The sequence below is a fragment of the Rhyacophila brunnea genome, unplaced genomic scaffold (assembly GCF_057557595.1).
Source record: "Rhyacophila brunnea isolate RB1 unplaced genomic scaffold, BYU_Rbru_1.0 scaffold_3, whole genome shotgun sequence".
NCBI lineage: Eukaryota > Metazoa > Arthropoda > Insecta > Trichoptera > Rhyacophilidae > Rhyacophila > Rhyacophila brunnea.
In genome coordinates this window covers 40,335,382-40,623,739 of record NW_028232965.1, presented here as the reverse complement: position 1 = coordinate 40,623,739, position 288,358 = coordinate 40,335,382, and the positions used below count along the sequence as shown (strand labels likewise).

Below are 288,358 nucleotides of genomic sequence, written 5' to 3'. Positions count from 1 at the left end.
CAACAAGAGAATCATGTCTGCGAATAAATGCTACTTTGGTCTGTGAAGACATTTTAAGTCCCGCTTACTATCTCGTCGAACTAAAAGCACTCTTTACAAAACACTTGTAAAGCCAGTGCTCACCTACGCATCGGAAACCTGGACATTAACTCTGCGAAATGAACGAGCCCTGGACATCTTTGAAAGAAAAATTCTCCGCCGTATATATAGACCGATCAGGGATGGCACCAATTGGAGGAGAAGATATAATGCTGAGCTCTACGGACTGTACGAAGATTGCAGCGCAGTTCAATCAATTAAGATTGGGAGACTGCGATGGCTAGGTCATGTGCACCGTATGAATGACAATGAACCGGCAAAGAGAGTGATGTCCAGCAATCCAATAGGACGTAGAAGAAGAGGGAGGCCAAAGATTCGCTAGTTAGATGGAGCTGCCAGTGACTGCCGTATTCTGGGGGTACCAAATTGGAAAGCGGCCACACTGGATAGGGATAGGTGGAGGGAGCTGTTGGAGGAGGCCAGGACCCACGCCGGGTTGTCGCGCCCCTGATGATGATGATGATGATCCACTGTTGGATAAAGGTCTCAGATCTCATAGCTTCTTATTTCTTACACTTTTCTCGGGCCCTAGTTCTTAGCTGCCACGTACATACACCGAATTTTATGAGTTCATCATTATAATATAATATGAAATTATTTCAAATCTTAATTAATTAAGATATATACATTTTATAAAATAACTGAGTTAGAAAATCTCGTAGCAAAACATCTGTGTTTAAAGTTCTAAACGACAAGTGAGGTAGGTACTAACCCTTTAAATTTATGCATCCGCCAAAACGTAACAGTGCCTACGAAATGGCTTACCGACTTTATCAACAAACAGTAAAAACACAATAAAGTTTATTGAGGTATAATCTAAATCGCTCCATAAAATACCAACCACCGAAATCTTACCACTACCACTGGATCTTGCTGACTTTGCATCATCAAATTTAAATTGGCGACCCTGCTACGGTAGTCCCAACCCAACTAGGCTTTTACTGTGTTTATCGTTAAGCTTTACAAACCATTGATTGAACGAATGGAATTTCCAGAAGTATACAAACGTATAAAATGGTAATTGCTTAATTTTTAACAGCTTTAACATAATGTCTCATATTATACTCGTAGCATAGCACACTAGTATTATAATATTAATAATATTGCTTATTTATTTGCAATAACAATAACCTGTATATTAACTATTCATTATCTTGTGACTTGTTTTAATCTAATAACCATTGGAGAGGTTACGTGTGAAAAAAAACCGTAACGCAGTGGTGTCACGATTTTTGTGAACAACAACATGGAAACACGAGGCGTGACGACTAGGAGGTTGATCAGACGTGTTCATCCACAGAATAGATTAATAAGATACAAATGCAAAATCCATTCGCCATGCGCACAATTATTTGAAGCCAGCACCGCGATTTCCTGACTATCGACTCGTGTGGCACCAGACGACATGACGTAATTGTGACGTCAGCCAATACACGCTCGAGGCATGCCGCCCAGCGCACAGTGCTCACCATAGATATTAATATGATGAAACACCTATATGTGTATGGTGACAATGAATAGCGCCACTGTCTGAGTAGCGTTATTTTCTCGAATGCTATTATCACTCCGGTAGTAGGTCACAATGATGTCATATGACGTCATGTCGACCGGGCAGCTGGCACTCGCATGTTTTAACATAGGGGGCCAGTAAGGTAATACGGTTTAATGACAGTTATATCATAAAACGCGAGAAATACAAAGTCCGCATGAATGTCCTTAAATATTACCAATACTGAATGCGCGTTTCGTTGACGTGACAAACTTTATTATCTCACCCAGAAGACAACCAACTTTTTATTATGTTTGTGTTTCTAATTGCTATGGGTCCGTCATTAGGTCTTGTAACGTGAATCATGGCTTTGGAGGTAGGCGCCTTTTCCACTACCTGATTGTGATTATATATACATTAGGTATTTACGTTATAAAAAGTACCATATTATCTATGTATGCATGCGATTATGATGTAACGCTCATGATAGCCGAGCGGATAACGTGTCGGTCTATAATTTCGTGGGTTTAAAGTTCGAATCCAGGGTCTGGCAAGAAAAATATCACATGTGTGTTTGGATCCAGAGTACCTATAAGGGTGGGAAAGTAGCAACATCCATTTCTCGTAAAAACAAAATTTGTTAATAGAACCTCCACTCTGTGGATACCAATATGATCTACTTAGGATCGACATGGTTAATTGCATGCGAAGTATTTCTAGATATATATTATATATACGAAAAATGTAGGTGGCACCGTGTTCTGTGCTATTTTTGTGTGATATTATAATAATATGAAATAATTTTGTGCACCTTGAGTGCAATTTGAGTCTTTATAATAATAATATTATATTAATTGAATTATATTCACGAACGTTATCAGACATGTCTCAGAGATACTGATTTATTCTTTTGTAAACATACTCTGATTTTTAGATATCCTTAGTATATCCCCCATAAATTACATTTTTATATTCCGGGACACAACAAACCGGCGCTTATGGGAAGCATGGGACATAATCGCATAGATTTTGTCTACTTTTTGTATCAGAGAGGGCAAGCTTTAAAGAAAATGACTGGATTATGGGACGTTAAAAATGAGCTTAACCTTCTGATATCCCGATAGATCTTCGTTTGTTTTTCTTTTGACAAATATTATGGCATTTTTTTAGAATGTTTACGTAAAAACACAAACGAAGCAACTACAAAAGCAGGAAAATAACAACCGATATATTTTATGCGAGAAGCTTACCTATGTAAGTATGTAAAATTGATCCGTCTATAAACGCAAATAAATAGGTAGCTTAATACTTTTGTTAAACTATTTATATCTTACTATATGAATATTAAAATATAGTTTGTTTATAAAATGAGTTATTGCTAATCCACCACATATATTTTTTCATCGGCAGGTACTCCGTTCACTTGGCAAACTTGGAAATATATTTAGTGAATAACAAAGTGATAAGTGATAACCCATTTTTTAAATGATCATGGATTACGACCGAGTAATGAAGTCTCTTGAAAATAAAATATAAACTAAAAACTATTTAGCGTTTTGCGTCAGGATTTCCTGTTTCGCTCAAAAACTCTTTTCGCCTATTTCTTGAACACCGAGAGATTTAAAATTTGGTATACTGGTGCTAATGCGGTGACACTTATTCTATTACAATCTGAGTGCGATCCCGTAATCCATAGGCGTGGTCTCCGTGACATTGTTTATGATCCTATATATCTGAAACAAATAGATTCATTTTGGTCGGTTTCCGATATAAAAAAAGTCGTCTATTTATTTTTCGAGATAATGAAATTAAAAGATTGCGTAACGCGTTATCGTTTCGCCGTATCTAGCAAAGGGGCGGATAGAGGATCTGGCTCGGAGGGTAATGGGGCCGAAGATAGCAAGGAGCAGAGTTCCACTGGAGCTGTAATATTATTCTAATAAATATAATTGAAGTATCTGTCTGTGATTCGAATTCGTTGACCTTCTATCAGCGCTTTGAGTAGCTATGATACCTACATAAAACCAAAGTGTGATTTTTAAAACTGTTCTGTCTAAGAGTTGTAAACTGTTACAACTCAAAAGTTACTGCACCAGCATAATGGAGTTTTACTACGTAAACGTCGTAAACGCCAGTTCAATTAATAATCAATATATATGACTCTCACCACATAGTATGTATTAACAATAACTATATTATTATAATTATATCGGTTCAAATGTAAATTTCGGTACTAATTGACAAAGCTCACCATGTATGGTGAATACCAAGTGACAATTAGTAATGTATGTTATAATTTTATCATGAATTTACTACTAAGAAAAGGGTCTAGGACGATTTGGCACCGGGACAACTGGGCCCAATGCAATCGAATGAAATTCAAAAACAACTAGACGTTTGTGAATTACAGGTCCTTTTAAAATATATATTTAATATTATTATTTATATTTCATTTATTATATTATTATTTAATACTTGGTGAGAATTTAAATATGCACACGTAAATAATGATTTAATAATTCCAACGAGAAGAGAGTTCTTTTATCTTTATATGAAGCCCCAGTAAAAAAATATCCTGTTTAGAGCAAAATGAATTAAAACCACTAAGTAGTAGATAGAAACTGATTAAAATTCCTCGTCTACTCTCTGTATAAAATCGTAACGAACGTCTATTCATTTCGTTCGAGAGTGTGGCGCCTAATTATCCTGGCGCCCAGTTGTCCCATTACCCAAGAAAACGCCGAATCTCTTAAAACGATCAAAAATGTGTTTACGGTATTATACTTTCTTTGTGTCCTGACATAAATTTTTCTTTTATATTAATATTGATAAATCCGGAAACTTTATCTAGACAGATAATATTGGAATAATAAAACTGCACAGTGAAGCGTATTGGTTCAATGCAAATGTTCCAAGTTGCAATGTGGGGCGTCGATTACCCGGTGTTTGATTAAATGAAATATTCACATCGACTGATCGATTTTCCGCTCAACTTCTGTCTACCAGCAGGATCCAGTGGAAAAGTTTTCCCTCGCATTTTCTTTTTTTTTCATTTTATTCAGGGCCTCTCAAAACTTTTCGCATTCATTGTCAGTGTCCTGTGATTGCAGGGCGTGGGCAATTTGATGAATACGTGATGACGGCCGATTGAAAGTCTCCCGTCGAACATTGCCCGGCCGGGAATTTCCAATTAAACATTTCTTTTATCCACTTATACTGTAATGTTACCATTGGCCCGGGTGCTGTGTTCTGAAGTGTCTTTATTCTTAAGTATATCAGAAAACCAAGCGTCCGTCCGGCGCCCACGATGGAGTAGTGGAAGATGTTTAGTTATCAATATCATCAGTTTGGATACACAATATCCACTGCTGCTCATGTGCTTATGCAGTAGTTATTTAACTATTTCATCAATTCAGTAGCCTATAAATTTACCGTATGGACGTCTTCTACCTCTATTTTATCGTGTCCGCAAACTTGCACGTACGCAGATCGTCGTATTACACTTCACGGTGAAATGTTGTATCGGAAATTTATTAAAGACCGTCCAACTTCTTTGAGTCGCATAGTACTGACATTAAATTCATGTGTAAATAAAACACGGTTCTTGTCGGTTTACATTTTACAGGAAGCCAGCAGCAAACACATTTTGAAAGTAGCTGATATACTGGATTATTTGTTAGGCTAGGTTCGGTTAGGTTAGGTTAGGTTTTCATTCTTGAATTCGTGAATTTTGCCAAATCAGCTATGAAAATTTATTGATATTATTGAATCTAATGAAATTGGAGACTGTATAGTATACGGTCATCTCTCTCCGATAGAAAGCACACGGCGAACTGTGCCACGGTGAAATGTTTTACGTACAATTTACATGTAAGCATATTTTATGAGTAAATTTTTCTAGCGATTGTTGCTTCATCAAGAAAATGTCGCACACCCCCGCAACTAAACCGCCACTAGTCCAAAATTACGTGCTTTGAGTTAATTACTACGTTTCACTGTCTATCGTTCATAGTATATGTACCGAAAATTTCATATCTCAAGTCATCAAATTCAAGTCGAAAATTCAGCAATATCTAAATATATTTCAAAAACACAGTACAAAAATGTGAAAGGTAAACACTTTAAAACTGATTTTCTCTGTTTGACGTTTTTTGGATTGTGGCAGTTTAGTTGCGAGGGTGCGATATGTCCTGGACGTTCAGAGGATTGAGATACAAAATTACATGTTTTTCGTGGAGCATTACATATTAATGGACACTGATGTTTCAGTTTTATTAGTTTCAATATGAGCATTGGTTTGATAGGTAGGCTTGATACTTGCTAGCCTACTTTTGATTTATTCATATGATATGGTTATATTCCTAATTTTCTTACTTTCCTAATTTCCTGTCTTTTTCTTGAATTTTTAAGTGTTTTATTTAGAAATCGATTTGATCTCAATAATATAAGGTCATCGGATTCTGATATGATAGTTCACGGTGATCTGTGATCCGGCTAATTTCCTACGTAAAATTTTCCGGACATGCTTCGATACAGGGTGGCGAACTACAACGACATGAAACATTTCTCGCGACCCCTTGTTAGACTAGACTGATATTGATCTCTGCACTTAGGTACCGCGCTTGGCCATAGAATAACTTAGTGAACGCTGCTTAGCATAGATCTTTAAGAAAAGAAGAGTATGTACTATATAACTAACAATATATTGATGTTATAAGGTGACATTTTTTCTATATGTAGGTACATTGTATATAAATCACCAGGGAACTCAGAAATAATGGGAACTGAAATACATAACGGGTAAGGCGATAGCAGGTAACCGACTCGAGTAAGGAAGAATCCGGGTTAAACTTACACACATGTCAATAATACGTTTTACTTCGAATACTGAAAACTGCTCTCGGTTTATGCATTTACGCTCATTTAATGTTGGTGTATTACACACACCATTGCACGTGCATAATGCGTGCTTCATTTTCGTAGGACACTCACACATTCAAAATCCTGCTTCACCATGCGGTGTATTGAATATGGCCTATCGGTATTCTATTTATTATCTGTTCTGTGTAAATCACACTTATTTAAAGGCACCCGAGTATCTAGCAAAAAGATCAATCTAGGTACAGTAAAAACAAAACAATAATGCGGTCGGTCGATAGTGTGCGTGCGAATGGGGAGCCGTAATAAATGCCTGGCAGCCGATGACCGCGAATTCGTACGTATACGTACATATATGATCGACGAACCGCATCATTGTTTCGTTTTTACTGTACGTCTTTCTTTTAATCACATATTGTAGCTAAAAATAATTACTATTGAAAATTACAGGGGTGACTAATATTTATGTTATGGGCCTCTTTGGCCTTGTCCAGATGGCGCTTTTTAACTCGCGCATATTCCAGGTACATGTGAACTCATTGAACCGTCCACATATTCTTGCGGCGTGTAATCTTTCGCGTGACATGCGCAAGCACTCGCTAGATTCTCGACTACGCGATGTTTTTATCGCCATTCCGAAATGAATTACGACCGCCTCGCGCCCGAGGCGACAGTTTATATTGCTATTCCAAAATAAATTAAGTCAACTAGCTCGTACACTACCAAGAATACACCTTGCCTGTTATCGCGATATATATAATTTCAAAGAAACCGTGTATCATGATTAATTTGTTAGTTTTTATTCTTGCACTTGCTTTTTTATGCCTATTCAAAAATGAATTACGTCACCTAGCTTGTTCACTGCCAAATAAAACGCGTTATATGGGCGCAGCACATTTTTGGTATTCGCGCGTAAAGATTGGTGAGACACCTGGACAAGGAAGGGATTTGGTGTTAGTTTCAGGAATTTGGTTATGTTTTGGGTAATATTTTATACTCAGTGACTTAAGATTTTCATATAATTTAAGACTGATTTGAATTATTGTTTAGAGATCCCATTTTAAATCTTCTGACGAATCGATTGCGTCAGCGGTGTCAAAAAAAAAATCGTCTCTGTGTATAATTTTTATAAAATGTAACAAGATTTGGAAAACATGGGTTTTTATGTGGTTCGATTATTTTAAATATCATTTCCAACACCATAAAAGTGTACTAGTAAGAGTTTTTTCATGACACAACTATTTTTTCTTGGTAGGGTAGGTAGTTAGTGACAAAGACTTATAAAATCATACGCCTTTTTGGCTTAGCATTATCGATATCATATTATACAAAACGATGTAAAACATAAATGTCATTATTCTCACACTATTAAATGTTTTAGAATATCTGAGACAAGCTTTCGAATCTAAAGATTTTAAAATTTATCTCGACAATACGCCATGCCTACCGTGAAATATCCGTTTTCTGGTTAAAATGGTAAACGTACCAACCTACCTGTTGCTAACTTATTCAATGTCTTGTCACTTGGCAGTCTTGAATTTTGTGATTGATTATTTTTTTTTGTAGACGCATAATTTAATTTTTTTCTTCTTTGGAAGGGTAGTGAATCTGTCAGGATGAGAAAAGGATTTAAAAAGAACGAAATCCCAAAGCATTGTGTGACGTTTTACATTTACATGGATTTAGAATAAAATTACAAAGGAATGTATTTAACGTACCAGTATGTATTTTTTAAGTGTTTTCCATTTCTTAGTCAACACTACAATTAATTACGTATTTGGAGTATCAGTGTTTATAATATATACATAACAATATATATATATATATTATATAGAAATACCTAATCATACGATAATCGAACAATTCGACAAAACAATTATCGAAAAAGAAGAAAAAAATACATTAGAAAACAAAACCACAGAGCTACATATACATCATCATGTTCCATCTTAAGAGGATCATATGGGTTTCCACATAGTGGAGATTGATTTAACAGATTTTTGTTTTTACGAGAAATGAATGTTATCATGAGCTAGTCACATAATTCGCATTAAAATTGGAAAGTCATTAAACCACACAATAGCTTCTGGTTTGGTTTGGTGTATGGCTGAAACTCCTCTGGATACCTGGAAATGTCCAAGTCCTCAGTCTGAAGCAGTTCCTATCCTGCAATCAAGAGAGTAAAGAAGAGTGTTAGTAGAAATCTCATATCTCGAATTATTCTTACTGACTCCTAGTGGAAATCATATAAATTTTCTTTTTTGTACTTTCTACAAAGCCTTCTGCTTCATGGAAACTCACTTCGGGGCCGCCCATTGGTCGCTGTATTGGTATTAAATGATATGAAGCTAATGGGGTTGTTAAGTGATTAGTATAGAGCGGTTTTCAGCCAATGAGGTGTTAATAGCGCTCGTTATGATGCAGGTTTGCCCAAACTGGCGGTACTGAATGTACGATTTTCGCCTATCGTCCCCATGCGTGACCAAATTGAACCTCATTGTACAGGACTATAATTTATTATAATTCCGTGAAAAATGTTAAATAGTCGGTAATACCAAAAATTATATAATTTCAGATTATTTTTTTTTAACATCGTGGTATAATAAAATTAGTATAGAAAAAAAGATGGCAGCACTGAACACTTATTTTGAGCGAATGTGGTAAATAAAGATCCATTAGTTGTATCTCTCACAATTTTCAACATCATATTTTTTAAATTATTTTTATACGGGCGAAGAACACGAGTATAATCATAAATCGTTATCATTAGCAGTATATTGTCTTTCGCTGTCTGGATCTTTTCGGAATTGCTTTTTCGTTATCTGCATTAAAAAGATCTATTATCTGCATGCTGTATAGTGACAGCTATTTAAACTTCACTCCGTGTTAATCGCAGGTATTTCAGCGCAGGCCAATTGAATGAATGCCTGCGGTGCGAAGTTACAATGAAGTGACAAATTGCAGGGCAGCCATGTTTAGAACCAGTCCAGTAATTAAATGTTTGTTGTGTGTTTGCCATCTCAGTTGGACAACTTGGTGTTGTGCGCACCGCCATGTTTGCTTACGAGCTGTCGTCCACTAACAAACTTCATGACAACACACTGCTGGATTTATAACCGAACTTGAGAATTCTAAACAATTCTACTAATTCCCTGACATAATGGAAGAATAAGTCCAGCATACATCGAATGTATTATCGAGCTGTGCCATCTGTTGCGGAAACTGATAAACTATTAAACGTCATTTTCCACGTCTTGTATTTTTTGTTATCTTGACTTTTATTAGGAGCTGGAGATTGAATAATAATAAATTTGGGTTATAGTAAAGCTGAACATGTCCGCCGAAGTCAGATATTATGTACCTTCGTTATTTTTAAAGAGAGTTTTCATCATAACGATACGTGACACGTCACTCCGAAACCTTTTTTAACCGATAACTACATAGACTAGACCAGGGTTAGCGAACCTTTTTACGAACGCGTGCCAAAATTACCCAAATATTATTTTTCGACTGTCTGACGTGCCGAGCAGTGTTTCATGGGGAAAAAAGAAAAAATAGTTTTTAAGAATTCTATAAAAGAGTTTAAAAATTAAAATAATCAAGCTCTTGAGATTCTATCTTTCACAGTGATTCTAGACGAAGGCATATCTTTTATCCTTTGAATAATTTTTCCTTGTTTTCAAAATTTTCGATCGAAATTAGAGACCGTGGGATCATTTTAACCAAGCTATCATATTATATCACTGGACGGTTTTCTATTTTTAGCGATTATATTTGAGGCAAAATAACAAGCAGCAAGCACTGCTGATAAATTTCATTAGGTTTGTTGAATATTTTTATTTTTAATTTCCCGACCAATAAATTATTAAACCACAATGACCGACAAATGCAATTACATATTTACATTAAACGCAATGCTTTTTCTTGAAGAGTATGTGATCTGTCATTTATGCATGAATTTCGTCGTTTCCGTTTGCGCATCATCGATTGGTAAATATTATTGTTGACAAAAAAACCAAAGAGAATACGCATGGCTATGTCGTCATTATTTTTTGATATTATAGTATACCTATATATTTATTTGTAAAACTTTTTTTGAAAAGGTATTTTTTTCTCTTCAAAATAAAAGATTGGAATGCCATAGGTTCGCCATCACTGGACTAGACGATAAATATTTCGATTATCACGCCATTAAAACACTAGATGGTCTTGACTCTTATAAAAGCGTATTAGAAGAAATAGCTATGGAAGAACAATTTTGTAGAATTAAATATTGTTTAGTTTTAGTTGTTATTATTAATTGGTTGCACTATCGAGTTGCTGACCTCCCACTTTCACGTTGACTCTCGATGTTTTCGTTGATAACGAGTGTTTTTAAATTATCGTTATAATACAATATGACTGTGTAACCATATAACTGCAAAATTTATAATATATATATATATAGGTAAGTATATATATTGGAAAGGCGATCTTTCAGTTTTATTACAAAATCGGAGTTGAGAGACCTCAAATAATTTTCCGGTTTATGTATGCAAAGTATACCAACATAACAGCACTTCCGCTTTGTATGTATTTGTCCAGCCAATTTGTCCTTCCAATAAGATTCCACTCCAGGCTGCAATGTCGTTGCTCTGTGCTTATACTTCTTCCTGCAATATCTGAACGATATTTTTGTCTATTCAATTCTAAACCATCCTAAACGCCAATTTTTCGAAATACGTTTTTTTACATCAATCGATTCTCTATGAAATTTCCAACATTTCTGTGTAAACCTAAATGCATAGGATTATATTGAATTTAAGAAACAATTATTAAAAGTGACATTATTTGCCAATGTATTGAATTTTTATAAATTTGAAATTGGAAAAAATTCTCAAAATTAATTATAATTTGAAACACAAAAAATATTTTTTTAATATTTAGATATTGCAGAACTAAAATCGAATTAAGTATAGGTTCGTAATTTCTAAATTTCGCTTTCCTGCACATTTTATGATTTGGAGTTAAGGATAATTTAGAATTGAATAGACGTTTTGTCGTGTAGTATTTATGTAATTTAATTAGTTACCTATACATAACAATTAAAATTCATTACAAGAATCATGTAAGAAGTTACCAACCAAATATGGAAGAAGATTATTATAATCGATAATCAGTTATACAAAATGATTCTGACATATTACTATTGTACGCTTTGAACTACGCCACTACATAAAGTAGATTGCACCATTTGCATAATTACCTGATTATCTCACTTTCTTTCACTTGAACTAACGATGGATCCTGTTTTTGCGAACTTTACTCGATGTTAAATTTATCAACTTTTTTATTACTGGTAACAAATTCTGGTAATACATTTTGTTATTGGTATTTTTCAATAACAGGGATATTTTACAAGAACGATACTGATATGTTTGTTAAAAAATTATTTCGCTGATATTATGATTATTGTTTCGGTATTTAACTTTTATTAGCAGTAGATCATCATGAAGAAGAATTTAAATTCTGACACGCCTGTTCACATCAATAACTACGAAATTGTAAAATAAACAAACTTTCACAAATAAATTGTTTAAATGTTTTTATTGAAGCTAGAAAGTTACGTAATTTGGCCATATCATGCGGCACAACGAGATAGTCCCGGTAAACGAGGGTCAGCTAGGTATACGAATAATTTCCTGGCTCAAGAATCAGACGGTACAAGATAGTCAAATTCAGCGCCGACAACCGATGATGGAAAAAGCGTCTAGGAACCTGGCTAGTCATGGAAGGAATTTTATAGCTTCTTGAGGTTGTATGTGATATGTATAGTATTATTAGTGGCTTTATCTGACTTTTGAGCATGCTTACATAATATTGTAATTAAGAAAATAAAATTATATTTTCGCTTCGTGTTTTTTCCGTATTAAATATACGTGATGAAAATGTGAACTTTACTTTTGGTACTTGCATTAATATTAAGGATCGCTGATAATTAACAGTCTTAAGAAATTGGGAGTTAGCAATTGTTTATTCCCCCAAGATGCAGAACTCACCTACCATTGGTGATGCCAATTGGTAGATCAATAACTATGGTTAACCAAATGGATTTGGATATCGAAATGTTCTACTTTCGTGAAGGAAAAATAATTGAGACACGCAAGTGACAACTTTTAGTATAATTTAATCAAGTGTTTTGTGCACATAATTTATGCAATTATAGTATTAAACTTCCCTTGAGTTTTAATCGATATTTAGGTTCATATAATTTTTTGTAGCTACGAATAAACGAAATATAATACTATGTTTGCTTAAATATACGCTTATCAGAAGCTTGTCAATATTTAATGCGGCGACACTTAGTTTAATTTAATGCTAATTGTTCAATATTATTAAGTAAATCAGTATTAATTAAAACATAGTATAATTAAAAAATAAATACAATAATAATAAGTATTTCCTGGCCAGCTCATCTTTCGCGAAAAGAATCAAACCACATGTGTTGCTGCATTCATGGGGAAAAGTTTGCATGGCGTGCAACGGAAAAATGCACGATGATTATGGAAATTTTCCTGCAGGATGTTAGCTAAATGTATGCCATTTTTTCTACATGCCTCCGCATAGCGCGCTGTAGAATGTATACAATGTGTGTACAACATTGTACCTACGTCGTTAGGTTGAATGCTTGCACTTGCTTCGAGTACCTACCTACGTTGAGTTTCCTCACATTAAGCATGGTCACGAAATGTTTGTTCAGCAACTAAAACGAAACATTATGTACCTAACTACCGTATTATAAGAATGGAGATGTTTTGACTTAAATGTTTATTAAATAAATTGTTTTTTTTATCCAATATAAGATTTGGTATTAAATAAAGATACATAGATAAATAAGATAAATATATTTTATTCAGTACTGCATATTATGTACAAGACTTAAGAACGTTGGATTCTTTATTATAAAAAAAACGATAAACATCACAAACATACAGATAGGAAAATCCTTGAAAATAATTAGATCGAATGGGACTCGAATTCACATTATTCACTTTCCGAGTAAGTACTCTCACCTAATGGTGGGTCTTTAAAATATGTATTTTTTTAATAAGTAATTATTAGCATGCGTAAGGAGATCATAACAAAACATTACTTTTATAGAATAAAAAAACAGAATAACTCTTGACGCTAGCAATATAAATCATAACTGTATGATTTATTTCAGCATTGATGATTATTTAAAACTGGTCTAGGACGATTTTGCGCCGGGACAACTGGACGCTACGCAATTCGAAAATAAATACTAGTAGGTACTTTTAAAAAAAATATTTAATATTATTATTTATGTTTAAATTATTATATTTTGATTTAACAGTTGGTGAGAATTTAAATATGCACACGTGAATAATGATTTAATCGTACGTATGTTTAAGTTCCAACAGAAAAAGAGTTTTTTTATTTTTAAATAAAGCCTTAGGCATGGTAATTCTCAAACCGCAATAAAAAAAAACATTAAGTAGTAGATAGAAACTGGTTAAAATTCCTCGTCTACGTTCTGTCCAATTGTCCTGGCGTCCAGTTGTCCCATTCCCTTTAAAACTATACCAATTACCGGATACTTTATGTTAAAAAACTAATTAATAAAAATTATAGTTGTTTAATTTTTGAATACATTTTAGGAATTTAATGGTCTATTACATTTTATATTAATCAAAGAGTAAACAAAAGCTTAGTATTTTGTATTTTAAAAAAATGTGGAAAAAGATGAACAAAACAATGTGTCTAATGCCCAGTATTAGGCAACAGTCACGAAAATACGAAAATAAAAATTTATCATTCATTATTTACAATAATTATTTATTTATTGAAGGAAAGGTTTCGTGATTTAAACAATGTATTTTCTAATAGAAGTCTATTTGCGTAAAAGGCCACTATTTCAAAAACTTTGCTGACGAAAAACTGCTTTAAACCAACCACCTTCTGTCACCATTTCTAAGAACAGTACAAATATATATTCGCCAGGCGTGCTGGTTGTCTATAGTAAGTAGCAAGTGTTTTTATAAATTCTTCTGGATGTCACTGCCGACTTCTCCAGAAAGTCGTACAAAATAGCAGACTATTTTACAGAATAAGTACTTAGTATTATAATGGGGTAGGTGCCTATTTAGTTTACTCTAGTTTGATTTGAATAATGGTCTGGTTGGTATTTTGCTTCTGTGTTTATATGCACAGAGATTTTAGGCTTATCCACAGTGTTTGTTTTTGTAGGGCCTACTGTTACTTCAGTTTTCCACTCTCGTCAATCCGTGCCTTTTAGTAATGTAAATTTACATGTGGCACTTTCAGATTAAAGCGATGTAAGTCAAAATCATACGATGTTTATTTACACTATACTTTATTTGTTTTATAGTTATTTGCGTAAGTACACTACATTTTAATACGTTCCACGATATATATTTTACTGTCAATTAAATGGAATAATAATAAACGTACATAATCGACACAGTAAAAAAGGCGATATCATTAAATTAAGTTTTTTTATGTGGACAAAGAACTAGTTATGTGAATTTATATAGTTTTATTTAATTAAAATATGACCTTTCCCATCAAGAGTTGAGAGTGAACCCCAATAAAGCGAAACTCATGATCATCATTATCGACCCACTGCTGGATGAGAACCTCCCCTATCGCCTTCCATTTTTCTCGGTTCCTTGAGTGTATTCAAATTCTGTCGGGCTTCGCATTCATTTTTCAAAATGATTTTTTCTAGTAGGTATATATCTGAGGTATTTTAAAATTAGGTATATTATTGGACCATTAATTTCTTTAGCGATTGTCCACTCAGTAAGCGACTTGTCCGATATTATTTGTTGTAAATATACCTATGTGTATTTTAGATTAGTGTAATAACGATCCATGGTGGACAATGGAATAATATCCGCTTCTGAAGGGGTCTTTGAAATCTGCGTTAGGAAAATACACATGTTGATTGGATCCAAAGTATGTATCTATTTGGTTGAGCGAATGGATGCCGAATATTTTTCGTAAAGGTCTAATAAAAAAAACTTTTCTGGAGGTGTCATAAACAACATTATTAAAATATTGGAAAAACACATATAAAGCTGCTGAAAGCTTTATTGTCGTATTTAAGGAATGGCGTTAGAATTGTTGTACCTTTTGGTAAGTAATAATATATTTTTAAAGCTCAACACTATAAACATAACCGTGAAGTTCGATTGTTTTGTCAGAAAATATGACGTAGTCAGAGCGACGGCGGGCGAGAGAAATTTATGCAAAAGGCTTCATGTAAGAGCAGTCGGGAATAATAATGATAACAATAATTAAATTTACCCTATGTAATTCGTGCGCAGTAGAAGAAATCGCAATCTGTACAATTTCAAGGTTAAGTTGTTCCACTATAACTGTGTATTTAAATGTGTTAAAGAATATTGATATATGCATTAGGTATGTCATGACCCCACATCTTGAAGTCGCCCCCTACCTATCGCCTAGGTTCAAGGCAGTGCAACGCTCAACTGTAGCAATGGTGTTCAAGGTAAAATGAAGGGTATTCAGTTTATTTTTAGTTTTTTTTTGTATTATATAATACATCCACCACTTGAATTATGAAATTGCCGAGTATCGCCACACAACAATAAAGTATTGCATCGCACAACCTTCTTTGGCCATATCCGCCCCTTAATTGGAACATATGGACACCACGCGGCGCCTCCAAGAATCCCTGTCGCTCGCCAGTCTTCTTGCTTTGTCCGGATCAAACAAGCATCCCGTAGCTCCGCCGTATACACTTTATCGATAGTATTTAGCGGCCTTCCAGGACGCCGGAATCCGGTCGGCTTGAAGAACAAGCAAGCCAGGTTGAGATTCCCTTCTGGCATCCACAGTACGTGGCCGAGCCAGGTCCAACGTCGCCTCTTCACTCTCAGCGTGATAAAAGGCTGCTTGATGCGTTCTCTTATCTCCTCAAGTCATACCAACGCACACCCAGTATCCGTCGCAAACATATGTTTTCGAAGCTCAGTATACGGTTGCTTTGAGCCTTCGTAAGGTGCCATGATTCGCATCGCACAACCACACATTTAAAATTTTTAACACACTTGAAGTAAAATAGCACCACGGGCGACTTTTTTTAAAAAACTATCAAAGCACATTTGTCATGTGTATTCGCCACGCTGGGCACCCTCTGAGCCACTTCACTCAATCAAAAATATACTGCTATCATAATATAATGAAAGTTGATTAGGCCATTTACCTTTTTATATTAAATATTTTCAAATGAAGTTCGATATCACTGTTTTTGTCTTCATATATTATGGTAACATATTATATTATTCGTTTTAATCGAGTACCACTAAGAATTAATGTTTGTATTAATGTGATGTTTATAAATAGTGTTTTTCGCAATATTGTTTTTTTTTTGTGACTTGCAAATCTGTTGAAAGAGAGACATAAAAAAAACCCAGAAACAATAAGAGTACTACTTACCCACAGAAACAGATGACATAAAACTGTGAAAGTCTGAAAGCATTTCGAAACAAATAAGTAGGCAGTTTTCGGATGTCGCTTGTTCGACGAAATAACGAATAAATCCTATTGTGAACTATTTTCTCTGTGTAGGGACTAAACCAAAAGCAAGATTTTCTCTAATGTGATGGTATTATTGGCGCGGTGGTGCGTAGAGGTTAAGCCAGTAATTCGGAAAATGGAGCGGCTCTGATGAAAATCTATATATGTTCATGAAATAAACCATTTTCTGATTACGAACATCTGTTGTGCTGTGTGTTTGCCAGTTCACATTAACAAGTCACGACTTGCGGAGATATTGAATCCGCCATTTATATAGTTAGATATTATTTTTAAGGCACGAAATAATATCGTATCGTCCCAATTACACAACAGGAGCGTGCTCAGCATTCTTAAACAATACTACCTACTTCTGATTGCCAACAACTGTTATGTTTTATCATATACATATAGGTATATGACAACACTGGAAATAAGTGTAGAGTTATCATTTATACCACGCATAAGTCGAATACGTAAATAAACTTATCCGCTGCTGGATCAACCCCTCTTCTAGCTCCTTTCTCTCAACTTATCTACTTAAAACAATGACATATTAAATGGACAACTCACTTCATATCGGCGCGCACGAGAAATTGTACATGAAAGTCATTCACACATGTATAGTTAGACGTCACGTGACCATAGACGTATCCATTTCCATTATGCGATACAAGCTTCGAGAATTTATAGTAATACAACCTTTATTGTAATGGCGTATAGTGTCATTGCGTTAGAAACAGATTATCGGTTACTTACGACTTGACGGGGATTAGACGCAAGTGAGTCCAGCGCATCACAGGCGTCTGTCCAATGGTTTCTGTCATTCAATTGCATTGAATAAACATTCATCAATATCTTAAAATGGCATTTTATCAATAATAAATAATACTAACACATTACAAGTGATATCCCATCTTTCTTGGAGTGTTGGCATTTTGTAACACAATAATAACGGCGGAGTCGAAACCTGACAGTCAGAAATTTTGTATGGGCAGACCCAGCGATGTAGCCAGACCGCTTGCAAGCAGAATGTTTATTTGAGCGTAGGATGCCGATATTAAAAAATGAATTTCGCCATCCGGCAGACCCGACACAAAGTGAGTGTCATTTTATTTTCCAGATGCTTCGTCCATATTAATGTCATTTGACTTAAAATAACAATGTATCTCAATGGGCGCTATAAGTTCAGGTCCAGATACATATTATTTAAGATTACACATACTAATATTATTGGTTTATATTTTTGTGTAATAGTGCGTATTTGTAATATAGGCATCTCTGATGATAGTTGCAGGATTTTTTTTATGGTTATGGCCACTGGCGGCTCCCTCTTTAGGTCATTCAGTCATTGACCTGCCAAAATAAATACCTTACAATCGACATAATAATATGTGCAATGTCATATATAATAATATTAATAATAATCGGTGGATTTGAAATTATAGGGCGCGCGATATTGTGTCAACCCAGTCTATTGGGCTTTTTTTGTTTGGGCGATAATTCCCCGAACAAAAATATTGTGTTCGCCGGCAGTCTGAAAATTGACCCAAATTGAATATTTTTATAAAATTTTCTCTCTCGTTTCTCATACATAAGACAGAGATCGATATAACACAAAATACGAGATCGAAGCTTGTAACGGTGCGTGAATTACTGTAATATCGGCAATGCCCGGGTGTGAGACAAAAGATTTTTTCACCTAATTAAATGAAACAGAATGATAACACTGACTAGATAATTGGTCTCAAGACGCAACTGTGTATGCGGTTCGGATTCGTTGACAGGTTTTGACGAATGCCTTTGGTTATTTTAATAATATATAAGGAGTTTTTGGTGATTTATAACATTTTTGTGAAGCAGTTAGTACGCACGCAGTAGCAATTGAAGTCTGTGATACAATTATAATGGAAATGGAAGCACGATTTGCATCCAACGATCATCTCATTATATCCGATTTGTTCAATAAAGAAAATTACACTGATTTTAAAAATAATTTTCCCACACGTCAAGTAAATTTGGTAAAACTGTTAGAAGAAATAAACATAATCAAGTTAAAAAATGAATTATTGGTGTTTTATCAACGATATGATTTGCATGGCGCTATTAGTGCAGTTTCTCTTCTACATTTTTTACTCAGCAATAATTTCAACGAAACATTTTCCGAGTCGATCAAAGTTCTCCAATTTATTTGCGTCATACCAATGACAACAGTTGAAAGTGAAAGATGTTTTTCCACTCTCAAAAGAATAAAAACCTTTCTACGCAATAGGGCCAGGATAGACTGACCGCTCTTGCAATGCTCAGTATTGAAAAAAAATATGTGGGAAAAATAGACAATTTTTATAATCGTGTGATTGATGATTTTTCAAAAAGCAAAGAAAGAAAAGTGGACCTGATTTACAAAAAATTATAACGCGTTGTGTGCAATTTCGGTTAACGATGGGTTGGCGTTATGAAAAACGGACATTTTTTGAAGGGTTAGTAGGTACCGACCTATAACAATTTCTAGCACTTATTCTATAATGTATAAAAAGTCAATTTGCAATACGTCTTTTCAGTATACAACGAAAAGGCAAATTAAAATAATATATTCAAAATTGACCTGCTAGGTTTTTCCGGATTAAGCCGCCAATGGTTATGGCAATATATTATTATACTCAATTTGTGACAATTGCGCATCTTTTTAAGATTTAATAATAATTGTATGACTGGTTTAGACTGTCTAGCTAGAGTGACATCCTTTCAATTTTTCTTAATTTTTCGTAATTGTATTTAAATGTTTTTTTACTTTATTATATACGATATAGGTACGTATGAATTGACATGAGTCAAGGTAACGCAAGTCGGGGTATTTCTGTTTTGGAAATGTAGGAGAGAAAAGCTAAAATGACGTAATGAGGGTTTCGATTTATTATAAATTACCATCGTAACAATTGAGTTACCTATGTAAATAAAATATAATTATTTGATCCTTTACGGCATGTTGGTTTCTCTGATCGCTATTTTAAAATCCTTCATTTGAGTTTTGAGCGAGCGTGTTTCTTTTGTTACTTTTTAATGAGTACGTAGGTAAAATGCTTGAATATGCGCTCGCAGGGGAAATTATTATCATGGCTCTTTTACATTGTAAAAAATATATTCAAAATTTTGTATTTTATATATTATATTATAATTATTAAGTCCACTAATCTATCCCCATGAACAATATAGCTTTCAATTAGTATATTTGTAGTGTTCTTTGAAGGATTCTCTGAACTTTTCTAGGCCGAACTAACTGTCAAAAGCACTATTAAGAAAACTGTTCAATTAAAAAAAACTTTCTCACAAAACCTTGACAATTAGTATTCATAATGCGTCAGATCCACAGCGAGCGAATATTGCGGTATAACGTTTGTGAAAGATGCATATCGGAACATATTCAACCTTTTTGATATCTACCGAAGTTATTTCAATATTCCACGAACCACATAACAGATTAATTAGATATAAGTGTAATAGCCAGTCGCCATGGACGAAGGTTTTTAAACCGGACGCCGAGTGTCCTAAATTATTACCAATATTGAATCCACGTTTCTTTTACGTGCCAACCTTTAATTTTTATTATGATAGGTACCCACTGATGTAACTATCGAAAGAAACATATTCTTTAACACGTGTTTAAGTTTATCCCACATTTTTCCAAACTGGAGATTTAAAACTTGTTACTACCACACACAGAAAGTAACGCACTTTATTACTATTATTTCTGTGTTCCCTTGGTAGAACGCATGTAAAAAGCCTGTTAATATTAATCTCTACTCTGTGGATACTCATATGCTTAGCTCGGTAACAAACATGGCGCTATAACCCTTTTTATTCGACCATGAACTGTCGATATAATATGCTACCTTGTATTTTTACGTTACAGTATTTTGTTTTAAAATAAATGTCATCTTGTAGCTATTGTTGAGAGAATTTAAATCTATCAGTGTCCTGACTATAAAACAATTCCAGTGGGAATATCTCCTCAACAGCAAGTATGAGAGAAACCGAGAAGGTTTTTTTTCGTAAGTACTGTAAAATTTTCTTTTATAAAGTTAGTAAATAGTGGCAGTTCACGGTCGATTTTCCGTAACGTTTCGGATGGCAGTTTATTAATAAATGGAAGTTCGTGGGGTGTGAGTGTTTTTGGTTATGTAGATTCTTTGTGGACGTATGTACATACTTCGGCATGTTTGAAACCGACGAGCCGGTATTGTATTCTGCGGTTCTAGAAATTGCCTAGCCTAAAATTGTAGGTATTGATCGCACATCGGTCATGCCCATATATTTTATTTTTATCATTTTATTGACGAAACAATGAAAAAAAAACCCAAATTAAACTGGCACAAATAATGTCGGTAAAGGAAGCACAAAAATCAAAATCAATTGTTTGAAACAATACAATCAGGGTCGAGCCAATTGGTGCCCTTCCCATAATATATAAAATAAATCTAAAAAAAAGTTGAAACAATTATTTTATTTTAATCTAAATATTTGTAGTATAACAAAATGTATGACATATTTTAATTATTAAATACTTACTTATATAAAATTCTGTATTATAACGTGAATCAGTTTAAAATGATGTATCGATGGGGAGAGGGTTAGTTAAATGGAGTAAGAAATCAAAATTTATATAAAAAAAAATTAACGGCATGAAAGATAAACTTTTAAGTCCACGAAACAAGCTCATGCGACCTCTACGAAGCTATTTAATGCCGCTCTTTATCATACACATGCTATTTATTATGCTATGATACTATTTGACTAATTGACACCCACGGTGGCCGCGCGGTTTAAGCGTTGGATTATCACGCCGTGGGTCCCAGGTTCGAATGCTGGGTTTGGCAAGTACACATATTGTTTTTCAATTTGGGTGTGAGTCAGGGTATGGACCTAATAGATTGTGCAAGTGGCTGACATTAATTTCTCGTAAAAAAACAAAATCTGTTAATACAAACCTCTACTCTGTGGAGGCCCATATGATCCTATTAGGATCGGACATGGTCGAAATGATACTAAACCACCCTATACCACCTTGAAGCAATGATTTTTAATAGTTTATTTATACACCTGTGAGTTACTATGGAGAATAAGTAAGTAGGAGTCTAACATCTTAGATAAGAATATTATAAATCATTTGCTGTAACTATTCGATTTGTCGTCCACACCCGTTCGCACCCACAACATCCTCGCTTTGGAGCACCCCTGAATTCAATTAGAAGTTATTATTAACAGTAAAAATAAAACAATCTTAGGTTGGATTTGGTTTTTTAATGCCTTTCCTGATCTGATACTTTATTTGTATGACGTCACATACAAAAACGATAATTTATAACTAATCACTGACGTTTAATGAATCAGTGACATAGTTAATGGTGGTTTTTTGTTCACAAACATTAATTGAGTCGTTTAGTATCAAAAGTAGATCAGCTGTGCGTTATTCATCATTTCGAGAAAATGACGAAAAACGTTTTGTTGGGATTTTTAGTGTTATAATAGCATGGAATATGTTTCTACATTTAGAATTCAATTCAAATTCAACAGTTCTACTTTTGTTTCCAAAATATTGAACAGTTCTAATTCTGATACCAAGCCCTATTTTCCATCACAATTTTATACCCCACAGATATGATTTTGATTCGAATATTATATTGCTAGTCGTACACTATGGTCAGAAGAATAATTTGGCATACTTAGTTAAATTTCGATATATTTGCGTCAGTTCTACTTTTGATACTATACGACTCAATTGAACGTTTATTTAATAACCAGATACCTACTTACCAAAATAACATACCAGACAGAAAAAGGTATTTCTCATAATACGAAGTTTAGTCAAACTGTTCTGGCAATGATAAATGTGTATTTACGGTGCAAACCTATACGGCAATTTTACCGAAAATGTTTCGAATTAATTTTTTCTGCAATGTTTCAGTATTATTTCGTTTGTAAATAAGTATAATATGTATTTTTATGTAATTCATTTGTAAACGGTTACACATCCCGGTCATAAATATTTTTTCACGCCATTTAACGCCAAAGCTGGGATGGGCGGCAAATTTGATATTACAAATTTACCTCGTAAATTATTTTGAGTTTAAATTAAACCTTGCTTCTATAATAAACATTACAAATGGCAATGACTTTATATGCGATGGTAAATTTTCTTGCCATAATAATGTTATCTACAGGTATAGTAAATAAGTAATTATACATTATGCAAATATAAAACGGATTTAATATAAATCTGTCTGTTGCATTTTTAATAAATGTTTTACTCGTACGTAATCCACATAAAAAGGAGGCTTTCCATTTGCATAGTACTAGTTTCCAGTAAGTGTTACAGCCGCCATCTTGGAAAACAACAGCCAATTTAAAATATTCAGACATTGTGCATGACTAAATTAATTAAATAAAGTATCTATGCACAATCACCACTTCAATAAATTCAAAGTTCGAATACAAAATTTGACATTATTATTCCGTAACCGCTGTACCTAGATACGATACAAAATATATTAATATTAAATAAATATATTGTGTATTTTTTAATTAAATTAATTTTTTATTTGAAACATTTTTTATATATTTTCATCCGTCAATGAGATATGGTTAAAAATTAAAAATGTCCAAGATGGCGGCCGTAGTGTATCATATATAAGTGTTTACTTTTAGTATGTTATTCAATACTGGGTACCTACTAGCATTATGCATAATATTATGTAATGCAAAGTTTCCCTTTTAGTTAATGACTGGACTAATATCATTTAGACTGAATAATAGGTTTAGTCTTGAAATTTATAATTAAAATAACAGATGTTTTATTTACCGAAATAAAACGTTCGAATTCTAAATTTTTGTTTTTATTCGAAAACTTGTACAAAATAAAAAGCAGTCGATGATAATGTGCTTTCGCGTTTTTATGGTTTTCTTGGATACTTAAAGATGTTCCCAGTCATCGCTTTAGACATGAAAGCGTAATACAAAAGTCTAGTTTTCCTCACGTAGCAAAAGAGATAGGGACAAATAGACAATACGTGACTTACCGCATCGCCGAACAAAGAGAATAGATGCACTGGCAATGTGGAAATCTTGCACCGGGTTCAAACCGCCCCCAAACCGAATCGCCGAAACCAAAAAGGAAAATAATATATGAAACCGGAGCGCGCCTTCCGATGGAAGTGCTGAATACACTGCCAGCGGATGCAGGAAGAAATTGAAAACGGTTCTTGCCGTAATACAAAAGATGATTTCACTTTTGTCGGCGAAAGACTTTCCGAGCCAAAATGATTTTTGATAACATTTTTAGTATCGGAATACAAATGGAAATATTCATATCATAGCGACTTGTTCACTTTGAAGTAATATACGAAGATTGCAAGAATTTTGTATTGCTACCAACCTACTTATACTATAAAATGCATGAAAGCGAATAATTCTACGAACATATAATGCAGCTTTAGATCAAATGACGCATTGGCTAAATTGAGATATCTAATTGAAATTCAAATGTCGTCTGATCTTAATTAAGGTGAAGCATTACAGTTTTTAATACTAGTGATATCTAGTGACGAATTTGCCAAACATAGATTCAATTCAATTTAATTAATTGAAAAAAATACATAATAAATAAAAACCGTAAGAAATATATATAATTTATCAGTGGCGTATGGTCCATAGATTCTGTAGATGCAGAGAATCCCCAGAGATAATCTATGTAGAAATATTATTTATATATTTATTATGAAATTGTATGGTATTTATTTCTTTTCAAGTTTATATACCTACTATTAATGTTACTTACATAAGAATTAAATTAGAATATATGATCAGAGCTACCATACTGCGACACAACACCCCGTCTTACTACATCAGCCTTCTGCTAAGATTCGGTGAGGTAGTAAAGAAACTCCCGAGTGACCTAAGTAGATAATATTTGACAAATAGTAGTTAGTCAGATGTATATTTTTTTCAACAGCATCCCTATAAGCAAAATTCACACATAAATTATCAATTAAAAAAAAAAACTGTATAAAATGAGCTGTGGTTCAGGTTTTGATATTACTATCTATTTAGGTACATTTTATTTACGATTATTGATAAGCTGCTGGTTGAGAAGTATTTTTGATGATATGATTTTGTATTTGTTGTTGCCTGTCATTTTGTTCCTGTTTGAATTCCAAGGCTAAGGCATACTGCGTTGCAATTTGGAGTGATGCCGCGGATATTAGATCTCGGCATAGCCAATGCATATTATATGCAGACTCGGGACAACCAAACCGACGAAGTACCCGCGCGGCAACTTACAGCGCTGTGTGACTTCAAATTGCTCCAACTTTCAGGATCGTGTTTATTAGCCCTTATACACTATAAGTTTCCGGATGGATGGATGCCTTTACTAATAGTCGTTCGTGCGAGCAACATTTTTAGCGGAATACTGCACTTAGAGCCGAGCCACACCGGGCGACTCTGGTCTCTTCGGGCGATTTACTTGGGCGACTTGCCGGCGACCAGAGAGGCAGCCAATAATAATAATAATAATGAATGTATACGCAATTATGCAAAAAATGCGGCGTGGCTGCCGGCGACTGGTCGCCTAGTGTGGCAGTGCTCAATACATAGCTATATGTTTTCATACATCGCTACTGATCGCCCGACCAGAGAGACCAGAGAGACCGGGAGACCAGACCGAGCGCACGAACGAGATTTTACTGATCGCGCGACTTTATTGCTTACGCGATTACTGGGCGACCAGGTGTGGCATGTTCCATATAACTGCATGCATCGGTCTGGTCTCGGCGACTGGTCTGCCGACCAGAGTCGCCCGGTGTGGCTCGGCACTTATTCAACAGAACACCAAACTTGGTTTTCTTCTTCATATTTAAATCTATCGTCAACGTTTAAGAAGAGATGCCACTTCCCCAATTGAATGGCGGTCATGTTTCCCAAATTACTCCATAAAATTAGATACCTATCTTGCAAATATTATTTTAATGTTATGGCTCTAAAATATTGTTAAATATCCATATGACGAGATATCCAAGATGGCGATAAAAATGGCCGCCGTGTAAAAATTATAATGAGATGGATTTTTTAAAGATAATTTTCAATTATAAACTGTGTGTCTAGTGTTTTAAAAATTTCAGACATTTTTTGTAGTTTTCCTTACCAATTTTTAGGATACATTATAGTGAATTTTGGCAATTACTAAGTCTTTATTGGCTGTTCAGTTTTTGGCTAACTTCATTACTCCGAGTACATTACAAAATATTACTAATGACTTCATCGGTAAATGCTATTGATAATAATTGTCATTACTTTTAACGACTTGATTGTTCGTGATGTAATTTTGATTGGCTCAAAACTGCCGCCAATTTTTTCAAATTGTTATGGCTATTATAGGTCATGAGTTGGTCAAATGATTTTATAAATAAATAGTGCTCGTTTATGATTAAAATGAATGTCGGTAGCTTCATATTTATTGGAATATTATTGTAAAAATAAGATTTCCAAATAGTATACCTATCGTAGATTGTATTAATAATGTAGTTAACAATAATTTCCTGAATACAGAATAATATATAATGTTCATCTAGGGCCACTTACTTTGAAATATCGTTACTTAATAACCGATATTTGAATACTTTGGTGTCGATATTCTTCTTCCGAAATCGATACTGATCTTAGACTATAGATACATCTAGACGCCACCCGTTGCATTGCTAAATGAAGCCGTGTGCCTTGCGTTTAGTTTGTGGGCGAGTGAACGCATTCGTCTACAAATGTTCGAGACCATAGACCATTTCGCTAGTGCTCGCCCAAAGTACTCGCACTAGACGCTCAGAATTAAAATATAATTTTCTATTTTTTTACGTTATATAGTATTTTTAAGCGGTCAAAATGCAGCCATTAGATAAAGATATCCTTAATTTAAGTTATTTTAAAGAAACACTAGGTCACTGATATTAAAATATATAATAAAATACAAATAAATTATCACGAACATGTATCAACTTACCTATGAAACGTAATACCATCTTCTTGCTTATCAGTACGGCTACCACACAGAACCATCTTTTCTACTTAATTAACTAAAAATATTTACCACTGACTTTATGTTTAACACAAAAAATATCAATTTTAGCAAAACGAGCTCGCAAGTTATCGACGCTATGTGAAGCGTTTCGCCCCGATTTGATGGCGATAGTTTTGGAAACTAGCTCACACATATGTAGACCTTTTATCTTACTAGCGCGTGTCGCAGAGATCGTAAGGGTGCCGAATACTTTCTCACTCGCACTCATGCATCGTTTTTGTTCAGGCCTTGATACTTATATTTTGCCTTTTTTCAGAAATAAATTCCTCTATATATGTACCAGGTACTGGTTTCGAGGGGTGGAGGTAGGCTGTTAAGATCCGACATAAATAGTGCACACTAAACTTTGTCAGTCGTACTTATGTATTTTCATTGAACTAAGAATAAAATTTGCAGATGAAGCTGGCAAGGTTTTAAAGTTCAAATAAACCCTGCCTAAACCAAACTATAATAGTTTAGGAATGCTATGAGCGATCCGACATAAATAGTGCAGTCATACTTATTTGTTTTCATTAAATTAAGAAAACATATCACATACGATGTTGGTTAGTTTTTTTTAAATTCATTAAGCCCTTCCTAAGCCAAGCCATAATCGATAAAAAATATTTTTTTATTTATAAAATATCTAAAATTATAAATGATTTAATGGCGTAATTTTAGATAATTTTTTATCTATTATATAATATGATTGGTTTACGCAGGGTTAAATTGAATTTTAAAAACTAATTATTAACACTGAATACAATTTGTAGTATTAGTTCAATGAAAACAAATACGTACCTATGACTGCCAAAGTTTAGTGTGCACTATTTATATCGAATCTTAACACCCTACCTCCACCCTTCGCAATTGCCAGGTATCCATACTTTTTCTTTCGATATGACGGCCCTATGTGTATCCATACCTATTATATTTCATATTAATTAAATACAATGAAACTACTAATTTTTGCCAATCTATTTAAAGAAAGCAGCATTTGGTTCTGGCAGAAAATCATTAGGAGTCTCAGACATGTCACATTGAGTTGATGCTGATCTACCCACTACCATTAGACTAGCGAGCTCTCTTTGTGGAGTGCCATCGTTTGTGATGTGGACCACCAGGTACTAACTACGAATAGGCAAACTGCCGACACTCACATGTTCTGCATATCGCAAAACTATGACATGTTCACATTGAATTTGACTACGTTCCACCGTTCAATTCTGACCAGGTCACTAATGAATTGCAAGTTCTCTTTGTATTTGACAACGCACAATTTTATTATTATAAATAATTACTTGCTTATTTCACTATCTTCGATCCTAATAAGATCATACCAACTGATTAATCTGGGCTGCTATTATATATATATATATATATAACATGGGCTGGATTAATCTGCTATAGACGAAATGAGATTGTTGGTGACGCTTGTAATTTCGGTGATTACCATCCTCAGTTATGAGGCAAAGGAGGTGAAGGGAGATTTTTGTAAACGATATAATACTTTAAAATAGAAAAATCATTAAACATTTTATTATAGAACTGAGATATAGTGCCCCTTGTTCGGCTGGGGCCATCCATAGGTAGATACTCTTGCGACGAGGTAGAATGTAGATAAATCACTGTATCCATGTAGTATTATAAAACATAATTATATATTATATTTAAATGTTTTTTGTAATAGTGTACATGAGTTTAATATTCACGTATCTATTTGTGGAACAATGAATGACGTGTTACTTCTGGTGGCGAAGGTAGCAATTATTCATTAGTAGACAAGGGAGTGTATACTTGCGTTTGTCAAACTTAGGTTGACATTTTTAGGGTTGTCCCAGGAGTTGCACATTAGGAGAGACAGAAAATGGACGGTGAAAAATGTCAAGCGACAGAAAAATACATTTAGTTCACCGTTCCTTTACACGGCATGCGAATATTATGCTCTGTGAAATATCGTTCTCTATCTGTCTAGAGTATTTGTCTAAAGAATAACAAAAGTTTTACCTTGCCGGGGATTTTGTTGTTAAGCATGACGCTTACATAACTATAATGTCATAACAAATCGTCTACCACACTTATATACATACCTACGTTCTATTGAGCTCGGATAATTGCATGCGCGAACTGATTCACAATCTTCTCCATTTTCAAATAACCTAATTGAAGAATAATTACAAGGTAAAAAGATTTTTTTAGATTCCACGTTTTTAAATTTTCTGTTGAATCATATAAACTTGACAATTCTATGTATTAATAAATACTTTTTTTGTACTTGATAGAAATACTGAATAAATATAGAATACTGAAATGTCATTTTGACATTTCATATTGATTTCCATAGTAACGCACGTATGTATTAATAATTTAGTTGCTGGGACCCTCTTAGCAACCAATAATAGTGAGTAGTAAATATTACTTTTAACGAATTTTTTCCGAAACATACAAAACAGAATTAACTGAAAATGAATTCAATTCTGCTTAAAGATGGCTAAAAGTATTAAAAGAATGCATTGTCGCCGTGTTCTCATATATTCTAAAGGTTTCAAATGTCTAGCTAGTCGGGAAGTTAGTTAAAAATCTTCAATCGTCCAATACAAATCTTGGACAAACAAGAAAAAAATTGTACTGGACAAACAAGAATACGAGCTAATAAAAACGTGGTAAAATTATAAATAACTCGTGTACAATTAGGGCAATAAAAAGCTTTTGATACTTTTCTTTCGATATCGATATTTTCGTACGATAGTAGGTACAATTTGTTTCGTCTGTCGTCACTTTACGGATTGGGGTACCTATATCATTTATGATTGCCACACTTTCGCTGAGACCTCACGAGGGGGCGCGGAAGTACGAGACTGTAGTAGATGCTCTTGCCTCAGATCGTTGTTCCTCGCGACGCCTCGTCAGCACTCGCTCCTGTGCCTGACATACCATATACATTTTTACAATATACACATGCAATTATTATTATAACTATTATAATCATAATTACGGAAATCGGAATTCTATTTATTAATCTGTTCTGTGGTTTATACCAACAAATACACTACATGTATATTGCGAGTTATTAGTTCTCTAAAGTTCACATCTCAAGTTTTAATTGTAGGTTTTACATACATGACAACTGGTCTTTTTAGTGTTTTGTACAATATGTATTTAAAGTATCGGTTCAATGTCAATTAACCTTCATTAAACCGAATCGACATTTGAAGCGCTTAGTTTCAAATCCCCAAAACGGTTTTTGAAAATTTGAGTTGGATATGTATTTAGAAGGACATTTTGGTTACCTATATGATGGCCAAAGATTGAACTTAACGGTTTACATGCTCAGCGTAGGTCAACATGGAGCTTTTATGGTATTTTCAGAGCATAACCCTGGACATTCCTTAAACGTTGTAGATAATCTATATATGTAATTTTGAAGCCTTATTATCTTTTATATTTATTTTAAACATTTGATGACTGCATAAAGTATTTTTATTGTATAAATAGTATTCTTTTAAACCTCTTGCTCGAATGTTTTAGAATATTGTCATATTTCAGTACATCCACGTGCAGTGGTGTTAAGATTTATTAATTTTTAAACGCATTTACAAAACCATTAGTAAAATTAATGTTATATAGTGACATATTTACGATAAAAAATTATATTTTATAATCTTTGTGATCACAAATTTGACAAGAATTAGGCATTTTATTATTCAAAAAATGGGCACGATTAACACACTTGAAGATAATTGTAAAGATACTGATTATAAGCTATGTCTTTGACCATTGACCTTTGATCATGGTTAAATGGGGTAAATTTCAATAAAAATTTCAATAAAATATTAGGGTAGATTTCAAAACCCGCTAAAATGGTTGGGTGTGCCTTCAAATACTCGTAAAATGGATAAGCCAAAATACTCTTTAGAATGTACGAATTAAATAATAAATACATATAAAGTTCACAGATTTAATAGATATGAGTAGATTTCTCATTTTTATCAAAACTATCTAAAATCGTTTTTTCTCAGAACTACCTAAAACAGTTTTAGAGGGTTTTGAAACTTGGCGCTTCTTATTTGTTGCTTAATGCAATTATCGATTTCTAGGCTAATCTCACAGTTTTAGACGGAAATGAAATTGTTTATATAACAAACGCGTATAAATAAATTTATTAAAGAAAATATATTTATAGTATTTTTATTGTAATTATACATTACTAATTTAAAAAAAATGTGTTTTTTTTACAAAATAAACTATGTTTTAGTTCCACGTATCAAGTTTATATTGGTCCGTGGACTTTCCCTGAGCTAGTAAAAGTGTAATAGAAATTCTGAGCGCAGAGAAATAGAATCATATTAGAATTGTTATCTAAATCATAAATCTGGGAAAATATAAATAAATAACAAAATGCGGTATAATAAAAATAAATATCCCTTGCAAGGTAAACATACATCTTTCTGGACAGTGTGCGGCTGTCAGTGAAATGCGGTGTTCTACACGAGGCAAACTATCCTTTAATCATACTATGTAGTGTTTTATTTTGTACAATATTTTGTATAAGACGTGAGATAGTTTACTATTTTTTTTTATTGAAAGATAGTCTTTTCTATCTACAATAGTCTCCTTTGAAAAGGGTATAAATATTATCAATTTATCAAAATGCGATCAGAAATATTTTTATTATTAAAAATGGGAGTGTACAAGGATATTGTGGCGTATTTGATAAATCCGGAATTTAATAAAAAATGTCAAAAATTTCAAATAATTTTAATCCTCATTTATGATCATAATCCATCATAATCCATTTAAAATACCAAAGTTTGTCATATGGTTAACATCTAAGGCCCGTTTCAGACGGGACACCGGTGTCGCGCTCGTATATAATAAAGAGGCCTCTGTATTCGAATAAAAGGGCCTTTGTTTTATGTTTATGAACGCCCCGAGCTGAAGGCTATGAAAGCCTGTCCGGTACACTTTTCCGCTACATTATCAAGCCACCGATACACATGTTATTATCGCAGCCAATTTTATGTTCTAATTTATATCGCGAAATTATGCGTTGACTCATTAGCTCTGGCGTACATAAACATAATACAAAGGCCCCTTTATTCAAATACAAAGGCCTCCTTATTATATACGAGCGCGACACCGGTGTCTCGTCTGAAACGTGGGTAAGAAACAATACGTTCAGAAACATAAATGAATTTTCACAAACCTAATATAAAATTATATATTACTCTAAAACTCGCTAAAACATACAAAATAAATGTTTAAAAACGCAATAACTTACAGAAATCGATTAACTTATTATAATGATTCAAATAAATGCCGAAATGTCCGGTTTTTTGCTTATATTTATTTATTGCATCAAAGAGTTTATTGATTAATAAACATGGAGTAATGTTTCTTATTTGAATTACATTACAATGGATGTATACCTAATATTAAACTAACCGTTAATACTTGAAACAAATAACATCATTTACTACAGATAATATTGAATTATGGACTCTACGGTTTTTGAAAATACAATATGTCTCAATACTGAGATTATATAGTTCTAGAGATTGGATTCAGTAACCAACATTTTCTATTAGCTTAGTAACTTTTTATTTTATATATCCATAGTTATTACGTTTTATATAAAAAAAATAATTGATTTTATTATTATTACCTATTTACACATGCAATGGTTGAACCTAAAGCTTTCGATGCAATCTGTCACCCGAATCGTTCATAATACTAAAGCTCGAAAATATAAATTATTATTCTATTCTGACCACGACTCAAAGATTCAAAATGACATTTTACAATCGAGGCAGGCGGTCGGTGCGAGTCTGCTTGAGTAATTTGTACTTGACTGTTGAACAAAGGAATATACTGTTATTAATATTATTGTGATGTAGATTGTATGTACCTACCTAGTTAAATTATTATTATTTTTCATAAATAAAAGAGAATATCTCTACAAACACCCTTTTTTGTTTTTATATACATAGCAAAAAAATCCCCTCCCATGAATCGTAGTTCAGTGGCGTGCGATCAAAGTCATAAATTACCTGCAAGAAGATGTTCCAAGGAAACTGAAACAATGTAAGGGCACGCATGAAGTTTCCTCAACGCACGCAATAAAACAGAGCATGCTAACAACGGTTGAGTGATAATGTATTTTATTATCAAACGTACGCAATTATATATTTATATATCACTTAATCAATAACACGAGGATGTTTTCCCTTTCTTTATAATTTAAGTTACTTTCATTGAGCATGTTAGTAATTAATAATTTATATTTAATAATAGATACACTTTTAATTCGGCGTTATATTCTAATCGCAAAACCTGATGTCGGTTACACAAATTAAAAAAAAAAATCAACGAAATATCCAAACTTTTTTTACGTTTACAACACTTCGATTTCAGAAAGTTTAATCCGGTTGAATTGGTAATCGAAGAAAAAAAAAATTTGTGCTTTGGTAGCATTGAATGTTGTTGTACTTGCTTACGGGGTTAGGACGATTCGGCGCCGGACAACTGGACGCAATTCGTAATTAAATAAACGTTAGGTACTTAAAGGTACTTTAAAAAAAATATGTAATATTATTTATATTTAAATTATTATATTATGATTAAATAGTTGGTGAGAATTTAAATATGCACACGTAAATAATGATTTAATCGTGCATACGTTTAAGTTCCAACGAAAAAGGAGTTTTTTATTTTATATAAAGCCTTAGGTATGGTAATTTTTAATCCGCAATAAAAAAAAAATTATGTTAAGAGTAAAATGAATTAAAACTACTAAGTAGTAGATAGACTCTGATTAAAATGCATCGTCTACGTTCTGTATACGTGTCTACGACAGTGCGGCGTCCAATTGTCCTGGCGTCCAGTTGTCCCATTCCCTGCTTACGTGCTATCCACTTAATTGTTCAGCTAGAATTAAATAATGATGGTATTTGTTTATGGTTGTAACACATATAATTTTATCTTAGTCTCTGGTAAATTATGTTTCTAAGTGGAAATCTTGCTATGCAATGCTGGATGATATTCAGCAAAGTTAATCATTAACCTCAGTAACGCTTTTTTAGTTTCACTGTGAAGTGAAGCTTGAAGTCCACCTCTCTAGTGTGGACTATAATTATATATCTGACAATGTGATTATGTTTGTATTTTTATATTATGTTCTACAGTCTACACCAGGGGTTCCCAACCCCGTGCCCGCGGGCACCATGGCGCCCGCGGAACGATTCGTATGTGCCCGCCACTATTCGACAATAATTAAACGGGTCATTCTTTATTAAGCATCTTCAAGTGTTAAAAAAACAATTTGAAGAGAGATTTTTGCAGTTTACAGATATCGAGCCAATTGTTTCCTTCTGTATCAATCCTTATACTTGCCAAATAAATGTAATGGAAATGGCCGCATGTATTGCAGATTTTGTTCGAGGTAAGACAGAAGAACTAGAGTTAGAAATTTTGGAGCTTAAGAATGATATTTTGCTTAAATCATGGGAAATAAATTATGGGAAAATGAGAAGTTATGGAAGGAGTTTATCGATTAAAAATAGGTGGTGCCCGCCAACCTACCGATATTTTAGAATGTGCTCTAGAGTACAAAAAGGTTGGGAGCCCCTGGTCTACACCATGCCGCCATACGAGTGAACCTAACCTAACAATACGTGCTGATTTCCGTGACCGAAGAAATAAATAATATTATATTATAAAAAATAAAAATGGCACTACAATGAATGATATAACACTATTATCATTAAATAAATAATATAATATATAGTGATTATATTTTCTAGCGCCATGATCCGTGTTACAATGGAAAAAGAAGGTCATCCGAAAAGCTTCGAAACCCGCGAGATTTCGAACAAACGAAAGTTGAGCGTTCATTGTTCACTCCTCGCAAATCGTTCTATTTAAGGAAAATGTATTGAAGCAATTAATGTACAAAGTGCCTGAAATATATTTTAACTTAGCGATGGCAATATAATTAAAATCCCCACGCGTAAAGTATAAAACTGCCAATAAAAGTAACCACTCTAAATTATTGTTGATGGAGCTCTCGAGAAAAGTCGACATTTTATGTGTTATTACCGGCGGATGTTGAATTTTGTTTTTATTTTTTAAATATTTTAGCGGAAAAATAGAACACTATTTTTTAAATAAAAATCCATCAGAAATTGTACTAGTAGCATGCCAGCCAGCCAGCAAGAAAAACAGTCTTTGACTCATTTGGAATTAATATTCCTATTTTAATTACATCCTTTGGAAGTGTTCATATTATTATGTCATTATGTCAAGTAATTTTTGGCGTTTTTGAATAATTCGAAATTGGTTAATCATTATCATACCAAAATTGATTAGGTTACGCCGTTACGGCAATATGAAATTAGCAAATAAAATACTCTCATAAATAGTCTACAATGTATTTACATTAAACTTTTATCTACATAATAAATTTAAAATGGTTGCAAATTAAGTGCACATAAAATTTGACCAAAATGTATGTAAAAAATAGGTAACATATTATTTAGTACCGACTAAAAAAAATATATATATTGCACATCTAATATACAAAAATCAATATTTGTTTGTTTGTTCGTATTTATGCGCTGCCATACCGTTCATCCGATTGCAATAAAACTTTGTAAACTTATTGCTTGCACTTGCGCTAAGCGTATAGGCTATATCTTATATATAAAAATGAATGTCTGTCTGTCTGTCTGTCTGTCTGTCTGTCTGTATGTCTGTCTGTCTGTCTGTATGTCTGTCTGTCTGTCTGTCTGTCTGTCTGCCTGTCTGTCTGTCTGTCTGTCTGTCTGTCTGTCTGTCTGTCCCGTATGCGTTCCTATACCATTCATCGGATTGTGATGAAATTTTGGTTAGTGGTTGTATGCACACCCGTGAAGGTTTCTGAATTAGAAAAATCATAATCTTCTCCTTCTACTACATTATATTTTCTTTAATTCGTATGGTTCCTATACCATTCATCCGATTGCGACGAAACTTTCGTCAGTTATTGTACGCACACCCGCAAAGGTTTTTAAATTAGGACAACCATCCTCTTCTTCTTCTTCATTCTATCTTCTTTTATTCGTATGGTCCCTATACCATTCATACGATTGCGATGAAACTTTCGTCAGTGGTTATGCCAACACCCGCGAAGGTTTTTGAATTTTTACAACCATCTTCTTCTTCTTCTTCATTATATCTTCTTTTATCCGTGTTCCTATACCATTCATCCGATTGCGATGAAATCTTCGTCAGTTGTTGTGATAACACCCGCAAAGGTTTCTGAATTAGTACAACCATCTTCTTCTTCTATTATATCTTCTTCTATTCGTATGCGTTCCTATACCATTCATCCGATTGTAATGAAATTTTGATCACGTGTTGTGCTCACGCCCGCAAAGGTTTCTGAATTGATACAACTATTTTCTTCTTCTTTTTGTTCTATTTTATCTTCTGCTATTCGTATTCGTTCTTATACCATTCATCCGATTGCGATGACATTTTGACCAGTTGTTGTGCGCACTCCCGCAAAGGTTTCTGTATTAGTACAACCATCTTCTTCTTCTTCTATTCGTATGCGTTCCTATACCATTCATCCGATTGCAATGAAATTTTGATCAAGTGTTATGCTCACGCCCGCAAAGATTTCTGAATTGATACAACCATTTTCTTCTTCTTCTTCTTTTTCTTCTATTCTATCTTCTTCTATTTGTATGCGTTCTTATACCATTCATCCGATTGCGATGAAATTTTGACCAGTTGTTGTGTGCACGCCCGCGAAGGTTTCTGAATTAGTACAACCATCTTCTTCTTCTTCTAGTCGTATGGATTCCTATACCGTTCATCCGATTGCAATGAAACTTTGGTGAGTTGTTGTGCGCATGCCCATGAAGATTTATGAATTAGATAATCATCTTCTTCTTCTATTCGTATGCGTTCCTATACCATTCATCCGATTGCGATGAAACTTCTGTCAGTTGTTGTGCGCACACCTGCAAAGGTTTCTAAATTAGTTATCTAATATATAAAAAATAATATTTGTTTGTGGGTTTGTTTGTTTGTTTGTTCGTTTTGAATGCACTGCCATACCGTTCATCCGATTGCGATAAAACTTTGTCAACTTATTGCTTGCACTTTCGCGAAGAGTATAGGCTATATTAATATATAAAAATGAATGTCTGTCTGTCTGTATGTATGTCTGTCTGTCTGTCTGTGTGTCTGTCCCGTATGCGTTCCTATACCATTCATCCGATTGCGATGAAATTTTGGTTAGTGGTTGTATGCATACCCATGAAGGTTTCTGAATTAGAAAAATCATCATCTTCTTCTTCTTCTTCATTCTATTTTCTTTTATTCGTATGGTTCCTATACCATTCATCCGATTGCGATGAAATTTTGGTAAGTGGTTGTATGCACACCCATAAAGGTTTCTAAATTAGAAAAATCATTATTTTCTTCTTCTTCTTCATTCTATCTTCTTTTATTCGTATTGTTCCTATACCATTCATTCAATTGCGATGAAACTTTCATCGGTTGTTGTGGTAACACCCGTAAAGGTTTCTGAATTAGTACAACCATCTTCTTCTTTTTCTTCATTCTATCTTCTTTTATTCGTATGGTTCCTATATCATTCATCCGATTGCTATGAAACCTTCATAAGTTGTTGTGGTAACACCCGTAAAGGTTTCTGAATTAGTACAACCATCTTCTTCTTCTTCTTCTTCTTCATTATATCTTCTTTTATTCGTATGGTCCCTATATCATTCATCCGATTCCGATCGTCAGTGGTTGTGCCAACACCCGCGAAGGTTTCTGAATTTGTACAACCATCTTCTTCTTCTTCTTTATTATATATGTATTCTTTTATTCGTATGGTTCCTATATCATTCATCCGATTGCGATGAAACCTTCATCAGTTTTTGTGGTAACACCCGTAAAGGTTTCTGAATTAGTACAACCATCTTCTTCTTCTTCTTCTTCTTCTTCATTATTTCTTCTTTTATTCGTATGGTCCCTATATCATTCATCCGATTGCGATGAAACTTTCGTCAGTGGTTGTGCCAACACCCGCAAAGGTTTATGAATTTGTACAAACATTTTCTTCGTCTTCTTCATTATATCTTCTTTTATTCGTATGGTTCCTATACCATTCATCCGATTGCGATGAAACCTTCGTCAGTTGTTGTGATAACACCCGCAAAGGTTTCTGAATTAGTACGACCATCTTCTTCTTCTATTTTATATTCTTCTATTTGTATGAGTTCCTATTCCATTCATCCGATTGCGATGAAACCTTTATCAGTTTTTGTGGTAACACCTGTAAAGGTTTCTGAATTAGTACAACCATCTTCTTCTTCTTCTTCTTCTTCATTATTTATTCTTTTATTCGTATGGTCCCTATATCATTCATCCGATTGCGATGAAACTTTCGTCAGTAATTGTGCCAACACCCGCGAAGGTTTCTGAATTAGTACAACCATCTTCTTCTTATATTCTATCTTCTTCTATTCGTATGCGTTCCTATACCATTCATCTGATTGCAATGAAATTTTGATCAAGTGTTGTGCTCACGCCCGCAAAGGTTAATGAATTGATAAAACTATTTTCTTTATCTTTTTCTTCAATTCTATCTTCTTCTATTCGTGTGCGTTCTTATACTATTCATCCGATTGCGATGACATTTTGACCAGTTGTGCGCACGCCCGCAAAGGTTTTTGAATTAGTACAACCATCTTCTTCTTCTTCTATTCGTATGCGTTCCTATACCATTCATCCGATTGCAATGAAATTTTGATCAAGTATTGTGTTCACGCCCGCCAAGGTTTCTGAATTGAGGCAACCATTTCTTCTTCTTTTTCATCTATTCTATCTTCTTCTATTCGTATGCGTTCTTATACCATTCATCTGATTGCGATGAAATTTTTGTAAGTTGTTGTGCGCACACCTGCAAAGGTTTCTAAATTAGTATTATATAAAATACAAAGTTCGTTTAATCCAATTTTGGTTTGTTAGTGCATATTAATAACATTAATAACGTTTGCGTATTTTGGATTCGATTTTAATTTAGTGTTCTTTTGTTTGACCTTTACTCCTATTAGAATTATTTTCATATTGATATATATTATTACACAGATATTTTAATATTAAAAAAATAATTACCTCTTATTATTTTTTAAATATCTAAGATAAATATAACCACGAAGCGACCCTGTGCGAAGCCGGGTACTTCAGCTAGTATTATATAAAATACAAAGTTTGTTGTTTGTTTGTTCCATCCAATTCTGGTTTTTTTTTTACTACATATTAATAACATTAATAACGTTTGTATATTTTGGATTTGATTTTAATTTAGTGTTCTTTTGTTTGACCTTTATTCTTATTAGAATTGTTTTCATATTGCCATATTGTATTACACAGATATTTTAATATTAAAAAAATAATTACCTCTTATTATTTTTTAAATATCTAAGATAAATATAACCACAAAGCAACCCTGTGCAAAGCCGGGTACTTCAGCTAGTAATTTAATAAAATTATCTTGCAATTAAGTGGTCAGTTATGTAAGAAAACAATAATTGACGGCTGAACAACACAAACATAGACCTCTCCAAATACTTTAATTTTGGGTGTGAAGCATCAGCAATTTTTACGCCTGGGAATGTATCAGGAGCAAATACCTAAGACTAAGATCACCACACACATAAGTGTGCTTTGACTGAGTTTATAAAATCTTTCTAATGGAAGTCCCCACGCGAGAGACGAGCACTGTGAACTAAGAACTGGAACGACGGTTGAACAATTAAAATTATAATATTCTATTTGCAAATTAAAATGGATATAATGCGCATGTTGTGTTAAGTATAAACACGTATTGGTGCTGTCACTCGATCGTAGTATCTACAACATGTAACTACATTGAGTAGCCTAACGGAAATTGATTTTGTTAACAATAATTGCATGCCAGAGAGTGAATGTGACGGTTCAAGTGAATGTTTGTATAAAAAGCGAAAGCATCACTTATACCGGGTCGTTTTATGAAGATGGATTACTTAAATATATGTCAAGTGTTGGAGCGATCAATTAGAAGTTTCAAAATAGCATTTATAATATCGGACGTGCAAAATAACATTACATTACATCACCATGTTCGATCCTAAGACCTCCATGAGGTGGATTTAACAGATTTTGGTTTTTACGTGAAATGTATGTTGCCACTTTCTCAGGGTAGTAGGTTTAATTTCTGGATCCAAATATACACTAAAAAAACCACAATTTGTGAATTTGCTAGACCCGGGATCCACGACATTATAAGTTACCGTTCGGCCATTGTGGGCATGCAAATATGTATACGTAATATAATATATTATAACATCATTATCGTCATCATCATCTTATGACACTAAAACCATTGGTGAGTCATGGATTCCTTCAAAAACTTATTCCTTCAAAAACTTCCTCCGTCTTGGCCGATCCAGCACCGACACTCTACAGTTACTTTGATCGAGCATTCTTAAACCTCTTGTGGTGCAGTCCAGCTATCTCAATGTCGGTCGTCCAGGTCTTTTCTTGCTCTCGGAGGTTTCGTAGATAGCCCGCTTTGGTAGTATCTCCTTCGGCATTATGTACACGAGGCCGATCCAGCAGTCTCTGAATTTTCATATACCACGTGATTTTTTCGCCCCCATAAAATGTATACAGCTCCTCATTATACCTTGACTTCCAAATGTCATCTTCTTGAACAGTCCCAAAGATTCTTCTCAAAAGTCTCCTTTCAAATATATCCATATTTCTCTCATCCTGTTTGCTGAGTGCCCAGCATTCTGATCCATATATAATATAAAGCTCCGCTACAATGTATTTAAATCTTGATAATATAATTGTTCGGTTTGTTTTTTTTTGCAATACTTTTTAATATTAAATGATTTTTGAAATGAACAATCAAATTCAGAAAAACAGCTAAATTTACCCGAGGCTAGTGATATTTTCAGTTTTTTTTGTTGATACTTGAATAAGCAGTTAGTCAGGAAGTCTGTTATTGCTTTCATTTATTTGAATAAGAGGATAACTGAATATTACAAAAAATATTCACAAAATAATAATTATCGCAAAAACAAAAAGTCAAAGCTTAAAACTAGGAAATAATTTTGATCAAACGAAAACATATAAATCGGAAGAACGCTGATTTTTGACAACGGATATCAGTCAATTTAAAAATAACTGTGTACATTTTCACAGATTTCTAAAAATGATACTGTTTTTGATTCGAGCTGATTTTCAAATATTTGACAAAAGCTCCATTTGATTGTTCAAAGCTTTTCAGCGTAGCAACGAATAACGAAACAGCTGTATTATTGATTACAAGCACTATGTTTGTTTGCGTCTAATTTTCAATAGAGAAATCGTGTTATGTAGATCTGAGCTATAATTTGTTTGTAATCAGAGGGCTTGAATTTTATTAGCGCTATGGATATACGATGGAAAATTAACTCGTTTAGACATTTTTTACATTATTCAGAAAAAAAGTATGCTCGGTAATTACTATCGTTCTTAGCGTGGTTATTTTGATATGAAATTTCTACTTTATTCTTGTTATTGGTGTATGAAAGTATGATTGTATTTTAATAATATATTAGATTTATTACGTATCTAAGTATTTTTTTTTGTACTTTTATAAAACAAAATTGATATCGCGTTTGTAGGTTAAGATTTTGTCATTAGAATTGTTTAAAAATGATGATCAGTTTAAGGTGGAAAATGCTATAAACCCATCAGTAATTGATAAACAAATAATGATTTTGCTAGGTTTCAAAGTATGTATGATAATATGTAGGAGAGATATTTATGCTTCCGTGTTGAAGAAAGAAAATTAATGAAATTTATAAAGAAACTCCCAAATCAATTTAAATAACTAATAGATTAACTACCAGACGTTAAGACAAGAGAAAGACAGAGGCTAGACGCATTTGCAATATGGAGCTGTAGGCGAATGCTGAGAGTCTCGTGGACGGCTAAACGGACGAATGAGTCCAATAGTCGTAGAAATGATAACAATCTGGAAAAACTCATGGTATTTAATTGGTCATTGAATTGACAACGCCCCGCGTATCATGGGGCACAACGTTTTGATGTGCAGTATCAGTATCTGTTATGATATAGAATAGAATCTCTTCTCCAACGAGCACGAAACTTCGAGGAAAGAAGGAGGAAGAACACGAGGTGAAAACTGAAAAATGTATTACGATAACAAATAACCTTGAATATCTCAAACATTATATGACTGGGAATGTTTCAGAAATAGTTACGCAAGACTGATGTCGCCATGCACTAAGACTAAAGTGTGCTTTCACTGAATTTACATGACTTTGAGAGTGACTATAGGAGAGGGAAGTACATCGAAGTACCTAAACTAAAAACATATTAAATGTCGAGAGTAAGAAAGGACGAGAAAGAGATCCTTGTAGACAGACGGACCAAATCCAAGAATGGCACCGGCTTTCCACTATCATCATTTCATCCATTCCATCGTCATCACCATATAAACGTCATTTTTCATAAAAAAAACTCTATTGAGAAACTTTGTCATGAGGCAGGCAAGATACGAGGCGAAGAATAAAAATAAACAGTGAAAATAGTGTTTCTCGGATAAAAACGAAACAAATATTAAACGATTCCACTTGTAGTATGAGAGGAATAACGTCTTCCAAGTATAGGTACTTATCGTGGATGAATGTCCAGGACAAGTTTGACCTTTATTTTCCGCTGTAATGGCTAATTGTTATATGAGTCTTGGAGTATAATAAACGTATGTAATAGAACCGTAAGTGCAAAAACCTCACGTCGCGATTGTTGATAACGAGTCCCACTCGGCCGTGATTCCGGAAGTCCTCGTCTGCGGAAGGCAATGTGCGGCCCGCGGGCCATATGAGATTTGTCACGAATCTATGACGACGTGTGACTAATACTATCTCACGATTGGGGATTGTCGATATTGGTTTGTATTAAGTACTTAGCCATCATCCTCATCATTATCAGTCTTAATCAATTCTTTGCTGGACTAGGGCTTTTCCAAATGCTTGATTTACGTGATGTGATTGTGATTTGTATTGTCGGATACTCTTCTAAGTGTTTCGGATGTTTTATACCACTTGGGTATCACTAGATCTGTACTTCCTAACTTTTTTAGTGTCAAACTTAAGAACACTTACGTAGGTACCTACCTGTCACCTTTTATGAACCCTTAAATTAACATATTTTGCATATTATACTTTAAACAACAACAAAAAAACTCATATATATTACGAGTATTATGACATATTTGTCAATTCGAGTCCATAACAGTTTTAGGGTAGGTGAATTGATAGCCATAAAAATACTCTATTTTGTTCTTTTGCACATTGAAAGGTGGCGAATATAAATTTATGTTTATATTATGTATCATCGTTGTCGGTCTGTTTAGATGTTTTGTTAGACTGTATGTATGACATACTAGTGTTTGAGATTATTCATATTAGTCTTCTTCTTCTTCTTCCACCCTGTCACGTCCCAACATTGGGGCATAGAGCAAGCACAAGTTCGCGCCATTTCCCTCTTGCGCCTCCCGCCATGTCAGACCTGCAGCACGTAGGTCGCTCCTGTAGCACCGCTGCAGGGTGAGGGAGGGCCGGCCACGGAGACGGAACCCTTGATGCTGTGCCACAAGGGTACGAAGCGTCGCACTCTTTAGCGGTATCCGGAAAATTCATATTATTAGACATACGAATTATAAATCGACTTCTTAATCTGAAAACAGGTTAACTCCATTTAGGTAAATTGTTCAAGAAGGAGAAAAAACTAAAAAAACATAATTATTTTAACAATCGAGCGGAATTTAACAATTCCAAAAATACACTTGCACTATGAATAATTAATACACTTGCACTATGAATAATTAATACACTATATTATTAGCTTCCCTTTTATATATAAAGAAAATTTATATAAAGAGCAGGGTTCCATTTACGATAGGTATAGGTAAATCGTTTTACAGTGGCACCATGGGTACGGCAAATGCGGCTTGCAGTTGTAGTGGTATTGTTTGCTAGCATTGAAACAGGCTCTGTCACAAGCAATTCAATACACGCGCGAATCGCCTATGGTGCCACTGTAGAATGATTTACCTATACCTATTGGAAATTTAGCACCTGTAGTTGGCTCTTTTGTTTGAATAACGATAATCCATTTATTTATAGGTTTATGAGTTTTATAACAAATTTTAGTCAAAAGTGTATTTGCAGATTATGATATATAGAAATGGAAATATTCAATCAACACATACGCAGTACCCATCCTGTCAATAGTCACAGAACAAGCAATTTGCCAAAGAATGTTTATAGAATTTCGCATACACCCCTGAAGTTCCGTTTTGGAGGTCTAAAATTTTCATACTTTATTAAAACAGTGAATTTTCAAGATAAAACATAAAAAACATCGAAAAATAATTAATAACCAATTTAACATTTTTGGTATAGCGTAAGCACAATTTTTTTTAATGTTATTAAACGCTTCAAGAAATTGCGCCGCAGGCGACTTTTCTACTTAAAAATAAATGTTTCTATATTAAACACCACAACAGACCGTGAAGCCCAATTACAGCGAGAATACTTCCAGGCTTGAGGAATTCACATTTTAGATTATGTAAATAAATATATTGTGATATCACCAGAAATGGTATCCGGAGCGCCTGGGTAAAATGACGGCGCTTTACTCACTGGACTAACAAAATTATGATAAAAGAGCTGTAGGTACGTTCGTCCAGTTAGTTCCAGTTCAGTAAATATGTGTGAAAGCAGAATAAGCACCCATTTTTTTCAATATTATCAGCAGGAAACACAAAAATTCGGGAAGTGGGTTGCTTTCTGGGCTAGGCTGTAAGAAGGTAGAGGTAAGGAGATAAACTTAAATATTATATTCTAAAGAATATGCACTAAAGTTTGTCATGTAAACAAAGCGCGCATTTAATATTGATACTATTATTTATTTTAAGAACCCTTTTCGGGTTTGTATTTCTTGCGTTTTATACCCTGACCTGGTCATTAAGTAATAATATATTGAAACTCTTACGGCCCTAACGAATGGGTTAGGAAGCAGACAAGAGTACGCGATGTAATAGACGTTGCCAAACAGCTGAAATGGAGATGGGCGGGGCACATTGCTCGCCGAAAGGACGGCCGCTGGACAAATGCCGTCATCCAATGGTATCCAAGGGGTACGAAACGGCAACAGGGTCGCCCTAAAAGCCGCTGGATTGACGAACTGGTAAAGTTCGGCGGAAATACGTGGCAGCGAACGACATAAGACCGAGACAGTTGGAGAAAGTTTGGAGAGGCCTTCATCCAGCAGTGGATCGACCCCGGCTGATGATGATATTGAAACTGGTTTTGAAGCCTTGATCCATGGTTACTGGCTTTCGCATTTCTATTTTATTTAAACCTGTTCTGTGATTATTAGACATACTAATATCTTGATTCTAGATTATGCGTATTCTATTTTAAATTCACTTAAAAACGAATGAAAGCTTTGATTAAATTGATTATTTATATTTATTATTATGAACATACAGATATTAAATGTAAGTAGTTAATATACGTTGTTACAATAACTGGAAAATACAGTTATTGTATGTTGTTCAGTAACTAAAGTAATAATTTTCCAACCCTGGCCATTGGGGTGGGATTTCCGTGATTTAACGTGCGGCCACTTTACGACCCTTCCCCACTCCTTACTTTTCTTTTAAGCTTGTTATATTTTTATATAACTGTCGCCTCTTAGCGACGGAGCCTACTAGATATCAGCATTAGGGATACTGGCAGAGTCGTAAAATTTAACATTTCATCTCGTGGCCAAGTTTCCTTTTATACCTAGCATAAGAAAGCATCTTTTTTGCATTCGTTGGACCTTTTCTCATCTTTGAATCTGTGAAAAAAACACGTGAATACGGTGAGTAGTTTACCGTGAGGTAGGTCTTTTGATACAGATTTGGCATTTAAAGTATATAAGCAAATTACCATGTTCGCTCCAGGGCCTCCACAGATTGGAGTGTATAAGAAATTGTGAATATTAACCGATTGATTACTTGCAATGGATCAAATAGACATTTAAAAAATATCCTGCATTTATTTGGTGACCAGCCGCGGGATCAACCCAGTAACCCACAGTTTCAGAGACGGCCGTTCAACTGACCAGGCTACTGTGAGTCCGTTGGTGGCGTTTATTTTAGTCATAATTTGAGCATTCATATAGTAGGCTCTCTTCTACAATTTCAATCTGTAGAGGCCCATATATTCCGATTAGGAGTGAAATTGGAATTGAATTCTAGACGGTATGCGTTAATTACATTGAGCTACTTTACGAGCTGTTTGTTGGCGAATTTACAATCTGCCTGTAAAGTCGCCCAGTGTTATCATTGAATAAGTTAACAAGCAGATTGTAAACAATATACAGAGAAAAGTTGAAAGCCGGTCAACTATACACGCTACTCGCCGGCGTGTGGGCCTACTGCGTCTGCGCAGTAGAGTGTAGTAGCAACCTCCCGGTAAAAAAACGAACTACGTTCTGTCAAAATAGTCGCTGGCTTGTGGCTTCTCAGCGAATGGAAAGTTTTGTGTGTCATCATGACAACCGCAGTAGCTGAATCGCCCGCTTTTAAATTCGCCAACAAACAGCTCGTAAAGTAGCTCAATGTAATTGACGCTTTAGGCATAATTTAATTAATAATGATATATTCACAAATCTTGTAAATAAAATTAAAATAAAATAATTTTAATTAAATAAATATTAGCAGAGTGATCCCGATGCCGTCTAGGAATCAAAGGTGGTCCTATTTATTTTTTAATACTTAATACCCCTTTCAATTGAAAGTTACAAATTTTGGTCGTCAATTTTAATACATTATAAATAACGTAATCGGTAAAGCTCGCCCTCTGAATTGCGATGGATGTGCGTTCAAGTTTATAATATGTATATTTCTAAGGTTGTGCTAAATAATAGAGTAGTACCTATGTACTTTTAAGTATATATTTATTTATTTGAATTCTTATAGATACAACGATACGAGTGGTTTTAAACGTTTAACCTACCTACCTATGTTGTATGAAATTAATTTTAGCAAACAACAGTTTTTATTTTATTTATAATCATTTAAAAAAGCGTATATAAGTTCGTATATAGTATTATAGTATAGGCACGATTCGACTTACATAATGGCGTATCGCACATATATAATGCTTCGTGAAATACGGCCTCTCGCCGAAGAAAACACAAATCATATTTTGAACTAAAACCAATCAAGCATGATAATGGTTATCCACTTTCGTGTAATGGAAAAAATGGCGAAAAAATAACAAAATTGTCACAAATACGTGACTGAAGTTTGAAAACAGCATGTTGCTGTTTTTGATTCGCTGTAGTTAAGCAATTTCGGTCAACCAGAAATTTCTTAATGCTGAATGTAGAGCAATCGTGAGGAAGATGCCGACATCGGTCCACCGATTTTCGGCAAACCGCAGAATAGTTATCGTCATCGGCTTCGGCTCACTGCAATCCAATTCTAATGGATGGATGCGTCAGCAAGTTCGATTACTGTGTACTAATAAAAGTAGCATTCACGTGGTAGATTTAAAAAATAAAATTATTGAAATAACACAAACAAAAACCCCTTCAAACCAGCACACCCCGCACCGCCCTACGTTTGGTGTGAAAAATCAACAGTTTTTTTTATGTCTGGTAATGTCTCAGGAGCAGATACCCAAGACTGAGGTCGGCACGTTCTCGAGTAAGCTTTGAATGAGTTTACTGATTGACGTAATTGATGAAAAGAACGGAAATTAACACAAATACATGGCATAAAAAAACAATACGTACATATAAACACCATGTGAAGAGATCGTCACGTCCGCAATAAGAGGCTGCAATTTTTTAAATGCTATAAAGTTGGTCTTTGTGGCATTATTGAAACAGAAAAAACTAAGTATTTTTTTAAAATTTACTAAATAGTCATATAATATCCTTTATGTTTATATTATATATATTGTGAAACTGTGCTGATATTAGTTTATGGGGAGTTGCAGGAAGCTTGATATGATTTCAATTCGTGCGATAGGTAATTGATAATAGGTTCTACTTCTTTTACAGTCGGGTCCAACCAGACTCATTTATTTTGGTACTAATTTAAATCAAAACACATTTATATGGCAATGATTCACGTTTCTGGAATTGATTTTTAACTTATGAGCTCGAGATTGCAACACGCTCTCTCAGCGCGAAAAAACTTTATTGATATGTTTCATGTAGGTACCTACCTATAAAAATGCGGAATTGCAATGTTAATGCTTTACCGTGTCACTGAAAGATGTATCTTGCTAAAACGCCAACAATTTAAATCAAAAATCAAACTGGTATGTTTTGGTCAATAAATCACGATAATAATAATACATCGGTTTACACGTGTTGTCGCTATATTATTACCGTGGTAGCAATATGTAATTATGTAAGTATACATAAAGCATTATAGGTACATGTATATTATTATCATAGTAATGCTTTTCTCTAACCGAATATAATGATGTACACAAATTAACACAATATGGGTTATAGTTAGACTGGCTGGTTAAAGTTGCACTAATTAACTGTGAGTACTAGTGGCGAGTACAACTGCTTACTAAGCTTTTAACGTTTACCTTGACTTCTAAAGAAATGTTTTTAGTGATTCCGTTACATTTAAATTACGCAGTGGCATATAATATCTAATCTCAATGAAATTTTATTTATTTATGAAAATAACAGTCTGCCTTCTGCTGTAAATATTTGGTTTGAAATTCGACTGTAATTATTTTAATTATTTCAATATTTTCTTTGAATTAATATGATTTAAAATATACTAATTACATACATATATATATATATTATTATTTGTAAAAAATACTACATTAGGTGATGTAAACGTACGTAATCAGTAAACTAGGTAAGTATTGAAAATTAAACAAACTTCAAGTTCAAGTTATGTTAGTACGACTTTCCAGGTGTGTACTTTTTTCGGTTGCCCATTGCTTACCTATATATAATATTTAAAAAAAAAAACTATAATATCTCCTGTCTACCCACCTTTACCTGCTCATTATGCAAGCATAATAATTAATAACAATCATATTACTATAATTATATTTTTGTAATATGTTTACACACCACACTAACAAAGGTGCAGCATGCATATTCTCATTAATTAGTCGTTATAATAAAATATAGTCTTACGTCGCTCGTAGTGATCCATTACACGAAGTGTACATTACGATACAAGATACACTAATGAGCACTTGTTACCTCGATTCCAAGTAGCTCTTTCTCTGTTCATACAATATAGAATTAGGGACATCATTATTCCTAAACATTATTAGCTACAAAATACTGACAATCGCATTTCTAAAACAGTAGCAAGTTTGATATATTTACTTCTTCTTTTTTGGCGATACAACTCATGTGGGTCTTCACGTTCTTCAGTGTCATCCATCATTCAGGTCTTTCCATTGGTGATTTCCGTTCCGATTCCAATTTACAAGATGTTCAAATATTACTAAGTATCCATATTACGATATTATCCCTCCATCTTGTACGTGTTCGACCAACTCTTTATTTGCCTCCGAATATTCCCAATGTCAGCTTTATTGTCACACGTGGTTCGTATATCCTCTGATAGCAATCTAAGGGGAGAAAAATTGATGGACTGTACATCTTGCTGTTGTATTCTTTATTCATCCTCATTGTGTATCATTGATGGGTCTGAAGATACAGTACGATAAGTTATTATGTATAGCTAGAAAATAAGGTGCGTGGCCAAGCATATTATGGAAAGAAGTTAGGTTTATTTGTGCAGAAAGTACTACGACGTGGTGATTTTGGACGAATCAAAGATACCTTTAAGATAAGGACAGAGAGATAATTTGGTCAGGAATGGAAAACCTCTTTATGATTAGGTGTTTAAAATCTAACAAATAATTTGTAATGGTATTTTTAGCTCACCCTTCCAACCATATCGCCTTTTCCTCTGACAATGAAAAGAAGTCGAGTGATTTTTTTCTTCTTCTTCAAATTATTTAAATTATCCGTCAAAGCTGATACTTTCACCAGGTGCTACGTCAACCGAAACATTCTACGTGCCTGATTTTACATTATTTTTGCGTGTCAAAAGATTTTTCTCGCGTGCCATAGGTTTGCCATCGCTTATTAAGAATTGCCATCCCGCTTTTTGGGCTTATTATTTTTCGACCCCGAGATCCCAGTATTGGTGGAAACATATTTTTCGAACATAATTTTTACAATATTTATTTAAGTACTTATTTTTCGGTTAATAAAATTTCATATGGAAATTTCACATCTGTGTACATTTTTTATTACGATTTAGAAGTAGGGCGTTTAGAGGAAAATCAACGTTCTCAGATTATCATGAAATAGATCAAATATATGATAAAATTCTTATTGGTTTAAGTTTTGTAATGTTCAATTGTTGTCAGTGTGCATTTACAATAGAAGAATGCGTATAATCATTATACGCATTCTTCGATAGTCATCTCAAGGTATTATATTATAGATATACTACCATAAATCGTCCGGTGCTCGATTTTAGAACTAAGCACATCACAGTATAAAAAGAATTGAATGATATGTCAATTGTAGCAATTGACATTATTATAGTGACGTACATATTTCACTATAATAATGTCGATATAAATTATACTGATGGTTTTATAAACGCGTTTAAAAATTAATAAATGTAAAAAATCTTTACACCACTGCACATTTATGTACTGAAATATGACTATATTCTAAAACATTAGAGCGAGAGGTTTAAAAGAATACTATTTTATGTAATAAAATACTTTATGCAGTCATGAAATGTTTAAAATAAATATAAAGGATAATAAGGCTTCAAAATTATATAAATAGATTATCTACAACGTTTTAGGTATGTCCAGGATCATGCTTTGAAAATAGAACAAAAGCTCCACTTTGACCAACGCTGAGCATGTCCCCCTTAAGTTGACAAAATATGTTTTATGCTATTTTAATAACACCAATCCTAGAATTAATCACCGGAATTTGGGATAAATAAATCGAACGGAATTCCGAAATTACCAAATAATAAACCAACACAACAATGTGCCAATTGGTAACACTGTTGTGGAAAGTGAAGCTATATTTTAGACAGGTAAAAATTCATTATTAATAATAATAATTGTCGTCTTATAATCAAACCGTGCGAATTAGGTATGAAACAAATTTATATAGGTACATTCAGCAAAAATTGTACAGAACTTTCATGTTTTATTTCCAGTAGATATCTTACAAGTTCCTCGTAAATTCGCGAATAATTTCCATATCATAATTTCCTTTCATATTTCGTCAATGTCAAGTTTTGATTCACGCCGTCGATTTGTAAGCATTTCTGCTTCTTCAGATAAAAAAAATATATATTTTCAAAACGGTTTTCATTCAAAATGTTATAAATTCTTATTTGCATGTAAATACGAAGTGTCTTTAACGTTTTAAGGGGGTGGCGGATGGCAGGAATCATTTTAACAATATTTCTTCTCTTCTATATTTTTTTTCAAAACAGTACGCCTGTTACTAAAGGTTTTTTCTTTGATAACATTGTGTGTACAGCACAAAGAATTATGTTTCTTTTATTTAATAGGTAAACATTTTCATTTGATTTACCGTATTTGTACATTAATATATTTTTGACATTAATAAAATCTATGCCAAAAATACCATTAAAATAGGCACTGGCACTGGGATAACAAGATTGGGTTGTCAGTATTAGATTGAAAGATCTAATAATAAGATTACAGTCTGAAATATCAGTCAATTTTGTAACGACGTTGTACTTTATATTTTTTTTAATATTTGGCAATATAATGAGGTGAAGGAGAGAAGAAGTCGTTGTGGCTTGGGGGTTTCGTGGAGGGAGAGTTTATTAATCGTTACAAAAATAAATAAACACAATAATAAAGATGACAGCGTGAGGTTATATTCGCGGGTACGGATGTACTGGTGAGATAAATTTGAGACAATTATTATGTTAATGGACTGAGAGACTGGAGTCAAGTGGAATGATAGTTGACTATGTCAAGTGACCGGACTCAATGTGAGAGTGGTGCGTCGTGTGAAGGACTCGATGAGTGAGTGAGGATTTGTGGATTGACCTTCTTATTACAAGAGATATTGTCGCAATTAACAAACCATAACAGATCCTACTGATCTAGTTATGATTGAGGAAATGCTGACATCATTTTCGCTCTATTGTTTTGTTTTAACAACAAAACATACATATTTAAGTGTGTCACCCATGTAATGCTGAGTGGTACGATTGCTACAAAGATAATGTGATAACAAAATATATCGTATGATACATCCGCCATCGGTATAAATTATAATATATAACTATCATCTTCTTCTTTTTTGGTGCAGTATGCCTTCCTATCATTAGCTAGTCGTATCAGCCTTAAACATTTAACCAATTTCGGAGGTTGCGTGGCCAACTGCGTGTCACCACCCCAAAACGCATATAACTCATTTTTTTTTAAATATTTAAAAACTTATTTTATTTATTTTGTTTTCATTAAATGGTTTTCCAAGTCTGGAAGACGATAACATTGGAGCTGGAGTTACATACATAACTTTGGCCGCAGTCATATTTGAATGTCTCAACGTACATCATATTACATAAAGCGATACATGTTTCTCTATAAAATAAAATTAATTTCAAGTAGGTACAAGTCTTTCACGTACTAACAGAATTTTCTTGGGAGCAAAATATGATACGTGTGTAATAAATTTACCACCGCTGCCTTAGATGGTACGTTGCTTATGATTATTAGATTAAAAAAGAAAATATGCATTTTGGAAATATTCCAATGCAACTGAATAAATGAGTAAAACATACTGAGTTGGCGAGGACGAACTGTTTGTTGAAATTTATTTTAAACCCCACCACTGACTACTGCCCCATCTTCAGAACAATCTCTCAAGAAAAAATTGTAGAATTAACAACAACAAAAACGGTTTAAAGCCTGTTTGTTTATAGGCAATTGCTAAGTTATATAACAAGTACTTATATAGATGTGATTTAGCTTGTTTTATAATAGGAAGGCAGCTTTCTAATTAATCAAAAGGCTTTGGATCAATTATTACAAGGGCGTTTAAACTTTGTGAGATTAATCGTTTTGCCTACGACACTTAATTTCTGCTTTCTGTGTCGAATAGTCAAAGAACTTCTGTCAGAATTAGGCCCACCACAAAGTCGATTAATCGGGTATGACTAAACGCTCGATAGAGGGTAGATTTATTGCAAAGAAATTTATTTATAGAGCGACCGAAATAAAGTTCCTCTTTCGATGGTTGTTTGCAGCACGTACTAGGAAATGTACTTAAAGCCATCAATAAATAATTAAGTCCTCAGCGTGAGTGATAAATTGGATCTTGAAAATGTCACGCTATTTTCAACATGCTACGTTTTATTACGCCGTCATAGAATATGCAATTTACTATTATATACAATCAAAAGAGTATTAATAATTAACATTTTATTTACGTGCTGCCCTGGTAAATAAATCACAAAGCGTTTGAATTTTTCTAAAAATGACTGAAATGCAAAATGACTTTGCAGATAATTTAATCAGTGGTGTCAAGTTTTTTCAGCTGCTGTTTAATATATTTAATCTCCAGTGTCATTCAAAATTAAGGCGTTTTCATCTCAGTGCTGGACTAGTAAATAAATTATAAAGGCTGTATATTTTTCAATAAATGAATTTGCGGTGCGGAACGACTACCATCTAAATTAGTCATTGTCGTTAGGTTTTCTTCCACGTATTTGATACAGACTTCGCTTGAATATACTTGAGTAAACTTGAATATAACAATTGTTCTTATGATACGATAAGAAGCTGGATTCCTTTTATTTTCGGCAGCCATTTTGGAAATATGAGGTCTGATGAGTTTTTGAGTGGATTGTTGTAATTATTTTTGTCAATAGTTATATGTTTTTAAAACTTCACAAATGTCACTATCTTTCTGCTCGATACTGTCTACTGTGCGATTGATTTATTCAATGACAATATTATTATCATTTATCATGAATATTTTTTGTCGTTTTGATATATTATCCACAACTTTATATATTAATGAACATGCAATTAGTGTGATCGTATGTACACTGGAAAAACCTCACGCAGTTGCAATATGTTAAATTTTTGTTATTTATCTTATAATCTTATCCATAAGGCTTCTCTTGTATAAACATTATTACACTGTTTTATTTGTATTACCTATTTATTTTAAAAGTAGGTAGATTATTGGCATATATGTGGTGTTGGCTATAACAACTGTGATATCATAAATAATTATGTAGTTAATAAATTAATATGGCGACAGTGTCTAGGTGCAATCTGTTAACAATAGTTTAACCCTTATTTTGGTCACGTAGTTTTTGTGCGTAACTTGAAGCATTTTAATTATATTAAAACGGAATATTTTTTTAGACTCTCTTTATAGTTTTATTATGGATAGATAACTTAAGCTTGCAAAAATTTAATTAATAATAACATATTCTCGTGTGCTTTCATTTTTGGAAATAATTTAAAACATATTTTATTAAAAAAAAAAAATATGATTTATAAGAATACTGTATGCGTGAGTTAAACTATGGTAAGTTGATATTGCCAACATTACAAGAGAGACAACTTCTCGCTTTAAACATATGGTAATTTTTACTTCTGAAGATATTTTAATTTTATTTTTTATTTAATTCTTTTTCATTAAAAATATGTGTTACTAATATCTAAATTCAATGCTTACGGGCCCTTTTAATTAATTTTGTAATTAACGTGTAATTTGCATTTGAAAATCAAGTAGCAAAAACTCAATTTTGTGCGCCCCGTAGGAAAAAAAGAAATTTCAACATTTTATTAGTGCTGAATTGTTGTTTTTTGAATGCTAATCCCCCCCCTCTCTTTCCTAAAGCACATTTTTTAATATGTAAATAATGAAGAATAATACATCAACGAATATGGTCAGTTAATCGATCGTGGGATGCAAAAAGGGAGTAAATTTTTCTAAATTTGGCATTGGACTGACTAATCGATTCTCTTGCATTTTTATTGTTTACTTGTATAGTCTTATGGATATTAATATATATACATATATATTGACGTTCTCGGTTTTTATCTGGTTAAAATAACTAAGTATATATTTTATATATTTACAAGGAGTGCCGATGCGCACCCCGGCATGAAAAAAATGTCCCCAACCTCACTACACCACTGATTATAACTCAATTTTGGCAAAATTTGACTCACCGTAGTTTACTTCTCGCATGCAGACATAACTTAAGGACTTAAAAATGTTTAAATCGGATGTGATAGGCTAAAGATGATTTACTCTTGATTACCACGGGAGCGCCGTAAACTATCTACTCTTTTCGATTTTTTTGTTATAGCTTGGGTAATTTCGATTTAATATAGGGTAGTAAATCAATTTGATTCACCTTTCTTCAATATGGTCATACTAGACGGAATTATTTGGTAAATTGTGCTGTATTTCTCAAAAAAGCAACATCATTTCTCAATGACTTTGTAGGTAGGTACGTAATATTTAAGAATTTAGTATATTATAATATAATATGGATAAGCTATGAATATGGTTCCAGATAGCTCGATCATAATTATACGCAACGGCTAAACTTTGGTTTATAACTATTTATTGAATATGTTTTTGAATCAAGGCCATACACCAAGCAGGTTGAGAGAATAGCTTAAAACCATTCCTCGTAATAACTATGATAAGATAACAAATATTCTATTCCTTCACGACCGGCAGCTATTTTGGATTTACATTTCAATTTGACAGCCTTGATAATGAATGGTGTAAACACCTAAATCTAATTAACGTAAACTGGTTTGTATAATTAGAGTTTTGAATAGGTTCTTATTTAATTAGTGTCAATTGTTTGGATGTTTTGTTTAACTAATTATTAGTTTCTTCTACCTCTAGCTTGGTTAATGTTTTATAATTTAAATCCATTATTAGATTAGTTTTCTGTATTAGAAAATATTTATGATAATAAAAAATATCTATCTGACTTTGTAGGGCGGCCACCTTAGAAAATTTTAACATATTCCACCTTCCAATTAAAAGTATTCCCTATCCTCGAAAACGTATTAGTCTGATTATAGAGAGCCTTAAAACGTTAATTACGAACAGCCTTGTCTTACAATCAGATGAATAGCTCATTATAATATTATTATGACGTTAAAGTACTCAAATCTACGTTTACGATATTCGCTATGAATGAAAACATCACCTTTTCATTACCTATCAATTGCTATCATTTTACCTAATTAGGTATAAATCATCGTGTTTCAAAATCAAGGAGGTACTTAACATTATGGAGTACTACCTACCTACATTATAATTAGGGTAAATTTCACGGTGTGCTCATTCTCAAAATGGGTAATAATTATTTTAATGAATTCAGGCAACAGCTAAGCAAGTAGTCAATCAAGCTCTAATTAATATTTCATCGTATTTCTCTGCATAATGTAATGAATAAATGCAACACTCTCATAAGTATGTATCAATATTAATCAGTCTGCCTTTCAACAGTGAATTATCCCATTGGCATACGTTATAATCATCAAATCTCTCATAAAGCGTCAATTACATTGAGCTTTTTTATGAGCTGATTATTGGCAAATTTATAATCTGCCTGTAAATTCGCCCAGTGTAATCATCGAATAAGCTAATAAGCAGGTTGTAAACACTCCACCTAGAAAAGTTGAAAGCCGGTCAACTTTTCACACTACACGCCGGCGTGTGGGCTTACTGCGTCTGCGCAGTAGAGCGATGGTGGTGGAAAAACGAACTACTCATTTTGAAATTTACATTTTTGACGTTTAATGGAAACATTGTTATGGAGCGTAGCGACCTCCCGGTAAAAAAACGAACTACGTTCCGTCAAAATCGCTCGCTGGCTTGTGGCTTATCAGCGAATGGAAAGTTTTGTGTGTAATCATGAAGTCGCAGTAGCTGAACCACCCGCTTTTAAATTTGCCAATAAGCAGCTCGTAAAAAAGCTCAATGTAATTGACGCTTAAGACTCTTACAATTTAACCTTATCTGTTCTATGATGTGAAGTTATGTTACAAATATTTTTATATACTTTATAATTCATATTTTGAATATTGATAGTAGACAAATAGAAAACAATGACAACAAAATATTTATAACAATATTGACAATACCGTCATTATCATTAAAAATACTAAAGTATCGTGAAACTAGTAGGGTAACTTAATGCGACCTCACAAGACAGAGCGTAATTCGAGTGCAGTAAGAGAGTGGTTATTAATTAGTAGATATATATAATATGTAATAAATAATAGGTATATATTGTGAGTTTGTAGATTCTTGTATTAATGAATTGGATCGCGTTATGTATTCATAGATTTTTTTTTTATTATGAACTCACTTTTTAATATTTGTAATTTGTCTACAAAATGCTTCTCTTGCTTTCTCATTTTATGAAAATTTTCATTTAATACATTTTTGAGCGGTAAATATGCAAAGTGGTGTAATCCTGTTATTGCACTGTTGATACAATAGTTAACTAATATGTTAGGTTAAATGGAAAATACTGGAATTTTAACTAATATTTTGCACATTTTTTAGTTGAATGTACATTTTTCATGCAATTTTATGGTGAACTAAATCTGTATTTTAAAGTTATAATATCAGTTCAAGTTGATATCATAAATGCAAATTATGCAGTTCAATTATTTAATATTCCATTGATAATATGATAACATCCAAAGCAAAGATATCATTATATATCCTCCCACCGGTTTCCATTTGTTGTAAGTGTCATTTACAAATATATTGAAAAATTGTAGTAAAAAAAAACGACCTCTGGTTCACTGATTAAGTTAGCTACAAATGGCTCTTTGCACGGAATGTTTATTTGAATCTTCACAGTTACGCTATGAAATCCCACTATTATTTCAGATTCACTCAATTAACATTTAACGCATTTTACACATTGCCGTATTAAATCTATATGGAAAGAAAAAAAATTGTAGTAGACAGACATACATTGATCATTATTTAAAAAAAAAAATACTCAAATAAAACACCGATAAATGCGTACGTATGTTATGTAAACAAAGTAACAAAGCTTAAACCAGAACTCGAGCCGCCATTTTGTTTTCGGGGCTGCCAATAGAAGAAAAAATATTAATGAACTTCATACCAATACAACCACACCTACAATCGTCGAATTCAAAAATCGAACTGCCGTCAGAATCTAATACAAAATTCGTATACGACTCCTTCCACTAGAATCCAAAGTATTTGGTCAGCTATTAGTTTTTAATTTATTGAGATTGAAAATTTAATCTAAATTAATGCAATGTTGGTACGGCAGAGTAGAATTCAGGGTAGCAAAGTCGATTGTTAAATATGCCAATTCCACATTTGTGATAACTGATGGCAATTCAAAAAGGTCATATCCCTTTTACAACAAGTCATAAATGAGGTTACGTCATTTTGAACCCGTGTTTGTCATGTCAAATATATTTTCAAATGTGTTAATCTGAGTGATATCTTACCCAAAGAGGAGATAACTAGGGGAAAATCATATTAAGGCAACATTGATATTATATATACAGAATACACCATGCTATTCAATATCTAACAGAAAAAATGGTACATTTTACACTTTGCAAAAGATATATATTATGACAAAAAACTGTACAAATCATACTGCAACGTAGGGAGATTATCAGTTTTAACCAATGACATTATGTCATTGGTTTTAACTACATACGTGTTGTATAACAATTGCATTTCAAATATCCCATAAAAGTTACGTAAACAAATTAATGCATGTTGTACATTGTCCCTTATTATAATGTAGGTAGAGTTAATTTTTCCGTCATTCACATCTAGAGATATTTTTCTATTTATAACAAATTTTATTATTATATTTTTCATGAAATGATTATGACAGACTAAAAACTTCGGGCCAGACTAAAATTTTGTAATCATTTATTTTACACACTTTATCCATAATATCACATCAATGGAACGAAATGTATCCATATGAACTCTCAGTATCGTTTACATCACAAGGCATGAATTTAAAGTTTTAAAGTAATAACGCCTGTACACATGCATGGAATTACTGTCAGCAATTGTGCTTATTTTAATCTGTCATGACAATAACTGTTTACACGTAAAAGTGCTGACTGTCTCTCCAATCTCATTTTTCAAGAGTAAGCGAGACGCGAGGTTGTCATTTTATACTACTATCTGACAGGTCGTATTGAAAATCGGAACTCAAAATGAGTAGTTCGCTTTTCTACCGACATATTGCTGTCTATCGCTCTACTGCGCAGGCGCAGATCGAAAATAATCTTACTTGCGCGCAATAAATCATCACAATTTGGAATCTTCCAATCTTGTTTGATTTATGCACGCAATCTTGCCAACTGCAGGCTAATACATATTTTCCTATACATTTTCTTACTATGCACAGTACATCCATGCACGTGTAAACGGGGTATAATACTATATGCTTCTATAATAGTGAAAACACATTGAACAACTGCCTTCAACTCTGTGAATTATGAATACCTACTCTATAATTATATTCTTCTGTACGATTGTACGCGACTACTATTTAAATAACTTGTTATTAAAAAATAAAATGTTCTTTATTAAATAAAAATCTGTGTTTATTTTTCTGTAGACTATAGAATATTTAATTATAAAAAAGATTAAAATATTACTGTATCCTCAGAGGCTTATTAAAACACTTCGCAAACCTGGGATAGCATTAAATTTTCACAATACACGCATAGTCTAAGATTTAAAATATTAAAAGCGGGAAATTATCTTTTTAAAAAGGCCAGCTTTTGGCTTATCTCGCAGGGAAATGAAGGAAAAAAACCAGCTCGGGCTTAGCGTATAATTATTACAACAGTTTGCTGAAACAGCGAATTACGACTGCATGCAGTCAAGACTCGGCTATTATAACATTTGACATTACTGTACCTTTGTGCCACTCTCTTAGTTTCGGGACAATCTGTACCGTACTGTGCCAACGGGTGAAATGAAATAAATTATACTTACCTCTATAATATTATGCTAACGATTAAAATACGTATACCTAACAGTATATATTGGTACATATCTTTGATGTTACCTACCACAAGAGCCGGATTTTCGCTTGTAAGGATACATTTTATAAAAAACATATTTTTAAAAAGTACTTTTTTGTTTGCGATCACTTACTATTTCATCAAACTCTATTGTTTTTTTTTACATTTCAGCGTATCTATTCTATATACAATACTGCTATCCGCAGCTATCAGCAGTTATCGAGGGTAGTTTTTCATATTTTTGTATCGAAGTATTGGCACTTATTGTAACAATTACTATAAGTTAGTTGTAACTGTTGTAAATGATACAATCTTATTCTAATAGAGCTTACTCACTTCGATGAGGATTCGTCATGTACCTACACATATTCTATTTTTCAATGATTACCTGCGGGTCTATTCTATACACAAGGCTGCTTTCGGTCCTCTACAGCATCTAAATAGGGTAGGAAAGTATCGAATTATTAACACTTATTGTAACAATTACAATAATTTAGTTATAATTGTTACAATAAGTGCTATGTTTTAACAGCACCTCTCTTGGCTGTGCTTAATTTTAGAGCGAGATAGACAGTTTTGACTATTAGACGGCTAACTTATTGTAACAATATTATAATACTGTACATTTTAATTTCTGTATTGATGTAATGAAACGAATCAAAATAAAAAATGGTGACATGTACCTAATGATAATTCATGCCTTTCAGATCCAGTGATTGCAGTCATATTAGATAGGATAAGCATATGCTCAGAAATCAGTCCAATGCGACATTTCTTTTACCACGGGAAAAACTCGGCTATAAATTGCAGTTTTCAGTTCCCAATGAATACGACAAAATATTCATCACAATCACTCACATTGCGCTACAAAGAATTTTCCACGGTATTTGCAAGGCGGTTTCATAGGCCCTGGCCGAGTTCAAATTAGTTATACCCGATGCGGGTAGAAAAATAGTTTTCAATAAGGCATATTTCTCAGCCGGCACAATTTTCATTTGACTAGCATCAAGTAGAATAGTTTGAGTGCCAAAGTTCTTAAAGAAACCTCGATAGTAAATGCGAGGTATCCGTAAAGGCATCTACAAAAAAAATACTTCGATACAAATATATGAAAAACTATCCTCGATAGCTGCCGATAGCAGTCTTGTGTATAGAATAGATGCACTCGTTTTACTTTCATTAGGGCAGGTGTCAAATGTTATTATGTGACAATAATACCAATAAAATCACATCCACATATTCGACGTGTTGCAGTCGAGATGAGTATAGATCCGCTTAGAACTCAAAAGTTGAGACCCTCCAGTCTTGATCAGGTGCCATATCTCACGGCGTAGGGCACATGTGCTCCTGTACATTCACGACCGTAGACTTATGTTTTTGCAGAGTAATCGATATTTAAAAGTTACACAAAGCACTTGGGTGACAACGCTAAAAAAATAGAAGTACGTAGGTATGCCTTTATTTGTTTTACAAGAATACCAAGTTTAACATTACGAAAATATTTGCGCGACTCTCCTTTGTTTTATGTGATAAATTGTCGTCTTTCTTCTCCGCGGAATATTCGCAGTTTCAAGAAGTGTGAAAAATAACTACGATAATTAAAACAAATACTCGGAATTGCGAATTGTATCTACGAAGCTTTTTAATTTGTATTCGATAATGGAAACTGATACCATCTGTCTTTCTTACAATAAACGAATTCTAAATTAAGTGGCTGTTATCCAGTAAACAACAGCGATGTTTTAATTAATTTTACTTTAGACAATAATATAAACATACCCAGTTAGCTAGTCGTTCAGTTTTATTACAAGTAATGAATATAAAAATGTCTTATTAGGCGAATGTATAACTTTATCATGTTGAGTTATTTTATTTTACCCATTGTCGCCAAAGTTATGATTGAGAAATTTTAAATTATATACTTACCCCCACAAGGGTTGGTGGGGCTGACAGGGCTCTATTTAGGAGAGTCAGGCATACATAGGGCCCAGTGAGGCATGTCCACCAGTTAAGTGAGATAAACACACATTGAAAACCTGCTCTAATAATAAAAATTAATTGAGATAATAAATCTGGTTGTCCAATGTAATTTAATGTGATACGATGATTGATATACTTCAATGATAATTCATGTGTAGAATTTGGACAACGCTACTGTAGAGCGTCATATTGCTCTTAACCTTGGCGATAGGTAGAGGGGCGCCAAAGATCCAGGCCTGAGGGCCCGCTTCAGGATGTGAGGGCCATGGTTTGAGTGATGACAATCCATTTAAAGCTCATTTATTTGTTAATAGTAAGTCTTCAGTATCAATTCAAGATTTTGTGATTCAACAGTTTATTTAAAAGGTGGCCTCGAAACAGTTCAAACATGCTATATTTAATGATTTAAAATATAAGTATTTATCACAAATGGGCTATACAATATTACCAAAAGCATAAGAAAATCTCTGTAACTAACATCATAGGGGCTTGTAATATAAATACTGAAACACGCATTGATATGTAATAAAAAAATCGGGATATTGATATAAAATTATATATCACGAGTTGTAGAACTAGCCTGTCATTCATGATGCCAATTGGGTGGAAAATAGCTGTCGACTATATTGCTTCGAATATTGATATTTTCCACTTGCATGGGTGAGTTTACGTGGTTGTTGTTTAGTACATTTTTAAGATCTAAGATCTAAGAAATATTCATGTGGCCCACTTGGACTCCTTGTGTTGTGGCATCTATGTAGTTTTTATATTTATATTATTATATATAAACATAAAAAATCCAAACCCGGACAAAATAAAATAAAAAAATATATTACATTGAATAAAAAAACACTTGACTAAATTGGAATAATAAACAATAATTGTTTCTATAATTATTATGAATGGTCTAAATCAGACATTAAACATTTAATTTTTGACCTTTCAGAAAATAGAAAAACTTAGTTATTATTTTAGATGTGCAAGTTAAGATATATCTTGAATAATATATAAAGAATATTCTTGGCTAAGTATATATTTATATTATACTTGGTATAAAAATACAATACATGGACATAGCGTTTTAGGGCTCAACGTATCGACATCTTGCGTGTAGATTAGAAAATAGAGATTAAAACATTATAAACCGGGACAAAATGGCAAACTGGCCGAGACTTTGGAACCCATCGTCAAAAGGGGACAATCCCGATCAAATCGGGATTTATGATTAGCCTATGTATATAATAATATATATTTTCTCACTGTTTTCATTGTGTTACTTATTTTTAATGTCATATTGTGAGCATCTGGATCTTGTGATTTGCATATTATTAACTAAATAAATTTATAACTTGAATGAAAGTATCTACGAGTACAATGCATTAGAGTTGTCTAGGGAGGTTTTTATAAATACAAACGAGGTTATCTCAGTGCAACAAGAAACTTTCAGAGATATCAACTACTGTAATCCCATTAAAAAATGTATTACTTAACCCAAAGTATCCATTCAGAGTCTTTCGTTTTAATACAATAAGAAAGAGGAGAACGGTTTGGTGAGTCGGTTTTTGCAGGACTTTTCCTGAACGAACACTGCAAGCAGGTCGGTATTCTTTTTTTATAAAAAGAATAAATTTAATGCAAGACAGTTTAACGGTTGACCCAGCGTAACAAGATAATGTATGCTTTTCATGAAAATTTAGCTTCTGGTACATAATATTACCATCTCTTGCCAGTAAAGAATATATACGACAAATTTTGCGCACGATATCTTCATATAATTTAATTATAAACATAGTGAAAACGTTACATCAACATTTTTATGACATTTAACCGTATATAAAAAACATAATGGGTGAAAGTCACTAACTTTATTTTAAGTCATGTGCTGAAATAAGTTATTTTTATTTTATAGTTTCTATTGATTTGTGCATTAATTATGTACTACATTTAAACGTATTGACAACCAAAAATAAAGGCCACGGTTGACTCAAGAATTAAGGCTATACCTCAGTTGAGGCACGGTCTAAAAAAATCGTGGCTAAGCGATGCGCGGATTGCGGTTCGCGGGTGTAAATGACGCATGCCAAACGAAATATAATTTGTCATATAAATCCAACATGCATTCATTTAATGTTCTGTTTATTGTTCTATTAGTCTTTCAGGCACGTTTAAAGCGTCATAGAAAGCGGCCGTGCATTTCCACGGCTGTGCATATATGACGGATGGTGGTGGGCACTTTAACGTATGTTCTATTATTAACAATAATAATATATTCATTGACATGTTTTCTTTTTAAAGTAAATGGTATAACGTTTTTAGTCATCTTGACACGATTAAAGAATTAATACGCCCGTTGCCATCACGAAACAAATTGACGTGTGTCCAGCTTGACGTTCTCTCTCAGAATGCCAGCGAGTAGTGAGCGAGTCCAAAATTTCGTCGCGCCTATAGTTGAAAATTATTTTCCGTTTCACTGATGTATCGCCTTAAGCTTTGCGGGCCGAGTCAAAATCAAATCAAACTGACTTATATACTTCTTGCGCGTAGGACTAGTGTCCGATCATTGGGTGAAGCATTTAGAAACAACGCGTCGCATTAAAGAATTTTCTTTGTTCGCCAGCTTTCTTTCGTCACGTCAGAATCTCAGCCCCACCGCATATAGCCTGTGAATAGTATTGGAATTGGTTTGAAGAAAAATCAGGACAGATTGACTCTCCTGAGGCATTTGTAACATGTCATATATTTATTAATTTACTGTTAATTGTATCTTAGTTTGTGTTGTTGAACTCCATTATCATCTTAAGAACGATCCCAAGATAACTAATTTTCAAAAACGTTTGTGACTCTGGTAGCTGGTATTGTATTAAACCTATCTTATTTCCTTCACTTAATAGTAGCGTAGTTTAAAATAATTTATTTCCTGATACTATTTTTATTATTTGTTTAATTATAAAGATTTAACCATAAATATGATGAGAAACAGCATGATCTATTCACTTATCTCTTAGTTTCTGATTCGTTCGAATTCGTTGTTTCATGACATAATATAAATATTCGTAGAAAGTATTTTGTTCTCGAAACTCGAAATACAGTATCGTTAAGTACATAACTCGCTACAGTAAAGTAGCGGTGGGAAAATTGGTCGATTTTGAAGACTAAGTATACTTACTACCAATATAAAAAAAATACTTAGTATCGAAACTTGTTCCAAAATACTTACTAGTATTTGAAATGTCGGCTTTAATAGAATCGCTAAAAATACACTGAGCAGATTCCATCGCTTTTGGAAATGTCTCATTTATTACAAAATTTTAAGCACATATTATATTTATGAGTTGTTTTTATATTAGGTTATAATATTCTTGTTAACATAAAATGAATATACAATGATTTTTTTAAAATTTAAACATGTTTTGAGCTGTAATAACAAGCCTGTGGCGTCACCCGAGGGAATGTGCTGCCAATTACACATAATTTATGACCTATTGTTCATACGTAAGATTATGTCATTCAAGTGCATAATAAATTAAAATATACTTTAAAGTCTACCAACAAGTCTCTCATCGCATGCGTTCGAACAAGTTTTTTGGAACAAGTTTATTTGGCCACAAGTACTGAGTAGGAGTAGTTTTCATCCGAGACTTGAGCACACAAACTGGTGACAGTATTTTCAACTCACCTCTACAGTAAAGCAGCATGGTCAGAATGGCAATTTTGAACGAGTGAATTTTGTTTCTGTTTGAGTACAATGATAGAAATTTTCCATTGAATTGAACGTTTCTCTAGTCATTTTCAAACGGAAAATATTACCATGCTAACGATTGATTGGTCATATAATGGAATGCGTTCATTTGTCGAGAGATAAAAATATGCCAATTTAATAGGTGAGTCGCTAACTTTACGCGACCGATTTTTTAAATGAATATAATTTTAACGTTTATATTTTGGTATAATGTGAGTACTTAGTGCTTTTGATTTTATTAGTTCATGAGCTGATTGGGTAATATATATGATATTATCCTAAAATATTAGTGCGCTTGATAATAATGTCTCAATTTCAAATTGAATTGTTCTAGAACCTGGAATCTAAGTTCTAGGAAATATAATAACTCTGATCTACCTAACAGACACCGAGAAGTTAGTCGAAGCTCGAGTTGCAAATTCCAAGTTCTGCTGCATCACCTCAAGGCAAGGCAACTTTTCAAAGTGATATAGTGTGAAGCGTCGAGACAAAGATATATGTAATTATCCGTACAAACCGAGTTGACTACAAACGGAAACATATAATTATATTAGCAAGGAAATGCTGTATTATTTATATCTCATTAAAATAATTATCCTTTGGGATAAACGATGATTAACAATTCAGATTTCTATAAATACACTATTGAACATGTTCATGATTATTCATACAAAGAAGAAACATTATCTAATTCTAATACATAATTATCATGATTAGCTGGAGTCGAGAGTGTCGTGAATCTTTCCTATAGCTTTTTGCAGTAGTTTCCAATACGTTCTATTTCCGTCAAATCTATTGAGTTTCGTTGGGCGTCTTTGTAACCGTTTTATGCCATTTGGGTAATACTGTATGACGGTATTTTTTGTCTTCTCACCAAGCGATATGTCCAGCCCATTTCTGCAGGTTTGCGAAATATTTGACTAATATTAACATACTTTCTTAATAGTAAGTATGTTTTGTAGGATAGTTTTTATTGATAAATTATTTATTAAATTATATAGGATGCTAGAAAATATCTTATAAATCAGGGCTGGGAAAACTTTTTGGATGAAGGGCCACATTAGGATATAAAATGAACGGCGGACCGCTAGTAAAATACTACTTTTAGATATACTATCATTAAAAAGGAATTTAAATATAAAAATAAATGATTCTCTAATAGCCAACAATTTAATAAGAATGAAACTGTTTTAAATTTTTTAACAATTATTTTTAAATTTCTGGTAATATTTTTGTAGTTGAGATCTATAAAACTATTGTTCATCGGTGATACTTGATCGTAAAGAGTTTTATTGATATTCGTAATATAAAAAATGTTTGTTCACATATTGTGTAGGCCAGGGTTGGCGAACCTTTTTACATACGCGTGCCAAAATTTCCCAAAAAATATTTTTCGACTGTCTGCCAAACAGTAGGCTCGTTTTTTTAAGTGAAAAATTTCACCGCGGGCCGCAGGTTGCACAATTGTTCTCAGTCGGCTCGTATTTTTTAGGAAAATATTTTCGCCGCGGGTCGCAGGTTGCACAATTTTCGCAGTCGGCTCGTTTTTTTGCCTGCTATTTTTTGTACAATGCGATCTGCGCGTCGATTGGTAAAAATAAGATTAAAACCCGAAGGAAAAGCGCATGGCTATGTCGTCATTATTTTTTTTATATGTAGGTAAGTACAGTATTTATTTTTAAAACTATTTTGAAAATTTTTATTGGTTTTCATTCGCGTGCCGTGCAAATTCATCTCATGTGCCATAGGTTCGTCACCCCTGATGTAGGTTGATCCAAAAATCTTTAGGTTGTTCGAATTGGTCCGATTTAAGAGTGTTTTAAAATTTGCAGATTTCTTTTAGACGGTGCAATTCATGTTTATTCAAATTTTATTTAAAAAAGGGAGATAAAATGTAGAAAAAAGTAAACTTTTTTCAATAATACGATTAAAGCTAGCGGGCTGTAGTTTGCCAGGCCTGTCGTAAATTATTATGTAAGTAGTACCTAGTTAATTTAAAATTTGTTTACGATAAATGAATATTTACGATTATGTCAATTTATAGATAGTACCTACCTAATATTTGATTTTTTTTATTAAAACCAAAATTTATCGAAGGAAACCTTTCTTTTTCCCTACATAACAGTAAGGTCAAACAAAAGATTATTGAGTATGATGATTATAATATTAGCTGCACGTCATTTCGTGTTAAATATTAAACATCACAATTTCGTGCTCAGAAATTTATTTTCCGCAATGCACTGATGTGCACAAGTGTTATTAAAATTTTACAATATTTAGATAAACATTCACGAAACATCGCAAACAACAGTAGGTACATTATTATACTAAAACCAAATGTTGAAACAGGCTACGAGTATTTAATGCGCCAACGTACATAATACAATATATAATATACTAAAAACTTATGAAATCTACTGCTATAATATAGTACAACATATAAATCCCTCTTGGACCAAGATATTCTTCAAAATCTTTGGTTAAAGCTGTTCAATTTACCTTTTAGATACATCTGAGAATTTCCGCTTTCAGATTTTTATAAAATCATTTCTAGTGAGCATATCAAAAACTTACTTACTTAGAAATTTTATCCATCGATCATTTTGTATCAAAGGGGAAGTACATAATATTACGGAAGTGTTCATATCAAAAATATTTTTAAAAGTTTTACAAAGATGCGCTGATACACCAGGGAAAAGATTTCCTCGCTGGTTTCAGCATCAGGTGATATTTAAGATTCTTAAAAGAAATTCTATATACGTACATAGAATGAACATAATAAAATCTTATACCTACCATAGTAATGTCACATTATATATTGAACTCTAATATTGTGGTACAATAAATTTTCTTCTCCAAAATTCCATTGTATAGGATAAATGTTTATTTTCCTTATTTTTCATATACATATACATTGGTTTTTACGTTTTGTCATTCTACATTACTTTGTAACAAGTATCTACTACTGTTCTATACTAAGCGGCGTTAATCTTCGTGTAATTTAGTTCCCTCTAATAGCAGACCACGCCAATCCAAACATCTAGTAAATAATTGTAGACAAACACCATTTTGCCAATTCACATTTTAAGTTCCTCTATTCATTACAGAAATCTGATATTCCTAAAACTAAAAAGTCAAAAATCTATAGATATCAAGCGGTCGAATAATTTTAAATTGCGCGCTTTTCCTAAAGTGTCTTTTTTGACATACGATATACTGGATCTGAGGTACAATAAGTATAGATATATATATATATGACTCAGCAGAGTACGGGGAGACATAGGTACAGGTAGACCGACGAACAATGCATATTATATAGGTATTTTATAAATATCATATGATTAATATTGTAATTTTGAAACTGTTAAAAAATAAGACTTGGCATGTTGTGTTTATCTATTTTTTAACGCTCTTCGAGTCATTCAATATTCGGCAATAGATTTAATTCACGTTTATGACAATACTTTATTTTTAGTTGTCAACCATTTATAACATGGATAAGTAAATTGGGAGGAAATACGTGGCACCGAATTTCAAGGAACAGATAGAAGTGGAGAGAGTTTGAAGAAGTCTTTATTTAGCAGTAGATTGCAACGTGATGATGATGATGATAAATAAATGTGAAAATTATTTTGGTGTAAATGATACGAACATTTTCCATACATGTCTTATCAATCTGGCCCTGGTGTATAGTAGGTATAGTTTATTATACCCATTGAATAAAGTAACTTAAATGTTTTTCTATAAACGATAAGTATTTAAATTATGTATGTCACATCGTAATAAGTTGTAAGGATATAATATTTCTTATACGTTTAGAAGGCTCCTGAACTTGATAATATGGTACCCATGGAAAATAAGACATAATTTAATGAAATTTAATATGCATGCTAAAAAGCGTAAAAATCTCCCAAGCACGCCATTTAGGATCCATTTATTTCTATGGTGATATAAAATTTTCACGATGTCATGCAATAACCAATTTTTATACTCCCATATCGCCGTTTTACGATTTGAATAACCACATCGCATTTGAGTTTGTGTATTGAAAAGAGATTCTTTTTTATTTACAGATGGACTATATTGCCGGAAAAGGGAAACATTTTACGACCTTCGGAAGAAACAAAATATTCCACCCATTCGATTATTATGAATCAGAGACCATTTAAGTGAGAGTTCAGATCATTCTGAGTGAGTTAGTTTGGTGATTGTGATTGTGTTATGATTGTGGAGTAATTTAATCCAGTTCGATATGTGGTCACAGAAGAATAAAATGGCGGAGAGTCCGACCGGGAGGGACATGGAGGAGATGGAAGTGAAGGTGGTGCTGGTCGGAGACACGCAATGTGGGAAGACGTCACTGGTGCAGAGGTTCATCTCCGACAAATTCAGCGAAGTGAGTTTCATTATTTTATGTCGTTCGTTTTACAACCCAATTATGCCGCAGGATTTTTTTTCTTTAGCTGAAAAAAACGCGCGAGCATTTGTTTACGTCCTTACAGACTGTAATAAATGCCATAAAGTGCAGAATTTGAAAGCGTCTTAAAAAGAATCTAAAATCAGGTTGATGTATTTCGTACTTGGGAGTTTTTATTATTTTTCAGAATTTTTATAATAAATCTGAGAAGTAAGTATACGCGTAGTAAGCTTACCGCAGAAATTACCATACTGACTGTCAAATATTTCAGATAGATACGCAAATTTAATTTTACTTTTGGGAAAAAAGTTTATCATTTTTTGATTGGGTTATTATGAATATTACGACAATATAAAAATACGTAATAATTACATCTGTGACGAGTTTATTTATTTTTTAAACAACAGAAAGAATTTAAACATAAATATATTTATATATACATAAATTATGACTGAATCGGTACACGCGATTTAAAAATTATGGTATTTTTATTTTAACTACATAATTTTGAAAAACATCAGAAATATACTTATGAGGAACATTTGAGTGGTAACTACCGATCAAATTGTTTTTTTGAAAGTAGGTACTCGTAATTCCAATAATTACGCTAACTGAGATATTTCATATTCCGTCATAAAATCACGACCATGTTAACATTGAATCAATGGCATTGATAACATGATTAATTATGTTGCACATGCTAATTATTTATTATTACAGCAGACCAATAATTTATATTAATATTATGGTAATTGCAGTAAAATGAAAATATAACCTTTACTGACATTTTTGTTTATGAGGAATGGTTGTTACCTATTTGCCTAAACCATTTGGTCCTTACACTGGATAAAACATGCATTGATAAAACGATATGCATTTTGTCTTCAGCCCAGCGCTCGAAATTGAAAACTTTACAAACCGAAACGCTCGATAATTGTCCTAAAATATGTCAGTTTATTTTATATAAATAAGTATGCTAGATTTTCTGTTATATGTTTCACCTAGCGCAAAACGTTAAATTATTTTTTTCCACGTGACGGAGCGATAATCTCGAGGATTCCATGTACCAGAAGCTGCGCTGCAGCCGCGGGTTCGTTCCTGTGACCCACAGCAAAGACGATCGCTCTACTAACTAGGCAACCGATCGCTTAATTTATTTAAATTCAATCAAAGTGTGTATTTAAATTATTATTGTTGACCTTCTTCTTCATCGTGTCAGGTAGCAATAGTAATACCATTTTCGTAATTTGTAGGATCTTTTCGAAATTTCATTTTATTTGACGTGGCTTGCATGTCACCAAGTGTTCCATGGTTTGTATTTATTCTAATAGGCAGGTATAGTCGTTATTTTGTTAACGATATTGTTTCAAGTGCACCCTACCATGGTTCCAATGCTAAAGGTATTTCCATATTCGGTACTCGAAACCGGGTCCGAGCAAGTGATGATCTGCTGTCTTTACTTAGGGATTGCAATACCGGTATTCCGAAAACCGGGATCCATATTCATCGATACTTAAATACCGGTATTTTCGGTATTAACATTGAACAAACAAACTGTAGTTACTTGTATAAAACGACTGAATGACATGAAACGGAGACATAATAACAAAAAATCCACCACAAAATATTTTTTGAACGGAGAAGCTTACGAATTTGGCTTTATAACATTTCCACGCCACCGAGAAAAAAATAGGGTGTCATGAAAGCATTTAATTGATGTTTTTAACGAATACCGGTATTCAATATAATATACCGAAATACCGGTATAGATGTTTTTATTCGATTTTGATACCCCTCCTAGCTTTATCCGTTCTTTGTGGACTGACTGTTGTGTTTATTGTAATTAGTGTTACATAAATATTAAAAAATCAATTATTAATTAACTGCCTAATTGATAAGTAGCAGTCGAAAATGTTATCCTGCTGTAAATATTATTCTTAATTCTAACCCGCCTATTCACTGAAAAATATTTTCGCCAAAGTAGTTTTAATGCTTATCAATTCATTTTTAAATTTTAAATCCTACAGAAAGTACAGTATTATACTTATAAAACGAGATTAAAAATTAGAATATGTATGAGGAGGTCTTGTCTTGACATCAGCTTTATTAAGCGAAGTAGTAATATTATTTGCATTCCAACAAGAAAAGATGGTATAAATTTGCATTTATTCAAATTAAAAAATAAACTTTTTTGTAAAATGAGAATTTCTCGTCGACTTGATTGTTTGGATTACGTAAGTGAGTACCAACCGAGATGTAACGACAGTTGGTACTCTGCGCAGATTTGTTTATCAACTAAATCAATGGCCTAACAATGTTGTTGTTTTTTTGAGGTGGAAGCCTGCAAAGGACACAATAAACCAAATTTAGTGGTATTTTTCATTTCAAACTGGTCTCACTGTATACTCGTATTATTGTTCTACTGTATAATTCAGTGTTTACCAACCTTTTGATACCTGCGGACCAGATAATTATTTCGCGGACCGCAATGTCAAAATACAAACTATTTTTTTTTAATTAATCAATAATCTGATTATGAATACAGAATTGTATACTTATACCATTGTTAATAGAAATAATCTTTAGTAATAAAGTTTATTAATAAAACTTCTGGATTTTGAGAAAGCAATATTAAATTTAGTTTTTTAAAAAATAGTGCGAAACCTGTTGCTGTGATCTTTGTTAGATTAGTTGATTACCGTAGCTTCAGTGTTTTTCTTTTTAAATAATTTAATGGCTTAGTATTTTTATCACAGAAAACCAAATGCATTATTATTCTTTTTCCAGTGATATCCAAAACTAAGGCCGTATTTGTTTTTATGTGTGGACATCAGTGACATCAGATGATAACTCGATTAGGTTCCTTTTTTCTGTGATTGAAATTTTGAACTTATGCCCTTAAATTTTAAATTATTGTATTTAAAACGACTTTTCGGTTGACGTGAAAAAATTGGAACCAACTTCTTCTTGTACGCGACTATCCAAAGCATTAAAATTGGTACTTATTTATTTTTTTGAATGAATTGGAATCTTAAAAATGGGCGACAACATTATTTGCTGACCGGCGGTTGGGAAACACTACTATTATTATAGATGACGTACATTTATCGAATTGATAGGTATTTATGTAACGATAGAGAAAATATATTATCGTTTCTACCAGTGGCGTGCTCGTAGAGATGCTGTTATATATACTATTTGTTACACATTATCTACTTAGATTTTGAATCTTTAGGTGGGTGGCCGACGAAGTAATTATTATGAGCGGTACGTATTGCAGAGTGATAGCTTTGCGGTGTTCAAACATTTTTACATTACTGCTAGTAATACTTATATTGTAGTATGCATCGAATTATAAAAAGAAATGTTTGAAAACCATAATACTTTATTATATTACCTTTAAAAGAATTGACCGTAGAATTGCGTAATAAGTACATAAATTTATTACATATTAGAACCTGGGTACTTAGACGATTAATACTGGGAATGCTCAATATCTAAAGCAGCGATTTCCAAACTGGGAGACGCGGAATGTTGCAAAGGGAGGCGTGAAAAGATTAACACAATTAATGTAGCCACAGGTTTGTAGTTTGCAAATGCATAGTTCATAAAACGGACGCTATTTATAAACTACATAAAAACAATCCTATAAATGGTTGTTTGCAAAACTGTCTGAAAATATGGAGACTAATTTTTTAATTCCTCACTTACTTCTACACTATTGTGAAGCGCGATGAAATAAAAGGGTCAAATCATAATGTTGAAATTTGAGGCAAATTTGTTTAGGAACGATAATTTTGTTGTTAAACTTGTCTATTTGGTTGAAATTTGAAAAAAATTGAGTGAATAAATCAATGCAAGAACCACTAATGCATTCACTGATTTAAAAAGATAAAGTGAAGGCATCCATAAAAAATTGGAGCTTTGGAAATCAAAATTACAAAGAAAATAAGTTCGTCATGTTTCCACTTTTAAATGATTTCTGCGCCAGATAAATTGAAGCAAACAAAAATCTATTTACTGAGTTATTGGTTAGTTTGCTAATGCACTTTTCACATTATTTTATTAATAGTAAAAAAAATCTCCCGCGGCGCTGCTTTGTTTCAGGACTATTCAATATTTTAAATATGCGGTTGTGCGTTGCAATTTGATATGAGACCTATAATATGATGATTGATCATATACTTACTTAAATGATAACTCCCGTGTATAATTTAGGATACACTACATTAAAGCACCACACTGCCCTTAACCTCAGCGATATGTAGGTGGGCCGTGGGTGGGTGGACTGATCTAAAGTATTCTAAAGCATCTAAACTAAAGGGTACACGCCACTGGTCAAGCAGTGAGTGAAATATAGATAGAATCTCGCAGCTGGATTAGTTTTATTTGATTATACAGGTACAAATAATATTTATATCATGACATGTTTATGTAGACCAATATACGAAAGATATCATAGTACAATTGCAATTTTATTATGGAGCACGGTGTCGTCTTTAGTTGTATGAAAAATCTATGCAGGGTATGGGATATTATTGTAGTTTTTCGTTAACCCTATGGTGGAGTAGATGGTACAGCGCTCGCCTCTGTGGGTGTAGTTTTGTGTTCAACACCTTAATAATATAAATATTAGAAATACGTCACTACATTACGTCATATTATTTCATGCATGCAGCGTGCTCGGTTCGCGAAACAAAATGCTTATTTCGTCCACACTGTAATGGCGAAATCTTTTATGTTATTCAAAAATACAGATCAAGCGTGGGACTGCTCTAAACTCATTCATCATGCTGCAACTTAGGCTCGGCTCGTCTAATGATCGCATGCGTGTACCGGTGTAAATAATGTAACAATAAATCGTGTGTGCATCAGAATTCTAGTACGTCCATGTGAATTGATATTATGGTGTGATATTGATGTTGCTATAACAGTAGTTTTCGATCATATATGACTTATTTTTATGGTTCTACATTGTGGGTCTTGGCTCTCTCCAAAACCCATTATTGTGTCTAGTTTAATGCTCATCTGGGAGTATCGTAAAACTTGTAACAGCTTTTACAATGATGTTAATACCGTCACTATATCTTAGCAATTGTAACATCTGTTAAGTAAGTACCTAAATTATATTACAAATTTATATTTTAAAATGTAGTTAATCTACCTACAGTCCTACATGGCTGTCTGCGACGGAGTACAAAAGAAAAGCATGGATATTAAGGTACCTACACCAAAACATTTTAAATGTTCATTTGTTCATGGAGGTATTGTGTATATAGGACTAGAATAGTCTTTAGAATCAGATGACCTAAGACAGGGTTGGCGAACGTTTTTACGTACGCGTGTCAAAATTTTTACAACATTATTTTTCGGCTGTCTGACGTGCCGAGTAGTTTTTCATGGGGGAAATAGTTAAGAATTCTATTAAAAAAATGGTCATGTTCTAGATACCACTCACATAATATAGCTTTATCACTTTTTTCAATTACGGCACCTATTATGAAACTGTCATTAATACTACTGTTTGTTTCTTATTTGGTACAGTCATTTTTGCGGGTAGAAATGAAATTGTTTGTTCCTGTACCTATTACTTATGTTGGTTCTTAACGCACCAATCGATACCAGAATTGGTCTGATCAGATGAGGCATTCTCTCGCTACAGTTGTCTTAAGCATTGTAAATCGATCGATCCGGGTGCGGCTTCCACCCCACCTGTTGTGGTTACGGGGCGTTTTACGTGAGCGAAGTCGCGCGAAGCGTTGAGCGGCACGCGCAACTCAAACGTATAATCGTGTGTGAAAATGTTTGTAAACAGTTTTTTTTTGTTGTACGTTTATACGGTAATACGTTTGAGTTGCGCGCGCCGCTCATCGCTTCGCCGACGTCGCTCACGTAAGACGAGCCGTTAGTGCGATAATATTATATATGACGCATAAAGCCAAATGATCGCCCTGTGTAAATATATATTTACATTAAACGTTATGTTTATTTTTGAAGAGTATTTGCCTGCTTTTTTTTATACAATCCGATGTTATTTTTTATACAATCCCATTTATTATTATTAGAGGTATTTTTCTCTCTCTTCAAGATAAAACATTCGCGTGCCACTAATGCGTGCCAAAGGTTCGCCACCGCTGACCTAAGATGTTTAAAAAAGTAAATCAATTACCATTGGAGTGGGGTTAACGTATATTTTATATTTATTTATATACGGTGGACGCACATATTAAAAAAAAACAGTTAAACATAGCACACAGAATAAAAATAATAAAATATTACAGGCAGGTAAAATATTATAATATATAAAAAATAGCAAGTATTTATAAAATTGGAAATAAGTAAAATAATGTAAAATAAAATCAGCATATTATAATATTATGAGGAACAAGTTTAGTAGGTACACATAAAAACTGTAGTAACGGAGGTTTTGAACATCTCAATATAAGAGAATTAATCGTTGGTATTGAAGAATGAACAGAAGTTGGCTTTAAAGAGATCAACGTGACAAAGGTCACAATATTATCATATTTTTTACGAGGAATGGTCGCTTGCCATTCGATAAAACCATTAGTTCTTGCTTTGGGTGAAACGTAAATTGAAGAAATAAACAATATGTATTTTTTTCCAGAAGCGATATCCGAACTCTCATAGAAACTGTTTACAATCCATTTTAATACAAACATCATTCTACTTATTCTCATGCCATTCAAAATCGGAGATCGGTCACAATCAGATCTATTTTTTAGAAGAATTCGGTGTAGCAGCACTCTTACCAATCATTAAGGTTCAATAAGGCGTTATCGTCTGCTATGTTTACCGTTGATTCTTTCATTGTAATTATAACCACTTGGGGAATGCTGTACTTTTGTCCTATAGGTCCAAGGTACTGTAGTTTTTTGGTTTTAATACTACGTAGAATTTCTTAGTCCTTTCCAATTCGTCTGAGAATATCAAAATTTACACAGATACATCTAAAAGCTTCAACTATGCAGCTTGAGAGTGGCTCTATTGTTTGGGCACCGCATCAGTTGAAGTATGGCCTTATGGTCGAGAGGGTTCAGAAGAAATTTTTGAGACTCCTTTACTTGAGGTTGTATGGATACTATCCGTGGCTTTATCCAACTGACTTTCTCTTAGCTGTGCTTACATATCGACTGCTCCATGTAAGACGGAAGTAACTCCCTTTTTTGGGTTTTTGAGTTAGGTCCACTTTCGTATGCAGAAAATTTTTCTCTATTTTTCTGTGAGACAGTGGTTACTCTAACGTAAATAGATTGTCTTTAAATTCAATTTAAAATTAGTCGTATGTCAAATACTAATATTTTTTCCATGTATTACAGAAGTAAGTTGAATTACTGCCGTTTTCGTGGGATATTATTTTGATGTACCGGCCACAAGTCAGACATACGTCTGTCTTCACCGGAAGTATTATGTCTATGGCGCAAAACTTGTTGATTGACATTTCTTGAAGTGCGTACGTATCACTGCGATAATCAAGTGAATATAATATTATACTATACGATGTAACATCAAAATGATTTCTAACAGAACAAAAATAATAATGGAAATGGTAAGCGGAGGATCTTTGCCCATAATGGATACTAGTAAGTAGATTAGTAAATCGAACAATCACATTACAAAAAAATATAAGACGTTTTAATTTTGAAAGGCAAGATACACCGACGCCTATGATGCACCTTGATGAGATGACAGGAATATTCTATGATACTTCGGATGCTACTAATTTGGAAGAATTAGTACCAAACTCTGTATGAAAATACATACTTTTATAATTTGAAATATCCGATGATCTTGATGTACAAATACCTGATAGGTAATATAATAACTATATATTACATTTACAGAGACCGGAAAATTCGCTTGATATCAAAAATGAAATGCATCCAGTAAAACAATCATCTGGTATTCACAAAAGACAGGTGACACCTTGGGGAAAGATTGTTCGAAAACGCATGAGAAATCCTGACAGTGGGCTGTCAATAAATCTAAAAAGAATCATAAACGAGGTTTAGAATATAAAACTAGAAAAGATGAAGTTATGGTTGCCAAGTACATGGGAGCAGGTTTTAGGTTGAACTGTCATAAAATTAAATGCATGACAAATATATGCGATGAAGCACGAAAAAAAATATTTGAAACTTTGTGGAAATTACCAGATTGTGAAAAACAGTGGAATTTTATCACCTGGTACGTCAAATTTGTTCCGAAGAAGCAAATAAGAGCTTCCGATGCCTATAATTCTAGGCGAAACGTCTCACGACAATATTTCATAAAAATTGTGAATGATGATTGTAATATTTCTGACATGCGTGTTTTTCAAAAGATGTTTATAGAGACATTGGGAATCTCTGATAAAATGGTATCTACTGCGTGTAAAAAACTTGATGAAGGAGGTGCAATAGTGGCAGATATGCGAGTAAAACATGTAAAAAGGGTAAATAAAATTTCTTTAGAGATTATTGAAACGGTTCAAGACCACATAGGTACTAAGTTTTCCAGTAGTCGAGTCTCATTATACCCAAAAATCGTCTAGAAAACTATACTTGGATAGCGACCTTTCCATTGCTAAAATGCATAGGCTCTATATAGAATAGCTGAAAGAAGACAACACCAAAACATCTGCCACTTTGCGTCAGTACTCAGATGTTTTTAATAGTGAGTTCAATAATGCGTTCCAGCAACCGAAGAAGGACCAGTGTGAGATATGCGAGAAATAGGTATAAAGTCGCAGCAGAAAATGAAAAAGAAATTTAAAAAAAATGATTATGAAACCCATTTAACTAATACAATTTAAGTAACAGCATTAAAAGATGGTGACAAAGAGAAATGCGTAACCGACCAACATCTTTGTGTGGCTGTCTTCGACCTGCAGAAAGTTTTGCAGACCCTGCAGTCCGATGTTAATAGTTTTTACTATAAGAGAAAATATACAACTTTACTGTGTAAGATATTGGTAAGAAGCAGGGCCATTGTTTTATTTGGCATCAGTCAGAGGCAAAAAGGGAAGCAAATGAAATACCCATAGCTTTTTAGAGAAAAGACATACATAAAATGAGGGGGACTCAATGCATGCAACAATAGAAAATGCAAGAAAACACAAAATTATCTATGTCCCTGAACAATGGGTCATGTTAATTCGCTGTGTGAAAGTGAATGGTCACCCATACTAAATAAATGAAATGTCTTATGAAGACTGGATTTTAAGCCATTAGTTACAGCAAAAAATTGGAAAACGGCTAATGATAATTCCACAGTGAAATGGAATAAAGTCCGCGAGGTGTCGTGCAATATAAAAAACCTTCCGAAGTGTGTATTAAATTTATTTATTTATTTATTTATTTATAAAAAAGAGTATTACGGCATTACAGCTTTTGGCCAATGCGCCATAATACATAATACATACAAATATATAAAAATATCTTAATTACAAATAACAACTAATATGACAAGAAAGTGGAAAAGACAGCATGTGTAAATATTAAAGAAATATGATAATATATACAATTATAAATTTATCCTATTTAAAACGTCTACAAACATTATATAATTAATAAAAAACAAATCAACCTTTATGGTGCCATCAAATAAGCTAATTGCACGATACACAGCATCATGAAACATAACATCTGTCCTGCGACGAGGTATCTTGAAGACCGTGGAGCTGCGAGTGATATTGGTGGGAACATGAAAATTAATATTTGCCAGTATATGCGGATTGTAAATGAACCCACGAAGAAGTAAAAAGAAATGCTTTAAAAGAACAATCACTCTTCGGGTAGACAGGGATTGCATTGATAGCATACCCAGAAGAAAACGAGTCGGGAAATTCATTTTATTGTCATTATCATAAGGAAAGAACCCGTATGTTCTTAAGTAGAGAAATCTAAGAAATCTATTGTGGACTCGATCCAGCTTAATTGTGTGCATGAACCTATTAGGACTCCAAATAATGCTGGCATATTCAAGAATACTCAACACAAATGATACGTATAATGTACGTAGCACTCGGACGTTTTCGAATGATTTTGAAACCCTCATAACAAAACCAAGCATTTTGCTAGATCTAGTACTGATGTTAAGAATATGCTGATTGAAAGTGAACTTTGTATCATACAATACTCCCAAATCTTTTATCTCCGTTACCCTACTCAATATTATACCAGACAATGTGTATGGGAACAATAAGGTGTGCCTTGAACGAGTGAATGAAATAATATTACATTTGGAGGTAGCGAATTCAAGTTTATTTAAGATAGACCATTGCGAGATAGCATCTAGGTCAGACTGCAACATCGCACAGCATAATGGGGTTTCAATAGTTCGAAAAAGTTTAAGATCATCTGCGAATAGCAAACAAGAAGAATTGGTTATAACTTTGACAATATCATCAAAAAATATTAAAAACAAAATTGGGCCAAGATTTGAACCTTGAGGAACACCAGAGTTTGTTCTAAAAATCCGCGATTCATTCCCATGGTAATCAACAAATTGACGGCGATTTTTCAAATAAGAAGCAAAAAAACATATTATACTATATGACGTGCCAAATGTACAAAGCTTTTGTAATAAAATATCGTGATCAACACGATCAAATGCCTTGGAAATATCTGTGTACACAGAATCAACTTGAATTGACTTATCCATAGAATTTGAAATAAAATTATTATACACTATAAGATTTGTTACTGTGGACCGCCTAAGTCGAAAACCATGCTGCGAATCGGAGAGGCGAGAGTCTATTTGACGGTTGATGTTTATATGTAATATCGATTCAAATAATTTACATGGAGCCGAAAGAACTGCTATTGGCCTATAGTTAGTGATCTCTGATCTAGATCTCTTTTTATGAAGCGGCCTTAGGCGGGTTATTTTCCATGCATCTGGAAAAGTGCTGGATGCTATGATTAAATTAAATATATGTTTAAGCGGAAAGGATATATGTTCGTAACAGCCCTTAACCACATAAGGTGGCAAGCCATCTGGACCAAATGAACTTTTGGGAGACAAATTTGAAAACCCATATTCCATATCTTTCTCGTCAAAAGCTGAGATTTGAATATCTTGCGTTGCAGACGAAGGACCAGCAGAATCGGGGTCAAGTAGCGGTTCTATTGAGCTATAAAGTGATTCAAAATGCTTAGCAAATGCATCAGATATAACATGGCTCTCTATAGGATCATTATTCAACGTCATCATGGCATTGTCTTTTGTAGTACTACTGGAACTAAGCGAATGAATATATTTCCAAAAACAATTAGGATCTGAGACAATATTTCGACCAATCGACGTTAGATATGATTTGTGAGCCGAAGAGATGTCACACTTCAATGAGTTTCTAAGACAGGAAAATTTACTATAATCTGCAGTCCGTCTATGTTTTTTCCACAGTGCATGATAATATGCCTTTGACCTTAGATTATAAATAATTTCTGGCGTAAACCACTTAGGATATGAGTACTTCGGTAGATGAACGAGCCGGCGAGGGAAACAGGAGTCCAGACTATTATAAAATTTATTATAAAAAATAGCTAATGCCGTGTTTACATCAATTTGTTCATATAAAGAGGTCCAATCTGTAGTACTCAAAGAATTATACAGCGCTAAAAAATTTCCATTTGAAAAATTCCATTGCGGATTATGCCTATTCAGTGGAGGAATCGACGAATCATTTCTGTGCGATACATGCTTAAAAGATAAAATTGTGCAAGTAGAGGGATGATAGACATCTTCAGGAACGAGAGGCTCATCACACGCGCTGACCACCGTGCAACCAACGTTAGATAGCACCAAATCAAGCGTCCGACCGAGACTATTTTTCACAGAAGAAAATTGTTTTAAATTAAATAAATTATTAAAGCTGGTATAATCAGATTCAATTATACCAGCGGAATACAAATTAAAATCTCCCAAAATAATTAGTTTTTTGTTGGGTAGTACCAAATTTTCTATTATGTGAAAAAAGTCACTGTATGTAGTCGCTGAGCTGCCGGGAGGGAAGTATACAGCGGCCAAGTACAGTGAACAAAAGTTAAAATTAACTTTACACAAATTAAAATCAAAATCATATTCAGTTAAATTTGATCTGGTTGGATATAAAGTTTGTGTGGATAATGCTACCCCATTTCTAATTGCCAGCAAAACGCCCCCACCTCGTCTACCATTTCGACGGTCTGTTCTATGCACAGAATATTCACTTCCGAACAGCTCATTGGCCGATATGGTGTCGTCGAGCCATGTTTCGCTTAGAGCAATTATCGATGGTTGGGCACACAATATACCCTCTTTAAATGTATTTACTTTAGTTTTTAGGCCTCTTACATTTTGATAATAAATCTCGCATGACCGAGGTGCGGAAGTATTTGAATGATGCTTATTATAAGCGAGTCATGCTGAGGATGGGTGAGGGATTTCAATTGAGTAGTCCGTCATTGATCGCTCCCTCTGCTCCGCATACAGGCGAGCCGGACATGTTGCACTATGGGTCGGGTGGTCATATGGCCGCTTGTGACGGCGGCAGGCAACGCATTTTGGTGAAGCTTCCTTCACGGGGCAGTCCGCACGGTCGTGGCCTGGTTCGGCACAGTAAGAACAGGTGACGTCTTTTGCCGAGCATGATTTGGCCATGTGCCCATATAAGTGGCATTTATTGCACTTGGATACCCCTAGATAGTTCTGGAGTGGGAAAGAGTCTCACCCCATGTACAGTCTGTCATCTGCAATGAGAGCAGACCACACCGCGGCAGGTACATACGTGATATAATGGCATCTGCCAGTCCTGGGACCCGCCTTGTGGCTGAGGCGTACGGCCTGGTAGGCCTCCTCAGATAGACCCGTTTGCTCTCTTGTAGAGTTGTAAATTGCCTCCCGAAGCTGGGGTTCTGTAGTGGAAGCCGGCATATTAAAAATAATAATGCGAGGCTGCTTTTTTCCTGCAAGTTTAACACTCAGAGCAGTCTCTGAGGTCTCCAGAGCGCTGACGAGACGCTTGGCCTCGTCCTCAGAGCGGGGGTGTACGATAACACCTCCGTTTCTGACGTTTCTAATTTCCGTTATTTGTACCCCAATATCCCTGGGGTTAAGGGACTTCTTGATGAGCTCTCTTGTCGTTTCCGATCGTTTTTCTCCTTCTCCCGTAGGGAAAAAGAGGACTCCAGGCCTTGGTGCTAGCGGCAACAGCGAAGGAAATGCTGACCCGGTGACAGCAGGTGCCGTGAATGGCGCCGCTGCCGGACGCTGCCGCCTTCCTAACGCAGTAGCCCAGGTGGTATCAATAGGGGGGGCAGTGATGGTAGGCTCCTTGTTGATTTGTAATGTGGCAGTTTTGAGAGTTTTCGTCTGCTCTCTTAAATCAGCAATGGCCAGGTTTTGATTTTCAATGCTTAATTGCCTATCACGAAGTTGAATCTGCAGGCCCTTAATCTCGCATTCCTGCGCTACGACTTTTATCTCCAGCTTGGCCATGCACAAATTCTGCCTTCCAACAGCCTCGGAAAGGCTTAGTAGGGCATTATGTAGCTTATCTTTAGAGTCAGCCCTAAGGGAGGAGTGCACTTCATGTAAGCACGTTTGTATGTCATCATAGATGACATTATTTTCAGGCTCGGTTGTGGTGTCCGATACTGCTGAATCTATAACGACGTTGCTGTCGCTTTCGACATCCGACGTACTCGGGGGTGCAGGCTGGTGGCTTCTTTGTTTGGTTTTCTTTTGCTTTGGCTCTCTTTCTCCATCTTCAGCAGTAGAGGCCTTATCTTGTTGTGATTTGGGGCTCTTCGGCGAGCGTTCCTTTTTTGACCGCTCGCGTACGCGTGTTCCAATTCCTGAAGCAGTTTTTGCAGGGCCTGGAATGTCCGGTAGCGATTCCCCACGAGGAGGGGTCCGTTTGAGCGGCATATTACTATGCCTTTGCTGCCAATATGATTTAAATGTCTGAACGGTTGCTACCTTAGGATTTTGCAAGATCACTTAGTTTTACCGGAGTGTAGGTCATTATAACTAAACACAAAGTACGATATTAAATTGTTGCCTTAATCCATAATAATAATAAGAAATTACAAAATTACAATATTAAACTATCCCGTTTATTTATTAACTACAAAATCGTTATTATTAATAATTATTATAAATATAAGATGAACTAAATCGAAACAATTTGTACAACGTTAACAAATTTTTATGAAACACCAAATTTAATTACTAGCTTAACACTAATTTAACGATTTATAATGATGAGCGAAATAACTAATTAAGCAAAGCAATTATTTGTAATTAGACGGCGACATAAATTTATTGAAAACACGTCTGTTCACGCCGAAGACTCAACACTACTACATAAATACACATACATGCAGGATCTATTGACCATTTTACTTCAAAGACGAACAAGACTGAAAGATTTGTCATCGTTATGCGAAAACACTCTCATTCCGAAAGCTTATCATAATTGTTATCGGTCACTTACTTCAAACGATAATTTTCTTGAACATTCTCATAACGAAAGAGTTGACGCATCGGATGAGTTAGAAAGTGATTAAACGATATTTTTTATTAATTTCACTATCATTTCTATGGTATCCTTTGAAGATAGTGACCGTATATTAATTCAACTACTTGGTATTGATATTGTTTTTCTATTTTGTATTGATATCCAGTTCTCCGGCGGCTTGTTCTGAGGATGGGATAGCTACACGAAACAGCTGTCACCAACATTGTTCTTTACCATTATTTGGTTTTGTCCTTTTTATTGATATGTTTGCATTAACTGTGTATTGTGTTAATTAATGTGGAAAAAATACCCTATTGTTTATGTTATTCTGTACTTTTTGCATGTATACATTAGGTATATTAATTGCCTTAATGTTTTCTTCTCATATATTTTTGATAATTGTGTCAATTTATTGATATTTTCTTTAATAAATATTTTTTTTTCAATTAGTTGTTTACATTTATTTAAAAATTATCAGGGAATAAGGAAGTAACTCAACATACTGCCTTGATATATTTTTATTATATCCGAGGAAAATGGCAGTAAGTCATAGTGTACCCCGAAAGAATGTCGATGGAAACAAAACAGTACAATAATAAATTTAACCATTAAAAAATATGCTAGAATCAATAAAAAAAATTGAAATTTCCGTACAGGAGAATAAGAATATTTTTTCAAAACTTAAATTAATTCTCCTGCAAAATGCCAAATTTTGACTTACTTCCGTCTTACTTGGAGCAGTCGATATTATGGCAGTCTGCAATTTAGAAGAAATCTTTATTTAGCTACGTATTTTTTTCGACTTCCACGAGGTATAAATGAGAACTCTGCCATTCTGGGCAGTGTTGACCTGTGTGTCCCTGATAACTATCTTATAAATAGAGAGCATCAGTTGTTTATTCTCCCAAGGTGCAGAACCAACCTGCCACTGGTAATGCCAATTGGGAGGGCGATAACTATTGTTCAATCAAATTGCTTCGGGTGTTGATATATTCCACCTACGTGAGGATGAGTATAATAATTATGTGAACGTTGTTTTATAAATTATAAAAATATGGTCTGCTTAACTCATCCGGTGTACTTCCTTGTATCTAATTTATATTTTTTGTATTTACGCTTTTCTATTCTTTAATAACTTAATGCCGATCTATCTCTTTTTCTATGTAATACTGTTTTAATAATAATTCTTTGTTTCTAAATGTCATGTTGTGAACGTCTTAAATTAATAATTTGTAATGTTCACTATATAAAAAAAAAAAAATTGAGTTTGTATATAGCTGTCTTTTTTGAATACTAAATAACGAATAAATAAAATTCTATTCTGAATTAACCCAGTCATTAATTATCCAGTTAATTATATTTCGTTATATTCTGTTAATTCAAGTTAAAATTTCATGGGTCCATGAGTATATGAATTTAGAGATATAATAATATTATATATTGTATTAGAGAGAGTCCTTCCGCATAAACATTTGTATAGGTACATTTATATACTGTGGTCGAACGGATACCCCACAATGAATTCAATGAAATCTGGTATAAGGAGCTGAATGTTTACTCACCTTTAGCAAATCACATTTTGCGAACGCGAATTCAATTTCACAGTAGGTACCGCCACATGTTGGGTAATGCCTTCTCTCAAAATAATAAAAAAAAAACCTCTCTCTTTTCGCGGCATTTTGCTTTTATTTACCACAATTTGCAAAACCCTCCATCGGGCTGTGCCTAAACTTTACGATGCCTGAAAAAACTTTCCCTTCGGATACCACGAGGCAGTAAGCGATAATGCTCCAGTTTACGTCCCATATAATGTGGTGCCATATTGTTCGAGTATTAATACACTTATTAAATTTGTTTTTATCGATTCGCCCGCACCGCTCCCTCTCACCCCATCGGCGTTGAAATTAAAATTCTGTTTTAGTATGCGGGGTATGCCGAACCGAGGCGGATTTGGGATCATTTTTCGGCAGTAACGGCTAAGTGAAATAAACAAAGTAGACAATATTTGCCCTTTCATGAAAATGTTACGTTATTGTTAGAATTTATACAATAAAAGCCTAAAGAGAGATTTTATAAACATAGGTATTTCAGTCTTTATTAAAAAAATCTTTATCTGCTTTACGTACTTTAATAACTCACCATTGTGAATCAAATTTCCGCATTATTTGTCAAAAAAATATTTAAGTAACTTATTTTTTTAGATGTTTGTTTTATTAATATTTTTGCATTTTTGAGACATATTTTATTACGAGGTCTGATGGGAGAACGATAGCCAGTGGATCATCCGTGCATCATATTGTTTTGTCATAGAACAGATTAAAAAGGTAGAAATGTGAATTTATGACTTAATTAGGGGCAAGCCATGAAACGTAAGAAAACAAAAATGTTCTCAAGTATTCCCAATATTGAATGTGTGTTTCATTTCACTTACCGAGCGACATGTCTAACTTCATCTTTCATCAGCTTAGTGACCTCTATCACATCGTGTACTCTTGTCTGGTTTATTTTGTGATATTTACGCGTTTTGCTCAACATGCACCTTCATATGCCACGATGCGCTACTAAATTTTGAATTTCTCTTACATAAGAGTCCATGTTTCACATGCATACGCGAGCGTAGGTACGAGGGTGGGTCAATAAGTCATTAGAAAAGCCGACAAGTGGCGCGACTAGTACTGTAAGCGGTTTGTTTTCATGCAGCGGCACTACCGATTCAGTATGCTGCGAAGTTTCAATCAGATTGGTCGGGTTGTTGTGTGTTTTTCGTACATTTAAAAAAAAATTTGCTTGTGGAAAATGGAAAAATGGAAAATGGAGAAAATTGAGTTTAGAGCTGTTATTAAACATTTTAATATAAAAGGGTTAACAGCAAAGGAAATAAAAAATGAGTTGGATTTAGTTCACGGCATATCTGCTCCTTCACTCGCAACTATTTATAACTGGTTAAATGAATTTAAACGTGGTCGTACATCAACAAAGGATGAACCACGCTCAGGACGTCCTGTAGAGGTGACTACACCAGAAATTATCAATAAAATCCACGATATGGTGTTAAGTGACCGAAGATTAAAGTTGAGTGAGATAATTGAGGTTACAGGGATCTCAAAAGGTAGCGTCATTTCTATTTTACATGACAAATTGGGCATGAAAAATATTTCTGCTAGATGGGTGCCGCGTTTGCTCACAGTCGACAATAAACGCAATAGGGTGGTGGCCTCTAAAGCCCTGTTGTCGCTCATGCAACGCAATCCGGATGAATTTTTTCGTCGCTTTGTGACTGTAGATGAAACATGGATACACCACTATACTCCCGAGACGAAAGAACAGTCAAAGCAGTGGATTGCGAAGACAAACCATGTCCAAAGAAGGCGAAAACCGTAAAATCAGCTGGTAAGGTTATGGCTACTGTATTTTGGGATGCACGTGAAATTATTTTCGTTGACTATTTGGAAAAAGGAAAAACAATAACAGGGGATTATTATGCATCTTTATTGGACCAGCTAAAAAACGAAATTGAAGAAAAATGGCCTCATTTAAACAGGAAAAAAATCCTCTTTCATCAGGACAATGCCCGTGTTCACACATGTTTACGATCAATGGCTAAAATTGAAGAATTGAAGTTCGAATTGGTCGACCACCCACCGTATTCGCCAGATTTAGCCCCCAGTGACTTTTTCCCAAACTTAAAAAAATGGCTAAGTGGACAAGGTTTTTTTGCAAATGAAGAAGTCATCCATCGGACAAATGCTTATTTTGAGGACCTTCCGAAAACTTATTTTTCTGACGGTTTAAAAAAAATTGAGAAACGTCTAACCAAGTGTATTGAGCTCCAAGGAGATTATGTTGAGAAATAAAAAAAAATACAAAAATAAAAACTGTTTTAATGCTTTTTTCTAAGGAATTATTGACGCACCCTCGTAGCACCCACTGGTTGAATATTTTACGCTTAAGACATAGTGGGAGCCGGGAGGTCACTTTTCAAATGTCCATATGCACTCCATGCCAGTTTGGTTCTGCGAGCAATCTCGTCATACATACCACCGTCAAATATTACCTATATTGTAACCATGGCCCTCACAAAGGGCGGGGCTGACAGGGCTCTAGCCTGGGGGCCCGGGCTCAGGAAGGGCCCGGCGTGGCGAATCGACCAAATAAGTGATTTAAACACACAGCACAAATTCTCTCGAATAGTAAAAACAAGTCGCCTGCGGCGCTATTTATCTTCAGTATTATTATTATTTAAAATTATGTGGTTGTACGATACAATTTTTAATTGTGTTTCGATACTCGACAACTCTATAATTTATTCAAATAGATGAGTTCAAATATACAAAAAACACTAAATACAGGTACACATTAATTTTACCGCGTACACCATTTGGAAAACGCTACTGTAGAGCGTCACACTGCCTTTATATTTAGCGATAGGTAGGGGGCCCGTCAAAGATCCTAGCCTGGGAGCCCGCTTCAGGATGTGGGGGCCATGATTATAACCATACACCTACTAGTACTGACATTTTTAGTGATATTTTTTTGGTGCGACTCTGGCTGTCTCAATCAGACTCCTTCCACAATTGATGAGTTCCAGAGCTCGCATTTTTTAAATATACACTATTTAGCCACCGAAGCCTAATACCCTCCATTTTATTTTTATTCCACATACGTGAAGTACTTCTTTCGGTGCATGATTATTCATACGCCATGTCTCTAGGCCAGTCCATTGTAGATGGTGGGTTTTGATAAATCTGACGATGTCACGGATTTCGAAATGGTCCCGAAGATGCCTAGCGCATTTTTTTTATTTCCCATTCACAAACACTATCAAACTGCTATATAGGTACATAATTATATATATATAAGCACTTCTACCAGAGTTTATTTATCTTAATGACAACTATATCTATCTGCGCGATTACTTCATTAATCCACAAAAAACAACGTTTACACCATATTATATTACAAATACTATGACAAAGCGAAAAAGTTTAACATGAGAAAAGCCGAGGTATTATAATGCCGTGTACATTTCCCCTACAAAATCTTTAGATTATTCAGACTTACCTCCCAAAAGTATCTCAAATTCTTAATTTTCGATTTTTATACGGCACGTGGGCCCTTAATGATTTAACAGTATAATAAGGTGTATAATTAAAATAATATATATTTTTAACAAGCTACATAAATTTCAATTTATAAAATGCATTTAATCGGACGACATATGCAATTGAATTTGAAATTAATTAACATGTCAAATTATTAGTAAGTAATTAATGTTATTGTATGCAACCAAATGGCATTTATTGTTAAATAAATACAACATAACATTGGATTGTTTATTCATGTATTTACAGTGAAAAGTACAGAATGGCAGTAATGAATGTGTAATTAAATTTGTTGTTACATTAGGTAACTACCACACAGCAGCTTACTACTGGTAGAATCAGGTGTACGTTTCCATACAAAAGCATACATTTGTGCATACTTGTAATAAGGAACATCGAACTCTATTTTACAACGTTTTTCTTAGCTCGTATTCTTATTTGTCCGGTAAAAATCTTGCAATCGATTTTAACTAACTTCCCGACTAGCTAGATATTTGAAACTTTTAGAATATATCAGAACACGATGCCAATGCATTTTTCAGTAGAATTGAATTAATTTTCAGTTAATTCTGTTTTGCATGAAAAGTTATTTCGACACCATTATTGATTGCTAGGGTATGGGGTCCTAGCAACTAAATTATTAATATATACGTGCGTTACTATGGAAATCAATATGACATGTCAAAATGACATTTCAGTATTATTTCTATCAAGTACAATTTTTTTTGATCGTTAAAACCTAGTCAAGTCAAGTTTATATGACTCGACAGAAATTTAAAAACGTTGTATAATATAATAAGTTCTTTTTATCTTGTAATTATTATAACCAATTTCATATTTATGCTACTTGTATTCAGCAGTGTTTTCTTATTTTGTCTAGCTCTATTTTAAGAGTACCTATTCAACTTAACGATAAATAGACCTATGTAGAAGATAGTCGTAGTACGAGGGTTATCCGCAACGTACTTTCACAATCATACCGTTGCAACATCCACTGCGTATGAATATTTTGTTTTTATCCTGTTCGTATAGCATACCTATTTAGAAATTTACGTATATTATGTGTGAATCTTGTGGGTATTTTGTTCAATGAAACCTATCAGATCATGACAGGGTCCCTGATGCCAACGATTGTAATTATTAAACTTAAGGCCAGAAATCAATACACACGGTGATTTAATACATATTATGGATTCAAGTAAAATCTACGTCTTGGCCTGGTCCTTAGTATGTTTTCAGGAATTACCAAACTGCAGCCCATACGAGAAGAGTGCCCAATAAAACGTCATGTCATGACACGTCATGTATGAATGGGTTTTAAATGGACGGTATTATGCAACAAAGAACCGATCCACAAAAATCTACTTCTGAGACAAATGCTTTTGAGTTTTATATGTTGGTAAACAATGTGGTATTCATGAACAAATATTTTATGAGTTCAAAAATATTGAAAGTAATTATTTATTTATATTGACTACATATTTCACTTTTGCTTTATCTGAGGAAATTAAGAAAAATCCTCTACCTACCAGAGACGCCTAGCAGAAAAATACGATGCTTGCAATTTGAGTAATTTTTTTGATAATTTACAATTTAAACTGTATTAATTAATAAACATGTACTTATCTGAAAACATTAAAAAGAAAAATATATTTTATTTTTTAAGTCAAAGATATTTTTTTTTATAAAATTAGAATTGGTTAAACGATCCCATCTTATTATTACATATTATTTTATGATCATATGTATTATTTAAATTTAGATTATTAAGTTTTATATATTGTAATGAGGAGATTTTTGACTAATTCATAGTTTTAATATTTTTTTTATATTAATTTAAAAAATCTATTTTTATAAAAATATAAATGAGTATAACTTAAAATCCTTTTTATTTATGTAGTTACGACTTGATATTTACAAGCACCTACTTTTAACCTTATTTTCTATCATTCAGAATTTTAAAAAATATATACAAAATGCTTGTATTTTCAATTTACTTGTCTACCTTTTTGTTCTGTCTTTCCTTTGTATTCTGATGATTTTTATTATGTATTTTTTAAGTGTTTTATTCAGTCACGAATTTGATCTAAATGCTATACGGCTATCGGTTTTCGATACAATATCTCACGATTAAATGTAATACGGCCAACTGCATACATATAATTTACCGATGTTCGTCACTTGTATTTATATCATGAATATAATTATTATAGTACCTATACAAATAAATAACAAGCATGTAATATTATATAACTTCTTCCATCTATTGTTATTTGATATGGCATTCAAATAATATTGTTCTGATAGCGTCTTCTTGATACTGTATTTTGTTACATGTTGAAGTAACGCATCGGTAACTAAAAATACGACTATCTATTTTCTTTGTAAAAAAGTAAAGTGAAAGAGAGCTCCTACGCTGTCTTTGTAAGTACGTATACAATAAGTAAGAGGTCATTTCCGCTCGGGAAATCTCATTTGAATATAGATTGAAGGTGAGTTTCCACTAAAAACGTCCCGGAAAAATAAGCAAAGAAATTTTTCAAATATATCTAACTATATGCAAACAGGGTGTACCCATGTGTTCTCGCCGGTTAAGCTTGGGGAACAATTTACGACGACACATTTCGTAATAGTTTTTCTTTTGTTATTATAAACTTGCTTTACGGTTATGCGTTTCGCTTAGGTACGAATCCGATAGGAAGATGGGATAAAACCCTCCCCATCATTTTAATTTCTTATACTTACATATTATACAGATCGAGTGATTTTTCCGCCGTTTTCCAAAAACGCGTAGAGCATCAAAATTCAGTACATCTCTCCATCCTGGGTCTGTCGTATAAAAACAAAAGTTCTTACACATTTAGATATTTACGAAGATTGAGTGATGAAGAGTATCTAGTTCTGCTTACGTTATCTGTTTCTGCAATATTTATCCACATCCACTATTGTGTATGTATTAAGGCTATACCTCAGTTGAGGCACGGTCGAAAAAGATCGTGGTTAGGCGATGCGCGGATTGCGGGTGCAAATGACGCATGCCGAATATAAATATAATTTGTCATATAAATTCAACATGCGTCCATTTAATGTTCTATTAGTAACAATAATAATATATTCATTGACATGTTTTTTTTTTCAAGTAAATGGGTAACGTTTTTAGTCATCTTTACACGATTTAAGAATTAATACCCCCATCGCCATCACGAAACAAATTGACGTGTTCATCCACATCCACATCCACATCCACATCCACATCCACATCCACATCCACATCCACATCCACATCCACATCCACATCCACATCCACATCCACATCCACATCCACATCCACATCCACATCCACATCCACATCCACATCCACATCCACATCCACATCCACATCCACATCCACATCCACCCACATCGACATCGACATCCACATCCACCCATATCAACTCTGACATCGACACCGACACCGACATCGACACCGACATAGACATCGACACCGACATATAGACACCGACATAGACATAAACACCGACATCGACATTGACATAGACTCAGACATTGACACCGACATCGACATCGATACCGACAAGACATCGACACCGACATCGACATAGACACCTACATTGACACCAAAATTGACATCGACATTGACAGACATCGACACGGACATCGACATAGACACCGACATCGACATAGACACTGACATCGACACCGACACCGACGACATAGACACCGATATCGACACAGACACCGACATTGACATCGAAATAGACACTGACATACACCGACGTCGACATCGACACCGACATCGACCCCGACATCAACATTGACATAGACACCGACACTGACATCGACATTGACATCGAAATCGACATCGACACTGACATCGACACCGACATTGACATAGACACAGACATCGACATAAACATCGACATCGACACCGACAAGACATCGACACCGACATCAACATAGACATCGACATTGACATCGACATTGACATCGACATTGACAGACATCGACACTGACATCGACATATACATCGACATAGACACTGACATCGACACCGACACCGACGACATAGACACCGACATCGACACTCACATACACCGACACCGACATCGACACCGACATCGACACCGACATTGACACCGACATCGACCGCGACACCAACATTGACATAGATACCGACACTGACATCGACACCGACATCAACATTGCCATCGACATCGACATAGACACTGACAACGACACCGACATTAACATAGATACCGACACCGACATTGACATCGACACTGACATAGACACCGATATCGACACCGACATTGACATAGACACCGACATATACACCGACATCGACATTTTTCTTTCTAGAGAAAAAATACTATAAGTAAGTATTTAAAAAGATGTATTTAAAAATTTTACGATAATAAATTAATAATGAATAAACCAACAAAATATTCTGAGCATTCAAGTTATAATACAAAACTTTAAAGAGTGTAAGTATGTAATTTAGCCCTTGTACAATTAAAAAAATGTTTGTTAACATCAAAGGAATTTGCGCGCAGGCGTCACCTTTTTTTTTACTGTGCATATATTTATAAGAAAACTTCCCCTTTAGAATTTTATAACTTTATCAGTACCTTTTCTGGCGTTCTTTATCGTACAAAGAAATTTTAAGAAATGTTATATGCATTTATTACTATTAATTGGTATTTCAAGATTATGCTTTAATTTTTTTTACATATAACTGTTAACTACGCAGATCTATGATTGTAGACTCGAAAATAGGAATATATTACTTAAGCATTTTTGTAATATAAATTTTGCTTTGAATTGTCGACTTTTCACTCTTAGGTATGTAATTACTATCCTTCAGCAGTATCCAATAAACGTACATACGTCATAATATTAAAAAAAAATAGTTTATGTAAGTGAATTTGATAGATATGCTAGATATATACTCGAATCTTGTGAATAATCCGCAGAACAAAAGAAATGGTTTAATGAATTTGATATATTATTTTAAAACAATATTTACTAAATAATGTTTTATCGGATATTCTGCCGCCCTCTGCATCCCACCGCCCAGACTCAGTGCTCCTGCTTAGAGGGGGCTTGAATGAGAATTTTGCACGGAATCATAATAATTATAATCATTGCACTCAATCCGAAAAAAGGGCTATTCATATCATGTTATATGTAATTAAGTGAAAATGCGATACAGTCGCTCATAAAAAATAACTTTGAAGTGCAGGCCTGATTATACGATTATACAGATAAAAAGTTTAATTAAAAATTTGTAACATGACTCTAGAGTCTAGAGCTGCATAAATTTTATCAGAATAATATAAAATAAAAAATGGCATCGGCCTAGTCCATAAATATTACTGAGTATGGTACGAGATGGTCCTTATGTTTCTTTAAAAATCCTAAACTGCCTCTATTAATTTTAGAGACATTATTTTAAAAAAATATTATGTATTTTTTATCATTTTGCATGATGATGCATTTATCAGCAAACAATTTTTTTATCAACAGTTTTAAAATTTGGTTAAAAGAACATTATATGTACTATTTGTAATTGTTATAATTATAAAGTTTTTGAACTTGTATTTCCGTACCTACCTATTTGAAATGCAGAAAATTAACGAATTCATTGTTCAAACGGAAAAGCAATTTAATTTATCTGCATGTTATTTGGCTGTCGACCAATTAATAAACTTCTGAATACATACGCTATGCCATTCATTTCTGCATGATAATTCTAATACAGGGATCACAAACTGTTCATATATTCAAAGTTTTACAAAATATTCGTAAAATTTCATTCATGGTTCAAAAAAGGACAAAGAGAAATAAATATTTGCAACCATAGAAATGTGTTAAATTATTGTTGAACAGTAGATACCTAGTATCTATATTTGCGACTAGGAATAACTTACGTGATGAATGCTTCTACCATGGTCGATTTTATGACCCAATGTTATGAGTGTCTATAATCCAACAACCTATTGGCAGATCAGAATACAGTAGATTACAGCGCCCGGCAACCTATGCCACGCGTGCCACTAGGTGTCACGCAAAAGGATCTTTGATGGCACGCCTCGCAAATGACGATTTATTAAAATTTTCGGTACCTACTTTAAAAACTGTACTGCAATATTATGTGATGATACACTTTTGAACATTGAGTAAGTTGATTTAGAGTTAATCGAATTAAATAATTCTGAAATTTGGAAATTAAACTTCAAAACTGCCAGAGATGAAATTATGAAACACGAAGACAATTATTGTCTTGACATGATAACTAAACCGTGGAATGAACTCCCAGACAGATTTCATTGTATGAAAAAAGTCACATTCGCTCTTTTAAGTGTTTTCGGTACAACGTACTACTGTGAGCAAATATACTCATTTACGAAATATATTATAAACCCGTATCGAAATCATTTAACTGAAGAAAATCCGGAAATGTGAATAAAATTAAAAACTTCAAACTATGAATAAATATTGAGGTGTTAGTTTCCAAAACTGAATCTCAAGGAAGTCACTAATGTTTTAATATTGTAGTCTTTATGATGTTTTTATGTAGCGTGTATCAAATAAAATTGTCTTACAATAGATTTACTAGTTTTATTTCAGTGGCACGCTTGTAACGAATAGAGTAACCCCAACTAAAGTGTGTGTACCTATATTGTTAAAACATCCGACTAGCTCAAAAATAAAACAAACAGCGGTAAAGCGTACGAACCCCAATCCCTGTAAGAAATAATATCTACTTATTTGAGGGTCGAGGAGACCATGATGTATGCTCAAAATAGGTCCTCAAGCTTCCAGTACTTCATTTAAGCATGTTAATTAATTATAGTGTAAATTAAAAAGGGGCGCCACCTTGCCCAGATTCCTCCAACTGCGTGTACCATACACGGGGGACATATCAGGGCAAAGAATTAAATAATAAAATTGTTTAGATACATTCCGAGACCGGACACTTGAAATTTATTAAAACAAGAAGTAAAAGCAACAAGAAATACGAATTGAAATCGAACAAATGCCTTGCCTAACACAACAAGAACTAGAGTTCCTGTGGGGAGTTATTAAAGGTCAAAAACAGGAATATAATCCTCTAAACAAGTGATACAATAAATACCGGTAGAGCGACGGCGTCCATTTTGGTCGGCCAGCCGGCCGGACCGGGCCTGCATGTTCAAACTCGACTCCACTTGTTCGCATCCAGATCAAGACTGACGTTCGATTTCCGCGCACGTAGCTGGCGTGCCACGCGCAGGAAATATCAACTTAAAGAATTATTCCGCTGCAGTCTGCCACGTCAACGATGTTAAAATATCTCAGGCAAAAGATTGCCAGTGTGTTCATAACGTGTTTATTCCAATGTTAGGGAATAAATTACGTTACACGCTGAATGTCCAGTATTTTGAATTACCTGTTTTGTGGCACGCCAATGCATTTGGGTTGCCGACCGCTCCAGTAGAGCATCGATATAACGGACTAATGCGGGTGAGAGGGTGTCTGTTAAAGCCGAAAGTCCGTTATATAAATATAAAAACAAAATCCTGTTTATTCGTCTTCGGATGATATATCCAGACACACTCATTGTGGAGTGACGTTAATGCTCAATGTCGATATGCTTGCTTTTTTTTATAATCAACTCTCTAAAATTACGAAAATGCGTGTAATATAGTTGATTTTCGTTATATAACGATAAGTCAATAAATGTTATTAGACTATCATGCGTAGAACATTGTTTATAAACGGTGATACTTGAATTTAAAAATGTATAACATTAACAGAATGTTTTTAAAAATTTTCACATTTGATCGGATATTTTGTCCGTTATATCTGATGTCCGTTATATCAAGGTTTTACAGTAATTAAAAAAAAGATTGTCTTTATCAAATAGTATAATATTATTTTTAAGAAGATGAATGTGAAAATAATAATGCAAATACGCAAATACTTGACGCTCTAGATGAGAAAACTAAGAAAATACTTAATATTTTGTTTTTTGTAAAATAATATGGAACTGTAAAAATGCACAAACAGCAAGGAAAAAAACGCAAAGTGAAGCTGTATACAAACGCTAATATAATATTAAGATAACGTGAAACCAACACAACGATTATTTATTATTTATAAAAAAATACTGGTAGTAAAATTGCTAACTCGATAAAAAAATAATAAAGGTAGGAGATTACTTATTTTATTTTTTTCAGAAGGATGTGTCAGAAGTAGTGTAAGCAATAAACAAGCAATTCAAAGAAAGAGAAAAATAAAACTGAAACGATAATATTCTTATTACGCAAATACAGTACCCAATAAAAATTGTTCTGTCAATTCAAAATAAATATTGCTGTCTTCGAGGATTCCAACGGAGAAAATGAAAGATTAGGTGAAGCTTTAGTAATAAAAATTCTTGGAATTAAAATACATTCAGCACAATTGTAAGCTCACAAAAAATAATGATTGTAGGCTAGGTAACTTAAAATAATTATTTTCAATTTAGTATACTTGTACAGACTTATTAAAATTTATTATATATTTTTTAATTAAAGTACTTACTTATTAAAGATTAGTGTAACTTAGCTCTAAATGTCTAAATTGTATACACCTGCGTATCTATTCTATACACAAGACTGCTTTCGGTCGTTAGGGCAGCTTATCTAGGGTAGGTTTGTATCGAAGTATTAACACTTATTGTAACAATTACAATAAGTTAGCCGTATAAACAGTCAAAACTGTCTGTTGATGCTGTTAAAACATATAACTTATTGTAACAATTACAACTAACTTATTGTAATTGTTACAATAAGTGCTAATACTTCCATACAAACTTACCCTAGATAGCTGCCGTATTGGCCGAAAGTAGTCTTGTGTATAGAATAGATGCACTGATATAAATAGCATATTATTTTGTTCTAAAATGGGTACCTATATCTTTATTTATCTCTAAGATGTGTCATTGAAAATTATTGTTATACAAAATTATATAAATATATTATAATAAATTATATTTAATAAAAGCTTTATAAACAGGTTTTTTTTGTTTTACGCGGTCGATGTAAAACATATGAAAATGCACTGATATTCAAACAAGTATGGTAATATTTGCAGGATTTTTTTACGGTTTCATCGGAAGTAGCCACGGACGGTCTCATGGAATGTTGTTTTGATTAAAGCGCGCAAATGTGTTCGATCTCGGGACTGGCAAATTTCAATGATTTTTTTTTCTTTCTAAATGTGTGTTTTGACCAAGATCTTGGACCTAATATAATTGGTTGAACAAGTGATATACTACGAAACTTACTTGGGAGGTGGGCAAGATCCACACCCCATTGTAGAGTCAATGCAAACTACCTACACTTAATTCAATAACAATGTTTGCAGATTTCGGCATGCATTGAGTTTCAAACAAATGTTTGTGGATGTGCATTTGTGTGGTAGCGAATGTATAATTTGTTTACTGCCAGATGTGTATTATAACCCACTCCATTGCGGGTGCTACATTAAGACGTAACAACATATTTATTTAGCCAGTCTTATAATTCGTCACAAACGAGGGAAAACATGAAAAAATGTACGCTCCTGTCATGTACCGGAGTAATATTTTCTTGGAAGCTATCAATTGTTAAAAACTCACATTCATAAAAAAATGTTGTAGGTACTAGCTTTTCACTTTCATGAATATTATAAAACACCTCCCTCTAAGGCTTTCGCGTTCATCAGAAAACGTCTGTTTATTACTCAAAATATATTTGGCACATGTCTGCTGTCATGTCGTAGAACAACGTTGGTACAACTGTTGTCTGGGAAACATAGAAAAAAATAGTTTTTATTCTGAAAAAATGTAGGGGAGAGCAGGTAGGATTCGTACACTTTTTACTCTAAGCCGTATAAAAACAAAACTGTAAGGTATTTTAAAATAACTTCAATGCTGTTATATATCCAATATATTTGGCTTTAATAATAGTGAAGTATAGTTTAGATACAAATCAGCATGGCGAAGCTACGGTAACTTTTCTGAAAAATGGAAAACGTACGAAACTACCCCACACGTGGGGCACATTCGTACATAATGGGGAACCTTCGTACAGTCAAATAAAATGCTATTTATTCAATCTAATATAATCATGTATTTTTTATTTTTTTTTTAGAATTTTTAATAACCATGTCCTTGCTTTTTCGTACAAGGTGGTTGTTAGTAATTTTGAACAATCACAAACACCCAGGCTTTGAGAAAAACACATAAACGTTTTTCTCATGACCGGGAATCGAACCCAGAACTCTCGGGTGGAAGGCCAGCGCTTTACCCACTGCACCACGAGAGCCGCCTTATAATCATGTATTGAGATCAAAGCTAACACAGAATCAGCCTTCATGTAATAATAATTAACAGTTATTGTTTTTAAAGTGCTTATAACTACTTAGTCATAAAAACATAACACTTTTATTTATTTTTTTGTTAATAAAGGAACGAATAAACCAACATTATAAAATTAACCATTAGAGTAATAGGTCTTAATCGTATTTAATAGTTGTACTATCCAACATTATATATAGATAAGTCTTTTTCGAAGCTAAATATTATCCGGGCTGTTCTTGCTGTAAAAGCAGATTTTGATAACGGGAAAACACATACCACATCTGATATGTAAACTGTTCCTTCATCTTTGGTAGTGGGAAAGACAAATTTCCAGGTATGAGGCTTCTTCCTCAAAAATGAAACTTTGTATTCAACGGGACTATATTTTTTAAGCACCTGCCCAAGATAATTTAAACGGTCTTTGTTTTCTTGAACTCTACTATCACAAAGCGTTCTTCTTTGATGTTCTCTGACGTAACTGGAGTTTCATTGTCAGTATCCAATCCTTCAGACGTCTCTTCGATGAGAGAACAAGAATTTTCTCTTAAACTCATATTAGCCTCATCCTCACAATCAGTTTCATCCTGACTATCAGTCTTTACAGTTTTATTTTGCCTCTTTGGTTTAGTTGTCCCTGAAGTTTTCTTCTGTCTCTTTGTTTTGGTTCTTGTATCTGACAGTAAATGTAATGCTCGCTACATCTCCTTAGCCCTTTGTTTCCTCTCTTGCTCTTGCTTCTTCAACTGTTTTGCTTTTTCTATTTCTTCTAGTCTATTTTTTTCAGGGGTATCTGTATATATTCTCGATTTTCCTGGTAGTTTTCCTTTCTTCGACTTTTTTAACGCATTTCTGTCCACTCTGGGATAGGGCCGGATAATTTCTGGAGTTATTAATCCTACAGTTGATGAAGATGCAGGTGCAGTTGTAGGTGATAGCAAGGAGGGTGATACCGGAGCTGAGCTCCATGGAAGATCTTGTTGAGTAATCTCTGTTTCTGCAAGTAGAGTTTCTGGCACATTGGCATCTTGGCCCGCTGTAGAAGTTGATTGTCAACCTTACGTGGATTCTAACGGCTGCATCTTGCATCATTGCATCTTCATCAACGTCTCCTGTTCCTGTCCTCTTTTTCACATATATTCGCGGCATGGTTCTGTAACAATAATATTTTTGGTGAACAATCTTTCTACTGCCACGCAGTTAGGAATGGGGAACATTCGTACAGTACGAATCTACCCCACTCATAACTGCACGAAGGTACCCCAAACCGAGAAATCAACAAATTAATTGAAAATAAAAATAACCGCTATAGTTAGCCTAAAATGACTATTTACATATTAAACAAAGTTATCACTTCATAAACTATACTAAGTCACTTATAACATTCGTGCAAAACTTATAACAGTTAAGCGTGTTCAAAAGTGAATACAAAAAATACTTACGTAGAGCGAAAACACGTATCGGCGTGCTCCGTCGAAGCTGTTGGCCGCACTGATGCCCTGCCCCGCGGTTATACTATGCGTATGAGCGGGAGTCTTACACACAAACGTGAGCACGCCAATAAATTGGATAGTGAAGATATCGCCACTGTACGAATGCTCCCTGTGTACGAATCCTACCTGCTCTCCCCTACCTACATATTTTAACTTTGTTTTTCTCTGGAAGCCTCCAGCCTACGCAAACACGAAAAGGGCTGTAAATTTTCAGCCAGAACCATTTAATACAAATTATTACGTGATTATTAAATGTTTGTTACCTGGTGCTAAGCGTTGTTTAGCTAAGGCAACTGAATTATTATTATAAACTTATTTTAATCTATAACTTCATGACGATATAATTATCACAGACAAGAGGTTTTTAAAACCCAGCGAATTAATAGTAATCAACGATAATAATTGGTACCTACCCATGAAAGCTATACCAATCAGTATAGCTTTCATGGGCCGAAAAATCGTCACCAAGGGCTGAACGAAAACGAACCATAAGTGCGAGTGAGAAAACATTCGGCACGCTTATATCTCAGCAATATGCGTTAGAGAAAGATAGAATTTCTACGGTTTAATTAAATATTTTTTTCACGTCGCCGGTAAATATCGATTTAGATGACTACGGTTATTTAAAAACTGCCAGCACGTGTTGTTGAAATTTATTATTTTTGTGTTAAATATAAAGTTAGTGATAATTATTTTTAGTTAATTGAGTAGAAAATGTGGTTATCTATGTGGTGTGTTTAAATTTGGTAGCCATACTGAGAAGTAACATGATCGTATAACGTTTCATAGTTAAGTTAATAATAATAAAATTAATGTACATTATACGCAATAAATACGGCATCATTTTGCCTAACAATACCCACTCTCTTTATATTATTAGTCTGAGATCGTCACCGAATATCGCATAAAGTATCAGGCGGTATGCTTGCTATGCGAGTAGTTGTATGAGTTTGATGTAAACGTAGAACAAAAAACAATTAAAACATTTAAAACAAATTTTAACATACTATAATACTGAAATGAATTTGAATCAGACCAGTGAATTGAATATAACACAAAAATGCTTGTATGTATTGACATAATATTATATAAATATTTTTTTACAGTAAGAAATCGATTTCCCAAATACAAATAAATTATTCTGTAATTTTCTTAAAATGAATAAATTTTATTGGTATAACTTTTTTCATATTTGTTCATCACGTTTCATTTGATTAGTTTACACTTCAGTGATCATCATTAAATTTACTTAATTTTTATAATAAAGTTTGGATAGTTGAAAATCTGAATAAGTTGTATACGATAATACAATATTATGTAGGTAAGTATATGTTATTACTGCCTTTGGCAACGAATTAAATTCTGTACACAGGTGTTATTGTGATGATAATATACTCCAAACTTGGAGTTCCCATAAAACGTTCTAAAAAAACCATGTTCTTACGGTCACCAAATTCAATTGCAGTAGTGTGGTAGTGATAAAATAGCTCTGTAGGGTGGATACCCTATATTATTATTTAGTCATAATGTAAAATCTAATTACGAAACAAAACATATTTTCAAATACTTATGTAAACACACCTGCGAAGCAATAAGTTCACACATGCATTTCATTGTCATTGAAAAATAATAACAAGCAAATACATACGCAGGAAATTTTCAGTCAATATATTATAATGCTCTCGACACTCAAAATACACTCTCTGAGTATTATTTCATATAAGCACATCTGACGTCACTTTCTAACGTAGTATTTGTAAATTCGCATCCTCATAATAATTAATTGTTCTTACCAGAGCGTTGGAGCAGACTTTTTTTTTTGAATTGCTCCGCTCCGGGAACTAATACTTGCTCCGGCTCCGCTCCAGGTAAAAAGTTTCAATACATAGGTATTATATGTAAGTAAGTATATAAATGTTAAAAAAATAACTTGTTTAAAAATAATCGTCATTTTCATTAGGTACCTATTAATTATATTAAACAAAATACCCAACAGCAAATCGCCTATCATTATTTGCCTCTTCTGTCAAAAAAGTGAGGTTATTTATCACTCGGCAGTGTTGCCATATTTCAAATAATTTCAGTGTTGCTAAGTGTCAAAATATACTATTTGCATTGGATTTTAGGACGAAAATTTAATAATAAAGAAAACATCCGGAGCAGTGGAGCACCACAAATTTTTGGCGCTCCGGCTCCGCTCCTGCTCCAGGTAAAATCCCATTGCTCCAGTGCTCCGTGCTCCTGCTCCGAGATCCGCTCCAACGCTCTGGTTCTTGCTACTTGCCATAGCACTTCTTATCAATGACATTTGATTTGCTGTCGTAATCATAATAATACATTGTCATAATATTAGTATTGTATGGGGGGTATATTATATTTATATAGTATGGGGGAATAAATTGGGTATTTTTCTTAATCACACGCATCCCATCTGAGTCTTATCATTGCAACCTTACCTATCCTTGTCCTTATTCACATCCTCATAGCTCTACAGTAATAGCAGTGAAACAGAAATGACTGGGTTTGATAAAATGATATATTATGACCTCACAGAGAATCGAACCCGTAACGTAGATTACGTGCATCAGGAGGGTTGTTACTGCTATCGATACAACATGTTTACCAGTATATCATTATGAGAGCTATATATTAGCCCATTGCATCTGTGTCAAGTATGGCGGATAAAATGATTAAAATTCAGTAACTTTTAGCATGTCATTGGCAGGTCGTAGGACGGTTCGTGCTTTTCACAGAAAGATTAATAAAATAGAAATGCGAAAACCAGTCACCATAGACAGCTTTCAACTAAGTTTTGGTGTATGATGACTTCATGACTGCCACGTCATTAAACGCAATAAATAAAAAGCCCTCGGAGTGACCTAAAATATCACGGAATGTCCGTTTCATTAACGTGTCAAGCTTTGATTCATATTATAATATAACCATATTGAAAATACTATAGTCATGTGCCTACGTATAGGTAGGTACCAATATCATATTTCTCTATACTCGAGAATCATACTTTCTTACATTTTTAAACAGAAGATAACTCCCATTTTTGTGTGCCTTGGTGCCTTTAGAAATATAGTTGTAGGTATTGTCGATTCTTGGAATTGCCTTAAAGTTTCTGGCAAACTAACGTTTATTTAATACATTTAACTGGATGTGATATGAAATTGTGGAATTTTTATTCAAACCGGAATCGAATTTATAAAATAACGAAAAACCATAAATGTGAGTAGTGAATTATATAAATCATGTATGAAAATAAATGACAGTTATTCGTATAAGTTCTCATGCAGCCTCAATATTACGTCATTGACGAAAGCTGTTTCAGAATTTTATCCACAGAAGATACGCGTGCACGGTAAATATTAATATTATAGTGCAGCCTGAAAACAGAAACCGACGTCAAACAGTGCATTTGCTTTGATGGCACGCCGTAATGATGGCTTCATAATAACTGAGATGCATGCATTTTAATCATGGGATGCAGCTCTTGAATGCACTACCGTAGCTCTTCTCGGAGAAATCAATGATATCACAGTTTATGCATAATGAGGAAAATCACATCAAAGGTAGAAGGAATATATTATATAACTAATACAGGTAGGTATTAGATCTCTGTTGTTTGGAATTATAATTATTATATGAAAACAAAACTATCAGAAATCCTTTTTACAGGTTATTTATTAGTTTAAACATCTAAATATATTTTCTTCTTATTATTGAACAGGAATGAGAATTTATTATGATAATACTTATTTATTAAACTATCATAATATTAGGTAGTACTTATATAGTTATTAAGGAAAATATGGATTCTAAAATATATCATAATTTCTCCAAAGTTACGGGTCAATTTTACAAGCCACAATGGTTTACTGAATCTCATGTAAAATCTCATGTACAAAAATGTGGCTTATACTCAATGATGAATAATAGTCGTTTATGATATTATATTTTATGTAACCATAAAATTATAAGTAGAGTAAAGATATGGCGTTATAATGACATACTATAAAAAATACCAAGTGGTAGTACCACCTGTCGACATTCTTATAGTATTTAGCTAACAATAATAGCAAAGCAATAGGGTAACAATATTTGTATCTTAAGAATGCGTCGATTTAAATACAAATAGAGATTGGTAGGTATCTATTTCGATAAAGCCGGTGTATTTTACGTGATTTTCGTCCAGAGCGACAGTCGCATGAGAGAGCTACCACGCGGGCCCGAGTACGCTATCATTATTACCGGTGCAGAGAAAGTGTGTGTGTGTGTCTGTATGTGTGTGCTGCGCTGCGTTACAGACAGAACGACACACAGATCAATTAAGATAAATATGTAATTTAATATAAGTTAAATATTTGCTAAAATATTTACAAATTATTCTGGGTCAGCTCCCAAATAATATAGTCAACAAATTTCATTTTCCACCTTTATACGGTACACGCTTAATAACGACAATAAAAAAATTCATCATCAGATGGGGTCGATCTATTAATGAATGAATGTCTCCTCATGTTCCCACCATTCCTCGTAAAACATGTCCTGCAGTTATCTATTTGTCAGGCGACATAATATATTTTGCCATTTGTCATTTCATCAGTTTAGTGAAATATATTATTACACAATTTCTACACAATTTCTACATAATAATAGTAAGTATGTATTACGCCATATTCTTGTTTATATTTTAAAATTATTTAAATGAATATGTTATGAACAGAAATCTTTACTATTTTACGAATGGGAAGCATTACTGATTTTTAGAGATAATATTCAATTGGAGATTTTTTCCAATTGAATATTATCTCCGAATCGTTATAAGATAGTGACTTTAATTATTGTACTGTGGCTTATTTAGACTTTTAGCCTTTACCCATGTATAATATTATTACATAGTAATGTAAATATCATCATATTTTATTTAATAAAATGGTATATCTTTTTTTTCAAGAGATACAGAGTCTATTTTACCACTAAATAATAAAACCAGGATAATTAATTTATATAAAATCATGGTTATCGTCACTTGGTATTCTCCAATCACCACATGTAGATATTGTCTATCTATAATTAATACGGAACGTGTTTCACTCACTTGTAGAGTTGGGTTTCGAGAATTTCCCGAAGGGAATTCTCGAGAAATTTTCGAGATTCTCCCCATTTTTTCCCCATTTTCTTTTCTCGGGATTTCTTTATTATCAAATATTAATTGAAAAAAAAACGATTTTTCCATATGAAAAAAGGGGACAGAAACAAAACGTACAAAGTCGACTCAAAATGAGCGCAATTTCAACATCAGGGAATTTTGTGTCTCAAAAGCGTACGCGATTGTCAGACGCAGCCATTGACAGTCTGTGTTTTTTGAAATTCTGTTTTAATAAGTAGATAATGTTTTGAATTATTTTTGTTTTTTTTTCTACTTCTATTCTGTTCGTCTTACACAATAAAAAAAAATCATATTTTTTTGGATTTTTACAGGTTTTTTTTTTATTTTTTCGATATCTCGAGATTTCTTTTCTGGAAATCTCGAATCTTGAGAATTCAAAATTTCATCATTTCGGTAAATCACGAATCTCGAGATTGAGATTTTATCGGGAAATACCCAACTCTACTCACTTGCTAAGCTTTTTCCAACAAATATTAGGTATATTTTTCAATCAGAAAAATATGGTTCAATTGTAATATTAATTAGTAAATTAAATGATTTATTTAAGTATTGCCCATACATAGGATCACAATATGATGATATTTTAATGAATTATGAATCGGCAGTAATTTACATGTTGCATATTTATAAACAATTTAAATGCAGTGGCACGAGTTCCGTCAGCAAAATAATTATATATATTTCCTCTAAAATAATTACTGACCTCCTTAGTGCACGCGTACTAACGTAACTATGTAGATTATGCATTTGAGTAGGTATATTCATAATCGTTTCCATACATCTGCGCTTTTTCATTTCACTGAACTAATAATTTCTCTCCACTGATACAAGAACCACGAATAGTCACTAAAAAGAATCCGAACCACTGTCGTCCGAACGTGATATCGCGAACTCGCCATTCGCAATAGTAATCCGTGCTTCAGTTCTGATTCAGTCGTCGTGCACATTGAGAGATTGCCCGCCAGACCGGGAAGGATTATGGCCTGGACCACTGCACCCCCACCCTATGGAGTCAATGGATTTCTGTCTTTGGTATTATGCATCCTTTGATAGAGATTTAACACGTTGAACTGTCTGCGGTTTGGGATACTAATCCGAGTAATTATAGTTATCTCTTTATGGATTAACTGAATTAGTTCAGTTGTCTGACTACTTATTATGTATAAGCACCAAGTTGTATTGTAATAACTATGCACTTTCAAAAATTGGAACACAAAGCTTTGAGTAAATTTAAATAAATAGTATATTATTGGTTTAAGTAATCTTAACCTCGATTCTAACATGAGCGGCAAACGCATCGGCTTATGTCTTGGCTGCCAGGATCAAATCCTGGGTCTAGCAAATACACATATTATTTTTCAATGGACCTAATAGTTTGAGCAAGTGGCTAACATACATTTCTCGTAAACACAAAAATCCTTTAATACCTCCGCTATGTGATAAGATCGTCAAAAAAAATCTGCAAAACTAGATACCCCTTACATATTTTGATGGTTGTTATCTTACACGAATTTGTGTTTTTATGCTTGTTATAAGTGAAACAAATTAACCTTGAAATTGCGCACAAATTACATAGTGTAAATATAAATATTATTGTTATCTTTATTATTTCCGACTGCTCTTACACAAAACCTATTGCATGGTTTTTTTATCACTCGGTGTTGCTCTAACTATGATATATTTTCTGTCAAAACTATCGAACTTCACGGTTATGTGGTAAAAATGTCGATAATACAGTAAAAAAGAAATGAAATACAGCCTAATAATCGCTAATAGGTTTTTATACGGTCTACGGAAATAAGTTTATTGAAAACGACTATCCCGAAAATCGTACGACTGTAAAAAAACTCTCATAAGACCGATACTGTCATATGGGTCTGATCACGTGATCCACTGATTGTCAGAAATCAAGGATAGGGATTAATCGCCCATCGCGGTAATTAAAATTCACACCGACAGAAAACATTGACACATATAGAAAATAGTTTTCAATTTGAATTGAAGAATAATACGCGTACCAAACAAAAGTAAGTAAATTATCACATTATTATAAAATATAAGTGAACTTATAAAATCTTTTCTTTTATTCAAATGAATAATTCACAAGATTTTGAGAATGTAACATATATTGAACATACATAACTTGAAAACACCTCAGATATACCCTCTAGAAAAAAATATTTTTGAAAAAAAAATACGAAGCTCGACGAGATTTGAACCCGTATAACCATTGGTGTCGCGCCGATCTGTAAGCATTTCATGTATTACTAGTTTAAATTGTCGTCATTAGTATGTCGTCGCAGCATAAGTAAATTTAGTTTTAACAACTAGTCACAAGGAAAAGGGACGAAATTCACAAAGCGAAAAATATGAATTGATGATAATTATTATTTTAGCTTCCATTATTATCCATTATAATGTTTTATTGCTGAAAAATGTGTCCGACTAGTAGGTACATATCTTGGATTGATTGTGATATTAGAGAAATGTTGGTTTTTGCCTAGTTAACCTTAATAGTGACGATATATAATATGTTTGAAGACATGTAAAATACCATATATATCTGCCATATTATATTCAATATGATTGATGAATGATTATAACTAGGGCCCGGATTTATATGCTAGTGCATTTTTTGTTAGGGTGTATGCACAGTTATGAGAGTTGCACAGAAATCCTTTTTGAAAGACGCAGAATCCAAAAATAAAATTTTATTTTGCATATAAATGCATATTTGAGACATTAGTGCATACATATTTCATAAATAAATGCATATTTTAGGGCTTTTGCATTTATATTTATATTTTTATTTTTGTTTTTAATTATTTTATCGAAATATTACTAAATTAGGTAGGTAGATAGTTTATATGCACTTGCATTTTTAATGGCATCCCCGAGCTGTGGATTTATCTCTGTGTACGTTGAGAGGTCGTTTTCTGCATATGAACAAAATACTGACAGAATATATCCGGAAAATTTTAATGCCAGAGCACAATATTGAAGAAAAATTTGGAACTTTTTTTCGGACAAAAAGAAAACAGTAAATATAGTATTTAGGAATAGTTAAGTGTGTCGTTTTCGTTTTTTACAGTGCGTATAGTTTAAATTGCATTTCTTATTTAATTATTTGTACTTGTAAACAAACTATTTTGAATATTGTAATTGATTAACTCAATTAACTTTTTGATTATTTGTGTTTTTTTGTTATCGTATTATATTGATTGATTGAGATTATTATTTTTTTAATCGATTTTTTATCAAAAATATTGGGTATTTGTGGGTATTTAATTTTTTTCCCCATGAAAATGTAAATTTTAAACTGCATATTTTTTTGGCTTTAGTGCATATTTTAATGATTTTGAGTGCATATGTTCATGCATATAATCACGTTTTTTGTTGCATATAAATCCGCTCCCTAATTATAACCTTTCATTAAAGTAATTATTTCTTCAGGAATGAATTTGATTATAGATTTATGTACCATATACTTGTCTATCTGAATATAATATGCACAATACTTTTAAATATACTCATGTTGTACTTTTAATATAATGGCTATGGCCGATAATTATTAATATACATAGGTACCGTTAGTAGAGATAATCTTTTCAACCTATTATACATATAAGTTATTGTATGTATATTCTATAATTATTATTAAGTTAGTGCGGTTTGTTTCCAAACTCCTGATGGCTTGCAGCCAGTTTCTACCTTTATAACATGATCGCATGACTGAGCCAGGATGAAAGTTACACAATCAATTACTGCATTAAGTAAGTAGTGTATAGTCGTCGCTGATGGCTCTTGAGGAAGTTCGTAACTGTATTGCACTTGTTCTGAACCATTCTGTACTTGTATTAACTTTACCAGACTAGAAACACTGTCCTAATTTGAATTTCAAAATTTGAAATAAGAACTTTTTTAGTACAGTACAGAATAAATACCTATGTGATGTGATAGTGGTATATATTTGCAATTTAATTTATATGCATGACATAAGAGTTTTTAAATATTAAAGTATTATTTTTATTCAATATTTTTATTGATCTATGCATTTTCTTTTATTAATGATAATACACTACACAACATACATAGGTAAGTATATGTATGTATTAGAAAAATTAAGATTTTTTATAAATTTTATCTATTTTCATTCTATCATTATTGAATTTTGTTTATGTAAAGTATTGAATAAAAAATAATAATTTATTAATTATTTGCAAATAAATCAATAACACATTTTGTTAAGGCTATATTTCAGCTGGGGCACGGTCTAAAACGATCGTGACTACGCGACGCGAAGATTGTGCTAACGACGCATGCATAACAAAACATAATTTGTCATAAAAATTCAACATGTGTCCATTTAATGTTATGTTTATTGTTCTATTAGTAATAATAATAATATATTTATTAACATGTTATCTTTTTCAAGTAAATGGGTAACGTTTTTAGTCATCTTTACACGATTTAAGAATTAATTCCCCCGACGCCATCACAAAACAAATTAACGTGTTCACAGCTCAACTTTCGCTCTCCAATTGGCAGCCAGTTCGAAATTTCGTCGCACCTATTGTTGAAAATTATTTGCCGTTTCACTGAAGTATGCTCTTAACACCGGACGCCATCTATAATCATGTAGGTTAGTATTATCATTACCTTGATTGATTGCGAATGTCGTGAACTTGAGAAGTATGTCGGATGACATTATTTGTTAGAATAAATTCGCATGTTATATGGATCGGCAGGTTAATGATGAGCTCTTACATGTACAACGAAAGAAGTTAGTTCGTTCCACTTGGTCTATTTTTTATGGATTTTGACATTTTTAAAATATTGTTTATTTGAATTAAAATTTGTTTGTATATCAAGAAAAAAATAATTACCGTAAAATCTGTATCACTATGGGGGAACAATCATAATTTATATTTAGTAGGTGACTTTTTTCTATCTCTTCTTGGTTGTTTCCTCATGGCTGAGGTTCGTGACCACCTTGAAATTCCGTCATCTTTTGAGAGACTAAGATTTTCCACCCCTTTCAATCCTCTACTTCTCTTAGGAAAAAGTAAACGCTGCCCCCATTAAGTTATTTTACTTGATCGCTTCAGTGCACCGACTCTCTTCCTCTGCTTCGTCTTATCTGGGGGCTACCCAAAACCACCAGTCTCTACAGATTAATAAACCATATTCTGTTTAAAAAAAAAATGGACATGTAAGTCTGAAATATTGAAAAAAAAATGGATTAAGTATATGAAATAAAAATAACCTATGTATAGTGCATATATGCGTAAGGGAAAAATAACCAATCTCATTAATACCGCTGAATAAATAAGTAGTTTTCAAAAAGTGGCACAGGAATAATTTACATACTAAGTTCAAAACTCAATTCTATTTTGGCTTAGTGAGTATATTCTTACTCCCTTTTATTTTTGCACACAGTCTTAATACTTAAAATTTCTATAGGAGCAACAACCGAAAATAGGTCAGTATTTTTATTTGATGATACCTACATATTACACCCACATTACCCTAGTTCGAAGATCAGCAGCTATCTTTGTATACATAAATACGAAACCATGGATGCTGGGCGTAAACCTGCAGCTAGTCAATAATACATATTGTATTATTATACTAATAACCATTCCCACGAGCCAGAGTCCCATATGCTCCACCGAGGTTTGAAAATAGGTAGTACTTTTATAGTTGTTTTAGTTTGTAATGCTATGGCGAGATACGTGTTTGTATTATTAGCACATTATGTATTTTTCATGAATTTGGTTTTTACCTCTGCCAAAATATGTTTTTTTTTCACTTTACTTCTCCAGTACAGAATTGAAGTGATTACAATTATTCAAGTGAGAATGTGCTGATTTATATCACTGTGTTACACATTATATATACATATAATACGTTCGTATTGATATCTACTAAGTACTAATTATCTCTACGTTGCTCTACGGCGTAGACCTTGTAGAAAGTGTTATTAATTTTAATTAAAATAACCTTCGTCAATTCCTAATGTTACAAATTAGATTTGATCAAGAATAATAATATACGTGTTTACTGGCTCTATAAATTCAATACTAATCCTGAGTATATAATACATTTACTTGAACATAATATTATCTTATAACTATATTAAAAAAATATCTTTCAGCCAAAAAAGTTAGGGAATCTATTAGATATATCAAAAAAACTTACCTAGTTCGACAGAAAAGGGTGGCAGCGTAGAGTTAGGTAAAGAAGTGAAATAAGTTATGGGGAGACCTTCACTCAGCAATAATGGATAGACTAAAGATGATGATAATGATAAAAGAGTGGCAGTGCACTGTAATTTTAGGATTATTGTGGATTATGAATCTAGATGGGTCGGGTGGTTTATACGAGATTTGATCCAGCAACTAACTTTGATGTTGTTTGGGTGGGCTCCGTGGTCTGATGGCACTGGCACTCGCGCGGTATTGTTTATTGGGTTTCCCGTTGCGCGGCACTTGACGGTACACTTTTGATGAATGAGGTTGATGAATCATAAGAGCCGGTATCACAACTTGAGAGTGTTCAGAATTAGACATAGATCAGATTAGTTCGATTGGACGACGGTCACCCTGTATCAAGTTGACCCGGTCGTGGTCTATGAATAACTAACTGTTATCAAATCACGGTCTACTGATTGGTCCATGATTGTTAAGTGCCTGGATGACAATAATAAATAAGGATGGTAGGCGCGAAATATTTTTGGGGGTTTAATAATGGGATTGGGATCATAATCGGCCTAACCACGATGGCGTAATGTTAATACCCCGTATCAGACCTTAATGACGAAAATTACTTTTTGATGTCAAAAATATATCCCATCAACTGTGAAATTACCGTTTATGTAGTTACTTTAACAAATATGATATAGACATAATAATAATTAAAATAATACGAATTATTCAAACTTTTTAATGCGTTACATATAATTGTTGTTTGATTTAATAAAACGCAAAGTTTTTTTGTAGTGCTTATTCCATTTTAATAAATAAACTTGGTTTTTATTAAATCAAACAACATTACAATGCAGTTCCACCACGAATTGACAGTTAACAAAATAAAAGTCATTACATAATACTTTATACATAAAATAATAAAATCTAAAATATTGTTTTAACAGAATAACAGTTTATTATGTAAATTTGTAAAAAGTCACTTACAGAATATTAAAGGCCATCGGTATATAGAATAGAGAGATATAGAAAGTATTTACTTATACGAATTATAAGTGAGTCAGTATTATATACCTAGTTAGTTTTAAACAGAAAGATTTCTTTTTTATGTTTGTTTGAAAACAAAACAAACTTGTTGAATTTACAGCCCTTTGGAAGAGAAGCTGAAAATTCCGAAACCGCCAAAGCACATATCCATTCATTCGTATATACACAGATACCGGAAATTGTATACATTCACTCCACAGGAAGTACACAATACATATGATACTATCAGGCATATGCACATTTATTTTATCCGAGCTTCTGTTAAAGGATAAGTGCAAAAACAGTTGCGGAAGAAAAAGTATTATCTGACTAGGTGTGGCAGTTTGAAATGTAGAGAAACAACGTAAAACTTTGAAATAGGGATCGAAAAACTTTAGTAGTTTAGATACAAATTTTTAAATATAATATATATCTTAAGCAAAAAATAACACTTTCAGAAAAACACAATTAAAGATTTTTTATGCGTAACGGCCCACGTGCTCGTCGTAGGTCAAAATTGAGTTTTTATTGTATTTTCAAACCATGATCCTAGACACTCCTTAAACGTTGTAGATAATCTATTTATATAATTTTGAAGCCTTATTGTCTTTTATTGTTATTTTAAACATTTGATGACTGCATAAAGTATTTTTGTTACATAAAATAGTATTCTTTTAAACCTCTCGCTCTAATGTTTTAGAATATAGTCATATTTCGGTACATAACTGTGCAGCGGTGTTAAGATTTTTTACATTTATTAATTTTTAAACGCATTTATGAAACTATTAGTATAATTTATTACGAGATAATTTTTGTAAAATATTCACGATAAAAAATTATATTGATAATCTCTGTGATCCCAAATTTGACAAGAATTAGGCATTTTATTATTCAAAAAATCGGCAAGATTAACACGTTTGAAGATGATTCTAAAGATATTTATTATAAGTTATATCTTTGACCATTCAAGTGTGATAAACATTTTATGAATAATGATTGCTTTATAATAATTATTGACCTAAGAATAAGGTAGTGTTTTTTTGAAATACGCCATTTCTTTTGTCATTCCCTAGTGGTTAAGCTACAACATACGGCGGTAGCCATAAATTGACAAACTATAATTAAAGTAGGGAGTAAAATTATGTTAACGCGCGTGTTTGAACATGTACCGCTGCACAGTTATGTACCGAAATATGACTATATTCTAAAACATTAGAGCGAGAGGTTTAAAAGAATACTATTTTATGTAACAAAAATACTTTGTGCAGTCATCAAATGTTTAAAATAACTATAAAGGACAATAAGGCTTCAAAATTATATAAATAGATTATCTACAACGTTTAAGGAGTGTCCAGGATCATGGTTTGAAAATACAATAAAAACTCAATTTTGACCTTCGACGAGCATGTCCCCCCTAGACTAGAAAGGTTAACAAAATTAAATTGAATTTAAGTACAAGATCTGTAACATTTTTGGAAAAATTTTATTTGAGTCAAACTGTATCCGGTGTACATAAATATTTCTGATTAAACATGGAATAGTTCGAATAAAAAATGCAATATTTTTTTATTGAATAATTTAGAATAACTGATCAGCTTTACGAATTAACTAGATACCGGTCGTCAAAGATGACAGTAGTATTTACCTTTTGAGTTAAAGGTACAAAGTTTGATAACATTATCGATGGAATAAAGGTGCATATTTTTTAGAAAACATTGACATGAATAAGTACTTAATCCGGTCGATGAATTGGTAAAACTCTCGTCTGGATTGAAATATTTGTGCGTTCAATTAGTGACATGTGGTCCAAAATTTTTCAAGGATTTTTTCGAATATGTATATTATTTTGAGATTTCCGATACGATACTAAGTAGTTGTTGTTTATTTTATCTAAATATTTTGAAGTATCGATATTTTTTGATCAGTAGTTCGAAATTATGTAAGTATATGTATATAAGAGGGAGGCTTTAATTCAGTAGTGGATCGACCCTGGCTGATGTTGATGACGATATGTATATACTTTTTTTTTCCCTTATTGCTATCTTCTATTTATATAATATATACGACTCTAAAATTATACCATAAAAGCTAATCTAATGTAATGACCTGGTGAAAAAATGTAACTAACTTTCTAAGCGTGTTTAATGAAAGTCATGAAAATATTTTAATTAAAATGAGTACAAGTGCTGAAAAAAAAACTTTATTTAAACAATAAAACGAGAGAAGATAAAAAAAACAGGCAGAAAAGATCTTATTTGCTCAATGAAACATTACGATTATGACACAGTTTAAACGTAAAACAGTGATTAACCCATCGTTCACAAGGCATATTCTTAAACGAAATTTGTGTATTTACTCATTTAATTAATGTTGGCTTAAGAATATCATACTATAACAATATTGTGTTTTTGATAAATTTTCAATTGAACATAGCATGTATAGTAAGAAAGGAGTACGTATGTTTTTTCGATATCATTTACTTGTGAAAAATAATGATTGTACATCTAGATACTAACTTAATATTGATGGGTAAAGCTTATAAAGCACAATTGATGAGATTTAAAAAAATATGTATATATTATAATATATATTTGTAGGGTGAATACCCTACCATCCAGCATGACTTGGCAGGAAACCATTAATTTATAACTACAATGTATCTTGCAACATAATATTGTTAAAATTGAAAAACAAGCGATTTATATGAGTCAATCAAATTTCAACAGAAAGCTAATTTAGCAAAATAATGTAATAAGTAATTCAATTAATCAATAATATCGCAAATTAAGAAATAATGCTATGTAAGTTTACCATGATATGTACAAAAGTTGTTTGTATGAAAATCAATCTTGCGCGATTATTAAAACTGCATAATTGTTCAAATTAAAATCAATTGTTTATAATTTACGAAACGAATCATGCATTGCACAATAAACCTCATAAGCATGATTATCAAAAATATTTAAGTAGTTGATAGCAGCATTTTCTATTGTATCGAATCAGTATAAAACAGCCAGTAGAAGAAAGCAACATCGTCATTCAGTTATCAAAGATTTAGCCGCAAGGTTTTTTTTTTTTTTTAGAATTATTAATAACCATGTCCTTGCTTTTTCGTACAAGGTGGTTTGTTAGTAATTTTGAATAATCACAAACACCCAGGCTTTGAGGAAAACACATAAATGTTTTTGTCATGACCGGGAATCGAACCCAGAACTCTCGGGTGAAAGGCCACCAGAATGCATACTCGTGATTTCACTCATCTTAATTATAATCTGTAAACTTATCTGTAATAATTAAATTAATATTTATTTGGAAGGAGATAATAAAACCAGGGTTTATTTCATTCACGCACCGTTATTCATTTGGGAGTCAAACCAACCTACCCTCCGGTTCCCTATTCCATCTCACTTCCATATATTAATTATAATTCAAATACATGTTCAACCTCACTAAAAACATATTTAAGTTATAATAACTTACAAGACGTAGGGTTAAATATCTGTTGAAATAACAATATCAGAGAAAATAATATAGTATTGTTAAAAAAACAAATTGTTTTTGTCGATTGTCTTCATATTGACTTGCTCGTTCACAAACAGTTGGTGATATGTGCGTAAAGCGTAGACAATATTCGACCACTTAGCTTATCAAATAAGGACGTTAGTATATTATCTCACTCTTTATACGCTTTATCCGGCATATGTGATACTTTTTCTTTCCAGTTACTTGACTCAAGTCAATGCTGAACAGTATTTTTTTTTAATACTCCATTATTATTTTGTGTAAGTAGTCAATTTTAAATGTGTGTCTACACTCAGACTATATACCTAATATATTGAACGAATGGCTAACAAGCATTTATCGACTTAACAAAAATTCCTGTCGGGAAGAGGTCGAAAGTTATTTTACTGCCCAAGATGGCCGAGCGGCTTACGTCTCGGCTTATAATGTCATGGATCCAGTCAAAAGTATGGACCTAATAGGTTGAGCATGTGGCAAACATCCATTTCTCGTGAACAAAAAAATTGTTAATACAAACTTCCACTCTGTAGAAGTCCATACGATATTATAAGGATCGGTCATGATCTAATAATTATAATAATAATTTTTTAATTAGAGAAAAAATCGAGAATTTAAAATATGTTATACCTATAACGTTAAAATACGTGAACGTCTTAAACTTATAATTTGTAATGTCCACAATATGTTGGGAAAAAAATGAATCGAATTGAATAGTTTACGAAGCAAACATTTTGCCACTCGACTAGTAATTTCAACATCAATCAAAATCGGTTTCGTTCACTTAGAATACATTTTTACTTTAAAAACCTCCCGATCCTTATTAAAACTATGAGTACGCTATAATTGATTTTAGTTAAAAAGAATGAGAACCACCAATTTCTACCTTTGCATTGAATTCATTGGTTAATTAAAAGTTACCCTTTTTATTAATACTGGGGTAGCTCAAATCGAGTATACTTGATGCAAGCTATCTCAGAATTGTATATCCATCTCACTTTACAGCGTATCAGCACGTTAAACTTAACGATACTATTATCCCTCTCACTCTACGGGGATTAAAAATAAACTGCTCTCAGTAAAGAAAAAAAAACGCAAACCATGCCTGTTATCTATGGGTAAAAAATGTAGCCTAGAGATTTTCGGCTCTCATATTTTTTTAGGGCAACAGATATATCGCGGTTGTTAAACTTTATTCAATTCGAAAAACAAAATGAAAACGTTCGGAATGATTGTTATGGACTTTGCGGCGAGCATTTCAAGAGATTTTTTCGGGGACTTAAATAAAATAAAATAAAAGCTCGGACAGTCAGACAAAAATGTACAGATTGTGAATGGATGAAGTAGGTTACCACTCGTAGAATTTGATAGCTCGAAAGCCTTTTTCAGCTATTTGCCGAAACGAAACGTGGCGCAGTGTTTTGTGGCATATGTTTAAGTAATAAAATCCAACGGAACAAATAACGCCAGTTAAATCGTGTTTTCTTCATAGTAAAAATTTATAACGTAGTATTGAAAATTTTCAGTATTGGAATGTTCATTTGTCTCTACAAAATATTATTCAAATTTCGAATTTATTGAGCTATGCAGATTGTCTATTAAATTTCCTCGCATATGTATCGAAAATGCATTCAAATATTGTATCATTGTGTTATTGAATAGCCCAACAATGTTGCCGCAATAAAATTTAAGGCAGTAGCGTTGAAATGAAAGTAATAATAATTGAAGGGTGAAACAAAACGTGAAGAAATAAGCTTATGAGTGCTATCAATTTTTAATCAATTATACTTGCTACAGGTAGAAGGTTAACCCGATCAATAACGATTAACTTTGTCTTATTCCTATTAATTAGGAGACTGTATTTGCGACACTCTTCCTCAACCCGGTGTAGCAGCTTTGTAAGATCTCTTTTATCAGCAGCGATTAGCGTGGTAACATCTGTGTGTTATCTACATTTATTACCACGCTTTTATTAGCTCGCATTCTTACTTGTCCAGTACAAATCTTTTCTTGTTTGGCCAGTACAAATTTTTCCTTGTTTGTCCAATACAAATCTTGCAATTGATTTTTAACTAACTTCCCGACTAGCTAGACATTTGAAACTTTTAGAATATATCAGAACACGATGCCAATGCATTCTTTAAATACTTTAGCCATCATTAAGTAGAATTGAATTAATTTTCAGTTAATTCTGTTTTGTATGAAAAGTTATTTCGGAAGAAATCCGAAAAAGTAAAACACTATTATTAGTTGCTAAGGGGGTCCTAACAACTAAATTATTAATATATACGTGCGTTACTATGGAAATCAATATGAAATGTCCAAATTACATTTCAGTATTCTATATTTATTCAGTATTTCTATCAAGTACAAAAAAAGTATTTATTAATACATAGAATTGTCAAGTTTATATTATGATTCAACAGAAAATTTAAAAACGTGGTATATAAAAAGTTCTTTTTATCTTGTAAGTATTATCAATTTCAAATTGCATTGAAAGACTTGTTTTTACAAGGTAGAGTTATTCGACATTCTTACAATTATTGTATAATGACTTTTTGGATGTCAACTGTATTCACGTATGTGACGTATGTATATAAAAAAGCTAATGACACTAAATGATTCGTTCATTTGTTTTAAAATTCTTACACAAAATTAGTATCGTCCTAATTTATTTCAAAATTGGAATAACGGTGTATCGTAAATGGTTATATTATAATACACGTATATTATATCAGAAAATACCTATTACATTAATATCATTGTGATGATAATATATGTTATCATTTACGTTTCACAATAATTGTTTCCATTCGTAAATTCACTTCTCCTTGTATTATATTATATATTATACATTAATGTGGCTTTGATTTACTAAAGAGTCGATAACATTTAAGTTATGTGTCATATCTATTAATTATCTACCTGTGATTACGTAATGTATCACTTACCCTTAGTCTGATTATAAGTAAAATACACGGCTATCATAGTTAATTTAAGCATTACACTAACCAATAATGATACATATAATCATTTAGTTATTCATTGATCTTCCTCGTATATAATAATATATGTGGAAACTAATACTATAATGTATAACGAAACACGTATACCTAATTTGTCAGTAACAGATATAATCTAGATAATTCGGGTTATATTTTGTGACTGCAAATATCACATAAACGTATCCCTTGTTTAACAGCCATATTATTAGAAAAAGCCAACAAATGATAGTTTTTTCAGCTGTTGCAAAAAAGTGGATACAGTTGGCCAAAGTTATGGACCAAAACATATTTTTAATAAAAGTTTCCGAAGTATCGTTACGAACAAAAAGGTGTGACATGAAAATTTATTGCCCCACTTTTACTCACACAACTTGTTTGCGTGATGTTTTTATCATTGCATTGAAAACAATTCTATTTTATTTCTTTTATTCAAACAATAAAAGCTGGCTGCCTATTTTAAAATTAATTTCAAATGACTTTCATTTAATCCGTGCCAGTTTATGTTGTCACCATCGGCCGAGATCTAGCCAATGCTCGATAAAGGTTTTCACAGAGATCACTCGACTCTAGTCAGTCGTAAAATTTTTGCTACCTCGTATTTTACGCCAAACTTAAACGATTCGTCGATTACACGGCGTTTAATGTGTCCACCTGTGGCCACCACACTGTTGTGGACTTATTTGTCTAGCGGTTATCAACTTGACAGACACACACACAATACATTGCGCGCATCGAGAAGAATTTTGACAGGTGGCACTGCTACCTGGTATTTTTTTTATAATATTATATATATTTTTTTGTAATTTTACCGAGGCTTTGACTGCGACTCGCTGTCATATCGCCTCTTCTCTTCTAGAAGGGGATCCGTCGATCAGGTCCTCACTCCTATTCTGTTAAATAGCTTTACAATTTTGCCTAGCTCTTCCGTCTTTCTTTCTTTCTTCTTTCGACGCCAGTGTTTTATGCACCAGTATTGCTACTCCTCCGTATCCACCCCCTCTGTCTTTTCGATGCATCGTGTAATCATTGAATTTCAGCCAAGTCTCTGAGATTAATGATAAATGATATTTTTTGTCTTATTAAGTAAAGTTCTATATCATTCTTTTTTTGCTTCATACTTCTGGCATTCCATTGTAAAATCCTAATTTGTTTTTTATTATCCATTTTGTTGCAGAACCTCCCCTAGAATTTCTCCTAAATGTCCTTCTTTGAAGTTTTTGCATACCCAGTCCACTGCTTTAATTATTAGTTGTAATATTATATATTATGATAGCTTTTTACAATAATATGGAACATTTTGCAAAGCATAAAAAAATATTGAAAGGTTTTAGAAGACATTTGGATGATTTCATTAATTATTATTTGTGGAAATAATATTTTTATATAAGAACGTAAGACATTTTTTGACAGTGGTAAGAAAAATTATGAATCATTTTTATTGAGAGACTTTAAGCAAGTAATCTGTTTCTGTTATTTTACATGAGACACATTCCTAAATTTTATTATAGATAGCATCTAGATATTTTGTTATACCGACACATCGCTGGATGGGCTCTCTGATAAGTTAATAATCAAAAGTAAAATCGACAAATAACTACTTACAGATATTTTGGTCGTTCAGAAACCATGAAATTGTGAAATAAAAGATACAACTGTAGTGTTTCTTAACACGATTAATATAGTTTGTTATACCTACGTAAAGGAATTGTATGACATGCACAGTTGAATATTTTAATAATTATCATTTTAATGGGACATACGCTCAAAGGAAGCTAAGAATTCCTTTGTGTACACTTTTGCTGAAGATGCTTTGCACCAGACCTCGTTTCAAAGGTATACTTTTGAGCGCAAATATTTACCAGTTTCTCATTTGAAGGTGCATACGTGTGCACGCTATCTGCTTCGATGCGAATTTTCACATTTAAATTCATTCACTATAATATTTATGTATATGTACTATGCTGAATGTCATAATGTATTTTGCAATTTGTTTAGAAATATAAGGAAATTCTACATTAACAGATTCCCAGAATAAACGATACAAATTGGAAAAAGACGACAGCTGGATATTTTATTTTATTTCTCAGTGAAAAAAAAATGTTTTTTCCACATTCCACACCTAAACATTCCGCTATTTTTTGAATCTACAAATAATAATATATTACAAAGTTCATACTTTGTGTAGAAAGTTATGTAGAAAGGATGTTTAATAGAAACCTTATAATATGTAAGTATATATAGAACAGTGGTTCTTAACCTGCCCATCGAAGCCCAGGGGTTCGGTGAGTCAGTCTCAGAGGTTCGGCGGAGGTCAAGACACACACCCGACTCATATGATTCGTGATGATACACCCCGCTTGGCCATCATTGGCTGCAGGTGATCACGCAACATCGCTTGGCCTATCTGTGCTGCAGGGAATTTGGTGCGCTCAGTAGTCGACTTGTGATCTTTGCGAGCAATACTTTTCGAGGATGCTGGACATAAAAACGAAGAAAAGGAACAGACTTTGTTGCGAAAATGACATGAGAGTAGCACTTGCCAAGGTGAAGCCGCGCATTTCTGAACTGGTCTCTGAAAGGCAACAGCAGAAGTCACACTGATTTGCAGTAAATATTCATTATTATGTTTTTGTTTAGTACAGTGATGTTGATGCACGGTTCATTTTGTGCACCAGTAAAATATATACCTTTGTTTTGAATTTGAAACTGATATAGAAGGAGATGATTATGATTAAATTAAATGCAAATATTTTCGTATTGCAGATTCATTTGTAGAAAACATCTAAAAGGTTTACACAGAGAGAAACCGTACTGAGACGCAATTACGTGCACTGGTTTGACCGTCAAGTGCAAACCACGGAGCTATCCTCATTATCATAAAAGGCCAGTGCCTGGCATCATTGGTATGACTCCCCTCCAGTATCCGAATCATTCCGTCATATAACAGTCCACTGAAAAGCGCCACTACATGGTTAATCATACGTACAGTAGGTACAACAAAACGTTACAACAGACCGTTGTCAAAGCTTAGTATATTGTATGATTGAACATATTTTGGCTAGGTATAGTCGATATTAATTAATACGGATGCTGTTAAAAGAAACGATATTTTTTTTTATTAAAATTCGAAAAAAAAAGAACCGAAATTTTTGCAAAGGGGTCTCCAAACATTTCAGCACCTCGGGTGTCCACATATCGTCGTTAATTTTCTACAAACACGTATCTCAAAAAATACAACTTTTCAGGAGAGGCAAACAACTATATTCTCTCAGTTTTTAATTTAGAAATAAATTTTCTTCTATGAAATATCCATTTCGTATAGTTACACATATTTTCATGAAAAAAGTGTTGTTTCTTCAATTTATCGCACTACACTTTCGACCGATCAGTCATATTGTCGGAGATACGAGAATACGTTGCAACTTTACTGTGAATATTACTGCAGTAAACACGTATATTGACTTACGAGAAAGAGCTTCAGTATAATCATCTATCGGAGTTCAGTATTCTGTATACTTACAAACACGTAACTCAAGATACAAGTTTATAATAGGTATAAAAGTCTTTTATTGTGATACGAGTTTATTTAATTCCTTAAATCTATTATGTTTTAAAGTATGTCTTGAGATACGTGTTAGTGGAGTATGTGCGTATTCAAATTCTGAATTCATTACATCAAACAACTCAAAACTGACAAAAATTCAGATACGTGTTTGTAGAAAATTAGCGACGATATGTCAATTCGCCACTAATAGGTAACACGTAAATAAATAAATTTAAAATATGGGCATGCATGTCATACATGCATAGTAAAGTAATAGAATCAATATAAAAAAGTTAAAATATTATGTTTGTTTGATTTCTTTTTCCTACTTGACCCCAACTGACATCGACGTATAAAAAATACGAAGTTTGTTTGTTCAAATTAACATTATTACTAATTCCAATTTTGAATTTTCACGACAGATCAATATTATAAAGTCTGCATATTTTGGATTCGATTTTTATTTTGATATTCTTTTGTTTGACTTATCTGTCAGAATTATTACTTTCATTTTGGACATATTGTATGCCTAGATAGTAGATACAGATATTTTATTATTGAATATAATTATTATTGTTTTGTTGGGTAAGATAACTGTATATCGATTAATGAAGCGACGTTTTGTAAAGCCGTGTACTCCAGGTAAATTATCTTTCAATTAATTAAAATTAAGTAAGTAACTCGATAAAACACATCGTATTGTGAGTGTGCAGGGGTACTTATTTATAGAGCTTATATCATTAGAAGTTGAGTTATAATTCAGACATGTTTTGGAGTCGTTTTGAAAATCTGGGTATAATATAAGAATTTGCAATCTTTTATCTCATTTTTATGCAAATTTTATATTCAACACTTGGAAAAAAAACCGCTGAAAGCTTTAATACACTTAAAGTCAACCGTGAAAACTTACGATCTCGCACTTAATTGGTTTTTGTACGAAGTTTATATAATTTATTCCGGTAAGAATTTTCTTCCAGTTAAATATCTTAAAGTTGGTAAGTGTTTCAATTTATTATGCTACAAGTTAATGACTTTATTTTTTACGACTTGTCTTGATTACTTTCACTGTGAGCATCCGAAATACACCAAAGCCGTTATGCGGTGGAAATATTAAGCTGAATCTGCCGAGGTGCATCCTCCATCGCCCACGTGGGGGGAAATCTTCCGCTAAAATAATAATAAAAAGCGAAGGGTAAAAATAATGTCGTGATCTGGTGCGACGTACGAGAGCGCGTGACTTAGGGGTAGCGATCAAAAGGGCTTCAAACTACTTAGGTACTAGTATTAACACACTGTTTTCTAGGGATTGATTTCTCCCAGCGGTTTTTCCATTACCACATCTACTCAATAATTAAAACTAGGAATTTTATCAACTATCCCTTTCCTACATTACATAACTCCTTTTCTACCACTGTCGCATAATATTGACAATACTAAATAAAACGTAAAATTCGGTAGGTAATTTTTGAGACTCCTTTACTTTCGGCTGTATGTATATTATCTGTGGCTCTATCCGACTGATTTTTTCTTAGGGATGCTCACATACTGTAGCTTAAAATTTAGAAGGGATCTTTATTTAGCTACATATTTGTTCAGACTTACCTATACGCGGCGTAAATGTGAACTCTGCCATTCTTGGTGGTGTTGGCTTGTGTGTCTGATAATTACCTTATGAATCATGGTGTGTAAAATTCCCACCTCCGCTCCCGTTATGTATATGCAGCCACGTCATACGCGGCCGGCTAACATAACCCTTACGTGTGCCAGATCAAAGAATTTAAGCCCTCATTTTGTCCCGAGCAGAGCCGCACGGGACTGGTGATGCAACCTTGCACCGAAGTGCGAATGCATGATGTTAATTTATATGGCAACTATCAGAGTGACTTTAGTTTGAAGAGTCGCAAGGGGAGTCGAGAGTGTCCCGCCCCCCGTACGCTCTGGCGAATTTAGTAAAGGCCGCAAAATTGGCCTCGGTTGCCACCATGTCCGCGTGTCCTATTGGGCCCGAATGGGGTCGGACCCGGGCAAACAACTCCGCTCGTTCGGGGCCCATAAGTGGACAGTCCCACAGGACGTGCTCTGCGTCCTGCTGGTCGTGTCCACATGAGCAACCCGACCCATGTCCTGCCAAACCAAACCCCTGCAGTTTGGCCGCAAAGTTTCCATGGCCAGTCATGAATTGACTAGTCCAGTGGGTAGGCACCAGTCTCCTCGTCATGTGTCTCACCGAGACATCTGGAAAGTATAGAAAAGTCTGGCGGCCCTTAGAGGAGGCCACCCATCTCGCCTGCCATGCCGCATATGCGGTCTTGTAGACCAGCTCAGATACAGTTTTTCTGTAGCTCACGCCCTCCACTCTCGATGGCGGTGTCAGAGGGACACCGGCGAGAGTTGTATTGATCCTCCTCATAAGGAGAGTGATCGATCCTCTAATTTGAACGTGCAAGTCGAGGGGAAAGACACCCGCAAGGACCGCCAGGGCATCCGAAGATGTGGTCCTATAGGCCTTAGTAAGGCCAATCAGAGCAGCCCTCTGTCCGCTAAGCCGAGCCCTCTTCACAATTGTCAGCGAGGCTTTGGTGTGCCACACGCTGGAGGCATAGCCAGCGATGCCCATGAATATAGCCTCGTAGGCGATTCTCAGGGCCCGAGGCTTTAGGCCCCAATTGTTGCCCGCCAGGCGAGCAACCTTCTGATAGGCTGAGTTGGCCTTAGCCACAATTACTTTAGCATGCTTCAAAAAGGTCTGCTTCTCGTCCAGAACGACCCCCAAGTAGGTCACCTCTCGAGAAAACCTTATAGCAGAGTCGCCGAAGCGCACTGCGGGTGATCGCTTATTTATGTTTATCCTTGAGCTGCCCTTTAGGAGGATAGCTTCCGTTTTTCCAGGTGCAAATGCAAGCTTATTAAGCTTACCCCAGTTAAGGATTCTCGATAATGCGTCCTTAGCTACGCGCTCGAGTGTCGGACGGCTCGACGAGCCAACTAGTAAAAGAAGGTCATCAGCGTACGCGACGAGCGCGCAGCCCGGTGGCAGAGGTAACGTCAAAACATCGTCAAAAAGTATATTCCATAGCAAGGGGCCAAGCACGGAACCCTGCGGACACCCCATGGTGGTCTCCCTGTAAATCAATTCAGTGCTAGAGTCGTATATAACTTCCCTTTTATTAAAATAGCTTTGCACTAGGGCAAAGAGGTCCCCCGGGATCTGTCGGAGCCGAAGCTTAGATAGAATTAATGGCCACCATGCGGTGTCGAAGGCACCGGCTATGTCCAAAAAGAAGCCTGCCACAATAACTCCTTCTGAGTCCTCAACAAATTTCTGTGCAAATCTGATAGCGTCCTCAGTAGACTTGCCGGGTCTAAAGCCAAATTGCCTCTCCGAGATAGGGTAGATTCTCTCAAGGTGGTCCTCCAGTCTTCTGCTGATTAACCGCTCCAATATCTTACCCAGCACTGGCAGAAGAGTGATTGGACGGTACGCTTTTGGGTCATGCGGTGGTCGTGTGCTCATCTTAGGTATAATCCTAAGGAGACCCTTCTTCCAACAGTCCGGAAAGATGCCCCTGCTCATGCAGTCAGCATACAGCCCGACTATCTCATGAGGTGCTCGAAGCCACGCCCTTCTGGCAATCACATTGCTAATCCCATCAGGTCCGGGGGCTTTGCCCGCCCTGAGGCCATCAAAAATTAATCCCACCTCCGACTGGGTAAGCTCAGGAGAATGGTGAGTTTCCAACGGCAAGATTGCAGATAGTCTTAGTTGACAGGTTCTGTCATCTTCATGTGCCGTAGGTATGTCCTGTGGAATTAGAGCTTCCAGCAGTATGGATGCAGACTCTGCGCTGTCCATCGCAAAGGTGCCATCGGGGCGCCGCATAGCCGCCATGACTTTACCAGGCCTTGAGCCCAGCTTTATCACGCGGAAAGGCGGTCCCCACGGATCATAGCCCCCCATTTCAGAGACAAAATCCCGCCAGTGCTTTTTCTTGGCTTTATTTAACTCTTTTTTGAATTTTGCCCTTGCGGATTTATAAGCAATCTCCGTAGGTTCGTCATTTCTGGGTAAGTCGTTCTGAGATCTTCTAGCTCTTTGCAATTTTCTTTGGGCAAGTCTCATGGTCCTTCTCAAAGACGTCAATTTTGGTATCCACCATGGCGCAAGGTTGGGTGGCCTCAGAGAGGTTCTACCCAGCGTGGACTCCGCAGTTTGAGTAATGAACGCAGTCAAGTCATTGGCTCTTTGGTGGAGATCGTCAGCCGACATGGCAGAGGCCAGTCCACCAATTTTGACGTCAAAAGCATCCCAATTGACACCGCTCGTCCGAAAGCGCCTGGGAAGTAGTAGGCTCTCGGTTTGGCTCAATGGGGCCGCATCTCTCGCAACTCTGAACGAAAATGTGATCAGACGGTGATCGCTAGCCACCGCGTCCGTGTGGACCTGCCAGTCCACGGCGCGTCTGGCAACGCCACTGGAACCTTATGAATCGAGGGCATCCGTTGTTTGTTCTCCCATGGTGTAGAACTAACCTGCCAATTGGGAGGGCAATAACCATGTTTAATGAAATCACCTCGCATATTGATATATTCCACTTACGTGAGGATGGACGTTGTTTTATAAGTTTTTAAGATAGGGTCTATCAAAGTTCACTCTGTGTGCTTCCATCTACTTTTCTTTTGTTATTTTTGTTATTTTATTTCTTTTCTTATTTTATTTCTTATTTTATTAATTAATGTATTATTAACTCACACTTCTCCGTATTTTTATTTTTAAAAATTATTAACACTTATTTTATGTCATGTCGTCAACGCTTTGAATTTATATTTTGTTATGTTCATTATATGTAAAATAAATTTGATTTGATGTTTTACAAAGCTTATAATGTGAGAGAAACATAATATTGTGTCATAATTTTTGTTTTATATATGATATATATTTTACATTTTGTAAATATAGTACTATGATATCAGATCCAAAAAAACAGAACAGAATGGAATGGCTTGTTAAAATATATTATATACAAATAAAGAATCTCACATTTTATAACGAGGCTTTAACTGCAATTCGATATTGTATCATCTCTTCTTTTCTTAGTCCAATCAGCATCCATTGTTTAGGCCCTCCCCTCCATCCAATTCTACCGAACAATTACAACTCTATCGAAGTCTTCCGTCTTGCTAGAGCAGATTTCAGTTTAGCATCACCTGTCGTGCCTCTTTCAGTGCATATATAGCTTTTGTAGCATCGCTGCGTGGTGAAAAAGTTTAGCAAACGACTGATACCGACATGGATGAGAGTTTTTACCACGGTCGTACCAGTGTATTACGTCGATTTTAGTAGAGTACAATTTGAGGCTATTAGGCTTCGTTAAGATGCCACGTCTCACTGAATTCTTACATGACCACAGGTAACATGCATTCATTGAATAACCGATGCTTGTACCACCTACAATATTTGATTATTAAAAATTGGCTGTAAACTAGTGTCAGTATCTATAGAAATATAGTATTAAGAATATTACAAATATAATTGCTTTGGATTATGTATTAACTACGACGGGTGCACTATTTATAGTTGTACCATATTCCTACAATATATAGGGACTTAAGTGTTTTTGCTTCAGACATGTTCATATTTTTAATAACCGAATTAAAATTATACATAATATCTATTAAAAATTGTATGGTCCTATTTATGACTTCTGTATGTTAAGAGCATACTTCAGTGAAACGGCAAATAATTTTCAACTATAGGGGCGACGAAATTTTGGACTCGCTGGCAATCGGAGAGCGAAAGTCGAGCTGTGAACACGTCAATTTATTTCGTGATGGCGACGGCGGTATTAATTCTTAAATCGTGTAAAGATGACTAAAAACGTTACCCATTTACTTGAAAAAGAAAACATGTCAATGAATATATTATTATTGTTACTAATAGATTATTATATAGATAATTAATAAAATAATACGTAATGGTTAGACTAATGTCGTTAAATATATTATTATTGTTAATTAATTTTTCAATTATGTATCATGGATATCGACATAGTTTAAGTTTAAACGTATAGATTGATCTGATTTTTACCACGTTTTTATTAGCTCGTATTCTTGTTTGTCCGGTACAGATTTTTTCTTGTGTGTCCAGTATAAATTTTTTCTTGTTTGTCCAAGATTTGTATTGGACGATTGAAGATTTTTAACTAACTTCCCGACTAGCTAGACATTTGAAACATTTAGAATATATCAGAACACGACGAGAATGCATTCTTTTAATACTTTTAGCCATTTTAAAGCAGAATTGAATTCATTTTCACTTAATTCTGTTCTGTATGGAAAGTTATTATTGTTGGTTGCTAAGGGGGTCCTAGCAACTAAATTATTAATATATACGTGCGTTACTATATAAATTAATATGAAATGTCAAAATAACATTTCAGTATTCTATATTTATTAATACATAGAATTGTCAAGTTTATATGATTCAATAGAAGATTTAAAAACGTGGTAAGTATATAAAAAGTTCTTTTTATCTTGCAATTATTTTGTTTCAGCTTATTAAATATTATTGCCGTATTAAGTAGCGTTTTCAGTGGCAGAAGTTTTTTTTATTACATTAGAATTTATATATAATATATATATAATATATATATATCTTATTTTTTGGATAAAACTGCACAAATATCCGACAGAATTCAGATTTATGTTGAAATATTAAGTCGTATAAAACCTGAGAATCATTTGAAGTAGTTCCGCTATTTGGTGGCGGTGTGACTTGCAAATATTGAAGAAATACGTAATATATTTAAGCCGAATCGGTTTCCTGTTATTTACGATATCTCCTAAGGTTAGACGATAAATCGTCCGTTTAATGCTGTTATCATAATATCGATCGTTGGCAAATTTGTCTTGCGACCCTACCCGCTCAGCCTCTCCGTGACAATATTCCCAAATGTCTTTATATTATTATAGACTTCATTTTACGCAGGATTCTGGTAGCTATTAAAAAAAATTGGTGGGTGTACTTTTATTCGATACCACAGTTCAATAGGGGAACAACTCAAAATTTAAAGGTTTTGAGTTAAGAATGCCATTCGATGTAGAATAATCTTTTTATAATTCAACAAATAAAATAATCAAAAATTTCATAAAATCGAATAACCCTTTCCGAGATTAATCAGTAATTCCGTTATATAATCAAATTTATTGGTTAATTCTTTATTAAAATGTACAATTTCATTGTGCATTGATGAATTCCACTAAATTAAATATAAAAAAACATACACTTTCATCGAAATCAAGGCTTTAAAATTCAAATGAGAATTACTGCAAAAAATTAAAACGCCATTATCTTGGAACAAGGTTTTATGAGTTGTTCCCCTATTGAACTTATCGTTATGTACGCGCGTTAGAAGTTATACTTCTTTGGCGTAACCAAAACAAAACTTGTGATAGTCTAGATTTTTCGACTAGCTCTTAATTATCTTGTTAAATTATACACTCAAGAAAAAGGGCCGCTTATTGGAGCGCCGTTGGTTTATTTCTATACACTTTAACTTATATTACTAAATTATATAATTATTTCTCGTTGTTTTTATTTTTGAAGTAACAACTGTCACTCTGACGTTTAATCGTTTGTTTACATAAGGAATTGCAAATGGCCGACAATAATAAATTTGTTGCCTAGGCAATGGAAAATTTTAAACCATAATATTATACTATATAATCATCACAATTGCAGTATCTGTGGCGTAAAGGTAGTGCGTTCGGCTGATGAACGAACAATCGGTGGTTCTAATCCAATCGAGTGCGTTTTTTTCGTGTGCAAAACCATTTATGTGTTACATGTCATACGCTAAATACACTCTATACACTCTGATCTGATTTCCCAAACGCGCCAAAAGAAGTATAACTTCAAATACTCTCAGATGAGATATATTTAACTGTTATGATATTATGTATATCGCTTAGCGAGTGGACAACCGCTGGAAAAATGCCGTACTTAAGGGGCACTAAACTTACACAAAGATGCCCTAAAACTCGCTAGATAGACCAACTCATAAAATTTGGCGGATGCACGTGGCAGTTAAGAGTTAGGGACCGAGAAGAGTAGAGAGAAATAGGGGAGGCCTTCATCCAGCAGTGTATCGACCCCCGGTTGATGATGCTATGTGTATATACGTTGTCAATGAAAAAAACATTTAAACGAAAACATGGTGATGAAAACAGTATGTACCTACAATATGACAATTAATATATATTGATAAAGATTACAATATGAGTGACATATACATGTCGTACAACATAACTATTGTGTCTCATCACAAAGTGATAGATTAAACTTCAGATTAACAAACTGCCACAGGTTTCACATTGGCGAAAGCCTTGTGTGCCGCTGAATACCGACAGGGTTGGAACAAAGTTGTGGAGAAGGCTGTCAGACTTATATGGGTCATGATCCTCAGTCATGACGTTATGACAAAGAAGAGATATACATATAAAAATTAAAGTTTCCCATACATAAAATTATGCTCGCGATGGCCGAGCGGCTTACGTATCGGCTTATAATGTCGTGTGCCTCAGGATTGAATCCATGGTTTTGCAAATACACATTACTGATTTTCAATTTATGTTTAGAGTCAGAATATGGACCTAATAGGTTGAGCAAGTGAAGTGGCTGACATCCATTTCTTGTAAAAACAAAAATCTGTTAATAGAAACCTTAGCTTTGTGAAGGTACATAATATCAACCTATTAGGATTGGACATGGTCAAAAGAAAAAAGAATACCCTGCTTACCTGTTGCAACATGCTCGCAAATACTATGACCTAGCCCGGTCGCACATCAGATTGTCTCGACAACAACTAGGCCATAGATCAGAACTGTCAGAAATGTTGAAACTCTGATGGCGAAAAGCAACATCTGTCCATGCGTCATTGAAACATTTCCCGACGACCCCTATTTAGTGACATTTTTTGCAAATGTTTTTTCTACCAAAAAATCGTATCCACGTTTTGTGGAACAGTACATTTAGTTACATGTGTTTTGTAAATGTTAAAAAATTACATCAACACATTCGATGTAATGCATTCGAGACGATTTTCTATTTCCAATCGGTCTAAGTGTGTAGTGTGTACCTGTATGTTGTGATTAGGGAATCCAATGCCGAGCCTAAATTCTGATCCCGGGATTTCGGGATTACAATTTGACGATCCCGGGATTGGCATTTTTTTCCATTGTTAATATAAAATTTTTATATTTACAAATAACATTGATAAAATCGGTCAAAAATAAATCTAGTATAATTTATACTATTTAAGACATTTATTGTTAATATTGTATACGTTCAATCTTGGAAATACATAAGTTTAATGGAGTAAATAATATTTTAATATAAATAATAATGTGAATTTAATATATGATTGCCGTTTCTGATAGTAAAGACTTAATGAATGGGTTAGAGAGATTTAAAATTGTGAAGCAAATCATGGTGTACTTATGGCCTTTTCGATTTATAAATCTAATTAGTCAGCCAAATATGAAACTGCCGTAAAACGTATGAGATCATGGTGGAATTACTTTGTTAATAGTGCGAAGCATTGTTTTTTTCCAATCTTTCTCATTTTTATTAATTTATGTGAAAAATAAAATGAATCAGCAACTTACAGATGGGTATAAATCAAACTTCATTCAAACTCAGTTTATTTATAATGTAGTTATTTGTTATTAAAAGTATTTTTCTGTTATATTTTCGTTTTTAATTTATTTTCCTTAACAATTGATAAAAGAATCAATCCCGAAAGTTTCGGGATTATGTTTATCAATCCCAGGATTCATTGGTATCAAAAATAGCTCGGGATCCCGGGATTGGAATCCATAGTTGTGATCGTTTATTCGTTTACTGCAATCGAGATATTTTTTTTTGTAAACTTCATATAAGTGGCCGGCATTCTTCCGTGAAACGGTTTACACTTTGCTTTTGCGAGTCGTGACTGGATTGTTCTATTCATTTAAAAATCGTCTCGTAAAACGCAGCGCTGCGACCGGGAGGATTCTGCGATGTGTCCAATGTAGCGTTTAATAATCGGCCTACTTGAGAGATAAAGACCATCAGTCGGACATTGTCATCCGTGACATTATCCAGTGAATTAGTACTGGTCTTGCTAGGTAGGTATTAATAGAGAATAGAAACGTGGGAAAATGACCGCTTAAACTTTAAGACAATATAAAGATTGTTAACCCTAATGGCGTATGAGACATTTTGAAGAAAATTAGTTATATTTGTGCGGTTAGATTATTCTTTATAGAATCAAATGTGCCACTATTTTTTTGGTAGTACTTATAGAACTTCGTAATTTTATTTCACACCGCTCTCTTGTGTATATGTATCAATCACAAATTGTGACATATGTAGTGTAGGGTTAACTTTATATGTATTTACCTTTCTTTGTCGTATTACGATCTACGTTGTTTTTTATTCGTAGTTTTATTTAAAAAATACACACGATTTAAAATGTCTCATTCTTTATTAAGCTTGCTTAAAATGCCAAACGTTGTCTATTTTTCATTCAGTATAAATTTAATACAGTGAGTTAATATTTAATATAGAGCTTAACAAAATAAAAATAAATTTTATATTACATTATGATTATATCAGTAACAGATTAACACAGACATCGATTTGAAATATAATATGTAATATAAAAGTCGCAACTTATACAATATGCGCTACGTCGTATATAATATGTACCTACTTACTTACTTACTTCACCATGTTCAATACTGAGAGGAGTATATGGGCTCTACTTAGTGGATGTTATATTAAGAGATTTTTTTTTACGAGAAATGGATGTTAGCCACTTGCTCAACCTATTGGGTCCACACTTCGACTTCAAACACAAATTGAAAAACATGTGTGTATTTGCCAGACTTAGGATTCGAACCTGGGACCTACGACATTTTAAGCCGACGCTAAAGCCGCTCGGCCATTGTAAAACGTCGTATATATTGGTGTTAACATGTGGCATCGGATTGACGATCATCGGGAATTTCACTCTCTGATATTTCCTTATTATTACTTATCGTTGGTTTTTATATTAATTAATTACTTTTTGTCAATTTTTAAATTAGTTTTTGGAAAAATGGGGTGTGATTTTTTTGTACTTTTTTTTCGATAGGCAAAAAGGTGGGTATTGACATTTTATTGCCAAATAGCTTGTTTTCGTACACAGTCTGGCATGTTTTTGTCAACAACAGTTGGAAACACTGTCCCCATAGCCCATCTATGTAGTTACTTCTAAAAAAATACTCGTTGCGATTTTTTATATATTCTATATTTTGTATTATAAATAGACAACGTTACAGGTCGTCGCTAATTATATTACCAAAAATACATTTTCATTTAGTGCAAACAAATGAAACTCTATATAATAAGTGAATACCGATATGATAATATTATTATATTGACCAGCACGTCAATCAGGTATTATAATAATAAATTACATTTTCTGTTAACTGCTTTATAGCTCATATGTCAAATTTAATTATTCGGATACACTTCGCTGTGGCCGAATACACGTACGTTCACATTTCATCGTGATTTATGTAATTTTTACGGAAAATAATTTGAAATATTTTATACGAAATATAATAATTTATTACCGTGTAATAAATTGAACGTGATATATTTTTCATATTTTCAGTGCTGAATTTGAATTCTAACGCAGGTAAGTACCTAGTGTCGAATAGTCACTGAGTCTGTGGTATATTTATTTTAATGAGACTAGGGACTTATATGATTTTTGATACCTTAAAAAATATTCACATACATTCATTACTCAGTACCTTCGTAATTCACCACTCATTTGCTCGCACCTCCGCCATTCTCCCTTGGTTTACGAGTCCTCCTGTATAGATTCACAAAACTCGAAAGTAAGTAGATAACTAACCTAATCTAATCAGGTATTTTTACAAACATCTATTACATCTTACGAGGACCCATACTAAATATATTTTTTAGCTAATTTAACATATCCGAGCATATTGTATCAAAACAAAACTACTAGATATGAAGGTACCTACCTACTATAAGAAAATTATCGTATTATTACCTATGCTATGTTGGTTATATAAAATCGTATTTTGACTGTATAATTAATTGCATATCGTACGCTTAAATATTATATTGTTCAATCATTATCATTGGTTCTACAATTCGTTGTAGATTCGTTGGCCAAACAGATTTTTAATATGAATTTATAATTACACATTTGCTAGATGATTGGTTTGGATTAAAATAAATATTGTGATGTGAATATTGTGGACGCTGGATTCGACATCATAGTACACGTCTTTGTAAGATGACAATATTCCACTAGTCCACAGAATGTATTTAATAAAAAAAAAATACTTTAACATCTGAATCATATTATATTTAATTTAACCTTCCCGTGGGAGACTTTTCACCATTTTCACACTGCCAGGTGTTGATTTTTTTTTTAAAAAGAATTTTAATATTCAAAATGACACGCACCACCAGTTTTCCTTTATAATCCAAAAATATATATAAATCTAGACGCTGAGTTTTTCAGGCTTTCACGGTTACTTTTGGGATTTTCGCCATTTGTATGTAGGTATATGGGATTTAATTCCCTGTAGCTGGTGGCCAAGGTTGAAATATATTTTGTTGGGAACTAAACAATACAATTATAAATATGACAGAGGTAAAACTGTGACATAATATGGCTCTAAGAGATATTTCGTTTATATTTTATAATGTAGTGTCATTACTCATTAATTAAGAGGACCAATCGGTTTATAATTAGTATTGTATAATTTCATATATTTTGAATTAAAATAATTGAATATCACTCTCATTCTCATGAGTAATCGTTAAACATAATAGGATTTGATTCTCAATTAAATTCTAATTGAAAAGAAAATTTTCATGATTCAAATAGATAGATCATTCCAACCCATTACCAAGAACTAATATCTGGATAGTTTTCATATTGAAGAGGTGAACTTATTATCAACTAGTATTATTTCGACTTTCTTGTTGTTTATCGTTACGTAACTAAACTAAGTTTATATTAAGTAATGAGAAAGTAGAAGCAAACGTAATTGATATCATATTCGTATAATATAAATTGTTGATAAATAAATAAAATAGAATTTTTAAGGTATAACAAAATAACCCAAAATCATATTATGTACCTACTATAGCAGCTGTACTTACATGTATCCAGAAAATATTGACTAATTAAAAAATGTATTAATAAAAATTATTTAATAGAACAAAAATACATAATTCCAATTACGTAGTTAGGTATCTGGTTTTAATCATAAACACTCCCTATTATTATTATTATGTTAGTTTTCATCACGATAACAGAACTGAGATCACCATAAAAGCTTACTTTCGCACTCTACTTATTATATATTTTTATTTTAATATTTAATACCAAACTTTTGTTACTAAGAATGTACATGTAACCACAATTGAAGTGACGGGTTTTTACTAAATAGTTTGACTATAAAGAAGGGAAAACTTTATGAATTTTTAGTATTATAACTCTCACCGAAAGGTTTTTATGGTAAGTAAGTTTTTAGTACTTATAATAATTTGGTAGTCAGAAAAAATTATATGTTTTATATAGAATGCGAAATGAATGGCATATATAAAAGTTTTCTATCTAATATTTGGTATCTAAAAATACTTGTCATTCTCATAAAGTTTTTATATGGTAAGTAATGTGAAGATTAACAGTAGATTAAAAGTTCATGGTAAATTATTAAATTATAGTATGTGACACCGTAAAACCCGCTTGATTGACGAACTCATAGTTTGGTGAATATATCTACGTGGTAGCGAAGAACTTTACTAGGGACCGAGCAGAGTGGAAAAACTTAGGTGAGACCTTCGTCCAGCACTGAATCGACTCTGCTGATGATGATGTTCCTACAATTTAAAAGTTATACATGCTCACGATGTTGCAAAATGCGTAAGTATAAATACTCAAGATCTCGAAGGTTTCCTTGCAAAATCTGTAATTGACGCCGGCCGGAAAGGACGTTTTAATTTGATTTTTTAACGTCGGCAGTAATTGAACGCCGACCCTTGTAATTGAGAGGTCGACACGCCATCAAAAAAACGACACTCTTGCACAAGATTGAGGATGAGACGTGCCTTACTGGTTTAACTTGGAGATTTGCTTCATTTGATCTCGTATAATGTGCCATCAAGAGGCGTAGCAAATGAAATCAATTTTCAAAAAGATCGACGCTCTTTTAGATTTCACGGTTTTTTGGATTGTCATTGCCGTCTGTCTGTTTTGTAAGAAATACTTTTTTTCTTTATTGAATACTATTGACCGAAAGAACATTTATGTACAATTGATTTAAATTCGAAATTATATGTGTGAAGATTTAGAAAAAAGATACCCGATAAGTTATTATGCATTCGAATATCTTTATTTATATTATTTTATAATACATACGGAATATAAATAAGATTTAAGAATGTAACATCCTTTTTATTGAATATAAATAATTTGGAAAACCTCAGAATTATAACAATTAAAAAAAATGTAGTGATAAAGCTACCGAATCATATTATGTCATTCATACGAATATTAAATTTGCTAGCCTAGTTTTATATATTTGAGAAATTTTCAAATTCAGCCAAAAATAGCTAAGTGAGAATATTTAAATTTAAATTTAAATTACGGTAATAATAATTATTAATGACATAATATTATTTATTTATTATATATCTATTATGATGTCTGTACATTTGAAATTAATATTTTAGTTTTAATACTGAACATACACAATATTTATGAATGCATTACGGCCATGCTGAGGAACACTACAGTTGTGTTTGGGGGAAAGCTTGGAAAATAAAGCATAGTTTAGTGAAGTATTTTTTTCATTTAACGAACATCATATCACAATACATAAAACCTACATTATTATAGTGGAAGAACTTAACCTTGACATTGCGCAGATTGCGATTTCTTCTACTGCGCACGATTTTCATAAGATAAATTTAATTATTGTTACCGTTATTATTTTCTACTGCTTTCACATGAAGCCTCTTGCACCATTTTCTATCACTCGGCGTTCCCCTAACTACGTCATAATTTCTGTCCAAACTATCGAAATTCACGCTTATGTGGTATGTTTATTACATTAGGTCAGTGTTGCCATAATAATGTTATTTTGTATACTGCCAAAAACGAATAACAGGTAATATATTTATGTGTTTATATCTTAATATTTTCATTTTTAGATATGTCCAACAGTATCTTGTGTACACGTTCGAGATAGAGGTTTGTGTCACAAATAAAAATGATTATGGCATTACCGAAACTGGGCTTAACTCAAAACACACATTTTTGTAGCTAGACCTCTGTGCTCCTAATACCCTGAGTTGTGATCTCTCAGAATAGTTTTTTTAATGTATAAAGTACCTTCTTAAAAAATAATGCAATATTGTAGGTAGGTACGATTTAAATAGAACATATTTTAGATTTTTAAAAATAATATTACTCACTTGCCGATTGCACAACAGTCGTTTAGGAATCATTATTCTGACCTCATTCTCTCAGTCGATCACACTCAGCCTCTCTGCGTCCATTTTCGCGTCTTTATTTCCTCATCTCCTTATCTCCTTGGTGGGTGGGTAGCACAGGAACCAAGTGCCTAATGCAGTTTCTTCATAAATCTTGATTAATATATACGAAATATTATATACCTACAATTTTATTATTACTTTTATTATTTCATTTCGTGTGCGTACAGGCAGAAGTCACTAACTCCAAATACACAGTTCTGCGATAATCAATGTTTTGTGTTTTGGTGTTCTTAAAATGGTTGTAAAATCTTTATTTATTTATTACTTTTATTTTTGTATATGTTCAATAATCTTAAATCGTGACTTCTGCCAATCAAGCAGCATTACCTTTTCTATATAATGACTTTAAAATCTCAATTTCGTCAAAACTGGAGTTAGTGACTTCTGCCTGTACGCCCACGTTATTACTATTAACGACTTTCATCACATTAAAAGAAATATAATTGTTGTTGAAATTTGTCTCCAAATTAAATCCCTAATTGCTAAAATAACGACAGGTCTTTATGATTCAAGCCACTTTACGGGCGGATATTTCACAACAGGACGTAATTTAAACTTTATATTATTATAAAGATATTCTTTAATATCAACCCTAGTAATACTGGCTTCATCTTCCTATAACTTCGGTGTATTATTTTTGTTACGTAAGAACAGAAAAGAATACGTTTTTGGGGGGAAAAAAGCGGATGTTACTTTAAACACAATAAAAGGAAGAAAAATATTCCCTCTGTTTTGGCGAAACGACCGACCTTTCGCGTAAAAAGACGCATTCTGTTGTGATTTTTTCGTAATGCCAAAGCGCTACATAAATTTAAATATGTAAAAAAAATATATAATATTCGGTTTTTATGTTGGCTTAACCTCTTATCGACGGTCGGCGAACCTATTCGAGTCGTCTCCCATGTTCTGTTCTAAGTGTGATTAATTATTTTAAACTGCTGATTAAACTTTTGGCTTGAAATAATATTTTGTTTTGTCAATGTTTCCTACAATACAATAAAACAAAATGAAAATTCTTTACAAGAATATGAAGTAATTATGTTCCTAAAATTTCATTTTTGTTCCCCAGTATTAGGTATTAATGTAATATTTTAAACTAATAAAATTATCGGTGTGAACTGGCTTAACATGTAAATTGAAGTACACTATGGATTTTATATTTTATTTCGTTTTACATCCAAGATTGGCGACCAAACTACATTGCCTACATCATCTTCCCAACACAGCCAGTCTTATCATATCACCAACGCCTTGGACGTTGAACCACTTAATGGAGTGCCGTATTAAAGAGAATCTTTCTGTGTACGCGTCTTCTGTCATCTAGCGTTCCTTGCATTGTTAGATGGCGTAAAATTGGCAGAATTTCTGCAAATGATGGTAGCTATAAGTTCATTAGTCTTTTCTCAAAATCTCCCGATTAACAACAATATTACATGACTCTCCCATAAAAATAGTATGGAAAATGCAGTCTGATGGGCGTGGTTAGCACCGGTAGCTGTGGTTAATGGTTGAGTTGTTAATTGGTATTGCACTGATATTGTAAGAGTTTGTAAGAAGTTCGATAGTTTTTACAAAAAAACATGTCATGCTCGAAGCGGCGATGTGCCAAAGAAAGCGATGCAACATGATTGACGTAAGTGCATGTGAGGAATATCAACCGTAACAATAATCACATTCGCTCTGCCAGTTGATACGCACTAGAACAGACCATGCTGCGAATGGCTAAAGAGAGAATTCCAACTTGGCTTGCCTGTTCCTTAAGCCAATTGGATTACGGAGTCCATCCAGAATATATACGGCAGAGCTACGAGATGCTGGTACGACCCTTGAATATGAAAGAGGACTGGCGCGTGACAAGGATTCTTGGAGGCGCCGTGTGATGTCCCGGATATGGCCAAATAATAAAAAGAAATTGCAACTGCAACAACAAGTAAACAACACATTCTGGACATAACAAATCAAAATTCAGGACGTTCACAACATAAGATTTACATTTACATTATAACAAATATTACTCTCACAAGAGAGAAGAGAAAAAAACTTTATACAATAAAATAAAGTTTCAAAAACATAATGCACAGCACATCGTTGAAAATGTCTGTCTTTAGGGAGCGCATTGACTAGTCTTGCACCCCTTGCTAGGTGCTTGATAGTTTTGTCTTGAGGAAACAGTACTGACCCAGAATAGGTCATGGCTGCGACCACGTATGTATATTATATTTGTATATGTGTAACTTATTGTATTATAATACCTCAATACAACAATATGATAAACTACCCTCAATAACCGCCGATAGCAGTCTTGTGTATAGAATAGATGCACTGGATTAGAAACACGCCCTCGTGATAGCAGACAAAAATCTCTCAAGAGTAGAAGTGTCCTACGAGATTCAAGAGAGTGAAAAGTGTGCATGCCTTATGGAAAGGCATAGTAATCGTTTGACGAATTATTAAAAGGAAAATGAATACTTATGTGTCTTAAAATAAAGACATCGAAGAAATTTCTTTTGGATGCGCTCTAAAATAAGCTTGTTGTAGGAAACCTCACAAGGACTCTAGATAATAGACTCATAATTAAAGAATACCACGCACTAGCAGGAAAGATTGCTTCTCATATGAAATTATTATAGAATTAACATAATTTAGATTTATTTTGTATGTAGGTATTAAGCAGCATTTTTTTTGTCAAAATTTATTACTTGTTTTTTTTATTTAATTATAATACCGTAGGAATACGTGTGATAATCAATATACGACTAAAAAAACTAAGTAGTTAACCTTTATGAACAATGTGAAAAGAATTTTTCCCTCGTGTGTTAAAATGAGTGATTTATTCGACCGGAAAATTATGTGTCCTCGATTCATCAATACTGTCGATGAAATGCCTACGAGAATCGTATAAATAAGCCAAATTATCTTGTCGATTGACAAAATGATTTAGAGACCAAAACAAAATAAACAATTTAGCCTTGCTTGACCATGTTTGAATACGGCTCCTGCTCCTCATTGCTCTCAATAACTAGAATATTATGGCCAGCCAAGGCCGAGTACGCTACGTGGAGGTATGTAAATAAATTCAATATGACATATTGCTGAATTCTTTTCATTTAGCTGTATATGCGTTTTGTAAATATTTGGTGGCGTAGGTGGTAGTACAATGAGAATTGATGTCAATTTACTAACAGGAAAATTACACAAGAGTCGTGTGTTTTTAACGTCAATAACATCCGTGAACTTGGAAAAGATAAAAATAGTTTTAACAAATTATTATCATCATTCGGCTTTGATTTATTTAAGTTTGTTGATTCGTTGAGTAGATAATATAATATATGGCCAAGTTTGCATATTATTGAAATTCATTCGTATTAGAAGAAATTATGGTACAGTTCGGTGGTTATGAGGAATACAGCGGCAAACGCATTTTGAAAATAGCCGATAAACTGGATTATTTGTTAGGTTAACCTAACTAAACCTAACTTAACCTAACCTAACCTAACCCAAACTAACCTAACCTAACCCAAACTAACAAATAATCCAGTATATCGGGTATTTTCAAAATGTGTTTTCCGCTGTTTTCCTGATAACTGAACAGTACCTAAATTATTATTGTTAACAACATGTATAGGTATTGAAAAAGATGGCATATAGTTCGATATCTGCGAAATGAAGATACACATGATTATTTTGTCGTCTTTTGACTCATTTGGAAATGGGGCGATAACACAATGTGGTTTTGTCATTCCATTGAGATTTATAATGGTAATTGCGTGGATACTGTGTTCCTCCATTTATTTAGTATTTTTTTAATGGCCAGAATTACATATTTTGTGTAGTGTTCTTGTGTTATTTTCTTGTTTAGTATTTCGATGTCTAGTATTGGGGTGCGTGTTTCCATCACATACAAAGCAGACATCGTACCTCAGTTTGATTTTGTTCAGTTAAGATTTCTGTCGGGTTGGCATATTGTGTTAGTTCGTGTGTGTTTTTATATGTTAAGAGTGGTGGCGGAGATTATATTTGGAATTAAATCGGTGATTCCTATGGGCAGGTCATGTATCATTGATTGAAGACACCTAGCCATCCAAGAAGCTCCTCTCCAATATACTGAAAGAAAAATGAGGGATTAAGATACCTAAATTGAGGTAATTTGATTGTGTAGAAGAAACGAGACTGTTGTTATGAATTTGTGGTATGCAGAGGGGACGTTTTATGGTGGCGGTCAATACCCACATTAGGTGATAATCGATGTTGCCAACTGTACTATAATTATAGTACAATGATATAATTTTACTTTCGTGAAAATGTAAAATAGTACTGTAATTTTATGCCAATTATGTCAAAAATGCTTCCCATAGTTTTTCCATCATTGTACTAAAATCAGCATAGCAAAAATGATATAAATGGTGATAGACGTTATTACATTATGTTAATTAAAATAACATATTATATTTATAAGTAGTACTAAAAAATCGTCACATTTGGTGCAAACATTTATATAAAAAAAAAAATTGAAAGATACGTACGTTTCTAATGCACTGCGAAAATTTTGTACTTATATACATATTCACTAAGTATGTAATGCAACATTCTCAAAACCTGTGCGATATTCATTTGCATACAAAATGTTTTTCTATTATATTAGAGTGTATAAAAAATAATCAGAGGAAAGTCTCAGAGCAAAATATTCGAATTCTGAAACAATAACAGACAACTATTACGTCGTATACCCGAATTATAGCCAGTTCCATTCATGCTCGTGTGTCGGTATATAAAAATCAACACAAAACAGATAGAAACCTTTTTCTGTTGTCCGTTGACATCTATAAATTTCTAACAAAGGAGCTTCGCTCTTATTATGTTACGTCCAATGTACTTCGTACAATGGTTATCTGGTGATATTAATTTAGTATAATAGTCATATTCAAAATGTAGTTCTTTATTATTTATGCAATGGAATATATTTTTCAATAATAAAAGTAGTTTTAGATGTGTTGTGAAAACTCTCTGATATTATATTGTGATTTATTCGAATATACTAATATAACATACTAATTTATTAAATTAGAATATTTCAGTAAGTATATAATCCTCTTTATTTTCTTTTATTATTTAGTCTAACTTTTTAAACTAAAATTGCTATCATTATTTTAATATTCTACATTCATGGTATGGAAGTATAGTCGCTAAACCAAGAGATACGAGTATCACGGAGAGTTGTAACTTTCGAGATATGGCTGTATAGACGCATTATCAAAATTCCTTGGACTGACCGGGTGACAAATCGTCGCTATATGATTGGTTTCCCGAATATCCGTTTTTGTCGAAATCGACCTTTTAATGCAGAATGTTTTTTTTGTATCTAATTGGACTAGAACCATCCCTTTCTTTAAATTACTTTGTAATGGTAATGAATACATCATTAATGTGCTGTAAAAATAACAATTTAAATATCTCCATGTATTTAAATATAGGATTATGAAATTTGTTTTTCGTCTCCTGAACATTTGGTCTATTCGGGAAACCAATCCTACAGCGACGAAATGTTGAAGTTCTCAATTGAATGTGAAAAACATTATGAGAGGACACAATTACAACATTCTCCAACTTATCACCTAATGAAAGAAATGTTATACATAAAAATAACATAAGAGTTTATCATTATTTGGTACTTCTATTATGAGAATATTATTAATTACATTAAACCACTACATTACAACTTATTAAATATAATTTATTATTTGAGGAATTTATTTATTAATATCTAATCTAATTAAAGATACATATTCTAGGACGATTCGTTGTTCAAAATAATTCATTTAAATTTACTTGCTTCACAGGATACGTAAACGCAAATTGTTGGGTAGTTCAGGCTGTATAAATGAATGTCGATAATTAAAATATAAATGACAATACAGTGAAATCAATCAGTCAAAACTGATACTATGTTAAATGGCGTAATTGTTCATTTTTTGTAGTATGATGTACTTAATAATAACTAGAAAAAACCAGGTGGCAACTGGCAGTATCACCTGCCAATATTTTTGTCTATGCGCTAAATAAATAAGTACTGTTTAGCTATAAATAATAACTACTTTTTAATGTCATGAGTAAATCAATATAAAGAACCTACGTATCAATATTCATAGCTAAAGAGCGCGTCGATTTGAGTACCAATATTGATTGGTAGATATCTATTTCAATAAAGCCATTCATTCATTCATTCATTCATTGGAATTGTCTTAAAATAGTTTTTTTATACGGTACAGTAAGTGGGTTAAATGCATATACGTGACGAAGTTATTAAGTGCAGCGCGCATGCAATAATGCTATTCTATTTATGCGACCGCGCAACAAAGACGCATTTTTTGTATGCAAATTTACGCGTGTCTGATAGATACAGCTTTTTGTTATTTGTACATACTTTTGGAAGACATATGGTATGTGTGTGTGTTTGTGCCTGTGTGGTGTGCTGTGTTCACTGCTTTACATACACATAAAATAAGACAAATAATTAATACATAATTATTTTGTAATTACTACTCACGACTTTTATAGGCGTTTGACTTAAATTTTTCTTTTGATAATGTACCTTATAAATTTATAAATTTGCTTCTCACACTCATTAATATTAAATAAAAACAACTAAGTATTTTTTTTTTAATGAAGTTTACTAAGATGCAGATTGTGCAGTCAATGTGCTACATCTGGGGCGGACATCAATATTATTAATAAATCCAACAGAAATCTTATTTTCTGAATGCAATTTTCTATTAAACGTTGAGACTTTATCGCAAATTATTTATCTGTGACTTTATTGGTTTGAGCCCAATCTTTGCCTTTAACAATTTACCAATTTCACTTTCACTGGCCGTAAAAAGATATACAGTGTCTACTAACTCTGTTGAATTTGTTCTTTGTCTCCTGTTGGTGATTTCCAGCAAATGTCCCTCTAAGGACCACGCTAGACTCAACAAATGCTATCAGTTAATAAAAAAAGTGAAATATTAGGCCATGCCCTCTTCATATAAAAACTCAAGCAGAAGACAAAACGTGTATGAAACAGCTAGAAGATAAAGTACAGAAAAAAGTATAACTTCACTGGAAATAAAACGAGAGTTCTTTTGAAAAGTTGACATAATATTTAATGTTATTATTTATAAACCAGAATAGGCACTTACCCGTCGCAATACAAACTACCGTATAATAGAAAGAAGTAGGTAAACATGAAACATATTGCATTATAAAAAAATATAACATTTAAACAAAGAAATTGATAATAATAATAAGATAAAAAGAACTTTTTATATACAACGTTTTTAAATTTTCTGTTGAATTATTATGCTCAATATGCTCAAACTTGTACTTGATATGAAGTAAATAAAAAACAAACAAACAAATATAGAATACTTAAATGTCAATTTGACATTTCATTTTGATTTCCATAGTAACGCACGTATATATTAATAATTTGGTTAAAAGTATTAAAAGAATGCATTGGCATCGTGTTCTGATATATTATAAAAGTTTCAAATGTCTAGCTAGTCGGAGAGTTAGTTAAAAATCGATTGCAAGATTTGTACTGGACAAACAACCACCGGACAAACAAGAATACGAGCTAATAAAAACGTTGTAACGTTGTAAAAAGAGAAAGAGACCAAGACGTAAGTAAGTAGGTATATGAAAGTGTGTTGAAAATAAGGTTGATATAACTAATGATTACGTTAGTTGTAAGTCACTTTCGATTTAAGATTAATTTGTAGCAAACCTCACACATTTGTATTTTGATATTTATTTTCTAGGGTTGCAGTAATGCACAAGATAAAAGCAGCTTGCAATGGTCTTATAAACGTATTTCACACGGTCGTTATTTAGGATATGTTGATTTTAATTGAATGCGCCCTAAATTAATGAGTTGTAATAAATGTCCGCTTAAGAAAATGTGGGTTTCGTGTTCGAATTTCGCGCCTGAAAAATGTGTGTCTGATCAAGCATTTTATACGTTTAGGCTCCATTTCTATACAGTGGGGTTTTCTTCAACATTTTTAATGTATAGCGGATACTGCAACTTAACTGTGCGTTCAATGAATAATATAAAAGTGTTGAAGCATTTTATAACTGGTTAGCACTTTTCAGATCAGCTACCAAGGGTTGAAATGGTAAATCGACAGTGGTGTTGAAATTCTAAGTCGGGGCGAGGCGCATATACAAACTCGTTTCGACTGCAACACGTCGAATTTGTCGATGTAATTTTTCTGGCACTCACAAAACACATGTAACTTAATGTATCTTCGCACGCAGCTTTAACGCAACACGTTTGGTTGAAAAAACACGTCTGCTGTCGCATGCACCATAATATTATGTAAAAGCACGAGACATGAATGTCGATTGTGTGCAGTTCAAAAAGTCGCTGCTACCAAGTTTCATTTTATTTTATATATGGTCCGAATATTGAAGCTCGATTTGATATAAATAAAAAGGATTTCAAGTTATACACATTTATATTTTTATAAAAATTGATGTTTTTTAAAATAAATATAAAAAATATTAAAATGACGAATTAGTCAAAAATCTAAACGACGAAAAATTGAAAACTTAATAAAATAAATTTTAATAATAAATATGAGATAAAATATAATGTAATAGTAAGATGTGACCCTGCAACGAATTCAAATTTTATTAAGTAAGTACATTTTTTTACAATTGTAAGTTTATCTTTAAATTTAAAAAAAAATGTTTTTAATGTTTTCAGATACATATTTATTAATTAATAGATACAGTTGAAATTGTAAATTATCAAAAAAAAAAATCTCAAATCGCAAGCTTTGAATTTTTCCCCCAGGTTCTCTGCTGGCGTGCCTCTCCCCCTTAAATCTAGTACCTACACATGATCGCCGCGCCACCCTGGGGCTCGTCAATGTGAGATAAACAGAGAGCAAAAATGTCTAATTTAATGGCTCCGATCATAATAAAATGGCATTTAAGTTAGGAAATATTCTGCCAACAATTAAAACACCGTGAATTCGTATATTTCTAATTGACAATTAATGTACCCTATGTTTTCAAATGCCAACACAAAATCACTGTTTCTTTGTCAGATGTATAATGAATAAAGTTTATACGGTTTGACAGGAGGTCGTGTCACATCTCTGTCACACCTGTGTGCGCGGAAGAGACTTGCAACATTGTGGGAATTTATGATTTATGGTCATGTAAGAATCAGTCGAGTTTTAGTGTAGGTAGGTACATCGCGTTTATAGCTACTCACTCACGGAATCCAGTTGTGGATGCGACGGTGGTTATAGTTGCAAGCAGATGTTTTTGCCATAATAAAAAATGGATTATCTTCGTATAAAAGGTATGTAAGATAGTAAGTGAAGTACGGTCGGAACACGAAAAGTGGAGATAGGCTGTCAAGATTAGACAACAATAGTGCAAACTAAACTTTGTCAGTCATACTTATTTGTTGTTATAGAACTAACAATATAATTTGCAGATGGTGTTGGTTAGTTTTTAAAATTCAATTAAACCCTGCCTAAACCAAACCATAGTAGTTTATGTATGCATAGGCGATACGAAAAAAATACTGTACACCTTTTCAGTCATACTTATTTGTTTTCGTTGAAGAATACATAATATGACGGACGGTGTTGGTTAGTTTTTTTTTAAATTCATTAAGCCGTTACCTAAACCAAACCATAATCGATAAATAATATTCTTGTCGACAAAATATCTAAAATTATCCATGGTTTAATGGCATCATTTTAAAACAAATACGATTGACTGACAAAGTTTATTGTAACAGCCTACCTCCATCCTTCGCCACTGTCACTGTTTACATATTTTTTATAGATAAGTATTTAATTTTCACTCACAATATTGCCTGCCTGCCTAGTTGTAATCGATTATCGTTCTGCAATATAAAATGCTAACTCAATAAATAAATCTCACCGCAACGGGACCGTGAAATTGTTTTAGCGCTATCTTACATTATATACCAATTTTATTTTAGCGCCATCCATTTAGTGCTTTTTGTATTTTATAGAGGGTTCCATTCTTAAAACATACGCAATAATTACTACCGTAACATTTATCGATAATGCTTTTGGCCGCCTGAATAATGTCTTCAAAAGTGACCTTCCACTGTGCCTAAAGCGCAAAGTCTTCAACCAGTGTGTGCTTCCTGTGATCACATAAGCTTGTGAAACATGGACCCTAAGTAAAAGATAAATCCAGAAACTTAGAGTAGCACAACGTGGTATGGAGAGGTGCATGCTGGGCATAACGCGAAAGGACAAAAAGAGAATTGAGCGGATAAGGAAGCAGACAAGGGTTTGCGATGTAATAGAGCTTATTAAAAGCCTTAAATGGAGATGGGCTGGACACATAGCTCGAAGAAGAGACAATCGTTGGACAAATCTAGTCATCCAGTGGTATCCAAGAAGTACAAAACGTCCGCAAGATAGACCTAGAGGCCGCTGGATCGATGAAATGATAAAGTTCTGCGGAAGTACGTGGCAATGCAACGCACAGGCCCGAGAGAAGTGGAATCAGCTTGAAGAGGCCTTCATCCAGCAGTGGATAGATTCAGACTGATGATGATGATGATTGATGATGATGATGATAATGGCATCCATCTATGACCGGTGCATGCAACCACATAAGTAAAACACCACTATTTGCGACCGCCATTTTTAATATTCAAGTAACCACCTACGACCTCCCGTCATTTTTGCATAAAAACATTATTAGTAGGGTAAAGAAAATATAGAATATTCAATACATTATTACTATCTACCATTTTCTTTAATGGGCTACTGTATCTACTGATTTGTTCCATGTGGTATATTAATGGTTTAAACATTAATTCTACAATGCTAACGGGTGTCTAACTATGCTAACTATAAATCCAACCTCAGAAACATTTATGTAGAAAGTTAATTAAATTCTTCATCATCATAATGTATTTGTTTACATCCCTTTTTATTACTTCAGATAGAATATTATCTTGCACCAATCCACGTTAATAATGGGGTTCGGAAGAGTTTCCGATGCACGTATAGGGTGGGCAACACCCTGCTAATTAATACTGTATACCAACTCGGTGAGTAGTAAGCATTGTCATTACTCATTGAGTACCTACCACAAAACAGATTAATAAATAGAATTCAAATAGGATATAACACAATACACTGCATTTTGATGTACCACACAATATTATTGCACGTATTCCAATATCAAATAAACCAATATTGAATGAGCGTCAGTGCATAAACAAGAGTAGTTGTCAGGACGAAATAAAATCGTATTCTTAATACGTGTTTAAATTTATTCCATATTCTTCCACACTCGAGATAGGTTGCTTTTTTCTCCACACCCGTTAGGTATTTCAGTTTTCATTATTTCTGAGTTTCCTGGTACACACTGATTTAAAAATAGGTAAACAGGTATATACATAGTTTTAACAACAAAATCATGCGTAGAAGAAATGTTTAGTTTTATTATTAGGTAAACATATATTTGTTTGCGCCCGTGATAAAAGGTATAAATATTTTTTTCGCGGTGCTCAGTTAAGCCAATGGTCTAGAGGTAAACTCCGTGATCGCACGAAAAAATTGTTTGTAAATTAGTTGTTGATAAAATAATTAATGGGGGCTCCTTTTTTGTATTAGAGTCCCACAAAATGGTGAAAAATATTCAATTGATGGTTACGCTCAATGCAGTGGCGATGCTTCACGCGCCGAACGGGAGAAATGTCGTTTCCCCAGCTGAGATAAAATGGAAATGATTAGTCGGTAAGGCGTGACGTCACGGCAAGGGTATCGGGCCATAACCGTTCCGATCGTTTTTCACGCGGCTAAACGGTTTGCCGAGATCGTTTTGAGCCGTTTTTCCGAATTAGCGACGGAACTCCTGACATTTGTTTGTGTAATTTGTTACGTCACATCTGTAACAAATGAAACGTAACGCTTTGTAATTATTATTGTCGTTTTATTTTTAGCTAAATTGTGAAATGTGATTTCATTTGGGTTGTGTAAATTGGTTGGGTAAACATTCATTGTTTTAACTAACAACAACGCCACTCGCCGGCAAAAACTGGCGTGTTAAATTTGTCGTTAATACGAGTATAATGAAAATCTAATAAATATTCAATGGGTGAGAAATAAAGTTTTTATTGATTCTATACATACAGTAAACATAAAAATAACAAAAATAGTTGAAAATGCGTTACCTTCTTTGTGCGGTTGTTTGACAGTATGATTCACGAATGTGGAAAAATATAGGATAAACTTAAAAAGGTGTTAAAGAATATTTTATTTTCACTATTTACGTCTGTATCATAATAATACGCATATACTAAAGAAGGCCTGGGTAAAATTTTTGGATGAAGGGCCACATTAGGAATGTAAAATACTATTTGTAGACATATATTATTAAATATAATATGAAAGGAATATCAAAATAAATAAATAAATTAGAGAATAATTTATTAGCCAACAAATTAATGTGAATGAGAGACATTTTACGACATTTTTTTTAAATTTCAGCTGTTAATTTTGTAGTTCTTAAGGGGGGACATGCTCAGCGTACGTCAAAATGGAGCTTTTATGCTATTTTCAAAGCATGATCCTGGACATTCCTTAAACATTATAGATAATCTATTTACAAAATTTTGAAGCCTAATTATTCTTTATATTTATTTTAAATATTTTATGCAGTCATCAAATGTTTTAAATAAATATAAAGGATAATTAGGCTTCAAAATTATGTAAATAGATTATCTACAACGTTTAAGGAATGTCCAGGATCATGCTTTGAAAATAGCATAAAAGCTCCATTTTGACGTACGCTGAGCATGTGGGCCGTTAAGACTGCATAAATGTTCATCGGTGATCCTTGATCGTAAAGAGTTTTTTTTATTGATATTCAAATAATAATTGAAAATGTTTGTTCACATAATATGTTGGTTGATCTTTTTTTTTTTTAAGTCATTATCATGTAGAAAAGGGTAAACTCTTTTCAGAAATACGATTAAAGCTCGCGGGCCCCACATAAATATTTGGCGGGCGTAGTTTGCCCAGACCTGCACTGAAGTATTTGTATATTAGTATAGTTGTGAACGTTCTGGGGGTTCTATATTCCTCGCGTTTATTGGCTTCCTCTTCTATTGAAGAGACTTAATAGTCATAAACAAAAACTGCCATCAAAGTCATGGTCTATGGCGATTGGCTTTCGCAATTAATCTGTTCTATGGGTTTGAGTATTAGGCTCGTCGCATTTGATAATTACTTATGCGGTGTGAGAGGGTGCAGTGACTGATACGTAAGCATTCCACCAGTCAAGTTGCAGACTTTATCAATAGACGAAACCGGTTCTGAGAATGAATAAACAGTGTGGACTGTTTTAATATACATATTATTAATTAATAACCTCAGCCTGCATTACTCAATTGCTGGATAAAGGCCTCTCTAAGTTGAATTCAATCCTCTCGGTCATGTGCGTTGCATTATCACGTATATTTAAATCTTTTTATAGTGGCACTATGAGTACGCCAAAAGCGATTTGCAATTGTATTGGTATTATTTGCTACACCCACAAAATCTCAGTGGTAACGTGTGGAGTCTGACAAAATTTACGTGTGTTCTTTCAATGTGTGTTTGGAGTCACAAGTAGCTAACGTATGTTAATACGACCAATACAACCCTACTTTGTGGTAGCCTGTACATATATTATGATCTTCTCAGTGTCGAACATGGTGAAGTAAATGTAATGTAATTGTTTGCTAGTAGCAAGCAACGCAAATCCACATGCCACTGTTAAATGAATTATCTCTACTTATATGCAGAGTTATTTTCTTGATGCTTATATTGGTCAAAGACTGTTATTAATATTGAGTGTAGTATTTTTATTGTTTATAAAGAATAATGACCTATTATTAGGTTTGACGATTTATTATAATAATATGCTATCCAGTGTATTGTTATTAATAAGATAGGGTTTTTACTAATTAGGTTTTTTACTGACACTTTAACTATTCATAATTTGTTTGTTGTATTTTTTCTTTTTTTTATAACCTCTGACTAGATAGCTAGGTAATGGAGTTTTTACCTACTCTATTGTATTGATTTACTATATAAGGTAGAGTTAAGAGTGTTCGTTGTCAGTGTGTGTTTGCCTTTGGTGAGTGTACACGACGTCTGAAGATGCCGAAAGGCGAAAACCGGGTCGCGAGAAACGACTTAAATGGAATAGTGCAGAGCTTGAATCCATTAGAATTTAATGACTGTTATGTTACAATATTACGGAATAAATAAGTTTGTAGGTATATTAAAAAATGTTTAAAGCAGGTACCTACTTGTTTATCTATTTGATTTATAATCATTATTTTGAATGGCGAAAAAGAAAAGCGTAAGGCTCTCGGCTTAATAAGTAATTTTCATATTTTCCTTTATTCTCGAAACGCCATTTTGTCTAAACGGCTCTTATAAATTACGTTTAATAATGACAAAGCCAGCCAGCGGTGGCGTGTAAAAATGCTAATAACGCCAGAGACTTGAGGGTTGGCCGGGAGAGACGAAAAAACTCGCCTCATTTTGAGTTAATTTGGACATATCGTCTTTTTCTTTCCCCATTAACGTGTCACCGACAAAATGGGATTTTTTCAGCACGAAGAAGAAAACATCTACGGATTGTATATACACCACGTTTCATTGAACGATTCAAATTGTAATTCAAATACTCAGTCTATACAATTAAGATTATTTACTTTTTCAATTCCAGACGTTTACGACGTTTACGACTAGAACTGAGATTAATAATCCAAAAATTAATTATTTATATATATTCGTTTAACACAGTGCACTTGCACGTGCGTTGAGAAGCAGACAGTTTAGAATGTTTAGGTTTAGATAAACAATAATAAATTAATATAGAACCTATAGACAAATTATTAGTCCAACATCAAGTTTATCATGATTCTAGTCTAGTTGTTGTCAGTGGCAGGTTTAGGTACGTGGAGGCGCGACGTACCTACTGAACGATTCGATAAATGAAAAAAAAAATCAATGAATCTTATAGAATCACATCCTACAGATAAAAGTAATTATTATTGAATATGACAAAAATCACACATATTAATATTAGTAATTATTTCTATTTAGAAGTGCGTATTTTTTTTTGAATGATTTTGTTATTATTTCGGTAGGTACCCGATATTTTACATCTACTCAATTTGTGAAAAGCACGCATCTTTTTAGTATAATTTTAATAATTATTGTATGACTGGTTTGAACTGTATCGAGGCCCCCTTTAAAATATTCTGACAGGTCGATTGCGTCGTCTGCGTCAAATAATATCGACGCGTTTAATTTTAGTGTTTTGATTACTAATAATGGTGTGTTTATGTGCAATTTCATGTTATGAAACAGTTACCATATAATTTCAGTTACATATTGTTTTCATTTTAAAAGTAGATTTTCGATAATTTTGAAATAGGTACCTACCTCAGAAAAAATGATGCCCATTCGAATAAATCCTAGAAAAAAGTAGTTTAAAAATATTTGTTGGGTTAGTGATAGAATAAAATTATTCCCTTAAAAGCCGGGGAGGGGGGGAGAGGCGATGATACAGTTAGTTTTCTTAAAAGTATAGTTTATCACCTTTTTAGAAATTTTTGTATAAATATTATTCAAAACTATTAGATGGACACCCCTGCTAGTGAATCAAATCAGTCAAAATCTAATTATTGTTAATTTATAGTGTTTATTTTTTTTCTATATCACAGTGAGTATGTATTATTGTGTTAATAATAGTATAGTTGTAATTGTTCAGATACACAGGGATCACGTACTGACAAGGGATTGCAATCCCTGGATTAGTATTAATTCAATTCCGGGATTGAAAAAAACCAAGTGAAATTTTGACCGAAATTTGTTTTGGTGTTCGGTTAGTAGTTTATTTCAAAAACCATGCGGTCAATAATATTGTTCTCACTACTGTACATCGAGATTTCTCAAATTCTATCTCAGCCGGAGCGGAATCTTTATGTTAAACCTTGTACCTAACTTGCCTTGAATATGTAACTTCTGGAGATATTTTTCAAGTGTGCATTCGTGCATTTATTTTTGTCCGTTGATAAAATTGTATCTGTTTATAATTTCATGTGCTTCTTAAATCACCATGATATTCAAATATGGAACCCTCTTGTATACACTCAAGTTTATAATTATAACATTCAGAGTTTTATGATAATGGGTGTAATTTATATTAAAAGCTCTATTAGCAGTAGTTATTATATCTATAAAGAATGTCATCATAATTATCAGTCAGGGTCGAACCAGTACTGAATGGGTGGCGGACGAAATCCCGAATGCTGAAATCCCGAATGGCCGGAATCCCGAAGGCCGAAATCCCGAAAAATAGAAAAATACAAACAGCAATAATTGCGCAATATTAACACTTATCTCGAATTGTGCAAATTTTACAAGAGTACAAAAAACCATTATTTTATGTAGAACAAATGGGGTTTTGTCTCTCTTGTAAAATTTGCGTATATTTATATAACTTAATTTATCTTTAAATCTACTTTGAGGGTTTCATTTGTAAGCGCTTGCATTTTGTTCTGAATGTCGTCTGCAAAACACAGGTGACTGACGTATTCACCGTTAATGGAAACTATACCTAATATAAAACACGGATAATATAAAAAAAAAACAATAAAGTTATTCAGCTATTTTGAGAACCAATTGTAAAAGAGGCAAAAGAACAAAACAATTTCACCTCAATCAACTTGATACAGCGTTGAGCCGTTGGACGATAGTATCCGATATTGGTTCGATTGTGTCAATTTTCTTCAATATCGCAGTGCATGGGCCCTACATCCTGAAGCGGCCCCCCTACCTATCGCTAAGGTTAAAGACAGTTTGATGTTCTACAGTGGCGTTTTCCAAATGGAGTTCGAGGTTAAATAAAATTCAGTGTATTTTAGCGATTTTTATCACATTGAATTATGGAGTTGTCGACTATCAATACATAAACAAAAATTGCATCCCACAACCATATAAGTATTTTAAAATTGTAATAACTTCAAAGTAAAATAGCACCGCAGGCGACTTTTTTTTTTTTTTTACTAATAGAGCAAAATTTCAGATTCGTGTTTATCGCATTGTCGCAGAGAGTAAGTAGGTGATAGTTTCTTGGTTACACATGTGAATCTGTCTACGTGGTCTTGTAGTCGGGTGCGCACAGTACACTAATACCTGCTCCACTATGTGCGGGTTTATGTTGTAAAAATAAAACGCAATTAAATTATTAATGAAGTAGTTTTTTAGTACATACTTTTTATTGTGTATTATACATTTTAGAATATTAGAATTTAGTTGAATAGATTAACCTAAAAACATGTTAAATATTTATAATAATATCATGTATATTTGTTTGTGTGTTTTAATTAAGCGAATGAAATTGTATTTGCGCACCACTTGTACGGTATGTTGTGTTGTGTTTAAAACCATACTCTCTTCATAAAGTACTTAAAGCGTGAAAACAAAACAATGAACAGAATCCACTCTGTAATCAAAAATGTGTACCGCACTTTGTGTATTTAAAAAATAATAAATTATTTTGAAAGCATCCCGAGCTAACGAAACCGCACAACGCTGAATTTTAGATTCCACATTATTAGGTGGATGATACACTTGAAGATTTTTATAAAGGCGTTCGGTACATTCTCTCTTAATTAGTTTGTTATATTAATTTATTCTCTATTATTACATTATTTTTTCGCTGGACTCTCAAATTTTTGACGACGAAAATCTTGAAAAACATGCTGTTCAAATATTTCTCTCGAATGTAGTAAAAGACGAGAAAGAGCTCCACCCAGATGAGTAGAAAAATGAGACAGATTTTTTACTGATGAAAGACGAGATTCTGATGAAAAAAAGACTACATTATTATTTTATACTAGCGTAAATTAGCATTTTTGACCAGTATGCGGTTGCATGTGCATGGCGGGTGGAGATATAGTAACTCAACGCATTGGTTTATTTCTTTGGATTCAGAAAGTTCACATCGCAAAAAAGACAGCATGTAAATTTCAGCCATATTAATTAATACCAGTGATCTATTCCTTGGGTCAGAAAATATTGATGTAATCTTTACCAAAAGTCGAGAATTTGAATATAAATCTTAAGGACTCGCGCACATAATAACCACTCGTAGTTGCGATTGATATGCGGACATATCACTGTCCATAGCCCCCGCAGAAGGAGGCTAACAGGGCTCTAGCCTTGTGGCTCTGGCATAAGGAGGGCCCAACGTAGCCGGTCGACCGGCGAAGTGAGATAAAAATACATCACAAATGTTCCCTAATAGTAAAATTATTTGCCTGTGGCGCGCTATTTTACTTTAAAAATATTATAATTTTAAAATATGTAACTGTGCGGTGCAATTTGATGTGATATGATGATTGGTATATATATATATATGATAATACACGTGTAAAATTTGGGAAACGGTACTGTGGACTGTAGAGCATCACACTGCCCTTAATCTTGGCGATAAATAGGGTGGGGGGCGTCAAAGATTCTGGCCTGGGAGCCCATTTCGGCACGTGGGGGCCATACCACTGCCATACAGTATACGACAATACAGAACAGCTGTGAATTATTATAATTAAAGTGTAGTATCTAGACATGGAGAATGTCCACGGGAAAGTATTGGGGCACGCGGTGGAAGCGACGACGTGAGTTACGGTATTTGGCGGGGTACGCTAGCTGAAGCGGGTTGCATCCCGATAAATGCTGTCTGCAGCATGTGGTTACCGCCGATGGTTATGGGTAGTGATTGTGCTTGACGAAGATGATGGTGACTGATATTTCCGTGAGATGAATAATACTTACTCTGCACATTGATAACAAATAAGTTGTCTTTAAATACATTTTATCCATATTTGTAAAAAAAAAATGAAGTAAATATATAAGAATATGTTACTATATATACATATTGTAACATAAATAAATAATTAGATTATTCAATATCAATATTCTTTATTTGCTCTACAATCTGGTATCCTGGCTGTATCTAGGATGTCTGAGGGTTTGAAGATCCAGGGTGATGGCACGCTGGTAGTTTGTTATTAATGATTTTGGTCACTGCCTTCCTTCTACCCTCGAGTGTGGCCCATCCATATTCCTTTCGATTCTTGGGGTGATTCAAATATATTTTAATAGAATATTAATACTATTAACTATGATAAAGTTTTGTATGCAATCAAATAGAATAGTGCAATACTCATATCAATTATAATGTTTATTTTAATGGAGTTGTGACGTATTATTTAGAATTTATTTTCTGGTATAGATCTAAAAAATCGTCTCTGGATCATTCTCTTGAATATGTTAAGAATCCTCTCATATTTGTGTATGTGAGTGCTCAACATTCTGAGCCATAGGCTAGAACGGGTCTGATGAGGGTCTTTCAATGTATGCCCAAAGTATATTGATGTTATCAAATAATGGAATTTGAAAATTGTAATTCCTTTAAAGTTGATAACGGCGTTTTCAATTGAAACCCGATAGAAATTATTTATCGAAAGATAAGCTGGAAGAAGCCAATTGTGAATCAGATAAATACCTGCTCCAACTTTTTCAATTTAATTTCCATTTAATATGCGAATAATATTTTTTTATCAGTTAATACATCAAATAAGCCGACTTTCGCGATGAAGGCAAGTTTTGCACAAATAAATTTCAGGACTTTATGACGTTGTTCTTGAAATAGTAATTTTCAACTATTGGAAAAAATATTTGTTTTTATATGACATTGATTTATTTATAGGTATCCGATAAAACGTTCAGTAAATTGTTTGTTTTCGAAAAAAGACTCGTTAATTCTGACTAGACATCGCAAAAAATACAATTCGACACTTTTATCAATAGTAAGGATTATATTCTTGTATAAATATTCACAATATTGATATATTGACTACCTTATATTATATTCAAATTTATTTTACATATAACGAACATAACAAAATAAATATTAACAATATTGAAATAAAAATACGGGGTAACATGAGTAAATAATAAAATAATAAAAATATAAGTACATGGAACCTTAAAACCTCACATAGGTGGAATATATCAATATCCGACGCGATTTGATTGAACATAGTTATTTCCCTCCCAATTGGCATTTCTAATGGCAGGTTAGTTCTGCACATAGGGAATAAACAACGAATGCCCCCGATTCAGAGACACACCTCAATACTACCAAGAATGGCAGAATTTTTTATTTACGCCGCGTATAAATTGAAAAAAATAATATGTAGGTAAATAAAGATCACTTCTAAACTTTAAGTTACAGTATGTCAGCATATCTAGGAGAAAGTCAGTCGGAGAGAGCCATGGACAATCTCAAAAATTTCTTGTGTACTCTCTCCACCTTAAGGCCGTACTTAAACTTATGCGGGGCCCAGACAATAGACCCATTTTAAAGTCTGCTTCTAACCAACGAGCTATAGAGAATTATATATTATCTATATCAGGCATGTCTAACTTCAAGTAGGCTGTGATCTACTATTCAGTATCAAAACTGGCAGTGATCAACGACTCTCTCCCAGTGTCTGTATTCAACTTGAACAAGCAGATTATATTTGGTTGAAAATACTGAAGCGTTGTAAATTAAACAACAATTTGTCTTTTACCGCCACAAGGAAATACTCAAATTCCCATTCGTCGTGAAAATGATCAGTTTTTATCTTCTTTGGGTATTCATTGCATTTACCGCCAAACTATTGTCCTACAGTAGAAATAGCCTACTGCACAATGATAAGGAAACTACGCCTCAGTTTTGATTGCGTGGATTCAAATCTTCTCTTTCTCTTACTCTTGCGGCAGACCGTGAGTAATAATACGAGTTCACACGAGCCTTCTCATGGTTAATTGAAAAATGACATCTAAGGAACTCCGTTAAGGACATAAACATACGAATGATTAATACTTACCCTTCAAAATCTAAATGATATTAATCAGAATGTACCTATATATACAATCTACATTAATAAGAATACGATTTAATTTCAATGAACCCATGGTGTGATCAAAATCCATCCCGAAATCGACGCGTTGGTCGTGCCTGAACTATTATATGAAAGAGTTAGGACAAAAATCAGAGAAAATCGTATGAATTTTTAAAAATATTATAGGTAGGTATAACATGTTTTTTTAATTTAGTCGAATTGGTATTTAAAACTTGGCGGCATAAACAAGGTAGGATTATAATATATTAACATTTTTCTGTACTGTACCTACTACAATGTTAATCTAGATTATAAACATTATAAATAATGATTATTATAACAACTCTGTAAAACTCTTTTTATAGGCTTTATCTTATGCCAAGGTAAATAAATCAATAAGTCATTTTTTGTATAAATATGTTTATTTTTTTGTGTCCCATTAAAATGGATGAAACTGATGATGATGATGCTCCCGCCAAAAACTGACAGTTTACTCAGTTGACTGCGTTAAAGAATCTAATTTAACCTTTTCAAAACCCCACTTTCATATAAATCTAGTAACCTTCTATATTATATATAAATTAGGTTTTCTTCAACATATTTGATACAAAAAATAAGGCTTGACTCTCACATTAATTAACAATAAATATTATTTAAAAAAAATAGAGGGTTCTTTAATAGGCATTATGTTGATATAGATAAAAACAAAGTCAGATTATGGTGCGTATGATTTATTCACGTGGCAGTTAACGTATAATAATATTTAAAGGGTGTGTTTTATCTATCATATTATTTTTAAAGCTATAGACTAGTTGCGAAATGATCCGTAATCTCCCAGTGATACACATATACACACGTATGTAAAAATACATAAAATCATAGTATGAATAATTATTATCAAATCAGGCTTTTTTATAATATACTGAATCTAAACTACTAAACTCTTTTTTTTCCCAGTGTATGCAGAGTTTTTAAATCATATTTTAGTAATATATATTACAATCAATTCGTCACTTCAATGCTACAACTAGATAACTTAATTTTCACTGTTTATACAACATGATACAACTAGGTAAGTCACCTGTTAATGGGAACTGAAAAGTTAATGGTAACTGTATTAATTTTGTGTTTGAAAATATTAGATGACTTTAGAACCATAAATGCATTAAATAAATAAAATAATCTATCTACAATTTTCATACAATTGAACATTATTTAATTGTTCCCAATTAAACATGCACACTTTCCCATTTTTATTTTAAATAACAATTATTATAGCCTAGATTTATGTTAATTAAGTAAAGTTTAAATTTCATTTTCCCAACAATGACCAAATAAGAGTTATCTAGTTGTAGTATCGAGGTGAAGTTTATAAAGTTAACATCCTGCCTCTGAGGTAGATGTAGTATGAATAGGGCCGTCAAAAAAGTATCTATACTTTTAGACAGATACTTCGATACTTTCATTCGTTATCGATATTGATATTTTGGTTTTTTTTATAAAAAAGTTCCTCGCGGAGAATAATTTCGAATCGATATTTTTCTTTAGATATGACATCTTCAAGCATGACCGAAGCATCAGCTGTCAAAACTCATAAAAAGAATAAATACGATCGATCAAAATCAATTTATTATGTATCAGCTAAGCTTCTAATTTCTAATTGATTCAAATAACGATTAATAGTTTATTATTATAACAGTGTAGAAGGTAAGTAGAAAAAACAAACAACTACCATTTATATTTGGATATATTGTTTGACATAAGTGTATAAATCCTTAATTTACTATTCGTGGAAATGTATACATATATATTTAGAAATAATCATATCTATTTTGTTTTATTTATTATACGTTTGAAGTGTCTTGTTATTCTGCGACTTCAGTGTAGTTTCCTTATAAGCGTTATTAATACTTAAGACGTAAATAAATCTTTACAAAAACTCACCTAACCAATTTTCTTGTAAGCACGAGTGTTTGAAATATTTTACGGTAATTTAACGCAAAGTGTTTATGTAAAGAAAATTGATAAACAATTTTCCTACAATTTATATTTTTACTTGAGAAAATTTTTGTTCATAAAATACCGCAGCTATTTTGAAATAAAATTAAAATACAATTTATCTAACAAGGTCTCATAGTAAAATAACACTCACAGTGGGTACAGCAAATTCAGTGAAATGTTACCATTATTTAAAATTACTATTATTATTTCGATAATGTATTGAGTTAAATTATGAAGAAACATAATTAAAATATAATTATATTAAAATACATACTCTCACAACATCCCTGCATCAAAATCATCCCCATTTTAACATATAAACACCTCTTTTTGCTGTCTCCAGTTTTCTCTGTTATTTAGATGATAATTATGGTTTTCGTGAGATGTAGCTTGTCTATCTTCACATCAGGGTCTTTACACTTTGTATTATGTCCAATATTATGGATTGATGACACACTTTATCGGTATGATTGGCTAGATATTATGTATGTACACAGTTTTTCCTGTTACTTTTATGGGAAGCCCATAGTCATAATAATATGTCATCTTAATTCCGGCTTTGCCCATTTAAGAAAAAATGTCTAATTGTTCCAAAAGTTTTTCTCTTATTTGGTTTTAATCACAAGTGGTCATCGAATGCGCATGGTACGGGCGCTTTTAATTAATTTGGTAATTAACGTATTAATTTGCATTTGAAAAGCAATTAGCAAAAACACAATTTTGTGCGGCCCGTAAGCATTGGGTTGAACGTTAGTGTCCTTTTGTGTCGTCCGCACTGTATTGTCTATTAGACATGACGCATCGGATGCACCAGCTATTATGTGCATCCATTATACATATGTGCCGCGGGTTTCCATGTGGGCATATGCCTTGCGTATCGTAGAATGCCGAGAGTAGTAGAGTCAACCCATTTTTTTTTTTAATTATTAATAACCATGTCCCTGCTTTTTCGTACAAGGTGGTTGTTAGTATTTTTGAATAATCACAAATACCCAGGCTTTGAGAAAATCACATAAATATTGTGTTCTCATCGGGATCGAACCCAAAGCTCCCAAATGGAAAGCCATCGCCTTACGCACTGCACCACAAGAGCCGCCAGAGTCAACCCATTGTGGAGGCTGTTCGACAGTCAAATCATCCGGGTCACAACCGTTAGTCACGAGAAGAGAAAGAAGAAGTGGTATTTTATTTACCTAAATAATTTGTATTTTTTTCGTTCCTAGGGGGGGGGGGTCTGGATCCAAAACTTCCCCTTTGTGTGGGCGGCTGTGTTTAGGCTATAAAATGGAAGAAATACAAAGCTCGATGAATCTCTTTAAATATTACCAATATTGACAGCGCGTTTCGTTTACGTGACAAACTTTGAAGCATACAATTCACATACGTAACTAGGTATATAAAATAACATGTTCTTTAACACGTGTTTAAGTTTTTCCACAATTCTATGCACTCGAAAACTGCTCCTTCTTACATTACACCAATAAGGTAATCCACTTCCTCATTTTATGTGTTTTATGGTTTTAATAATAAAATTGTAATGCAATCAGCCTGTAGATTCCTCAAGTACAATAGAGAGTGTATACAGCCTTGAAATAAGCTCTCCACTCGGTCACCTGAGCCATCTCAAAAAAGTATTCTTTGGTATTGTTAAATGTGGCGGAAAGATCTCTCGAGATTTATTGCCGACCCCTGATACCACTTTGTCGTCCATCTCTGCTCCGCGGATCTTTTCAGACTTGCGACTTTTTGTTAAACCACAAGCAAATAATACGTATCATTTTTTACGCCGGGTAATAAGTGTTATTCGCAATAAGTAAAAAGCACCAGCAATCTACCGAGAAATGATATGGTAGATTGTAATCATTGTTCCTAATGCATCTATATGATAATATGCATTGTAACTAGGAAATTTACAATAAATAATACGGCAATGGCAATTATATTCTATTCATTTTATTTAGTTTTGTGCTTGAGTATAATAAATGAAGCGTTTTTCTGATGGGCTTTCTACTTAGTTTATTATATTGGTGTATATTGGAAAATGAAAATGTTATAACGTATAATAGGTACTATTATAAAATTTTCATAAATAGTAAAGTCATTGTACACCTCTTAATAAATTCGATTATAAAACCTATTGTCACGCCAGGCAATAGATAGACTATAAATATTATTTTTTCTGAACCTTTTTTTTATTATAGAAAAGTATCCATCCAAAATTAGATAGCGGTAAATCATTGTACTGTTATGTTTGTATGTTATATCAATAATTGAGGGATGAGAATTTCGTTTAAAAAATACACAAAAAGTCTACGATTTTTTTTTATTAATATCCTATACTACACGCCCCATATGTGTACGTTATCTGCTTTTGCCTGGCAGCTTAATGGATGATTTATAGCCATATTTGGCCATTTTTGTGTACGGGTAACATTTTGGGCAAAGATGATATTAATATTATTTCGCTAATTAACAGTTCTTTTAGCACACACATGTGTTGCTGATTTCAGCGAAACTCCCCCCTTTCGCGATAATCAAGAAGTTTTGCCCGTTATGTTTTTTTTTTGTTCCTGCTTATATTTTTACGCGTGGAATTTATGATTAAGCTTGGCTTGTGTTTTCTTTTTTATATTAAAAAAATAAAAAAAAAGTCAGAAATCTTAGTTTAGGTACGTGAAAACTTTGGTTTTATCTCTTAACCTTCTAAAAATAACATTTGCTAGCATTGAGGATTTCAATTACTTTCTTATATTATTATTAAATATCGGATGTGCCATTTTAATTAAGATAGATTAGTGTTTTATTATCTACATGATAACATTATATTTGGCTGAATTTTTATTACAAAAAAAGTAAATTACCATTTTTGCTTCGAGATTTATTACTTTTTTAATGATGATTATTAGCCATTCGTCTAACTTACCTTTAATATGACATTGAAAAATAAAATATATTTTTTTCAAGACTTGGGATACGACCCAGCAATTTGAATGACTAAATTGTAATAGCACTTTCGTATATAATATATTATATTTTTGAAAGAGGTTTTAGCCCCCTCGTTTTTAAATGTGGTATTTCTGACGTACTAAATTATTTTTTAAATATTCATTTCTAATAAGATTTTTACATTTCTTTTGTTATTAAAAAAAACATAGAGCGGTAATGTCAATGAATTTAACTTGACGGGTACCTATGAATAATGTATATAAAAGCTTGCAGTATCTATTTTATGACTTAGAATATAATGCGGGCTAAGAGGAAAATCTCTTTTTATCACCATATTTTTAACAGTTTTCTTCTAAAATCGTGTCCATTAAAGCTGTAGATCATGGCTTTGTAACGTTGTGGATTTGTGGTATCTCCCACCATTTGCCTCCATAGATTTCTACCCATCTCCTCAGAGCTCTTAATCTCACTTCTGAATCGATAGTCATACCTACGTATTGTGCGTGATCAGCTGATTTTCAATTGGCCTTATTTTTTGCGGTTGATTTCTTTAACTCGTATTTATATCCAGTTATCCTATAAAGATACTGTAAAAATGTTTTTATGATAGAAATATTATTATTATATACCACTAGCAACACATACATTGAAGGCAACATTCTACTAAGGAGATGTAGTCTAAATACAGAATGAAAGTGGAGCTGAAAAAAGATACTAATGCCAATATTAAATTAGATTTAAGTGATATGCGAGCACAGATATATATTTATTACACACTTTTGTAGTTTGACATTTATTTTCCATGGCTGCACTTAGATAAAAATGTCTCATATTACTGTTAAAAGTCTAATAAAGGTATTTTCATACTTACGAACTCTTATTATCTACATAAGAGTACATCGTACGTAGAAAACGTCAACATAGAGCACCATCTTATTTGTGACTCCGTGTTTCGATATTGCAAAGACATAGATTATAAAATATTTTTTACTATGGTTACGTATTCAACCAACAGTTTTTGTGTTGTGATGTATAAAATTGCATTTAGACCAAGCGAGCTAATGTTTATTCTTCCCCCACTCCAGCGTAATTCTCATGACTTTAACGCTATTTGTTGAGCGAGCATAAGTTTCGCTGGAGTGGGGGAATAACAGACATTCACTTGTTTGGTCTAAATGCGGCTTTCGCACAATTCATTACGCACACTTAAAATTTTTGATACATCATCATCAGGCGGTGTAAATTTACTACGTATGAAAGCATCTCCTAATTTCTTCCAAAAATCTCGGTAACTAGTTTTTTGCTGCTATGTACATTTGTCAGCTTCGGTGAGATTGTTGATCCAACGAATTTTAGATCGCTCTTGTAGCCTTTAAGTGCCCCTGGGTACCTGTGTATGACTGCCTGTTTAGTCTGAGCTTTTGTTGACTCACCGAGCGATATGTCTGTTCCATTGTCATTTCTTCAGCATTGTGATTTAATATAATATAAGTACTACTGGTTGTAGTAGCTATTACATTTGTATCATTATCCAAAGTGGCTAGAGTCCATCAAACTTTTGACGAATATATATTCAAACTTGCAAACAAAATTTCAAACCACCCCAAGCAGAGCTGAATTGTTGATATTTACATTTTGAAAGGATGCTTCGCGTTACTAAGATGCGAGAGCGAGAGGCAAGAAAATGATAGGGTGAGAGAAAACAATCCACACTAACAAACGGAAATCGAAACCCAGCTGTGAATTAAGTTCAGAACCTTCTTAATTTAATTGAAATGCGTTACCAATATTATTCAACTGCATATTAAAAGCAATGTTATTATTGATACAATATATTTGAAGGTGTTTTAATACAATTGGATCGAAGTTCTATTTATAATCTTAGTTGAGTAAATCGAATTCAATGTTAAATATTATGCAAAAAATTTTTTTCGATGATAACCGTTTTAAACATTCTATAAATAATATCTTGTTTTCAAATGATTAATTATGAAAGAATATTTATTTTTATTATGCTTATTTGTGTTTGCATATGAATTTTGATAAGTAATAACAATATTGTATACACATGAACTGATGTAGTCAAATGGATTTCAGACATAAAATATGTATGCTAGAGGTAAACTACGGTACATCCAAATTGACAACTTTACAGAATATCCAAATTAATGATTTTTCATTTGATATTTTCTAATATATGTATAATGTGTTTTGTTTAGTTTTTATATTTTATTTAATGGCCAAACCAGTTTACCCCCAAATACATTTTGGTATTTTGTCTTTGTTATTAAAGGCATAATGAGTTACTGCCATAGAGGACGAAAAATGAAATTTCATATGGTAATAACTCATTTAAACCAAAATTTGGACTTACCATAATTTACCCCTCGCATACAGAAATGCCTATAATTTTTCACACACATTAGTTATTTGAATCACCTTTTGTACATAATCTGTATGAAAAATTCATTTCTAAGATTATAATTAGTTTTCTTCATTTAATCATTAGCAATCATTAATGAGTGTTTTAATATGATGAACGATTATTAAATATTAGTTATTGTAATATTTTGTTAAAAAAAACGAATTGTGTATGTATTATAATTGTCAATAAAATTCATTTTCAAAAACATATGTATCGTGTAGCTAATGTTCCAATCTTAAAATATATTTGAATATGGAATAAAAAAAATTTCAATGGATATTGAATTTTTATGAAGTACCTACGGGGTCACAATTCATACCGTGTTTGAAAAAGCGGGAAATGCATGCAAAAACTTTGAATAGAAATTTCTTCGGTGCTTTGAATGGCGTCGTACATTATGTTATTCCTGGATATCTACGCTCGAAAAATTGATCGAGACCTTTTCAATGGTTTTCGACTTTATGCGACGGTTGCTGCCATTAAACCCTTGTTAAAAATTTACACGATTCATATAGATTTTTTCGAATGGCTGTAGTTTTAGTTCACCGTCATAAAATGTGCGGCCATAACATAAACGGCTTGCTCTTAAGCTCCCAAGCCATTTATTGTATTTTCTTTTTTTGGGCAGCGACTGTCAATATAATATAAAGAAAAGCCCCTTTCTTTTCCATAAAAATAATTGATACCCATCATAGTAGAGGTGACAAAGGGGTGCATAGACGACGATCACCCACGTTTTGCAGATGACATTCTCATATATATATATATATATATATATAAAAAACGACAAGAACTTTTGAGTTAAGTTGAGAAAAGTTGAATTGATGATAACTGTCACAAAATAAGGGTTGATGGAAATAGTGGCCTTAAAAAAGTAAGCATTGTAAATGGAACTCTGTTCAAACAAATCAGAAAATACGCATCCCTTGTTCACTATATAAATAGGGCTGTCTTATAAAATTTTCTGTAGAATGTAAATCAAAGACGGAGTGCATAATGTCTGGATAAAATTTTTAAAAGTATCTTACTACTATTATTAAAACGTAGTGTTTATGTCCTTAAGATAGTAATGTATAGTTACGAAATATACAAAGGTTATAAGGTTAACTAACACACCGCGGTATGGAGAGATGCATATTAATCATAACTTAACAATAAAAATCGGTAAGGAATCAAACAAAAACACTAAATTATCCACTTCAGAACAAGGACACCATATTTATATTGGTCAATTACCAAAATTAGAATCAAAGACTGCAGAGGCACAGATTGTCTGACTTTTATGTGACATTTCTTCACACTCACACCCGTCACAGGTGTACCTAGCATGTCAGCTCATGAATACGAGTATTTGTCGGTCGTACCAGTGTAGCCCTAAGATTTGGTGAAGATATCGATTACAAATATTCAAAAGTCGAGAACTTTGGGACATCCGAGTATAAGTAATCTATTATCCAAAATGGACGGCAATTCTTGACAAAGACAATAAATAAAATTAAATATAGATACAATCGTGAATTTATTTGTTTAAAAAAATCTTTTTAATCATTAATGTCATTTAATGATTAGCAGGGGTCGTGTTAGTGGACACCCCTTGTCATTGTCGATTTGATCCGTTCATCTGAAGGGAGTTATTTCACAGAATAAGAACCAATACTTTGATTTTGCAGCTTATGGATGTGAGTTATCTACATATATTTAATAATACATATAACAAACATTGAATTCTCATTCATTTACTTGATTGTATTATTTTTGATATTCAGCGTAGCGAGCGACCCACAGGTTGCAAGCCGTAGCCATAGAAACCCGGCCCGTTTTCCAAAAGGTTTCATTTACTTGCGAGAGAGATATTATTGGCCTTTGCCCGCGGGCTGAATCTGTTCCCATTTAAACCTTTCGAGTTTTGTTGTTTGTGCATTTTCCTTTTTCCGGCAAGTGATTTTCATCCCTTGGGCGTTTCCAATCCTGTGCCGCGGGCCCTAAGACCGCCGCTACAGCAGACAAATAATAGTTCCCCGTTTAACTGGAACTACTTTTATTGTTTTTGAAATCCGCTTTTTAAATTAAAATCATTATTATTTGGCATAGCTAATCCAAAGCCCTTCATCCAAGTGTAGAGGTATCAACTTGAATTTCAACTACCATATAGATTCTACTATTAAACATGATTATCGTTTTATACAGCCTTTATATTCTATTAGGAAGAATATTGATTTATTAATAATGTTATACCTATCTCAGGTCATAATAATAATATGGTTAACTAGCTAAATAATAATAATAATCATGGCATAATTCTACACGTAGACTTCCAATATGAAACATTCTAGCTCTTTCATGATTAATTATTCGTTAAAATTTGTTTGACTTCTTATTCTTATTGTGCCATCCGCTAGCGGAGGTCGGCCACCATCAAGGCAATCTTAGATATGTTGCCTGTTTCCCGGAACAGTTAAGTGGAGCTGCACTCGTACCAATCACGGATGTTCTTAAGCCACGAAATGCGGCGCTGTTCTCTGCTACGCTTACCATTGATCTTTCCTTCAATTACAAGTTGGGTAATGCTGTAATTTTGTCCTCTCATAATGTGGCCGAGGTACTATAGTTTCCTGGTTTCGATAATACGTAGAACTTCTCGGTCCTTCCCCATTCGACTGATAACTTCAACATTTGTCACCCCGTCAGTCCAAGGAATTTTGAGGATGCGTCTATACAGCCATATCTTGAAAGCTTCAAGTCTCCGTGACATCTCTTGGTTTAGCGTCCATACTTCCATACTATAGAAAAGAATTGAGAGAACATAACAACGTACTGTTATGCATAAAATCAATAAGTAGATAACAGATTTTAATTAGAGAAACCGCAACTTCCTCTGATAACAACAGCATCCTCTTTGATATCGATAATATTGTTAATTTAAATATTGATTCAATTATTCTAATTAATTCCAGAAAACCACAAACAATAATATAATGTTATTTGTGTTGATAATTAGAAGTTTCTAGAATATTATTTCTTTCCATATATGAACCATTGCACACGTAATGAATTTGTTAGTTCTCTGTCAACCATTGTACCTCTTGTATTGTAAGCTGGCCTTCTGTCAGTTGTAATAAATCTGTATTACTGTAATTATTCTCCGTTTAATAAATCAAACACCTATCAAAAGTTCTTCTCTTTCAATTTGATATCTCCTGTGAAGTTTTCCGCTCTCTTTTCGCTATTCCTGACAAAACAAAAGAGATTTTAACAGAGTCCTATTTCCATAGTCCTCTGTATAATAATAAAATAGCAAATAATACGTTAACACGTATAAAGAATATTTAAATTCGTAATTACAAAACCTAAAAGAACTAGTGAAAGTGATAATCTATTCTACTTAAACTACTCCGCTTTTTGGGGACCTAACAGTACCATACGCAGTTTCAGGCCTAGGTTAAGGTCTCGATTGCTAAGGAGGCGTCTCATTTTGAGAAAGGCACTCCTTGCGATCCCAATTCTAGTTTTTATTTGATTTTAGATGTCGTAAATAGGTAAATACGTGAAAATTAAAAAGTGAATAAAATTATATTTTGTAAGGAATTGTTTTATTTTATTAAATATATAGTTTTACTATATACTTATACATACTGTTACCATTCTGAAATTGTGACATAGTCTTAACTAAATAATTGTTTGACCTAAACAAACCAAGTTTAATTTGATGTATTTCAATATACTCACGTTTTCTGGATAACATTCAAAAATATACCAATAGAAAGTTGTTGGTCGCCCGGTCGCAAGTTCGCTACCTGGAGAGAAAACTTTTAAAAGAAAATACCGTCGAGAAGGAGCCGGAAGTAAGCACCCCACTTTTATCTAATCTGCCTAGAACGTAAATTCATTTTTAAACGAAATGTAATCAATTCATTTTGCTATCGGTCAAAGCGACGTATTATGTAACCATATTTAAGATTGTTTACGCAATGTAACTTCCTGCTTTAAAACAATAAAAACAAAAACCACGTGGTAAATGCAGTTTTTGAATATATCAAAACCACCCTCTCTAAGAAATGTCTCTCAATCAACTGCTGTGTCTTATTATTAAGTTGAACTTTACTAAAGTCATTAGATACGTTAAAACTGTAGTAAGATATATCTGTTTTTCTAAATTATTAAGGATAACAATTTTAAACTAAAAAATATTCAAACAATGAACAAATCATAATATATTGACACAGCTTATTTATCCCGATGTATAAGACGTAGACATACCATATTTTGATATCTTGTAGATTTCACTGAGACGAGTCTGAAAGTATACATAACTCAATTTACCAAAAAAAACGGACATATTATGTTTTGCCATCTTCCTACAGATAAAACACTTTTATACACATTTTAAGTCTGAATGTTACTACTAGCACCCTTATATTAAAATTCAAGGTGTTTCACAATTTAATGTTTTTGTCAATAAGCTATGGTAAAATACACTGTATTATACTTAACATTTTAGTTGACTGGTAGTATTTAAATTATATTACGTTACATACATAAGTTATTGATAATGATGACAGTTCATAATATTATCACATCACCAAAATATATATCAATAATTATTGACAAACGAAGTCTTACCGATTCAATTTAAATCACATACATGTTAGTACACGTATCATTGTCCCGCGTTTGGTATTCCTAGGACATAGGCATTCGCTGCAATGGACCACAATGTATGCCCACTGCATAATGTGAATTGGAAATTCCACCTATACATTAGTGCTTAATTTTAGATTGTAGCTTTTGATTTAACCATATTAATTTTGAATATACATTGCAAATTAAATTCACGCATGAATACTACGCCTACCATCGCCGCTTTGATATCATTTAGTTTGATATATCGGAATACTATGTTTTGGTCGAGGCTTGTGTACCACGACCGTTGCTTAGGGTTATCAAAGCACATATTTATTAATGTATGACATACATACACGAATCACCGTTCATTATTTAGTAACTTAGTTTTGCTTTGATGTTTCATTGATTAATTTATATCGATATTATGCATTCATTCAAGTAAGAATAATATATCATTTGAATATTTACGTCTGCAATAAAGTAATCGACAGAGCTACCGTAAAAATGTTATGTAATACTAAAATTTGTTGAAATACACTTTTTGGCACAGTGGGAAAATGCGATATTTTTATTCTCATGCAATAAAACAAACACCGTGTCTCTCTGGTTACTGTGATAATGTATGTCATTTAGAGGAAGATGATGTTTTTATTTGCGATGACATCTTGGTTAAAATGGATTTGACGCTACTTGAAAATAAACCTGCCTGAAATTGTCCATTACCGAAAATTGATCTCATATTTTGTAGGTTGTTTTTAAAATGATTTTATGTATAATTTGGCGAGTTCTGTAAGTCATGTAACGTCAAGCACTCTCAAGAGAATAATCCAGCAATGTCAGTAAAAAATGGTGTTGAAAACGTTTAAAAATGACCTATATAATTATAATTGAAGATTATTAAAATTCGTTTGGTTTTATATTCTGAAACGAGTGGGAATCAGGAAAATATAATACATCGCTTCAATTATGATAAACAAATGCAACTACATAATTCTTCATGATATTATACAAGGAAAGATAAACGATAAGTTGCAGGGGTAGAAGTCGTATTTCGTGGCGATATGAGTGCAGTTTTACTAAACTCTTCATTCAGGTTAGCAGACGAAAATAATGATGCTGTAATGGCGACTAGCCGATAGAAAATGGAATAACCTTTATATTATGCCCATTATATTACGCTATAATGATTAAGATAAATGAGAATATTTTGTGGAGAAATCTATTTTGGAAAATCACTCTCAAAAGTATAGCCAGATACTAATAATATGGTTTAATTTAACCATGTTTTTCTTAGCTAGTATTCTTGTTTGTCCGGTGGTTGTTTATTCAGTATATATCTTGCAATCGATTTTTAACTAACTTCCCGACTAGCTAGACATTTAAAACTTTTAGAATAAATCAGAACACGATGCCAATGCATTCTTTTAATACTTTTAGCAGTTTTAGCCATCTTTAAGTAGAATTGAATTTATTTTCAGTTTTGTATGAAAAGTTATTTCGGAAGAAATCCGTAATCCAATCCACTATTATTTATTGCTAAGGGGGTGGTCCTAGCAACTAAATTATTAATATATACGTGCGTTACTATGGAAATCAAAATGACATTTCAGTATTCTATATTTGTTTGTTTTTTTGTTGCAAAATAGCAAAAAAATATTTGTTGACAATTGCCTTATTTGTCCTAAATTATTAATACATAGAATTGTCAAGTTTATATGATTCAACAGAAAATTTAAAAACGTGGTATATAAAAAGATCTTTTTATCTTGTAATTATTTCGTAGTATGGTAAACAGTATTGTAAGTGATAAAAAATAGACACATCTAAAAACCTTTAACCAATAATTGAAAGAATCAGTGGTTCTTAAGATTTTTATATCAAAGAGTGCATCCAACCTACTGGTTGCATAAAGTGAACCATTTATTTTTTCGTGAATTATGGATAGCAGTGGCGAAGGGTGGAGGTAGGCTGTTAAGATCCGCCATAAACAGTGCACATTAAACTTTTTCAGACATACATATTTGTTTTCATTGAAATAAGACTACAATTCACAGATAGTGTTGGTTAGTTTTTAAAATTCAATTAAACCATTAGAAACCAAGCCATAATAGATAATAGTCAAAAAATACATGTCTATTTCTAAAATATCTAAAAGTATGCAATTAAATCATACATAACTTTGAATATTTTGTAAATAGAATAATATTTTTTATTTATTATAGTTTGGTTTAGTCAGGGCTTAATGAATTAAAAAAAATAACCAACAATATGTGTAATGTGTATATTTAATCCAACGAAAACGAATAACTATGAATGAAAAAGTGTGCACAATTTTGTCGTATTGCCCAAATTAGACCAAATCTATGATGGTTTCGTTTAGGCATGGTTTAATTGATTTTTAAAAACTAACTAACACCATCTGTAAATTGTAGTCTTAGTTCAATAAAAACAAATACATATGACTAAAAAAGTTTAGTGTGCACTATTTATAGCGAATCTTAACAGCCTACCTCCACCCTTCGCCACTGATGGATAGGCAGTATGGACATTAATAATAATCAAAACAAAATACGACACTTTCATAAACAGTATATTAATATCACTCCATGCTTGAGGCGAGCATATTAAGTAACTTCTCATTATGTTAGGTTAGGTTAATAATGAAGTAGTCAGATTATAATAATACATCATAAAATTATATATTTTATTTGAAGACAAATAGAATATCGTTTCTCCGGAATGCATTAAAGTTGATTTTAAACCATTACCCCGTAATGGACCACATTATTTAGAGGTTTCACATGTGAAATACTCACTTGTCTAGTAATGTGGCAACCCTGACACGAGCCCACGTCACGGATAATTTGATTATCCATTCTCGTCGCAAAAGGAAATTGTATTTCCGCCCTGAAAACAACGCGTGTCTACTGTCTAGAAACATATACGCATTTAGCAATTGCTTTATATACGGCGAAATTACATCAGTGACCGATATGATTATATTTTGACACACAGTCTGTCCCCCATTTGCAATGATGACACTGTTGTGTCAGGATTGTCAACTCGCACGCCACTGCTTATAATATAAAATATTTTTTCTCTATATCCATGATTTTAACATAATATGACAACGTCTCAACTTTAATACGAGGATGTAAACTGCCCTGCTAAGTAAAAAGAAAGTGTTTTTGGTTTTAGTTAAATCCCAAGTTTTAAACTACATTTTCTCGTATATTATGTAAAATTATTGGATTGTTTTAACATAATCAAATATAAGAGAAAAATGTAGTTTAAAATTTGGATTCTCATTTCACTAAAACCAAAAACACTGTATCCACTTAGCAGGGCAGGAAAGTTAAAACTTAGTATAAATTATTTATTTGAACATAGAGATTTGGTATTTACCACCAACACGTTTATAATGAGAATAATATTTTACCTACACTATTTTATCTATATAATGTATTATTATAAAAGTCAAAATATGTTTGTTTGATTTTATTTTCCTACTTGGCCCTAATTAATATATCTATAATATATTAAAAAATACAAACATTGTTAAAGATACATTTTTTTTTAATTATAAGTTTATTTTTGAATTCTTTTTTTACGTGGTTTTGATCCATATTGACTAATTAAACTACGTACCTACTTAAAAAGTAAATTATCAGGCATTTTTTTGATAAAATTTTTCCTAGTAGCGATATATACAGCATCTTAGTATGAATGTAGAAATTAGAATGTAGAAAATGTAAAAATACAGAACTGTAAGTTTTAGTATGAACTATGAGTTAATAATGTGTTTTTTGTTTTGTTTCAGGTAAGGACACTTTACAATATGATTAACTTCAGCGAATAGTAGTCAACCATATATATATATATATCATACTCATGATCGAGGATTTGATGGTAAGTACTACAACAGTTAATTAAATAGTCAACATAAATTGGGTGGAAAATCAACCGAATAGGACATGAAATAGAAAATATATATTTTATGTTTTAAAATATATATTATATAGGTAATTTAAAATTTTTCGAAAAATGTACCCTGAAAACCCTGATCTTCTGTGCAGAAGACCCAATTTTCCAATCTCTAACCTTAAAATCACTATTTAAAAGTTTATGACAGATGGGCATAATACATGAAAATAGTATTGTATTCGCATTACGCACTGAAAAATAGTTATTAATTAAATTTTACGTTCATATTATGGTGATTCCTTGGGTACCAAATTTATAAAGTAGATGCTAAGAGGTAAAAAACCTATCCAGCGGTAACACGTGACAAGGAGAAGAATTATGTCCAGTAAAAATGGCGATCCTCTTCGTTTATTTAATGCGTATATTATTGTTTTCTGATAACAGGGGTTCAGGGTTCGATTACCGATGAGATCACAATTTGTTATATTCTTAAACCTAGATGTTTTTGTTATAGTTTTATTGCTACTTCTAATATACTACTCGTGGTCTCCATTAAATAGTTCTTCTTATTGTGCCATCCCCTAGCGGAGATCGGCCACCATCAAGGCGATCTTATCTTTGTCGTTTGCTACCCGGAACAGTGCAGCGGAGCTGCACTCGTACCAATCACGGAGGTTCTTAAGTCACGAAATGCGACGCCGTCCTTTGCAACGCTTCCCATTGATCTTTCCTTGAATGACAAGTTGGGAATGCTGTATTTTTGTCCTCTCATAATGTGGCCGAGGTACTATAGTTTCCTGGTTTTGATACTACGTAGAACTTCTCGGTCCTTCCCCATTCGATTGAAAACTTCAACATTTGTCACCCGGTCAGTCCAAGGAATTTAGAGGATGCGCCTATACAGCCACATCTCGAAAGCTTCAAGTCTCCGTGACATCTCTTGGTTTAGCGTCCATACTTCCATACCATAGAAAAGAATTGAGAGAACATAACAACGTACCATACTCAGACCTAAGTTAAGATCTCGATTTGAGACTGGTCCCATTTCTCATTGACCCATATAAGTAGTGGATTGATTCAAGGCTGAAGACGATAATGATGATGTTTGTAATTTGAAAATCACATTAGCAGTTGTCATTTATAAATTATAAGTTATACCCAACTCATATAGTTTGTTCCATTGATGCGTTTTATTTTTTTAATGGTATTTTGTAACCGGTATGATATTTCATTGGATTTTCTTCCTACGCAATTCGGTGAAAGTTCACTTATTCATTATTATATGAAGAGGACGCCCAAAAAATAAACGCCAAAACCAATAAATAAAAATGTATTATTAAGTTATTGATGGAACACGTTGGTTTTGTATTGTGTAGGTATACCGACATATGGGCCGAGAAACCGAATATGGTTATATATATGTGGGAATACGTTATTATCATATACATGTGCGTAGTGCCTATATTTTCCGGTATCATAGCATGCCTAATAATATTATTATTATGTAGGCATTGTGTCGGAGCATTTGGGTTAACGCAGAGAATTTTATGAGAACCGGTAATAACATTACATCTACTTATATTATGATGGAATGCCAGAAACCGGAAAATGGCCGTACAATAAATAATACAATCATATCCACATATACATGTTTTTCATTTTAACATGCCTTTAAAATAAATGTCCGAAAGCATCTGAGAAAGTGCAAACGAAGCTTCATCAAAAGTAATTTTGAGCAGATGGAAGAAGAAGCAAAACGAAATAAAACTCGATCATTCTTCTCGAAAGTGAGCTTTGAAAAAAGAGGCTTTCAACCTAGCACGCTACAAATCAAAGATCAACAGGGTCAGATAGTGGCAAACAAAGAGCAAGTGCTAAACATATGGAAGTCCCATTTTGAAAACTTACTTCAACGCTCTGTACCAGATGAACCTTTGGAATCGCCAGAAATCGCGACAGCAGAACCTCTTATACCGCCACCAAATAAGGCAGAGTTGATGGGAGCACTGAGTTATTTAAAGAATAACAAATCGGCAGGAAACGATAATATTCCATCGGAGCTTCTCAAGCATGGAGGAGAAACCTTTCTTAGTGCCATGCTTGAGCTACTGCAACAAATATGGGAGGAAGAAAAGATCCCTGAAGCATGGAAAGAATCACTGGTCTGTCCTATCTTCAAGAAAGGGGACAAACTCAACTGTGCAAACTACCGTGGCATCTCTCTTCTTCCTACTGCATACAAAGTTCTGTCGAACATTATTCTCGAAAGAATTCTACCATATGCCGAAAACATTCTTGGTGACTACCAATGCGGCTTTAGACGAAACCGCAGTACTACCGATCAAATCTTTACACTGCGCCAAATCTTTGAAAAGAAATGGGAATACGCCCAAGATGTACACTGTCTCTTTGTAGATTTTAAAACCGCATATGACTCTATTGATAGAGAAGCTCTCTGGAATATATTGAAAGAATTTGAAATACCGTCAAAACTTATAAATATAATAAAAGTATGCATGGACGGATCCAGAAGTAGAATTCATATGCAAGGTAGTATATCAGAATCTTTTAAGGTGACAGCAGGACTAAAACAAGGCGACTCCTTATCACCAATGCTGTTCAACTTAGCTTTAGAGAAAGCCGTTAGAGAAGCTCTGAAAGCAGAAGGTGGAGTTACCCTGAATGGGTCCCATAAAATATTGGGCTACGCAGATGATTTGGTGGTGCTCGGAGAATCTGAAGAAGAAGTCAGAGATATTTTCACTCCTCTGGAGGACACAGCGAAAAGGTTGAATCTACGAGTAAATGTGGGAAAGACCAAGTATTTGAAAATGACAAGAGGCATTGAACCCTCTGGAAACATTGGAATAAGAAACTCCTTGTTCGAGAGAACCTCTCTCTTCAAGTACTTGGGCTCCAACATTACCTCTAAAAATGAAATGTCCCTAGAGCTCTCTGACCGACTGAGAAGTGGAAATGCAGCGTACTTCGCGCTGAGTCGTCTGTTCAGGTCCAAAATGCTGTCCATCAAAACGAAATTCCGGGTGTATAACGTGGTCATCAAGCCAATCGTCATGTATGGATGTGAAACGTGGGGTTTAACAGAAAAACAAGAAAAGGCGCTCCAAGTGTTTGAAAACAGAATCCTCCGGAGAATACTTGGACCCGTCAATGAGAACCACCGGTGGCGCATCCGCACAAACGCTGAGCTCTTCGACCGATACCAACCTAGAATCACTAATATTCTGAGGTCAAGAAGGCTCAGATGGGCGGGCCACGTTGTACGATCTGAACGATCTAGAACTCTCTATAGGATTTACAAAGGCACACCAGCTGGCACTCGACCTCTTGGCCGCCCTCGACGGAGATGGGCGGACAACATTCAAAGGGATGCGGAAAGGCTGGGGATAGTCAACTGGGAAGAGAGAGCGCTGGACAGAGATGCCTGGAAAAACGTTGTGCAGTCGGCCATGGACCTGAACGGCCCCTAGCGCCAGTTTAATAATAATAATTTAAAATAAATATACATCTTGGGGTAAATATACAATAAATATTCAGTATTTTGTAAATTTTACACTATTAACGAGAGTTACAATGAAGCGCCTAGTTTCAAAAACCCTAAAACGATTTTAGGTAGTTTTGAGAAAAATGAGAAAAAAACATATCTATAAAATCTGTGAACTTTATGTATTTATTATTTAATTCGTTACATTCTAAAGAGTATTTTGGCTTTCCATTTAAGCGGTATTTGAAAAACATACCCAACCATTTTAGCGGGTTTTGAAATTTACCCTAATTTTTGATCAAACGTAATGACAAATTTTGGCGATTTTTAAAATTCAATCTTTGGCCATCATATAGATCACAATCGTGACACTCAGTATGCGGGTACACAAAGCGCTTAACGTCAGGGGACAGCAGAGCCAGTCCAAAAACAAACATTTTCTTTCTTAACTTTCTTCTTTAAGCACGGTGCATGGTTGCAGCATCAGTCCCGTGCGGCTCCGTCTCGGGACGGAATGAGCACTTAAAATCACTTCTTTCAGACACGTTTAAAGCGTCATAGAAAGTGGCCGTGCATATATGACGGGTGGTGGTGGGCACTTTAACGTAGGTCACAAAAATATCCATCTAACTACATATCTAACTGAAAAATTTTCGAAAACTGTTTTAGGGGCTTTTGAAACTAGGCGCTTCACATGTAAATTGCACGTAAAACATTTAACCGTGGCACAGTTTTCCGTCAGCTTTCTATCGGAAAGAGATGACCGTATACTTTATAGTTACCAATTTTATTAGATTCAATATGAACATTAATTTAATTTTCATAGGTGATTTTGGCAAAATTCATGAATTCAAGAATGAAAACCTAACCTAACAAAGCATCCAGTATATCGGCTATTTTCAAAAATTGTTTGCTACTGGCTTCCTGTAAAGTGTAAACTGACAAGAATGGTGTTTTATTTAGACATGAATTTTATGTCAGCAGGTACTATGCGACCCAAAGAGGTTGAACAGTTTTTAATATACGGCCATATATTTCCGATACAACATTTCACGGTGATGTGTGATACGGCGAACTGCATACGTAAAAGTTTTCGGACACGATTAATGAGACGTCAAAACAAAATTTTTGTGAAATCCTGACGACGTTTATGAATCAAAATTAGAATGTAATGATATTCTCCATCTTCTTCAGATTGTAGAGATTAACTGCGTCTATTCATGTGCTTTTCACAGTGAGAGCGTAAATCCAACCATTTTGTTAATGACTACGGGCCTTGTCAGCATTTTTTTCGACAGTGTAAAAATTAGCAAGTCATTTAAACTATCGCACAATCGTTGCATCTACAGTCAGCATATTCTACACGCATGACATTCTTCGATGGTATCGAAACGTTCGAAGTGTAATAATGCAGAGGCCAGCAGATTTCTCAATTGCAAACTTCAATCAGAAATGACTCGCAATTATTAACTGAATATTCGTGCATATAATTAACAGGTCATAGTTGATGAGTTAATCAGTGTAAATATCTATTAGCATCAATCTTAACCTCAGTCCGATCAGTAAGCTTCGTGTCAGTCACTCCACACCGCATTCTGTTTCACCGAGACTCGGACCTTGGAAAATTGTCAAAAGTATTGTAACATAACGCTCTTGTAACATACTCTTGTACCGACTGTTTACGCTGCAAATAAAACTCGCTCCTCCATCAATTGGAGAACCACCAAATCTCGATTTCTCATCACTCCTCCTGACGACTCTCTATCTACACCTCCTAGTCATCCCCAATCACAGCTGTCTCATCCCTCAATAACTAGATCCGCCAAAGGTCTATTGATCTAGTTATGATTGAGGAAATGTTGACTATCGCTTCTGTCACTTTGTTTTGTTTTGACAATACAACATATATGTGATTTACCAAAAAAATGTATTTCTAAATACGGATACTTGTATAAGGTTATTCAAGTTTTCAAAATGTTTCTTAGAATCGTGTTTGGTACTTTCTATAGTATGATTTCTCGCAATACGACCATCGATCGTATATTCATTTAAGACCAGGGTCACCACCATATCTCGCCGATACATTCCCCTATAAAATAAGATGTTTACCACGTAGCGATAATAATTTTCCTTCGATGCGGACGACAAAGGGCTATTGAAAGATACGGCTAGACTCGCAGATGGTTCGTTTCTGCGAACATTGCCAGTAGCAGGAAAAGGCCGAGAAATATTGTGATAAAGGAAAATGAGAATGTAAGAGTTAAAAAGGATTTTGTAAGAATACTTTCACGAAAAAAAAAATAGCCTCGATGGATGTAGTAACTTTATTACATTTAACAAAGGCAAACTTTGATTTATCTGTTCTGTATTTATTTTTAAATCATTAATCACAAGTCTGTAAAAAAACAGTAATTTATATCGTAATAAATATCGACTTAATAACCACGTTGTAAAGATATATTTTTACAAGTAGATTTTTTGTAAAAATAAGCTGAAAATGCTTTTTCCTATCATTTCTACTCAAGACTAACTATAACGACTAGTCATGGGAAACGAGTCACTTAAATTTGAATGTAAGTCTTAGCTGGCTCGCACATTTAAGCTCGTCTCGTCTGCAACATGTCAAGTGCGTCGATTGACGTAATCGTTATTAAAAAAAACACACGTTACCGAATGGAGCTCCGCACATTGGTGGAATGCGACAATTTAGTAAAAAAAAACATCTGATGTTCCTAGCAATAAATGTCACGTGACTAGGGCTGCAAGTCGTTCGCTGTCAGCCACCGTCAGTTTTACAATTGCGCCTGCGCAAACCGCTACGAGTAGGCTATTTTAATTCAAACGTCACCGTATTTCCTACAGACGACAGACGAGCGCACCAATATTAACTTCGTCCAAAAGATTGCATATGATTATATAAGGAAAGACCACTTCAGAAGATTTCTGCGCTCTATACATAATCGCTGTTTCGGCGTCTGATGGCATATTTTTGTCGGCTTTGACGTTTCGAGAGGTTACAATCGTTACTGTTGCTAGGCTCATATGTACGCGGCTGGCTATGCAATATGAGTGCAACCTTCCTACAAAGTTTGATTTATGGCTGTGTCACAGAGGAGGGAGTTTAGATGTGCGAGCCGTCTTAGCGTTAATTACATGTCGTGTCTCGTTCTTACTGATTAGGTCATTCGAATCACGAATAACAATCATTCTCATCGAACGCTCGGATTTCCTTATATCTTCAGAACGTTTATTATGTACATTCTGATTCGCTCTTGTTTCCACAGCGTTCACGTTCCTATCTTCAGAACGTTCATAATGACATCTGACGGATGGGTGTAAAACCTGGTGTACGACTGTTTCACGAACCAAGTCAGTCGTATATATAAACGACGCATGTCTACTAAGAAGGACTTCTTGTATACCATTTGCGCAACTCTCAACTTAGTAAATGGGTACTATCACTTCCCTCCATTTTGGTATGTGAAATTCTCAACTGTCACTTTGTGTTTTGTTTTCTTTTTTTATCGTCTGTATTTGGGATGAAGGTGGATAATTGACACACCGGAATTATGATGGAAAACGGCGAGTTTATTTAAACGTTAATATTATACTATATGGTTACATTTTGAATAATTTATTTTATCCGTACGAAATCGGCGTGCTCGCGATTTTTCTGTTTGTCGCGATCTGAGCGCCATCTTGTGATTTTTTCCAACGAGAGCCGTTAGCGAAAAAAAGCGACGTTGCAAATCGTCAACGGTTATATTATGGCATTGTTGCCATTCAACATATTATAATCTACTCTAAGGCATTGCCGGCTCGGCTCTGTTATTATTATTTAATTTCGTAATCAGCGCTTTATTATTTGTTGGCTTCGATACCGATTCGGGCCTCTTCAGATACACAAAGACATCCCCAAATGGGGACCATACGGGGGTGTCACAGTACCTATTAGGAAACGGAAAAAATAGGAGAATCACGTCTGGATAGGTAGACGGTAAATAATTTATGAAATATTAATTATATACAATCAATCAGTTAAATCGATTACATAGTCCTAAAGGATTATTATTGTATTATTCGATCAATTTGTGAAATTAAGTCAACCAGATCATTAATTCCCAAATTGTGGTATGCGTACCTATTAATAATAATACGGAAAAGGCTTTCATTGGGTAAGCGAATGTTTTCCTTGTAATTTATAATTTTAAAGGTTCAAAATGATATACAATTACAAAATATGTTATGATTATACCGATAAATGGGGTACGCCAATTATTTCGATGTCTCCATACCGCAAGCTTACTAAAATAGACGTATTAGTATTGTCACGTTCATCATCTGATTGATGTTGTACATGTGTAGGTATAGATTACCTGTTGATACAATCATTTCAAAAGCCCGTATGAATCTGAAAGCCGCGTTTTGTATGATGCTAAAATTGCTGAAAGTTTCAGAATATTAAATACATATTTATCGAAAGTTTATCATTTTAAATATAATACACAAGATTCTACATTTAAAGTTTGGCGAGAAAGTTCTTTGAAATTTAAATAAATATAATTCAGTTTGGTTATAAGATGGAAAGTTAGTTTTTGACGTTGACTAAAATTGGCGACGAATCATAGACATTTTCACGTGTCTTTATGCAGCGGAAACATGTACTATAAAATCGTAAAAAACCATCAGTAATTATAGGATGTTAGACTAGTTACGACCAGTGGCGATTTTATTTAACGTAGATGACGCAATCAATTCATCAAAAGATTTTAAAAGAAGCCTCGAAACAATTCAAACCAGTACCAGTCACACAATTATTGGATCATACATTTATTATAAAATATTATTCAAAGCGTTACAAAATTCCTTCAACTGACATCAAAAGGGATATCAATCAAAACAGATATGTACGTGCATGTAAAAAAAAACCATTAATATTATGTATTATGACTGTTATCTTCAATAATAATCGGATAGGCATAGGTACATTGCTATTTTTCCAAGGTACGTTGGTAGTTAGAATTTATGGTTTATATTTCATTTCGTTGATCGTGTGAGTCTTACTGACGGAAATAATTAATTATAAACAATTTAACCCCATAAGTAATTTATTTTCACCAAAATGTCTCTTACATTCTTTTGGTTTAATACTCTTGATAATACGATATTATTATGTATAGTTTTGACGTGTTTCAAAGAACGTTATTGCTCTGTATGCAGGAAAGTGCTTAAGCTTTTATGGAGAAATGACTCTGACGGAGAGTAGCATATTTTTTGTCGTCGAAAAATTGGCCTTTATAAATTAAATCACAAGGTTTACGTGCAACAAAATATTTTCGTCGCTTTTGAGAGAGCGATGTCGCCGTTGTAGCGTTTGTATCGTGAGCAAGTCATAAAGTGTTGCGAGTCTCCTCAAACTTTATGGTCGTAAAACGCGATTCGAGTACCCCCCGGAAAATGAGAAAACGCACGGCATAAATATTTCCGCTTGCCTGTATTAGAACGGGAGTGATTTATCCGAAGGTTTTCTTTCTCTGAAAGGATAAAGTCGCAGTAAAGAAACGAATGTGCGGGTTGCATTGATAAGAACCGGGGTTATGAAACAACCTTTATGATTCTATAATAATATTATTATAACATAACACTGAGCGGTTCACAATGAGAAACAGCTACATTCGTTTTTCTGTCTTTATTTTTATAAACTTTATTTTATTAAAGCCTGTTTCGTTTTTACTACATTTTTTTTGCCTAAATAACATATTCATCTCACGTAGTCACCTCATAACTTTGCACTCCGGCTCTAGGATAAAAATGACGTTACATATTATATTAAATATTTATTTATTTATTACTACATTAATACAAGTGGATATAAATAATTGATCTAATTTTATGCGAGGTAACCAGGGAAAGCGGCGTGCCAGGGTAGTAAAAAGTGCAAAAATTATAAAGCGTATACATACTCTACCTATCAATTTCTATTTTATACAGTACTGTAAAATAGTGACACTTTTTTACAGTTGTACAATGATCTCTTAATCTTGTGCGGTATATTTTTCTTTTTAACTACTATTCTACTATTATTTATACCTGAAATTATTATAACGCATGTATTTTCTTTTTTTCTAACTTCCTTTTCGTATAGTAGAAAATTTACGTCATTGAAAAATCCGTATAATAAATACTAACATAAATGTTAATATATTTTGGATTCGCTTCACGCTCCTTCCTTTGGGACGATGAGATAAATAAACAAAATATAAAATTAAATTAATTTTGAACATAGGTTTTTATTATTAATAACTCAACCCTAGGGATATTCCACAATATAATATGAATATTTTTCACTAAGTAATAATAATATAACCTTTCACATTCTTGAAATATTGGAAAGAATTACATATATTTCCATATACACACGTTGAAAATCCCAGAAGAAAAAGAAACAGACGTTTAATTAAAACCATTTTCCATCTAGTGGATAAACCCCAATAACTCTTTTCGCCCCCTGGTAGTTTTCACGTCTTATACGCGAATTAGGTAAGTCGCAGAATGGCTGCCCATTTCCTTTCTGTATGTAAACACGAGAAACAGGTGGTGATTTTAATATTCCACTGTAAATTAAACGTCATTTTTGTATCTTGTATATTTTATTATATTATAATAATATGTATTCATACCCAATTACTTAATTTAATTTAATTTTAAACAATTACCTAGCTTTCTTAATGAAAAATAGCCGAACAATTTTATAATATGAATGTCGTGATTCTTTCCCGAATTGAAAATACCTCTATTGTGAATTCAGTAGGTAAGTAATATAGCTAAATGTATTTATAATCCATTCACCATGAAATATCATCAAATAATTATAAAGCAATAAATAAAGTCATAAATGAGTAAGCAGTTTCCGCAATTTATTTATTTCATACAGCTATTTTATGGATAATAATATAGTAATAATTGGTTTCAAAATAGTTTTTTGCTATTATACTGTTATATCGTTATACCGACATGTCATATTGTGAAATTCACTATTTTTTACACACATATAATTTCACTTTTTTATACCGTCATTATTTGTTTTAATACCATAGAGAATTTTATATATATACTTTTTTGTTTCATCGGCTTTTCAATTCGGTGTAAAGTGAATTATTTTATTTCAGTACAAGTCGACCGTGTTGCGAGTTATTATTAATGAACAATGTGTGTAGTAATAATTATAAACCTTTATACCTATATAAATCTTTTTGGGTTTATTTTACCAATTTCTACACATTTAATTAACTGACTATATTTAATAATATTGTGTTCAGATGATTGCGGTTTTAACAGATACAGTTTGAAGTTTGCAACATTTGAATATTGAAACGCGAAACTTTATTTCAGCGTCATTTTCATATTATATTGATGTATCATCTATATAGAGAAGGTTTTTGTAATCAGTTTCTGGTTTCTTTGAGTAGGTACGTTGATTAAAGTAACATTACTCATATAATTCACGTAGGTACATTAATGTCTTCCTTTTAGATGTATTTTCCTGTATATGGAATTTACATATAATAATTAATTGTCAAATGGCTATTTACATTAAAATTAGAAATAATAACACTATCGTCTAAACCTTAACTCTAAAGATACTTCAAGAACTTAAATTGAAATTATAATTAATTAAAATTTATACTAGGTATTCCATTTGAGTTTATATAAACTCGGCTTTTTCCTTTCGCCATATTCAGGCAGCAATATGCATATTTACATAAATGGTAAATGAATATACAACGGATTACAATTATTATTGTTTAATGATTATTGCAAACATTTAAAATATCCAGTATTTACAAATAATGTTATTTGTAACATATTTTACTTAAGAATATAAATATTATTACTTAAAAATATAATAGTGATTATTTCAAAGTAACTAAAGGTACTCGAAACTTAAGTTTGTCCAATGTTTTGCTGAACAATAGTGGATATTTTAATATCTTAATTGACTAAATAAATATTAAAGCAGTAAGTACATGTTAAAGTTAAGGCATACATTATAATTGTACAAATAAACTGCCATGAACCAACTTAACATTTCTCTGTAATAGTAAAATATTTACTTAATATAAATTTAATATAATATTCAGCGTTCAACTTGAAAACGAAGTCCTACCGGTGCATGCAGCTGAAAATACCGTTTTTCCCGTAGAAACTTTGAAATCCCATTAAAGTTTCACGGAAAGCACTGAGCTTTTATTTATTATATGTATTATATATATATTTTGCATATAACTATTCTCAGAATTTCCATTATGACCGGAATGGTGGCATTTTATCAAAGTAAATATAATATAATAAACCTAAGTACCTACGTCTAGAATATTATGAAGCCATTTTATATTAAAAATAATCGGCAACGGCTCTATATAATGTTATATCAAAGATAATAAATAAAAATTTAAAACAAAAACACAATGTACCTATATAATATTATTATCAAGAGTAATTTATTACAGATTTAGTTATAGCAGATTCTCATAATATACCGAGGGTTAAGCCTGCAATAAAATGAAAAGTATCAGGAATAAGAAAGTTTCAGAAAATTGACACCTACGATGGTCGAGCGGCCTATGCGTCGGCTTATAATGTCGTGTGTCCCAGGTTCGAATCCCTGGTTTGGCAAATTCTTCATTTTTGTAGGACACTCAAACAATCAAAAGCCTGCTTCAACATGCGGCGTATTGAATATAGCCTGTCGGTATTCTATTCATTATCTGTTCTGTGGTAAGGACATTAAGAAACTTGAATTTATTGTGTAAATTATATACAATAATTTAATTTGAATGATATCTAATACAAGTGGTTGATACATATATTTTTATAGAATACTATAATGTGAATCTCTTATCGTTAGTGGCCAAAGTAGAAAAGAATAACGTTGAATATTTCCAGTGGCGGAGGTGTCGAATCATAAATAATCGATCGGATCGCTCGTAAAACAGAAAATTAATATTTGATAAGTTCGCAAAGTAAATACGAGGGTGGGTCAATAATTCCTTAGAAAAAAGCATTAAAACAGTTTTTATTTTTGTATTTTTTTTTTATTTCTCAACATAATCTCCTTGGAGCTCAATACACTTGGTTAGACGTTTCTCAATTTTTTTTAAACCGTCAGAAAAATAAGTTTTCGGAAGGTCCTCAAAATAAGCATTTGTCCGATCGATGACTTCTTCATTTGAAAAAAAAAACGTTGTCCACTTAGCCATTTTTTTAAGTTTGGGAAAAGGAAAAAGCCACTGGGGGCTAAATCTGGCGAATACGGTGGGTGGTCGACCAATTCGAACTTCAATTCTTCAATTTTAGCCATTGATCGTAAACATGTGTGAACACGGGCATTGTCCTGATGAAAGAGGATTTTTTTCCTGTTTAAATGAGGCCATTTTTCTTCAATTTCGTTTTTTAGCTGGTCCAATAAAGATGCATAATAATCCCCTGTTATTGTTTTTCCTTTTTCCAAATAGTCAACGAAAATAATTTCACGTGCATCCCAAAATACAGTAGCCATAACCTTACCAGCTGATTTTACGGTTTTCGCCTTCTTTGGACATGGTTTGTCTTCGCAATCCACTGCTTTGACTGTTCTTTCGTCTCGGGAGTATATTGGTGTATCCATGTTTCATCTACAGTCACAAAGCGACGAAAAAATTCATCCGGATTGCGTTGCATGAGCGACAACAGGGCTTTAGAGGCCACCACCCTATTGCGTTTATTGTCGACTGTGAGCAAACGCGGCACCCATCTTGCAGAAATATTTTTCATGCCCAATTTGTCATGTAAAATAGAAATGACGCTACCTTTTGAGATCCCTGTAACCTCAATTATCTCACTCAACTTTAATCTTCGGTCACTTAACACCATATCGTGGATTTTATTGATCATTTCTGGTGTAGTCACCTCTACAGGACGTCCTGAGCGTGGTTCATCCTTTGTTGATGTACGACCACGTTTAAATTCATTTAACCAGTTATAAATAGTTGCAAGTGAAGGAGCAGATATGCCGTGAACTAAATCCAACTCATTTTTTATTTCCTTTGCTGTTAACCCTTTTATATTAAAATGTTTAATAACAGCTCTGAACTCAATTTTCTCCATTTTCCATTTTTCCATTTTCCACAAGCAATTTTTTTTTTAAATGTACGAAAAACACACAACAACCCGACCAATCTGATTGAAACTTCGCAGCATACTGAATCGGTAGTGCCGCTGCATGAAAACAAACCGCTTACAGTACTAGTCGCGCCACTTGTCGGCTTTTCTAAGGACTTATTGACCCACCCTCGTAACGAATGATATTGTCGTACATCTATCAGGGCGAGGGTGAATAAACGGGCAACTTTTATTGCCTCGCATAAAAATCCTTTCTCCTCCGAGATGATTACGGCCGTTACAGTTTCAGAAGTGATTCTCTTTTACTGCTCGCGATGAATATTTCGTCTCGTTTGCCGACACACTCTTTCTTCGCACGCCAATGAATCGATGTTGATTTCTGTTTGTTTGTTTTTGGCCTCCAATGAGTGTTACTTACTATTCGACGTAAAATATTATCTATCCCGAAAAATAATAATAACATTATATACATTTAATATAATAAGAACATTTTATACCTACAAAATGTAGTTTAATTTTAGACAAATTATTATTATCAATGTAGCTTTATAAAATAAATCTCGCAGACAAGAGAGTGAATTCTTAACATCCTTATTATCAGTTTAACTTTCATACATGAAGACTGCATGGTTTTAATGGTACGAGCTAAAACTTAATGTGATGTGCAGCGCTACTGTTGGATTTATTGGAAGCATCTAGCGATAAAATATGTAAGATGAATTTTAATAAACTTCACTGATAATAAACATTTTAAATGATAAATATATACTTATATGTATAAAAACTAATATTTTTTTTAATTCACAGATAATTAATTACATATTATATTTATTGTATATTTATAATTACAAAATATTTTATATTGATTTTTAATTATATGATTAAATATACTTTTATAAGTACACTCTGATGTACCGGTGATATTTTTGAATACTTAATAGTTTTAGTAGGTATTTTTAACATGGAACATGTTGTACTCATGATAGCATAGCATAGATAACCATAAATTCAGTAGCCTACATTCTGTGCGACGTATTGTTCGTCTGTTATTATTACTTCTTTAGTTTTATTTTTGCAATTACATAATTTTCAGTAAAATTGTTTGCATCCTTTGGATTCGGTTACTTTGACAGATAAATTTTCTTTCGGATTTGGCCAACAAGCATTCAGAGAATCAGTAGGCAAAGCATGTTCCATGTTTAATAATTTTAGCCCCAGGGTTTAAGTAACCATCGTCTGAGGGGGCCAGGGGGGCGAAGCCCCCCCGCAAGGCGCAACGCGCCGAGTTTTTATTCGATTTTCATAAAACATAATAATGTGTATAATATACAACTTGAAATCCTATTTATTTACGTCTAATCGACAAGTTGCAGTTCAATGTTCTTGCAGTTTTAACATCTTATTTTGTAGATTAATGCGTATTATGTAACGTGTGGTCTACTACACTCACCGTTCCCCGTACGTCTTTTATTTATCAGATTGACTCGCTTTAAGGTAGGAACATATTGGGAAATACGACGGCATGCGACGAAACGCAACGCGTGTTGACTGACATCAAATCTTACCATTTTCTATTGCGTATTATGGAATATAAACATACTAGTAACACCCGACCCGATGCAATGGGCTCACACGTAGTTTGGTTCAGCGTCTTGACGATGGTAGCGGGAAAACACGCTACTCAACGTGTCATGAGCAATGTGTTTCTAGCGAACACGACGTGATCGCACGCATCAATAAATTGTCAATTTCATCTTTAGTAATATAATATTAATACCATATTCATATACCTATCTCCTCAAATTGCGATTTATCTACCCTAAAATGCATCAGAAATTGCTCATTATTATTTAGGCTTTAAAAAAAATATAATTCGACAGTTATAATTTTTGTTTTTACTTAACTATTTTTTTTATTCAACGAATAATTCATAAGATTTAAGAATGTAACATTCTAATTATTGAACATACATAATTTTGAAAACACTTCTGAAAAATATATTATAACCAATAGAAAAAATCTTTTTGAAAAAAGTAAGACACCGCGATTGATTTAAAATACAAAAGCCGATCTCCAATAGTAGCTCAATTTGGAAAGCGCTTCAGTGAGTATTAAAAGCCATTAGTTAAAATTTGTCGCAATTAAGTATGAATCTTTTAGAATATTGGTCTATGTGCGTGATCGCGATACCCGAGAGATGCTGGTTCGATTCCTGTCTTACTTTTTTTCACAAAGATTTTTTCTATTGATTATAATATAATATTTTCTCAGAAGTATTTTCAAAATTATGTATGTTCAATATATTTTTTTAATTTATATGCCATGGGCCCAATATCGTTGATTATTTTATTCTTAATTCTTCTATCTATATTTCTTTTGTACAAAATACGTATAAAACGTTTTCATCAAATCGTTATCTGATTCGTTGTTAAAGCGTATCTCTACAACATTCAACAATGATCCATAATACAGTGTACGATTACTCGCTCGTGTTTGCTATCATTGTATATGTGTGGTATGGTATGCATGGCTCACATCGGGTATCGACACATGTTGAGTGACGTGTTAACAGTATATCTGCTATCTATTATTTCGATTGCTTGATTTCATTAAAATACTTAATAAATATGTTTATTTTATTAGTCGTTGCTACCCGTAATTCTACTCAGTATTACATGTCAATATAGCATACATATATTTAGATTCAACCCTCAACCTCAATGAACTCATAACATATAATATTTTTAAAATCGAACATATAATAAGTTAGAACTGAGTTTTGAGGTAACACGATTATAATAGTCAATTTTAATTCATTAACGATTCATATAATATGTACTTTGATTACTTGTTACTGGTTTGCTAATAATTATTAATGAACAAATTCAAACATAGCATCGATAACTTTACTACTTAAATAGAGAAGAAATCTTTGTTTATAGCCTATCTATATAGTATATTGTAAGTGTTTACCACTAAGCCTTATGGACCTCAGTACTGTACTGACCCTAGTGTGGGAAAATTTACTGTAAACTTGATAATGTGCGATGTTAGTTAAGACTCCGGATTTAAGAGATTTATTTGCAATTTAACAGTACTTACTTACAAAGTTGGCTAACCATGGATGGATGATTACGTCATTTCACCCAAATTGTGGCTGAGAACGTCTTAGAATTCGCGGAATTACTGTGTTAAATAATGGGCCAAGTGAATTTAATTAAGCGCTTACTTGAATTTTGTCCAGTAAATTCTTACAAAATACTACAGAAAACAACTGTTTACTTAAAAACACTAAACCTAACAAAGCTAATTTTATTTACTTGGCCCAGTAATTCATATATATATTTTTGGTGTTATTCATAAAAATAATTGTCAATGGCTAGAATTTTCCCACAGTTTACTGTCATTTGCTACACTATTAACATTATATCTAACGATTATCCCAATTTGTTTGACTATTGTTTGGATAAATTTGTAATGTTTTTATTCTTAAGTTATATAAAAAAAAAACCCTAATTAGGAACGTAACCTTCAACCACAACGGAAGTCCAACATTTTCATACTTACATATATTTATTAATGACGCTATTGGCATATCAATACCTTAAGCCTTAAGTCATATGGATAGTCAGATAGATATAACATGGCGATATTTTAAAGAGCTATCGCACATGACAACCATATAACTTTGCGTCAAGTAGCTGAGATTCAAAAGCATTCATTACAGGGACGGTTTGCACTACGGAAAAATGAAGGTGCCGCTCACACGTTAATGCGGTAGGGAAGTTAGAGAGTAACAGATAATTAATAAATTATATTATATTTTTTACCTCCATTACCTCCGCATATATACGTGTAATATCCCCATGAACAAACAATCACTGGTCTGCGAATTCTTGCTATTTGCTGCAACGTTTCAACGTTCAACCAAATAGAGTCACGTTTCACAACAGTCACAGTAAGTGAATGCTGAATTTTTAACTTACAGTAATATTGAATACAGGTATTTTTTTATAAATAACTAAAACAGTATATGTTTTTAATCTTACGATAAATTGTGACATTGTAAAAACCGCATTTCAACTTCAACACAAGTTTATTCACGTTAAAAAAATATTGGTAGACAGTATATATTAATTAAATGGCTGTTCTATCCAAAACCGAATAAACACAAGATTTAAGTTTGGAATACATTTAAAACATAACTATTCAAAAAAATATTATATTTAGCGAGATTTTGCTTGTCTAATACGTATATTAAGAAGCTGGCCCAATTTTAATCACCCTGACATTTCATAATAATTATCTCTCTTCTCAAATTCCGATTAAATTGGTGACCGTCTTTATAAACATTGAATCAAGGTATTGACAATAGGAAGGTACTTAACATACTATCTAGACAACATTAGAGTATCCTCCACGAATCTTTGCAATTGTACAGTGACAAGATTTGTGTGTAATACGCACTGTGTATTAGTGTATTAGTAAATGCCAGGTGCCTGATTTAATTTGAAAATAATTTAAAAAAAAATATATTCCGAATTGCAAGGTTACGTATAGGGTAGTATACTATCGCTCTAAATTTTAGTTTTAACGTAGTAACGTATGCCCGATTACGTTATCGATTGGTGGTAATAGATTTTTGGGTTATCACCACGTGTTCTTCATACTTATTTCTTCGGCGTTTCGGGCTCATTGCAGAGGTAATGCTTTTAAGTGTACTGTAATGTATATTAATGTGAAGGTCGATCTAAGTGTGTTGAAAAGGGATCTGTTTAGCTGAGAGAAAAATATATTTATTAAAGTAAAAAGGGTGATTGACAGTGTACTGTGCCAGTTGTGAGTTCAGATGTACCAGATCGGATATTAGATTTAGCTGAAAGTACCGGAAGTCACGACATTGTTAAGCGTAACCCATCGTCTCTATTAATTAACTATTTTTTTTATTTAACGAATAATTCTCAAGATTTAAGAATGTAAAATTCTTTTAATTGCAAATACATAATTTGAAAATATGTACTTAAAATAATATATAACCAATATAAAAAATCCGTTTGAAAAAACTACGACACCCAACATGAACAGTAACGCAATTTAGAAAGCGCTTCAGCGAGTATTGTAAGAACCATTAGTTAAAATTCGTCGCAATTATTTATGATAACTATAGCATAGTGGTCAGTGCACATGGGCGCGATTCCCGAGAGACACATGTTCTTGGTGTTCACGAATCCTGCTGGGTATCTTATTTTTTTTCAAAAAGATTTTTTCTATTAGTTATATTATATTTCTCAGAAGTGTTTACAAATGATTTAATAATGTGGTCTCTATTAATATTGTGTCAAGGTTCCTATGCATCCCGATAGCCTAATTTACTAAGTATGAAAAGTATCCTTTATTCTAGCGGCTAGCCCATTATCTTATTCTCAAAGTCAAAGTTGTGGCATGTGTCCATCGAATGTTCGGTAATCTCTGACAGCTATATTTTAGTCGAAGTGTCCCCATGTGATCATTTACACATTTTATTAGTATTTATGAAATATGGCCAATGTACATCTTCAGGCATCCGTGACGTTGATAGGTATCTTGAGAATGGCTCCTGCTGAGAACTGGAAACATCGAGGAAAGGAGAAGGAAGAACGCGCGATGACAACCCAATAAATCTATTTTAATAACAATGTAAAAGTGTCTCAAACATTATATTAACGATATATATATTTTATTAGATATCAATTAAATCCATCCCTGTAAATCGTCAACGTATTTTATGAATGGCATAATAATTATTGTAATACAAATCTCACGAAATGTTCACTACTTTACGAACATAAAATAATAGCTCATGTCATATTATTCGGGAAAACTCAATTAAGCACAAAGCACACGAGTGCATTTTACGAGAAAATATAACATTAAGAAAATGCGAATCACAACAACATCCATTGTTTTATTATGGTTGTTAAATCCATCACATGACGATGTAGCAGTATCTTGGAATAATATTCGACAGTGTGAAAATGTTTTTCCAGGAATGTTCAGATTGTTTTATGACGTGAGACAATATCTGTTCACAGTGTCTCTTTACAACTTACTATGAGTATGAAAATAAAATAAGATAAGACACAATACGAGTGCACTAAAACTTTGTACACCCTATATATTATTAAATGAGAATGAATATTTTTTAGTAGTGAGTGTTGCTCGAAGGGAAAATATTTAAAAACGTAGTATTTTTATATAATAAAGCAAACACATCAGTGTTTCTTGGATTGTACAAAAAGAGAATCGGGTGAACTACATTATTTAAAAAAAAAAACAAACCTACTTATTAAAAAAAAATCGTATAGAAATAATGAGATCCGAGTTGGAACTTAAATCTTTTACTGGTCTGATGAGTAAACGTCTTATTCTTTAAGTCTTTAAGTTACCGATTCATCTATGACATGCGAATTAATTATAACAATTGGGTACGTTATTATCACGGTAATAATGAATCAAAATAATACTATAAAATGATTTTAGATGGCGTCCGTGTTAACCAAATTTATTAATGACGTCTTTGCATTTTTTTTTTATTTGATACTGCTTAATATTTTGGAAAAGCCTTCATAATTATAAAAAGTGTGTATTTTATTACAACGTTTTTATTAGCTCGTATTCTTGTTTGTCCGGTAGTTTTTTGTCCAGTACAAATCTTGCAATCGATTTTTAACTAACTTCCCGACTAGCTAGATATTTGAAACTTTTAGAATACATCAGAACACGATTACAGTGCATTCTTTTAATACTTTTAGCCATCTTTAAGCAGAATTGAATTCATTTTCAGTTAATTCTGTTTTGTATAGAAAGTTATTTTAGAAAAATCCGTAGAAAGTAAAAGACTATTATTGGTTGCTAAGGGGGTGGTCCTAGCAACTAAATTATTAATATATACGTGCGTTACTATGGAAATCAAAATGAAATGTTAAAATGACATTTCAGTATTCTATATTTGTTTGTTTGTTTGTTTTTTTATTTAAGTACTTCATATCAAGTACAAATTTGAGCATATTGAGCATAGTAATTCAACAGACAATTTAAAAACGTTGTATATAAAAAGTTATTTTCATCTTGTAATTATTTAATATTAAAAATCTAAGAGTATTAAGTAATAATTTAATGTTAATGTTTGAAATAGCATATTATAATGTTACCAACCAGCATTTAGTTAGTCTTACATATTATGTAAGACTAACTAAATGCTGGTTGGTAACAATATTATAACATTGCTCCAGTTCTACGCAACCTTTTATCATTTGCTTAAAAACAGTCATTCAATTCCTATTTTGCGAAAATATTATAGATTTATATTATTTTGGGCTGACTCTTACGAAAGTATGGTAGGTAAGTAAAGTTATATATTATTGTATAAGCCTAAGGTATATTGTATTAGATTCAATACGTCAGTAGGTCCTTCGCACGTATTCGGGTAACGATTCATCGGTTAATTAAATAAACTATTTGGTATGAACTATTTTACTGTTATGTTGAAGAAATTATAATAATATATCGTAATATATTTTGGGTTGTCATCGTGTGTTCTTCCTCCAAAGGTTAATCATTAATAACGTATAAATTATTATTGTTTCCTGTTCAATATTTGCGCGGTTGTTTTTTTCTTTTGTAGTATACGACGCTAAACTTCCATTTTATAATTTAATCATTCCTTGTTGCTAAAACTATATCCTAATATAATATTGATACAACGAATAGAATGTTCTATCGGAAATTTTCTACTGAAATGATAAAATTCAGAAATAAACTAAATAATATATTATTTGAATATGAAATTATTATTTTTGGTTAGTTACTTTGATTATTTAAAAAAAGTTTCGTTTAATTTTATGTTTTGATCGTGGTTTCTCAATTTTGAGACTTTTCCGAAAATAATCAGAAGAAAATGAACGCAATAACATTTCACGAGCATCTGTTTACTTTTTACGAGTTTTCCAAAACGGTAATATGAATGCTAAATGAAATAAATATCTCAAAAAGAAATTTTCCGTAGAATGGTTGTCAATAAAGTCAATCGGATTTTTTATTTGTTTTTTTTTTATTTATTTATTTATTCAGAGCTAGTTTCAAAGTAGAAAATTTCAATATTATTCATCAATGTTTTAATGGTGTTTGTTTGGAATATTAAAAATATAGCTACTTAAGATATCTTAAGATCAGAGTTATGTATGTATACCATTTAGGAATTTATTATTTATTTTTATTAATAAAAAAGAAACATCTTGGCACTATATGACAGAACTTCTCAATCTTTTTATAATATTGGCACACTACAGATAAAATGATCACCGTTACAAAATCATATTCTGATTTACTAAAATTACTAATAAAAGTAAATAATTTATGATATTATATTTAAACGCATGTAGTAAAATTGGGTATTGAATCCGATCTATGTACAAAGTTGACATTATTTTTAATGCTAGGGAAAATGGTATATATACTCACATTCTGTAAAATTAATAATGTTAATTGCCAATTTTAGGAATGCTAATTCTCAAAAATATGTCAATGGAAATCTATTTACATAATATAGAAAAAAATATTTTTACCAAAACCTGTAACCATCACATTCGAATATTGTACTTGTTGCTTAATTGGTAAAATATATTACCCGGAATGCGATGAAGGCAGGTTCAAGTACCGTTCGGATCAAATATTGTAGGTATGTACCTATGTTTAATAATGTGTGTTGCATTCTTAAATCTTATGTTTTAAATTAAGAAATCTATTTGTGGCGAACTATCGATTGCTGCTCACAGTGGGTACATATTATTAGATTAATATAATATTACTAGCTGACCCGGCAAACGTTGTTCTGCCATATAAATTATTTCTAGTGAATATTTTGGTTGTTAAATAAAAAATAAAGAATGTATCGTAAGTGTGTGGGAATGATCTATGACAGAAAGAGGAATAGAGCGCTGTAGACGATGACCGCCGATAAAAACAAAAAAACATCAACAATTCATTTTCTCAATTCAAAATGAGTAATGATGTTCATAATGAATGAATTACCTGTGACAGGATCTCGTTTTTTACTGTTTATGCAATATCCGTCTTGTCCCTTCCAGAAAATTAGCGGATATTGGAGAGCGTCGTATGAACGGTGTGTGTCAGCGATGAACTCCAGATTATTGTTTCTTCTTCGAATCACGATTTCTTGCGTCGATGTGCGGTCGCCAACCATGATTGCAATGTCGTCAACAACAATCGCATTGAATCGACGTACGTGTTCTCCAGCTGGTTTTTTTTATCAGGATTGATGACAATAGCGTGATTGTCACTTTGCAATTCGTGCATGTGTGCTTTGAAGAATTTCAATAATTCATTGTGCTCATTCAACAGGGCGTCCAGTTCGCTGACGATGCGCCTGGCATTAGGCGAATTGAGGCTATTGTAGCCGCAACGTGCATCCACATGATTGATGTCCTCACCGCCGCGCCCATGAAGTAGATTTGTAAAAATGTATGTGGTTCGTTTGGCATTGGCAGCAATTAGCCTACTTTGTGGTATCTTGGCCTTTGATTTTGAACGTAGAATGGAATTGTTGACCATTTGCCGAAGTATTGTGAACTATTTCTATTGCTCCGGACGAAGTCATTTGGAAGCATGAATTGAATGTGCGAATGGACTTCAGGAACAGGTTTGAATCTGGAACCGTGCCGATGAGCAAGCCGTTCAATGGTTCAGGTGGTATCTCAATTTCTGGTAGTTGCACTTTTCCTGATGCGCAACAAATCCCGGCTGACTCATGTTTGAATTTGAGCGCATGATAATGGGGACATTCTTTGTCCATACAATCAGCACTTTCGGATGAGCGGAATATTCAATATCTGGCTCGTACTCGAATGCGAGACGAAGGAACGAAGCGGATGTAAATGTTCGATGTACTTGTTGGCGTTGACGGTCATTTGCTCTGCGTGTGTTAACTACGAACCGGCGCGCTTGGCTCTGTTCCAATTGTCGTTGTTGATTTCGTTCAGCTCGTGCCTCTTGTGATTGAGATGCACGCAACTGCGACATGCTTATACGCACGTTTTTGTTATCTTGTTGGATTTGTTCGTCTGTTCTTTCTGCTCTACTATTTCGCATGTTTGTTGCTTTATTCGTTCGACGGCCCAAATGGCCCCCCTTGCGTCTTGCTGGCATAGTGCACTGTAGTACACGCACATAAAAATGGATAAATTAAAATAAATCGTACAAAATTTTGCACGCACTGCGTTGTGATATGCCGAATGAAATGTCAAAATGACGCGACGCTTTTCTTGAATTCTTCTCGGACGTAGCGCCATCTGTCATTCAACAACATAAATAATTTCGTTATGTTTGAAATACGAACGACGGTTAAATTTGTTACAAAAATAATAAAATCGCGATTAAAAAATGGGAGGGGAGGGTAGGAAAACGAAAATTTGGGGTTATAAGTATTTTTTTATGCCAAATAATAAAAAAAATACAAAAAAAAAATTGTCAAAAAAATAAAAGAAAATTTTTCTGGATAGAGATACCCTAATCACCTAGCGGTATGAAATATACTTGTTGACCTATTCTCATACCTAACAAATATACATAAAAAAAATCATAAAAATCGGTCGAGCCATTTCGGAGGAGTTCGACCACAAACATCGTGACACGAGATTTTTATATATATAGAGATGTTGATTATTACATAAGTAACTAATTTTATTTTTTGCTTTATATTGAGAATGGCTGTTGTCGACAATACTGTACAGAGACGGTTAAAGTGCATAATTAATTGCATTTTATATAACACGGCAACGTAAAATAGGTACGTAATATCAAGTAATTTTATAATTTTTCTCATACTAATGCTTCAAGTACACTCTATGACGATCGGTCATATATATGTCGAAAAACCCGTTTCTTATGTTGGCGTCCTGTGTCACAGGGTGTCACAGAGTGTAAATACGATGTCATAGCTGTCATACAATATGTATGTATAAATGTCGGAATGGCATAGATTTGATCATAGACACTAAAACGCTCTTAGCATATATGTGCCCGATCGTCATATAGTCTATTTGAACCTTAAGAGAAAACTTACTCCATATAAAAATGACGTAGGCATTACTTATACAGTGTACCTACAATATAAAAGTATTTACTTTGACTTGGGCATGGTTTTGAATACATTTTTTTTATTCAAGACTTAATAATATAATATACACATTATCTAAGCATGCAACTCTCTTAATTTTGTAAATATATAATTTTTAAAACGTTCTGAAGCGCATAACTATTCCAAAAAATCATAGACAAAACCTACACGCAAAGGCTTTTTTGGTCATGACATTAATCCAATATTGCGAATAATTCCTAATAACTACAATTTCTGAGATATTTATATTTCCGCATAAGAAATGGCATCCAAATTTTAGATTGAAAACATTAAAAATAATGAATAAATTGTGATATTTTAAAGATGAAGTTAGTTATTGGGTGGATAGGTATTATTACAAAATGTTTTTTGTTTAATTTATTGATATTTCTTGAAATTTCGAATTAGTTTATTTCAAAATGTTAATCGTCATGTTTTACTATTTATTTAATAATCTTGATTATATAAGTTAAATAATTATTTTCTGAATCACTAATTAAACAATCAACTAGATTAGATTTAGGATTAAAATGAAAAAAAAAATGCTTGTAGATATTATGTAAAATGCCAATTGAATAATATTATATAGGTAGTTTAAAATCAATACTAAGTTATCATCGGTAGCCGTTATCCTCAATATTATGTAGATGGATGAAGCGTATCCTCTTCTCTGGCATTTTATTATTTGCTGTCAGATATTACGTGAAAACTATCGAGACACTTTTCACTTAGCAAACGTTTAATGAATAATACAAAATATGATGTATTTCTGTATTACAGTGTAAATCAGCGATACTCAACCTGCGGCCCTTTAAGCTTTTATGTGCGGCCCGAAACACATTTATTATCAGGAATTTCATATATCTTGAGATTCGTTTCGACTCTTTCCGACACCCGAAAAGGATTGTCATTATGGTCCACATCAGATCTGGTATAAGAGTGTTGCTATTGCACACGATTAATTTAAAAAACACGCATAATATTTAAAATCTCAAAAATGTTTTGTAAAAAAGTTGGGGTTTCATGATTTTTTTCGTCATACCAGTAGTGATGCGGCCCGCGTTACTTTACAAATATATGTATTTTGCCCGAAGAAAAAAAAAGGTTGAAAATCATTGGTGTACATAGTAGGTACTTTAATATTTTTTAGGATTTATTTTTATAACTTATGTGCTGTGGTTTTTTCTTAAATCCATGTCAAATGAAATATCAACACTTTGCATTAAAATATTGTATCGGCATTTTTTTTATATATGTAATATACTTACATGTATAAGCTTCGTTCTTTGATTATCTTAGGAATACAATTTCTGACGGCATTAATAATCGCGATAAGATCATATTATTTTGACCTGCGCATCTATTATATACACAAGACTGCTCTCGGCCTTTATGGCAGCTAACTAGGGTAGGAAAATATCGAAATATTAACACGTATTGTAACAATTATAATAAGTTAGCCCTCTGAACTGTCAAAACTGTCTATCTCCCTCTACAATTTATCACAGCCAAGAGAGGTGCTGTTAAAACATAGAACATAGCACTTATTGTAATAAACAATAAGTGCTAATACCTGGATACTTTCCTACCCTAGATAGCGGCCGAAAGCAGTCTTGTGTATAGAATAAATGCGCTGGTTGTGAAAGTGACAACACCTCTCATTCTGCCATTTTTTTATTTGTTTGATCAAAAACTTTATAAGTAGTAAAATTCCAACAATATTACTACGAAAATTATGCTTGCACTCAAAAAATACGTCGTTACAATCAATGCTTGTATCGGCATGAAAGTGGCGTCAGATTATACGTTTAGTTTATATTTATTACACCAAAAATGATTGTTTGAAATATTATAAAAATTACCCACATTCTTACATTCGCGAAATTGCGTCAGTGGCGTATTAGACTTGTCTTAATCTAAATTTATTATCAACCGGTTGATCTGTCAACTTCTATAAGTTGTAGGTACATATTGATATTATCTTGGGTCGTATTGGGTAATAGGTCATTCGATATCAAAACTCATCATGTACCATTAGGGCGGTATGAGAATTTAGTTAGCAGGATAGTACGTAGATATGGGAGTAAAGGAGTCATTGATACCGACACGTAGCCGAGACGTTAAGAGGTGGCCGACTGTGGGTTCGCAACTTGTAACCGACCCGACCTCTACTTTACGACCGCCCAAGTTTATCGACCGCTTCATATTATACTAGAAATAGTAAACATTTTAAGTTACTTACTCAGGGGGTGGAAATTTAGAATTTAGTTGCTGTGAATTATGCATACATTTTATGGTGCAATTATTCAAAGTTACCTCTAAGGTCAGAATCCAATTTATCCCTCTGAAGAATTGATCATCTTATCTGTTTCAAATTTAGGGGTTTAATATTTAATGCAATGGCCCTACCCAACCAGCAGCTATTAACAAAGAGGTAATGTGTACTTGTATATTAGAATGGAAAGTACAATATTATACCCACTATGTATTACTTTATCTTAATATCTATACAATTTTGATAGAAATAGTGGCAATATTCATAGTTAAATTTGCAGAATTTTGAAATAGATTACATACAGTATGCAAAACGCTTGGGCTCAATCTCATTTAATTTTTCACTGTAAAATGTACCTTACTTCTTTTAATTGGCATTCAATACATTTTATGGTGTCCCTCAGGGCTCAAACTTGGGGCCATTGCTGTTTACGATTTTTATAAATGACATAACAATGGTCATTAAAAATGTTATGTTTTTGTTGTTCGCTGATGACTTGAAACTCTTAGAAATTGTCACCTTGGACGATTGTTGGACTTCAATATTGAAAAATGTAATATTTCATCGTTTACCAGAGCCTCGCGAGTATCATTTCTCAAATATGTTTCAAATGAGTTTCGTGAATACTATCTGTAAAGGATCTTGGGATTATGTTTGACAGTAGACTGTCATTTAGTGGCCATATGGCTATCATTTGTAAAAAGGCGCTACAAGTATTGGACTTCGTCTAACGTACTTCCCGGATAATTTCGGATGTTACTGTATTCAAAACCTTTTATAATAATTCCTTAGTTAGAAGCTAGCTTGAGAGCGGGTCGATTGTTTGGGCCCCGCATCAGTTGAAATACAACTTTAAGGTGGAGCGAGTTCAAAAGAATATTTGGAGACTCCTTTACTTGAGGTGTTATGGATACTATCCGTGGATTTATAATACTGAATTCCTCTTAGGTATGCTTACGTACTGTAGTTTAAACACTAGACGATATTTATATTTGGCCACGTATTTTTTCCGACTTATATGCGGTGGAAATGAGAATTCTACCATTCTTAGTAGTATTTACCTGTGTGTCCCTGATAACTATCTTAGATACCGGTAGCATCAGTTGCAAGATGCAGAACTAACCTGTCACTGGGCAATGCCGATTGGGAGGGCAATAACTCTGTTCAACCAAATCACTTCGGATATTGACATATTATTCCACCTACCTGAGGATGAGTATAGTAAGGCATTGTTTTATAAATTCTAAAAATAGGGTCTACTTACGTCATTTAGTGTACTCCCTTATATCTGATTTAGGTACAGTTCGGTTATGAGGAATACAGCGGAAAACACATTTTGAAAATACCCGATATACTGGAATATTTGTTAGTTTGGGTTAGTTTAGGTTAGGTTAGGTTAACTTTGGTTAGTTTAACCTAACAAATAATCCAATATATCGGCTATTTTCAAAATGTGTGCCGCTGTATTCCTCATAACCGAACTGTACCCTAATTTATAATTTTTGTATTTACTCTTTCTACTGTTTAATAATATATCATGGTGCCCAGATAAGACTAGTTTTTCAACATTATACCTACTCATCTAATTCTTAAGAATTTCTACTCTTACTTCTTTAGTGAATTTTACGTCACTAACAACAATTGTTTGCTAATAGTCTGATAAGAGACATCTATATTTTCAGAGTCTTATATACCTATGAAAAGAAAATTATATTTATATCAAATAATGAGTGTAATATTAAGTACCTATATTATTTCTTAATAGAATAACATATTTTGACCATTACAAATAATTATAACATCTGTATAAGGTGAGAATAATAAATAACCACAGTGAATATATATGTTACGCCGAATGTGCGAAATTGACTATTACATGAAATGGGCTAAATTTTGTGCATGAATTCCGCAGTAATTTTTCTGCCTTGTTCATGCATTGGACAAATTAGATAGTAGCGCTACGGTGGTATTTTTTGCAACTAAACTAAATGTGTGAAATGCTCGTGGATTGGTCAAAATATACGTATATTATCTATGGTCAAAATAGGTGGTCGCGCTCCGGTGGTATTTTTTGCAACTAATCAAACTAACCAAATGAAATGTGTCAGATGTCATTGATTATAATATAAAAATATACCAATCAATAACTAAAATGACGTTCATATCCATTTACTATGCGCAAAAAAACTAGAACTATAATAAATGATAACGGATGAATTTTATTAAAAAGGTATTTTCGCGATTTGATTCGTGCTTGGGTATCGTACATGCAATGGTCGATTCTACGTTTTTGATAGTTTGTTGACACTTGTTAGCTAACCTCAAAATAGACATTCAGTTGAATAATTCAGAATTTCAAAACCAAACCTAACCTAACCTAACCTAACCTAACCTAACCTAACCTAACCTAATGTCACCGACAGGTTTTTCCGCCCCTGTGGGGGGCGCTCCCATAAGGAGTAGTGCCACCCAGCCGCTCGGTCTGACCCTGGTAGTCAATGCGCCACCGATGAAATAATGATGACCCTTGGCAAAGCTGAACAAAACATTTCATATGTTAAGTCCCGCAGTTTGCTCTGACAGGCCCCACGGCTTCTCAGAGTGAACTGTGGATGGTTAAGTCGGTCGCCACTGACCATGTAAATATAGGTAATAGGTAATATAGTATAAGGTTGAATTTTGTTTGTCGAATATAATATGGTAAAAGGGTAATTAAATTAAATATGATTTGTTGGTAATGTTAATGTATAGTGTAAATTGTAATATAATATTCATATATAATGTAAAGGATTAAAAGGTAATAAAGGGGGACTTATGGATGGGCGTTGAGGGTATGTAATTAGATAGTTAAGATGTACGTAGTGATAAGGGCATATAGATCGATGTCGCTACGCGTCGCGCGTACACGGCACAGTAATTGTTAATATATGCTCATAGGCCTGTTGCGAAGGCTCCCATTTGCACGTATGTGCAATCACAAAGCATAGCAACACCTAGGCAATCATCGATCCGATTATAATCACGATCCCGCGCAATTAATTTACATATCAATTCCGTTCATTAATATTCGCGGTCATTCCGCGCGCGGCGTTTCCGAATCGGTATTCTGGCAGCTTTCCTGCTCGCACATACGACGGCGTCTCTGTCGTATGTGTAGAAACCGATTTCGAGATACAAATTTGCTCGCTTTGCAGTGACAGAGCCCGCATTCGCAGACTGGCACTCACCGCGAACAGTCATACCTCAAGCTACGACACGAGTAATAATACCGATACAGATTCGATTTTATTAACGCTTTCAAGACATTTCGATTACAATAATTCCGATCCGAATTTCGACACAAAGAAAATTCGATACGAATTCCGCCACCTCCGCCACCTTTCTCGATTGGAATAACTCCGCCACCTTGCTCCGCCACCTTCGCCGATTGATTTCAATACGAAGCTGCCACCTTCGTTGAAATAATTCCGCCACTATCGCCGATCCAGTCCGCCACCTTTGGATGCTGCAGCGCCGTTATCATCGCCCATCTGGAGGACATCTAATGAATTTCTGCCGCCTCTGATTGTCTTTCTTGAGATAATTATCGACGGCCGAGTGAATTGGAACTTCTCTGAAGCCTTCATAGCGGCTAACAGAACAGACACATTCAGATATTGTTACCTATACTGCGTTACAGTTCGACTAAGCGAGCCAAGATGAGCAAGATTCCTTCGCTTACCGGTTTGCTGAATCCGGACTCACATGCGCAGATCGACGATAACATCCAAACCGACCTGACGCAGATCCATGAGCTGAAGAGGAAGCTGAGAGCGGCAGATTTTGCCTACATCTACGGCTTTCTCTGCATCGCTTATGGGATTCCGCCACACGAGACACTGCCAGATCTCCAAAAACAGAGAGACAAGCCTGAGAGCAAAAAGAAAACAAAATCCAACATGCAGAGAGTCCCAGAAGAAATCGATGCCATCAAGCTGGTGACCCCTAATCAAGCCGACACGGAGGAGGACGACGCTGACTACGAGGACCTGGACATCGATGATTCTGACTACTTTGACGACGACTCACAAACCATGAAAGCTGATAAACCCGCTCAGGCCCCCACTTTGGCCACTGCCAAAGCCCAGGCCCCAGGCGGCCCCTCAACATCCACCGCCCAAACCAAGACCAGCCCCGAAATGATGGACACCACTCCAGCGGTGCCACCATCTCCCAGCATAAAATCAGACAAATCAAAAACGTACGCAGCCGCAGCCAAATCAAATGCAGCCTCAGCCATGACCACAATGAGTGATGATGAATTCCTCAAAAAAATAAGAGCCGTTAACGATCGCCTCAACCTCGAAGAAGACGAAGAAATAGAAAGAAAAAAGATCAAAAGAGCAAGCAAACGCCCAGCCACAAAAAGCCCCGATCTCAAAATTGCCAAAAAACCAGCTACACAGACACCGAAAAAGCCAGACATGCCAACCCTCAAAACGACAGTACCAACGAAGGACAAAAAAGCAGACAGACCGCCCAAAACCCCACCGATTATTCTGCATGATAAAAAAGCATTCAGGAATACAATGGCCAAGCTGAAAGACGCTGGTGTCACTATTTCTGACGCGAAAAATATCAAAACAGGAATATTACTCACCCTGCCAGACCCAGACTCTTACAGGCTGGCAGTTCGGATTATGGACACGGACAAGACTGAATACCATTCATATAACCTCCAAGAGGAAAAACCATTAAAGATAGTGATCAGAGGTATCCCTGAAGAGACGACTGCTGAAGAAATTCGCAGTGAACTCATTTCACTGGGATACCCGATCAGGAACGCCTTCAGGATGACCCAAGGGAGCCAGAAGACACAGATCCCGCTGATTCTCCTCGACGTCGAGAAGAGCGGCGAGGCCAAGAATATCTACAAGCTCACCTCCATCTTTGGATTATCCATCCAAGTGGAGCCGCTACGTAGAAGAACGGCGGATGGACAGTGTCATCGCTGCCAGGGCTTTGCCCACTCCGCCTCCTGCTGCCACGCTACTCCGATGTGCGTCCGATGTGCTGGCGAACACCTCACCTCGGATTGCAAGAAGAAGAATACGACCGATCCCGCCAAATGCGCCAACTGTGGTGGCCCTCACCCGGCCAACTACAGAGGTTGCCCAAGGCACCCCAAACACGCCAGATATGCGTTTACAAACGCCGACAAGCAATTTCAACAACAGCCCAGACAACGCGAAGAACCGCAAAACACATTCAAACCAGCTTGGATGAACACAACCAACAGAACCACGGAGCCAGACCAAATCAATGAAGCGCTGATGGCGCTCAAGAACGCCATCGATATCGCCAACGAACTCATGAAAAGACTAACCAGCAAAAGGGCCTAGATCCACACCAAAGTATAGATAGAAACGAACGAGCGCCGACAAGAGTGAAGAAAGAAGAAAAAGAAACACAATTTTAATCCTAACCAACAAGCCAAGATGCAGACAATACAGAAAAACCCGCAAGGGAGGAGACTTCCATCACACGCCATCATACAGATGAAAGGGATATGGGGCTTGCCCCGGTGCCCTACACGCCAAACATACCACAACAACAACAACATGACAGAGCCCCTCTCGCTCGCGTGTATGACGGCATCACGCTCACGCGCGACGGGAGAATCGGATCAATGATTTTGGTCGATCAAGGAGACCACGTACTGGAATAAAGTGCGGGAAATCTTTGATCGGCTAGGTATGAGTATGTACTAAGCAATTATTACTGCCTATATGTTTGGTTGACGGAATGACATCCGTCAACTAGTCGTAAGTATGTGCCCGTGGCGACACCGAGCTATATTAGTTGTTAATGTGAGAAAGGTTGCGCGACCAATACGTTTATATATTAGAATCGAGTAACTTCCCCGCGTGATATGGGTTTATATTAAGCTTTTATTTTGTAGTTAAATTACCAATCTACCGAGTTCATATTCTTAGACCAACGTCAAGTAGGTATTCAGGCCGTCGGGGCGCCTCAAAGTTGAGCCCCCCAACGGTAGTTGGCCGAAGGACTGGTATGCGCTGTCGAAGGCCTGGTGCCGCAAATATGCCAAGTTAACCACTGGCATATGACGCCTTATCATCCAGGCTAACTTTGTAGTACTCTTGTTTCTGGGTGAGAGGTACCTTCGCGCCGCTAGGGCCCGTAAAGCCGGCCGCCGCGGGAACGCCCCTCCCTCAGCCATGAAGAGCGCCACCACGCGGGGGGTGTGCTGTATCGATAGGTAATTCAACCACGAATCCGTCGATGCCTCGCACGCCTTCGTAGGTGCGTTTTTCGTGGGGCTGGCCCAGAAACACTGCGGTACTGCTTCATCAATTACACGATCTCAGTACTCCTAGGTACTCGAAGGACGTACGTGACGAGTGAGCGACGCCGCCCGCCGGCGAGCGTCGACTCGCGCCCATAATTTTTCTTAGTCGGCCCTTACGTAGATGTCGCGGGTAATTAGTCATTGTACAATTTCCGCCACCCTCGTAAGGAAACCGTTAATTAATTTTGTCACCCGAAAAACGTTGAGCTAAGGGATGAAATCGGCCAGATTTGCATATAAACCCAATATTTTTAAATTCAAGATCAGTCTTCGCTCACATTCACGACCCTGAACCTGCGAAGGTCAGCGGCGGAATTTTGTTCACACTTTTCATATACAAGTCGCCAGGACTTGTGAGGAGGTACTCGCCCAGGTCCCGATACCTACTGGCAGATACCTACCTCCATACCTACAGTCACTTTGACAGATAGTGGTGAAGTGTCAACCAGCGACTTAGTCGTTTTATTCGCGAGTTTTATCGTTCATTACCAGACCCGGTCCCCAACCTTTTGTCGCGGTGCCCCGTGTTCGCGCAATCTCGATTACAGATAAAGATAAATTAATTCTTAAATAATTAAATAATAAATGTGCTAGTTTATACAATTAATATTATATAATAAATAAGACTTTTCTTTTCTTTTAATAATTTTTGTGGTTTCGGACTTATATAATTTGAACTTTGAACCTTTGGTGATCGTGAGACCTAATAAAATTGTTTAATATAGTGTAAAGTTCTTTTACTGGACTAGACATAGTGCCTACCTGTTCTTCCTACAATTTGAATGTACCTCCACTCCAGGCCCGGAGCTAGCCGAGGATTCGGAGGCCTACACTAACCTAACCCAACCCAACCTAACCTAATAATATTATATTATGTCCAATTATAACTAATAAAATCATCCGTATTAAATTTACTTTTTCTGCTGTCATGTTGACAGTTTAAGAATTCCATGCCCTGGCGACTTCATGTACTCGGCAGAAAATTTACCTTATTCATGAATAAGGCAACAGGCTTGACTATTACATGAATTAGCCAAAATTTAGCCCATTTCATGTAATAGTCAATTTCGCACATTTGGCGTAACATATACAAAGTAAATAACAAATAAGCCAACTGAGAATAAAATAGAAACATATATTACGAGAATATAAAACACCACCCATTTAAACTTACTTCGCTTGTATGGAATACTTTTATTATTCAAAGAATATTGATTGTACATTGTAATTGGTCCCCCGATTGGCAGTACTAGTAATCGGTTAGTTATATACTTTGAGAATAAAATAACGTATACTACAATAAGTAAGTTCGAAATAGTCTGAAAAACATTTATCATTAACGTCGCGTAATTCAATATTTTTGTTTCTATTCAGATTGACGTCACATAATATATCATATCACATCGCCTGTATAATAATATGATGTATAACCACATAGATGCACATTAGTTGGTCAATTTGAATACATTTTAAATATTACCTATATTAAAAATAAAATAGCATTTTAAGGCTTCGTTAAAAAATAGTTAAAAATAGTTTTTTTTATGAACTTATCTGAAATTAATAATGTTACTGTTACTGGTAAATATGACCGAATCAAAGGTCAGAAGAGAATCTTCAAGGTGCGGTCTGCGGGTGCCGTGTGCATCGCACAGATTGTATATAAGTAAGTACGGTCGCAGATAGAAAATCGTCACGACTGGGATATAGTCATATATCAAAACTGGGAGCCTTGTTGCAACTCTCTTCCATGCGAACAGATAGAAAAATAGCATCTGCCGATGCCACATTTTGTCATTTAACTTGCACCCTATGTCGAGTGAAATTTGTTACTCGCGACAAGCAGACCGACGCTACATGCATTAGTAAATTAAGAGCGTACATAACTAAAACGGCAAATAATCTACAACTGTATGTAGAACGAAATTACGGCCGCGTTGCCATTCGGAGAGCGATAGTCGAGGAGTCTGCACGTCGATTCGTTTTGTCATGGCGTCGGATGAAAATATTCTTAAATCGTGTAAAGATGATAAAAAGAAAACATGTCAATGAATATACTATTATTATTACGAATATAATAATAAACATAACATAAAAAGGACGCATGTTGAACTTTTATGACAAATTATATTTCGTTCGGCTTCCGTCATTTGCACCCGCGACCCGCATTCTGCGCATCGCCTAGTCACGATCTTTTTAGACCATGCCTCAGCTGAGGTTATAGCCTTAAGTGACATGTGTTTTGTGAATGATGACAAAATGGCATAAAAAAATCGACGTGTTGTAGTCGAGACGAATTTCAATGTGCGGCCTGGTTAAGTACCGTGCGGTACATATCAACACTAGCCACAATGGTGGATTTCTTATTTAAACCACATAATCGTTTTTTTTCCGGAAAGCATAATAAAAAACCGAATGTGTAGAAGGCAAATATTGTGGTACGAGTATTGTATGTCGAAATGCTTTCACGTGACTCTCCTACCGTACACACACATGAAATAAGCCACAAATGACCATTCTCGCTTTTAGGTTTCCTACCGCCTTTTCAGACCATCGCAAGAACGAGCGAAATTATTCCATCGTTACACTTTATAGAATACCGTTTAGAGAAAACGTATGGAAACTCGTTTAGGGGGGTGGGATAATGTCTGAAGGGTACGATATATTTTCTTTATATGCGACGCTAGAAGCTAGGTGCTATTGCACCTAACTTCTGTGGGTACTTCTAATGGACGTTTAAGATTATATTGAAGAATGCTTTTGCGAAGTTTACGTTACGACACTCACATAGTATGCTCGTTATTTATAACACACTGTTAAATTATTAAGAAAACTAACACGTGAATTTTCATATTATATAAGGAGCTTGCGAACTATTTTACGAACACCATCGTGGGAACAGTTTCCGCAGCATGTACCGAATTGCTAGAGATTTAGCGAGAAATACGTTTCAATGATTTCGATTCTAAATTGGTTGATTGAATGCAATGAAAGTTTATTTCACTTTCTGTACGTTGCAGTCGTTATGTGTTTCTAAAGGAGTGCACGATGTATGATGTCATTGATTGAGTGAAAATGAATTACGATATTAATAATTTCATTTATTGCATTATATTAAGGCGATACATCAGTGAAACGGCAAATAATTTTCAACCATAGGCGCGACGAAATTTTGGACTCGCTGCCATTCGGAGAGAGGACGTCGAGCTGGGAACACGTTAATTTATTTCGTGATGGCGACGGGGGTATTAATTCTTAAATCGTGTAAAGATGACTAAAAACGTTACCCCTTTACTTTAAAAAGATAACATGTGAATGAATATATTATTTTTGTTACTAATAGAACAATAAACAGAACATTAAATGAACACATTTTGGATTTATATGACAAATTAATTATATTTCGTTTGGCATGCATCATTTGCACCCGCAATCCGCGCATCGCCTAGCCACGATCTTTTTAGACCGTGCCTCAACTGAGGTATAGCCTTAATACATTGGATGCTAATGACGCACCCAGCGCGTAATGCCTGTGCTCCATTGGCGAGCCAAAAGTCCGAGGACAATAAATCGTCCGATTTGTCTATGCGCTGCGAATTAACAACTGCGCAACTAACGATTCGATCAACGAACGAATAAAAAAGTCGAGCTGTCAAAAGTCAAAAGTTGCGATTATCGTAATGTCTTCCCATAATCCTACAATTATGTGTTATTTATATGTAGACTTGCATAAAATAATAGAGCAATGAAAACAACACAAGGTTTACGTTTTTTTTATGAATTTCATAAATACAAATAAAAAAATAATTGATAGATCTCTCATTTTCTAATGTGTAAATTAACAAATCAATCAATAAAAAAATCAATAAACAATTACAGATTTTTTTTGGTCCGAATGATTGCGTATTAATGTCAAATCGAATTTACGTAGTGGTCGACGGACGAAGTCTGACAACTCGGAGAGTAAAATATCAAACATGTTTGAAATCCATCGCGAGCCTGGTCTGCAGATTAAAAAGTCCGCAGATCTGGGGTGCTCCACGCGAAAAAAAGTCCGAAGACTGTAAATCGTCCGACTTGCGTGCCAATGGAGCGCCGGCTTAACGATTAGGTGGCCATTCGATATAATTAGCACGCTATTTAAATGTGGTAATTACAAAGTAATTATCTAGTCAGCAGTCAATGTGTTTTAAACTGTATTTCGAGTCAGAATAGGACGAGCAGGTAAGAAATATTAATTTAAATAACCCAAGTACAATATTATTATCAGGATGAATTCTTCCTCCACCATCCGCCACGTCTCCACACCAGTTATGCAGACGTGTACTGTAGTGTAACGAATGCTAGGCGCCCTTCAAAGTTATGCTGAGAGTATCACTGGAGCAACTTTTCAAGACCTTGGTTAACGTGCACTAGAATGCGCGTGATTCCTATTTTGATTAATATATTACGGTCAATTATCGATGAGAAAATACCACCTTGCTCATCGTAAAATGCCGCAAACTTTTTGAAAGTTGTGAAATTTTTGCTCGTAGAGATTGGTTATAATCATTGCCTGACTAAATATAATTTTACCAAATAAAAATGATCGACTTCCTTGTACCTATAATACGATTTTGGAATATTTTATTCTAAGAAAAAATGAGTTTTGTTTTCAGGCGAATTTTCAAATCCCCTTATCCCATTCATCAGAAATCAAATCTTTATATCAGGCACCCTTCCATTCTTAAGCCATATCTGTATATATTATGAACAACCCCTTAAAACCCTTGATATTACTATTATATACAAAAAGTAGAGGATTATTTTCTCAAGGTTTCTATTTAGATCACTAATGAGCATTGGCAGACAATTACTGCGGGGTACGTAATATTATACAATTATTTTTACTGGATTATTCTCATTGTGTAAATATTTGTACGCAGTGGCTTCGGAGAAATCATTCTCGTATTATTCTGCATTAATTATTCATACAGTTACTTACTTGGCATTCATAATAAAACTTTGCACAAAGGTTGTAGTGCGGTTCTATCGCCTATTTTCTGGTATGGTAACATTTCTCCAGTCATAGTTCAGTTTACTACTGCACCAACCTGCACATTCATTGTTTAGCTTTGTTATCATATAGTTTCAAAATATTATCAAAATAATGCTAAATCGCTTGTAGGAATAATGTTATTATTATAATTGCTTTGTTTTACGAACAGTGTTTGTAAAACGCTAACAATGTTGAGTGTTTATAACGCGATGGATATGTCGGAGACCTTTGAAGCTTGGCAAGATATCATATGTCACTTTGCCGCTAATCAAAAGCGCCTAAAAACTAGTACACTATGGCTACAGGAAAAAAACCTCTACAAAAAACCAGGGCATGTTCACGGACCCTAAGTGTGAGGCCTCAGTGCCAGCGTTCAGCGCAGCGTTGAGCGTTTTGCGCAACTCAAACGTATAATCGTATAAATGTATAACCAAAAAAAGACATTGTCTACGAACATTTTCACACACGGTTATACGTTTGAGTTGCACAAAACGCTCAACGCTGCGCCGAACGCTGCCACTCTGGACGTACACTAAGATGACATCCCCAACCGTGAATTCGGGAGCTTTAGGTTTATCACCTACAGACATTAAATGGTTAAAACTCAACAAGCACAAGCATAGGGAAGGCAGTCTTTCACTTTATTAGTTTTTCATAATTGAATAATATAATAGTGTAAATGCCTGAGGGTACGGACTCTCACCAATTCACGCAAATCATAAAATATTTAATAACGTATTTTAAAGTAAAGCTGATGATGTTAATACGGTTTACAAAAATAGGCTTAAATAAATAAGGTATTATTTTGGAATAGTTGGTGAGGAAGAGAGAGGATTACGTTTTTTTGTTGATTGTAGTCCTAACAATCAATGGTGTGATAACCGAAATAGCTATTGGATAATAAATCAACATGTAGAATTTATTACAAGATATTCATATTATTACTTTTTATAATATAATAAGTTTGGAGTAAACTCAACAAATTTGATAAACCTAAAGCTAAGTTCTTACCAAATGTTTCGCTAGAATGATTATAAAACAGATCGTAACTTGGAAAATTGACGAAAGTTATTATTTATATGTAAGCAAGTAGGTAACTTTAGACTAGTCAGTCCCTGAGGATAATAATTGTTCTGCGACATACCCAGAAACATGTTTTATACCTTAAAACTATAATTCAAGTTATCTGGAGCAATTAGCAAACTTTGTTAAATGTGAAAGTTTTTATTTCGGAACTATGAAGTTTTTTCATTAATTAACTACTTTTATCTTTTTTGAGCCGTTGTATTATGTTAAAATAAAGTATGCCATGTGTTTTTTTCTGTCATAGTGACATTATGGAAATTATTATAATTTGAGTTTTACAATGTTAAGTAAGTCAAATGTTACATGACGTTAGCTTGCTTTAAAAAGCTTCAATGCGAAAATTACCCAACTTTTCAAGAGTCGATAAAAACAATACAAAACTTCTAATATCTTTAGGCTTTTGTATCGTCTGGTTGGCTGTTTCATTGCAATATAGAGTATAGCCTACATAGTACATACAGGTATATACTGAAAGCTTTACTTTGTTTTAAGACGCTCCATTGTTAGTTTTTCAAAACAACAAAAAACAAATCGGTTTTATAATCCTAATTAAATCATTTGTATTCGTAATTTTAATTGTCTTATAATTAAAATTACGAGTGCAAACAATATTTTTAATTAATTATTATACGAGCGGTTTTTAAAACACCTCTGCGCACTGGAGTTCTACAAATTTGCATGAGAACCGCCGGATAATCGAAAATTTTAATAATTCCAGGCGTTCTTGATTAAATGTGCTATAGTATATGCATAAACTGCAGTGGTTCCAGCTATCTAAATTTTATATGAGGCTTAAAATAATACAACGGTATCGTCAAAAAATGTGATCATATATAATTCGTATTTGTTTGGTGAGAAAAGATAGGGCATTATGATAATGCCAATATATTTTCTACAAAGTTTTCTTAATTGTTCAGAGTTTATTAAATTTATCTCATATCTTCTTCTTGGTCGTGCACTCATGGCTGAGAATCGTGACCACATTTAATTTCGCCATCCTTTGAGCGACCAAGACTTTCCATCCTTCTCGATCTTCCGCTTCTCTCAGGGCAGAATGGATGGTGCCCCCAGTCAGCTCTTTCACTTGGTCGCTCCATCGCGCAGACGCTCTTCCTCTCCTTCGCCTTCCCTGGAGGCTACCCAAAACTACCAGTCTCTCCAGATTGTCCGGTCCACGCCTGACAATATGTCCATAAAACTGCAGAATTATTCTCAGACATATCGTCGAGAGCCGTTCCTTTATCTTCAGTCTCTGAATGATTGACTGGTTCATCCTGTGCTCCGTCCAAGAAATCCGAAGCATTCGGCGCCAACACCACATCTCAAAGGCATCAATTGCCTTCCGTTCTCTTGCCTTCAGGGTCCACGACTCGACTCCGTATAGAACTATCGAGAACACTAATGTTTGCACAAGCATCATTTTTGTGGCAATCGAAATTCCCCGATCTCATATAAACTAAAATAAAACACAATATTATGCGGTGGGTACATCTTTGACATGCTTTAATAATACTCTTTGGAACATTATCAACCCATATAAGATATACATTATTACAGCTAATTATGCTAACAAATTTAAAAAAGTATTGACAATACTTAGATAAAATTATAAGTATTTCATGTTAGAAAGGTGAAAGTATTATACATTTATTTAATTATTAACGTGGTTTTGAAACAAAGTTATTTTTGTTATGTCTACTTAAATTGAGTCATTTACGTTGACAGCTGTTTCGGGCTTCATAATTTCAGAACAAGTTATAGTCAACCGTTCCGAAGATGAGTTTATAGCCCGAAACAGCTGTTAACAAAAATAACTTTGTTTGTATTTTTTTATTATAGGTAAATTACTAAACAGTGGTACCATGGTCACGCTAAAAGTGACTTGTAGTTAGTTGTAGTGGTATTGTTTTCTAGCATTGAAACAGTTCAAGAGATGGTAAAGTCCCATTGAAACGAATGAAACCGATTCTGATTATTATTAAATTATGTGGATGTAGGTATACTACATACTTATTGTGTTTCATTTTCTATATTTATATATGCTTTGCGGGCCAAAAAGAGACCCTCACCAATGGCACTCAGCTCGAACAGGTGAAAAGCTACATCTATCTGGGACAACAAGTGTCTATAGATGGATGTATATTTGATGAAATTATTCGCAGAGTAAAGCTAGGCTGGAGTGCTTTTGGCCGCCTGAATAATGTCTTCAAAAGTGACCTTCCACTGTACCTAAAGTGCAAAGCGTTCAACCAGTGTGCGCTTCCCGTGATCACATATCGTGTGAAACATGGACCCTAAGTAAAAGAGAGATCCAGAAACTTAGAGTAACACAACGTGGTATGGAGAGGTGCATGCTGGGCATAACGTGAAAGGACAAAAAGAGGGATTAGTGGATAAGGAAGCAGACAAGGGTTTGCGATGTAATAGAGCTTATTAAAAGCTTTAAATGGAGATCGGCTGGACACATAGCTCGAATAAGAGACAATCGTTGGACAAATCTAGTCATCCAGTGGTATCCAAGAAGTACAAAGCGTCCGTAAGGTAGACCTAGAGGCCGCTGGATCGATGAAAAGATAAAGTTCTGCGGAAGTACGTGGCAACGCAATGTACAGGACCGAGAGAAGTGGAAGCAGCTTGAAGAGGCCTTCATTCAGCAGTGGATAGATTCAGGCTGATGATGATTTTCTATATTACTATGTCTTCCCATATTTCCACATATATATAAGGTTACCCTTCTGTTGTATCATCGTTATGACATTACTGTATGACAAAATATATGCCATTTTGTCATTTAAATAACAAGTTTAGTTATGTATTTTATGTTTCTGTATACATCTTGCCCTTTTCTTCACTCTGCACGTCACGTACTCACACCCTTTCGGGCATATACCGAGGTTACACGTCTCAGAGTATCTGCGTTTCTTCACGGGTGTTGTGTCCATGTTTTCACAAACGTGTCAGAACTGTGTCCAACACTGACTTACCATATAGGGTAGGCGTTTAGCGCAATTCGCACAGGCTTGACGCAAAAAAAGTTTTTGATATTAATTCGTCACGACAATCTGTGCATTGTACATATGCAGTTCGCCGAATACATTAACGCCGTGAAGTTTTGTACCGGAGACAGATTGAAATTCAAATTTATATATTTATACTTAGCAAACTTTACATATTACAAATTCAAAACGGTCACAATATGACATGAAAAACAAAGACAGAGTATTAGAACAGTATTTAAAAAAACGAAATAGAAGCAATATTAGTAATAGAGTAAATACAAAAATTACATATAAAGGAAGTACGCCGAACAAGCTAATATATATATATCAGTCATGGCCCTTACATCCTGAAGCGGGCCCCCCTACCTATCACTAAGGTTAAAGGTAGTGTGACACTCTATAGTAGCATTTTCCTTATGTGCTTTTTTGTTTTAATGAATACATCCACTTGAATTATGGAGTTGTCGAGTATTGACATAATAATCAAAAATTATATCGCACAACCACTACTCCCGAAGTAAAATAGCGCCGCGGGCGACTTTTATACTTAAGTGTAAATTTTTGATGTGGTTTTATCTCACTTATCTGATCGACCAGTCATGCCGGGTCCCAGGTTAGAGCCCTGTCAGTTTTGTCGGGGACATAATATCAATATCCGAAGCGATTTGATTGAACACAGCTATTGTTATGGATTGCGGATATTTAAAGTTATGAATGAATAATAATGTTCATTTATTATTAACACAATAATTTATTAATAAGATATTAGAATATTATACTTAATATAATATAGCAGCTGTTGCTTCTTTGGAGTCCAATAAAATAGTGACCAGTTACAAGTCTGCACCTGTAAGTATTCGCGATGAAAAATAATCACAATCCATCGGGCTAGATTGATATGAATAAAAAGGAATAAAGAACTGTTTCCTGTCATCGAGGAGACTCAAAGGTTAAATGATAAGAATTTGAAGTAGGTTAGTGCTGCACCTTGGGAGAACAAACAGCTGATGTTCCCTATTTCTAAGATAGTAATCAAGTTCGCACATAATAAGGCTTCAAGACATGCGCATCTATTCTATACACATTGCTGCTATCGGCGGCTATCGGCGGCTATCGGTAGTTTATCATATGCATGTATTGAGGTATTATAATTGTTACAATAAGTAAGCCGTCTAAACTATCAAACTGCCTATCTCGCTCTAAAAGCTAACACAGCAAAGCGAAGTGCTCTTAAAAAATTCCACTTTTTGACAGTTCAAACGGTTAAATTATTGTAAAAATTAACTGCATAAAAATATTAAACTACTAGCAACTTTGTGTATAGAATAGATGCGATGGTAGAGTTTGAATTTACACTGCGTGGAAAAAGTATACAATTTTTACTAAATTTGTTGTTTGGTCGTGGAGCATTTGACCTAATGGTAATTTTGTACGCAATCATTCACAATTCTTGCGGTAATTACATTTTCATTTTATTATACGTAAATGATTTTGTGGGATTCTTAAGACACCTCCCATACCTATAATCTATATTTTTGCTTGTCTTACTAATTTATGTATTATATCAGTGGTTATGTATTTCATATTGTAATGTGTCTGACATAGCTGTAAAATTATAATATTATAGTAAATAGGTACCTATATAATTCAAACATATTTTATAAAAAATAACTGAGAATTTTTAGGCCAAATATCTCAGTTTTAATAATGCATCGGTTTACAAACCTTCCAGTTGCATTATAATGATGGTCACAATAGGTAATTCTGAGATAACTGTGCGTAAATATCTGATAATCTTACATATTGTACAAATTGGGGCAGTTTCGTATTTTTACAAAGTAAAAAAAAGAGATACCGTTAGTAAAATCGGAAGTAAGCAATAATAAATTCGAGTCCACATATTTTCGTACCGTATCACGTTTCTGTCTCATTAGTGCCAACATAATTCCCCTGGTACCAATACGTTATACCTAATACAAGTTATAACAGTTCTTTCATATTAAATATATATTATAGGAAACGTGTCTTTCAATAACATAGTTCATATATTTATACATCACGTTATTTATTATAATATAATATTATATTATATAATATGGTTTATAGACTTTACCAATGTTTCTCAAACTGAAGTACGCGCACTTGTGTGGCACGTGAAAGATTTGAAGTGACAAGTGTTTGATTTTTTTCTATAACACCGATAAAACTTCTTTTCTCTATATGTATGCAATAGCCACCGATAGTATTAATCTTGCATACTGTTTTATATTTGTAATACTAACTTGTAAAAATTTAAAATAGTAATAATTTGAAAGACACTGTGGCCAAGCGACTAACGGCTTGGCGTATAATGTCGTCACATATTTTTTTTATCAATTTGTAGTATGGGCTTAATAGGTTGAGCAAGGGGCTAACATTCATTTCCCGTAAAACAACTGTTAGGTAATACAAACCTCCACTCCGTGGAGACCCATATGATCTTCTTAGGATCGGACATGGTCAAAAAATAGTTATATTTACATACACCTAATTAAATAATTACTAAGTATTTAAATGCTACAATAATTTCAATACTAAATGGTTAAGTGATTAATAATACACAATGATTAGGTTTGGTTTCGTCCGCATATTGTCTACCCACTACTGTCTACAATTCTAATCTAAAACTTTGTGAAATGGCTCTCCGCTGACGAATCAAACCACTAGTTAAATCACATGAAAGATAAAACCATCGCCAATTTTTCATAGCAATATAACTGATATTGTACAAACGTATAGTTTTATTGTTCTAATATGCGGTGGGCTTGTCTGTATAGTCTCGTTCACACATACAATTTTAAATATTTTTATGACATTATCGACGTTTGTTTAAGTGCTGAAGGTATCTAATGCCGTTTCCACATTGGCAACTTGTTACCAATGTGGACACGGCATAATAGACTTCAATAATCAGTTATGTACAGTTAGGCAGATGGGGAGCGGCATAGTTCCGACTCTTCTGTAGACTCATCCATTTCAATTCGTGACACTCAGTATACGGGTACACAAAGCGCTTAACGTCAGCGGATAGCAGAGCCAGTAAAAAAAAAAATCTTTCTTAGCTTTATTCTTTAAGCACTACGGTGCATGGTTGCAGCATCAGTCCCGTGCGGCTCCGTCTCGGGACGGAATGAGCATTTAAAATCATTTCTTTCAGACACTTTAAAGCGTCATAGAAAGCGGCCGTGCATATCCACAGCTGTGCATATATGACGGGTGGTGGTGGGAACTTTAACGTAGTTAGGCAGATGGCACTGCCTAATTTAAATGAACCCATATTATATATATATATATATATATATATATAATTTTTACCACTAATTACATTTTAGTGATTAATAATCTTTCGTTATTTAATAATTTCTTTACAAGTCAAGATAAGTAGGTAATCGTTTTGTAATTGAGTCTCCGCCACGGCTCTAAAGGGGTACGAGCATGAGTTTAGGAAACACTGTGATATATAGAATATATCGCGTGATTTTCACGTCCAGTTGTAGTTTTCCGAGCTGAATGTAATCATAATCAATTAACTGTTAGATATCTGACTTCCATTGTTGTCGCGGATGACAATCAAAGACTTTCCTGTTATTCAGCTTGGCACGAATTTTCTTCTCGTAAAACATTATATTACACGATTCTAGAGACGCTTCGGCGATCGAGAAGACATTAGGGTATGAAATTATACTCGACGAATCATAAAGAATCCAAATGAGATAATAATAGTGGTATAGGTACGTACTAGCAATTCTTATCGTTTTACACAACGGTGAATATTTCTCGAGCACCTTGTACAGTTTTGTTACTAAACTTGTAAAACCATATAGAGTGCGATAGATGATTATGCTAGTTTAAATTCTAATTAGGTATCGAAAACGTCCATATACCTATAATTATGTACAAAACTATGCATTATTTTTAAAGTAAATACAAATAAGCTCTGACGGAGTTTTAATGTGTATAATAATATATATACGTAGAATTTAATTAATTTTAGTTTTGTACTATTTATTTTATTTTAGTCATTTTTTGCGACCCGGGTTTCACCTTTCACTATGCGCACTTACCAATGACAAATAAAGTTACCTAAATAAGTATTACGTATGTTGAAGATAATTATTAACTTGATATAAAGAATATTTAACTGTATTCGTTGTCAGTGTGTATTTGCCATATGTGAGTGTACATAGTGCCTGAAGATGCCGGAAGTCGCTTTCTAATCTCCTCTTTACTCCTAAAGTTATACCCATATTCGCCGCAAACATCTGTTCTCCAAGGTCAGTATACGGTTTCTTGAGATTTCGCAAAGTGCCATGACTCGCTACTGTAAAGCAGCATCGCCAGAGTGGTATTTGGTTTTAACTTGGTACAGTTGTGAGTCCCAGATACTCAGGATCGAGTAGAATGTTGCCCTTGCCATTCCCATTCAGATAGCGAGCTGTCTTTGCAAAGTTCCATCTCCAATGATGTGCACTCCCAGTGCATCTATTCTATACACAAGATTAATTATTACAATAAGTTAAAAGTCTAACCTGTCAAAAAGTGCTATGCTTTAACAGTACCTACTCCTCTTAGCTGTGTTAACTTTTAGAGTGAGATAGACAGTTTTGACGGTTTAGACGACTAACTTATTGTAAAAAATATTGTAATACCTCATTACATACATATGATAAAGTACTCTCGATAACCGCCGATAGCAGCCTTGTGTATTGAATAGATGCGCAGGTGTTTAAAGTTGTCACTACTGTCGAAGATTTGTCCGTCGCTAATCAGAGGACAATCTAGATACGATTAGGTGCTATTATAGGTATACCATTATGTAAGTACTTTTTAATACCAATAAAACTTATCGATAATAATATTATCGATATATTATATTATATTAGGTGTATTGTTATGTTTACGAAAACCATTGTCGTTAACAAACGCGACTCTATTACCGCTATAAATATAATACCTTACCCATTAAAATTAAACACTACATTCTGTAAACAAGGTTATTTACTCTCAAAGTGCTTAAATAACCATTCTATTAAATTAAATGAATCTACCAAGTGTTTTAAACTTAATAAATGTAGAAGCGCCTTTTATGGCACACATAAAACTTATACTTAATTCTAATTTCAGTCGTTCACCCTCTCCTATCGTTATAAATGTACACCAACTTGAGTAGAATTTGAATATTGAAGTGTCACACCCCTTGGCGCTAGAAGCTAGGCTCTTCTTGCCATGTCGTCATAAAAATTATAATAAAGTATAAACCTACTTACATTACAAATTTCAATTGGCCATTATTTATGGCTGCTTTAAATCATCGTCATACTGGAGCTTTTTCAAATTCTTTATTCTTAATGTTTTTGAAAGAAGATAAATGTAACTATTTTTTAAAAGATGTGTTATTTTCATTAAATTTTCATTCTAATATCAGTGAAGTTTACTACTATCTACTAGACAATTAAAAATAATTAATGTTGATGTAGGTACATACATATATGGTATTTTCAAAATATTTTTCTCCTTAGGTCTATTCCCCATGGCATTCGGCGGGGCTGTGTTTGTGAAAAACCTGTGGCATTTTTGTTTTGGTCTGTTAATCTGGAAGGAGCTCTTCCCTTGTTGACCTTTAACCGGACCAAAAATATTCCTTTTTTTCAGATTATCATCATTCCTGTGGCTTATGGTTACATGTAAATTGTACGTAAAACATTTCACCGTGAGCTTTCTATCGGAAAGAGATGACCGTACACTAAACGGTATCCAATTTTATTAGATTCAATATGAAAATTAATTCAATTAATTTTCATAGCTGATTTTAGCAAAATTCATGAATGCAAGAATGAAAATATAACCTAACAAATAATCCAGTATATCGGCTATTTTCAAAAATTGTTTACTGTTGGCTTCCTGTAAAGTATAAACCGATAAGAACCGTGTTTTATTTAAATATTAATTGTATGTCAGTACTATACGCCCGAGAGAGGTTGGACGGTATTTAATATACGGTCATATATATTTCCGATACAAAATTTTACGGTGAAGTGTGATACGGCGAACTGTATACCTACAAGTTTCCGGATACGGTGCCTTATAATACAAAAAATGGAAAGTCCGGTGAAGGCAAACCTATGAAAGTTTAACACTCTTCGTGATTCTTAGCCCCGGCCTCCACCATTATAATTTAAAAGCGTCTAGCCTTTGCCTTTTGCATTTACCGTCCAAGTCTCAGAGACATATATTCAAATTGGGAAGACAAGAGATCTTACTAGACGCATTTTAGTCGTTTTGCTCTTCCAAACTGGTAACAGTTCGACATAACAATTTTTGCCACTACTATTCTACATTATGTGAGACATTACAGATAACAAGGTTTGTTTCTTTTCACTACAATAGAAATCGACCAAGTAAATTATACTCAAATGGAATAGTACAAAACTTAAATCAATTTGAATTTAATATTTTTGACTAGTATGTACTTAAATATGTAGTTGATTAGATAACCGTAGCAGATGAATGAAGATCTCCTCAATATTTTACCATTTTCATCATAATCATCGGCGCTACAACTAAATATGAGTTTTGACCGCCTGCAAGAAGTTTTTCCACTTCCGTATATCTGGCGCAAGCTTGGACATTATTTCGTCGGTCCCTATTAAAAAATTCGGATCTGCAAAATGCTATTTTTCAGTACGAGCAATTAAATATGTTTCATCAAATATTCTTTGTGACCTATTGCTTGCCAAAATGAATAAAAATACGGGTTATATAAACTTTTCTAAACGTTTATAAAAACATCCGTCTGTCCGGTGAACATAGCAGCAACTGTCAGATCCGACGCATCTTGCTCACCCACGCTCAGCCAATAATGTCGGTTGGTAAGAACCGACATTGTTATTCGGACACTCTCGGTAGATCCGTCATTTTCAATTTGAATATCTCGAAATTTTTCAAACAAACAAAAAAAACTGTGATTGTGGTATAAATGTTTAAAGTGTTTAAATAACTTTTACGTAATAATCCGAAAATGACAAAATTTCAGATCCGACTTTTTTAATAGGGACCGACGATTTTATACTTTAAATACTTAGGTAAAGATGCATGGAATGGGACGAATCACTATACGCTATTTAACCATTTATTGACAGATTAACGCTAGTAAATAATATACGTGTGTGCGCACAAAATGTCAATGACACGAGTAACGCAATGGTAACCTGAAAAGCTGATATCTATCATTTTTTAAACGGGAATTAAATGAATAATTTTCAATATTTTTCATCTACTTAATTCCGACAAAGAAAAATTATTTTGAATATCGATTATATAGGCAAACACGAAATACTGGCGGTATTAAATGATTAGATTATCGTGATTATTGACATTTACATCTGACATGTAATTTAGTAAACAGGCGCCATCTTATAATGGTACAGAAATTTCTTGGCATGACAATATAAATATATTAGACACTAGCTGGTATACTATATATCATTGTATGTGTATTTAAAATTATTAAAACACTAAATTGGCTATTTGAAGTTTATATTAGTTTTTAATTTATATTGTGCGGTTTGCAATCTTATGCTTATGGCATTTTTTAGCATTCTTTAAATATTTTTTTAATTTTCGGATTAAAAAAAAAATGACAATAATTCAGACTGCGGATGCGGTATTATCTCACTATCTTGCTACTTTCCCAGCTGTCTGTATTTTGGTCTATGCATGTATTCTTGACATTACATATTTCAATTAATTGTATATTGATATTGGACCTATATATTACTGTTTATACACTAAAATTTTGTGTTATTACTGTGGAACTGGTGGGCCGTTACTAACAGAGATACAAAAGTGGGCGGTAGATATAAAAAGGTTGACTACCCTTGCACTAAATAAAATAAATGCATGGTTTTGTTTAATCCTGTTATTCCAGGATCTAAGATTCTGTCCGGGATTTCAACCCGTAGGTACCTAGTAAATAATTTGTAAGCTAAATTCCTTATTCAATAACTATTTCTTTTTATCAATACAATATAAATAATCACCTGTTATTAGAGTCTCTAATAGTGTAATGAAAAGAAAATTATTCTATAAACTTATATTATATAAGTTTCGTAGTAGTTTCGGGGATATCTGCTCAATATATTATTACTATATGTCACAAAGGAATGGAAATCATATTATTATTATCGTTAAGCTCGAATACATACTTCGGTGAATATCGTTTGCGAAACTTTGTAAGGAGGTGGAGTAGAGACTGTTCTACTTATTGATTCCAATAACTAACACATTTACCCTTACATTTATAGATTATGAATAATTATATTATTATTATTATCAGCCACAGTCCATCTAAAGCTGTGACGAACCTACCTTTAGGTATCTAGGTAACTCCTTTCAGTTTTCTCTGTTTCAAAATAATATTTACTTACCACGTACTTTCGCTGAACTAGTTAACTTCGTAGATCCAACGCATTTAAATACGGACTTTTGATCGATTGATTCCCAGTGTATGTTACCGTCAAATACCTATTACGAATTGGTATCAATGGTAACACTGAGATAACATTGCCAAACGAGAAAAATTTTATTTCACTGGTTTACGGCAACGCCAGTTTGAGCCTACCATAGATCCACTTCCAGTTCACAAGTCCAACAGTCAAGATGTTGTAAAGTTATGTGTTTGGATAGTTTCAGATTTGTTATATATATTTATTGAATCAATGTACATTATGGAATTTAAAACTAGTAACAAATTTAGTTTAAATAAGTTTTAATATCAATCAAGGTAAACCATAGTAGGCATATGGTGTTGCAGAGGTCATAATGCGGAAAGGCAAGAGGACTGGACATGATTTATAATATGTATACATAATGTAGGTATATAGGTACACATTGCATGTAACATGTCGAAAGTATTTCAAAACATTTTGACCAGGGAACACAGAATCAATGGGAACTGAAATACCTAACGGGTGTGAAGTAACAGTCAAACGATCTCGAGTGTGGAAGAATATGGTATATAGACATGTAAAGAATAGGTCATTCTATTGGTGTATTTGAAGGTTAAAACACACACTATTGCACGTCTATAATGTGTGTTTCATTTTCGTATGGCTCTCACATATTCAAAACCCGGGTCTAGGACGATTTGGCACCGGACAACTGGACGCCACGGAATTCGAAAATAAATAGACGTTAGGTACTCGTACTTATAGGTACTTTAAAAAAAATATTTAATATCATTATTTATATTTAAATGATTATATTATGATTTAATAGTTGGTGAGAATGTAAATATGCATATGTAAATAATGATTTAATCGTGCATATGTTTAAGTTCCAACGAAAAAAGAGTTTTTTATTTTATATAAAGCCTTAGGCATGGCAATTCTCAATCCGCAATAAAGAATACATTATGTTGAATTAAAACTACTAAGTAGTAGATAGAAACTGATTAAAATACCTCGTCTACGTTTTGTATACCTGTCTAAGACAGTGCGGCGTCCTATTGTCCGGAGTCCAGTTGTCCCATTCCCTCAAAACCCTGCTTCAAATTGTATTGTATTGGAGTATATCCTATCTGAATTATATTTATTAATCTGTTTTGTGATTTCGAGACATAAGTGGCCTCGCATATACTACACATTAAACTCAACCAAAACTGTATCCATGTAGTGCCACAATATCCCACAATAATAAAACATTTAACTCGATGCACTGGCACACTGTTATCTCAACGTTGTTGATTAGGAGTAAAATAATTTACGGATGCAGTTTTGATATTGATACGACATGCTGGTCTTTTTCGGTGAAATTATCACCCTTATCATCTGAAAGATAATTGACAAATGCATGATACTGTAATGGTGGATGATAGTAATAACACCCAGACTCAACTTAAAGGTTATTTTATCCAATGAGTTGTGAGTTAATACCCTTACGCTAATAAATACACGGTGCATTTACAATAATTATTACATTTGATAGGAATTTACGTCAGATTTGTCCTCTTATTTTTTTATTTGACAATCTTCTTATTAAAATAACCGATTCTTGATCTGAAGACATATTGTTCAATGACATTTAGCCTAGTATGAGTTTCGTGACAGTTGAGCCGATATTGACGTTTTGATTCGCGCCTGTATTTAAGATCGGGAAAGCAATTTTGTTGGCTTTTATGAGTTCAGATTACGTCGAGGTTGCGTCAATAAATTCTGTATAAAATATACATTATTGTTGCGTCAACTTGAATATAATCATTATTCATTATAATAATATGGTATACCTATCTTAATGTAACGTTTTGGAATAAGACCAAAATCACTCCATGGAACGGGTTATTTCGTTACCAATAGAATGCATCGAGTATCAAAATATTCTCCTTTGTCATCCTTTCTGCTCAGCATCAGAGAGTCTTCAACTCTTCGAGAGCGAGATCGTGACAAGAGTTTTAAAGTTTTCTTAAACGCAGTTAGAGTAAACTTTTGAAGTTTCACTACCTTTTATATTTATATTAGAATTTAGCAGGAATAATAAGTTGATACAATTTATTGATATAACCTTAATATTAATAATTGATAGTGAGTAGTTTTTTAGACTCTACGGACTAGTATATTACCAACAAGTACAGATATATGAATCAGCGCAAAAGACAGTATATTTAAAAATAAAGTATACACTTGTTAGTCATACGTGCACGGCTAAGGCTACAGCGCTCGAAATGGACCGGAACGGACCGGAGCGCAGTTATTTTTCGTGGAAAAATGAAAAGCAATAATATAATCATTCACTTTAAATACGAGTATGTATTGATGGGTAAGGGTTTACGTAGGGTGTTGATTTACACTTTTCCACTTATTAAAAATACTGATTCAGGGACATTAAGTAAGTATATTTCGCTTGACAAGTAACAATTAATTATTAATAACATTTGTAAATGCACCATTTGGCGCAAAGAGGTGGCAAATCGTATTTAGAGGCGACGTTCAAGGCTCAAGAGTAGGTTACCGACTGACCGTACCTGCTCTCGACCCTTCGTCCGCCCAGAAACAGATAACGGTACTTTCTTTTTGTTTGTTTCGCGGTGCATCCTGGTCTAGCCTTGACTCATTTACAGTTACAATAATATTATCATTATATTCCCAACTCTGTCGATTGGAGGATTTTTGATGGGGAATTTAGGCATTATGATATTTGGTATCAGTATATATTTTTAAAGTTTATACGAAACTTATCGGAATCATACAAAAAAATGTTTTTTATGAGGTGAGGTTATCCACAATTTTCATCTGCGGCGCCGACAACATTTTACCCTTGTGTTGCATGCCACATTACCGTTGTCCCATTTGAGCGTCTGATCTTGGCAGGTATATAAAAAAAACTTTAAATAATACATAAAATTATGACATAAATAAGTTAATATTTTCGGAAAATTATCGAGCGCTCCGGTTCGTATAATTGTCCGTTTCGGGCACAGGAGGTAAATAAATATGTCACAAATAATGTTATAATAGTTGATGAATACGCACGACTACGACATAAAAAAAAACTGATGGAAGTTATTCTATTTCATCCAAGTACTATCTAAATTTCAAATATAGTAATTATCACAGCGATCTCCAACCACTGTCTGAAACAACGTCCGTGTGCTCTTATGAAACAATATTCTTAGATTTCTCAGCGACAATGTTCATCTTCTGTTTGAAATTTTTATTTCATTTAGAATGAGATGTGGGGTGGTAATTTTCATCACGCATATTTTGTCCAAAATACTTCAAGTTACTGCGTTTTATGGCGTATAAAATTAGCTTCCTATTCTCTGTAATACCTGTAATAGTGTCTTTTCTTACTTATGTCTTTCTAAGATTGTTTAATCATGGTATTTCATACATCTAAAACTAAAAAAAACTGGATCCTTTTGCATGCTGCCATCTTGTTAATTGTCAATAATTTCACGTCATATGGGAAGACTGAGAAATCTTGACATCGTAGGTACAAAGTGCATACAGAGATCTGTGCTATGAGAATATTACTGCACGTCGAGCTTGAAATGTCTCAAATTTCTTCGTGACATGAAATTCGAGAATTTTTGAAATGAAGAATATTTGTTTTCTCGACATTGTTATAAAATTATTTTAAAACTACATATTTTTAAAAATTTCTTTTGCCGGCGAATTTTTATAATTCCGGTTGCGGTCTGCAGCCTAGTAACAATTTAACGATTTCGTAAGGGCGGGCGTGCTCAGCGTGGGTCAAAATAGAGCTTTTTTTCTATTGCATGATCCTGGACATTCCTTAAACGTTGTAGATAATCTATTTATAGATAAGCATTTAAAAATTAATAAATGTAAAAAATCTTAACACCACTGCACATTTATGTACTGAAATATGATTATAGTCTAAAACATTATAGCGAGAGGTTTAAAAGAATACTATTTTATGTAATAAAAATACTTTATGCAGTCATCAAATGTTTAAAATAAATATAAAGGATAATAAGGCTTCAAAATGTTATAAATAGATATCTACAACGTTTAAGGAATGTCCAAGATCATGCTTTGAAAATAGAACAAAAGCTGCATTTTGACCTACGCTGAGCATGTCCCCCCTTAAGAATTTATTTGATGATTTCTCACTCACAACGTTTACACGAAATAATATTCTTTAATGCTCGCGTTAAGTTCATAATAAATCATGATTTTTAATATAATATATAGATATGTATAATGTTTCCTACAATACAAATATCATCCTACTTATGGAAATAACTAAACTTTTTAGTCTTGATAATTATTTGAAATAGTATACCTATTTTTTATGTTACACCGATCAATATTAATTTAATATTTTAAGAAAAGAAAAACTGTAGTATTAACAAAATGTTTTTGTTAAATTTCCTCTATGGCATTTTCAGATATAATATAGACGCAAAAAGTTGGCAGTCACTGGTGCATACGATACGATGCAGTGAGCGTAAAAGACAATGTTAATCGCAAACGAAATGACAGATCATACGAGAATTTCGAACAATAGTTCTCACCTTCAACATTTACCCGAAGACGCTTTGTATTCTGTTTATTGCCTGTGAATAAAAGTTATTTCACAGCCCTTAAGGATCTAGTTCGAGAAAAATATTATCTGACGTAAACGGTTTTGTTTTTCATCTATAAATTTTTAACGTGGATCAACTAAGTATGTTTTATTGCGAGAAAGGGGGTGTAGATACCTCGATTTAAATTTGATTGATACTGGATTTAGTTCTTCAGATGTGCAGCTATGTCTATAATAAGGAGATTCTCAAACTTTATAGTAAAACTAGAAAAAGAAGAAACAATGCAGAATATTATATTTTTCTCTGATGTATGTGTTGAGTTGATGAATTATTAATAATGTATATTATAATAGATCAAGTTTAGCTAGTGTTTGTAATATGCGATATTTCCTTATATATAAAGCCGTGGGTTTGATCCAATATATAGCCGAAATAGTACATATTGTTTTGTTCACTGAGATTACCTACTCGTAAATAATAGTAATGTGGATGTCCATATCATAATATTATATGCGTTATACCTACTCCGTTTACACTTGCATGGATTAACTGCTGACAATACGTATTATCGCGGACATAACAATAAAATATACGTGTAAACATGTATTATCCCGCAGCTGCAAGATTGCAAGCATGAATAAAAAAAAATTCGAATGCTTCTGAATTTCTATGTGACAGTTTGGATTTTTTTGATCTGCCAGTAGAACAATAGTGGCGAACCTGCCGGTAAAAAATTAACTACACCACTGAGAGGCTCATTTTGAGCTTAACCGATTATGACTACCTGTCTAATAGTACGAGTACCATAACATGACAACATCGCGTCTCGCTTACTCTTGAAGAATGAGATTGGAAAGACAGTCAGCACTTTTACGTGTAAACAGTTATTGTCACGATAGTTTAAAATACACACTATTGCTGCCAGTAAATCCATGCATGTGTTTAGGCGCTATTATGTTGCAACAACAATTTTACTTGCATTTTACATATTATGTATTATTTGAAACTGTCTCATAATTAATAATTTTAACAAGTCGAACCACCACCTTGATAAGTTAAACAATTTATGGCATACGTATTACTATTTGGTGCAAAATTATTACGGTCACTAGACAAATTATATTGTTTTTGAAAAACCTTCAATAAGAGTTGAAATTCTTGTAACATATCTCGGTTAAACTTATTTAGTCTCCAAAACAGAATATAGAGGAAAGTTTTGGAGAAAAAAAAATATTACTATCTCCAATATATCATCTTCTATGTAATCATGGTATCAAAAATCCAATAAATATTAAGGTCACGGTATAATAAATATCACAGGTGATAGCTTTTGGATCGAATAACGTCATATGCCACTCCAATTATTGTTATTTGTTGATTATCCTGTAATGTCATTCACCTGTTTCCTTTGAAGCGTTTGTTTAGGGCGTTCCTCGCGCCCGTTGTTTGGATTACCAGAAAAATGTGACCGCTATGATTTATGGGCGGCAAAAACTTTGCTCTTAAGATAAATTGCCATCAGCGTATGAATTATTTCCCGCGTTAGTTCTTGTTTTATCTCCCATCTTTGTTTGCTTCGTTTTTTTTTTTTTTTAAATAACTTCAGTTTTTCTCCTGGAGTGGAATTGGTTAATATATCGCCGGCAAACTGCTGTAATATATCAAACGCTACAACATCCAAGTTTAACCATTATCATTCATCATGATTCGTACGATTATTCTATTCATCATCATCATCGGCTGACTTTTCCGAAATTATGAAATACTATTTTCTCAAACTCCATGTAAAAAATAAAAGAAAAATAAGAATGCGTCATACATAAAACACACGAAATTTATGTATGTATTTTTATATTCAGTTAAGGTTAAAATTTCCTTATTGATATACATACGTATTTTACTACACTACTTGTAAACAGTAATAACCTAATGAATTGGTATCTTGAGACAGGCCTGGGAAATTTTCTAGTCAATCAGATCAAAACTTAGTTAAATAAATTAAACTGTTTTTTTTTCCAAAATATTATTTTGACATAAATTCTACTATCGAATATTATTACTTTAATTATTATTACTACGGTACAGCACTAGGAATTATTGGGTATAATCTAATTCAACAGTTTCAAATTTCTATGAAGTCATATTTTGAATCTTTACACTGATGAACGAACTTGTACTTACTATTTACTTTTATATTGTTAACTACTGTTAATTCTGTATGCGAAAAGAAAACGGAGATATGTCTTAAATATAAAAAAAAAAATGTTGAATAATTAGGCGAAAATAATCATAATGCATGTGTGCGTTAAATTGCATAAATAAGTGCGAATCGAATCAACTCATCTGACATATAAACATAAAAGTTCACTTTATTATTTTTGGTGAAAAGGCTTTACACAAAGTTTTACCTTTATATTGTAAATAATTGACAATATGCGAACAAAACCGGATCTTATCGTTATGATATTGAGCGTATTAATTACTTGAATATAATATTTTTATTTCATACGAGACATTGAAACTATTGTAGGATTTAAATAACCTAGTAAGTATATATAATTATGTCTTTCAAAATATTATTTTTAAATTTTCAAGTTAGTATCGCAAATATAAAACAGTACGTAAATATTTGTTACATACTGATTGACAATATTTTATACAATAAAATAAATAAAAACAATAAAGTAGATTTTGTGACATGTAACACTCGGTTCTTGCTCCAAATGAGATAACAGTAGACTCGATTTCACAGAGAGATTCCTTTAATAATTTCTAAATATCTACTCATTGAAGTAAACCTTTTTAACAATTAATAGTACACCATTTTATTAAATAAGACATTTATTTAAATTTAGAATAAATAACTATTACAGTCCTAAATTTACTTAAATATTATATTAAAAAGTAATGTGAATGTTTTAAATGCAGGAATTCTTATGTGAAATGGTTTCTGATTCGTAGGAAAGCTTTAGCGATTGTTTTCAAACAGCGAAGTGAACAAAATACGAACTATAACAACAAGTTTAATTGAATCCTTTGAATAACTCGGAATTGATTTTTTCTTTTGTGTTGTTCTACTATGAAAAATAGTGCCAATATTGATGAACTATTTTCAAAACAAATTTATTTGGTAGGTACCTTTTTCTACTTAGAGCATCGTGTATATTAAGCATTGTGATACTGTATAATATACCTACATGAAAATAGCAAAAAAATATTTATATTTTTTTTATTCAATAAATCAACAAAATTCAACAAAGAAGATAAAACACAAAAGCGGCAAATAATAATTGTGAGAATATAATCTGTTATTTTAAGGTATCGATTTCTCGTGATCACAGTGTTTTTTATTTATTTATTTAAGAAAACAAAACATTGTGAAGACGTTCACAAAATGAGATTTACATAAAACCAATATTACCCTCACAATAGAGAAGAAGAGAATATTATATAATAATAAAAAAAAACATAAGTACGATTTTATACAAAAAAATAAAATTTCGAATACAAAATACGCCACTGAAAATGTGTACGTCTTTAGAGAGCGTATTGACTAGTCTTGCACCCCTCGCTAATGGTGACTGATAGGCTTGACACGAGGAAACGGTTCCGATCCAGAATAAATCATGGCTGCGGCCACGTAGGTAATTGACAGGCGCATATAAATTCAAATTCTTTAGGACACCTGGGGCCTTATGTTAGAACTTGCGAGTTGAAGTCGCCCGGTCGACATGGCGTCATATGACGTCATTGTGACGTACTACCGGAGTGATAATAGCATTCGAGAAAATAACGCTTCTAAAATACTGGCGTTATCCATTGTCCGCATACACAAATAGGTGTTTCAGCATAATGATATCTATGGTGAGCAGTGTGCGTTGGGCGGCTTGCCTCGAGCGTGTATTGGCTTACGTCACAATTACGTCATGTCGTCGGGTGACTTCATATCAACAGTTATAACATAGGCCTGCTGGATTGAAAACCATCTCTCCCGATAACAGACAAAAAGGTATTATGAACGAAGGAAGACGATAGAATTATTCTAGCATCTTGTATTATTAAATAAATATTGGCTAACCATGGGATAGTGTACTAACTACAATACATTTTTTTGTTAATAATAAATCAAGCTAAAACTTATACTGGAAGTTATTTGCAAATAATATTTACAATGCTCGTACTATGTTATAATTTAGTTCGATAACACTTTGACTAGCTCGGCGAATATTTTTAATATGTGGTGGCATCAGATGCACTATACCTACGCTGTTTCGTATAAGCAAAACTTCTAAGAACCTTCGGTTATAGGAAAACATCGAATGAGCTATCAAAAGCTTTCACGATGAATAAGAAAAAAATGATTGATAGTTATTTATGTGCCTTCTAGCAACGAAACAGCATTAAACTTCGCCTACCTATCCATATAAATAATACATACGATTCCGACTAAATTACCTATTTTTATACATGTTTAGAAAGTAGCATCGCTCAGCAGTCATGGTGAATTAAGGGAAATTCAAGAGAGAACTCATATAATAAACAGGTCAGATATCTTGGAATTCTTCGCCTCTAGAGAATAATAAAATTTGTTTATTCCAAAAATTCCTATTCTATGATGGGCGGACAACATTCAAAGGGATGCGGAAAGGCTGGGGATAGTCAACTGGGAAGAGAGAGCGCTGGACAGAGATTCCTGGAGAAACGTTGTGCAGTCGGCCATGGACCTGAACGGCCCCTAGCGCCAGTTTAATAATAATAATATTAAGCTACTGAGTATTTTTCATAAATAATTAATATTGTAGATAACTCTCAGGTGTATATTTAATTAAATATTTATGGGTATTAACTGAATTGCTCATTCAATAATCACGAAATTATTAATTTGAACGGGCTCACTTGGATAATCAAATTAAATACATACAAGAAAGACAGTGTAAGTCCAGTTATTTCAGTGAAATTGTACTGTCTCTCGAATAGAATCAATGTATAAAAATAATATTGAAAATAGGTACATAATTGACAGGGTGGATTACAAAAGTCAGTTTTGTTAGTGTTTTTCATATTTGAGATTTATGTCATTTCAAAAAAATATTGTCTATTTGTGCTCTTATTTACCGTTCTTTCAAAAAACAGAATATTACATGAGTTATGTTAAAGTTTTTGGAATCAAGCAAAAAAAAATCATTTGGCAAGAGTTTCTACAAATACACCATAATAATTGTGTCAAATGACATCTGTCTCAAAGTTCTAATAATTATTATTTATCATTGAAAAATAAGCACGCATTATTATGTAGTATCAAGTCAAAAAAAAAAATTCATAATTCACAAGGAAGAGGTTCTACAATTTTTTTTTGTTCTCCTGTAAAATTGTTCAGTTCTGACATGTTGTTTTTGTAATCCACCCTTTAATTTTGAAAACTCAGAAAACGTACATATTAGAAAAAAACATAAAAAGTGGTATACCTAGTAGGTCCTCGAACTTCACCTGTTTAATTTTCCGAATGAGTGTTCTTATCCTTTGACCTATCAAATTTTGGATATTTTCATATAGGTAGGTCCATATCTTAAAAAAATGTGTGCATTCGATAGGTATTTATGAATACAATAATAATAATACATCTAATAATTATGCATATCTATATAATTATATTCTAAGTATTAGGACTACGATCAGAATTCGCTATTTTGCACCATGGCTTAATTATAGAGAACATTGATTATAATTAAAAATTTTAATGCAGCGTACGTTAAGTACCTAATTACCACATTAATAATATGTTACCCCGCGAAAACCTGGAAAATACTTATACATAAGTAAATTAAAGTATACATTCCATCGTCTTGTTAGCAAGATTACAGCTTTTACACTTTTAGTCATGCTCTCGGTTGACCGCCATTAATCATCCCGCCGACTTCCGTTTAACCCTTTTCCGTTTTGAGTTGAAAAACATTTCCCGCCAAATTGAAATGAACGAAGCAGCGAAACGGGGGAGGGGGCAGGCCCGCTGCTAGGTGTATAACAGCCTGTGTTAGATATATCGCCATAATAATACAGTCACATAAGCTTGTAATATATTAATTATGGTATAATATATTTTAATTAGTGCATTCATCAAGGAAAGTAGATAATTACGATAACGACGAGTTGCCAGTGAAGACCTTTTTTCATAGACGGCCACGTTTTCATATGAGCGTAATATTGTAATGTAACAAAGTAACGTATAGAAAAATAACACACACATTCCAATTGTATTTATACTGTACCCAATATAAATGTATTTTAAGAGAACGTCTATAAATTAAGATCTAGCTTGGTACTCCAATTAACAATTTTTTTTCAGATGGTATGACAATATCTGGAATTATCAAAATACTTGCAGCAGAACAATAGTTACACACAATTAATACGTTTATATGATGTTTTTTGAAATGTCAAATTTTATACAACCACCCTTCCTATCCCCTTCGTCTAACATCACCAAATTATATCAGAATCTTCCCCTCCTTAGGGCATGACAAGTTGAACACATCTGGAGTCTGGATGCCTTTTACTACTCCACCCACCGGAGCTGGATGTGTCGGCGTTAAGCGCTTCATAGCTGATGTATTGCTTTCCCTTTCTGTGTCCTATTCAGTGGAATTTTTCGATCTTTATGAATTTAACAAAATCAGACTCATCGTTGATACTATATTATGATTTAACCTTCTCATAATATGTGCTCCATTTTTACATTTATTGTTCCAACGATCTTTCTAAATTAATATCCCACGCTCAGTCACTATCAATAGAGGCCAGGGATATAAGCTATCGATATACTTTATTGAAGACCGGTTTATATATTACGTGAAAGAAGAAGACGAAAGAATAATATTGTGGACAACACAAGCAAACATCAAAGCCTCTAAAGATAAACATACTTTATTGGCCTGAGCCATTTCAAATCAGGTCTTGCTAGAGATGATAATTGAAGCGCCTAGTTTCAAAAGCCCCTAAAACGGTTTTTGAAAATTTTTGAGTTAGATATGTATTTAGATGGATATTATTATTACCTATATGATGGTCAAAAATTGAGCTTGAAAAAACGCCAAAAACCGTCAATACGTATGATCAAAAATTAGGGTACATTTCAAAACCCGCTAAAATGGTTGGGTGTGCTCTTCAAATACCCCTAAATGGAAAGCCAAAATACTCTTTAGAATGTTTCGAATTACAAAATAAATACATAAAATTCGCAAATTTAATAGAAATAATTTTTTCTCATTTTTCTCAAAACTACCTAAAATCGTTTTTCTCATTTTTCTCAGAACTACATAAAGTCGTTTTAGGGGCTTTTGAAACTAGGCGCGTCAATCACTTAGTGCCTGAGTTTATTGATTTTAGCTTTTTAAACAGAACGTTTGTAGTATGCGTCTTATAGTAGGTATGCACTATGTATCTCACTGAAAGTATCCTAATTATTTAATAATACTGTGATAAAATGTTTATTTAAAAAATCACTGCAGAGGGATGTTGCGCCCCTGTAAAGGCGTATGGGTGCGTGGAAGTTAACAGCGCAGTTGGTTTTAACAAAATAAACAAAACGTGTGGAAATAAGTGAGAAGTGCCTCGCTGATTTTCGGCAATAAAGTAACTACGTTATACGCAGCTCCTAACTGAACTTACGGCTCTAATGAGTGTACTTTGCAGGAAAATGTTACCCCCCTTACGCTTATTATAACGAAGAGGCAGCCATATTAGCGTACAGCATTATATTTTCTTTGCATTTAAATATACTTCCACTTTGTAACTTACCTAAATAAGCTACGTGATATTTATATAGACGGTTTTGTTATTTTTTCTACATGTGGGAAAAAGTCTTCTTTTTCTAACATTGCAATCCAGTGCGGGTCCTGGTTTCTTCTTACAAACTTCTCTCTTCTGGTCATAATTACGCGGAGTGTCGCACTCGACGTGAACCGCCTCGTAATCACCAATTCCCAACTGTCACCAAAGACTAACGCCTTTGCTCACAGACTCAAATGCTTGTGACGCGGTCGTACCAGTGTATCTCAAATATTTGGTGGAGGCATCTATTTTAAATCTTGATAAGATGCCACGTCTTAAAGTCATACAAGATCATAATATGTATCTATCACCAATACATTTTATCTATGGTAATATTGTTAATGTAGTTTTCCAAACACTTCAAATTTTCTCTATTAATTTGCTACATAAACGAAAATTGATTAGGTATCTTCTGAAATCGATTTTTGGGTTTTCACTGTGTGCTCTTCCTCTTTCTTTTCTCGGTGTTTCGGGCTCGTTGTTGATGCCATTCTCAAGAAATAATATTGTATTGTTGTTTTTATTTAATAAAACTCATTTTTTTTGTAGTACTTATTCCACTTTTAATCTATTGATTGGGTCCGGTCCTAATCTATTGATTAGGACCGGTTTCGTTTGCCTCAGAGGGACATTTTCAACTCCCCTTCCCTCTGAGGCGGAAGAAACCGGTCCTAATCTATTGATTAAAAGTGGAATAAAGACTACAAAAAAAAATTGCGTTTTATTAAATAAAAACAACAATACAATGCAGTTCCACCATGAATTGACAGTTAACAAAATAAAAGAAAAAAAATATTGTATTAAAATGTACCTATTGTTATTTTTAATATCGCCGCTCTACGTGTGTCGAAAATGGGTTTGTTTAACTGGGAATAAATGTTGCTCAGATTGAAAAATGGGTGATTACTCTGTTCGTATTCGTACACCTAATAGTATACATCAATGTATTATTATATTTTAAATGTAGTATCTACAACGAGCCCCAAACGCCAAAGAAAAAAGGAGAAACCCAACGTTGTTTTTAAGAGAAATGGATGTTAGCCACTTGTTCAATCCATACTCTGACTCCAAAGACATTGAAATTAAATATACTTGTATGTAGGTATTTGCCAGACCCAGAATTCGAAAATGGGACGGATAGCATTATAAGCAGACACGTTATCTGCTTGGCCATCGTGGGGCCGTTGAAAAGATAGGACAAAACTTAAATCAATTAGAATAAGTATCTAGATGAAAACTACTTTTAAAAACATTGCGGAATTCTTAATGAGTTTTTACATTTCTTTCGAACTTTTCTTTGAAATGAGAAAGATCTTCAAGACAGAGAATCGCGAAAGTATATGCAAGCGCAAAACTTTCTACGCCATTTAACGCAAATGTATACGTACAGCAAAAACATCCTTTTATTCTCATTGAAAAGTCTCGGTTCACCAGTAAAATGGCATTCGATATAAGCTTCGATGCTTCCACTGCCAATACAACAAGTAATTGCCTGTCAGTTGGAACACAAGGCCTGGCTTGCTGCACACAAGCGCTTTTGTCGGGGAACTTGTGTCCTCTGTAACAAAAACAAACGACGGAATCTTTTACGGACTTTTGTTTATCACGTTTGTTCAGTTTAAATGATTTTCAGGTGAAAAATGGCATTACACGATGCTTTTCCAACAGCTTTTTATTTCAAAACGAGGCCGAAATCTATTATAACTGGCAACATTGAACAAACATAACAATTTTTTTACTTGACAATTAATTTCATACTCACCGTAGACCCACAAAACACCCACAACTCAGTCAATATGGAGGGCAATAACTGTGTTCAACCAAATTGCATCAGATATCGATATTATATTACAATCGAGTGAGTTTAGTTTTACAAGTAAGGGTCTATTCAGGTCATACAATGTGCCTATATGCAATGACTTTATCGTAATACTCTTTCTATAGATAGGTAGGTACATAATTATAATTGTCAGAATTTATTTTTAAATTCACGTCATCATCATTATCATCATCAGCCGAGGTGGATACACTGCTGGATGCATGCTTCCTCTATTTCTCTTCACTCTTTTCGGTCCTTAGTTTTTCACTTCTACGTACATCCACCGAACTCTATGAGTTCGTCTATCCAGCTGGTTTTAGGGCGTCCCTGTCAACGTTTGGTGTCCCTTCGCTGAGCAACATGTCCAGCTCATTGCCATTTCATCTGCTTAGCGACATCTTTCACATATTGTAATCATATCTGCTTCCCGATGCATTGGTTTCTTTTATGATCTTTTCGCGTTATGCTCAACATACGTATTTCCATGCCACGTTGCACTACTCGTAATTTGTGGATTTCTTTTATATTAAGAGTCCACGTTTCACACGAATACGTGAGCGTTGGTAACACACATTGGTTGAACACTTTAAGCTTAAGACACAGTGAGAGGTCACTTTTGAAGATACTATTCTGGCACCCAAATGCATCTCATGCCAGTTTGGTTAAGAACAAATTCATGTAGAAATGACTAATTTCGCAGTAATAATTAAAATAAAAGAAAAAAATTTCTTTTGTAAATAATTGTGTGCTTATACAGTCGAAGCAATTTCGCCAAAGTGGCAACACGCCATTTTTGTGTTCGTTTAATCGAAGTAATATTTAAAAAAAAAATGTTAATAAAAACTTTATGATTGGACTCGAAAAAGAAATCATTTCAATTAGTAGTCGTCCCAGCAATAAAAGGACGATAAAAATACGTTTAGTTTAGATTTGCACAAAAAATGATTATTTGAAACATCATAACGATTGCCGCAATTATTACATTTGTGCATTTACGTTGATAAGATAAGATAATCAGGTATGTAACTAAAATTAATATATATGTTACACAAACTATAGAGTCAATAATCTGATTGAAAATTAATTGTAGAGTTCATTGTGAAAGTACTAATTGAAATTGAAAATGGAGTATACACAATTAATACATATCATACACATCCATATAGTAATTTCAGTGCGAAGATAATAATATATATGTGTAATATAATAATTATTATTTTGATAAACTAATCATGAAGCTTTGTTCCATTATTAAAGTTTTGTTCAGAGGGGTCGCTCTGTTTACCCCTGACATCAAACAAATTCTCATTTCCTCTACCAATCCGAGAACGGATGCTTCTCTACCGTTCAGCCAACTCACAATAATATCATCATTATATTCTGTAAACACACATTATATTACAACCATAGCAGTTGTATATCATTCTACTCACATCTTGAAATATATTATTCTTATGGTTAACGATTTAAGTATAAAACGTAAAAAGATCCTAGCATCAATTTGTAAAAAAAAGAACGAAAATTGCGACCCAAACGCTTAAACATTTTACGAAACTTTAGATTTTATACTTACTTCTTTACATAATAATATCATCACTAATTAAAAAAAATATTAATTTAGCATTTAAACGTGATTTAACTATATTCCCTGTTAGTGCACATTTAACTTTGTATAAAATACTTATCTGATTTAATGCTAGAAAATAATACCAATAGGACTGCGAATCACTTTTGCCATATCTATGGTAAATATTATCTCTGTAGAATGATTCATATATAAGCCATGGCAACGAAAAACTACATCTTTATGGGATGACAAGAGTGTCTATAGATGGATGTATATTTAGTTAAATCGTTCGCAGAACAACTCTGTACTATTCTCTTCAAATGTTGTCTCTCATTGTGCCCAAAACGAAGTGAGTTAAACTAAGTATTTAACTCCCCGCATTTGTATTTTTACAATACAGCATGCGATAAGGTCCAATATTAGAAATGTAATAATAGCCGTGAAATAATTCGAGAAAAATATAATACCTTACCGAGATCTAGACCCGAAACCCCCGGATGAAAAACAAATGCCTTACGCATTAGACAACGAGGTCGCTATATGCATGTCAAATATGAAGCCTCAGTAAAAAGATCCATAAAGTGTGGTGTGCAGGGGGACATGTTGGGCACAATGTGTAAGGATAAACAGTGAAATAATTTTGAAGGAACATACATAGGTACGTGGTATAATAAAGTTAGTTAAAACACATTGTTCGAAGAAGAGACAATCGCTGGTACGTGGTACTGGATCGACCAAATTTAAGTTAAGTTAAGAACCGCGGAAGTATGTGGGAACGCAACTCAAATGTATGAGGGGAATAGAATCCAGCATTAGATTAATACAGGCTGATAATGACGATGACAACGTATGATAAATATAATATATAATCGTGGGTAATTGGCGTAGCCGATATTATTATAGTGTCGATATAAACAGCCAAGTAGTTGTAAAACTTTCGCATGATCTCGCATATTATTAAGATTTTACAACTGAGTTATTAAAAGAAATAATAAAAAATCGTGTAGGCAAATGAAAGTGATAGATAGCCATTTACTTATACAGTATTAGTACATTTATATTGTAGAAAATGGTCACCTATTTTTTTATTTGCTTGAAAATGATTTCGTTGAGGCAGCAGTATTGAATCGCAAAATCCTATACAATATCTGGCTGCATTTTCTTTGTCGTTTCACATCATTTGTATTCGTAAATGTGCTATCGGAGGCGTGACCCTAGGTTTATTTCAAACAATCTAAAGTGATATATTATATTTATATGTATAGTATTATGGTAGTATCTGTTTCATTTTCGTAATACAAGTATCAATCTATACTACTTGGTGAAATAAGTTATCATTATAAGGATATCTTCTTCTTCCACGTCGCTACATTCGGGGGTGGGATTTGGCCTCCTCCACAACCGCTCTCCACTCACTCCGGTCTCTCGCCACACTTCTCCAGCTACCGGGTCTTCCTATATGAAGCCAGTCTACTTCTACGGCGTCAGCCCATCTCCTTCTTGGACGGCCTCTGGGTCTCTTCCGTTGGCGTAGCCACTTCTTCATGATCCTTGGCGCTCTAACTTCAGGCATTCTCTCCATATGTCCCGCCCATCGTAGTCACTTGCAGTATCTTATGATTGTTTGCTGTTCAATCAGCTCTTCCAACTCGTGGCTCATTTTTATTCTGTAGTTCCCATTTTCCAACGTGGGTCCAAAGATTTTGCGGAGTATTTTGCGCTCGAAGACAGCTAATTTGTTTTCCTCGTTTTGAGTTAAGCACCAAGTCTCACAGCCATAAGTGACCCCTGGCCTTATAATTGTTTTATATATTAGAAGTTTACTTCTTCGGCCGAGAATTTTCGACCCCACCAGTCGCTTACAGGCATGCCAGCATTTATTCCCGGAGATAGGGCGGATTTTTATCTCCTCTGCTGTCTTATTTTGGGTATTTAGGCTGGATCCGAAATATGTGAACTTGTCCACCCCTTCATATGCATGCTGTCCTATTTCTATATTCTGCAGCGGTACCTGATCGCGTGTGCTGACCATATACTTAGTTTTTGACTGGTTTATATGCAGCCCAGCGTTTTTTGCTTTTATTTTCATAGTGCCACCATGGTCGATCATCCTCTGTTTGGATCTGCTTGTAATTACTATGTCGTCAGCATAAGCGTACATCTGCGTTGTATTGTTATCTACCTATCCTCTTATCTTGCATATATTTAGGGTTATATTATCTAATATCTAATAACTATTGTATAGTGGTATTTATCATATTCATCTTGTTCATCTTCATTCATTTGTTTAATTGGCTCTGTAAACTGACGTGAATTTTAGTGGCCTCTCGAAAAAGTCTAGTTTAGCTGCTTGTTCATCCTATTAGGTCCATGATCTGGGTCCAAACATACATCGGTAAAATACAATTAAAAGTGGAATACAAGAAATCCACATTTTTAAACATAATCAAGTTGTGGAGCAGGTTGCTTCTGTTAGCAAAGACTAATGTGTCATTTATTGTGATACACGTATTTTAAAAACCCAATAAACATACATATAAGAATAATTGTAGAAAAAAGTAATGTCCGGACGAAGTTAGTACCGTAGCAGCCAGGGCCGGTCATTAGCAAGTACGAGAATTTGCGCATTGCCTCTGTATCTAATATTATTTTCCGATTCAATAATGGTTGATACAGGGGTTGGTTGGTGATGCACCCGATTGGTGCAATCGCCATAATAACGGATCTGGTAGCAGCCTAGTAGCAAGAGCCCTCGTATAAACAACAGATGGGAGTTTAAAACCTATTCGGTGCAAGATTTGTGGAATATTGTCTAATATTACTTATAGCGCTTGCACACGTGGATGGGTTTACTTGCACCAATAGTGTGTATTTTAAACTATCGCGATAATAACTGTTTATGCGTAAAAGTGCTGACTGTGTCGTCAATCTCATTCTTGCGAGACACAATGTTGTCATTGTATGGTAATTTTTTTGACAGTAGTCTTGAAAATCGGTTAACCTCAAAATCAGTCTCTGCGCGGTGTTGTTCTTTTTTTACGGGCAGGTTCGCCACTATCGTTCTGATCGCGTGAAAATTCAGAAGCTTCTGAATATAGAACGATAATACGTGTTTACACGTGGATTTTTTTGTTATGGCCGCGATAATACGTATTGTCAGCAGTAAATCCATGCATGTGTAAACAGGTTATTCTGTATATCAATGAAGAATAACTACTACATTTTTACATTTTGTGAATATTAAATTAATATTTTTGGTTGCTCGTTCATTCATTTGACACAATTGAATAATATTAATTAATTTTTAGGTACCGATCTGGAATTTAGCTAAAATTTGTTTACAAATGAAACAAAAACATGCATTTTGTGTATTCTAAGTATTTCAGAAATGTATCAAAAATTTGTTTATTTACGCTTACATTTCATAAAAGGCCTTATAAATCCGAGGATGAATTCTGTTTTCATATCCTTCACTCAGTCGAGACATTTCTATTTATCTTCCATTAAATTTTACCGCCCTCCTTTCCACGTCGCTTGCTTATTCAAAAAATAAAATCCTAAAGATATCAACAAGTAGAAAGCCGCTGAATCTTTTCGTTCACACCCTGTCAGATATACTAGCATAAGTTCGTAGGCCCCGATCTCTACGCCGTAGCATTTTTCAGCAAAACGTAGAGCCTCGCAACTGACGAAACAATCGCTTTAAAAGCCTTCGTAAATGTGCAGACGTATATAGTATACGTAGCTTTTGTTCTATTTTAAAACCTATACGCTTTGCATTTACATACACAGCGGACACAGGGACATTCTGACGCAGTAGATCCAAAATGCTTTCAGCTTCAGAATCTGCTAGAAAAATGAATATTTGATGAGCTTTTTTCACCGCTTTATTATTTTGCATAATGAGTTGTATGCGACGAGAAGCTTTTCTGCCGACGTAAAGTTATATCTCCATATCTTAAATAGCATTGGAATATATTATCAAACGATGAATAGATGTTTTTTGAGAACGCTTCGATATTTTGAAAGCAAATTCAGCAGACAAGTAATGTTATTCATGAAGCATGACACTTTTTTATTCAAATGAAAATATGTAGAGCAAAAGCATTTAATAGACCAAGTGCTTAGGGTTACATGTATGAATAGACATCTACTGATATTTTTAATGGATGGTTCGAATATATTTATACTTTATATAACTCACGAGTACGGCGTACTGTATGCTATATGACATATACATATTATTTGTGGTAACTTTATGTTTTTGAATAAATCATAAATGCCGTTTTAAAATAATCATTTTGAAATCTCATTTCACATTTTGTGTCATTCGAAATAGTGAATTAGTACTACAAATAATTGATGAGAGTTTTATGCTATTCCACAAGCATCGAATTATGCACCTATATATATGTATATATATATATATATATATATAGGTGCATAACTTTACCAGTGGAGTGCGGTCCACAGATGCTGTAGCATCACTCGTAATAATCGATGAGTCACTATGTAATAATATTATGTAGTTATGTTTTATGGTCAATTTAACTTAACGTCACCATTTTTAAATGTTCTAAATTACGTAAATATTATTAAAATATATTAAATCTACCACACCAAAACATCACAAACCTTTGATACTAATATATCGATTGCTCACCTAAATTTAATTGGTAGATGCGTAGACTGCAAAAAATGCGATGACACGCCTTATCACCATATGGAAGGATCGGGGAATTTCGATTGCCACAAAAATGATGCTCGTGCAAACATTAGTGTTCTCGGTATTCCTATACGGAGTCGAGTCGTGGACCCTGAAGGCAAGAGAACGGAAGGCAATTGATGCCTTTGAGATGTAGTGTTGACGCCGAATGCTTCGCATTTCTTGGACGGAGCACAGGACGAACCAGTCAATCATCCAGAGACTGAAGATAAAGGAACGGCTCTCGACGATATGTCTGAGAAGAATTCTGCAGTTTTTTTGACATATTGTCAGGCGCGGACTGAGAGAAGCGGAAGATCGAGAAGGATGGAAAGTCTTGGTCGCTCAAAGGATGGCGAAATTTAAATGTGGTCACGATCCTCAGCCATGAGTGCACGACCAAGAAAGTAGATAATAATAATGTAGCAAATAGTTGTAACATAATTATGTATAATATTTAACATAATCCCTACATAATATAAATATTCAACGCATGTTACTACAGTTTATACATTACAGTAGAAATATTTTAGACTGTTAAAATATTTTTATTTATTTTTGTAAGTGTGACTGATATAAATCGTTACTTATATTTATGGCAGATACATTAAAAAGAAAAGCTTATTAAGTTTGCAGTCGAATAATTTTAAATAGCTAATTAAAAGTCGAATCTAATGGCACTGAATGCAATAATATTTTAAAACACTTTAATTTCATTTTTACGATGCCAAAGTTGTTTTGATTCTCCGTGAATAAAAATCTAAAGTTTAGAATCTTATCTAAGCTGCAACAAATTCAATTAAAGTTGATGGAAACTTTCAAATGGTTTCTTAAAAGGGCTTATGCTTAAAGCTTCGCTCTGAAGGTTAAACAAGTTATTCAATATATCAGAAAGAAATACTTACTTGAATTGAAGTCCATGTTACTTCTTCAGAGATTTATATTTATAGTATGACAGTCGGTATATAGGTTAAAACGAGTGAAATATGTGGAAAGTTTACTTAAATTATACAAATCGAAGAAAATATATCACGTTGGAATAATATTATCATATATTGAATGCAACACTTTTATATAATTAGTTTCAAGATTATTTACATTATGGCAGGAGTAATTTGATATTCATCATTCACATAATTTATGATTGTTAAATAACTTAATAATAATTATTATATTGTAAAAAAATACTAAAACATTTATATATAAGTTGTATTTTTAGTTTTTGCACTCTACTATAATAAAAATGTAAATACTTAATTAGATATCAAAGTGTTTGTTTTTATAATATTATCATGTCTATTCATGAGGGTAGGTATTAACAGTGTTTTTTTTTTAATTATTAAGAGTCACCTAGATTTATAAAATTACCGTAAAAAATAAACTTAATAATACTTGGTTTCACATATTTTCACTACTACTCATCTACACATATAAAGCCTTCTTCTTTCATGCTTCTTTCGAAATAAGTTGCTGCAAAGCTTATTCTTGCCATTCATAACAACTGGATAACTGTGTGCATTGTTAATTATGTTTTTCATCTTTTCTCGTGACCTGTTTACGTGTGGGTACCAACATGTTTTGTAATAGTTTTTTTATTTTTCCCCTAGCTGTAAGTAATAGTTTTCTAATGTATTTTGCGATTGTATGTAATTGGAATCACCATTTATTTTATATCTTATATTCATCAATATTTTATACTTTCTCTGTTTATTCCTGTTGGTAGATTTTTATAAAATAAATACATTTTAATAATGCCGGGCTTGACCCACTGCTAGACAAAGGTATCCACATAGCTTATGCCATTCTTATCGGTCCCTAATTTTTCGCTGCCGAATTTTATAAGTTCGTTAATCCAGTGGATATAATGACGTTCCTGTGGTCGTTCAGTGCCTATTGGATACAATTGCATCTATCTAACGGTTATCCATTCATCATTTTCTGCCTCTTTATGCATTGTTTTTATTTTCTGGTCTTTATGCATTCGATAAGACCAATATTCACATGTATATGCCACAAAGCATTATGTTTATATGAGGTACTTTTATAAAAGCAATTTCCAGATTATTTACACGACTGCAGGGTGAATTTGGTATCGAATTACATTAAGAATTATACAAATAAGTCAACGTCCACTTGTACATTTTTAATTCGTGTTATATTATCATATATCGCTGTTCCCTGCTATATTCTCCCAATCTATTTCTATGGCATGGACGTGTGGACGCTAGACCAAGAGATATCACGAAAATTCCAGGCTTTCGAGATTTGGCTGTATAGATGAATCCTAAAAAATCCTTCAACCGACAACGTCCTCAATGTCCTCATATGAAAAAGAAAAGAGAGAGAAGTTCTCTGTAGTAGTCACGACCATATTATAAAAGAACAAAATTTCAGCATTCCCCAGCTCATTCTTCAAGGAAAGTTCAACGGTAAATGTAACACTGTAAGACACAGCATTATCTGACTTAAGAACTTCTTGGTTGATACGAGTGCAGCTTCACTGAACTCTTCCGGGTATAGGCTATAGTAAGGAATATAAGGAATCACGCTGATTGTAGCGGATCTCCGATAGGGGATGGCATGAAAAAAAGAAGATATAATACTTATATAATAAGTACTTGTTTGTTTTATATTATTGTCAGATATTAATTAAAGTCAAGTCAGATATTTTTTATTAGAAACTTGAGACTTTGAGACTTGAGAAACTGCGATAAAAATTAATATAAAATTAACATCAAATCTCTGATTGATGATTATGAGTATTAATAAATACATACAATACTAAATAAATACCTTACAAAGAAAAATATTCATTTATTCTAACGTTATAAAATAGTATGTTACCTTGTTGTAGTGTTTCAGTAATAATTAATTAAATGCTAGCGCTAACAGACTACCTAACTGGATTATAGTTCGGCAACACATACTTAGTCAGGTAGAGCTGTTGTTCCTTGTTGTAGGAAATACAGAGCGATGCAGGTGACTAGAAAGTCTTCTTATTCCCTAGAGTGTTAAAATTACGGACTCAACTGACTTTCCTCTCTTAATGATGTTCAGTGGCGTGGAGTTTAGAGAAAATGGCGAAGGATCGTTAGGAGATTACATCTATACAATTGGTGACTACGAGTCGTTGAATCAAGAAATTAGTAATAGAGTGCTTGTTAACATAAAAGACGAGTACATTTTTGAAATGAAATATATTAAGGTATGTACATAATTGATTTCATTTTTTTTTTTTTTTTTTTTTAACATATTGTGGACATTACAAATTATAAGTTTAAGACGTTCACAACATGACATTTAGAAACAAAGATATATAAATATAACAGTATTACATAAAAAAAGAGATAGATGAGTAGATAAATTAGATAGGTACAAGGAAGTACACCGGATGAGTTAAGCAGACCCTATTTTAAGAATTTATAAAACAACGTCCATCTGAACTCATTCTCACGTAGGTGGAATATATCAACACCCGAAGCAATTTCGTTGAACATAGTTATCGCCCTCCCAATTGGCATTACTAGTGGCAGGTTGGTTCTGCACCTTGGGAGAATAAACAACTGATGGTCTCTATTTCTAAGATAGTTATCAGGGACACACAGGTCAACACTATAGAGATATGTCACTCCGATAGATTCCGACTTACAGTGGTACCCAAGGGGCACTGAACGCACACCGGCGCCCTAAAACCCGCTGAATAGACTAACTCATAAAGTTCGGTGGATGTACGTGGCATCGAAGAACTAGGGACCGAGAAGGGTGGAAGGCGCTAGGGTGGCCTTCGTCCAGTACTGGATCGACCCCTACTGATGATGATGATCATGGTGACATACATAATTTAAAACAAAAATGAATGGATTCAATATTAGCGACAGTTTCTCTTATAGTCGCTTGTTTTGTCAGAAAATATTATAAATTAACCCTGTGAGTATTTTCACAACGCACGATAAAACGCGAGTGTAAAAAAATATTGAAGTACAACTTTATTACTGTATTTTAATATTACGTTGCGACGTATCACACGGGTAAGGTAAATATCAATCAGCGCCTTTGCCTCCACACCATGGGCCCCACATCGTGAAGCGGGCCCCCAGGCTAGGATCTTTGGCGCCCCCCCTACCTACCGCTAAGGATCAAGGCAGTGTGACGCTCTACAGTAGCGTTTTTCAAATGGTGTACGCGGTAAAACTAATGTGTAATGTGTATGTTTAGTGTTTTATTGTATATTTTAATACATCCATTTAAATTATGGAGATGTCGAGTATTGATACACAATTAAAAATTGTATCGTACAACCACATAACTTTAAATAATAATATTTTTGAAGGAAAATAGCGCCACAAGCGAATTTTTTTACTATTCAAGCAAAGTTTTGATGTGTGTTTATCTCATTTATCTGGTCGTCTCGCCTCGCCGGGCCCCTCCTGAGCCCGGGCCCTCAGGCTAGAGCCCTGTCAGCTCTCCCCTTGTGGGGGCCGTGCTCCACATACTTTAAACCGCCATTGTTAAAAATGCATACATTCAGTACATGTGCGTATGTTGACACTATAATCAGCTGATTTCTATTCATTGCTGAATAAAGAAATCCTATGGCTTCTTAAATTTATCCCGGTCCTAAGTTTTTTGCCCCGACGTATTTTTGCTGAATTTTACTGTTACTACTTAAAACATCGCTGTTGACTACAGAGCATTTATGAACTATTTGATTTTTTTGCGCATTTACATGTACTCTGTATGCACTCAGGAGTAGGGTCCCACGCTGACGAGGGATCTCAAAATATTAAAGAAAAAACAGTCATTCGGCAAATAATATTTAATTTTCTTTTAATAATCATTTAAAAGTAAATCCACAAAAAAACTTACACAATTTGACGTGGCAAAGAAGCTTTACTACCCCAGGACATTCATATAGCTTTTTCAATAGAAGTATGTCGGATTATAAAAGAATATACCTAGCGATTTTTAAGTTTTATGATATATGACAAAATAATTGTGTTATCAAAATTATGTAATGGGTTTATTTGTGAAAATTGCAAAGTTTGTTTAAGGCTATACCTCAGTTGAGGCATGGTCTAAAAAGATCGTGGCTAGGCGATGCGCGGATTGTTCAAATGACGCGTGCCGAACGAAATATAATTTGTCATATAAATCCAACATGCGTCCATTTAATATTCTGTTTATTGTTCTATTCGTAACAATAATAATATATTCATTGACATGTTTTCTTTTTCAAGTAAATGGGTAACGTTTTTTACTCATCTATACACGATTTAATACCCCCGTCGCCATCACGAAACATATTGACGTATTCACAGCTCGACGTTCGCTCTCCGAATGCCAGCGAGTCCAAAATCTCGTCGCACCTATAGTTGAAAACTATTTGCCGTTTCACTGAAGAAGATAAAAAATATTTAAAATTTTAAAACAACAAAAATCTATTGGGAGCCCAAATACCTCTGCCCATTTATGTTTTTGTTCTTTCCGAATATACAATGACGATTGGAGATAACCAAATTGACTACTGACCACTACCCCAGTCAATTTTTGATAGGTCATGGTGGATCCGCTGCCAAGCTACGAGCCTACGGCCAACATGTCCATGTGGGGAATAACTACATCTGGGAATATCCTAGAATGTGCTCCAAGAGGGAATAGATGCTTAAGTCGGTCCAATCAGCTGTTGGGCCCATCGGGCCGTTCGACTTGGTCGCCACAGAGACTGATTATATTGCAATTTAAAAAAATTGCAGCGTCTTACTGCGGACGTGAAGATCTCTTCACATAGTTTTGTTTATCTATATTGTTTTAGTTTTTTTTTGTATCTTATTATCTTATATATCATTAAATACATGTATTTCGTGCATTTCTCTCCCATGGCACGTTTAATTAAAATACGTCTTTCAGTAAACTCAGTCCAACCTCACTTGAGAGCCTGGTGATCTCAGTATCTGCTACTGAGACATTCCCAGGCGTAAACAACTGCTGATGCTTCACACCAAACGTAGGGCTTCGTTATACGCTCGATTAAGACGGAGTGTGGCGGGCGGGGCATGTTGGTTTGGAGGGTACATGTTTGTGTTGCCCATTCATGTACTTATACATATTTATACACATAATTTTAGTTATTGTATTTCAAGTAGTATGCTTTTATTGTATTGGGTGTTTGTGTCTCTAATCCGATATCAATAGAAAATACAACTATAATGACTTGTTTTCTTTTTAATTTGTTTCAGGCTTACACCCCAACGGGTTTCGAGAAATACAGCGCGACATTTAATGTGTCCGACTACAAAGTTACCTTTTCTGCTTGGGACACGTCAGGTGAGAAAAGCTTTGAGTTTTTTTTTAATAATCTTTTTCTCGTCTACGTCCGACAGATGAAAGAGAACTTACTATTAAGTACCTACCTATGCTTGGTTTTGATTTAACGCAACTGCAACAAAAGTTAAGCCGTCGACTAAGTGAAGTATTTAGAAAAGATTTTCATTTGTTTCGAATTCGTTAAGTACCTATACCAATTAATGACGTGAATATTTTATCTTCTTTTTTATATTAAAGTTGGCAACATTAAAGCTCGTTTTACAATTTTCATTCTTATAATCACATAATGATATAATAATAACAATAAAATTATATAAACATACCTATCTACCAGACAAGTAGGCTTCATAACTAAAATTCAATATTCCGATTATCTCCATCTTTTTTACAGATACCGTTTTATATCATTTTACAATAACGAGAAGGGAAATCAAATGTAATTTAATTTTTACTTAAATCACAATATACAATATGGGTGAACATTGACTAGTACAATTCGAAGTCGAAGAGAAACACGCCAAAGTACTTGATTGGTTCTATACAATGACATTAATATGGACGAATCATCTGGAAAAGAAAATGACACTCACTTTATTGTCGGGTCTGCCTAATGGCATAATCTGTTCTAACGCCATTACAATAAATGTGATGCTTTTTGTTGGGTCTGCCGAATTGTTCGGTTTGAACGGGTTCGCTCAAATGAACATTGACAATAGAAACACTGCTCTAACGCCATTACAATAAAGGTCATATTGCTATAAATTCCCGATGCGTGATATCGCATAATGGAAATTGCGTGACGTCTACCTATACATGCGAATGCGCGAATCTACTTGCTAGCTACTGTACTGAGTGCGTCGTCCATTAATAATGTCATTGGTTCTATAGGATTATCAATAAGAGATATATATTTTAGATTTTACTCTCAATAAGTTGTTTGTATCACGAGCAGTATAGTATGCTGTACCAACTTATTGGAACCGCATATTGTCCAGATCAAAATCATCTAATTCATGTCAGAAAAAAAAACAGTAATCATGGTTCTGTAGCGTTCTCCATTATTGACAGTAACTGTGCAGCCATTTTTGTTTTCATAAAATAGGTCCAATTACACCTCCAGGGTCCAGATCATAAAGCACACCACAATGTTAATTTTTGTGGATGTAAATGTGTTTCTAGAATAGCATAATATGGGGTGTGCGCGATACATATGAAGCCGTTTAATAAAAAATGAGCATCATTGCTAAATATTAAATAATGAGCCTATTTAAAGTTGCTCTAAAGCCCATTAAACATAATTTAAATGCACTAAATGGTCATTCGGGTTAAGTTCTTGTGTTAACTGTATTTTATATGCTTTCATATGCAAATCTGTATGAAGAATCTTAATTCCATGAAGTGTCATAAGAAAGTCTAAGTTCTCGAGAACTGCGTATACTGATTGTTCTGGATTTTCACCTACACTTTGATTCACAACATCGATAGCATCAGCAGTACGTTTATTTTTTTTACGGGCTGGACCCTTAAGGGAGGTTCTATATGCCAACAAAGAACCTAGCGGAAAAATACGAAGCTTGCAATTTGAGATTTTTTTTGTTGATAATTAATAAAAATAAATTAATAAATATGTATCTGAAAACATTAAAAAGATTTTTTTTAAGTCAAAGATAAACTTACAATTGTAAAAAAATTTAAAATTGTCACATATTTGGTACATATGTTACATTATTATTACATTATTTTTATGGTTATATTTAATTTTAAATTTTAAGTCGAGCTAAAATATTGGGAACATACCTAAATAAGATTTCATATAAATAAAAAGGATTTCAAGTTATACACGTTTATATTTTTTATAAAAATCGATGTTTTTTAAAATATATATTTATTAATTAATACAGTTTAAATTATCAAAAAGAATTCTCAAATTGCAAGCTTCGTATTTTTTCGCTAGGTTCTCTGTTGCCATATAGGATCCCCCTTAACATCACAAACATTATCATTTGATTCGAATTTTCCAATTAAATTACGAATAATAAACTACGTAAGTCGATTATTTTGACCATATCACGTAATGCCCGAAATTTAGGTAGCTTAAATAGACACATTATTGTTACAATACATTTTAACAATTTGTATACGCTGTACAACTGTGTGTCTTTCCATCATGATTTGCCAAACAATACTGAACACAAATATCAATTTTGGTAGGAATCAGAAGAAAATCGCTATGACGTTTAAAAAATCTATAGTAGGTACCCTAATTTGATAATCCTACTCTTAAGTATGAATAATTTTATTTGAAAATAATTATAACAGAGTAAACAGCCAGTATAAATATTAATATATTTAGACTTATTTCATTTTATTAAAAATAAATACATATCATATATTTATTTTCCACAGTATTTCTGTTGAAATATTGTTGTTAAAAGTTATTTAAAATATTTTGTAATTCTGTTTATAAAGTAATTGAATTAGGCGACTTTCTGTATCTATCTTTTTGAGAGTTTAAATAATTAAATAATTTTTGATCGTTAATAATCCTCAGTATTTTTCAAATAAGCGCATCTATTGTTGGAAGAAACAGGTCTTAAAAGAAAATTCGCAAAGCTTTATTTGATTCAGTTTGAAAAGTGTTTCTAACGAAGGATTACCTTCACTTGGTGTTTGGCATTTTCGGGATACATTTCCCATAGAGATTCGAGCGACGACTAGCTTTAGTTGAGAGAACCGGCGCTTTGAAACATTAAAGTATTACCTACGAGCTAGCGTACTTACTTTTGTTTTCGTTTGAACTCAGTTACTATCTACGATTCTGAGTAAATGATTACATTTATTTAGGTGCAGTAAAATTATTTTACTTGCTCGCGTATGAAAAGTATAAGTAAAATTGTCTCTCCGGCTGAATTATATAACATACACAATGTATAAACACGAATTTTCTTTCTTAATTTGTATCCAAAATATATTGTTTATCTTCTGTTCATTGGTTTAAAAAAATATATTATGTAAAATACTATATAATGTAATTGTATGACTTTTAATGGACGGTAAAAGGCTATGGGAGAAAAGCATATACAAGAGATATTCAACTGATAGCTAACTTATATCGGAAACAAACAGCAAATATAAAGATCGAAAACGAAATCAGTGGAGAGTCTCTCAGTGGGTTTCTCTCAATTCTTTTCTATGGTATGAAAGTATGGACGCTAAACCAAGAGATGTCACAGCGACGTGAAGCTATCGAGATGTGGCTGTATAGACGCATCCTCAAAATTCCTTGGACTGACGGGGTGACAAATGTTGAAGTTCTCAATCGAATGGGGAAGGACCGGGAAGTTCTACGTAGTATCAAATCCAGGAAACTACAGTACCTCGGCCGCATTATGAGAGTACAAAAGTACAGCATTCCCCAACTTGTCATTCAAGGAAATACCAATGGTAAGCGTAGCAGAGGACGGCGCCATATTTAGTGGCTTAAGAACCTCTGTGATTGGTACGAGTGCAGCTCCACTGAACTGTTCCGGGTAGCAGACGACACATCTAAGATCGCCTTGATGGTGGCCGATCTCCGCTAGGGGATGGCACAATAAGAAGAAGAAAAGGCTATGGATTTGTGATCTCATAGCAAGGGGGCTAAGTAGTGAATCATAACACGTCATTCTTCACACACACGTCTCTTTTAAACCTCTCGCTCTAATGTTTTAGAACCTAACCTAACCGAACCTTTTTTTAAACGGTACATGTTCAAACATGCGCGTTAACATCATTTTACTCCCTACTTCAATTATAGTTTGTCAATTTATGGCTACGGCCGTATGTTGTAGCTTAACCACTGGGGAATGCCAAAAGAAATGGCGTATTTCAAAAAATCACTACCTTATTCTTAGGTCAATAATTATAATAAAGCAATCATTATTCGTAGGATGTTTATCACACTTGAATGGTCAAAGACATCGCTTATAATGATATCTTTAGAATTATCTTCAAACGTGTTAATCTTGCCCATTTTTGAATAATAAAATGCCTAATTCTTGTCAAATTTGGGATTACAGAGATTATCAATATAATTTTTTATCGTAAATATTTTACTAAAATTATCTCGTCATAAATTATACTAATGGTTTTATAAAAGCGTTTAAAAATTAATAAATGTAAAAAATCTTAACACCACTGCACATGCATGTACTGAAATATGACTATATTCTAATACATTAGAGCGAGAGGTTTAACGGAATACTATTTTATGTAATAAAAATACTTTATGCAGTCATCAAATGTTTAAAATAAATATAAAGAATAATAAGGCTTCAAAATTATACAAATAGATTATCTACAACGTTTAAGGTATGTCGAGGATCATGCTTTGAAAATAGAAAAAAGCTCCATTTTGACCCACGCTGAGCACGTCCGCCCTTAAACGCAATTACAGAAAACGTAGGCTATACGTAATAAGAACGGATATCCTCCCTAGCCTTTGGACAATAAAATTGAAGTCATTTAAATTTAAAATATTCTCTCATAAGCGAAAGCATTGCAAGTAGCTTATAAACTGGAGGTTAACTGTTCTGACAGGTAGCCAGGAGACTCGCTATTGTGCGATCTGGAAGGAGCCTGTTGGTTATTTTTCGAACATTGCTTCAGCCAAAATCGTGGAAATTTATAAAAATTAAACTGTTTGTCAAATTATCCTATGTTTGTTAAAAGTAAGATTTTACTCATCGTTACCAATAATTGAATATTCTTTACTGTACAGTCCGACTCATTCTAAAATAATTGAACCAGAAATAATAGATTATACATAATTTTTCCTTGACATTCAATCATTATTTCATCACAAAATTTCATTGATTTTGCATATTAATAAAATAATAGTGGATGAAGAAATAAACAGCTGTATGGATCTAACCATTAGTTAGTTTCCATAGTTTTAATCAGAAACATCCATTGATTTTTAATTATTTAATTAGGTATCTTGCATATTTTAATTTCAAAAAAGTATTTTAAATACCTTGTGATTATTATTTGCCTAATAAATGCAAACTATTTTACAGCATCTCTCTTTGTTCTTTTCAGGGAGTCAAGCTTACGACACAGTACGCCCGCTTGCTTATCAAGATGCCAGAGTATTTTTATTATGCTTTACCGTCACCGACCCAGAATCCCTACAAAATGCAGCTACCAAAGTGAGTATTTTTCCTTGTTAGCAACATTACTAATTACAAATTTTTTATTAAAATAGTATTTAAAACTCATTTTCAGCTATGTCTTAAGAGAATCATGTAAATTTGTTTCAATATCTACAATGTTTTAATGTTAGTTCCAGAAAATTAATAATATAATTGTGTTATTAAAAAAAACAATAATAACCACAATTAACCATTGTCAACCTGATGTTAAGCGCACGAAAGTATTCTTGACGGTTACAATAAATTGTGTGGAATAATAAAAATTGCATGTTGCATTTTATTTTAATCACTACAATGTCTTTCCATTAATAATTTTATCGGCAGGTAACACCACTAAGGTGATTTGCGATTATATTGGTAGCTATAGACAAGTAAGGGCTCAGACACACGACACTGCAGTTGGTGTGTGTCGACGCAGTTTTTACTTAATTCCAAAACCGATTAGAATCTCCAATTGTATTGATTCTATTCAAGATACTCGCTACCCACCCGGGGGCTTCCGTGTCGATTCCTGGTTACAATAATATATTTATGTGATTATCTCAAAGCCTGGGTGTTGTAATTGTTTCACTTTTACTACCGCTCTATTGTTTCATTACACTATTGTAATTTTGCCTCATTGTCTATTGTAGTATTAAAAAGAATTAATACATATTATTTAATATGTATACATTTACTAAAAAAAACTTTTTAAACAAATTATCAGTTGCTTAGAGTTACATAAGTCACATATTCCATTGAGTTTTGAGATAATCGAAAAAAAAACACCAGAGCACAGTTTTTTTTAATAACGAGTGGGTCGATTTACAATATTTAAAAAAATATATATATATAATACTCATAAGGCTGCAGGCACACAGCATAGCATGAGGAATAGAGCTCTCTAATTGGTTAGTTGCTTTTGTGACAGAAGTCACGTTACAACAGTCGCACTGTCAACGATTTTCACATGATTTAATTAAAGTGACTTGATACCTAACTATTTTTCTTTATATAGACTGATGCCTTTAGAATCACTTGGTATATTTAACTCAAAAATTACAAAATTGCAAAATGTGAGTTATGACTCTAGGCGACTCATATATAGAAATAGTCTGTGTATTGCTAGCATAGTATGTAAATAAAAAATATACATCGATCTGTTATAAGTGTTGTAACATTTTATTGTGATTTTCGATTTTATGTGTGAATGAATGCACGAATACAATTCATTTATATCTTAATGTGCACCTGGTAAATAAATGTAGGAGCGCGCGTAAAAATATTTCTTCATTTGAATTTACAATGCGAAATATAATTATCTAATTTAATTATTGATATTTCAAACAATTCTCCAGCTTCACCCTTAAATTTTAGCTCCATATCTACATAGAACATAATTTTTGTTGAGCATATTTGATAACTTCGCGTTGACGTAGTGTTTCTTTGATGTTGTTGCATTATTAATGAATTATTTTCAATTTATCACTTTGCCATGTTTATTGATTGATCCATTATATTATTCCTTAGATGCAAACAAACGCCGATATAGATAAGCCACGCCGCACACTTATTTTACACCTTTCGCCGCCAAAACCAATTTGTCAAACTCGTTGCACAAATATTTTGATCTCCCGTCAGAGTAAAAATATTATATTACTTTACTGGAGGGGGCATAAGAACGATTTGATGTCGTGCACAATAATTTTGACCAAACAATACTTTAGTAAATATACATTGTATATTTTTGGTTTAATACCTATACCTCTCAAATATACCATCATCATCAGGGGCGCGACAACCCGGTGTGGGTCCTGGCCTCCTCCAACAGTTTCCTCCACCTGTCCCTATCCAGTGTGGACGCTTTCCAATTTGGTACCCCTAGAATACGGCAGTCACTCTCAAATATACCAGATTACTAATAATATGTATACACATAGGTACATAAAAACCAACACGAATCTGTTCTCTTATTATTTACTTTTAAAACTGTTCTGATTACAAAATTATTGAATTTTATATTTGACGAGATATATTATTATAAATGATATTAAACTTTTATTGGAGTTTTTTTTCTGTTTAGCCATATATTTAGTAAATAATTAGATATATATATATATATACAGATATACTTACTTCAAAATAGTTGACCATGCAATATGAGCTGATAAACGCCGAGAACGTTGGCACACGACGTACTATTTTTTCACTACGGTCGATTCGTCACACTCAAACTTGCCTATTTTTCAATGGATTTATAGTGTGTTTAGCCAACATTCATGTCGTATGTACACTCTCGCTGAAGGCCGAGCACGAGCGTGTAGTAAGCTTCCCTCTTGTATCAAAAATAGTATCATGGAAAGTCTCGCCGAGCGGCTCGACGAAACGTCTCGGCGAGAGTGTGCTCCGGCATTAGATATTATTTTAATTGATTTTATTTTCAGCTACTGATATTATATGAAAATCGATTAAGTAGATGTTACCTATTTCAAAAAGGAAAAAACAATAATTAATCCAGTTGGGTATAGTAATTATAATAATTATTATTAGCATCCCAACAATTTCAAGCACTGACATTTTTATCTGTAAGCAAGGAAATAAGTCAAATATATTCTATTTGTACACTGGTGTAGACAATTATGCTTGTAGAGTCTTTACATATTTTGTGAGTTCAACGGAAAGGACGACTACCACAAGATTTCTTGAATCTGAATGTCCACATCTAAATTGCGAATCCTAGACACTAGTCTAGGATTCGCAATTTATTTAATTTTGGCCGTATCTGCTTTAGTTTCGAAATCTCATATGTCATAATTATGTTATACTGTATATTCTCACGATTTTTAGCGTTATTAACTTTCCATTAAATTTCAATATTAAGATTTTTGTCGCCGACAGATTTATCCACAAATATCTAAATTCCATACCTATTTTACATACTAGCCACAGTATAGATTTGCTGTACGCTATGGATTATACCATTTTAAATCCAAATATTTAACATTTTTACCATTAATATGAGCCTATAAATCGTTGCGTTTTTTTTCATTCAATGGTAGATTATTAACTGTTTATGTTCTAATGGATTTAAATTCAAATTCCATCAAGTACATTCGGTCGATAGTATTAACTGTTTATGCTTTATTGCTATGGTATCAATGATAATTATTAATGTACCTTCACATGTTCAGTTTTTGAGCTACTTATATGTAATAGATAATATTATATTAACAGCCATAAAATAAATGCTGTTGGCGAGGTATTTTTTAATTCTCCAGCAATCGAATTCCCCCAACGAAACTCGAGAACAACAATTTTTTTTTTTCAAACACAAGGATAACAGAGAAATAGCGAAATGAAAAGAATTTACGATGTTTATGGAGCATTAATAATGCATTGTCTGGCTGTGCATTTTCAATGCAGGGTAGAAATTATTGTACATATAACACTCAGGAAACTCATTACTTAACTGTTCATTATGCAGGTTTATTGAAAGTGGGAAAATTGTAATCCGTTCATAAAATGTTACAATAATATTCTATCCATTGAATTAATACGTATTTACGATCGGGTTTGGTTCTAAAAGCGTGCTGAGGAGCTTTCCAGATTATTCACATTGCATTTCCAGCGGCGATGTATTATTTTATCGAATTTAATTCAATTTGTAAGGAGTAAATTCAGTGAAAGATATATAAACTAGTATAATCTTACACTTTTGAGTTAGGTTGTGTCTTTTGGGATTATAAGTTGAATGTACCTTGACAGTCAAAGGTCGTTTAAATGTTTTAAGGTCTCATTTAATATTGTCTATTACTTTAATTAGGGCGTTAAAGGTTTATTAAATTTGACATTATTAATACTAATACTCCCTTGTCATCTATTTCGGTGCGTCATTGATATTAATCGATTAATGTATAAATAGATATTTTAACCATTATTGTTTATTAATTATAATTATTAGTGATAATGTAAATTCGTGGCTATATTGTTTAATATCTGTTAGGTACAACTATTTATGGCAAATAAAGAAAACTATATTACATCTAAAATGGTCATTCGGATATGGAAATGAAATGTTGGAATATTGTATTTGCAGTAATTGAATATTATAAATGATTACAAGATAAAAAGAACTTTTTATAAACCACGTTTTTAATTTTGTTGAATCATGTAAACTTGACAATTCTATGTATTAATAAATACTTTTTTTTGTACTTGATATAAATACTAAATAAATAATATAGAATACCTACTGAAATGTCATTTTGACATTTCATATTGATTTCCATAGTAACGCACGTATATATTAATAATTTAGTTGCTAGGACCCCCTTAGCAACCGATAATAGTGTTTTACTTTTTACGGATTTCTTCCGAAATAACTTTCCATACAAAACAGAATTAACTGAAAATGATTTCAATTCTGCTTAACGATGGCTAAAAGTATTAAAAGAATGCATTGTCATTGTGTTATGATGTTTCAAATGTCTATCTAGTCGGGAAGTTAGTTAAAAATCTTCAATCGTCCAAAAGAAATCTTGGATAAACAAGAAAAAAATTTACTGGACAAACAAGAATACGAGCTAATAAAGACGTCGTAAAATGGATAGAATTTACATGCTGCATTGAGCGTGAACACGATTTGGCGCTGTCATTCGATCGTAGTACCTACCTGTAAATTGTTATTACTATGAGATGATCCGGAGTTATTCATTACAATGTGCATAATAGTGATTTCGTTTGGCGTACTATGAAGTATACTTTTTTCAAACGTAAAAATATCTTCTTCTTTGTCTAATTGTGACCTGGAAGATCTGGGGGTTAGAGAGCCTTATACACTATTTTGCTCCACGCTTCTCAGCATTCTGGACATATGCCAGTATAAACCAGTGGCATTTTAAACTAAGTCCGTCCATTTGCAGAGAGCTCATTCTCGTCCTCTCCAACCTTCGACATTTCCGAAGACTACAGTTTTTTCAAGTTTCAACGTTTCCTGCGGGTTATAATTATAATAGATTGGAGAGTCTGGTGTAGAATATTAATTATTGAATCTATCTTGAATCTGTAGTTCACTATTGATTGACTCGTTATTTCGTGTAGAGGCGTAACCGTTCACAATAATTTCAGCAACCACCTCCAGTATCACATTTTAAATGCATCTAACTTCTGTATTTCTCTTGATTTATCCGTTCAAGTATCGGTGGCATATTTTTTGAACGAAATTTAGTAGGCAATGTTTTTACTTTTCTAAATTGATTGCAGTTTCAACGTAGTGTTTTTTTTAATCTCCTTTTGAATCAGAATCGCATTCATCTTCACCATAAACGATCTAACTCAAGTTAATATAACGCATATATATATACACACACACACACACATTGATCAATTAACTTAGTTTTGGAATGTAATAAATGTAGGTAAATATATTACCATGTTCGATCAAAAGCGAAGCATATTGTCATCCACAGAGTAGAGGTAGTAGAAACCGATTTATACAAGGAATAATTTGTATATTCGTCCAACCCATTGAGTCTTTACATTGGTTCAAATACTCATTGAAAAATAACCTTTTTCATGATGCGGGTTTGCTACCCACGGTTTCGTTTTAATACAAAGACGGAAAGTCTACTAATTAGGCCAACGTGGGTGCAAATAATGTTATTAATATATTTTCATTAAAATATACATCCTGATCAATTATAACGTAGATGTAATTAGCAGAAGCGTGCTGTGACTTATGGTTGTAAGCATGTGCTGAAAAACACGTATTATTAGATATATAATATATACCCACTTTAATACAAAAACAATTTACAGAAATTATAATTAAATCATAATAATCAATAACCATTATAATAATATAACTGCATAGTACTTTATCGATTATTTATGGGCGTGCTCTGCATAATATAGCAAGTATAAACCCCACGCCACTGGTAATTAGATACCTATATAATCAATATTTTTAAATATAATGTTCTAAAACTACCTATATCCATTTTATCATTACCCTACATTGTATAAATAAATTTTATAAAAGCTTCGTATACAAGTGTAATGCATTACTGATAATCTTTTTTATTTTTATTTTCCAGTGGTACAAAGAGATCAGAAGTCACTGTGCGACGTCGCCGGTCATACTTTGCGGTTGTCGTAGCGACCTGAGAAATGACAAAGAAGTCGTAGCACTACTTGCAAAGCACCACCTTACACCGATCACTAGCGAACAGGTATAAACATAATATTCTATATAATCACTTGTTATTCACCACATATAACAATACAATATGTATTTCACTCAGACGGTGTCCTTGATCAAGTACGAATATCGAAATTTTCGGTTATCTATTAATCATTTTAATACTTGTCAATACTATATTGTGGCAGTGGCGAGGGTGGAGACTGTTAAGATTCGACATAAAAAGTGCACTCTAAATTTTGTCAGCCACACTTATTTGTTTTCATTGAGCTAATAATACAATTTACAGATGGTGTTCGTTAGTTTTTTTAAATCCATCATGTCCTGCCTAACCAAACCATAATCGACAAAAATATTATTTTATTTATAAAATATCTAACATTATGTATGGCTTAATGGGATAATTGTAGATATTTTATAGATAAACGAATATTTTTTTACTATAAGGTATCTACTATGGCTTGAAGTAGGCAGTGCTTAATTGAATTTTATAAACTAACAAACTTAACACTATTTACACATTGCAGTCTTAGTTCAGTGAAAATAAATATGTTAGACTGACAAAGTTTAGTGTGCACTATTTATGGCATATCTCAACAGCCTATCTCCACCCCTTGCCACTGCTATGTGTCTAGGATAAAAATGAACTATGTAATATGAAAAACATGTCCGACTATATTCAAGTCGTGGCACTGAATTGTGAATTACGGTGGTAGAGCTAGTTATCGATTATTTTCAAAAACAATGCAATAACCCGTTCCGCAATAAATAAAGGTTTTTTATTGCATATTTCGTTCAAATTATTAGAATCATTTATTTCAATTTTCAACAAGTTTACCATACATTTGAAGTATGAGCAACAACGAGCACAACCATGGACGTTATAAATTCGTATCACGGCAATGGTGGAAAAGGAATACCTGGTTGATAAAATGGTGTCCATGGTGTGCATGGTGTCCCACGGAAACTGGTCGCCGTGATAAGTGCTCTCTACACCAATACAGAGTGTCGCGTGAGAGCAGCCGGAACATCCTCTGACCTCTTTGAAATCACGTCAGGAGTTAAGCAAGGATGTGTACTTGCGCCCTTTCTTTTTATCATCATGATGGATTTCATAATGCGTAAGACGGTTTGCCCCGACAGTGGGATACGCCTACATCATGATGACACAAGCGATCTATGCGAAGAAAGACTGTGTGACTTGGAGTATGCAGACGACGCAGTCGTGTTTGACTCGACGATCGAGAGGTTGGAGGTGACCGTGAACAGGCTAGCCGCGAACTCGATGCGTGTGGGTCTTCATCTGAATGCCGCTAAGACCAAATCCATGTGCAGTGCTGCTTGCATCGACGCCGACACTCCTCTGCGGGTTTCTGGTCTGCCCGTCGAGCTGGTGTCCAGATTCAGGTACTTGGGTGCCACGGTTGCCGATGATGGTGGTATTTCTAGTGAGCTTGGAATCCGCATGGGTGTGGCGGGCTCTTCGTTCAACCAACTTGGAGTCGCATGGAGGTCAAGGCTGTATTCTGTGAGGACCAAATGTCGTTTGTTTAACGCGTGCGTGCTACCTGTGCTCCTGTATGGCTGTGAGACATGGCATCTTACTAAGCTTCAAGAGTCTCGGCTTTTGAGCTTTGAGAATCGATGTCTCCGCAGAATCTTAGGGGTACATTGCTACGACCGCGTTACAAACATCCGAGTTCGTGAGCAGACACAACAGCCTTCGGTGATTGAAGTTATCACGAAGAGACGATTCACGTGGCTGGGACATGTATTCCGGATGCCGCCAAAGAGTGCGGCACTTCGTACCCTTGTGGCACAGCCTCAAGGGTTCCGTCGCCGTGGCCGGCCCTCCCTCACCCTGCAGCGATGCTACAAAAGCGACCTACGTGCTGCAGGTCTGACATGGCGGGAGGCACAGGAGTTGGCGATGGACCCAGGGAAATGGCGCCAACTTGTGCTTGCCCTATGCCCCAATGTTGGGATGTGACAGGGTGAAAGAAGAAGAAGAAGAAGTTGATAAAATTAATTAAAAACATAATTGAGTAAAGTGGATTTTTTTTATGGAAAAATCTCAAGGTGTGAGGTGAAATTATAGTTTAAAATGTTGTTAATTAATATGTTTATTATTTTTAATCATATCTATGAATTCTAAAATACTATTCTTAAACCTACTTTATTTGTGCAAGAATTTTGCGATTTCTATCCTTAACAAAGTTATGATAATTTTTGATTTGAAAATTATATAGAACCATTACTTTTAGGCATTTCATATATTATTCAGTATCCTTAATATTAAAGACTTCTTGCATTTTTATATGTATAACTGATCACATTAATTGCTGTTAGCTAAATGATTACAAAATGTAAATGCTAATACTACGTCATCCGTTTAGCATTTTACAACGTTTGTAGTTGGGTTTTCGACTTTTGAACTATAGTATTTGAGTTGTAACTATTATGTCCAGAGTATAAATACATTTTCGTACATAAATGTAGATTTATAATCGAACCGATTTAATATTTTCTATTATAATACTGGGAGAAGTAAAAAAATACACTTTATAAACAAGAATAGTAACACTAGAAACAAAATAAAATTAATCATATCACAGTATAAAGGTAACCATGTAACTGCATGCTCGGGAAGCACGCACAGAGTCCCTAGTGCCAACACACGGCACAAGTATGATTGAACTGCGCCAGTTTGTGCCTGGACTATATCGAGCTCGAGAGCTCGGAGGACTACGATGCGCTCGCTTTAGCTGCCTTTGTTCTGGTGTTTAAAAAACAAACACGAAATAAGAAACGTGATATGTGGTGTATGGACTGATTCATGAAAAGAAAAATTTATCCTCACACTAACTTACTGAGTGAATTATTGAAAATATATCCTTGTTACTGGCATAATTTTCTCCACAAACCATAATAGTTAAGGTATGCTATGGACGATCCGACAAAAATAGTGCACACTTTTTCATTTGTACTTATTATTGTTTTCGTTGAATTAAGAAGACAATATATTATTGCAGATGGTGTTAGTTAGTTTTTTAAAACTCATTAAACCCTGCTACCAGTGTGTGCTTCCCGTGATCACATATGCGTGTGTAACATGGACCCTAAGTAAAAGAGAGATCCAGAAACTTAGAGTAGCACAACGTGGTATGGAGAGGTGCATGCTGGGCATAACGCGAAAGGACAAAAAGAGGAATTAGTGGATAAGGAAGCAGACGAGGGTTTGCGATGTAATAGAGTTTATTAAAAGCCTTAAATGGAGATGGGCTGGACACATAGCTCGAAGAAGAGACAATCGTTGGACAAATCTAGTCATCCAGTAAGTTCTGCGGAAGTACGTGGCAACGCAATGCACAGGACCAAGAGAAGTGGAAGCAGCTTGAAGAGGCCTTCATCCAGCAGTGGATAGATTCAGGCTGATGATGATGATGATGAAACCCTACTTACCTACAAACATAATCGATAAAAAAGATTCTTCTATGTAAATATTTAGAATAGTAGAATTATGTATGGTTTAATGGAATAATTTTAGACATTTTATAGATAAACGTATATTTTTTTTAGTATTATCTAATATGGCTTAGATTGGGCAAGGTTTCATTGAATTTTAAAAACTAACAAACACTATCTACAGTCTACACACTACGTTTAGTTTTAGTTCAATAAAGGTAGATACGTTTGACTGACAAACTTTAGTGTGCACTATTTATGTATTTATGTCGGACGCCCATAATGGCCGAGCGGCTTGAGCTAAGGCTGGGTCTGGCAAATACACATAATGTTGTTAAATTTGTGTTTATAGTCAGAATATGGACCGAATAGGTTTAGCAAATGGCTAACATCCATTTCGTGTAAAAATAAAATCTGATAATACAACCTCCACTATGTGGATGCTAGTATAATTCTCTTATGCCTCGTCCAGCGTAGGCGCGTTCGGCGGAGCATTGAGCGGCGCGCGCAACTCAAACGTATAACCAAAAAAAGACATTGTCTACGAACATTTTCACACACGGTTATACGTTTGAGTTGCGCGCGCCGCTCAACGCTCCGCCGAACGCGCGTACGCTGGACGAGCGCTTAGGATCGAGCATGGTGAAGAAGCAGTAGTATTTATGTTGGATCAGTCTACCACCATGTGTATAGTTACGTTTAATTAGTTCATTTCATAATTTTAGAAACACCGTTCATTTCATAATTTTATAAACACCGTTCATTTCATAATTTTAAGTTGGGTGCCTACAATATTGACACGAAATTAAATAATATTACTATTTTTCCAATAATTTTAATAAGAAAATTGAATAAGTATTATGTTTTATTTATTAAGTAGAAAATTTAATACCTTCTATTATTTGAGAAATCGTTATTATTGTAATGTTGATCTCGATATTCTTGATTGAAGGTAATTTTGAAAAGTAAAACACGGGCGTGAGAATTTTTAGATTTCTCGGCAATTGTTTTAAGACATAAAAGGTTCTCGCAATATTACTTTCTTTGATTATTTTGTACCGACATCTTCCACAGGATGTAACGAATTGTTTTGTATTAAGCGCGACAGGGCGATATCTTTTAGTGTCATTCCATAGTTCTTACTCAGCGACGTTACAACTTGGAGACAATGTATTTCGACATTCTAACTTTTTACAGAAGTAAAATTTATATTTTAATAATGGCTGCACCTTCTTACGTACAGTAACTTGACGATCCTGTCCTAACTAAAAATTAAGTAAAGTAGTTTAATGCTGTTTTTTATTATTTTTACTAGTATGTTAATAATATTTCCCCTTTTTTATATTTAAACGAAGATGCACCTTTAAGAGGAAAGTGTTAGCCATGGTACAATGGGGAAATTTAATATAATTTTCGAAAACATTTCATGTTCTGCTTAAATTTAATTAATGAGAATCACACATTTCTTCTAATAGTTCAGTGTTCATATCATAAATTATATTGTCATATAATATGGTAAAATACCAAAATATAATATGACTTTATCAAATGCATTTCGTCTATTCAATTCTAAATTATCCTAATGCCAAATCATAAAATGTCCAGGAAAGCGAAATATAAAAATTATGCACCTATACTTAATTCGATTTAGTTCTGTAATATCGAAATTTTAAAACTCATTTTTTGTATTTTAAATTACAATAAATTTTGGGGAATTTTTTCCAATTTCAAATTTATGAAAAATTCAATACATTGGCAAATAATGTCACTTAGGATACTTAAGAAGTGGTATGAAAATAATTGTTTCTTAAATTCAATATACAGAAATGTTGGAAATTTCATAGAGAATCGATTGATGTAAAAAAACGTATTTCGAAAAAATGGCGTTTATGATAGTTTAGAATTGAATAGACGATTTGCGGTATCTACTAGGATTTATTTATAAAAATATAAATAAATGTATCCTGTTTTTCATTGATTTTGCATTGGTTTTAAAATGTGTTTGTCGTGCACAGGGAACACCTTCTGGTTGTATTTGTATGAAGTTACGATTCTTGAGTGTGTAAAAATATGGGAGAAACTTAAACATATGTTAAAGAATATATTATTTTCAATAGATGCATCTGTATGAGGACAAATTTAATGGGTTTATTGGCTTGCCTCTCATTAAGTCATAAATTAAAACTGCCTGAAAAGCTTTCGACTATACTCTATATATATATGGAAACTGGTGCTTGAATTTCTGTCTTATTAATCTATCCTGTAGTCTCTTGCATAATAACTTACTAAACAGTGCCATTTTCGCATTTCCTCCAATTCACGAGGCAAATGCGACGCCAGAGATAAATTTTAATCTATATTTTCAAAAGTGCTCAACAGAATCTTGTAAAAAAACTTTACCATATAATTATAGTCAAAAAAATCTGACATCACCGTTTTATAAGTAAAACACATTTGGTTCATGGTACAGATGTTGAAACTATATGGCGCTTTTACAAACTTTTATAGTAGATCTCCTAAAACTTGGTTTAGTAAACATTGTAAAATAAAGCGAGATGTAATAGTGACAATAGCTAGAAGCAGGACAAGGCTTTACAGTCTCAACGAATCATTATACAAAATTAAAGTGGTAGATAGCCCTCAGTGTCAGTGTGGACATCCCTGTCTGGCAATGTGATGCCTATGACCAGGAGAGAGAAGTGTTATTGAATATGTTGGGAAACTGCAGGTTATACCCCTCCTTTTACGATTAATTCGTTCCTGGCAAAACCAAATATTTCAGTTATGAAAATTGTACATGAATTTCTCCAAAAATGTAACGTAAATGTCTAGTATATAGTGTAACAAAAATGTAATTCTGTCTGCCTGTAGTTAAAAAAATGTATGTATACTTTTGTAAACCATTGTAAAACAGAATAGCCTTCCATTCAGAGAAGAGCTCAATTGCTTCCAAATAAAGAAAAAAAATGCCTAGATAACATAATATGTATATTATAATTAATGATAAACACTGAAAAAAGTTCTGCAATTGGATGACATTAAAGAAATATTATTGATATTACCGTATTCTTTGTGCATTTATAGAACATACATATTTACAATTAAGATAACTCTTAAAACATTTAAATTTTAAACTAATGATTGATGTCAGTGGTTACAAGGCACAGCTATACATTAATAAAATACAACAGTGTGTAGCACTGATCAAGTTTATTTTTTAATTGAATAAAAACAAAATATTGTGGGTAATTTCAATTTCAAAGTTTAATTATTCTTTTTGTAAAATATTTCATTTCTCTACGTTTCAGGCACTCGCTGTAAGCAGACAATTAAGGGCCGCAACTTACGTCGAAACTTCGGCCAAAAATGCTGCCAAAGGAGTAAAAGATGCATTTGAAGTAGCTGCCTTGGCAGCTCTAGGAAAACTCAATAAAAATCACGGCGTCGTACAAAAACAGGTAATTATTAGAATATCACGTCATATAATTGATATTCAATGTGATTGCAGAATTAAAAGCTATGGGCCATTTACGTTATTAATTTGATCTTTATCATAATTTGTCAGATTGTTTTTAATGGTCATTATAAATAAATATTTTTATCTTGCTGTTGGCATTTAAAATGACATAAAAATACTCAATGTTTTATAAATTGATATACCCACATTTGATAATAAAACGGGAACCACATTTAGGTGCATGTCGCGGACTATCGCGTGAACTCACGGCGATAAAAATGTCTATGGTTTCGTCATTTTGCAGAATATTTTGAACGTACACCATATCGTAAATTCACTGAATAATGATACTGATGAAGAGTGCCTATTATATTGTATTAGTAATTTGAATTATTATTAATTATTCATGATATTTTCAATTAATTTTAACAGTCTCTACGTGTGCGTACATTAAAATACATGCAGCATGACATTCACAGATAATAGAACACAACCTGCAGACCATAGAAAATAGACAACATTCTCATAAAAAATACATAGGGCCAACTGCTAAAAACAAAAAAGAACGTCAGTTTGACGTGACAAACGAAAAGTGTTGGCATATGGAATACGATAAAAACGTTCAATTGTCGTTCATTGAATCATGCAGATGCCGATGCAGTGCAGTTCAACGTGAAATGCTCTCATTCTTGTTTTAATTATTGCTGCAGATTTTTGCCAACTGACAATAGTCGTTTAAAGGTTCAAAATGTGCTACGGGATGGGAGCATCAGTCTGATAACATTTTAAACACCAATAAAAACGACATTACACACCCGTAGCGGTAGCCCGTGACAGCAAGCGACAAGCACCGTGACATGCACCTCAATGTGGGTGGCCCTTAAGAATAATCTAACATGATTTATTCATGTCGTTTTTTTTTCGTTCTTCAGAAGACAGCCGGTCGTAGCAAGAGCAAACGTGACCTGAAAGCCGAGCTGAAAGGACGCGCTAAGAGTTGCTGCGTGATGTGATCCTTCGCCGGCGGCAGCTGCAGCTCCGATACTCCAAGATGTCAAATGGGAAACGAAGTCTGAAGCTAACTCCGCCGCGCAACACACCTCCACTCACCTGTCCAACATAACAACTGTTCAACCATTGTAAAATCTGGTTCAGTTTATGGAAAATAACATAATTGTTCAAGTATTCTTTACGAGAATACTCATTAATTGATGTTTAAAACAATGCAATTGATATTATTATCATGGATTTAACTATACCAACATAATGTGTCCAAATACAAATTATTGTTAAAAGGTTCAACTTAAGCTTTGAATCAGTTTATGGAATATACATAATATACAAGATTGAAATTATACTGTTTCAGTATGCTCTGAAATACGATGATAGAATTCGTATGTACGTTCGACAGAATATTGATTAAATTCTTGGTATAGACTATTGAAAGTCAAATCTACGTTGTAAAATCGGGCTCGATGGAAAAGAGCATAGTTATCTGCAATATTTGAAGTAAATGCAGTCAAATATCTTAAGAAAATATTTATGATTCTGACTTGCGTTCCTTTTGAAGACATGACATCGATCCATCGTATTCATGAATTTTTGATGATGAAATAATATATATGTAAATAATATTATTAAATGACATAAAGTGAAATGATAGAAAATTGTAAACATTGCATTGACTGACTAATTTTGCAATCTCTCATTAAGAGATTTCAATTCGATAAACAAAACTTTGAGATCAAGCTAATAAAGTATAAACTAAATGTTCGATGATACGAGGGTGGGTCAATAATTCCTTAGAAAAAAGCATTAAAACAGGTTTTATTTTTGTATTTTTTTTTTATTTCTCAACATAATTTCCTTGGAGCTCAATACACTTGGTTAGACGTTTCTCAATTTTTTTTAAACCGTCAAAAAAATAAGTTTTCGGAAGGTCCTCAAAATAAGCATTTGTCCGATCGATGACTTCTTCATTTGAAAAAAAACGTTGTCCACTTAGCCATTTTTTTAAGTTTGGGAAAAGGAAAAAGTCACTGGGGGCTAAATCTGGCGAATACGGTGGGTGGTCGACCAATTCGAACTTCAATTCTTCAATTTTAGCCATTGATCGTAAACATGTGTGAACACGGGCATTGTTCTGATGAAAGAGGATTTTTTTCCTGTTTAAATGAGGCCGTTTTTCTTCAATTTTGTTTTTTAGCTGGTCCAATAAAGATGCATAATAATCCCCTGTTATTGTTTTTCCTTTTTCCAAATAGTCAACGAAAATAATTTCACGTGCATCCCAAAATACAGTAGCCATAACCTTACCAGCTGATTTTACGGTTTTCGCCTTCTTTGGACATGGTTTGCCTTCGCAATCCACTGCTTTGACTGTTCTTTCGTCTCGGGAGTATAGTGGTGTATCCATGTTTCATCTACAGTCACAAAGCGACGAAAAAATTCATCCGGATTGCGTTGCATGAGCGACAACAGGGCTTTAGAGGCCACCACCCTATTGCGTTTATTGTCGACTGTGAGCAAACGCGGCACCCATCTTGCAGAAATATTTTTCATGCCCAATTTGTCATGTAAAATAGAAATGACGCTACCTTTTGAGATCCCTGTAACCTCAATTATCTCACTCAACTTTAATCTTCGGTCACTTAACACCATATCGTGGATTTTATTGATCATTTCTGGTGTAGTCACCTCTACAGGACGTCCTGAGCGTGGTTCATCCTTTGTTGATGTACGACCACGTTTAAATTCATTTAACCAGTTATAAATAGTTGCAAGTGAAGGAGCAGATATGCCGTGAACTAAATCCAACTCATTTTTTATTTCCTTTGCTGTTAACCCTTTTATATTAAAATGTTTAATAACAACTCTAAACTCAATTTTCTCCATTTTCCATTTTTCCATTTTCCACAAGCAAATTTTTTTTTTAAATGTACGAGAAACACACAACAACCCGACCAATCTGATTGAAACTTCGCAGCATACTGAATCGGTAGTGCCGCTGCATGAAAACAAACCGCTTGCAGTACTAGTCGCGCCACCTGTCGGCTTTTCTAAGGACTTATTGACCCACCCTCGTATAATAATGTGTTTTTCAATATTGTTTTATAAATTATAATATAGGTACATACCTCCAGGTTTTTGTATATTTTTTCTGCAATATTGGATGACTAATGGCTTAAAAATAAGCGACAATTCCGTGCTGTAATATTTATAAAAGACATTAGTAATGAGTAAATCTTCATCTTTGTTTGTACAAATGGTTTTTGAACAATTGATTGTTAATTATTTATGTGTAGATAGAGAATGTTGTGAAACAATCTATTTAATTTTATTAAGATGGGTAAATAGTAACTAGTGACAATTATTGACGGAAAATACCTTTCAAAGTGTTTAATTGATTAATAATACGTATCTAAAACGATAATAAAAAGAAGAATCAATACTTTTAAAATCAAATATAAATTTACAATAAAAACATTATAAAATGATAATTCGCTGAGTAAAAGTTTGTGTGTTGTTACTTGTTATTATTATTATTTTATGAGTATTTTAATAAAATGTCTCCATCATACCTAATAGATTTTTTTTCTTTTTGGATAGCTTCATAATTAAATAATATATTAAATTATCTGAAATAAGAATAATAAACATCTTAGTAAATTAATATTTGTTTTATAAGCAATTTAATATATTATTTTCTGTCAAAGATAAAGTAGTAAATTGTATTGTTATTTTGTTATGTTTCGTAATTCCGTCACTAGCTACCACTGGTAACGATAATAATCCATTTTAATACAAAATTATTCTTCAGCTAATTATCATCAATTTTATATTTGATCTAGGGCATTTTATTTCGAAAGTGTTGTTTAAAAATGTATTAGCATTCTTTGTGTATGAATAAGTATGCTTTATTTCGATGCCTTATAAGTAATGAACGTAGCAAATTATTGTGGAATGGTTAGCTTTAAAAATAGTTACCATAAAGTGACATTTTACGGTGTGGCACGTAGCATATTATAAAACACTGTGACAATATTATGTATGGTATATTTACCTATCAATACAATGGATAATTATGGGGATGATGTCAAAATATTACTCTTAAACTCTGTATGTAAATGTAATAAAAATGATTGCAAATTTCTGTGACCAATCTTTCTTACTTTCGCATATCATAGGTCTCAGAACGTTGTAGACATCGGAAGACGCTTACAAATTAATAATCAAAAACGTTATTTTATTGTAATTAAATAGCATATTATAAAGCTTTCTTTCTTTCAGAAGAGATTTATAAGGGTGATATTATGTAGTTCAACATTAGTTAATTTAGTTCTAATAATGAGTGCCAAAAATATACCTACCCCATTAATAAATGAATAATGTAATGATGATAATAAATTGATGGATGGTAACTAACTCTCCAGATTTTTCCCTTATTTTTATAATTTTATTTAGTGTATCAGTTTACTCTTTCTGATAGTAACACTACTCATGGAATATAATATCAATTAAACTATATTATGATAACTCTATTAAAAAATCCTTTCATATTTTTAATGCATATTTTATATTAGAATTCATTTCTGTGTTGTAAACAACATGTAATAAATATTATTATTGTGATTGTTGATATTGTTGAAAGTGTCCCTATAATATTATATTTTGAAGATAAAAGAGTATTAATACCTAATAATATAATAAAATAAAATTATTCCCACTCAATTTACAGTGGAAGAAGAAGCTACATATTTATTATATAATGTATTATAAATTACTATCGACTTACTACAGTATCAAATAAATATTCTATTAGTAAATATTATATAAAAAAATATTACTATAAAGGCTTAAATCAAGTTTTCAATATTTGTTTCTCACCTTTTCTTGAATAGGTATTGTATGTAAATTAAAATGAAAATTTTAAATTAAATAACCGCTTTAAATATTAGGATTATAAGACTATAAGAATTGTAAATGTTTATTTCATTATTGTTAGATTTTAATAAAGGGAACAAAATACTATCATTTTGTTGAGTTATGCTTTGTGTCTTTTGTGTATACTTAGAATATTAGGAAATATTATGTTTGAACATTGCTATGTGAAGTAAAATTATTATTATTCTACAATTTATACAAAAAATAATATATTGTTTGTTTTCGCGACTTACTTCACTATGATTTTTTCAAACCGCATTTCTTTCCTTATTGCTTCTGGATATCTGTGGAATTAATAATTGCAAAGATTGATTCAAAACAATAAAAAATTTGTTAAGAGGACATTTTAAAACACTTTTATATTACGAGTATGATAAATTAATTTGTACTGTACCATTTATAATAATCTCACAAAAAACTTTATATGCGACGATCTTTTTCGATTCGATTGTTTTATGTTAGTAGGGGTTCCCAACATTATTTTCATCAGGAGCACATTTATAACTAAAACTGGAATGGCGTGCAATTTTATTTCCTATGATACTAACATAACTAAGATAGATAACTACATAATATATATTTGACAAATAAATATTAGTTCTATTTTTTATCAATAACCCGCTATAAATGAAGTTTAAAATATTATTAAATAAAATAATGAAACAGATAATTAAAAATATGTACATCATATAAATACGTCGTATGTAAATAATATACAACGAAAAAGTACGAATTCAAATATTATAACAATTATAAAATTCACAAATGACTCGCGTCATGTCACACAAATGTGAGAATGCGTTTGACAGGTTTGGGAATCCCTGTGTTATGTGGTTAGATGGATATTATTGTATCACATAATAACAATCATTAGTGTGAATACCTGCCGTCATTGTTTCTGTATTTTTAGTTAAATATTTTGTAACGTTGATGTAATTAAAAAAAATGTTTATTGCTTGCCTAGTATTCTGTTGATTTGAAATTGAACTGAATTTTAGTAGAATTTTGTTCTATCGTATTTAATGTTTATTATATAACAGTGTTTTAATATTTGTGATAATATAAAATAAAAATATCTAAGTAGAAAATAACCAAATGTTTTAAATGTATGTAAAATATAATAACAATAATGAAATGTAATTATGTATAAAAGTTTAATTGAAAAATGTTTTAGTTATATGACATGTATATTATATTTAAATATTTCACAAAAAATGTGTGACATTTATGATTTATAGCTATACCTATGTTTCATTAGTGCAAACCAATCATTAACAGTAAATTCAAAATTGTTATTTTTTAATGAAAAAAGATTATTGTACAAAATTGAACTTTATACCAAAATATGAAATATTGTTTTTGAAAATTGAGACTATTATGTTTTAAATTTATATTTCACATCACTTTAAAATAGCATGCATATTGATTGTAATACAAACACATATTGATATTAATAAAGAAATAAATAATATGGAAACATAGCATTATGTTGAATTTTATTTACCACTAATTTCCACATCATCACGATACCCTAATAATATTTTCTCTCGTTGAATATTAATTCTTTATCTATAAACCATTAATAATTATAACATAGGTACCATGAAAGACGAATACCTACTATATTATATTTTATTACAAACCATTAAAAGAAAATGTTAAAAAGCTTTTTATAAAACCGAAAAGATGTCACTAGATACCACCTAAAAAAGACTTATTATGGTTGGTTTGAGTATTTGCTAAGAGAAAAGCTTTTTTCCCACATTTTTTAAAAAAGGAGGCGGGTCTCAAGGTAAGTAACATAATAATAATATCTACTTAGTATAAATATACTATAATGTCATATATTACTCTATTAGCTTTAATAGAGTAATATATGACATTGTGGGAATTTGTTAGGAGATTTCTTATAAGAATTATATTTTAGCTACATAAAAAATAACATAATTCTAATGTGAAAAATAATTTACCTACGCAATTTGTAGTTGTACCGAATTCACTCTAAATGTTGAAGGTCTATATTAATTAATAATTTAGCCATAAGTATACACAAAAATGTGTAACCTTATCGCAGCTGTACAGTAAACTAAAATTAAGTAGGTATAGGTAAATCATTCTACAGTGGGTGATTCGCAGTTTTATAATTTGCTACATCTGCTCTGTAGAATTATTTACCTATACTTTATTACATAATATTATTATAGGTACAAATTGGGTTCAGTGTCTAATTCATTAAATATTAATAAGAAATATTCCTAATTTTTCTGTAGGGTTTTTTTTTATGTTTAAACTTTTCATGAACATTTTTTTTTCAGAAATTCCGTTTTGCTAAAAAATATTTTACCGGCGAATTTAAAAATCTCCATTTCAGATCAAATTCGTTTTCTGTTTCAAATTCCCTTTTTTATTTTTGGTAACAATTTCTAGTATTCTCGAGATTCTCATTGATTCCTGAGATTCGATAATCATCTTTTGTTATATGTTCTTGAGATTAATTCTCAAACACAACCTCTCAGATACACCCGGTCGGTGGACATTGGACCTTTAAATATTAACTTTATAATTAAATTATACCTATGCGTATACTTAACATGATGGTAATGAGCTTTGCACAAAGCTCCGGAGTAATTTAATACTTATATTTTAATATTTTTTTTTACCAGCATACTAGTTTTCGAATGATAAAGTTATATCACGCTATTTAGTGTAATTATAATGGAAAATATTATTACATTTGTAGGTATATAGTAGTCAATTATATTTTATTAGCGTGTCTAATATTTATTACCTATTATTAGCATCTATCGTGGATAAATATCTGCTTTTGAAGCCATCAGTCGGTGGTGTGTATCTCGCGTCTCGCAAGTTCACTTGTTATTTTTTCAAAATAAATTAATATGTTTATTTGAACCATTGATGAAAAAAAATAAAATTTCCTCTTGTCCATAAATTTTTGAGTCAGCAAGATAAATAGCTTTAGAATACAAATTAACATGGTTGGGATATTAACTCAACCTACGTTGTAATAAGTAATAACAATTTAATATTTAATAATATTTAAACACATGCTTTAATAATGTTAGATTATTATTATTATTATTATTATTATTGAAAACACAGGTCATAGACGGATCGATACGTTCAAGAATAAGACCACTCTCCCGGATATAAAAAGATATATCTTCGACGGTTACATGTAAGTTGTATGTATAACATCTCACCGTAGCACAGTTCGCCGAGAGCTTTCTTATCGGAAAGAGGTGACTGTATACTATACGGTCATCTCTATAGCACCGAGATGAAAAAAATACTTCTACTAAGTATTTCTAATAATTTAATTACATACCTATTTTCTACTATCTTTCCCTTTTATTGCGGTGGCTTTTATTACGTATTTTAGGTACAAGTCAGTTTACAGGAAGCCAGGCGGGAACCGCGCCATTTTCATATCCGATTTTAGCAAAATTCATGAATTCAAGAGTGAAAACCTAACCTAACCTAAACTTACCCAACCTAACAAATAATCCAGTATATCAGCTATTTTCAAAATTTGTTTTCCGCTGGCTTCTTGTAAAAGTGTAAACCGACAAGAACCGTGTTTTATTTAGACATGAATTTTATATCAGTACTTACGGACCCAAAGAGGTAGGACGGTCATTAATGTACGACTATATATTATGAAGGCGTCCCCCGAAAAGGATATGCAAAAACAAAATTGTTTAGGAGAGGAAAAAAACGTTTTATTCGATCATGCGGACTTTTGGAGTATATCTGTGATAATAATTATGTTCATGAAAGCACTCTTTATCATTGGCAATTTTTGTTATTTCGGATAATAAAATAATCATCTAGACCCCTTTTCTACGGTAAGCATTTTAGTATTGCTAATATCTCAAAAACTGTGGCAGATGAAATAATAAAACTTTCCAATAACGTGAGCAATGCTATTATAGACCCGTTTTAGTCAATAAAATCACTTTTTCACATGATGTATTATAATTATATACCCCTTTCCGGGGGACGCCTTCATATAACATTTCACGGTGTGATACGGCGAACTGCATACGTACAAATTTCCGGACACGGACTTCGACTCCCACTTGAGGCTTTTACTTAATTATGTATTTTTCAATTTGAATTGAAAGAAAATTGGCACGGATAAGGTATGGTCTCAACTTTCGTGCTTTAAAAATCAATGTCAGCCGAATATTAGAGATACACTGGAACGACCGCGTCACAAACACCCGTGAGCTCGTGTATGAAAAGACATCGCAAGTGCGACGGTCCTCTCTCTTGCAGCTCAACCCCCGGATTTAGACGCTGTGATTTAGATACTCTGCAGCGTTGCTACAATAGCGATCTAGGCGTTGTAGGTTTCAAATGACGGGAGGCGTGAGATGTGGTTATGGATCGAGAAGAGATACGGATTCTTGTGTTTTAAAACGTTTTCTCCAAAGCAGTGGTGTGATAGGATGAACTTAAGTAATGATAAATGCCGATTTGTCTAGTTTCCTCGATAAGCACAAAAAAAGATTATCAAATCATGTAGTAAAAATAGACTATGATATTATTATAGTGAATGTGAAGTGATATGGGTGAAGAGTTTTAGAATCTCATTTTCAGCATGATGAAGTTTCAACTATTTTTTGGCAGAATAGTTGGTGAGAAATAAAATGATAAAATTAATAAAACTCCGATTTTAAATTGCTTAAGCTCTTGTAAAATTGCAAAATATCATTAAGCCTGTTTGGGGTTAGCAATCTTAATGTTATAATTTTTTTATATGTAAATAAATTGAATCATGCATTAATGATTAAATTACTAGAGCCTATAAAAGTTTTCACGCTAATAGCTACATACAAATGCCAGTAATGTGTATTTAGTGTACAAAGCACGAACGCAGTTTTGTTTAACTGAAAATTTTCACGACATCACGAAACACGGATTACCTACGGAACGTATTCACGGGTAATTATATTGTATAGACATCGTGAAAAATATTCAGTTGCATTTTACTACAAACAGACAGTAGAATAAAATTAAAATGAACATGCCATCATAATAATAGTGAAAAACTCGTATAAAGAGTTAAATATTTTAGCTGTTTTCTAGTCTGTAAATAATTGTCAATCAAACAATGGTGTCGGTTTTGATGATTTACTTCATTGTGTTAATCAATTCTGTTGATGGTAATTTTACAAAAACTCACGATGAAAACATAGTCTCTAGCGTTGTTCATTGTTTGAGACTGATAACAATTAAGGAATTTAATTTTAATCCTAGAGGATTTATGGTTATAACAAAAACTTTTGGTTTGTCCGCTACAGCTGATGAGATTCAAAATAGTTACATACGAATTGTATATGCATCTCAGAAGACTACTGTCATGATCGTAGGGAATGATGAAGAGGATAAACGGTGGAAAAATCCCTCGAGAGTTGAAGATAAAAATCATCACAAGGAAGATGCTGATGCACTAGGAGTGGTTCTTGCCGATGATATATTTATTCAATCTCATTCAATGTTTATAAGACTCTCAGACTTTTATGTAATTGTTGTAGATAGCTATCGTATGTATAATAGCAAAATTAGACAGTTGGTGAGAGTTCCATCTTGGAATGCTAGAGCGCCTATTGTGATATATTGTTCGGTAAAACCAAAAACGAAAAGAAGAATGATGCTTTACCCAAGACATATTCTTAGATCGCTGTGGACGTATCATGTGATGAATGTTATATTACTGATACATGACTGGAAAAATCATTCTGTCGTGAATGTGTTTTCTTGGAAACCCTACGATCCACCAAACAGATGCGGAGAAAAAGACCAAGACGTATCAAAATATACAACAATCGACGATACGTGTATTGAAGGTAAATTAACCGAAGGAGTCGAGTTGTTTCCTGATAAAGTTCCTATGGATCTTAAAGGTTGTCCAATTAAAGTATTAGGCGTTGTATGGCGTCCATTTTTAAACCACAACGAGAGCGGTGAAGATGCTGGTTTTGATCGCAACATAATAGATGTAATAGCTGAGAAAATTAATTTTACGGTGGATTTGAATACTGAAGAAGATACTTGGGGTGATAGGACACCAAATGGAAGTTGGTATGGATTAATGGGTGCTTTGAAAAAAGAGAAAGGAGAAGTAGGAATAGGAGCTATTTATCCTGATAATGATATACATGAAGATTTTGATTCCACTTTATCATATTTGCAAGATTCATACGCTTGGATTGTCCCAAGGGCAAGAGAAATACCGCAGTGGGAAAACTTGATTATAATTTTAAAGCCGACGATGTGGTTAGCGTCTGGAGTGGTTTACTGCATCTGTACTCTGGTTTGGTATTTGTTATCAAAACCTTGTTATGAAACAGGAATACGAGACAAAGAATATATTCCAGGAATTCTGGATTCCTTGTGTATTAATTTGGGAGTATCGATGGTTGCTAGACCGAATAGCAATTCGATGCGAATATATTTTATCGGATTTTGTTTATATAGTATGATCTGGTGTACTATATATCAAACGAAATTGATCACAGTGTTAACAACGCCAACTTATGAACATCAGATAACTCAAATTGACGAATTACTCAAGTCAAATTTGAAATTCGGCGGAAATGAAGCTTTCAAGTTCCTATTTAATAATTCAATCGATGAAATTGAGGACCATTTTCATTCTAACTATCTTGAACTCGATATACATAAAGTATTAGATGACATAATTCGTTTTCGTAACGTTTCAGTACTCACAAGCAGACTATATGTTAGACATTTGACAGGAACAACCACCCGTTATAATGACGGAAATGGGGTTCCTTTATTCTATTCTTTGCATTCAAACGTGTTTTCGTTTCCGATCGAAATGGTAGCAGTAAAGGGTTTTGCTTTTTTAGATAGATTTAATATCATTATAACGTCGTTAAAATCCAACGGCATGTTGCATAATTTTTACACTCGGTTCGACGTCCGCTCCAAACGGATGGCGGCAAATTTAGTTCGCGAGGCGGGGGTCCACGATCGCAACGCACAACGGCTCAGCTTGGAACATCTACAGGGAGCTTTTTTGATTCTCGTGTTGGGAATACTTATATCAGCTATTTTATTTATAAGCGAGATAGTAATTCATAAAAGGGTGCAATCGATAAATAAGAAAAACCACAAAAAAATGTTACAGAATGAAAAGAGACAGTACTGGGCTAGAGTGAGAAAAAGCTTTGAAGTCGATAAATACTTCTCACAGCGCGAGTTTATAAAATGGAGTAAACAATTTGAAAGACCAAATTATAGAACAAAAACCAAGAAAAAGTATAATAAATTAAATATTCTCAGGCATGCTTTAAAATTGCAAAAATAACAAAATTTAAATAAATATATATTTTTAATATAAGTACCTAATACAGTTTCAATAGATACCAAAAAATGACAAAGAATATGTGTTATGTAAATAATGTAGATTGGATATATTAATAAATTAAAGCAAAAAAAGTTTATTGAAACCAATAATTAAATTATTATCTGTGGGAGTAGTTACTAACTAATGTAATAAAAGAATAGTAGGTATTAAATAGTAAACCATCAAAATAATACGTACATTTGAAATATTAATTTCTTTTTCTATACACACATACTAATATTCTATACAGAGAAATTAATAACCCTAAATTAACTGTCAGTTTGTATTGAAAATTCATTTTTAATAACAAAGTCCAGACTTGAGTTTAGACATTTATTTTCCAGGGACCCACGGATTTTAAAATACCTTGAAGTATTTACAAGTTTAAAAATAGTTATGTATTCACAAAATAAACTATCATTATTCAGATAATCAAATAACTTCGCCTGAGCAAGTAACAATGAGCAAGATGGTAACTTTATTTTCTATTTAAAAAAAATAATAATGATGCTAACCAGTGACATCCCTAGGCAAAAAGCCATCATTAAGCAGACTTATAATGCTGGCCCTTTTCATTTTTATCTCAAATTGTAAGCGATTCATTAGATACCTACGTATCAAATACAATTATTTATTCTCAGTTATCTTGAACATACAAATGCAACAAAAGCTTTGAAAAAATTACATACAAATAGACGATTTGTGGATTTCTATGAATCGTACTCTCAAACAGCGGTAGTTTTACTAAGTACGTGAATGTCTGAAGGGCTGATAAGTTTTGAGGCTCCCTTCTGACAATGTCACTTGTGCAATGGGACAATACTACTATAGTTATGTAAATGTATGCATCGGTTATTACTTAAACTACGAAATCGGTTCTTTCTAATGAAGCGACCACACTGTCCGCTTCATGGAAAACTGCCACTAATTTCAAAATCTGTAATATTTGTATTAGTTTCTTCATTTTCCGCCTTTTACTATATGCTGTCCCTAAGTAACGCTTGATCTGCCTACCCTCACGTGACGTCAGTGATGTCACCGTAAAGAATATAATATTTTCATACAAATTCAAGCATTCTTAAACAGTTTCCCTAATTGTAGTTAAAAATATCTTATCTTATATAAATGAAACAACACGTCGTATTATTGTTTAATAGTCGTATCAAATGGTTTGTTATGTATAGAAAATAGTTTCAGTGAAGTTAATTATAAATAATATTTATTATATATATATTTAGTGGAAGGAGGTTTGAAAATTTTCGCTGCCATAGATGTTATCTACATAACATTAAATAGATAAGATACAATCATTATATGCACGTCAAGCATTTAGAGGTATAGTATATATATATATTTTTTTAAATATGGCCACGTCAACCATTACGGTATGTAGTCTTATTCAAATTTAACATATTACTAATAGCATATTCATATCCAAAAACAAGGACTAGTGCAACGTGGCATAACGCGAAAAACCATTCAAGAAAGAGAGGCAAACAAGAGTACATATTGTGATGAAATGGCTATGGGTCAGACACATCGTTCAGCGTGTTGGTAGTGTCTGGAAAATTGCAGTTATATAGTGGCACCCGCCTATATAACAGCTCTAAAACCCGCTGGATCGTCGGTCTGTGGATGTAAGTTGCAGCTAAGAACTAAGGGACGATTAGAAGTAGCAGGAGATCGGATGATGATTCGTATTATTCTAGAATAAAGACCATATTTACTACTTAATATTAAGATGTTTATAGTTCAGCCAAACATCAAAGCGTTTTTGCGTAAGTATCTAAATGTTTTTGAGAGAATGTAACCTTTGAGTACTTATAAATTATAAAATACCAATACTTGAAACTACCATGTTATAATATTATTACGTACCTACACCCATTATGAACAATATGTATTTTTTGTATGTTTTTATAATCATTAATACTATTATATAATTATTGTAATAACAGTGTCTGTACAATTAAATAAACCTCAGATGAGACTGTATACTATGATTCTAGGTATTTTTATTAATTCTTTGCAACATGTACCAGCTTAGATTTCGTAAAACGATTTTTCTAAGTATTTTTATTGTATTCAACATTATTTATCATAATCTTATAATTTAAATTTTGGTGATTTATTATTTTTCTAACCATCAGAAACTGGGTTGATTCATAGTAATTATGAATCAAGTGTATTTTATTTTATTATTACAACGTTTTTATTAGTTCGTATTCTTATTTGTCCGGTACAAATCTTGCAATCGATTTTTAACTAACTTTCCGACTAGCTATACATTTGAAACTTTTAGAATATATCAGAACACGATGCGAATGCATTTTTAATACTTTTAGCCATCTTTAAGTAGAATTAAATTCATTTTCAGTTAATTCTGTTTTGTATGAAAAGTTATTTCGGAAGAAATCCGTAATCAAATCCTCTATTATTGGTTGCTAGGGGTCTGGGGTCCTAGCAACTAAATTATTAATATATACGTGCGTTACTATGGAAATCAATATGAGTGTAAAATGACATTTCAGTATTATTTCTATCAAGTACAATTTTTAAGCTAGTCAAGTGAAGTTTATATGATTCAACAGAAAATTTAAAAACGTTGTATATAAAAAGTTCTTTTTATCTTGTAATTATTTTCAAAATTGTTTTCGATTACTAATTTAATTCGTACATACGTTTAATATACGTGTAAATTTAAAACAACAACACGACTATTTAATTGAATCGAGTTCATTGCGTTTCCAACTATATTTAGAATAA

At 33.4% G+C, this 288,358-nt stretch overlaps 1 protein-coding gene across 1 annotated transcript; it reads left to right on the top strand.

Annotated features, from left to right (window-relative positions):
- Positions 1–70,194: 70,194 nt before the first annotated feature.
- On the top strand, positions 70,195–277,920 carry LOC147068362 (rho-related GTP-binding protein RhoE-like). The gene is made up of 6 exons (XM_085952717.1): positions 70,195–70,503; positions 254,870–254,957; positions 260,037–260,146; positions 266,224–266,358; positions 273,101–273,250; positions 274,182–277,920. Exons 1-6 carry the CDS (start codon positions 70,360–70,362, stop codon positions 274,260–274,262), a joined length of 708 nt encoding a protein of 235 aa, XP_085808843.1. The 5' UTR covers positions 70,195–70,359; the 3' UTR covers positions 274,263–277,920.
- Positions 277,921–288,358: the final 10,438 nt, after the last annotated feature.

Coding starts and splice junctions, on each gene's coding strand:
- LOC147068362 (XM_085952717.1), top strand. CDS start 70,360: ATGTGGTCACAGAAGAATAAAATGGCGGAGAGTCCGACCGGGAGGGAC. Junction 260,147..266,223: donor TACAAAATGCAGCTACCAAA/GTGAGTATTTTT, acceptor TTTATTTTCCAG/TGGTACAAAGAGATCAGAAG. Junction 266,359..273,100: donor CACCGATCACTAGCGAACAG/GTATAAACATAA, acceptor TCTACGTTTCAG/GCACTCGCTGTAAGCAGACA.